Below are 210,232 nucleotides of genomic sequence, written 5' to 3' on the forward strand. Positions count from 1 at the left end.
AGCTGACTAAACGTGAAACAGAAAACTGATTAAACAGAAGTATGAGACAGTCGAGAATTTACACCAGTGTCCTGTTATATTTTAGATAGCAAGGAGCAGACGGCTGAGTTTATTAAACTCCACCGAGACAGCGGTGACGCTAATCAGAAGGCTAGACCGTCCAATTTCACGGCCGTTTACTTCTGGCCTACCCGATCTTCTGAGGACCCGGCCCACGTAGACCGCGAAGGCTGGGTCCTCAGGAGGATGCAGCCCATGAATTTGGACACGACCTCTTTCTCATTTATTTTGGTCATGCTTATACACTAATCTTTTCTGGCAAGAATTTTGTGTTTTTGTTGTTTCCTTTATCTTTTCTGAGTTCTCTCTTTGTTACGAGAAAATATTGTTTGGTTTCTTTAAGTACCCCATGCACAGGGCGAACGAATTTTATTTGATTAACTTATTGATATTATTGGCTAAATTTCATATACATAAGTCAAAATTTTCTAACGCAAAACCATCCTTTCGGTGCTTTTTAAATGAAACCAAACAATATGTTAAAACCATACAACATTCTCAAAAGAATGTGTCTATTTTGCTTTCTTATACGAATCCCCTGACATTGTGTTTGCTATTTTGTATCTGTATATCTGTATTTTGTGCTTTGTCAATAAAAAAAAAGAAAAGCGTGCAGTCTCTTAATTGGGACACAGCCTACGTCTAATGGGAGGGGGCGTGGTCCTCTTCCCGTGACACCACGCTGCAAAGGTCCGCAATAGACGTGTGCTCAAACACGTGACCGCACAGCTACAAACCACAGCAGAGCAGGAAGAAGGGGGCGGAGCAAAGTGTGTGTGCAGGAGAGAAGCAGAGAGAGAAGCAGAGAGAGCTGCTTATACGTGAAACGGGAGTAAAGCGTTGAACTTAGAGGAGAGAAACGAACTAAAGTATCGATCATAAACCACTACCAAAGTCCTGATCGATATCTGCATCGATCTGCCCACCCTTGTCTCCTGGATCGTAGCTGAGATCAGCGTGAACCACGTGGGTCTCTGCTCCCTGATCTGTTTCCTGTGTTTGGAAAGAGTTGCAGCTTCATCGCGGAGTTTCTCTCGGTTTGTGGGCTCATCTAAAGGTAAGCACCGAGCTAACTTTACTGTGAGTTCAGTTCATGTTGAGTTTAGCTCCTGAATGAGGTCTTCTGCTGCTCTCCTCGGTGTCTGTTCACAGTTTATTGTGAACACGTTGAGAGAAGAGTGAGAGAGTGTTTGGAGAAAAACACCAACTAATCATTAGCTCAGCATGCTGGGAGAAGTTGGAGCAGAAAAGTATTTTCATTGTCCCTGCAGCTGTTTTTCTGCCTGCACCAAACCTCTACAGCCTCGTTTCTATTTGTATGGACTCAAATGTCGTCATAAATATTTTGTACTTGTAAATCAAATGCGTATTTGTGTATTGAGTTTTGCAACTTTGCAAATAAGCATTAACACTATATGTATTTAAGATAAGATAAGATAAGATAACCTTTATTAGTCCCACACGTGGGAAATTTGTTTTGTCACAGCAGGAAGTGGACAGTGCAAAAGTTATGACGCAAAAATTAGAATACAATAAGAATAAATACAGTACACAGCTGTACAGAATAGAATAAAATAATATACTATATACAGTAGAATAAAATAGAATAAAAATATACAATAAGATAAAAATAGAATACGAATGCTATATACAACTGAGTAAAAATACAACGATGCCAGAAAAGATTATTGCACTTAGTGTTATTGCACATGTATGGATGTGTGTGCTTGATCAGTTAAAGTCTTTATTATGGAGTCTGACAGCAGTGGGGAGGAAAGACCTGCGAAATCTCTCCGTCCCACACCGTGGGTGCCGCAGTCTCCCACTGAAGGAGCTGCTCAGTGCTGTCACAGTCTGCTGCATGGGGTGGGAGACGTTGTCCAACAGGGATGACAGCTTAGCCGCCGTTCTCCTGTCACTCACCACCTCCACTGGGTCCAGAGGGCATCCTAGGACAGAGCTGGCCCTTCGGATCACCCTGTTCAGTCTCTTCCTGTCCCCAGCAGAGATGCTGCCGCCCCAGCAGACCACACCATAAAAGATAGCAGAAGCCACCACAGAGTCATAGAAGGTCTTCAGGAGTGGGCCCTCCACCCCAAACGACCTGAGTCTCCGCAGCAGGTACAGCCTGCTCTGCCCTTTCCTGTAGAGGGCGTCTGAGTTATGAGTCCAGTCCAGTCTGTTGTTCAGATGAACACCAAGGTACCTGTAGCTGTCCACAGCCTCAATGTCCATACCCTGGATGTTCAGTGGTTGCAGTGGAGAATGCTTGTGCCTGCGGAAGTCTACCACCAGCTCCTTGGTTTTACTGGCGTTGATCTGGAGGTAGTTCAGCTGGCACCAGTCCACAAAGTCTTGAGTCAGTCCTCTGTACTCCTTGTCGTCCCCATCAGTGATGAGGCCGACTATTGCAGAGTCATCAGAGAACTTCTGCAGGAAGCACTGGGTGGAATTGTGGGAGAAGTCTGCAGTGTAGATGGTGAAGAGGAACGGAGCCAGAACCGTTCCCTGTGGGGCCCCCGTACTGCAGACGACCCTGTCCGACACACAGCCCTGAGTCCTCACATACTGTGGTCGGTCGGTGAGGTAGTCCAGGATCCAGGTAGTGAGGTGATGGTCCACTCCAGAGTTCTCCAGCTTGTCCTTCAGAACCGAGGGAAGAATAGTGTTGAAGGCACTGGAGAAATCAAAGAACATGATTCTCACAGTGCTTCCAGCGGTCTCCAGGTGAGCGAGGGAACGATGTAGGAGGTGAATGACGGCATCATCCGCTCCAATGCCAGGCTGGTAGGCAAACTGTTAAACTGTTAAATCCTAACAGTATCTGTAACCAGATATTAACAGAAAAATTTGTAACACTTGTAAATATCTTTTACACACAGACAAATTCTCATCTGTAGATGCACAAAAATAAAATGTTCACATATTTTGGTTTACAAAGTTACAAATACGCATTTGATTAACAAGTACAAAATATTAATGACTGTTGGGTCTGTGTTCCCACAGGCCCCGCTAGTTTAGAGACTTGTTCTTCATGAAGAGCGAAATCAAGACAGAACATCTGTCCCCCCCCTTGGTTACAAACACAAGGGTGTGTGTGTGTGTGTGTGTGTGTGTGTGTGTGTGTGTGTGTGTGTGTGTGTGTCCTCACCAAAAGGATCATAAAAGCAGGAAGCAACATCGGACAGAATCTTCACAAGGGATTTGCTCATGATAAAACACTACAGCCTCTTCCCAGAACCTCGAGAGGCTGGGGAGGGGGACAAAGGAATGTCTTGATCCTATAGTTTGAATCAAGACTTTATAAATTTAAGAACCACAATGACAACATTCAACAATTTGACTTAACAATGACCACAATTTGAGCCTCAATATTTCAAGTGATAACAGGAAAGTGTGTGTTCTTGATTTTACTACCTGGTGGGATCCACTTTAAAGTTGTCCATAAAATTTAAATGATTAATTTTACAAAAATGAAAGCAATATATCACTGACATATGAATATGAACTTCTTCACAAATAAAATTTTTTAGAGAAAAAATTACCAATAATCATCCCACAGATGTAATATTATCTACAGCTACTCTTAGTACCATTGATGTTAAGTTAGACTCTCAAGCTGGCTGTAGTTAAACCTTTACTCAAAAAGCCATCTGTAGACCCAGCAGTCTTAGCTAATTATAGGCCAATCTCCAACCTTCCTTTCATATCAAAAATCCTTGAAAGAGTAGTTGTCAAACAGCTAACAGATCATCTGCAGATGAATGGTTTATTTGAAGAGTTTCAGTCAGGTTTCAGAGCTCATCACAGCACAGAAACAGCTTTAGTGAAGGTTACAAATGATCTTCTTATGGCCTCTGACAGTGGACTCATCTCTGTGCTTGTCCTGCTAGACCTCAGTGCAGCGTTCGATACTGTCGACCATAATATCCTATTAGAGCGATTAGAACATGCTGTAGGTATTACAGGTACTGCGCTGCAGTGGTTTGTATCATATCTATCTAATAGACTCCAGTTTGTGCATGTAAATGGAGAGTCCTCTTCACACACTGAGGTTAATTATGGAGTTCCACAGGGTTCAGTGCTAGGACCAATTCTGTTTACATTATACATGCTTCCCTTAGGCAGTATCATTAGAAGACATAGCATACATTTTCACTGCTATGCTGATGACACCCAGCTCTATCTGTCCATGAAGCCAGATGACACACACCAATTAGTTAAACTGCAGGAATGTCTTAAAGACATAAAGACCTGGATGGCCGCTAACTTTCTGCTTCTTAATTCAGATAAAACTGAGGTTATTGTACTCGGCCCTGAAAATCTTAGAAATATCGTATCTAACCAGATTCTTACTCTGGATGGCATTACCTTGGCCTCCAGTAACACTGTGACTGCTCCTCACATACAAGGTCTTAAATAATCAGGCCCCATCTTATCTTAACCCTTTAGAGCCGATCAGAGCGGACACGCTCTGTTTTGCGTAACTATTTTTAAATCCCAGTAGCACTGCAACCACGTAAGCTAGCGCAAAAATTTTTTTTGCATATGAAACCGGAGGAGTTGTACTTGCATCTCATGCCATCAGCTTGTCCTAGGTCACGGTTTCCTTCCACATAAAGCTTTACAAAAACTGCATAAAAAGCGCTTGCAGGAACAAAAACATGATATTCCAGAAACACGCTTTGCCAATCCGATCAGCTGTTCATAACACTTCCTACGTTGGAATAGACGTCAGCGCGAACTTTTGCATTTCCGCCATTACCTGCCCGAAACCGGAAGTGACGTCATTTTCGCGGAAATGTAGTCTTTTTTTATGATCCGGGCCTCAGGGCATATACTGGTCTTTTTAAAAGTTATCTTTGACTTTATGCCTTTCTGTGTCGTTTCTGGGATGCTGAGGACTCATATTGCACTGTTGGAAATAGTTTATTTTGATGCATATGCTGCTTTTTTGCAAATTTGCAGTATAATATTTATTTTCGTTTTTCCTACAGTATATGAAAATTGGTGTATTTCAAAAATAAAATTATGAAGACACTCAAAATTAATTTCCTGTGGTGGGAAACTACTTTGTGCAACTTTTTTGTATTTACAGTTTTGAGGGATAAGCCTCTTAAATTTCTCTAACTACAAATATATGTTAAAAAAGAAAAAAACGCTTTTCAATTTTTTTGTAGTTTATTGTACTTTTTTGCAATTTATGTAATTACTATGCACTTAATGAATACATATTATTAAAATCTGGGCTATAATGGTTGTATTGATGTATAGCAACTTGAAATGCTCCCAAAAATGGCTCCACAGCATGTAAAAATATAATATAAGCTCTGGCGGACTTGGTTCTATGGTAGGTCTTAAAGGGTTCATGACCTTGTAGTACCATATCACCCTATTAGAGCACGTCGCTCTCGCTCTGCAGGCCTACTTGTTGTTCCTAGAGTATTTAAAAGTAGAATGGGAGGGAGAGCCTTCAGTTTTCAGGCCCCTCTTCTGTGGAACCAGCTTCCAGTTTGGATTCAGGAGACAGACACTATCTCTACTTTCAAGATTAGGCTTAAAACTTTCCTTTTTGCTAAAGCATATAGTTAGGGCTGGACCAGGTGACCCTGAATCCTCCCTTAGTTATGCTGCAATAGATGTAGGCTGCCGGGGGATTCCCATGATGCATTGAGTTTTTCCTTTCCAGTCACCTTTCTCACTCACTATTTATTAACAGACCTCTCTGCATTGAATCATATCTGTTATTAACCTCTGTCTCATTTCCACAGCATGTCTTTATCCTGTCTTCCTTCTCTCACCCCAACCGGTCGCAGCAGATGGCCCCGCCCCTCCCTGAGCCTGGTTCTGCCAGAAGTTTCTTCCTGTTAAAAGGGAGTTTTTCCTTCCCACTGTCGCCAAAGTGCTGCTCATAGGGGGTCATATGATTGTTGGGTTTTTCTCTGTATCTATGAAGCGCCTTGAGGCGACTTTTGTTGTGATTTGGCGCTATATAAATAAAATTGAATTGAATTGACATACAAATGAGGACAAAAGCTCAGCTTCCTGTTGTGCTTCTAAATACTGTAGGAACCGCAAGTAAGCCTGCAGTGTGAGAGCAAAGTGCTCTAATGGGATAGTGTGATGCTATGAGATCTCTAAGCTATGATGGGGCCTGATCAGTCAAGACTCCGTCCTCTGTTCTTGTTTCACTGTGATGTTACAAAGATCTGTTTTGTGTCCCAGCCGATCAGCAGGAGGAGAAGAGTCTGACGGAGCACCAGACGAACATTTTCAACCATTCGGACTCAGCTCAGCCGCTACAGTGGACAAAAATGTCATCAACACAAAAGGTGAAGAACCTATCACTTTTATTGAAACTGTGCACTTCATCAGCGGATGCTTGTTTGTCAAGATTGAAAAGGATTCAAGAAGAAGTTTGTCATTTCGTATGGTATTACCCAGGCTGAAATGAAAGTGTTTCTCACCAGCATCTACAGTGCAATAATCAATACAACTAAAAAGAAAAATGGTTTGACAAACAGTAAAAAGGCAGTAATAAATCACAATAAAAAGGGGTAAATAACATAAAATCTTAATTCATAAACAAACTCCAGTCCAAATAGTCACACTCATACAGGTAGCTTCAGCCCTTTCACAGAAGGGGCTAATTAAATTAAGTAGTGTGTGTATCTGGGGAGTATATTGTATGCTGTGTGTGTGTGTGTGTGTGTGTGTGGATAGGAGGCATCAGAGTATAGCTGTGCTAATAGCTGAATGGATGGTTATTGGGTGCAGTCCTGCTTTTCTGAGTCTCCCGAGGGAGTGCAGACACTTTTGTGCTTTTTTTGATAACTGCTGTTGTATTAATGAAGAAGGACGGTTCATCAGCAAGGTGCACACCCAGGAACTTAACACTGCTGACCCTCTCCACAGCAGCACCCTCTATGGTGAAGTCTGTGTGGTGATCTCTGCCAGACTTCCTGAAATCGATCACCATCTCTTTTGTTTTGTCCACATTGTTGGTGAGATTACGGGATCTACACCACACTTCAAGCTGCTCCACATCTATTCTATAAGTGGTCGTTGTCAGTGATGAGACCAACCACAGTTGTTGTCTGCAAATTTCAACAATATGATTAGCACAGAGTCTGGCTTACAGTAATGTGTGAGCAGACTGAACAGCAACGGGCTCAGGACACCCCCCAGAGGAAAGTCTGTGCTCAACAAGATGGTCTTTGATGTGTGGCTGCCCACCTTGACTGTCTGTTGCAGCTTTTCAAGAAGCTGAAAACCCACTTGCAGGTTGCAAGGTCCACGCCTGATAGCATCAGCTTTTCCAACTGCTGCAGAATGATCGTGTTAAAAGCTGAGCTGAAGTCGATGAAAAGGACTCTGGCAGAGGGGTGTTCTTCCTCTCCAGGTGTGACAGCATAACATGGAGTGTGGCAGAGAGAGGTCACCTTCTGTAGATCGGTTGGTCCTGTATGCAAACTGAAGGGGATCCAGGTCTATTTGGAGACTGTTCATGATGTGCTTCAAGACCAGCCGCTCGAGGCATTTACTCACAATTGGTGTCCCTTGTCATTGGGGGAGGGGGCTTGTAGTACGTAATGTGTTGGAAGCCCTGCCACAGCATCGTTCCTCACACTGTGTTGAGAAGCGCTCCACAGTCTGATATTGTTGTCAAGGGAGCAGACATTGGCCGGCAACTGTGTCCGTACGTCTGGCTTGTATTGGTTAGCAGCTAGCCTCGCATTAGCTCCTCTATGCTTACCCTGCTTCTGTATCCTATCACACCGCTTTCTGTGTTTCCTCCTGGGTGTTGCTCAGAAAGAAAAGAAAGAAAAAGAAAAGAAAAACAAACAAAACACCTGGATCACCTGTATGGAGAAAAAAAAATTGTGCAGCACGCAAGATAGACAGCGCACAATGTGCATTGAGGCAGCAGGAAAGAAAGGTGTAGTCCGTGTCTGTGAACACCGGTGTGTACACCTGTGTGCATAGCTGTGTGGATCAGCATGCTTGTATTCCAAAGGTTTCTCCATGTAACGATCTGCTAGGAAGTGTGGGGAGCCATAGCGCCGTCCCCCAGGGTATGAAGCAGGTATGGAGGAGGTCCAGGCCCCAGATATCCAGAGGCCCCAGAGTACAAGGACCCAAGGAGGCCCACCAAGAGGGGGGGAACCGTGCCACCCTCCTGGGAAGAGCTGAGTAGAGCCCCAAACGAGAGGTCACCCAGCAGCTACGGAGCAGAGGCCAGAGGGGGTTGCAGTGGCGTGCCCGCGGGCTCTGTCGGCAGCCAGCTGTGCCAGAGAGGACCGAGCTTCAGGCCCAGAGGGCAGAGGCCTGAGGGCATCCCATCCCCCGGAAGGGGCCCAGCCGGGCCACAGGCGCCAGGCCCCGCCAATCGGCCAACAGCAGTGAGCCGGTACATACATGAGCGCCCAGCCCCAGACGACAAGGACCACCAACACACCAACGTCTGAGGGCATCAGCCACCGGCAGGGAGTGTGGTGAGGGGAGATAGGCCTCCGTACTTAGGAGGGCCTGAGATGTACCCAGAGAGGTTGAGTCTAAGACCCAACCTGACATATAGACACAGACGAACAGGCGCACGCGGATACAAACGTGCATTCCCACCCCATGTGCACAACCAAATACTCGGCACTCACCCAACGTGTAGACAGACACAAATAGACACTGCACAGACAGTCGCACTCCCCAAACATACTCTATATCCCAGGTCCAGGTACCCCCACCCCCAGAGGGGCAAGCCGCACCTAAACCCAGGAGATGTAACCCTTCTCTCTGGGGTGGAGGCAAGCGTACCACCTCCTTATCTGCAGTAGTAGGGAGGCCCCGCATCCCAGACCCCAATCTGACGGCCAGCACCTCCTCCCAGCGCCCCAGCCCTGACGTCTAACAGAACCGGGGTGAGTGAAGACCCAACACCTCCCTAAGCCCACTCATATGTAGTGTTGCTGTGTGCTGTTCTAAAGTGCATTTAAAACACAGGAGAGCATGGTACTTGCTTCCTCTCAGAGAGCAGCACGGCTCTTCCCGAAAACCCTTAGTGTCTATATGCATTTAAAATTGAGGGTAGGGCAACAGCACCAGAGGTGGGTTGGAATACACAGACCATCCTTTGGATGCTATAAAACGTGCCCACCCCCAAGGCCCTATATGTATGTGTTATGTGAGAGTGTGAGTAATGTGGATGTCTAGGTTGCAGAATAAAATTGAGGCACAGGCAGCCAGAAGGGGACAGAGGGGGAGTGCCTCCCCTGCACCTTGGTGACATACCTGCACTCCAAGCCCTGTGCGTGTGGGTGTGGTAGAGCGGGAATAGGGAGGCAGCTTAGGATGGGGAGGGAAGAAAGGGAGGGGCATGCGGCCCCTCCCTGGGGCCAGCTCCCCCGCTGACCCCAGTAGGCACCCCCACACTCTGGAACCCACCAGGGCAAGGGGGCCCAGGCCCATCCGGACCGGGGCCCGCAGCAGCAGCACCGCCCAGCCCCACAGAGTCCGGGGCAGCCCACCCGACTCCATCCCAGAGAAAACTGCACCCACCCCATCATCCAGTCATCTCCCAAACTACACAAGACAATAGACACCCAGGTTGAGTTCATTCTCCACCTCTCTTATATCGCTCCCCCCACGTGCAGAGTGAGCTCCTGTAGAGAGGAGACCACCTGCAAAGATATAACAGCCTCCCCACCAGTTAGAGAGCCCCCTAGTTGGGCCGATGCACCAGAGGTCCCCTGCACTGGGGCTGAGCCCCCCTGCACCCACCCGCCCACAGCTCTGGCGACACAACAGCCAGGACCCAAGCCCCCAAGGCCCAGCAAGCACCCCAGACCGGGGGACGGAGCACCCCCAAGCCTCCACGCCCGTCCCGGACCCAGGCTACCAGACCAGTAACCAACGTCCGCCAGCACAGACCCTCCCCCATCTCTGCTGTACGCAGCCACAAGGGAAACACCATCTAAGAGCCCCCAGAGCCCCTAACCAGGTCATGGCCACATCCCCCGGGTTAGGCCCTCAAGGGAAAACGTCCCTAGGGACTCCCCAGACGCCCCAGGGCCATCCCTACCCCCGTATCCACCACAATAGCGAAGGCAGGACCAAACCATGACCCCCCCACCCCCACTAGGTGATGAAGCCGATCAAAGGAGCCCAAAGGGATTGATCAAATGTGAGGCTGTTTCAAGACTAATGTGATCTATTAGATGGTTTTTATATTGGTTAGAATTAAGATTATTTTTATTTTTCCAGTTAATGAGGACCATTTTCTTGGCTATGCATAGGGCCGTAAAAACAACGTGGGCTGTGTTTATTTCTGCAGTGACCTCATCCAAGTTGCCCAGCAAGCATACTAAAGGGGAGGCTGGAATGTTACATTTCAGACACTTTGATAAGTCTTCACATATCTCACGCCAAAACTTCTGAACTGGTGGACAGAACCAAAGAGCGTGGATGTAATTGTCCGGTGTATTTGCTGTGCAGTGTGAGCAGTTGTTGGAAGGCGTATAGCCCATCTTGAACATCCTATGACCAGTATAGCACACTCTGTGTAATATTTTGTGTTGTGTTAATTGGAAACTGGGATTTCTGATCCATTGAAAGGTTTTTAAGCATATCTGAGACCAAAGGTTTGGGTCTAAGCTGATCGATAAATCTGCTTCCCATTTTGCAGTAGGAAGGGATATTGATTCATCTACTTTAGAAAGTGTTTGTAAGTAAAGTTTTGTAATATGTCCGGATTGTTCCAGATAGGTGTACGTTTGCATGGGATTAATGAAGACTCTGTCATTTTTAGAAACTCCCACCATGCTGTCAGAGAAGAGCTGATGCTGACGCTTTTAAAGCATTCATGTTGTTTGATGTTTGAGCTGATAAATGGTAGGTCTGAAATTTCTAGGTTATTACATAGGGCCTGTTCTACATCTATCCAAGGTTCATCTAAGAGGGTGTGTTTAAACCATCTAGAGTTGAACTGAAGCCTGTTGGCTAAAAAATAGTGATTAAAGTTAGGCAGATCTAATCCTCCTTTATCCTTGGTCTTTTGCAGTGTTTTTAAGCTGATACGTGGGGGTTTATCTTTCCAAAGGAATTTAGAAATATACGAGTCTAGAGATCTGAACCAATCTTGTGATGGCTTATTTGGGATCATTGAAAATAAATAGTTTATTTTTGGCAAGACCATCATTGTTATAGCGGCGACCCTTCCCATGAGTGATATGGGTAAAGATTTCCATCTAGCCAGATCAACTTCTACTGTCTTTAACCCTTTAAAGCCGGTCGGAGTGGACACGCTCCATTTTGCGTAACTATTTTTAAATCCCGGTAGCTCTGCAACCAAGTAAGCTAACGCAATAATTTTTTTTGCATATGAAACCGGAGGAATTGTACTTACATCTTATGCCATCAGCTTGTCCTAGGTCACAGTTTCCTTCCACATATAGCTTTGCAAAAACTGCATAAAAAGCGCTTGCAGCACCAAAAACAAAATATTTCAGAAACACGCTTTGCCGATCCGATCAGCTGTTCATAACACTTCCTACGTCCATCAGCGTGAACTATCCCATGTCCGCCATGACCTGCCCGAAACCGGAAGTGACGTCATTTTGCGGAAATGTAGTTTTTTGCCATCAGGGCCTCATGAGCCTATACTGGTGTTTTTAAAAGTTATATTTGACTTTATGACTTTCTGTGTCATTTCTGGGATGCTTAGGACTCATATTGCACTGCTGGAAATAGTTTATTTTGATGCATATGCTGTTTTCTTTGCAAATTTGCATTATAATATTTATTTTCGTTTTTCCTACAGTATATGAAAATTGGTGTATTTCAAAAATAAAACTAAGAAGACACTCAAAATTAATTTCCTGTGGTGAGAAACTAGTTTGTGCAACTTTTTTGCATTTACAGTTTTGAGGGATATGCCTCTTAAATTTCTCTAACTAGAAATATATGTTAAAAAAACGATTTTCAATTTTTTTTGTAGTTTATTGTACTTTTTTGCAATTTATGTAATTACTATGCACTTAATGCATACATATTATTAAAATTTGGGCTATAATGGTTGTATTGATGTATAGCAACTTGAAATACTCCCAAAAATGGCACTACAGCATGTAAAACTATAATATAAGCTCTGGCGGACTTGGTTCTATGGTAGGTCTTAAAGGGTTAAAAGTGGGATGTGGTTTAATTTAGTTAATTCTGAAAGTTTAGGAGAGACATTAATACCTAAATATTTTATATTTCCAGATTGCAGTGGGGAAGGAGAAGAATTATGGAAGGAGCAATTAATCGGAAGGACTGTTGATTTTGACCAGTTAATTGAATAATCGGTTCACGGTTCCTTATTTGTCACATGCATAGTTATACAAGTATAACACACAGTGAAATGTAGCCTGACACGCTCCTCGACATGTGCAAAAAAATTGGGGGGGGGGGTGTAGAGGAAAAACATTATATATGTATATGTAGTATATACACTGGGTGAATGTGCAGCAGTAGCTGCAAGCAGGTGAATTCTGTACATTAATATGAATAGACATCTGACTATTTTACAGGATAGACAATATAAACATATTTAAAATTAAAGGAATTGAAATGTACATTGTGCCTTGGTTTAGTGTCTGGAAGAGAGTCCTGTCTCAGTCAATTATAGATGATGTGAGAGGGCGGGTGTGTGTGTTTAGGGCACGGATGGCTTGGGGATAGAAGCTCCTCATCAGTCTCTCTGTCCTTGCCCGGAAGATGCGGAACCTTCTACCAGATTGCAGAAGTTGGAACAGTTTGTTGCCAGGATGGGACGGGTCCTTCAGTATCTGCGCTGCTCTAGTCCGGCATCTCCTGGTGTAGGTGTCCTGAAGCGGGGGGAGAGCAATCCTGCAGCAGCGTTCTGCTGTACGGATCACTCTCTGGAGAGCTTTTTGGTCCTTCACACAGCTGTTCCCAAACCACGATGTCATGTTCTGTGTGAGGATGCTCTCCACAGCGCCTGTATAGAAAATCCTGAGGATCTTTGGAGAGACCCTGAACTTCCTCAGTTGTCGTAGGTGATACAGGCGCTGCCTAGCCTTTTTGGTCTGGACCTGAATGTGGGCAGCCCATGTCAGGTCTGAGGAGATGTGGACACCAAGATACTTGAAGGACTGCACCCTCTCCACTGGAGCTCCATTGATGATAATGGGCTTGTAGTCTCTGTGCTGACCCCTTCTGAAGTCCACCACCAGCTCCTTCGTCTTGCTGACGTTCAGCTGGAGGTGGTTGTCCTGGCACCACGATGCAAGATTCTTCACTTCATCCATGTAGGCCGTCTCATCGTTGTTGGAGATGGCACCCAACACCACTGTGTCGTCAGCAAACTTCACAATGGTGTTGGAGCCATGGGTGGCCACACAGTCTGAAGTGTAGAGGGAGTAGAGCAGTGGCGAGAGGACACATCCCTGAGGTGCTCCTGTGTTGATGGTGATGCGGTTGGAGAAGCACCTGCCCACCCTGAGTTCTGCCAGTGAGGAAGTCCAACACCCATGCACACAGACGGCTGTTAAGTCCCAGATCCCTCAGCTTTGTGAACAGTCTGCAGGGCACTATTGTGTTAAACGCTGAACTGTAATCAACAAACAGCATTCGCACATAGTTACCCTGTTTCTTGTCCACATGGCTGAGAGTGGTGTGTAGGATGTGGGCGATGACGGAGACACTTGAGAAAGAGTTTATCAATGCAATTACCCCAGAGAGATTGGTTTGTGAGTTTTGGAGAAAAAGTAACACATCATCTGCATAAAGGCTGATTTTATGTTCTACATTCTTACATTTTATGCCCTTAATTGTTGTAGCCTTTCTAATTCCTGCTGCTAGTGGCTCAATAAAAATTGCAAACAGTGAAGGGGAGAGTGGGCATCCCTGTCTGGTGCCCCTCAGGAGACAGAAGCTGGAGGATGTTTGTTTGGTCATTTGTTCTGACACAAGCTGTTGGGGAATTATATAATATTTTTAACCAGTTTTATAGCTTGAGGGAAATACAGGGTCTTTGCCTGGTTTTAGTAAGAGACTGATATTTGCAGAGTTCATATTTGGTGGTAGTCTACCATTTTCTTTGATTTCCTGCAACATCCTGTGAAAAACTGGTGCCAGAATCGCCCAGAATTCTTTGTAAAAATCTATTGGAAAGCCGTCTGGACCTGGAGCCTTATTATTGGGCATACTTATCAGAGCTTCCTGGAGTTCACCTGGCATCAGTGACGAATCCAGTGCCATTGCTTGGGTGTCTAATAATTTTGAAAGAGTTATGTTGTCGAGAAATTGATCGATTTCATTTTTAGATTGGTTTATTTGTGGTGTATATAAAGTTTCATAGAAATCCCTAAAAAATATGTTTATTTTTTTAAGATCATATATTGTATTCTCAGATAAATCTTTAACAGCACATATAGTTGTTTTTTCTTTATTGATTTTTAACTGGTTAGCAAGAAATTGTCCGGATTTGTTATCGTGTTCATAATTTTGCAGGCAAAGTCTTTGTACTAAGATTTTCGTCTTTTTATTAATAATTTCTTTTAATTCTAGTTTTGTTTTGCGTATTTTGTTTAATATTTCTTGATCTTGGTGTGACACATAGGCTTTTTCTAAGAATTTGATGTTTTTTGATGTTTTTTTTTCTAGTTCCTGAATATTTTTGTTTTCTTCTTTCTTCTTACAGTGGGGCAAAAAAGTATTTAGTCAGCCACCGATTGTGCAAGTTCCCCCCACTTAAAATGATGACAGAGGTCAGTAATTTGCACCAGAGGTACACTTCAACTGTGATAGACAGAATGTGAAAAAAAAATCCATGAATCCACATGATAGGATTTGTAAAGAATTTATTCGTAAATTAGGGTGGAAAATAAGTATTTGGTCACCTCAAACATGGAAAATCTCTGGCTCTCACAGACCTGTAACGTCTTCTGTAAGAAGCTTTTCTGTCCCCCACTCGTTACCTGTATGAATGACACCTGTTTGAACTCATCATCTGTATAAAAGACACCTGTCCACAGCCTCAAACAGTCAGACTCCAAACTCCGCCATGACCAAGACCAAAGAGCTTTCGAAGGACACCAGGAAAAGTATTGTAGACCTGCACCAGACTGGGAAGAGTGAATCTACAATAGGCAAGCAGCTTGGTGTGAAAAAATCAACTGTGGGAGCAATCATCAGAAAATGGAAGACATACAAGACCACTGATAATCTCCCTCGATCTGGGGCTCCACGCAAGATCTCATCCCGTGGGGTCAAAATGATCATGAGAACGGTGAGCAAAGATCCCAGAACCACACGGGGGGACCTGGTGAATGACCTGCAGAGAGCTGGGACCAAAGTAACAAAGGTCACCATCAGTAACACACTACAACGGCAGGGAATCAAATCCCGCAGTGCCAGACGTGTTCCGCTGCTTAAGCCAGTGCATGTCCAGGCCCGTCTGAAGTTTGCCAGAGAGCACATGGATGATACAGCAGAGGATTGGGAGAATGTCATGTGGTCAGATGAAACCAAAGTAGAACTTTTTGGTATAAACTCAACTCGTCGTGTTTGGAGGAAGAAGAATACTGAGTTGCATCCCAAGAACACCATACCTACTGTGAAGCATGGGGGTGGAAACATCATGCTATGGGGCTGTTTTTCTGCCAAGGGGACAGGACGACTGATCCGTGTTAAGGACAGAATGAATGGGGCCATGTACCGTGAGATTTTGAGCCAAAACCTCCTTCCATCAGTGAGAACTTTGAAGATGAAACGAGGCTGGGTCTTCCAACATGACAATGATCCAAAACACACCGCCCGGGCAACAAAGGAGTGGCTCCGTAAGAAGCATTTGAAAGTCCTGGAGTGGCCTAGCCAGTCTCCAGACCTCAACCCCATAGAAAATCTGTGGCGGGAGTTGAAAGTCCGTGTTGCTCGGCAACAGCCCCAAAACACCACTGCTCTCGAGAAGATCTGCATGGAGGAATGGGCCAAAATACCAGCTACTGTGTGTGCAAACCTGGTAAAGACCTATAGTAAACGTTTGACCTCTGTTATTGCCAACAAAGGTTATGTTACAAAGTATTGGGTTGTATTTTTGTTATTGACCAAATACTTATTTTCCACCCTGATTTACGAATAAATTCTTTACAAATCCTACCATGTGGATTCATGGATTTTTTTTTTCACATTCTGTCTCTCACAGTTGAAGTGTACCTCTGGTGCAAATTACTGACCTCTGTCATCATTTTAGGTGGGGGAACTTGCACAATCGGTGGCTGACTAAATACTTTTTTGCCCCACTGTATGTGATGAGAAAGAAATTATTTTACCTCTCATCATGGCTTTCCCTGCTTCCCAGAAGACAGATGCTGATGTTCCAGGAATGTCATTAAAGCCTAAATATAGAGTCCATTTTTTTTTAAAAGTATTTCATAAACTCTTCGTCTTTGAGCAGTGATATATAAAATTTCCAGTTTTTACTTGGTGTAGTATTATTCTTCTGTATTAGTGTTAAAGATACAGGAGCATGATCGCTGACAGCTATAGGATGAATCTCAGTGTCTGAAATGTTACTCAGCAATGAGCTTGTGAAGAGAAAATTATTTAGAAGATAAAGAAACTCACAACTCAGATATCTATTTTTTACATGCGCATGGGCAGTCAATGATCCGATCTGCTTTGCACTGATGTGCACAACAGATGAGACACAGAAAAAGCGCCCAGGGCATCCTGAACGACCTTTATTTATACTTAAAGCAAGTCTCCACAGCAGTAGGAGTGTCATGTATGGAACTCCTTAAAAGGAGAAAGAGAGGGGGAGTGCCAGTCTGTCCGTTTAAAACCGGATGTCACCACATTCCTTTTACACATATGGCTTCAATTTCTCTCTCCCTGTGTTGGCTCCAATTCACAACCTCTTCTTCCTTTAAATGAAGCTACAACTTAAGCATAATCACAAAATTAAAAATCTTTCATCAGAGCTGCTGAACAGAAAATAATCCAGACGAGGTTTTTTTTTTTTTTTTTTTTTGTACTCGTTTTTATTCATTTTCAAATTAAACCGTAAGTCTTTTTTGTAGATGGAATCTTATTTAATGCAACCACAAACCCAAACTCAAAGTGGTCTGGTGATGCCAACCTGTATGGATTGTTGCTAAAACAGTATTCAGTCAGAAGGAAAACAAACGTCTTCTTTCAGCCAGTCAGAGCTGTGCTCGCTGTCCAAGCCTTTTTGTTTCAATCACAAAAACTGGACCAATCCTGGGACAAAAATCAAACACTGCAAAAGCCAAAAAAGAAAAGGTTAAAAACTGTATTTGGTGACTAATCATGTTTGATTCACCCCCCAGGTTTGGGAGCGGTTCTGTGGGCCGTAATGTGAATATTTAAGAAATTGGACAATGTTTCTGTTCAGGCATGATGCAAGGTAGTGCTCCTCCAGTCTGCTTTGTAGGCCATTTTGGAAGCAGCAGTCAGGTGAACAGCAGATGTAATTCCATTTTTCGATCTCCAGGCCATCTTTGAAGAAAAGCATGAATGGTGTGATGCCGAAAAGCATGAATGATGTGATGCCGACTCCATGGTTAAGTCGGTGGCGCCGCACCGACTTAACCTTTTTAACCTTAAAAAAGATGGCGCCGGTGCATGTGGCTTGCTGTCTATCACTGCCAGTGTTGGTTGTTTGTTTTGATTTTATTGACTATTGTAATAAATGCCAACTCTCTCTTGGTGTATGATCGCCTAACCGTACTGGATCTCCGACCTTCTGCCAAAGGCTGGGCAAAGTGGAACCAAGCTGGACATAAAACTTTGCCCCCGCTAATATCGGAGATCCCGGCTCACCTGTGCCGTGTTCCAGATCCACCACTCCGGCAAAAGTGCTGACGCCGGGGTCGAAGGGCTGGCTTCCTGGTGAAGCTGAAAGCTTCTTTAAGGTATTCTCTTAAGCCCTTATCCAGAAAACAAGGAGCGGTGCCAAACTCTCGGCAATCGTTGGAACCTGTCTGTACCTGGCTGGTAACTGTCATCTGCCTGGATGGGATGTTCCAGTCCCGCCGGCGTGGTGTGAATCTGCGGAACCTGTGGCCTCTGTGTCGGGCTTCTAGGACGGCTAGTGACGGGGATCCGCCGCTTACCGCCAGAATTGGCCTGGTAAATGCTAGGTCCCTAGCGAACAAAACGTTTATCCTGAAGGATTTCTTCACATCCCGAGGACTGGATTTTCTCTGTGTGTGCAAGACGTGGATGAGCGCTGGGGAGTGCAGCCTCTTCTCAGATCTTCTACCTGGCGATTGCTGTTATTCTAATTCCCCACGTATGTTGGGCCGAGGAGGAGAAATAGCTACGATCTTTAAAAGTCATTTTAAATGTAAGAAGCTATCAACCCCGTCGTTCACCAGCTTTGAACTGTCTGTTTGAGTTGGGCTGCTCTCACACAGTGTTGTGTGCGGTGGTTAAAATACAATAAGGACTTTGTGAGTGACTTTGCTGACTTCTTGGCTGAATTCCTGCCAAAATATGATCGTGTTCATATTGTTGGGGATTTTAATATTCACGACTGTTGTCCTGATATGCCCATGGCGAAGGGCTTTTTAAACCTTATCGATTCGTTTAATCTGGTGCAATGTGTGACAGGTCCCACACGTGAACGTGGACACACACTTGATCTTGTTTTATATCATGGCTTTTCTGTTTTTAACATAGATTTGTGATGCTGTGTTTTATGACCACAGTCCTGTGATGTTTGAAGTTCCTCTTGCCTGTGCCTCAGTTAAACCTCACGCTGCTGTTCAGCACTGTCGTGTTTTAACTCCTCCACTGCTGAACACTTTTCATCAAGTCTCTCCTTGTGCTCGTGACCTCTCAGTCTCTGTTTCCTGCTCTGCTGTCTTTGACAGGTTTGAGCATGTGACTCTTTCCGTTTTAAAGGAGACTGTTGGTCGTTTTAAGTCTGTAGGGTCTCCAAATGATGCCGTCCCTCCTCAACTTTTAAAAGAGGTGTTACCTACAGTTGGTCCTTTGGTTCTTGAGCTGGTAAACCATAGTCTGACTGTCGTCAGGTGTCGTCCCTAAAGATTTTAAACATGCAGTAGTCAAACCCCTGATTAAAAAACCTGCTCTGGATCCTACAGTTCTTGCAAATTACAGGCCTATCTCCAAACTACCTTTTCTTTCCAAAATTCTTGAAAAGGTAGTTTACAGCCAAATAATGGCCTTCCTGGAAAAGCAAAATGTGTTAGAGGTTTTCCAATCTGGTTTTAAAGCCTTTCATAGCACTGAATCAGCCCTTTTAAAAGTTTTTAATGACATATTTTTAGCGACTGATGCTGGGGACTGTGTTGTTCTTGTGCTTTTAGATTTGACAGCTGCGTTTGATACCGTGGATTATGCCCTTTTATTCTCTCGTTTGGAGCACTGGGTGGGCATTAGGGGCACAGCACTGGAGTGGTTCAGGTCCTACTTGGCGGGGCGAACTTTTTTTGTGTCAGCCTCGGTGACTATGTGTCGTCCTCCACTCCCCTCTTGTGTGGTGTCCCACAGGGCTCAGTTCTAGGCCCCCTCCTCTTCTCTTTATATCTGCTTCCTCTTGGTTCTGTACTGAGAAAGCACGGCATTCCTTTCCACTTTTATGCTGATGACTGTCAGATCTATGTCCCTCTAAAGAAAAAAGGCAGATACCTCACACAGCCATTACTTCAGTGTCTCGATGACATTAAGGCTTGGATGTCTGTTAACTTTTTAAAATTCAATGATAAAAAGACCGAGGTGATGGTTTTTGGCAGCCCCACTGAGACCCCCAATGTGTATGTAAATTCCCTGGCAGAGTATGTTAAGCCAACTGTCACAAACCTGGGGGTCAAAGTGGACTGTGAACTGAAGCTTGATAGTCAAATTAAGGCAGTGGTAAAATCTAGCTTCTTTCACCTCAGGCAGCTGGCAAAAATAAAGCCAATTCTTTCACGGCAGCACTTTGAGACAGTGATCCACACTTTTGTTAGCACTCGGCTGGATTACTGTAATGCACTTTATATTGGGGTGAGCGCATCATATATTAGTCATCTACAGAGGGTGCAAAATGCCGCAGCTCGTCTTTTAACTGGCACTCGAAAGTTTGAGCACATTTCCCCTGTTTTAGCTTCACGTCACTGGCTGCCCATTTCTTTTAGGATTCATTTTAAAATTCTTTTATTTACTTTTAAAACTCTCCATGGCCTAGCTCCATCTTATCTCTCTGAGCTGCTACAGCCTTATACACCCACCCGCTCTCTCAGGTCAGCTGATCAGCTGCTCCTGAAGATACCCAGGACTGGGCGTAAACTTAGAGGAGATCGTGCTTTTGCTGTAGCAGCTCCAAAACTGTGGAACGAGCTTCCTTTAGAGATTAGACAGGCCACTTCTTTATCTGTTTTTAAGTCACTCTTGAAAACCCACCTCTTTACCCTGGCCTTTGACACCACGTGAGATGTTGGTTTTTATTTTTATTTTAGTTGTTTTTAGGTGATTCGATGCTGTTTTATCTTGTTTTTGTTTTAATATAGGGCTGTTTTAATTTTATGTTTTATTTATTTATTTCGCTGCTTTCTGTTATTCTATTGTTTTAACTTATTTTCTGTACAGCACTTTGTTCCTGTGCTGGGTATTTTAAAGTGCTTTATAAATAAAATTGGATTGGATTGGATGGGGCCAGGTAAGCGACCAGAGACAGCTCCATAAGGAGTGGGTTAGCTAAGCCAGTTTTGTCGGTGCTGTCCAACGTCATGTACTGTTCATAGCTGGGTACAGTGATGCAGGTAGACAGAGGTTTGCCACATGATGCACTTAGCTCTCAGACAACGTTTGGGAACATAGGAAGGCAGTTTTTAGATATTGCGGGGTCCAGTTGGAGGAAAAAGCCTGTGAACCGCGACAGCTTCTGAGCTGGCAGAGGAGAGGGCTAGTCCACCTGCAGCTTCTTAGCTACACAGTGAATCAGGGGCTGACTGCCGAAGCAGTGGCGGCACATTGGGGCTGTGCACACGTCATCACAGATAATCTGCCTTAAAGGCGTGAATAAAGGTTTCCTCAGCCAGGACACATGAGGGCATGATATCCCATACCACGTGTGTTGTACCGAGTGTATTGACTGAAAAGGAACTACTTCAGCCTTTGGTTTAAAACTACTGTTAATAGAGGAAATTTGAAGGTTGAGTTTGTTCCACGACTGCATTTCACTCACTGCCTCTGTTTGTATCTCTGTCACTGCAGGACCAACATGGAGCAAGAAGTCAGTGCTCTCAGGAGGCCGACAAACCTCACAGAAGAAAGGAAGAGAAAACATACAGTTGTGATGAGTGTGGGAAGGATTTTACCCAGTCTGGAAATTTAAAAAAACACCAACTCATCCACAGTGGAGTTAAAGCATACAGCTGTGACTTGTGTGGAAAGTCTTTTACCCATGCTAGAAGCTTTAAAAGACACCAACTCATCCACAGTGGAGTTAAAGCATACAGCTGTGACTTGTGTGGAAAGTCTTTTACCCATGCTGGAAGCTTTAAAAGACACCAAATCATGCGCAGTGAAGTTAAACCATACAACTGTGATTTGTGTGGAAAGTCTTTTAACCGTCCTGGAAACTTAAAAACTCACCAACTCATACACAGTGGAGTTAAAGCGTACAGCTGTGACTTGTGTGGAAAGTCTTTTACCCAGTCTGGAAATTTAAAAAAACACCAACTCATGCACAGTGGAGTTAAAACGCACAGCTGTGAGTTGTGTGGAAAGTCTTTTACCCAGGCTGGAAACTTAAAAAGACACCAACTCGTCCACAGTGGAGTTAAAGCGTACAGCTGTGAGTTGTGTGGAAAGTCTTTTAACCGTCCTGGAAACTTAAAAACTCACCAACTCGTCCACAGTGGAGTTAAAGCGTACAGCTGTGAGTTGTGTGGAAAGTCTTTTAACCAGTCTGGAAGTTTAAAAACGCACCAACTCGTCCACAGTGGAGTTAAAGCGTACAGCTGTGACTTGTGTGGAAAGTCTTTTACCCACCCTGCAAGCTTAAAAACACACCAACTCGTCCACAGTGGAGTTAAAGCGTACAGCTGTGACATTTGTGGAAAAACTTTCCGCTGGCTAGTCAGCCGAGACATTCACCTACGCATTCACACCAAAAATGATGTTTACTGCTGTGATCAGTGTGGTAAAGCTTTTGTGACATACAAAAACTTACAGCAGCACACGTTTACCCACACTGACGAGAGACCTTATAAATGTGACCTGTGTGAGAAGACTTTTAAATCTCCACATTACCTCAAATCACACCAAAAGATTCACAGCAGAAAGAAACTCTAAAAGTGCAGTTACTGTGAGGTATGTATTTTTCTTTTAACAGTTTTACAATTTTATATGAATGAAGTTTAATTTCAAAGCTTAAAAGTTTTAAAAGCTCCTCCCCTTTCTCTCTATCTAACATTCACACTTCAATGGATGCATCGGAGAGCAGGTTGGAGTCAGTATCTTGTGGGATGCAGAGTAGAGCATCCAGGGGTTTAATCACCAGTCTTCCCATTAAGTAGATTACCTACAAATGAAGACTTAATGTTGCCCAGTAAGCTGAGTGTTATAATGTAAACAGTAAGATATAATTGGACACTGGCACAGATACTCCTTATTTCAGGCGGTGTTAAAAATAAAAATGTTGAAAGAATTCCCTGACTTCCACTGTCTTTGTGTCTTTGTTTAGAAGCAGAGTGACACAGACTGATCCAGTTCTCAACCCTGTCGTCACTGTGGTAGTGGGAAAGAGTTTCTCTGTGACTTTTGTGAAAAAACTTTCAATCATCAAGAGAACCTAAACAACATCAACTCAGACACACTGGAGACAAAACGAACTACTGCAAAGAATATGGGAGAGGCTTCCCTAAACCAAGTGAATTAAACCAAAATTAACTCTGTCACATGGGGTCAAAAACCATCTCTCATTCACCACTGCGGATCATCTTAAAGTGCATGGAAGAGTCCACACAGGAGAGAAACCATACAAATGCAGAAACTGGGAGAAAAGTGTCTCGCTGTCAGGAAGTCGTAACAAACATGAACGTACATACATGGTAGGGGAAACTACAGCTGTGACCAGTGTGACAAATCAAAACATTTCACACCCATTGATTTTGAAAACCTTCAATATGAACTAAAGCCATCAACAGGATGTGAAACGACCACTGATGTGACTTTATATCCAAGAAAAAGATAAAAACTCAAGCTGATCTGGGTCTGGGTTGTACTTTGGTGTATTACCACCTTAAACAGTTTGATCTTTTTGTGGTTTCATTGACTCAGTTATGTCAGATTTCCTCTCTGTCCTGGGGCCTGTTCTTCGTACCTCGCTAAGTAGGTTAGCCGGATTAGATTGTTGACGATTTCGCGTGATCCTGGATCAGTCGGTTCCCCGAAGCTCATCCGGGACTTGCTGTCATAGCAACAGAGCCGTAAGCGTAAACCTGCTCGGGAGCAGGTTTACTTTATGTAAACAGGATTAGATCGCGGCCACGCAGGTATGTCCGCTTCATTTATACGAAAGCAACAGCGATATTTTTCCACTGTTTCACCATAAATAAATATTATCAATGTAACTAAAGATAATGCAGCACTTGATCCTTTTATTGATTTCACACAGATACATACAGGTCATTTCCTAAAAAAGGGAAATGTACTATTAACATTCTATTACATGTATGTGATTATTACAGATGTAATTCATATTTCAGAGTAGTAATTGTAAATTACTTCGTGTAATCAAGATGAGAGACCACGGCTATAAAAGCGAAGGTGGATTTGGGAAGCCTGTCGCAGCCATGTCCTGTCCGTATACGCGACCAACCCATTGCGGAAGGTGCAAGATTGATAAGGAGAGTCCTCAGAATTCAGCGTATATTGCGGGACAGACAGGATCCTTTAGCTCAGCGCGACAGTGTGCTCATAGAGAGATATCGATATTCCCGTGAGGGTATTATTTACTTATTAACCAACTTGTTGACGAGGGGGTGCAGGACCACCACCTGTCTTTTTTTCCTCTGCCCTTTTCTTGGTTGCTGTTATGAACAAACTAACAGAGTATTACAGGCCAGTATTACCTTGCCAAGAGACGCAAAGCAATCTAAGAGATAAATATTACCATTCTGTAGAATACTCCTGTATTCCACTTTTACTTGTTCCCATGTTCTTGTGGGTCCTGTTGTGGCTCTAATGTGAAAGGGGATATAATATAACATATTATAATATAATATAATGCCATATGATATTGGACAATATAGTGTCATATGATAGATCTACCCTACCGCCTACTGGTGTTGGCCAGAGGGGCCGATGGCGCGATATGGCAGCCTGGCTACAACCGTAGCTGCCTCCACCAGTGTGTGAATGTGGGAGTGAATGAATAGTGGTATCGTAAAGCGCTTTGGGTGCCTTGGAAAGCGCTATATAAATCCAATCCATTATTATTATTATTATTATTATTAAATTACCTACGAGTTTGATTTGTCAGCAACTTTCTGCCAGCCCTCTCTCCTTGCTTTTGCAGCCTTTGCAGTGTTCTCTTGCGTTTTAATTAAACTCTGAAACTCCTGAAATCCCTCAATCAAGAGTTCTTGCTCTGCTGCCGGAAAATACCGAGCACGCCCCTTGGACATTTTCGCCGACCAATCAGCGGGTTGCCGATCAATGTTTCTACTATCGATGCGTAGCCCCTTTTACGACACCCAGTGATGTCACATTCCTGCGTCCAGCTGTAGTAATCGTCAACAGCAGGTGTGTTCGGGGAACCGGATTAGCGAGCTCACGGTTAGCGCGATGATTTGATCTTGGATGTGTCATTTGATCTTGGATGTAGTAAGCGACGTACGAAGAACGGGCCCCTGGTCTGGATGCTCATCTGTAAAGAAGTAAAACTCGGATGGTTCAGTGGTCTCTAGCAGCTGATTAGTGAGCCAGCACTTCTGTGTATCATGCAGTTGTGCTTCTTTTCCTCTTGTGTCGACTCCCCTTGTCCCGTTATGTCCAATTACTCCCAGCCGTGCCTCCGTCTGTTTCAGGTCTGTTTTTTTGTTTAGCTTTTCCCAGTTTAGGTTACTCCCTGGGGTCCGTTCTTCGTACCTCGCTAAGTAAGTTAGCTGGATTTGATTGTTGACGATTTCGCGTGATCTTGGACCGTTCGGTTCTCCGAAGCTCATCCGGGACTTGCTGTCATAGCAACAGATCCGTAAGCGTAAACCTGCTCGGGAGCAGGTTTACTTTATGTAAACAGGATTAGATCGCGGCCACGCAGGTATGTCCGCTTCATTTATACGAAAGCAACAGCGATATTTTACCACTGTTTCACCATAAATAAATAACATCAATCTAACTAAAGATAATGCAGCACTTGATTCTTTTGATTTCATACAGATACATACAGGTCATTTCCTAAAAAAGGGAAATGTACTATTAATCATTCTATTTCATGTATGTGATTATTTCAGATGTAATTCTTATTTTAGAGTAGTAATAGTAAATTACTTCGTGTAATCAAGATGAGAGACCACGGCTATAAAAGCGAAGGTGGATTTGGGAAGCCTGTCGCAGCCATATCCTGTCCGTTTACGCGAGTGTTATGGTTCAAAAATATTGGAGATGGACACCAGAGGAAAAACCCACAATAACAACACTGGTCCGGTCGGGTTGAGTCAAACGATGATTTAATGATCACACACGTGGGAGATGGACACTGTATGCAGACAGTCTCAGATCTCATCTCAAAAAACACCTTTCCATAGTTTTATGAAATCAGGGTATTAGAACGCCCCCTCATGCGTAGTGACAGGTGTAATACAATCAATGTTGACAATTTTATTTAACACAAAGAATAACATTGTCTCCTTCCCGAGGGCAGACGCTAACTGCCCCCCTTCTCCTGGAACCGTCTGTACCCTGCTGAGACACAACATGGCAACTACAAGGACTCTTTCATTTATTAAGACCATCAGTGTGTATTGCTCTAAATCAAGTATATAATATTAAATGAATATTGCTGGATCAGCTACTTCTACTTAAAACATATTAAAACATGACTAAGCACAAAATCACCAAGAATGACATCTTATAAGTGCTGTGTAAGCGCGTGCGGCCTTCCAAGCTCAAAGCCTTTGCCCTCCATAGATCAGCCAGACTCGCGCTGGCTGTAGCTTTTAACCTTTAATTACCTTGAGCACAACTCTAAAATGAGCAACAAACTGCAATGTGTATGGAATGATCATGGTTACATCTGCAATGGAAAATCATGTTATTATTCTGATACCTGTAAGAAAGATCAAATTAAAGTTATCACCATCACTGTAATGCAAAGAATAATGTAAGATCAAAAACTTCAATTCATGCTTAATGCAAAGCTGATTATATACTTCTAATGAACTAATAATGGCATATTAAAATATTAAATGATAATGAGAAAAACATCCCCTCCTTATTCTACAATTCCCTCTGTTGACCTCTGGAGAATCCAGAGGTCACAAACAGTTGTGTCCCTCCTTGGCCTACACATTCAGCTCCACATGCATCATTGGCATCATGGACATTGGAGTAATGACTCCAGGGTCCACTGCCTTCACAGACATACTTTTGAACATTCGTCTGGCACAAGGGATGAGACAACAACAAATAACCATAATACCCACCACAATAGACAAAGAAAACATGACCGCAGTGATGACCCCCTTCCACTGTCCGAACACTGAGGTCAGCCAGCCTTCTAACGGATTACCAACACCGGAGTGATCATGCATAGTTTCAGAAAGGCTCTTTAGGCCCTCCAGAGCCTTGGTTACCGACCCATCTGGAGCAGTATTGTTTGGAATAAAGGTGCAACACTGGTCAGCAAACATAGCACATACGCCCCCCTTTTCCGCTAACAACATGTCAAGGGCCATTCTATTCTGCACTCCCATTAACGAGGTCGGACCCACCTGCTCCGCTAGCCCCTCCAATCCGTCTCTGGTCAGGTTAGAGAGCCTCAGTACATTGTAATGAACATAATTAATCCTATCTACATTCTTGTTTGGAGTCACTGGAAAGAAAGCAGAAATTATTGGAATATTTTCAAACCCGGCTGCTATTTGGTCAACAAGTTTAAATTCATTTGGAACCCCCCTGGGCACTCCAATGGAGTCGATCCAGGTGGGGGAATTCATTCTAGGGTCATAAACATTTGTGTTTTGTATTCCTCTCTTTCTCAAAATGTGTCTTTTGCGCCTGGCTGCCAAAGTGCGCGTATTGTGTGAGGGAATTGATTTTACCTTATTTCCGATTAGCATAAGTGGCGCTCCTAGTCTCACCATCGCGCACGTCCCCACGCTCCCAAGAGGAACACGTACCAGTAGAGTCCTGTGCCCGCAATAGTAATACAGCCCGCTCCTAGCCCAAGTCCCAATTAGGGTGGCTGCATCACTCACATTGTTGGTGGTCCTCCCAATCTGGGTGACCGAACACCAACTGGGGTCAATTTCCCCCAACCGATATTTAACTTTATCTGTGGTAAACTTAAAGCACGTATAATTATCTTTCCGGGGCATAAACGGCCCTACTTGCGTGAGCTTGCCAATAGGGGGAAATAGACTGGACAACACAGTGCAGTTCCCCGTATTCACAGCTCCTCTAGTTATTTGCAACATACAATTATAGCCCCACTGATCCTCTGGATGCAGAGGTGCAGGCTCTATAAATAAACGCGGCCTTGCTGAAGCGCAGGCTACACAATTAGCCACTTTTTGTTCTCTAGCATTTTGGGCTATCCAGTCCAGCCAGATGTTACTGTCACTGAACCCGGTAGCGCGTTCAATCAAATCCTGAGGTTTCAGGGTGGTGTAGTCCACCGACACTACTCGCCTCTCTCTTGGTTCGTGCTCCTCTGGTGTAGCTTCCGATGACCCGCTCCCCTCCTGCCCTGTAAAAGATGCAACAGAGCTGGTGGGAGTAGAAATCACACGAGTTGTTATGTCTTCTCTACCTGCCGGTACACGATTAGTTTTTTCTAGGAAATTAACTTTAATTAACCCTTTTGGATCAACCCCCGCTATTTCCACCCCCAAAATTAAATACATAGATTGTTTGCGATGCCAATTCCCCAATGATAAAGTTAACGCGTTTCCAGAGGGGCTAAAATCCCTCTGTAGTTTAAGCCCGTTTTCTGATCCTGATTCTAACGGTTCCCAATTTTGCCCAGTGTAACCCCTTACCTGGTCCCAATTACGGCACCAGCTGTCATAAGGACGATTTCCCCTCTCACAGTGCGTACTCACTGAATAATCCCAACAGACCCACACATTGTATCCCCTCCAAGCACTGCCGACGTCCCTGCAATTAACAACATCACACAGATCAAACGTAAAGGAAGTTGTGGAGCCAATCACATAATCTAATTCTAAACCACCATATGTGCTGAGACACTCATCCTTTTTACCAGAGACCTCGCGCTTCACTCTTGCCCGCAACCTTAAATCACTATGGACCACGCGTGATGTACTTGGTGTATCAAACAACGCCGGACTGGCATGGCCTCCGTGCTCAGACTGGTTTCCCGGGTCGGTCTGCAACAAACAAATCAAAAAACAAATAGCCATGATTAGCAACATAGTTAACATCAAACTCATAATAATTTTGAACATTGTGATGGCTTTTGAAACTCTTCTTTCATCACCAGTGTCTACTTGTTGTGATGGCATGGTGGTATGTGAATGTTATGGTGTAGTAAAAAGTTCAAAGCCCTTTGTCAGAGCCTCTCTCTTGTTTTAGGTGTTCAGTGTGGTACCGCTCCTTTTCGTTGGCGTGGCGATCTCCTCCTTGTCTGCTCCTCTTTCTTTGACCTTCCGGGTAGACTACCGGTCGGTCCGTTGCACAGGTGTGAGGGATTATTGTGCCGCTCAATTTCACCTGCGTCGGGTTGAGATTGATCCTTCCTCACCAAGCCCTCGTGCGCAGCTGCGCACTGCGTCCAGTGATACCAGGTGTCGCCTTTCCCCTTCAGTTGGACCGCTGTCGCCGTCCGAGCCGATACCTCATATGGACCAGTCCAGCGGGGCTCCTTCCACTTTCGTTTGATGACTCTCAGCCACACTGTTTTCGCGTCCGGGACCTCTCCTTCTCCTGTGGGCCCCTTACAAGCCGCCTGTTTCGTGAAACTGGACACTAGCGCCTTTAGCTCGTTCCAGTAGTCTGCGTGGGACCGGTTCCCCTTTTTGTCCCGTTCACCCGAGCCCACCGTCCAAGGTGCTGGAAACTGTCTCCCGGTTTGCAGCTCGTATGGTGTAAAACCTGTGGATTGATTAACAGAACATCTTATGGTCATCAACGCAACCGGCAGGGCTGCGACCCAATTTAGCCCTGGTTGCGCGCAGATTTTTGCCAATTTGTTTTTCAAATTTAGGTTCATTCTTTCTACTTTCCCCTGAGACTGAGGATGATAGACCGTTCCAAATTTATGCTGGACGCCCAACATTTTTTCTACTTTTTCCAAATCTTGATTTTTAAAATGGGTTCCATTATCTGATCTAATTCTTTTCGGGAACCCATGACGGGGAATGTAATAATTGATTAAACACTTAATGACAGTCTTAGCATCCTCCTTTTTTGTAGCCCAGGCCTCTGGCCAGCCGGTCAAAGCGTCAACACACACTAACAAATATCTTACACCGCCCGGCCCGGAATCAATCATATCAGTGAAATCAATAACAATCTCCTCTCCCGGCCTCTCAGGGGGCCGAAACTTACCCACTTCCGGTTTTACTGCTGGCTTAGGATTGTGTGCCCCACAGATTAAGCACATCCTGGCCTTCTCCCTTATCATTCCTCGCAGCTCAGGATGCCACCAATGACACAAATTTCTTTCCATCTGGGCTCTCCCCACGTGGGCAAGTCCGTGGGCTTCATCCACCTTCTGTTCTGCCATTTTGGCTGTCAGCACGGGGCGCCCGTCTGGCCCCCTCCACAAATGTCCATCCTGCCAGGCTCCTTTGTTTTTCCACACCCCCTTTTCCTCTGGGGATGCCTCCTCCTGGGCCCGTTTAACTTCCTCAATCAGGTCAACAGGTATCTCTTCTTCTGATGTTACCTGTATCATTTGTCTCTGTCCTTTGTAGCCTGCGGCCTCCTTTGCGGCTTCGTCTGCTCTCTGGTTTCCTTTTTCCACCATACTGGTTCCTTGGGAGTGAGCTTTGCATTTTATAATGCTCACCTCCTCTGGGTCAGCCAAGGCCTTTTCCAGTTCCTCCATTTCATGTATGTGGGAGATAGGTGCATTGGTTGCTGTTCTGAATCCTGCTCTTTTCCACTGAGGCAGCTCCACATGCGCTGCTCCAAACGCATATGCCGAATCGGTGTAGATGTTCACTCTCCTGTTCTTGGCTAGTCTCAAAGCTCGAGCTAAGGCTATCACTTCAGCTCTCTGGGCCGACTGCTTTCCCTCAATCCTTCCTGACTCTCTGACCTGATAATCTCCTTCTACTCTGCAGACCACCGCATACCCTGCTTTCAGTCCTCCTTCGTCTCGGTGGCAACATCCATCGGTGAACCAATCCTCAGCTCCCGGTATGGGTTCGGCCTTCAGGTCCTCTCTAATCTTTTCCTCGATCTGTGCTCTTTTGGCGCAGTCATGTGGTTCCCCTACACCCATTAAATCTGCCATGTTAATTCCTTCATGTGTGAATGTCAAATTTGGGGCCTCTAAGACTTTGCTCAGTCTCTGTTGTGCCCGTGGTGACATACAAAATGCTTGTGAATTTACGTATGCCACTATGCTATGTGTAGTGAGTATTTTTAGTGGGTGTTCTCTCACTACATGTGCTGTTTTTTGGATAATTCTAGCAACCCCTGCTGCATGTTGTGTGCATGTAGGATGCTTTGCTTCTGTTGGATGTAGTTTTACACTAACATACATGAGCACTTCTCTACCCCCCCCTTTTTTCTGAAACAACACTCCATTTACAATTGAGTTTGTTTCAGAAACATCTAAATAGAATGGCTCGTCATAATTGGGTGTGGCTAAATCTGAGGCCCTTGACAAATCCTGTTTTACCCTAATAAATGCGGCTTCAGTTTCAGGCGTCCAAGGTAACTCAGCCTTAAAGTTTCGAACACCAACTTGCTTCATTAGGCCCCTTAAAGGGGCAGTTTTGCCTGCATAATCCGGAATGAACTGCCTGCTGTAACCTGTTAAACCAAGAAAAGAAAGCATTTCTCTCACAGTTCGCGGTTTTGGGTGTGTCAAAATTTGGTCTCTGTGTGTGTTCATCAAACCCACTGATTTGTGTGCGATTACCCGGCCCAAAAAGGTCACTTCAGGGCGAACCAACTGCAGCTTGTCTTTACTTACTTTAAAGCCACATTCCGCCAACCTATTCAACACAACGAACGATGCCGCTGTACAATCCGCTGCTGACGGGGCTGCAATGAGAAGATCATCAACATATTGTATTAATGTACAATCATTAGGCAAATTACATGACGACAGGGCTTCTCTAAGCACCTGATTGAAAATGCCTGGAGAAAGTGCAAAGCCTTGTGGCAAACGTGTGTATCTGAGTTGTTGGCCTCTGTATGTGAATGAAAAAATGTCTCTGAGTGACTCATGCAGAGGAAGACAAAAGAATGCATTTGCCAGGTCAATGCACGTGAACCACTTTTGGTCACATGTGATAGCTGATAAAGCTGTGTACGGATTTGGTACCAGTGCAGTAGTAGAGAGCAATATTTCATTAATGGCTCTCAAATCATGTGCCATACGGTATTTTCCTGTTCCATGTTTCTCCACTGGTAGAATTGGTGTGTTCCACAGTGAGTGAGAGGGCTCTAACACCCCGGCCCTTAGCAGGCCTTCTATTGTTTCTGTAATTCCTGCCTCTGCTTCAGGTTTATGTTTATACTGTGGTCTATTGATCGGTGTGTGTGACTTGAGCTGGAACAAGACAGGAGGACACTTAGCTAGGCCAACATCCGTGGGCCCTTTTGACCATAGACTGTCAGGCAGATTCGACAGTCCAGCAACTGCGTGAGGATGATCTACACACTCCTCACCATGTGTTTTTGAAATTTCTTTATGTTCCAAGATCACTGTATCCTCACAGGCACAAGTTATGCGATAGGTTTTACAATTTGGAGCATAAGATAAGTTAGGAATTTGGGTTCTTTGCCACCCTGTGTCGTCCAGTGCTCGCCTGACCATTGGACCTAGATCACCTGCACCATGACCTTGGTGGACCGCCAATGTAATGTGAGGGGTTGAAATTTCTTCCACATTGTACCAAGGCAGTTGTTCATCAGTTAATTTCACAGCCGCGGCTACACCTTCTGGTCCGATGTAGATGTCATGTGTTTGCACATTCCACGTCTGACCTTCAAGATCAGATTGAAATAATTCACGATAGGTGTCGTCATTCTCTTTATCATAAAACAGGGTAACGTGGTAAGGGTCGCGCGGAGGGGAGTAAACTGCCAAGCTCATTATCCAGGGTCTCCACAGCTGAAATTGCCTCAGAACATCCTCTTTCACTAATCTCCCCCAGTAGATATTGACTTTTGCTCTTTCACAGTCTTGGAGCAGATATTGAGTCTTTGAACTTGTTCCCAGGCACGGAAAATGCTGGCCCCCTGGCAGAGTCACAGATAATCCATCTGCTGAACATGTGATTGTGGCGCCCAACTTCACGAGCAGGTCCCTGCCCATAAGATTCACTGGCGCTTGCGATGACACCACATAGTTGTGTTTCAAAGTCTGCTTGCCCAGCTTTGTCAAAGCTGGGTCAGTCACTGGCAGAGTTGTCGGGATCCCGGAAAAACCCACCACGTTCACTGTGTGGCAGGACAACGTTGCACTGTCTGGTGCTGCTCTCAAGGTTGAATATATGGTGCTCCAGTGTCTACTAAGAAGGGCAATTCTGTCCCTTCTATAGTCATTAACAGCATGGGATCTGCCACCACCATACTGTTTGGTCCCTCCGGGTCCCTTCAGTACTGGTCCTCCCTCCAGTCAGCCACTGGATACTGCGCGGCTGGTGCTGCACTCGGGTTTGGGGCCTGATATGCTCCCCTAGAGCCATCTCTTGCTCTCGGAGCTCCACGTGCCTGGGATTGGTAGCCTCTTCTTTGATTGTTCTGACGACGTTCTGGGCAATTTCTGCTCCAATGACCCTCTGCTCCACACCTCCAACAGACATTCCAAGGCACACTGCTGAGATTCCCCGTGTCACGAGCTCTTTGTACTCCCCCCGCTGAGCCACCACGCCCTCTGTACGATCCACCGGTTCCCCAATTCCCTGTGGGTTGGTTCTGCCTTGGTGCATTGGCGGGCCATCCGTCATTAGTGCAGGGACCCGGGCCACTATCTGGCCATTCAGGCCCAGGACCAGGCTGGGTCGCAACTATCATAATTTTTTCTGTTTTTTCTTTTTCCTCTTTTTTCTTTTCGCTGACTTTGTTTCTGGCCTCCACCAACTGTAGTTTGAGTAGAGACGCTTGTGCCTCCTCCAACTCTTTTTTCTGCTTGTTCGCCCTGTCCTGCTCCAGCTGCAAACGATGTGAGACGTGTCTTTCCCACTGCACCGAATCTGCTACGGCAAAATCTGGGTTTTTCTGTAGCTCTTCTGTGACCTGGTTTGGCAGCCCTGCCAGCACCGCTGAGCGAAACCACGCCCGATGCTCACCTTCTCTACCCGGATGGGTACCTGTTTCTAACAACCACTGATCTCTGGCTTTTTCTAAAAACTCTCTAGGTGTGTTTTGGGGGTCCCAAATTATTTTAGGTATGGCTCCTGTATTAGGGGTTGGGTACTTTTCACGGACTGCGTCAGACAAAGCACATTGCACTTCATGGTAAGGCAAATCATTTGCATGGCGAGTTGTGCGAGCTATAGCCTCTACATCTGCTAGCCCACCACCGAGCATACACCGCGCAGAAATGGCGCGAAAATCGCCAATCGCAAGCTCCTCTCCTTCTGTTAGTCTGCCTAATTCACGCAACCACCTTGCTCCGCCTCCAGTTATAGGTGGAAGCTGTTTAACCAATGCCTCCAAATCTCTTACTTTGTATGCGCGGTACACTGGTTCATTTTTTGCACCAGCTACTAAAGGCAAATTATAATGAGTACCCGCAGCTTTTTCTGCTTTGGTCACAGTTTTACACTGTCCCAATTTTCCCTTTCCTTTTGAACTCTTAAAAATAGGCCTTCTCTGTCCCTGCTCTTTTTTCACCTGTCTTGACCTAAGATTCCTGGCTATACTTGGTTCTGACGCGACTCCTCCTCTGTCGTTATCTTCATCATCTTCTTCCTCCTCTGTGGTAGATGAGTCATTGTCGCTCTCCTCTTCTGCCATGCTTTTGGTCATTTTGTCCTTTACGGTCTTCAGTGTATTTAATACTTCCAATAGCCCTTGCGGGGCTTCAAGCATTCGTCCGAATACTTCTCCTGCCCATGTGTCTGACTTGGCCATTGCTTTGGAGTGTTTTGACCTGGTTTGGGCCTGCTCTTCTCTTGCTGGTGTTGGCAGTCCGATGAAAGCCGGTTGTGCCATCCTTTCCACCGGTGAAATCATTTCCTCGTTTGTTGGGGTCCAATCCGCTTCTCCAGTCTGGTCTGGCAGGCTTTCTCTTGATGCTTCGGCTTTTGGCCTGTCTCCTCCTTCATGTGAACAAGAAGGCAAAGGCAAGCCTTCCTCTGCGGCTGATGTTATCTCTTTCCCTTCCCCATTCAGGGACTGACATTTAACTGTCATAGGCCCTTCATTATGAAACACCCGTGGTGCTCTGGTGTATTCAACATCAGCTACTCCTCCCACAACCACTGCCGTCTGTCCATCGGGGCCTTGAACTTGTCCTCCTCTGAGGGTCATTACAGGCATGACATATTGTCGTCCTACGGCATTAGATGTTAACGTGGCCCAAGGAAGAATCTCTGCTGTGTGATACTTGTTAGCATCTCCTGGTTTTGGAATCCAGTTCTTCATTTGGTTTTCCAGCTTCTTATTTTGGTCTTTCAGTTGTTTCAAAGCCTCCATTATGCTTTCCATATCTTCTGTTTCAGCTGTGTCATCCTCCTCCATCCAGGAAGATGCTCCATTCCACAAGAACATCCACTTGCAACACTTTGCATGAGTTTGCTGTAGTTTCTTGATTTGTTGTTTAATCTTCCAGTTAATTGAACGTTTCTCTGCCTCGGCTTGTAGTTGTTCCAATTGCTGCTCACATCTCTCTCCTTCTATTTTGAGCACAAGACTTAGGGCTATTTTGTCATCCAGCCCTCTCTGTTGGGAAGCAATAAGCTTGTTTAGCTCAGCTTCCATTGCTTTGCCTTCCTTCTCAGCTAACTTTGTTGATCCAGGGGAAGCTAAGCGAATAGCTTTTTTTAACTGTTGCTGCTGCTCCTTTAGAGGCTTATAGCCTCTGTGCCCAGTAGGTGTCATGTTCGGGCCGTCAGCCATTATCCTAAAACACAAGCTTACCTCCCTTTTTGTGACGTTTTACGGCTCCTCCTTCTGGATCACTCCGCAATGTCTGCCTGTTAGCTTTCAGAAATACTTTCGCTCCTCCCAGGGTCACTGTCTCCTTGTGATCTGCTTGGTAAGACACACAGCCAACGCAGTGTGTCAAGACTTAACCAAGCCTCTTTCATTATTCACTTTTAATAACTACTTTTCACTCTGGAACATAAATGTTATAAACTCATACACACTGCATATTAACTTTGGGGCACAAAACAATAACACAGCTCAAATGCATTCACACAGCCTTAAATTTTTCACAGAAAATTGCTCCAAAGCAATATCATGTTTGCTCACAAACTAACAAATTCACTGTGTTGTTTACCGAGCGAGGGAGCAATGGACCAATTAATTCCAAACTCCTCAATAATTAGCTGTATAGCTCGCTCTACTTCAATGCCAAACCATAGTACTGTGATTAGCTTTATTCAAATCAAATCTATGTTTCAAAGCCTTTCAAACGCACACCCACACCCACAATTTCAACCACGCACTCTCAAGCACACATTTGTCTCCTTTAAATCTACTAATCGCTTGGAGACATCTCCACAGATAATTATATTATTTCCCAAGCAAGCATATCAAAATCAAAACCATCTAGTACCGACTCTATCATAGCCTGAGCAAAGTGGGCGGCCTCTGTGGGCTCCCAATTTGGATCATTTTCATGCTCAGTCATCTCCTTTAAGCCTTGAAATAAAAATAGGCAACGTTGTATATAGGCATTTAGCTCATGCAGCTCAATCACGGACCACACTGTCATCTCATAAGGTGAAACACCTTCCTCAGTCACTATGTGACATTTACAGGTCACCTCCAATTGGCCCTCCTCTGCTATTTGTATGTTACAGGTTGCAAAATAAAGCACAGGCATGTTTGCTTATTCTATTTAAACAACAATTTAACAGTATTAAATGGGACTGTTTAATGCATGGGACACAATATAATCATTTATTGTTGAAGGGACAAATGTCAAAGGGGTTCTAACAGGTCCACTTTATTGCGTGCTCATAAATTATTGTTATCTGGGTCACTCACCCAATGTGCTTTATTGTTTGAGATTATTAATTATGTCACGCTTATCAGTGGCTCATATTTATTTAAGGCCTATGTTTGAACTTGACAACAAAGGCAGAGCATCATTTCATCCTTTCAGGGTGAAACACTCCACTTTCTCTGTGTCATGGCAGCTCAGAAAACTTCATGAACTTTACTTATTTAAAGATATGACTTAAAATCAGTTGTGTTATCAGTATAAAATATTTAAGATTTAATTAAATTGTTTTCAATTGACTTACAGCAGCTTACTCTGATCTAGGAACACTCTCTTATGCTCCTCAAAAACTGAAGTTACTCAGTCTTAAATGACTTTTACATTACATAAATCAACTGTGATTAACAAATAACGTTCTAGTGGTTCCCACTTGGTTTAAAACATTCAAAAGCCTTCTAGGGACCTATTCTGATCATAACCTATGTGTTTGTAAGCTTGTTTGCATTTAACCCTCTGCACTCAAAGCATTTATTACACTTTATCAATCCGGACAGTCACGCCGAACGAAGCTTCTGACCTTCAAAGGCCGAGTGCCAACTCATTATAAGCACATTTGCAAGGTGTGTCTGAAAATTATTTAAACCACTCTTTTTAAATCAGAAACTATTTACATTGTTATAACATCAAAACCAGCAGCTTCTTTACAGGCTTTCAGCAATAAAAGGCCTTCTGCTTCTAAGGCTCACACACACTCTGGGCAGGAAGTGAAAAGCTCTGTTCTCCTCCCAGCCACACACTCATTTGCATGTTCACACACCGTCTAAAAATAGCTCTCAGCGCTGCAGCTGCGCTCTCATCACACGCAGGGTCACACAAAGCTCAGACAAAACTCTATTCACAAAAGACGTCTTATATTTACAACCACTGACAGACATGACAAATTCAGCACCTCACAAATTTCGACAAATTTAAATTAACGGGTCCAACCGAAGAAAGCTTCACTTTTTTGTACTCAATCAAACAGTATCTGTTACTTCTGGGAACAGTTTCTGACCTAACTTCTAAATCCCTAACTCAATTTAACTTTGTCCAAACAAGCACATGACACCGTTTTAAACGATGAGGAGTCTCGGTAACTCCTAGCTTATTTCGGGATGCCCTGTACCCCACAGTTAAACCAAAACTGAACTACCCCTGTTCGCCGACAGGTCAAGACCGCGCGTCCACGGCCAGGAGGGGGCGTAACCCCCGGGCTATGTGCTTCTTAGCAGACTTCTGGGCTGCCGTCCTATAATAATTTTAACCTAACCGATTTTGTAAAATTTTACCATAACGGGTCCTACCGAAGAAAGATAACTTTTTTACGACCAATTAAACAGTCTCTGTTACTTCTGGGAACAGTTTCTGTCCTAATTTGTAAAACTATTAAACAGTATCTGTTACTTCTGGAACAGTTTCTGTCCTAATTTCCCTACCAAACTACCTGAGTCTTCAGCTCAATATCCAGGGACTCAAACCCAACATTCTCTGTTACTTCTGGGAACAGTTTCATATTTCTTCAACTTCATTAAATACTCTTAAACAACTTTAACTGCATAACACACGGTGATTCTCATCAAAATCAAAACAGACACCCACCAGCAACGTCAGTGAGCAGGCTTTTAATTTAATGCAGCCCAATTTGGCACAATTTGGGAATCAACTCAACAGGCAGTGCCTTACCTTTAGAAGCACCCGCGGAGCTCACTCACATCAGATCCCTGGTCCGTGCCTGTCCGCTCGACAACCTCAGACCGTCCACACCTCACACGTCCACCCCAATACCACAGGACGAGCCCCCAAAATGTTATGGTTCAAAAATATTGGAGATGGACACCAGAGGAAAAACCCACAATAACAACACTGGTCCGGTCGGGTTGAGTCAAACGATGATTTAATGATCACACACGTGGGAGATGGACACTGTATGCAGACAGTCTCAGATCTCATCTCAAAAAACACCTTTCCATAGTTTTATGAAATCAGGGTATTAGAACGCCCCCTCATGCGTAGTGACAGGTGTAATACAATCAATGTTGACAATTTTATTTAACACAAAGAATAACATTGTCTCCTTCCCGAGGGCAGACGCTAACTGCCCCCCTTCTCCTGGAACCGTCTGTACCCTGCTGAGACACAACATGGCAACTACAAGGACTCTTTCATTTATTAAGACCATCAGTGTGTATTGCTCTAAATCAAGTATATAATATTAAATGAATATTGCTGGATCAGCTACTTCTACTTAAAACATATTAAAACATGACTAAGCACAAAATCACCAAGAATGACATCTTATAAGTGCTGTGTAAGCGCGTGCGGCCTTCCAAGCTCAAAGCCTTTGCCCTCCATAGATCAGCCAGACTCGCGCTGGCTGTAGCTTTTAACCTTTAATTACCTTGAGCACAACTCTAAAATGAGCAACAAACTGCAATGTGTATGGAATGATCATGGTTACATCTGCAATGGAAAATCATGTTATTATTCTGATACCTGTAAGAAAGATCAAATTAAAGTTATCACCATCACTGTAATGCAAAGAATAATGTAAGATCAAAAACTTCAATTCATGCTTAATGCAAAGCTGATTATATACTTCTAATGAACTAATAATGGCATATTAAAATATTAAATGATAATGAGAAAAACATCCCCTCCTTATTCTACACGAGCCACCCATTGCGGAAGGTGCAAGATTGATAAGGAGAGTCCTCAGAATTCAGCGTATATTGCGGGATAGACAGGATCCTTTAGCTCAGCGCGACAGTGTGCTCATAGATAGATATCCATTTTCCCGTGAGGGTATTATTCACTTATTAACCAACTTGTTGACGAGGGGGTGCAGGACCACCACCTGTCTTTTTTTGCTCTGCCCTTTTCTTGGTTGCTGTTATAAACAAACAAACTGATTATTTCAGGGTCTCTTTCCAAGAGACTAAAAGCAATATAAGTGATAAATATTACCATTCTGTAGAATATTCTTATATTCCACTTTTACTTGTTCCCATTTTCTAGTGGGTCCTGTTGTGGCTCTAATGTGAAAGAGGATATTATGTAATATAATATAATAAATTTACCCTACCGCCTACTGGTGTTGGCCAGAGGGGCCGATGGTGCGATATGGCAGCCTGGCTTCTGTCAGTCTGCCCCAGGGCAGCTGTGGCTACAACCGTAGCTTGCCTCCACCAGTGTGTGAATGTGAGAGTGAATGAATAGTGGCATTGTAAAGCGCTTTGGGTGCCTTGAAAAGCGGTATATAAATCCAATCCATTATTATTATTATTATTATTATTAAATTACTTACGAGTTTAATTTGTCAGCAACTTTCTGCCAGCCCTCTCTCCTTGCTTTTGCAGCCTTTGCAGTGTTCCCTTGCGTTTTAATTAAACTCTGAAACTCCTGGAATCCCTCAATCAAGAGTTCTTGCTCTGCTGCCGAAAAATACCGAGCGCTCTCCTTCGACATTTTCGCCGACCAATCAAAGGGTTGCCGATCAATGTTTCTACTATCGATGCGTAGCCCCTGTTAAGCCACCCAGTGATCTCACATTACTTCATCCAGCTGTACTAATCGTCAACAACAAGTGTGTTCGGAGAACCGGAATAACGAGCTCAAAGTTAGCGCGATGATTTGATCTTGGATGTGTCATTTGATCTTGGATGTAGTAAGCGAGGTACGAAGAACGGACCCCTGTTCTGTTTTTTGCCACCCTCGCCTTTGTTTGTTATCTCACTGTCAATAAAGCTTCCTCACCTCAGTTGTGCTGCATCCTGGGTCCTTTAATAACTTACACCTGGCTCGCGTCGCGAACCCTGACAAAGAAAGCATGTTATCCTCAGGCAGAGCTGCAGACGATCAAGAATCCATAACTACTGGATGGTGGACGTTTCTCTAAGCAGACAGTCAGTTCTTGGGATGCCAGCTGGATGTAGTTTCACAACCTTTAACTTAATGTCTGTGTGTTTTTAACATCTTATGCTCTGGTTTAACTTTTAAACAACCTGATTAATGAAAGCACATCTTTTGACCACCCTGTTTGTCATCAGCGGTGGCTTTAGGATCTTCCTCACCTGCTCATGGTTGCAGTTGTTTATCGGTTGAATTGGCATTTACTTTATAGTGTGATAAGATGTTAATAAGCGTATAAAGCTGTAAAGCCTCTTGAGTGACTTAAATCGCCTTTCTTCCTCAGTGTGATGCTCAATGTGAACTGCAGGTCGTCTTGATGATGTCTATATGCCTTAACGCATTGAGTTTCTTCAATATCATTGGTTAATTAGATATTTAGATTGATAAGCAGCCGAAATTGTGGACCTACTAAAGTGACCAGTGAGTATACAGTCTGGTTATCATCATGTTTAACTTTGTTCACATGCACTGATGAATGAACAGCTGATGGCTGTAGCATAACACCCACTGTAGAAAACGGTATTCGTTATCAGGAAACATTAAATGCTGAGTGTTTCCTCCCCACTACAGTTGTGATATATCTTCAGGTGTCAGAACTTCTCACAGTCCTTCAATCATTCCACCAAAACACTGATGCTGAAATACCTGACACATCCCTGTACAGCACAAACCCCCCATAACCATCTAAATTAAGTTTCGTGTAATAAAGCATATAGTTAGGGCTGGACCAGATGACCCTGAATCCTCCCTTAGTTATGCTGCAATAGACGCAGGCTGCCGGGGGATTCCCATGATGCATTGAGTTTTTCCTTTCCAGTCACCTTTCTCACTCACTATGTATTAACAGACCTCTCTGCATTGAATCATATCTGTTATTAACCTCTGTCTCTCTTCCACAGCATGTCTTTATCCTGTCTTCCTTCTCTCACCCCAACTGGTAGCAGATGGCCCCGCCCCTCCCTGAGCCTGGTTCTGCCGGAGGTTTCTTCCTGTTAAAAGGGAGTTTTTCCTTCCCACTGTCGTCAAAGTGCTTGCTCATAGGGGGTCATATGATTGTTGGATTTTTCTCTGTATCTATGAAGCGCCTTGAGGCGACTTTTGTTGTGATTTGGCGCTATATAAATAAAATTGAATTGAATTGAATTAAAGGGAAGAAACTTTCAACACTAGAACAGGAGGGGTCCTTTTCACATCGGACTAAAACAGCAGCTGTAATTTGTATTTACTCAAATTACTTCAGGTCTGCACAGACCTCCCCTCACCACCTCCTGAGTACCCAGGAGAACACCAAGGCGTTCGTATATAAAAGCCACATTACCAATAACTGGTAATGTGGAGCGGCGAGGATTCTCTGGCTGGCTGGAGCGGCATCTAATAACCAACTCGCAAAATAAAAACAAAACAACAAACACGAAAACACCAGACATTATGATACAGACTTATAATTTGCACCGATGTTTTTCGAAATTCTATACGCGACAAGTGAGCGCGAGAGCGCGAGAGCCCTCGGTGCGCCTGCTCGCTGCTGAAGTCAAAGTAAACTTTATTGTCATCTCTGCTACATACAGTCCAGTATATAGAGACACGAGACGACGAGGCTCCAGTTACAGCAGTGCAAGTAAACAAACAACAAATATAAGAAGAGTAAGAAAATAAATATACACTTTAGGACCAGGGGTAAAGGATCAATAACAATTTAAAATTTATAATTTACGTTTTGATGATTTAATGTCTCACACACAACCCGTCGAAAGGGGAGGGGGACATGCTGCTTCCAAGTAGAGCACATTTCATTTATAATGATGTAAATCTAAGCCCATTATGGATTCATGATTTGAATCCTGGGTTGTGTGAAATCCCAGAAATAAACCTTAGACAAAGTGAATCTGTGAACTAAGGTGTAGGTCTACTAGGTTATGTTGTGGTGATCGTCGAGTTGGTGAATTTGTGTTCATACTGGAGTGCAAAATTAAAACCAATGTAAGATGGACAAGAAAAGTTCAAAGCCATCAGGTCCTCAGTTTAGAAAAAAGAGAAAAGAGGCGGAGAAATGAGCAAAAGATACAGGTAAGCAGATGTGTGATTGGATAATGGCAGGTCATCCTGAAATGATCAGTGATGCCATTGTAAGTTCATAGGAGACGTTAAACTCATAGTGAGACTCCTGCTTATCAGGGATGTAAATCCTTAGGTGACGGCCAAGCAGAAAAGCACTCTCCGCCTGTGAGTGAAAACCCCACCCTTTCCTATTGGTCGAAAAATGTACCATGTCAACCAATCAAAAAAATGATATGGCAACATGGCATTTAGTTGTTTAGGAAAAGGGAAGTTTTAGGAGTGACGGCGTGTTTTGAGATGAGATGGATTTGCGACATTTAGCGCAAATCTTGTGTAGTTAGTGTGTAGTGTAGTCAATTGCCCAACATTGGTCATTATTTACTGTGGTTTGCAGACAGAGAGTTACAGGACTCTCTCCCAGACCACAGACTCATGATACAAGTCAGAGTTATATAAAGAAAAATTAAATTAAAAAGAAAGTTGTGTTTTCAAAATTGGAGTTCAAGTTATTTTTACTTCCAATAGTGTTAACATCCTACACAGGTCATGAACAAGATTGTTTTTAAGTTTCATTGTAAGTGGGCTAAAGCATTTAATTAAAAGTAGTCTAACATAAATGTAAATGATGTAATTTGATTATTTTAATAAACATGTAACTTGGATGGATTCGATGCTGGCGTGACCACAGTGCACACGTCTGCTGTCGCTCACAGTGGTCCAAGTGTCCACTCAGGGAGTTTGTGTGTTCGCTCAGACACATGAAACATTAGAGGGAACATTGTTTGTGATCATTTCCAGTGTTTAGTGATCTCTGTGCCTCCCTTATATTTGGTCTCTGTGTTTCTCAGTTGCTCCGTCTCCCCTGTCAGTTGTATCCCCTAGTCAACACTGTGTCTCAGGGTTACATTTCCTGTTTTACTTTGAAACTCAATACATGAACGTATTGAGGCTGTCTCCCGATTCAGGGTCTGCAGCCTTAAAGTACGCAGCCTCAAGGGCCGCGTACTCAAAGACCGCTAAGGCCGGAAGTGCGAGGCTTGTGTAATGGGACGGTCTAGCCTCCGTTGCGCTGATACTGTTGTTTGTCAATAAAGTTTTTTAAAAAAAGCCTCCGTTGCGCTGCCCAGGTTGCCTAGCAACCATGATACTAACCACTGGAAACGTGTCATACAGCTTTGTTTGACAGAAATGAAGGAGAAAATCTTTTGTTCATTTGTTTGTTTCTTTCTACATGAGCTTTGATCATTCTCTGTAAGATTAAGCTCAGCTATTGAACGGCGTATATTTTAAAGTAAAGGCTTTAAAACCAAGTTAGTACAAACGTCACTAATGTCACATAACTTTGCAGACATGTGGCCAACAGTAATGTTTAATGTTCTTCGTTATTAAACATTTGCACATAAATAAGTGACACAATATTCAGTGCTTACTTTTCACAGTTTACTCTTCGGCCGTTCCGCTTCTGCTGTCTGCGGCAGAATTCTCCACACCGACTGCCGCGCTATGAATTGTGGGATATGTTGGGCCACGAAGTCTACACTGCCACAGCCTTAAAATTCAGGGAAATGAAGGACGCATTTCAGGGCCATATTTCGAGCAGCCTTTGAATTGGGACAGCCTTCGGCGCGCCGCTGTGACGTAATCGGCCTTGAAATGCGTACTTTAAGGCTGCAGACCCTGAATTGGGAGACAGCCTGAGTTTCACTTCCCTTGGGTCTCGTCATGTCTGATTTCTCCCAGCTGTGCTCCCCTTCTGTGTCTCATTCTCCTCGTTATTCTCCAGTGTATTCAAGCCCTGTGTTTCTCGGTGTTGACGTTACGTCCTTTCTCATGTTGTGTGTCTGTTCCTACATCTCCCAGTGTATGTTTTGTTAGATTTTGCCCAGTTTAGGTTTTGTATGGTTTTCTCTGTTCAGCAATAGAGCTGCTTTGTGACTTTCAGTCCCGCCTCAGTTGAGTCTGTGTTTGGGTCCTTTTCCTGCCTGCACACAGCCATAACATGACAAACCGTGTGTTAAGTTTGCCTTATGAAAACAGTTTGACGTGACAAATAAAAGGTTTGAGCTATGATTTCACTTCCTGTATTTCAGAGTGTCGACCCAAACTTTCAGAGTCAGAATATTTGATTAATCTCTGTTGCTGCAAGACAGTAAAAACAATCACTGAATTAACTGGATTTAATAAATTATTATAGTACAAAGTTGCAAACATCACAAACAGCTATAATATAACAATTAACTAAATTATTTTTTATTTTATTTGTTTATTTATTTTTTGCCTGTCCTGTTCAGTTCTTTAGCAATCAGAATTTTTGTCTGAAGGCCAGGAAAGATGCCCAACGGATGTATTTTTTCAAGTGGAGAAAATATGCCAATGCCACATTGTTCCACTTGATTGATCTATATTATCATTGTTTATTTATTTTTTAACTTTCTTTTATTTCATTTTCAAATCCAAATTGTATTTTAAGTTATTACAAGTTGGACAGACAACAATACAGAAAGGGAGAAATAAAACAGAGGGGAAGGAGGGACAGTAAAATAAGATTTCTTTGGCTCTCGGAGGAGGTGGACCCATCTTTCACCCTCTCCCTTCCTTATCTTCCCTGCTGCTGCTTCTATGTCTTTGTCTAGTCTCATCTAACTCTAGCCTTCAAAGAGTCTCTCAGTCATGTTCTCTAAAACCTAAAGAATTATGGATTTGATCGACTGGTCCCGTAACAAAATTGACACCTTTCTGGGTTTGAGAGAGCTCAATTGTCCCGCAGACAATGTTTGCTACCGGATACTCGATGGTCGGTTGCGTTGTGTGTCTGGCTACACTCTCGATGGAGGACATTGAACGACATCTACCAATTTGGAACCACGATAAGAGTGTTCTGGCTGATTGGAGCTGTCTCGGACCTGGCCTATCGAAGAACAAGAAGCGGCTACAGCTGTTCAAAATCCCATAAGGCTGGCCGACATGATAGACGATGGGCAGGGCTGCGAGTAAGACTCTGTTATTGAACAAAATATGGATAAGGTCTTGGAGAAGCTCATGGCTGTGCAATATATCTATATTGCACAGCCATGAGCCATAGATAACATCTTTGAGAAGAAGAATAGGAATTAAGAGAATTGAGAGAATTGAGAGAATTGGTGACCAGTGATAAAATTTAGACCAACTGTAAAAATTGGATGCAGTTGTTCGCACTCAACCCAAACATTCACCATCTTCACTCATGCGGCTATCTAAGGTCGGCTAAGGTCGAAGCTGACTGGAACAACAAAAATTCTCCATGATAACAGGATTGTTGACAGAACTCTTTGTCCCTCCTTCAAGGCCACCTGGGTCCACTGGAGACTGTTGACCTCCGCTCAACCGGGTGTGGTGACACTTTCTGTGAGCTGAACATGGGATACACACAGACACATGCACGAAACATGTACACTGATACTGATACGTACTATCACCCTCCCTCCCCCGAATGCAATGCCACATCCCATGCTTACCTCCCATCTGATGTGGACGCAGAGGCGCGATCGAAGATTGCAGCAGTCCCAGATCCAGCTGTACACACTGGAATGCGTCATCACGTAAAATCAATAACTGCTCTCTCAACTAGTGGGTGAGTAGAAGCCTGTTATTGATCACCTGCCCCCTCCTTTGTGCCAGAGAAGGTGTCACAGTTCTGATGTAATTAGTTCAAAATGGGTAATTCTAAAGCTAAAGTAAAATTAACAGCAGATGAAGAGTGGTTAAAAAAAAAAAAAAAAAAACTGTTCAAATGCAGGAATAATCAGTGCAAAAAGGTGGAGAAATCCACATAAAATATATTGTCCAGCTTGGCAAGGCAAATGCACCCCTGATTCAATAAATGCTTTAAAAGCCGCTTTGCAAAAAGAGCTATATGAGGAAAAAAGTAAAAAGCAGGACAAAGAAGGGACAAAAGAGAGATTAAATGCTGTGATTGTGGAAAAAAACGGGCACTTTGCTCGAGACTGCAGGAGTGTAATTCAGGAACAGGAAAGTGATGAATGACTAGCACGAGAGGAAGGAAGTGAAACAGATGAAGCAGAGGTTTACAATGTAGAACAACTACTGTTAGGTTCAGAAGACAAGCCAACAGTTGTAATATATGTGAAAGGTGTGCCGTTAAAAAATGTTTTGGGACACAGGAGCTTGTAAAACTGTTTTAACTGTAGAAGTCCCAAATGTAACATTCTCAAAAAACACTATAATTGTGAAATCAGCCTCAGGACATGTGACAAAACAGCATCTAACCGATCCCCTTTTATGTCACATAGAGATAGTGGCCGTGGCTGCAAAAATCAGTGCATTTATGACCCATCATGCCCAGATTGTATGAAATAAATAAAAGGAAATCATTCATATGAAGACCTTTTCTATAAAAAAAAGAGAGATGCATAAGGTAGATGAAGGCTGTGTCATTGTTCAGCCAAGGAAAGTGTGTGAAAAGATAAATGTTTCCATCCTGGAGGGTGGGTGAGACTGCACCTCACTCACAGTCCCTGATGGATACAAAATAAAATATAATAATCTTAAGGTTGGATCTGAGATTAGGCAAACAGAAGACCAGTCTAAAACTAGGCACAAACCTGTTCAGAGAAAAAGCAAATTTTGTAGAGATTGGATGAACTATAAATTATCTGTTTGCTGAGTAAGATGATCCTAACTATTAAGTTGGCTCAGTAGTAGTATAGTGATATACACTAATAAAATATTGTAATATACTATTGTTATTATATAGACAGAAAAAGATGATAATAATTAATAAAAATATAATATTAATAATAACAAGAAGTATCCTAGCCAGTATGATGTGAGATGGACAATTGTTATGAAGTAGTCTGCATCAAGCTTAAAGGTTTGCTCAAACTCAGTATAATGAAATATAAGATGAAGAAAATAAAGGAAATATCTAAACCAATTAGGTGCATAGAGGCACTTAACCTGCTTGAAAACCTGTCATTTATCCTAGATAAATATTACTGAGATACAGAGCACATCTATTGTTAGGTATTTTAGTACCATGGTAGCATTTACTGGATATTGTTTTATAGTGACATTATGCAGGAAAACTCTGTCATTCAATAAGGCCCCTTTGTTTTAGTTATTTTTCTCTTTGACCCAAGAATTGATGTGTGAGAATCACAGGCTGGTACAAGGTTGAAATACCACAGAGATCACTCCCTCAGCTACATTAGTTTCTTAATCTTTTAGACGCCTGTTGAAGGCCAAATGGTTTGTTTCAGATTTCACTAATGTAAGAACTCTTCGTTTTGTGCCTTGAAAAATGTCGCTGAGATAATCACAATTGTAGCTGAACTAATAAACTACACAAAGGATGCTTCTTCACCCAAGGGCAGGAAGACGCTGCCTTATCTTGGTCTGTACTGGTTTAAACTGATAATCTGCTGTCTCATGAATTTTACCCTCTATATAAACTGTTGTACTTGTGAATAAAGTTGAGTCACTTTGGGAAGACAATCTAAAGCAGTCTCTGTTTTCTTGTTCTCCCAAGCTGCTCCCGAGCTGCTCGTACTAACACACTGAATGGCATGCTTGAATATTACTTGAGAATATATTTGACTGTGTTACAGACTAAGGGACATTCTCTGCTGATAGGTGAAGGTGCATTCTCTGCTGATAGACGTCCACGCCTCGGAGGAAGCCGATCCACGGAGTAGGCCCTGGAAACAGTTTCCTTCATCTATAATAACAACTAATAAGCCAAACCCTGTAGATAATAACTAAACCTACAGGATTATGAAGCTGAATTAAATGTGTGGACACCGCTAAGTTGATGAGCATGTTACACATTTTCTTTTATTTTTTATTTATTGGTTTTTTTAGAACAGAGGCTGCATGCTATTAAAAGCGAACACATGCAGCTGTCTGTGAGCTCAGTTTCCCCTCACACTTCTGCTTTGTTTCTGGCAACATTTTTCTTTGTCTTTTTGTATCCTGACTCATGTATGTTTTTGTTTTTTTGATTATTTTGTTGGTTTGGAAACAAATTTGTGCCAATACTTGTGGATTACGGTGACACATAGTGATTAGGCATATGATTTACAAATGCATATGATTTACAAATGCCCAGTTTTAGAACTGTGAGCTATGAACAATGCAAAGTTTAGGAAAAAATATATATATACACAAAACAAAAAACTTCAAAGTTTGAAATATGTAAGATGTGTGAATTCTTTGGAAAACTAGAAGGTATCTAAAAATGCCTCAAGTGAAAATGAGATTCTCTAATGACACTCTGATAGTTAGGTCAGCATCAGGGCCAGAAGGCCTGTGAAACCACAATAACCTTTGAGTGCAGAAGCAAAGGAAGGAATTAGGCCAGTAATAGCAGACATGCAGAAAGCAGGTATTCTCGTGAAAACTAATAAAGCCACGTGTAATACACCAATTTTTCCAGTAAAAAAGGCCAATACTGGAAAATATCGCCTAGTTCATGATCTAAGAGCAATAAACGAGGTAACAGAGCAAATACCTCCAGTGGTTGCTAATCCACATACCATCTTGAACCAAGTAACACCAAAGGATTTCAAAATAGCCCAACACTGTATGCAGAAGTTCTAAAGAAATCAATGTCATTTTGCTCTCTTCCTGCTCCAGGAAAATTTCTGCTGTATGTAGATGACATATTGATTACAGGCCATACACAAGATGATTGTAGAGAAAACACAATGACGGTTCTGCAACATTTGGCAGAACAAGGCCACAAAGTATCACAACACAAGTTACAATTGTGGAGTGATAAAGTCATCTACTTAGGACATCAACTAACAGGCCGAGGCCGCACCTTACTAGAGAGCAGAAAGACAGCAGTCCAAAATGCACCAAAACCAAATAACTAAGCAACAAATGATGAGTTATTTAGGTCTGTGCAATTTCTGTAGGTGCTGGATCCCAGAGTATGCACTGCTGGCCCAGCCACTACAGAACCTAATTTATGGAAAAGACCTAGCATTAAAAGACAAAATACAGTGGACCCTAGAAGCAGAAAAAGCCTTCACTGATTTAAAAATAGCATTGCAAACATGTACCGTCTTAGCATTACCAGACTATGAAAAACCTTTTATTCTCCATGTCGATGGAGTAGCAGGGTACATGAAGGCAGTTTTGACTCAAGCTTTCGGAGACAACTCTCTTATGTAGGTATTCTGCTCTCACACTCACACATTACTATAGAGAAGTGTAATCAGCTAAACCCCAGCACCCTGCTTCCTGCAGAAACAACGATGGCAGAATGGATGACAAAACTGTTTGAGAATAAAGAAGTGATACTATCTCCAGTCTCTTGCAGGTTGAACCCCGGTGATTGGATTCTGATTAAAGTCCTCCAGCGAAAAAACTGGAGTGCTCCGAGGTGGGAGGGGCCCTTCCAGGTGTTGCTTACTACACCGACAGCTTGTAAGATAGCCGAACGACCTTCGTGGATCCATCAAAGCCACGTGAAGAAAGTGTTTGCACCACAATAAGACGCCGGTTCCCCTAGCTTCCAGGTGATCTGCCGGTGGAGGAAGGGCTGATTGGGTATATCCCGCCACTCCACTTCGCTGGCAGTCTACTCACCAGAAGTTTAGGTGTACCAGGTCATCCTGAAGAACAGACACATAGTAAAAGAGTGACCTATCCCACCAAAGAGAAGAACCAATAACAACACCAGGGACGCCTGAATAAAAACTCAACAAGATGACTGAGGAAAACAACCTGATGAATCCAGAAGAAGCACCAGCCCCAGCACCAGCCCCAGCCCCAAAGCTGTTGTGCTTAGGTGCTTGTAAGTTACAACTCTGGACCAACGGCCAGAAGGTAATGCACGCTTTGTTTCCCTGGATTGGAGTAGGAAAGCACGCACTACAAATAGAGACTTTAGACTATCGTTTTGGACTGTTTTTGAATGCTTCCACCCGCATTGACAAAGCACAGAATGAAGAAATTGATGCAATCCGCATCACTGTCATGCAACATCGAGTAGCTTTGGACATTATTCTTGCAGAGAAAGGAGGTCTCTGCGTGTTGTTCAACACCACCTGTTGCGCCTACATACCTGACAACATACACTCATTAAACATGACAAATGCTTTGAATGTTCTGAAACAATTGAGAGACGCTCAGCAGCAGGACTACGTAGCCGTTAAGCAAGGCTGGTGGGACTGGTTGCTGAGTGGCTCCTGGAAATCCTTACTGATTAAAGGCCTGTTGGCCCTTTTCAATGAGATGTTACTATTTTGCCTTTTCACTGCTTGTATTATCCCATGTCTGAGAAGCATAATGTCAAACATGTTCAAGCGTATGTTAGGAAACTATGTCTTGGTTCAGAGGAATATGGAGGATCCCTATCGCCAATATGATATGCTGAATATGGAGGAAAGAGTGGAAAATCCCTATTCTAGTCTTTACAGAACTGTTGTTTAAATACTTCACTGAATGACATGCAAGTTGAAAATGTGACTAACAAGTGACTATGCATTTGATTAAAACCTGTGAAATATATTAACAACAGGAGGGAAATGTGAGAGGATTTTTATGAAATCAAGTATAATCAAGTGTGCCTTATAATCGAGTGTTCATATATTTTCACATAACCAAGTTTATTGTTAAAGAGAACATAATGCATTCCTTACTTTAGTGTCTGAGATGTTTGACAAGTATGTATTCTTTAACCCAGTGTGTGTGATGTCAGATAAGTGTGATATACTTCTATGTTTTTATTCTTAGTTTGTGTGCAGAGGTCAGATAAGCTTAGGTAATGTCTGGCCTTTTCCCTTTCGGTTAAAAGAGGAAGTACTATGTAACCCATTTTGCCTTATAAATAAAGCAACCAGCCTGCGCTGAGTGTGTGTGATTTTGCTGAGAGGCACACACCCATGCGCATGTCTTAATACTCTCTGAGTCGGTCTGCAGTGTCTTATTTCTCTTACTTGTGAACAAATGTCTTAACCCCTGACAGTTTTATTGTTTTATGGTCTAATGATGTCTGTGCTCTGAAACTCTGTTTTCTAGTTTCCATGCACCCGTGCTTGCTGCCCTCTCGTCTCCACACTCCTGCAGGAAGAACACAGCCGTAAATACTTCACACTATGGCAAACTCACACTAACTGACATCTAACTGGGAAACTGACAGGAAGTCTCACGCAACGATCCAGCATCGGAGAGAACTCAACCACACTCCTAAGTAGCTCTCCTGATGAAGCTTGACCAGCTGCACACACCTACACCCACAAACAAGAAAAACAAAGAAAAAACAAGGGACAGTGTCGTGGAAAATTTAACAATAACCTGCGACACACCCAGTGAGCTTGATTTGAAGTGGGTTTAATAAACACATTGCAATGTGGAGAGAGCATCCCAGTGAAACACCAGGACCATCTGTGAATTGTGGCCACCGCCCTTACATCTTATATACAGGCACACAGACAAAGAACATTCCACAAACTCTTACATGTTGGCCCCTCTCACAGGGGGGCTATACCTCCTCCCTCACAGAGAGAATTATGACCTTGTTTTCTGCTTGGCCGTCACCTAAAGATTTACATCCCTGATAAGCAGAAGGAGTCCCACTATCTGTTTAACGTCGCCCATTACAATGGCCTCACTGTGTTAACTTTCCACATGCATGTAAACTAGTGACAGGAGTGCTCTTACTATAGTAAAGTGAGAAAGTGATATTACTATAACTAATGTAATATGATTAAATATGTGATTAATATATGAGAAAAGAAATCTGCCACCACAACAGCAACACCAAATATACACATGTCCATAAACTATTCAAGAACCCCGGGTACCCAGACGCAGGTAAAGTGTATTTATTAAGCGCTTTTCATAGACAGGCGGTCACAAAGCGCTGCACAGGATTCTTATCATTCTTATTTTCTGGTTTGTTTGTTTCTTCCCCTTCTCATCCAGTCTGTCTCTGTGTGCTGTGATTAGTGTCCTTATGTTTGTTTACCTCCTACCTCCTCAGTCATGTCTTTGTATCTGTCTTGTGTCCAAATCTTTTTAAAGTGATGCTACATCAATGTGCTCACAGACATTTACCTTACACTATGTTCGAGTTACAGTGCATCATCTGTGAAATATAACAGAGATTACAACCTTCAGCCTTCAGTGAGCTTATGGTGAGCCTACAACGTTATTCGTTAACAACAAAGCAAACGAAGCATGGCTTGACAAGTCTAGAAGATAGTTCAAATTAAATGATTAATTCTAATCTAGGTCTCAAAACCATGCAAACCAATGAGTAGTGGAAGAGGTGTAGCTAATGAAGTGGCCAGTCTGAGGGATCTCCCTCCTCCTCGCTGAGTTTCTTTTGCTGCTCTCCTTCGTGTCTTTATAAACTGGTGGTGTTGCCACAGTATTCCTACACGCATTACTGTTTTTATTTACCGATGTGCAATATCTGCACATGCTGCTCCTCTTTCTCACTGTCTGCAGCCCAAATGTGTTTTCTCAGGGCATCTGAGTCACGTGATCGCACAGTAACGAATCAAAGCAAATCAGGAAGAAGGGGGCGGAGCAAAGAGTGTGTGCAGGAGAGGAGTCGAGCAGAGAGAGCTGCTTTTTCATGAAGCGGGAGTGAAGTAGTGACCTTAGAGGAGAGAAACAAACTAAAGCATCGATCATAAACCACTACCAACGTCCTGATCGATATCTGCATCGATCTGCCCACCCTTGTCTCCTGGATCGTAGCTGAGATCAGCGTGAACCACGTGGGTCTCTGCTCCCTGATCTGTTTCCTGTGTTTGGAAAGAGTTGCAGCTTCATCGCGGAGTTTCTCTCGGTTTGTGGGCTCATCTAAAGGTAAGCACCGAGCTAACTTTACTGTGAGTTCAGTTCATGTTGAGTTTAGCTCCTGAATGAGGTCTTCTGCTGCTCTCCTCGGTGTCTGTTCACAGTTTATTGTGAACACGTTGAGAGAAGAGTGAGAGAGTGTTTGGAGAAGAACACCAACTAATCATTAGCTCAGCATGCTGGGAGAAGTTGGAGCAGAAAAGTCTTTTCATTGTCCCTGCAGCTGTTTTTCTGCCTGCACCAAACCTCTACAGCCTCGTTTCTATTTGTATGGACTCAAATGTCGTCATAAATATTTTGTACTTGTAAATCAAATGCGTATTTGTGCATTGAGTTTTGCAACTTTGCAAATAAGCATTAAGACTATATGTATTTAAATCCTAACAGTATCTGTAACCAGATATTAACAGAAAAATTTGTAACACTTGTAAATATTTTTTACACACATAGACAAATTCTCATCTGTAGATGCACAAAAATAAAATGTTCATTGATTAACAAGTACAAAATATTTATGACTGTTGGGTCTGTGTTCCCACAGGCCCCGCTAGTTTAGAGACTTATTCCTCATGAAGAGCGAAATCAAGACAGAACATCTGTCTCCCATCCCCCCATTGGTTACAAACACAAGGCAGTGTGTGTGTGTGTGTGTGTGTGTGTGTGTGTGTGTGTGTGTGTGTGTGTGTGTGTGTGTGTGTGTGTGTGTGTGACCTCACCAAAAGGATCATAAAAGCAGGAAGCAACATCAGACAGAATCTTCACAAGGGATTTGCTCATGATAAAACACTACAGCCTCTTCCCAGAACCTCGAGAGGCTGGGGAGGGAGACAAAGGAATGTCTTGATCCTATAGTTTGAACCAAGACTTTACAAATTTAAGAAGCACAATGACAACATTCAACAATTTGACTTAACAATGACCACAATTTGAGCCTCGATATTTCAAGTGATAACAGGAAAGTGTGTGTGTGTTCTTGATTTTACTACCTGGTGGGATCCACTTTAAAGTTGTCCATAAAATTTAAATGATTAATTTTACAAAAATGAAAGCAATATATCACTGACATACAAATGAGGACAAAAGCTCAGCTTTCTGTTGTGCTTCTAAATACTGTAGGAACTGCAAGTAAGCCTGCAGTGTGAGAGCAAAGTGCTCTAATGGGATAGTGTGATGCTATGAGATCTCTAAGCTATGATGGGGCCTGATCAGTCAAGACTCCGTCCTCTGTTCTTGTTTCACTGTGATGTTACAAAGATCTGTTTTGTGTCCCAGCCGATCAGCAGGAGGAGAAGAGTCTGACGGAGCACCAGACGAACATTTTCAACCATTCGGACTCAGCTCAGCCGCTACAGTGGACAGAAATGTCATCAAGACAAAAGGTGAAGAACCTATCACTTTTATTGAAACTGTACACTTCATCAGCTGATGCTTGTTTGTCAAGATTGAAAAGGATTCAAGAAGAAGTTTGTCATTTCGTATGGTATTACCCAGGCTGAAATGAAAGTGTTTCTCACCAGCATCTACAGTGCAATAATCAATACAACTAAAAAGAAAAATGGTTTGACAAACAGTAAAAAGGCAGTAATAAATCACAACAATAAAAAGGGGTAAATAACATAAAATCTTAATTCATAAACAAACTCCAGTCCAAATAGTCACACTCATACAGGTAGCTTCAGCCCTTTCACAGAAGGGGCTAATTAAATTAAGTAGTGTGTGTATCTGGGGAGTATATTGTATGCTGTGTGTGTGTGTGTGTGGATAGGAGGCATCAGAGTATAGCTGTGCTAATAGCTGAATGGATGGTTATTGGGTGCAGTCCTGCTTTTCTGAGTCTCCCGAGGGAGTGCAGACACTTTTGTGCTTTTTTTGATAACTGCTGTTGTATTAATGAAGAAGGACGGTTCATCAGCAAGGTGCACACCCAGGAACTTAACACTGCTGACCCTCTCCACAGCAGCACCCTCTATGGTGAAGTCTGTGTGGTGATCTCTGCCAGACTTCCTGAAATCGATCACCATCTCTTTTGTTTTGTCCACATTGTTGGTGAGATTACGGGATCTACACCACACTTCAAGCTGCTCCACATCTATTCTATAAGTGGTCGTTGTCAGTGATGAGACCAACCACAGTTGTTGTCTGCAAATTTCAACAATATGATTAGCACAGAGTCTGGCTTACAGTAATGTGTGAGCAGACTGAACAGCAACGGGCTCAGGACACCCCCCAGAGGAAAGTCTGTGCTCAACAAGATGGTCTTTGATGTGTGGCTGCCCACCTTGACTGTCTGTTGCCGCTTTTCAAGAAGCTGAAAACCCATTTGCAGGTTGCAAGGTCCACGCCTGATAGCATCAGCTTTTCCAACTGCTGCAGAATGATCGTGTTAAAAGCTGAGCTGAAGTCGATGAAAAGGACTCTGGCAGAGGGGTGTTCTTCCTCTCCAGGTGTGACAGCATAACATGGAGTGTGGTAGAGAGAGGTCACCTTCTGTAGATCGGTTGGTCCTGTATGCAAACTGAAGGGGAACCAGGTCTATTTGGAGACTGTTCACGATGTGCTTCAAGACCAGCCGCTCGAGGCATTTACTCACAATTGGTGTCCCTTGTCATTGGGGGAGGGGGCTTGTAGTACGTAATGTGTTGGAAGCCCTGCCACAGCATCGTTCCTCACACTGTGTTGAGAAGCGCTCCACAGTCTGATATTGTTGTCAAGGGAGCAGACATTGGCCGGCAACTGTGTCCGTACGTCTGGCTTGTATTGGTTAGCAGCTAGCCTCGCATTAGCTCCTCTATGCTTAACCTGCTTCTGCATCCTATCACACCGCTTTCTGTGTTTCCTCCTGGGTGTTGCTCAGAAAGAAAAGAAAGAAAAAGAAAAGAAAAACAAACAAAACACCTGGATCACCTGTATGGAGAAAAAAAAATTGTGCAGCACGCAAGATAGACAGCGCACAATGTGCTTTGAGGCAGCAGGAAAGAAAGGTGTAGTCTGTGTCTGTGAACACCGGTGTGTACACCTGTGTGCATAGCTGTGTGGATCAGCATGCTTGTATTCCAAAGGTTTCTCCATGTAACGATCTGCTAGGAAGTGTGGGGAGCCATAGCGCCGTCCCCCAGGGTATGAAGCAGGTATGGAGGAGGTCCAGGCCCCAGATATCCAGAGGCCCCAGAGTACAAGGACCCAAGGAGGACCACCAAAAGGGGGGGAACCGTGCCACCCTCCTGGGAAGAGCTGAGTAGAGCCCCAAACGAGAGGTCACCCAGCAGCTACGGAGCAGAGGCCAGAGGGGGTTGCAGTGGCGTGCCCGCGGGCTCTGTCGGCAGCCAGCTGCGGCAGAGAGGACCGAGCTTCAGGCCCAGAGGGCAGAGGCCTGAGGGCATCCCATCCCCCGGAAGGAGCCCAGCCGGGCCACAGGCACCAGGCCCCGCCAATCGGCCACCAGGAGTGAGCCGGTACATACATGAGCGCCCAGCCCCAGACGACAAGGACCACCAACACACCAACGTCTGAGGGCATCAGCCACCGGCAGGGAGTGTGGTGAGGGGAGATAGCCCTCCATACTTAGGAGGGCCTGAGATGTACCCAGAGAGGTTGAGTCTAAGACCCAACCTGACATATAGACACAGACGAACAGGCGCACGCAGATACAAACGTGCATTCCCACCCCATGTGCACAACCAAATACTCGGCACTCACCCAACGTGTAGACAGACACAAATAGACACTGCACAGACAGTCACACTCCCCAAACATACTCTATATCACAGGTCCAGGTACCCCCGCCCCCAGAGGGGCAAGCCGCACCTAAACCCAGGAGATGTAACCCTTCTCTCTGGGGTGGAGGCAAGCGTACCACCTCCTTATCTGCAGTAGTAGGGAGGCCCCGCATCCCAGACCCCAATCTGACGGCCAGCACCTCCTCCCAGCGCCCCAGCCCTGACGTCTAACAGAACCGGGGTGAGTGAAGACCCAACACCTCCCTAAGCCCACTCATATGTAGTGTTGCTGTGTGCTGTTCTAAATTGCATTTAAAACACAGGAGAGCATGGTACTAGCTTCCTCTCAGAGAGCAGCACGGCTCTTCCCGAAAACCCTTAGTGTCTATATGCATTTAAAATTGAGGGTAGGGCAACAGCACCAGAGGTGGGTTGGAATACACAGACCATCCTTTGGATGCTATAAAACGTGCCCACCCCCAAGGCCCTATATGTATGTGTTATGTGAGAGTGTGAGTAATGTGGATGTCTAGGTTGCAGAATAAAATTGAGGCACAGGCGGCCAGAAGGGGACAGAGGGGGAGTGCCTCCCCTGCACCTTGGTGACATACCTGCACTCCAAGCCCTGTGCGTGTGGGTGTGGTAGAGCGGGAATAGGGAGGCAGCTTAGGATGGGGAGGGAAGAAAGGGAGGGGCAAGCGGCCCCTCCCTGGGGCCAGCTCCCCCGCTGACCCCAGTAGGCACCCCCACACTCTGGAACCCACCAGGGCAAGGGGGCCCAGGCCCATCCGGACCCGGGCCCGCAGCAGCAGCACCGCCCAGCCCCACAGAGTCCGGGGCAGCCCACCCGACTCCATCCCAGAGAAAACTGCACCCACCCCATCATCCAGTCATCTCCCAAACTACACAAGACAATAGACACCCAGGTTGAGTTCATTCTCCACCTCTCTTATATCGCTCCCCCCACGTGCAGAGTGAGCTCCTATAGAGAGGAGACCACCTGCAAAGATATAACAGCCTCCCCACCAGTTAGAGAGCCCCCTAGTTGGGCCGATGCACCAGAGGTCCCCTGCACTGGGGCTGAGCCCCCCTGCACCCACCCGCCCACAGCTCTGGCGACACAACAGCCAGGACCCAAGCCCCCAAGGCCCAGCAAGCACCCCAGACGGGGGACGGAGCACCCCCAAGCCTCCACGCCCGTCCCGGACCCAGGCTACCAGACCAGTAACCAACGTCCGCCAGCACAGACCCTCCCCCATCTCTTCAAGACGACTGTGATCTATTAGATGGTTTTTATATTGGTTAGAATTAAGATTATTTTTATTTTTCCAGTTAATGAGGACCATTTTCTTGGCTATGCATAGGGCCGTAAAAACAACGTGGGCTGTGTTTATTTCTGCAGTGACCTCATCCAAGTTGCCCAGCAAGCATACTAAAGGGGAGGCTGGAATGTTACATTTCAGACACTTTGATAAGTCTTCACATATCTCACGCCAAAACTTCTGAACTGGTGGACAGAACCAAAGAGCGTGGATGTAATTGTCCGGTGTATTTGCTGTGCAGTGTGAGCAGTTGTTGGAAGGCGTATAGCCCATCTTGAACATCCTATGACCAGTATAGCGCACTCTGTGTAATATTTTGTGTTGTATTAATTGGAAACTGGGATTTCTGATCCATTGAAATGTTTTTAAGCATATCTGAGACCAAAGGTTTGGGTCTAAGCTGATCGATAAATCTGCTTCCCATTTTGCAGTAGGAAGGGATATTGATTCATCTACTTTAGAAAGTGTTTGTAAGTAAAGTTTTGTAATATGTCCGGATTGTTCCAGATAGGTGTACGTTTGCATGGGATTAATGAAGACTGTCATTTTTAGAAACTCCCACCATGCTGTCAGAGAAGAGCTGATGTTGATGCTTTTAAAGCATTCATGTCGTTTGATGTTTGAGCTGATAAATGGTAGGTCTGAAATTTCTAGGTTATTACATAGGGCCTGTTCTACATCTATCCAAGGTTCATCTAAGAGGGTGTGTTTAAACCATCTAGAGGTGAACTGAAGCCTGTTGGCTAAAAAATAGTGATTAAAGTTAGGCAGATCTAATCCTCCTTTATCCTTGGTCTTTTGCAGTGTTTTTAAGCTGATACGTGGGGGTTTATCTTTCCAAAGGAATTTAGAAATATACGAGTCTAGAGATCTGAACCAATCTTGTGATGGCTTATTTGGGATCATTGAAAATAAATAGTTTATTTTTGGCAAGACCATCATTGTTATAGCGGCGACCCTTCCCATGAGTGATATGGGTAAAGATTTCCATCTAGCCAGATCAACTTCTACTGTCTTTAACCCTTTAAAGCCGGTCGGAGTGGACACGCTCCATTTTGCGTAACTATTTATAAATCCCGGTAGCTCTGCAACCAAGTAAGCTAGCGCAATAATTTTTTTTGCATATGAAACCGGAGGAATTGTACTTACATCTTATGCCATCAGCTTGTCCTAGGTCACAGTTTCCTTCCACATATAGCTTTGCAAAAACTGCATAAAAAGCGCTTGCAGCACCAAAAACAAAATATTTCAGAAACACGCTTTGCCGATCCGATCAGCTGTTCATAACACTTCCTACATCCATCAGCGTGAACTATCCCATGTCCGCCATGACCTGCCCGAAACCGGAAGTGACGTCATTTTGCGGAAATGTAGTTTTTTGCCATCAGGGCCTCATGAGCCTATACTGGTGTTTTTAAAAGTTATATTTGACTTTATGACTTTCTGTGTCATTTCTGGGATGCTTAGGACTCATATTGCACTGCTGGAAATAGTTTATTTTGATGCATATGCTGTTTTCTTTGCAAATTTGCATTATAATATTTATTTTCGTTTTTCCTACAGTATATGAAAATTGGTGTATTTCAAAAATAAAACTAAGAAGACACTCAAAATTAATTTCCTGTGGTGAGAAACTAGTTTGTGCAACTTTTTTGCATTTACAGTTTTGAGGGATATGCCTCTTAAATTTCTCTAACTAGAAATATATGTTAAAAAAACGATTTTCAATTTTTTTGTAGTTTATTGTACTTTTTTGCAATTTATGTAATTACTATGGACTTAATGCATACATATTATTAAAATTTGGGCTATAATGGTTGTATTGATGTATAGCAACTTGAAATACTCCCAAAAATGGCACTACAGCATGTAAAACTATAATATATGCTCTGGCGGACTTGGTTCTATGGTAGGTCTTAAAGGGTTAAAAGTGGGATGTGGTTTAATTTAGTTAATTCTGAAAGTTTAGGAGAGACATTAATACCTAAATATTTTATATTTCCAGATTGCAGTGGGGAAGGAGAAGAATTATGGAAGGAGCAATTAATCGGAAGGACTGTTGATTTTGACCAGTTAATTGAATAATCGGAGACACTTGAGAAAGAATTTATCAATGCAATTACCCCAGAGAGATTGGTTTGTGAGTTTTGGAGAAAAAGTAACACATCATCTGCATAAAGGCTGATTTTATGTTCTACATTCTTACATTTTATGCCCTTAATTGTTGTAGCCTTTCTAATTGCTGCTGCTAGTGGCTCAATAAAAATTGCAAACAGTGAAGGGGAGAGTGGGCATCCCTGCCTGGTGCCCCTCAGGAGACAGAAGCTGGAGGATGTTTGTTTGGTCATTTGTTCTGACACAAGCTGTTGGGGAATTATATAATATTTTTAACCAGTTTTATTGCTTGAGGGAAATACAGGGTCTTTGCCTGGTTTTAGTAAGAGACTGATATTTGCAGAGTTCATATTTGGTGGTAGTCTACCATTTTCTTTGATTTCCTGCAACATCCTGTGAAAAACTGGTGCCAGAATCGCCCAGAATTCTTTGTAAAAATCTATTGGAAAGCCGTCTGGACCTGGAGCCTTATTATTTGGCATACTTATCAGAGCTTCCTGGAGTTCACCTGGCATCAGTGACGAATCCAGTGCCATTGCTTGGGTGTCTAATAATTTTGGAAGAGTTATGTTGTCAAGAAATTGATCGATTTCATTTTTAGATTGGTTTATTTGTGGTGTATATAAAGTTTCATAGAAATCCCTAAAAAATATGTTTATTTTTTTAAGATCATATATTGTATTCCCAGATAAATCTTTAACAGCACATATAGTTGTTTTTTCTTTATTGATTTTTAACTGGTTAGCAAGAAATTGTCCGGATTTGTTATCGTATTCATAATTTTGCAGGCAAAGTCTTTGTACTAAGATTTTCGTCTTTTTATTAATAATTTCTTTTAATTCTAGTTTTGTTTTGCGTATTTTGTTTAATATTTCTTGATCTTGGTGTGACACATAGGCTTTTTCTAAGAATTTGATGTTTTTTGATGTTTTTTTTTCTAGTTCCTGAATATTTTTGTTTTCTTCTTTCTTCTTATGTGATGAGAAAGAAATTATTTTACCTCTCATCATGGCTTTCCCTGCTTCCCAGAGGACAGATGCTGATGTTCCAGGAATGTCATTAAAGCCTAAATATAGAGTCCATTTTTTTAAAAAGTATTTGATAAACTCTTCGTCTTTGAGCAGTGATATATTAAATCTCCAGTTTTTACTTGGTGTAGTATTATTCTTCTGTATTAGTGTTAAAGATACAGGAGCATGATCGCTGACAGCTATAGGATGAATCTCAGTGTCTGAAATGTTACTCAGCAATGAGCTTGTGAAGAGAAAATTATTTAGAAGATAAAGAAACTCACAACTCAGATATCTATTTTTTACATGCGCATGGGCAGTCAACGGTCCGATCTGCTTTGCACTGATGTGCACAACAGATGAGACACAGAAAAAGCGCCCAGGGCATCCTGAACGACCTTTATTTATACTTAAAGCAAGTCTCCACAGCAGTAGGAGTGTCATGTATGGAACTCCTTAAAAGGAGAAAGAGAGGGGGAGTGCCAGTCTGTCCGTTTAAAACCGGATGTCACCACATTCCTTTTACACATATGGCTTCAATTTCTCTCTCCCTGTGTTGGCTCCAATTCACAACCTCTTCTTCCTTTAAATGAAGCTACAACTTAAGCATAATCACAAAATTAAAAATCTTTCATCAGAGCTGCTGAACAGAAAATAATCCAGACGAGGTTTTTTTTTTTTTTTTTTTTTTTGCACTCGTTTTTATTCATTTTCAAATTAAACCGTAAGTCTTTTTTTGTAGATGGAATCTTATTTAATGCAACCACAAACCCAAACTCAAAGGGGTCTGGTGATGCCAACCTGTATGGATTGTTGTTAAAACAGTATTCAGTCAGAAGGAAAACAAACGTCTTCTTTCAGCCAGTCAGAGCTGTGCTCGCTGTCCAAGCCTTTTTGTTTCAATCACAAAAACTGGACCAATCCTGGGACAAAAATCAAACACTGCAAAAGCCAAAAAAGAAAAGGTTAAAAACTGTATTTGGTGACTAATCATGTTTGATTCACCCACCAGGTTTGGGAGCGGTTCTGTGGGCCGTAATGTGAATATTTAAGAAATTGGACAATGTTTCTGTTCAGGCATGATGCAAGGTAGTGCTCCTCCAGTCTGCTTTGTAGGCCATTTTGGAAGCAGCAGTCAGGTGAACAGCAGATGTAATTCCATTTTTCGATCTCCAGGCCATCTTTGAAGAAAAGCATGAATGGTGTGATGCCGAAAAGCATGAATGATGTGATGCCGACTCCATGGTTAAGTCGGTGGCGCCGCACCGACTTAACCTTTTTAACCTTAAAAAAAGATGGCGCCGGTGCATGTGGCTTGCTGTCTATCACTGCCAGTGTTGTTTGTTTGTTTTGATTTTATTGACTATTGTAATAAATGCCAACTCTCTCTTGGTGTATGATCGCCTAACCGTACTGGATCTCCGACCTTCTGCCAAAGGCTGGGCAAAGTGGAACCAAGCTGGACATAAAACTTTGCCCCCGCTAATATCGGAGATCCCGGCTCACCTGTGCCGTGTTCCAGATCCACCACTCCGGCAAAAGTGCTGACGCCGGGGTCGAAGGGCTGGCTTCCTGGTGAAGCTGAAAGCTTCTTTAAGGTATTCTCTTAAGCCCTTATCCAGAAAACAAGGAGCGGTGCCAAACTTCTGTTTCTCTCGGCGATCATTGGAACCTGTCTGTACCTGGCTGGTACCTGGATGGGATGTTCCAGTCCCGCCGGCGTGGTGTGAATCTGCAGAACCTGCGGCCTCTGTGTCGGGCTTCTAGGACGGTTAGCGACGGGGATCCGCCGCTTACCGCCAGGATTGGCCTGGTAAATGCTAGGTCCCTAGCGAACAAAACGTTTATCCTGAAGGATTTCTTCACATCCCGAGGACTGGATTTTCTTTGTGTGTGCAAGACGTGGCTGAGCGCTGGGGAGTGCAGCCTCTTCTCAGATCTTCTACCTGGCGATTGCTGTTATTCTAATTCCCCACGTATGTTGGGCCGAGGAGGAGGAATAGCTACGATCTTTTACAGTCATTTTAAATGTAAGAAGCTATCAACCCCGTCGTTCACCATCTTTGAACTGTCTGTTTGAGTTGGGCTGCTCTCACACAGTGTTGTGTGCGGTGGTTAAAATACAATAAGGACTTTGTGTTGACTTTGCTGACTTCTTGGCTGAATTCCTGCCAAAATATGATCGTGTTGGTATTGTTGGGGATTTTAATATTCACGACTGTTGTCCTGATATGCCCATGGCGAAGGGCTTTTTAAACCTTATTGATTCGTTTAATCTGGTGCAATGTGTGACAGGTCCCACACGTGAACGTGGACACACACTTGATCTTGTTTTACATCATAGCTTTTCTGTTTTTAACATAGATTTGTGATGCTGTGTTTTATGACCACAGTCCTGTGATGTTTGAAGTTCCTCTTGCCTGTGCCTCAGTTAAACCTCGCGCTGCTGCTCAGCACTGTCGTGTTTTTAACTCCTCCACTGCTGAACACTTTTCATCAAGTCTCTCCTTGTGCTCGTGACCTCTCAGTCTCTGTTTCCTCCTCTGCTGTCTTTGACAGGTTTGAGCATGTGACTCTTTCCGTTTTAAAGGAGACTGTTGGTCGTTTTAAGTCTGTAGGGTCTCCAAATGATGCTGTCCCTCCTCGACTTTTAAAACAGGTGTTACAGTTGGTCCTTTGGTTCTTGAGCTGGTATACCATAGTCTGACTGTCGTCAGGTGTCGTCCCTAAAGATTTTAAACATGCAGTAGTCAAACCCCTGATTAAAAAACCTGCTCTTGATCCTACAGTTCTTGCAAATTACAGGCCTATCTCCAAACTACCTTCTCTTTCCAAAATTCTTGAAAAGGTAGTTTACAGCCAAATAATGGCCTTCCTGGAAAAGCAAAATGTGTTAGAGGTTTTCCAATCTGGTTTTAAAGCCTTTCATAGCACTGAATCAGCCCTTTTAAAAGTTTTTAATGACATATTTTTAGCGACTGATGCTGGGGACTGTGTTGTTCTTGTGCTTTTAGATTTGACAGCTGCGTTTGATACCGTGGATTATGCCATTTTATTCTCTCGTTTGGAGCACTGGGTGGGCATTAGGGGCACAGCACTGGAGTGGTTCAGGTCCTACTTGGCGGGGCGAACTTTTTTGTGTCAGCCTCGGTGACTATGTGTCGTCCTCCGCTCCCCTCTTGTGTGGTGTCCCACAGGGCTCAGTTCTAGGCCCCCTCCTCTTCTCTTTATATCTGCTTCCTCTTGGTTCTGTACTGAGAAAGCACGGCATTCCTTTCCACTTTTATGCTGATGACTGTCAGATCTATGTCCCTCTAAAGAAAAAAGGCAGATACCTTACACAGCCATTACTTCAGTGTCTCGATGACATTAAGGCTTGGATGTCTGTTAACTTTTTAAAATTCAATGATAAAAAGACCGAGGTGATGGTTTTTGGCAGCCCCACTGAGACCCCCAATGTGTATGTAAATTCCCTGGCACAGTATGTTAAGCCAACTGTCATAAACCTGGGGGTCAAAGTGGACTGTGATCTAAAGTTTGATAATCAAATTAAGGCCGTGGTAAAATCTAGCTTCTTTCACCTCAGGCAGCTGGCAAAAATAAAGCCAATTCTTTCACGGCAGCACTTTGAGACAGTGATCCACACCTTTGTTAGCACTCGGCTGGATTACTGTAATGCACTTTATATTGAGGTGAGCGCATCATATATTAGTCATCTACAGAGGGTGCAAAATGCCGCAACTCGTCTTTTAACTGCCACTCGAAAGTTTGAGCACATTTCCCCTGTTGTAGCTTCACGTCACTGGCTGCCCATTTCTTTTAGGATTCATTTTAAAATTCTTTTATTTACTTTTAAAGCTCTCCATGGCCTAGCTCCATCTTATCTCTCTGAGCTGCTACAGCCTTATACACCCACCCGCTCTCTCAGGTCAGCTGATCAGCTGCTCCTGAAGATACCCAGGACTGGGCGTAAACTTAGAGGAGATCGTGCTTTTGTTGTAGCAGCTCCAAAACTGTGGAACGAGCTTCCTTTAGAGATTAGACAGGCCACTTCTTTATCTGTTTTTAAGTCACTCTTGAAAACCCACCTCTTTACCCTGACCTTTGACACCACGTGAGATGTTGGTTTTTATTTTTATTTTAGTTGTTTTTAGGTGATTCGATGCTGTTTTATCTTGGTTTTGTTTTAATATAGGGCTGTTTTAATTTTATGTTTTATTTATTTATTTCGCTGCTTTCTGTTATTCTATTGTTTTAACTTATTTTCTGTACGGCACTTTGTTCCTGTGCTGGGTATTTTAAAGTGCTTTATAAATAAAATTGGATTGGATTGGATGGGGCCAGGTAAGCGACCAGAGACAGCTCCATAAGGAGTGGGTTAGCTAAGCCAGTTTTGTCGGTGCTGTCCAACGTCATGTACTGTTCATAGCTGGGTACAGTGATGCAGGTAGACAGAGGTTTGCCACATGATGCACTTAGCTCTCAGACAAAGTTTGGGAACATAGGAAGGCAGTTTTTAGATATTGCGGGGTCCAGTTGGAGGAAAAAGCCTGTGAACCGCGACAGCTTCTGAGCTGGCAGAGGAGAGGGCTAGTCCACCTGCAGCTTCTTAGCTGCACAGTGAATCAGGGGCTGACTGCCGAAGCAGTGGCGGCACATTGGGGCTGTGCACACGTCATCACAGATCATCTGCCTTAAAGGCGTGAATAAAGGTTTCCTCGGCCAGGACACGTGAGGGCATGATATCCCATAGCACGTGTGTTGTACCGAGTGTATTGACTGAAATCAGAATCAGAATACTTTATTCATCCCGAGGGAAATTAGGGGTTACAGCAGGCAGCACGCTAATGGCGCATGCGCACTCACAAAGGAACCTTCTGACCAACTTTACACAAACATCACATTGGGCAGACATGTCAGAAGGTAGGCTGATAGGAAAAAACAACGAAAATACACTACATGAGGTAAGAGGAGGAGAAAAAAAACTCCACTCAGACTGAGCTCCTAGTGGGAGAACAGTTTGATAAAAGAAAAAACACCTCAGCACAAAAGCACAAGGAACTACTTCAGCCTTTGGTTTAAAACTAGTGTTAATAGAGGAAATTTGAAGGTTGAGTTTATTCCACGACTGCATTTCACTCACTGCCTCTGTTTGTTTCTCTTTCACTGCAGGACCAACATGGAGCGAGAAGGCAGCGCTCTCAGGAGGCCGACAAACCTCACAGAAGAAAGGAAGAGAAAACATACAGCTGTGATGAGTGTGGAAAGTCTTTTAACCAGTCTGGAAATTTAAAAACACACCAACTCATACACAGTGGAGTTAAAGCGCACAGCTGTGAGTTGTGTGGACAGTCTTTTACCCGGGCTGAACACTTAAAGACACACCAACTCATCCACAGTGGAGTTAAAGCATATAGCTGTGACTTGTGTGGAAAGTCTTTTACCCATGCTGGAAGCTTTAAAAGACACCAAATCATGCACAGTGGAGTTAAACCATACAACTGTGATTTGTGTGGAAAATCATTTACCTCGGCTGAAAGCTTAAAACAACACCAACTCATCCACAGTGGAGTTAAAGCATACAGCTGTGAGTTGTGTGGAAAGTCTTTTACCCAGGCTGGACACTTAAAAAGACACGAACTCATCCACAGTGGAGTTAAAGCGTACAGCTGTGGGTTGTGTGGACAGTCTTTTCACCGTTCGGGAAACTTAGAAAGACACCAACTCATCCACAGTGGAGTTAAAGCATACAGCTGTGAGTTGTGTGGAAAGTCTTTTAACCGTCCTGGAAACTTAAAAACTCACCAACTCATACACAGCGGAGTTAAAGCGTACAGCTGTGACTTGTGTGGAAAGTCTTTTAACCAGTCTGGAAACTTAAAAACTCACCAACTCATACACAGTGGAGTTAAAGCGCACAGCTGTGACTTGTGTGGAAAGTCTTTTACCCAGTCTGGAAGTTTAAAAAAACACCAACTCGTCCACAGTGGAGTTAAACCATACAGCTGTGAGTTGTGTGGAAAGTCTTTTAACCATCCTGGAAACTTAAAAACTCACCAACTCGTCCACAGTGGAGTTAAACCATACAGCTGTGAGTTGTGTGGAAAGTCTTTTACCCAGTCTGGAAGTTTAAAAACACACCAACTCGTCCACAGTGGAGTTAAAGCGTACAGCTGTGACTTGTGTGGAAAGTCTTTTAACCAGTCTGGAAGTTTAAAAACACACCAACTCATCCACAGTGGAGTTAAAGCGTACAGCTGTGACTTGTGTGGAAAGTCTTTTACCCACCCTGCAAGCTTAAAAACACACCAACTCGTCCACAGTGGAGTTCAACCATACAGCTGTGACTTGTGTGGAAAGTCTTTTACCCACTCTGCAAGCTTAAAAACACACCAACTCGTCCACAGTGGAGTTAAAGCGTACAGCTGTCACATTTGTGGAAAAACTTTCCGCTGGCTACTCAGCCGAAACATTCACCTACGCATTCACACCAAAAATGATGTTTACTGCTGTGATCAGTGTGGTAAAGCTTTTGTGACATACAAAAACTTACAGCACCACATGTTTACCCACACTGAGGAGAGACCTTATAAATGTGACCTGTGTGAGAAAACTTTTAAATCTCCACATTACCTCAAATCACACCAAAAGATTCACAGCAGAAAGAAACTCTAAAAGTGCAGTTACTGTGAGGTATGTATTTTTCTTTTAACAGTTTTACAATTTTATATGAATGAAGTTTAATTTCAAAGCTTAAAAGTTTTAAAAGCTCCTCCCCTTTCTCTCTATCTAACATTCACACTCCAATGGATGCATCGGAGAGCAGGTTGGAGTCAGTATCTTGTGGGATGCAGAGTAGAGCATCCAGGGGTTTAATCACCAGTCTTCCCATTAAGTAGATTACCTACAAATGAAGACTTAATGTTGCCCAGTAAGCTGAGTGTTATAATGTAAACAGTAAGATATAATTGGACACTGGCACAGATACTCCTTATTTCAGGCGGTGTTAAAAATAAAAATGTTGAAAGAATTCCCTGACTTCCACTGTCTTTGTGTCTTTGTTTAGAAGCAGAGCGACACAGACTGATCCAGTTCTCAACCCTGTCGTCACTGTGGTAGTGGGAAAGAGTTTCTCTGTGACTTTTGTGAAAAAACTTTCAATCATCAAGAGAACCTAAACAACATCAACTCAGACACACTGGAGACAAAACGAACTACTGCAAAGAATATGGGAGAGGCTTCCCTAAACCAAGTGAATTAAACCAAAATTAACTCTGTCACATGGGGTCAAAAACCATCTCTCATTCACCACTGCGGATCATCTTAAAGTGCATGGAAGAGTCCACACAGGAGAGAAACCATACAAATGCAGAAACTGGGAGAAAAGTGTCTCGCTGTCAGGAAGTCGTAACAAACATGAACGTACATACATGGAGGGGAAACTACAGCTGTGACCAGTGTGACAAATCAAAACATTTCACACCCATTGATTTTGAAAACCTTCAATATGAACTAAAGCCATCAACAGGATGTGAAACGACCACTGATGTGACTTTATATCCAAGAAAAAGATAAAAAGTCAAGCTGATCTGGGTCTGGGTTGTACTTTGGTGTATTACCACCTTAAACAGTTTGATCTTTTTGTGGTTTCATTGACTCAGTTATGTCAGATTTCCTCTCTGTCCTGGTCTGGATGCTCATCTGTAAAGAAGTAAAACTCGGATGGTTCAGTGGTCTCTAGCAGCTGATTAGTGATCCAGCACTTCTGTGTATCATGCAGTTGTGCTTCTTTTCCTCTTGTGTCGACTCAGCTCAGTTACTTGGTTAGAGGGTTCCACATATACAAGAATCCTTCCTGGAATCGTTTTTTGGTATGAGGTGTTCTTGGGAAGACGTCACAGCACCACCACTGTGTCAGGCTGTTCCTGTGATCTTCTTTTAATGCCACGTGTAACGGGACTCAAATCTCTCGAAAAACTACAGCTTCCGTCTCATTTACCAACAAACATCATCCAGATGTTTGTTGTTAGATGTGAGATGAGCCTTTCTGTTGTTGAATCTCTCCCCCCATTGAATCTCTTATTGCTGAATCATGACCTCTGACCTTATCTAAGCTAAGTAAGGCCTGCAGGTCTTTAGATGATGATCTGGGTTCTTCAGTGACCTCCTGGATTAGTCATCGATGCACTCTTGCAGTATTTCTAGTCAGCCACTTGCTCCTGGGAGGCTTGAGTACTCTTCCATTTTTCCTGTAGTGTGGATAATGGCTCGTAGTTCGCTTGAGTCCCAAAGCCTTAGAAATGACTCTGTAACCTTTTCATACTGATGTCAGTGACTTTGTTTCTCTGCTGTTTCTTTTGATCGTAGCATGATGTGCTGCTGTGTGAGGTCTTTCAGCCGGCTTCCATACATGGTCAGGTTGTTTTTCATACCTTTTTACCCTTAACAAATGAAACCATTTACAGACTATTTTCCACTGACCCAGGTAACCTTTGTCATATTTCTTTCCTTTTTGATCATCTGAAACATTCAAATGTTGAGTCCTTCAGGTGTAACCTTGACTGTTTTCCCAGTTGCAGCTTAAGCTAGGCTTAATCCTTCCTTTTTAGACTACTGCTTAGCCACAACCAGCTGTGACAATGTTTATGGCTGGTTTGGTTAAAGTGCCAGTTTAGTAAATAGGAGAGGGCTCTCAATCCCACCAGTGCATAAAAACGTGAGTTCTCTGTCATTGCTCACTTTCTGTAAGAATGTCATGGCCCTGGGTCTTTTGACCCAGCGTTTTGTGTTTTCTATTATTGTGATGTATTTTGGTTCTGGTTTTCTCTTTCTTTGGGTTTTGGTTCTGTTCTTCCCCAGTTTAGTATTTAGGCTTTTCTGCCTGTGTATTCCTGTGTCAAGTCCGGATTTCTTAGTCTGTGTCTTTGCATGTGTGAGTTCCTGTTTTATTTTGTAGGTCTGTGTCTCTCGTCAGTGTTTCTAGTTTCACTTCCCTTGTCCCGTTATGTCCAATTACTCCCAGCCGTGCCTCCGTCTGTTTCAGGTCTGTTTTTGTTTAGCTTTTCCCAGTTTAGGTTACTCGCTGTTCTGTTTTTTGCCACCCTCGCCTTTGTTTGTTATCTCACTGTCAATAAAGCTTCCTCACCTCAGTTGTGCTGCATCCTGGGTCCTTTAATATCTTACACCTGGCTCGCGTCGCGAACCCTGACAAAGAAAGCATGTTATCCTCAGGCAGAGCTGCAGACGATCAAGAATCCATAACTACTGGATGGTGGACGTTTCTCTAAGCAGACAGTCAGTTCTTGGGATGCCAGCTGGATGTAGTTTCACAACCTTTAACATAATGTCTGTGTGTTTTTAACATCTTATGCTCTGGTTTAACTTTTAAACAACCTGATTAATGAAAGCACATCTTTTGACCACCCTGTTTGTCATCAGCGGTGGCTTTAGGATCATCCTCACCTGCTCATGGTTGCAGTTGTTTATCGGTTGAATTGGCATTTACTTTATAGTGTGATAAGATGTTAATAAGCGTATAAAGCTGTAAAGCCTCTTGAGTGACTTAAATCGCCTTTCTTCCTCAGTGTGATGCTCAATGTGAACTGCAGGTCGTCTTGATGATGTCTATATGCCTTAACGCATTGAGTTTCTTCAATATCATTGGTTAATTAGATATTTAGATTGATAAGCAGCCGAAATTGTGGACCTACTAAAGTGACCAGTGAGTATACAGTCTGGTTATCATCATGTTTAACTTTGTTCACATGCACTGATGAATGAACAGCTGATGGCTGTAGCATAACACCCACTGTAGAAAACGGTATTCGTTATCAGGAAACATTAAATGCTGAGTGTAAATGCGGCATCAAGGGCATCGACAAAAAAAAAAAATGCTCGTATTGGGAATGGCATGGGCACCGATCGGTTTTCTATCGCCCATTTGCTGGGAGTAAGGGCGCCCTCCGTTTGCGAGGTGCGCCTGCTGCTTGCGGCACAAGGAGGAGAGGGCGGGGCGGCGGGGGAATCTCTGAACGGCTGTAGCAGCATCTAATAACCAACTCGCAAAAGAAAACAAAATAAAAACAAACCAACAAACACGAACACACCAGACATCATGATACAGACTTATAATTTGCACCGATTTTTTTTCGAAATTCTATACTCGAAAAGTGAGCGCGAGAGCCCTCGGTGCGCCTGCTCGCTGCTGAAGTCAAAGTAAACTTTAATGTCATCTCCGCTACATACAGTCCAGAGAGACGAGACGACGAGGCTCCAGTTACAGCAGTGCAAGTAAACAAACAATATATATAAGAAGAGTAAGAAAATAAATATACACTTTAGGACCAGGGGTAAAGGGATCAATAACAATTTAAAATTTATAATTTACGTTTTGATGATTTAATGTCACACACAACCCGTCGAAAGGGGAGGGGGGCCGGCTGCTTCCAAATAGAGCACATTTCATTTATAATGATGTAAATCCAAGCCCATTATGGATTCATGATTTGAATCTTGGGTTGTGTGAAATCCCAGAAATAAACCTTAGACAAAGTGAATCTGTGAACTAAGGTGTAGGTCTACTAGGTTATGTTGTGGTGATCGTCGAGTTGGTGAATTTGTGTTCATACTGGAGTGCAAAATTAAAACCAATGTAAGATGGACAAGAAAAGTTCAAAGCCATCAGGTCCTCAGTTTAGAAAAAAGAGAAAAGAGGAGGAGAAACGAGCAAAAGATGCAGGTAAGCAGATGTGTGATTGGATAATGGCAGGTCATCCTGAAACGGTCAGTGTCAGAATCAGAATACTTTATTAATCCCTAAGGAAATAATGTGGGTTACAGTTGCTCCAAGAAGAAATGGTAAAAATAGCAACAGTAACACACTAAACTGCAAACAGTACATTATGTTACAGATTTTAATATTAATTAGTCATTGTCAATTGTTGACTTGTCCTGTTCTCATTGTATGACGAATTATGATGGCTGTTTGGTAGCCGTTTGCATACAATGCATACTGTTGGGTCTAAAGTCAGACGTTTGTGTATTGTATGTACGGTCGGCAAGGTCTGTCATCTAGAATAGTAAGAAAGTGTCACAGTTTGTGTTGACAGACCATGGGGATGTGGAGAAGGAGGACCCAAAATGCAGGACTCTTCAGATGAAGCAGTGTCTTTATTTACAGTGTTGTAAATATGAACCACAATGAATCCCTGTGCATCCCACACTCCTGTGCTGTGTTCCCTCTCACTGTCTGTGCTCTGAAACTCTGTTTTCTAGTTTCCATGCACCCGTGCTTGCTGCCCTCTCGTCTCCACACTCCTGCAGGAAGAACACAGCCGTAAATACTTCACACTATGGCAAACTCACACTAACTGACATCTAACTGGGAAACTGACAGGAAGTCTCACGCAACGATCCAGCATCGGAGAGAACTCAACCACACTCCTAAGTAGCTCTCCTGATGAAGCTTGACCAGCTGCACACACCTACACCCACAAACAAGAAAAACAAAGAAAAAACAAGGGACAGCAACACCAAATATACACATGTCAGAATCAGAATCAGAATCAGAATACTTTATTGATCCCTGGGGGAAATTATTTTTTGTTACAGTGCTCCATTTTAAACCAACATTAAGACAAGACAGACAATACGCTAACTAAGAATAGTACAATATATACATATATATATACATACATACATACATAAGTCACTTATAAATAAATATTTGGAAAAGAAACATGTGTAGTTGTAGCAGCAAACAGTGTGTTAAGTGGATGCGTTGTACAGGGAGATGGCCACAGGCAGGAATGATTTCCTGTGTCGTTCAGTGGTGCATTATGGGTAATCTCAGTCTCTCACTGAACGAGCTCCTGTGACTGACCAACATGTCATGGAGTGGGTGGGAGGTGTTATCCAACATTGTCTTTATCTTGGACAGCATCCGCCTCTCCGACACCACCTTGAGGGAGTCCAGCTCCATCCCCACAACATTGCTGGCCTTACGGATCAGTTTATTAAGTCTGTTGGCATCTGCGACCCTCAGCCTGCTCCCCCAGCATGCAACAGCATAGAGGATCGCACTGGCCACAACAGACTCATAGAAAATCCTCAGCATTTTCTGGCAGATGTTGAAGGACCTCAGTCGCCTCAAAAAATAGAGACGACTCTGGCCCTTCCTGTAAAGTGCTGTGGTGTTTTTAGCCCAGTCCAGTTTATTGTCAATGTGAACTCCAAGGTATTTATAGTCCTCCACAATGTCAACACTGACCCCCTGGATTGAAACAGGGGTCAAGTGTTTCCTGGTCTTCCTGAAGTCCACGATCAGTTCCTTGGTCTTTGCCACGTTGAGCTGCAGATGATTCTGCTCACACCACGTGACAAAGGAGTCGACCACAGCCCGGTACTCTGTCTCATCATCCCTGCTGATGCATCCAACCACCGCAGAGTCATCAGAAAACTTCTGAAGATGGCAGGTCTCTGTGCAGTGGCTGAAGTCTGTGGTGTAGAGGGTGAAGAGGAAGGGGGAGAGGACAGTCCCCTGTGGTGCCCCTGTGTTGCTGATCACCTTGTCAGACACACACTGTGGGAGACGTACATATTGTGGTCTTCCTGTCAGGTAATCAACAATCCAGGACACCAGAGAAGCATCCACCTGCATCGCTGCTAACTTATCACCCAGGAGGGTCGGCCTGATGGTGTTGAAAGCACTGGAAAAGTCAAAAAACATGACCCTCACAGTGCTCGCCGGCTGGTCCAGATGGGTGTAGACACGATTGAGCAGGTAGATGATGGCGTCCTCTGTTCCGAGACGAGGCTGATAAGCGAACTGAAGGGGATCCAGATGTGGTCTTACTATGTCCATAAACTATTCAAGAACCCCGGGTACCCAGACGCAGGTAAAGTGTATTTATTAAGCGCTTTTCATAGACAAGCGGTCACAAAGCGCTGCACAGGATTCTTATCATTCTTATTTTCTGGTTTGTTTGTTTCTTCCCCTTCTCATCCAGTCTGTCTCTGTGTGCTGTGATTAGTGTCCTTATGTTTGTTTACCTCCTACCTCCTCAGTCATGTCTTTGTATCTGTCTTGTGTCCAAATCTTTTTAAAGTGATGCTACATCAATGTGCTCACAGACATTTACCTTACACTATGTTCGAGTTACAGTGCATCATCTGTGAAATATAACAGAGATTACAACCTTCAGCCTTCAGTGAGCTTATGGTGAGCCTACAACGTTATTCGTTAACAACAAAGCAAACGAAGCATGGCTTGACAAGTCTAGAAGATAGTTCAAATTAAATGATTAATTCTAATCTAGGTCTCAAAACCATGCAAACCAATGAGTAGTGGAAGAGGTGTAGCTAATGAAGTGGCCAGTCTGAGGGATCTCCCTCCTCCTCGCTGAGTTTCTTTTGCTGCTCTCCTTCGTGTCTTTATAAACTGGTGGTGTTGCCACAGTATTCCTACACGCATTACTGTTTTTATTTACCGATGTGCAATATCTGCACATGCTGCTCCTCTTTCTCACTGTCTGCAGCCCAAATGTGTTTTCTCAGGGCATCTGAGTCACGTGATCGCACAGTAACGAATCAAAGCAAATCAGGAAGAAGGGGGCGGAGCAAAGAGTGTGTGCAGGAGAGGAGTCGAGCAGAGAGAGCTGCTTTTTCATGAAGCGGGAGTGAAGTAGTGACCTTAGAGGAAAGAAAAAAACGAAAGTATCGATCATAAACCACTACCAACGTCCTGATCGATATCTGCATCGATCTGCCCACCCTTGTCTCCTGGATCGTAGCTGAGATCAGCGTGAGCCACGTGGGTCTCTGCTCCCTGATCTGTTTCCTGTGTTTGGAAAGAGTTGCAGCTTCATCGCGGAGTTTCTCTCGGTTTGTGGGCTCATCTAAAGGTAAGCACCGAGCTAACTTTACTGTGAGTTCAGTTCATGTTGAGTTTAGCTCCTGAATGAGGTCTTCTGCTGCTCTCCTCGGTGTCTGTTCACAGTTTATTGTGAACACGTTGAGAGAAGAGTGAGAGAGTGTTTGGAGAAAAACACCAACTAATCATTAGCTCAGCATGCTGGGAGAAGTTGGAGCAGAAAAGTCTTTTCATTGTCCCTGCAGCTGTTTTTCTGCCTGCACCAAACCTCTACAGCCTCGTTTCTATTTGTATGGACTCAAATGTCGTCATAAATATTTTGTACTTGTAAATCAAATGCGTATTTGTGCATTGAGTTTTGCAACTTTGCAAATAAGCATTAAGACTATATGTATTTAAATCCTAACAGTATCTGTAACCAGATATTAACAGAAAAATTTGTAACACTTGTAAATATTTTTTACACACATAGACAAATTCTCATCTGTAGATGCACAAAAATAAAATGTTCATTGATTAACAAGTACAAAATATTTATGACTGTTGGGTCTGTGTTCCCACAGGCCCTGCTAGTTTAGAGACTTATTCCTCATGAAGAGCGAAATCAAGACAGAACATCTGTCTCCCATCCCCCCATTGGTTACAAACACAAGGCAGTGTGTGTGTGTGTGTGTGTGTGTGTGTGTGTGTGTGTGTGTGTGTGTGTGTGTGTCCATGCTGCCCAGTCTCTTTTACTGTGTTTAAATTGCAGCTGCTAGAACACGGCTGTTCAACATCTATTCATTCAGTCACGTTTATTTCACATCTACAGACACGCATTTAGAATAGCCTTTATTGTCATTGTACAGAGTACAACGAAATTGGAGTGCCACTCCCTTGGTGCAAGTTTAAATAATAAATATAAATGTAAAATATAAAAGTACAAAAAAACAATCGTAGGTACTCAAACAATAGTATGTACAATATATACAGGATAGCAGCATTAATATAATGACAGTGACGGTATGGAATAGGTTCAATTGTTTTTGTGCTTATTTACTACGGTGATAGCTCTGGGAAAGAAGCTATCCCTGAATCTGTTTGTCCTGGTTTTATGTGACCTGTACCGTCGGCCTGACGGTAATAGTTCAAACAGTTGGTTGCTGGGGTGAGAGTAGTCCTTGATGATATTGCCAGCTCTGCTGAGGTACCGAGAGTTTGCAGTGACCTCCAGGCTGGGCAGAGAGCAGCCAGTGATCTTCTGGGCTGTGTTGATGACCCTCTGCAGTACTTTCCTGTCCGCAGCTGAGCACCCTGCATACCATGATGTTATGCCGTACGTTAGGTTCAAGGTTCAAAGTTCTTTATTTGTCACATGCATAGTTATACAAGTATAACACACAGTGAAATGTAGCCTGACATGCTCCTCGACATGTGCAAAAATTGGGGGGGGGGGGGGGGGGTGTAGAGGAAGAACATTATATATATATATATATATATATATATATATATATATATATATATATATAGTATATACACTGGGTGAATGTGCAGTAGTAGCAGCAAGCAGGTGAATTCTGTACATTAATATGAATAGACATCCGACTATTTTACAGGATAGACAATGTAAACATATTTAAAATTAAAGGAATTGAAATGTACATTGTGCCTTGGTTTAGTGTCTGGAAGAGTCCTGTCTCAGTCAATTATAGATGATGTGAGAGGGCGGGTGTGTGTGTTTAGGGCACGGATGGCTTGGGGATAGAAGCTCCTCTTGAGTCTCTCTGTCCTTGCCCGGAAGATGCGGAACCTTCTACCAGATTGCAGAAGTTGGAACAGTTTGTTGCCTGGATGTGACGGGTCCATCAGTATCTGCGCTGCTCTAGTCCGGCATCTCCTGGTGTAGGTGTCCTGAAGCGGGGGGAGAGCAATCCTGCAGCAGCGTTCTGCTGTACGGATCACTCTCTGGAGAGCTTTTTGGTCCTTCACACAGCTGTTCCCAAACCACGATGTCATGTTCTGTGTGAGGATGCTCTCCACAGCGCCTGTATAGAAAATCCTGAGGATCTTTGGAGAGACCCTGAACTTCCTCAGTTGTCGTAGGTGATACAGGCGCTGCCTAGTCTTTTTGGTCTGGACCTGAATGTGGGCAGCCCATGTCAGGTCTGAGGAGATGTGGACACCAAGATACTTGAAGGACTGCACCCTCTCCACTGGAGCTCCATTGATGATGATGGGCTTGTAGTCTCTGTGCTGACCCCTTCTGAAGTCCACCACCACCTCCTTGGTCTTGCTGACGTTCAGCTGGAGGTGGTTGTCCTGGCACCACGATGCCAGATTCTTCACTTCATCCATGTAGGCCGCCTCATCGTTGTTGGAGATGGCACCCAACACCACTGTGTCGTCAGCAAACTTCACAATGGTGTTGGAGCCATGGGTGGCCACACAGTCTGAAGTGTAGAGGGAGTAGAGCAGTGGCGAGAGGACACATCCCTGAGGTGCTCCTGTGTTGATGGTGATGCTGTTGGAGAAGCACCTGCCCACCCTCACCACCTGAGTTCTGCCAGTGAGGAAGTCCAACACCCATGCACACAGACGGCTGTTAAGTCCCAGATCCCTCAGCTTTGTGAACAGTCTGCAGGGCACTATTGTGTTAAACGCTGAACTGTAATCAACAAACAGCATTCGCACATAGTTACCCTGTTTCTTGTCCACGTGGCTGAGAGTGGTGTGTAGGACGTGGGCGATGGCATCCTCTGTGGATCTGTTGGATCTGTAGGCGAACTGCAGCGGATCTGTGGTGTCTGGGATGGAGGAGGAGATGATGTTCTTCAGCAGCCTCTCAAACACCTTCATTACTACCGAGGTCAGTGCAACTGGCCGGTAATCGTTCAGGGATGAGGGTTTGCTGTTCTTGGGCACAGGGATGATGGTGGATCTTTTGAAGCATGTGGGGACCACAGACTTCGCCAGGGACTCGTTGAAGATGTAAGTGAACACACCTGCTAGCTGGTCAGCACAGCACCGCAGCAGGCGGCCGGTGATGCCGTCTGGCCCCGCCGCTTTTCTTGTGTTCACTCTCCTCAGTGCCGCTCGGACGTCATGCTCCGCGATGCTGGTCACCGGTCTCTCGCTGATGACGTCACTGTCCTCGGTAGTCAGGCGGTAGATAGCATTAGCCGCCTGGCTAACCTCAAAACGGGCGTAGAACTGATTCAGCTCGTTGGTGAATGCAGAGTCAGCGTTGATCAGCGCAGTGTCCCTGGCTTTGTAGTCCGTAATGGTGCGTAGTCCGTGCCACATACTCCGTGTGTCGCCCTGGTGGAAGTGGGACTCCACACGTTCCCGGTACCGCCGTTTAGCATCTCTCACCGCGCGCCGCACGCCGTATGAGGCCGCTTTGTAGGCGCTCATATCGCCAGTGGCGAGACCCGCGTTGTAGGAGGCGGTCCTGGCGTTTACTGCAGTGCGGATCGATCTGTCCATCCACGGTTTCTGGTTTGGGAATGAGGTGACTCTCGCAGTGGGGATAATCTCCTCCGCTAGCATATTGACGAAGCATACTGCTACTTCCGTAAACTCGTTTATGTCGACTGCGCATGCTCTGAACATGTCCCAGTCGACGTCGTTGAGTGCGTCCTGTAGCGTAGCTTCTGATTGGGCAGTCCACCGTTTTACCTCCCTCGTGGTTACTTCTTCCCTCCGTATGCTTTGTTTATACTGGGGGATGAGGAAGATGGCGTTGTGGTCAGACTTCCCAAAAGCCGGGTGTGAGACAGCTTTGTAGCCCTGCTTGTATGGCGTGTAGCAGTGATCCAAAATCCGATCCCCTCTCGTTGGACACGAGACATGCTGGTAAAAGTTTGGCATGACTTGTCTGAGGTTCGCTTTGTTAAAGTCTCCTGCTACAATGAGGGCTGCGCCCGGGTCCTTGTTTTGAAGCGAGCTCAGCACATCATGTAATTCGGACAAAGCCATACCTGTGTCCGCTTGGGGTGGGATGTAGACCGCCGTGGCGATGACCGAGGTGAAGTCACGGGGCAGATAGAAAGGGCGGCACTTAATGCTCAGGATATAGCATGTTCTGACTGAGAGATTTCTGAAAAAATTCAAACGTACAGCTCTGCTATCACTTCCAACATAAATGAAGACAGGAAACTAAACAGCAGTGACGTTTGTAGGGTTACTGAAGTTGGGCTAGCTGGTATATAATGATGTGCTATGTGATCGCTAGCGACACAGCTATGTTAGCATAACATAAACAGTGAAGCTGGAGGACGAACACTAACACTTTTCCACTTATAAAAGTTAACGTTAAGGTTCCTCGTGGTTAGTCATTAATATACTGCAACAACATGGGAATAGAGCAGCTGCCAGAGAATTCAACCTTAATGAATCAATGGTACAGAAGTGGAGGAAGTAAGAAGAATGAGTTTAATAAAGTTTGATTTATCTGACTGCTTTGTTTCGCTTAATGTGCCTTATAATCCCGTGCACCTTATGGTCTGGAAAATACGTACTGCACACTGTAGTTTAATGTTGCAAAGCACCTCTTTTTAACTTCAGTGGATATTATACATGGTTATGCTCAGGATATGTCAGCCCATTTCTACTGGAAATACCTTTTGGTTAAACTGTCAGCAAGGAATTTGCATTTGCACTGTTACATTTTTATAAAGCTTTAATGTACATAAAAACCAGCTTCTTGTTTAAGTGAAAATAAATGGAAGGTTGTCTTTTTGCGCTAGTAATGTTTTTGAGTTGTATTTTGTCTCGCATCAATTATATCGTCAGTTATATCGTTATCGCAAATTTTCAAATATATATCGTGATAAATATTTTTGGCCATATCGCCCTGCTCTAGTCCCAGTCCGGTTGTTCAGTCTGACGTCTCCTGCTACAATGAGGGCTGCGCCCGGGTCCTTGTTTTGAAGCGAGCTCAGCACATCATGTAATTCGGACAAAGCCATACCTGTGTCCGCTTGGGGTGGGATGTAGACCGCCGTGGCGATGACCGAGGTGAAGTCACGGGGCAGATAGAAAGGGCGGCACTTAATGCTCAGGATATAGCATGTTCTGACTGAGAGATTTCTGAAAAAATTCAAACGTACAGCTCTGCTATCACTTCCAACATAAATGAAGACAGAAAACTAAACAGCAGTGACGTTTGTAGGGTTACTGAAGTTTGGCTAGCTGGTATATAATGATGTGCTACGTGACCGCTAGCAACACAGCTATGTTAGCATAATATAAACAAGCTAACTTTTTTTCCACTCGATAAAAGTTAACGTGAGTGTTCTCGGTGGTCAGGAACAAATGTAATCGCATAGCAGGATGCTGTAAAAGGACCAAACTTCAGCCAGGAGAACAACTGAGATAATCCATCCACAATACGAGGTTTGTCATTCCTATACTGCTGCATGGGCTGGGCTGTAGTTACATCCTAAGGTTTTAAAAACTGAGCTTCAATAAATGATTAGCGGCAATAAAAGCCGAGGGAGGTCAACAGTGATCACTGACTTTTTAGGAGCTTTTTGAGATTAAATAGAAGAAAATACAAAACATTAAACATGTTAACAACACAAAAGCCATATTAAACGCAGACTACTTTAGGCCCGGAAGTAGGATTCGTCACGTCATCACTTAACAATCTGATTAAGAGACCGCACGCTTGAAGTACGTGCACTACGCACGGTGCGTACTATCTTTCACTGTGATGTTACAAAGATCTGTTTTGTGTCCCAGCTGATCAGCAAGAGGAGGAGAGTCCGACGGAGCACCAGACGAACATTTTCAACCATTTGGGCTCAGCTCAGCCGCTACAGTGGACAAAAATGTCATCAACACAAAAGGTGAAGAATCTATCACTTTTATTGAAACTATGTGCACTTCATCAGCTGATGCTTGTTTGTCAAGATTGAAGAAGTTTATTGTCATTTTGTATGGTGTTACCCAGGCTGAAACAATATACCGTTTCTCACCAGCATATACAGTGCAATAATCAATACAATTAGAAAAAAAAAGATTAAAAAGCTAGTAATAAATCGCAACAATAAATGAGTAAATAACATAAAATCTAAATTAAAAAACAAACTCAAGTCCAAATGGTCACACTCATACACGTACCAGGAGTCCTTTCACAGAAGGGGATAACTAAATAATGTAGTGTGTGTATCTGGGGAGTATATTGTATGCTGTGTGTGTGTGTCGAACTCCAGGACTCGAGTGCTGGAGTCCTGCGGGTTTTAGACGTGTCCTAGATCCAACATGTCACAAAATGGCTGTGTGTAGGCAGGAGAGGACCCAAATGCAAAACTCACCAAGACTGAGGATAAAAAGCACAGCCTTATTGCTGAAAACAAGGGAAAATGATATAAAACTAAACTGGGAAAACTAATAAATCATACATGAAAACACAGAGTGACTCACACAGCTATGAGGGAGGACGCAACACTGAAAACAGGAAGACTGAGGACTTAAATACACACGAGGTGATCAGGAGAAGTGACATTAAATGGGGAAACAGCTGAAACAAATGAACATAATGATGTCACAGGGGAAGTGTAAAACTAAACACAATGAACACGGGAACACAGTGATGGGTTTGTCTGGCACAGACCCACCGCCGGAACGAGACAATTCTACTACATCAGCAAAAGCAAGACGCAAGTCACCAGAGCTCCTTGTGTGCTCTCGTGCACGAGGGAGAGAACTGTGATGAGCGCCGTTCCTTCTGCTTGAACCCCAGTCGCTCAGTTAGCTCCCCTGTAGCACTGCTCTTTATTGTGGTTACATGAACATGCATAGGTTCATTAACATATGACGTCTTACACAGGTATGCATGTGAACGAAGAGTGGCGTCTGTGTCAAGATGTGACCCCTGTGAACGACTCCCAAAAGCTGGTGCCAGGAGTCCAGCGGTCCACCTAAACAAAGGGCTCTTATACTTAAACAGATACAGAGTAGGTGTCCTTCCATAGTATAAATCAGTAAGAGAAGGTACGACGAATCGATTATATAACTCTAAGCACATATGAGTATATATTTCTAAGCATAAATGACAATCCAACAATATAAACCTAACACACAGGACCTCTTCAAGATAAAACCGGCAACATAATGAAACATGACTACATTAACTTAATGGCAAAAGACATGCAGACATGAAACGCATAAAGGATAAGGGAGACTTAACAGTGGTTAAAAACACAAGGAGAAACTAATAAACAAATGAACTTAGTTAAACTAATAAACTTAAACATACCATAAACATCAAAATAAACTTGAACTTAAAACGCTGGGTCAAAAAACCCAGGATCGTGACACAACACAGCTGATTTAAAGGCTAAATTACCTCCTCAACATGTCTTGAAGTTCTCCAGAGGCCTGGTAATGAACTAATCATTTGATTCAGGTGTGTTGACCCAGGGTGAGATCTAAAACCTGCAGGACTCCGGCCCTCAAGGCCTGGAGCTCGACACCCCTGGCGTTAGCAGCTAGCCTCGCATTAGCTCCTCCACGCTTACCCTGCTTCCACATCCTATCACACCGCTTTCTGTGTTTCCTCTTGGGTGTTACTCCAGGCGTATTTATGGATTTTCTCCAGCTTGCTTGGCATAGGAGCCCAAGCTCACCCAACACAGTGAGGAGATATTTCTTTTAGCACGAGATATGGTTATGAGCTTTCCAAGATAATCGCATTTGTAAAAGACACTGCTGCTCATACACACACTTCTCTTTCACACAGTTTATATTGGCACTACATGGTCTTTGTTAGCGTCAGGCTTATTGTTAAGTATTCATCTTCAATTTCTGTACACTTATTCATACATGCAGAACAAATGACTCATTTGTCCATTAAAAAGTATGTGATATGTCAGTCATCATTTTTATTATGGCTATAAGTACACGTCTCACCTTTTCATAGTGCATTTACACTCTTTTAACTAGAGAACATTGATTTCCAGTGTGATTCAGTTCATACTGGTTTGGAAAGGCTGTACCAGTGGCTGTCCAAGTTGCAAGTTTTTTGCTTCACTTGAGGTATTTCAAAAATGGTATTTTCCTGGGTGTTGGAATTTTTTTTTCTTTTCTTTTTTTTATTCTACTATCGTGATAAGCCTGCTGTAATCAGCACACTCCAGCGTCACTCATTTTCTCCGGATTGTAGCTACTGGCAATTGCCCTTCTGTTGGTCCATGGGATAAGAAACTCGAAGAAGATCTGATTTTATAACAAACACCACAGATTATTGCTCTGTATTGTATTTCCTTGGACTCCAGTTTTGGCACAAACAAACTTCACATTGCAAATATAACACATCTCAGGGACCACCTTCTTTCATCGGGGTATCCATTTCATCAGCGCTTGACTGTTTTAATGTATTCTGGATGTCCAAATAAGGCTTTGAAATAACTTTTTAGGTTAATGTAATAATCATAAATTAGAAATCTGGAGAGCAGAAAATCCATGTGGGATGGCAGTCTCAGCTGTACTAACAAATATTGCCACACTAACATGCTTAAACTACTTTTGGCTGTTCCCTGATTCAGCGGTCACCACACATTTATTTGTGCAGTTTTGTCTACGGCCTTTTTATGGCTTTATTTTGAGAATCGCACAGCTCTCAGCTGTGCAATTTTATATGGTTAACTGCTCATTCCAGTGAGCAAACCAGTGCTCAAAGGCAGTTTTTATTTTTAATGCTGAATGCTCTTCTATCTATATATGTACTGTAAGAGCTGAACTCTTCCACAGCATGCATTTTTTATTTCTCATTGATATTTGGCCGTATTGGGGCCCGATGAATGTAAAAACATAGAATTGCCAGATTTTTTTTTTTTTTTACCTGATTTTTGTTTCTAAGAAAAATTAGGATATTCATTTAAAATGTCGATAGAACAGCAGCAGTATAATGTCCTCGTAAGTGGATATCAGGCCCTTGTAGAGCAAAATTGAGTATTTTGGTCTAAATAACCCAAAATGTGATGCCCACATATGTGGATGCCAGGTCCTAGGAGGCCAAGCGCTCGTTTTTTGCGTGAAGGGGGCACACAAGTTATCTGCCGAGCAGCAGTGAACAATACAGGAAAATGATCGGAGATGCACAACTCAGATATTTCCATTATGCACACATCCAGCCCGTGGGAAAGCACCAAGTCCAGTGTGTGACCTTTTTCATGCGTGGGACCGGTAACTCACTGGGTCAAGTTAAAAGAGTCAATAATATTTAAAAAGTCCTTGACCATAAGTTTGGAGTCACAGCAGACATGGATGTTTAAATCACCAAAGATTAAAAAAACTGTCAAATTTAAGAACAATTCCAGCAATAAAATCTGAAAACTCTTTGATAAAATCCTTATTAAACTTGGGAGGACGGTGTATGAGGCCACACAACAATGGGACAGCAGAGTTCAGGTGCAACTCAAACAGCTGCAGTTCAAAACTAGAAAATGAATCGTGCTGTAATGTTTGATGGCAGTGAAGTCGAGCGTTGAACACGGTGGCTAAAGATTATGCAATGCTTTGATTGTGTGGATCCTGTTTCTCTTTATTCTTTATCTTTTCTTCAAGTTGCTTCCGTACGTTTTTCGGCGCTTAACTACTCCCTCAGTTTTCAGCCGATTTTCTCAGTTCAAATCTTAAAAAATTCTGCTCTTTCTGCTAATTCCAGCTATGACTTTTGGTGCTCATAACTTCTATACTTTTTGAGATATTGATTTTTCTTTTCAATATTTTTTGCCTATTTCTGCACATTATCAGTGGCCTCACTGATTTTCCTTGCCGGGTTGAGCTGTGTTTTAGCTCAGTGAGATGAGCATCCGTTCTCGGACTGGGAGGCCCGGGTTCAAATCCCGCTTATGACACCATTTTTTCAGTTAACACTTATTAACTTTTTTTTTAAACTCTTTTCAACACAAATTTAAGCTTTTTCACCCCTTTTCAGCACATTTTTCAGTTTTTTTCACCACTTTTCAGCAGAAATATCAGCTTTTTCAACTGTTTTCAGCAAAAACCTCTTTTCAGCAGAATTTTGCTCATTGAACTCTTTTCAGAAGAAATTCTGCTGATTGAACTCTTTTCAGCAAAATATTCAGAGTTTTCACCTCTTTTCTGCCCAAATTCTGCTTATTCACCTCTTCTGTAAAGTTTTCAACCTTTCCACCTCTTATCAGCACAATTCTCAGCAGCTTCTATGTCATCTCTTGTGTTGGAGTGCCCTCTTGTGGCGCCTTTTGGGTAGTGCCTTATCAGCACAATACTCGTCCTGAAATGAGCAGAAGAGGCTAATTGTCAGTCTCTCCACCTCTTCTTTGTGAGAAAGAGTGTGGCGCAGTGAGATATGTGAGATATATGCCTTGAGTACCAGAAGGGCCAGGTTCGAATCCTGCTCAGGGCAAAAATTAATTTTTTTTTCAACCTTTTCAGCTTTTTTCACCAGACATCTTCAGCGTTAAGGCATCCACACAGCATTTTCGCAGGAAATGCAAATTTTTCTAGTTCTTTATTATTATTCTTCAAGTTGCTCCGTTTTTTCCGTTTTTTGTCCGCTAACTACTCCTTCAGTTTTTGTGCTATTTTCTCAGTTCAAATCTTAAAAAATTCTGCTCTTTCTGCTCTTTCCTGCTATGACTTTTGGTGCTCATAACTTCAATACTTTTTGAGATATTGATTTTTCTTATCAATATTTTTTGCTCTTTTCTGCATATTATCTGTGGCCTCACTGATTTTCCTTGCCGGCTTGACCTGTGTTTTAGCTCAGTGAGATGAGCGTCCGTTCTCAGACTGGGATGCCGGGGTTCGAATCCCGCTTATGGCAAAATTTCTTTCAGTCAACAGTTAAACTTTTTTTAACTCTTTTCAACACAAATTTAAGCTTTTTCACCCCTTTTCAGCACAATTTTCAGTTTTTTCACCACTTTTCAGCACAAATACCAGCATTTTCAGCTGTTTTCAGCAAAAACCTCTTTCAGCAAAATACTGCTCATTCAACTCTTTTCAGCAGAATTTTCAGTTTTTTCTACTGTTTTCAGAAAAAAACTCTTTTTAGCAAAATTCTGCTTATTGAACTCTTTTCTGGAAACAAATTCTGCTGATTGAACTCTTTTCAGAAAAGTTTTTCACTTTTTTCTGCTATTTTCAGAAAAAAACTCTTTTCAGCAAAATATTCAGTTTTCACCTCTTTTCTGCCCAAATTCTGCTTATTCACCTCTTCTGAAACATTTTAAGCCTTTTCACCTCTTATCAGCACAATTCTCCGCCTCTTCTGCTCATTTCAGCCCAATTGTCAATCTCTCCACCTCTTCTTTGTGAGAATGACATTGGCTCAGTGAGCTAAATAGCTGCCTTTAGACCAGGAGGGCCCGGTTCAAATCCTCATTAAGGCAACATTTTTTTTTCAACTTTTTCAGCTTTTTTCTGCAGACATCCTCAGCCCTTAAGGCATCCACACAGCATTTTCGGGGGAAATGCAAATTTTTCTAGTTCTTTATCTTTTCTTCATCTTCAAGTTGCTTCCGTACGTTTTTTGGCGCTTAACTACTCCCTCAGTTTTCAGCCGATTTTCTCAGTTCAAATCTTAAAAAATTCTGCTCTTTCTGCTAATTCCAGCTATGACTTTTGGTGCTCATAACTTCTATACTTTTTGAGATATTGATTTTTCTTTTCAATATTTTTTGCCTATTTCTGCACATTATCAGTGGCCTCACTGATTTTCCTTGCCGGGTTGAGCTGTGTTTTAGCTCAGTGAGATGAGCATCTGTTCAAGGACTGGGAGGCCCGGGTTCAAATCCCGCTTATGGCAACATTTCTTTCAGTTAACACTTAAACTTTTTTTTAACTCTTTCCAACACAAATTTCAGCTTTTTCACCCCTTTTCAGCACATTTTTCAGTTTTTTTCACCACTTTTCAGCACAATTACCAGCTTTTTCAGCTGTTTTCATCAAAAACCTATTTTCAGCAGAATTCTGCTCATTCAACTCTTTTCAGCAGAATTTCTGCTTATTCACCTCTTCTGTAAAATTTTCAGCCTTTCCACCTCTTATCAGCACAATTCTCAGCAGCTTCTATGTCATCTCTTGTGTTGGAGTGCCCTCTTGTGGCGCCTTTTGGGTAGTGCCTTAGTAAACGTGAACCAAGCAAAAACCTCTTTTCAGCAGAAATTCTGCTGATTCACCTCTTTTCTGCAAAGTCTTCAGCCTTTCCACCTCTTATCAGCACAATACTCAGCCTCTTCTGCTCATTTCAGCACAATTGTCAGTCTCTCCACCTCTTCTTTGTGAGAAAGAGTGTGGCGCAGTGAGATATGTACCTGCCTTGAGTACCAGAAGGGCCAGGTTCGAATCCTGCTCAGGGCAACATTTTTTTGTTTTTGTTTTTCAACCTTTTCAGCTTTTTTCAGCAGACATCTTCAGCGTTAAGGCATCCACACAGCATTTTCGCAGGAAATGCAAATTTTTCTAGTTTCTTTTCTTTTTCTTTCTTTCTTTCTTTTTTTTTTTCTTCCTTTCCCGTTTGGCTCTTTTGCCATCAGAATTATTGTCTAAAGGCAAAGAAAGATGCCCAACGGATTTACTTTACCAAATTGACCATCCCAGCCTTGCCATAATGGTCTATTTTATTCACCTTTTATTGTTTATTTTATTTTATTTTCACTTGTTAAATACGGGACAGGCTTGACTGGGGAAAAGAAAGGAGAGAAAGAAAGGGAAAGAAAAACAGCGGGGAAGAGGGACGGGGATAAAGGGCAAAAAACAAAACCCAACAAAATAAGTAGACAGAAAATACGTATACCAATCACCTGGATCACCTGTTGAGAAAGAAAAAAGAGAAAACAAGCAGAAGAAAAAAAAAAGCAACATAATAAAGAACATCATGATGATCTATGGGAATATAACAGTAAATACTAAATATTAAACATTATTGTGCAGCACGTAAGATCGACAGCGCACAGTGTGCTTTGAGGTAGGAGCCAAAAAGGGTGTCGTTTGTGTGTGTGAGCACCCGTGTGTACACCTGTGAGCATGAACGCGCTTGTTTTTAAAAGGTTCCTTCATGTAATGATCTGCCACTATCCCAGAAAGAGCTGAGGAGAGCCCCAGATGAGGGGTCACCCAGCAGCTGGGGAGCAGAAGCCAGGGGGGGTTGCAGTGACGCGCCCGTGAGCTCTGCCAGCAGCCAGCTGTGCCAGAGTGACCGAGCCCCAGGCCAAGAGGCCGAGGGCACCCTCACCCACGAAGTGGCCTGAGTGAACCCCAGGCTCCAGTCCCCGACAAGCAGCCACCAAGGAGTGAGCCGGTGTGTACCTGGACGCACATCCCCAGACACAAAGAACCACCAACGCATCGATGTCAAGATCCTATATGTATGTGATATGAGAGTGTGAGTAATGTGGATATCTAAGTTGTGGGATGAAATTTAGGCACCGACAGCTAGAAGGGAGCAGAGGGGGGGATGCCTCCCCTGCACCCTGGTGACACACCTTTACCCTAAGGCCCTGCATGTGTGGGTGATTGTGGTGGAGCGGGAAGAGGGAGGCAGTTGGAGATGGGGAGGGAAGGAAGGGAGGGGCACGTGACCCCTCCCTGGGCCCAGCTGACCCCAGTAGGCACCCCCATACTCTGCCCAGGCCCATCCGGACCTGGGCCCAGTTCAGCAGCGCCGCCTGGCCCCACAGAGCCTGGGACAGCCCACCCGACCCCACTACAGAAAACTGCACCCACCCTGTCATCCACTCATTTTCCAGACTACACAAGACAATAGACACCCAGGCTGAGAACTTCCTCCACCTCTCCTATATCTCCCCCTCCTGCAGAGTTAGTTCCTGAAGAGAGGAGACCTCCTGCAAGCTGTAACAACCTCCCCCACCAGTTGAAGAGCCCCCCAGGTGGCTCGATGCACTGGCGACACCCTACGCCAGGGCTGTACCCCCAGACACCCACCCACCCCAGCAACACACAAACCGGGACCCAAGCCCCCAAGGCCCAGCCAGGGCCCCAGCCCAGAGACAGAGCACCCCCAGAACCCCACACCCGTCCCGGACCCACCCAGGGGCAGCCAGGCTACCAGGTCAGTAACCCATGTCCGTCAGCACAGACCCTCCCCCCTATGCTCCTGGGGAATCCCCCGACGCCCCAAGTAGGGCTGTTCGATATAACGATTTATATCGGATGACAATATAAAAACTTCTATCGTTTCATTTTACGCTATTGTTTTTTTTGTGGTGTCGCAAAATAAACTGTTTACGGCAATATTTTTTCATTATTTTGATGGTCACTGTAGTGGCTATGTTAATTTCTTAAAGTTCTCTCTTTCTCTTATATTTAATATAACCACACTACAGACAGACAAGCGCTTGTTTTTATGCCTTGTGGTTAGCAACAGCGATGATAAAACCACTGCGTGTCCGCTTGTTTATTTTCCACATAAACCTTTCACAATAAAGCTCAAGATCCTCTCGAGACTTTTCAAAATAAACAGAATCACGTGAAAGATGCAGAGTATTTATGGATGAGAAGCAAGAAAGAGCCGTCAGGTGCTAAAAAATAAACCTTAGACTCAAACGTTAGAACAGGCTTTCCCCCGCAGCATGTTGTATAATAAATACTCAGAAAAAAAACGGCGGCTGTTACAACCTATGTCTAAAAATGTATCGTTTCATGCATCAGTTAAAACACTCGACTCCAGGTAGGCAACGCCCAGCTGGAAAAACTTCATGCAAGTCGAGCTGCCCGAGATTCACAGAATTTACAGAAAATATCACATTTTTGTGATTTATATCGTTATTGGACGATAGATGTCTTAATATCGGGATATGAGATTTTTGGTCATATCGCACAGCCCTAGCCCCAAGCCCGTCCCTACCCCCAAACCAATCACAACAGCGAAGGTGGGACCAAACTATGACACCCCCCCCCCTCCCCACTAGGTGATGGAGCTGATCAAAGGTTTCTAAGGTTATGTTTCTGGGAGGAACCTAAGTCACCCAGTCGCCGTTTAATATCAGGTATTGCACTAATGCAATAATCAAAGTTTCTGTTTTGGCCGGGTTTACCGTATTTTCGCAACTATAAGGCACACATAAAAGCCTTAGATTTTCTTTAAAAAGTGCGGCGCGCCCTATAGTGCAGTGCGCCCTGTGTGTTGTAAGGAGGACGTAGTAGAGAACACCATGAGAACGCTAAAGGGTGAAGTGTGGGCGTTGATCGTATATACCGGACAATCGCACATACCTGTATAAAAGGACAGGTATGTGCATTATGTGGAACATCGTTGTTTTAACAACCCTGAAAATGGCAAAGAGACACGCCTATGAAGCACAGTTTAAACTGAAGGCCATCAGCTACGCGGAGGAACATGGAAATCGAGCAGCCACGAGAGAATTTAAGATGAATGAATCAATGGTTTGCAAGTGGAGGAAGCTGGAAAACAAGCTCCGGCAGGTCAAGAAAATGCAGCTGAGTTTCCGCGGACATAAGGCGAGGTGGCCCGAGTTGGAGGAAAGACTCGAGCGGTGGATCATCGAGCAAAGAACGAGCGGGAGAAGCGTTTCGACGGTCACCATTCGGCTAAAAGCAGTTTCACTAGCTGAAGAGATGAACATTGAACATTTCCAAGGAGGTCCGTCTTGGTGCTTTCGTTTTATGAAACGGTGCCATTTTTCCATCCGGACCAGGACTACGGTAGCGCAGCAACTTCCAGCGGATTATAATGAAAAGCTGGCCATCTTCCGCTCCTACTGCAGCAAACACATCAGCGACAAAAACATCCAGCCCAGCCACATCACAAACATGGACGAGGTGCCGCTCACTTTTGATATCCCGGTGAGTCACACTGTGGAGAAGAAGGGGACCAGCACGGTAGCGATACGCACAACGGGGCACGAAAAGTCTTCTTTCACTGTTGTGCTTGGCTGCCATGCTAATGGACAGAAACTGCCGCCTATGGTGATTTTTAAGAGAAAGACTTTGCCTAAAGAGAAGTTTCATTACATGAAGGAACCTTTTAAAAAAAACAAGCGCGTCCATGCTCACAGGTGTACACGCGGGTGATCACACCCACAAACTACACCCTTTTTGGCTCCTACCTCAAAGCACACTGTGTTATGTTGATCTTATGTGCTGCACAATAATGTTTAACATTTAGTATTTACTGTCATATTCCCATATATCATTGTGATGTTGTTTATTCTATTACTCTTGTTCTCTTCTGCTTGCTTTCTTTTTTCTTTCTCAGCAGGTGATCCAGGTGATTGATATATGCATTTTTTTTCTCTGCCCGTTCTGTTGGTTTTTGTCTTTTGCCCTTCTCCCCCGTCCCTCTTCTCAGCTGTTTCTCTTTCCCTCTTTCTTTCTCCCCTTCTTTCCCCCAGTCAAGTCTGTCCCGTATTCAGTAAGTGAAAATAAAATAAACAATAAAAGGTGAATCAAATGGACCATTACGGCAAGGCTGGGATGGTCAGTTTGGTAAAGTAAATCCGTTGGGCATCTTTCTTTGCCTTTAGACAACAATTCTGATGGCAAAAGAACCAAACGGGACAGGCCAAAAAAAAAGAGAAAAAAAAAAAGAGAAGTTTCCAACAGGAATCATCATTAAGGCAAATGAAAAGGGCTGGATGGATGAGGAAATGATGAAAGAGTGGCTGAGGGAGGTGTATGTAAGGAGACCAGGTGGTTTTTTTCCACGCATCACCATCGCTGTTGATCTGTGACTCTATGCGTGCCCATCTCACAGCCGATGTGAAAAAACTAGTGAAACAAATGAACTGTGAGCTTGCTGTCATTCCGGGAGGCCTGACAAAGGAACTCCAACCGCTGGACATCGGTGTGAACCGGCCGTTCAAAGTAAGGCTGCGAGCGGCGTGGGAGCAATGGATGACCGATGGGGACCACAGTTTCACTAAGAGTGGAAGGCAGCGCCGGGCGAGTTACGCCACAATTTGCCAATGGATTGTAGATGCTTGGGCTAACATGTCTGCTGGCACTGTTGTTCGAGCTTTCGCAAAAGCCGGCATCATTTCCGAGGAGCCGCACGGCACGGAAAGTGACTCTGACAGTGAAGAAAGTGAACTTGGCATGTTTGATGGAGATTTAGTGCAGCTGTCCAATTCAGACACAGAGGATGAGGACTTCGATGGGTTTGATTGATGACAATTACCGGTAATAAAAATGTGAGTACCAAACTTTGTTTTGCTCCCGCTTTATTTTTAAATACGCACACTTCTATGCTGATGATGATGACGATTACCGGTAATAAAAATGTGAGTACCAAACTCAGTTTTGCTCCCGCTTTATTTTTAAACACGCATAATTGTATGCGCCCTATAATCAGGTGTGCCTTATGTGTGTGTTAAATACAGTAATGGCACACATAACTGAGACTGCGCCTTTTAGTACAGTGCGTCTTATGGTCGTGAAAATACGGTAGCTGTAAGCAGTTATTGTTCAACCATTGTTTAATGTTGGTTAAACATTCAATCAGATTGGAGAGCTTATGAGCTTCAGCAGGCTTAAACGAATAATATAGTTGAATATCGTCAGCAAAAAGATGATAAGATACTTCAGGAAACTGCTGTATTATCTGACTTGAAAAATGTATATTAAAAACAGAATAGGTCCCAGCACAGATCCCTGAGGAACTCCACACAACAACTCTGTAGGTTCCGACATGATCTGGTTTGCAGACACACTAAAACTCCTTTCAGATATATAAGATGAAAACCAGTCTAGAACAGAGCCAGACATCCCAACCAGGTCTCTCAGTCTGTTTATCAGGATGGTATGGTTGACTGTATCAAAGGCTGAGGTAAGGTCTAACAAGACTAGGACTGTGTATTCTCCGGAGTCTGCTGACATAATATCATTAGTAACTTTCAGTAGTGCTGTCTCAGTGGAATGCAATTTACGGAACCCAGATTGATAACGATCATGGATGTTATATTTCTCCAAGCATGCCGTAAGGTGGACAGCTACTGCCTTCTCAAGGAGTTTTGACATAAATGGGAGTTTGGAGATAGGTCTTAAATTTTGAAGCAGTGTTGGGTCCAGGTTGGGTTTTTTGAGCCTTGGTTCCACAATGGCATGTTTAAAAAAAGCTGGGGAACACTCCAGTCTGAAGAGAAACATTAAAAAGGTTCACAACCCAAGGACCAATGGTGTCAAAGGCATTAATAAAAAGCTTAGTGGGGATAATGTCTGAGGGGCTTGAGGATGGCTTCATTTTGTCAACCAGGGCTGCTATTTCATCATATGTTACAGTTGTAAAAGTCAACCAGGAGTACAAAGGGAGTGCCTGACTCGGAGAACAAGAAAGCTTTGGGGAGATTTTAGCATTGATGTCGTTAATCTTATCAACAAAAAATCGGAGGAGTTTATTACTATCTACTTTAGAGTGTACATCTAAAGGTACCACATCTGGGGAGACAATAGCACTAACTTTGTCAAAAAGAAACTTGGGATTTCTCTAGTTTTTTGTTATGAGCCTAGAAAAATATTCAGATCTAACAGTTTTCACTGTGTCATTTAAGGAGAGCATGAGCTCTCGAAGATGGAGCCTGTGTACGTCAAGTTTGGTTTTCTTCCATAGTCGTTCTATTTTGTGGCATATTCTCCTTAAGTTTAAGACAGTCTAATTTATCCAAGGGCATGTCTTCTTTTGTAAAGCCGAGCTTGTTTTAATAGGTGCCACTTGATCCAAAATGGATGTGCATTCCCTATTAAAAGGCTGAATAAGAACATTTACATTGCTTCCGGTAAAAAGTGGAGACCTGTCAAACATAATGGAGAACCTCTCAGCAGTCTGTTATTATGCGTCTATGAGTTTTTAACTTTACAGGCGTCTGTTTAGAGCTAAAATTAAGTTCAACAAAGATACAGTTATGATCACTTAAATGTACATCCTCAGCAAACACATTACCAATGTTGAGGTCCAAGGAAAAAACAAGGTCCAAGGTATGGCCTTTTAAATGGGTTGGACCGGAGACATGTTGGACAAAGTTAAAAGACTCAGAAGTTCAGCTGCAGAGTTAGATGAGGCATCATCAATATTAATGTTAAAATCCCCAAGAATTAAAACTTTCTCCAGCTTGATAATAGAAGATAAGAAGTCCATGAAATCCTTTAAGAACTCAGTAGCAGGGCTATGTTCATAGAGCCCACCTTAATTGTTTGCGACTCAAAGGAAGAATAGTTTTCAGTTTGCATACCTCTGCAGATGAAACTGTCCTTAAAGACACCAGCAAGACCTCCACCACGGGCGACCTAAACGGGGGGGCGCCCAAGTAAGAGCAGTCTGCAGGACGCAATTCGTTTAGGTGAACAAATTCGCCATCCCTCTGCCATGTTTCGGTGAGAAACAGAAAGTCCAGGCTTTTCCTTGTGAAGAGCTCATTCAGAGAGAAGGATTTGTTTGCGATGGAGCGGGCGTTCAAGAGCGTAATCCGATTAAAAGCTGGCAGCGCAGGTTTCCCATGAGGTTGTCGGAGTGGAATTGACAGCAAACACCATGTCCGCACGCAAGGTCTCCAGCAGCGCCACGGAACTGGCAGGGCCAACCACCGGTTGTGCGATGCGGGCTGTGAGGGCGCAGTGGTGGGGGGATAATCGGCAAAATCCAGAGCATCAGATGGGCAGAATCCACGCTGTAGTGGCTGCAAGTACGTGTTTCCAATCAAATCCGGAAGGGTAACTGGCAGCAGAAACCGGGGACGCCTCCAGACGAGTCGGGAGATCTCCGATCTGTAGGCTCGTCTGATGTGTACCTGGATGCCGGCCCTACAGCCTCTTTTCCTCGATTTCTTCTTGGAATTGCTTAGGGCACGTTTCGCCGGTAGCAAGAAGTAATCCGGTGAGGTGGAAGAGTGCACAAATGGTGGGGGGAAAGTTTTTCTATGACTGTCCCAGTCATCATAAAGACGTTTCATAGACTCTTTGATGTGGATCAAAGAAGAACGGTCGTAAATCACAGCAGCATAGCTCCATATATAAAACGTCAGGGCTGATATAAAAGCATAAAATAAAATACAGCGTAGGCACGTAGACGTCAAGCCGAGCAAAGGCGCCATCTTCCTGATATACAGGGAGTGCAGAATTATTAGGCAAGTTGTATTTTTGAGGAATAATTTTATTATTGAACAACAACCATGTTCTCAATGAACCCAAAAAACTCATTAATATCAAAGCTGAATGTTTTTGGAAGTAGTTTTTAGTTTGTTTTTAGCTATTTTAGGGGGATATCTGTGTGTGCAGGTGACTATTACTGTGCATAATTATTAGGCAACTTAACAAAAAACAAATATATACCCATTTCAATTATTTCTTTTTACCAGTGAAACCAATATAACATCTTCACATTCACAAATATATATATATATATATATATATATATATATATAAAGCACTATATAAATACAGGCCATTTACAAATATACATTTCTGACATTCAAAAACAAAACAACAACAAATCAGCAACCAATATAGTCACCTTTCTTTGCAAGGACACTCAAAAGCCTGCCATCCATGGATTCTGTCAGTGTCTTGATCTGTTCACCATCAACATTGCGTGCAGCAGCAACCACAGCCTCCCAGACACTGTTCAGAGAGGTGTACTGTTGTCCCTCCTTGTAAATCTCACATTTGATGATGGACCACAGGTTCTCAATGGGGTTCAGATCAGGTGAACAAGGAGGCCATGTCATTAGTTCTTCTTCTTTTATACCCTTTCTTGCCAGCCATGCTGTGGAGTACTTGGACGCGTGTGATGGAGCATTGTCCTGCATGAAAATCATGTTTTTCTTGAAGGATGCAGACTTCTTCCTGTACCACTGCTTGAAGAAGGTGTCTTCCAGAAACTGGCAGTAGGACTGGGAGTTGAGCTTGACTCCATCCTCAACCCGAAAAGGCCCCACAAGCTCATCTTTGATGATACCAGCCCAAACCAGTACTCCACCTCCACCTTGCTGGCGTCTGAGTGGGACTGGAGCTCTCTGCCCTTTACCAATCCAGCCACGGGCCCATCCATCTGGCCCATCAAGACTCACTCTCATTTCATCAGTCCATAAAACCTTAGAAAAACCAGTCTTGAGATATTTCTTGGCCCAGTCTTGACGTTTCAGCTTGTGTGTCTTGTTCAGTGGTGGTCGTCTTTCAGCCTTTCTTACCTTGGCCATGTCTCTGAGTATTGCACACCTTGTGCTTTTGGGCACTCCAGTGATGTTGCAGCTCTGAAATATGGCCAAACTGGTGGCAAGTGGCATCTTGGCAGCTGCACGCTTGACTTTTCTCAGTTCATGGGCAGTTATTTTGCGCCTTGGTTTTTCCACACGCTTCTTGCGACCCTGTTGACTATTTTGAATGAAACGCTTAATTGTTCGATGATCACGCTTCAGAAGCTTTGCAATTTTGAGACTGCTGCATCCCTCTGCAAGATATCTCACTATTTTTGACTTTTCTGAGCCTGTCAAGTCCTTCTTTTGACTCATTTTGCCAAAGGAAAGGACGTTGCCTAATAATTATGCACACCTGATATAGGGTGTTGATGTCATTAGACCACACCCCTTCTCATTACAGAGATGCACATCACTTAATATGCTTAATTGGTAGTAGGCTTTCGAGCCTATACAGCTTGGAGTAAGACAACATGCATGAAGAGGATGATGTGGACAAAATACTCATTTGCCTAATAATTCTGCACTCCCTGTATATGTTACATTTCAGACACTTTGATAAGTCTTCACATATCTCGCTCCAAAACTTCTGAACTGGTGGACAGAACCAAAGAGCGTGGATATAATTGTCCGGTGAATTGGTTTGGTAGTGTGAGCAGTTGTTGGTAGACGTAAAGCCCATCTTGAACATCTAATGGACCTGTATAGTGTACTCTATGTAGTGTTTTGTATTGAATTAATTGAAGACTGGGATTTCTAATTAAATGAAAGGCTTTTAAGCATATCTGAGACCAGAAGTTTTGGTCTAAGTTAATTGATAAATCCGCTTCCCATTTTGCAATAGGAAGTGATATTGATTCATCTATTTGAGAAAACATTCTGTATATTTTGGAAAGTAATTTTGGGGTTTTAAGAGTAAGAAATTGTACCACACTTGGTGGTGTTTGTAGTTCAACTTGACCCGATTAAAATTGTTTTCATTATGGATTTAATTTATTGATATTCTAAAAATCTTTTCTTGTTGATCCCATATTGTGTAACTAGTCTGTCAAATGGAATAAATTCTCTACCTTTTAATATATGTCCTAAATATTTGATTCCTTTACCACTCCAATCTGGAAAGTTTATCATATTATTGTTTTGTAATATGTCAGGGTTGTTCCAGATAGGTGTACGTTTGCATGGGATTAATGAACACTGTCATTTTTAGAAACTCCCACCATGCTGCCCGAGAAGAGCTGATGCTGATGCTTTTGAAGCATTCATGTCGTTGGATGTTTGAGCTGATAAATGGTAGGTCTGAAATCTCTAGATTATTGCAAAGTGCTTGTTCTACATCTAGCCAAGGTTCATCTAAGAGAGTATATTTTAGCCACCCTGAGATAAATTGAAGCCTGTTGGCTAAGAAGTAGTGCTGAAAGTTAGGCAGTTCTAGTCCTCCTTTATCCTTGGTCTTTTGTAGTGTTTTTAAGCTTATACGTGGGGGTTTATTTTTCCAAAGGAATTTGGACATACATGAATCTAGAGATCTGAACCAATCTTGTGGCGGTTTAGTTGGGATCATTGAGAATAAATAATTTGTTTTTGGTAAGACCATCATTTTTATAGCGGCAACCCTTCCCATGAGTGATATGGGTAGACATTTACATCTAGCCAGATCGCCTTCTACTTTCTTTAAAAGTGGGATATGGTTTCATTTAGTTAGATCTGCAAGCTTGGGAGAAACATTAATACCTAAATATTTTATATTTCCCGATTGCAGTGGAGTAGAAGAGGAATTATGGAAGGAGCAATTAATCGGAAGAACTGTAGATTTTGACCAGTTAATTGAGTAATCTGATATTCTTGCAAAAGAGTTTATCAATTCAATCACCCCAGAGATATTAGTTTGTGAGTTTTGGAGAAAAAGTAACACATCATCTGCGTAAAGGCTGATTTTATGTTCCACGTTCTTGCATTTTATGCCCTTAATTACTGAATTCTATCTAATTGCTGCTGCTAGTGATTCAATAAAAATTGCAAACAGTGAAGGGGAGAGTGGGCATCCCTGCCTGGTGCCCCTCAGGAGACAGAAGCTGGAGGATGTTTGGTCATTTGTTTTGACACAAGCTGTTGGGGAATTGTATAATATTTTTAACCAGTTAACGAAAGAGGTTCCAAAATCAAATTTGTGTAAAGTTGCAAATAGAAATTTCCAGTTAACTGTCAAATGCTTTTTCTGCATCTAAAGAAAATATTATGGTTTCAAGGTTTTTACTGTATGAATAGTCTATCAAATTAAGTAATCTATGTGTATTTGTTGATGAGTGCCTACCTTTTATGAAACCAGTTTGGTCAGGATGAATTAAGAGGGGGGTTGTTTTCTCTAATCTTTTTGAGAGAGCTTTGCAGATTATTTTAAGGTCTATATTTATAAGGGATATTGGACGATAGCTTGAGGGATATACAGGGTCTTTGCCTGGTTTTAGCAGGAGATTAATGTTTGCAGAATTCATATTTGATGGAAGTCTGCCCTTTTCTTTGATTTCCAACAACGTTCTGTAAAAACCTGGTGCTAGAATCATCCAGAATTCTTTGTAGAATTCTGCAGGATAGCCCTCTGGACCTGGAGCTTTATTATTACCGTATTTTCACAACCATAAGGCGCACTTAAAAGTCTTAGATTTTCTTCAAAAAGTACGGCACGCCCTATAGCGCAGTGCGCCCTGTGTGTTGTAAGGAGGACGTAGTAGAGAACACCATGAGAACGCTAAAGGGTGAAGTGTGGGCGTTGATCGTATATACCGGACAATCGCACATACCTGTATAAAAGGACAGGTATGTGCATTATGTGGAACATCGTTGTTTTAACAACCCTGAAAATGGCAAAGAGACACGCTTATGAAGCACAGTTTAAACTGAAGGCCATCAGCTATGCGGAGGAACATGGAAATCGAGCAGCGGCGAGAGAATTTAAGATTAACAAATCGATGGTTCGCAAGTGGAGGAAGCTAGAAAACAAGCTCCGGCAGGTCAAGAAAATGCAGCTGAGTTTCCGCGGACATAAGGCGAGGTGGCCCGAGTTGGAGGAAAGACTCGAGCGGTGGATCATCGAGCAAAGAACGAGCGGGAGAAGCGTTTCGACGGTCACCATTCGGCTAAAAGCAGTTTCACTAGCTGAAGAGATGAACATTGAACATTTCCAAGGAGGTCCGTCTTGGTGCTTTCGTTTTATGAAACGGTGCCATTTTTCCATCCGGACCAGGACTACGGTAGCGCAGCAACTTCCAGCGGATTATAATGAAAAGCTGGCCATCTTCCGCTCCTACTGCAGCAAACACATCAGCGACAAAAACATCCAGCCCAGCCACATCACAAACATGGACGAGGTGCCGCTCACTTTTGATATCCCGGTGAGTCACACTGTGGAGAAGAAGGGGACCAGCACGGTAGCGATACGCACAACGGGGCACGAAAAGTCTTCTTTCACTGTTGTGCTTGGCTGCCATGCTAATGGACAGAAACTGCCGCCTATGGTGATTTTTAAGCGAAAGACTTTGCCTAAAGAGAAGTTTCCAGCAGGAATCATCATTAAGGCAAATGAAAAGGGCTGGATGGATGAGGAAATGATGAAAGAGTGGCTGAGGGAGGTGTATGTAAGGAGACCAGGTGGTTTTTTCCACGCATCACCATCGCTGTTGATCTGTGACTCTATGCGTACCCATCTCACAGCCGATGTGAAAAAACTAGTGAAACAAAGGAACTGTGAGCTTGCTGTCATTCCGGGAGGCCTGACAAAGGAACTCCAACCGCTGTACATCGGTGTGAACCGGCCGTTCAAAGTAAGGCTGCGAGCGGCGTGGGAGCAATGGATGACCGATGGGGACCACAGTTTCACTAAGAGTGGAAGGCAGCGCCGGGCGAGTTACGCCACAATTTGCGAATGGATTGTAGATGCTTGGGCTAACATGTCTGCTGGCACTGTTGTTCGAGCTTTCGCAAAAGCCGGCATCATTTCCAAGGAGCCGCACGGCACGGAAAGTGACTCTGACAGTGAAGAAAGTGAACTTGGCATGTTTGATGGAGATTTAGCGCAGCTGTTCAATTCAGACACAGAGGATGAGGACTTCGATGGGTTTGATTGATGACAATTACTGGTAATAAAAATGTGAGTACCAAACTCAGTTTTGCTCCCGCTTCATTTTTAGATACGCATACTTGTATGTTTGTATGCTGATGATGATGACAATTACCGGTAATAAAAATGTGAGTACCAAACTCAGTTTTGCTCCCGCTTCATTTTTAAATACGCATACTTGTATGTTTGTATGCTGATGATGATGACAATTACCGGTAATAAAAATGTGAGTACCAAACTCAGTTTTGCTCCTGCTTTATTTTTAAATATGCACACTTGTATGCTTGTGTGTTGTTGTTGATGACGATTACCGGTAATAGAAATGTGAGTAAGGTAAATGTGAGTAAGGTCCTCAACCTTTTTTGCGCCACGGACCGGTTTATGCCCGACAATATTTTTCACGGACCGGCCTTTAAGATGTCACGGATAAATACAACAAAATAAAACTAGTACCGGTACCGAAAAAAGAACATTTATTCATAACACACGTGAAAAGACCCAGGAAAACCGAGTTAACGATAAAAACTAACAAAATAACGCTGAAAACCGATAAAAACCCTGAAAACCATACATTTTACACCTGAGCCTCAACTCTCGCGGCCCGCCACCAAACGACTCACGGACCGGTACCAGTCCGAAGTCCGGGGGTTGGGGACCGCTGGTGTAGCAGATTCTTAGCTGGTGTGAAGTTAATACAGCCACGGAGTGATGACGGGGTCGCGGTAAAGCTGTCCATCCACATAGAGCCGGTCCACAGCGATGGCAGCGCGGGAGCCCTTCTGGATGAAGCCACGTCAGATTGTGAAGAGGACCCTGCGTCGTTACAGGATCTCTTTTGGGAACTGCCGATGCTTTGATTTCTAAAAGTAGCTGGTGATTGTACACATGTAGACCAAGGGCGCTTTGGGCTAACATAGAAAAGGATAAAGCTAGTAAAAGCCAAAGCAAAGCTAGCAGAGTTTACTGACGCAATGTCAACAGACGTGTCACCGTGCATACTGCTGCTGCCATCTTGCCCCCAAAATTAGCGCCCCCCCTTTCACCCTTCGCACCAACTGAGCAGTGGAGAATAACACCAACAGGGGCAGTAAACTGAGATAACTAGGAGCAGCTAGCTAGCCCAACTCAGCAGAGGTTTTCCCAGAGAGATGAAGAGCGTAAGAACTGAGGGATGATTGTGATGACAGGGGTGTATATTTGCATGTCGGGCTGTGCACACGTCATCACAGATCGTCTGCCTTAAAGGCGTGAATAAAGGTTTCCTCAGCCAGGCGTGATATCCCATACCCCGTGTGTTGTACCGAGTGTATTGACTGAAAAGAAACTACTTCAACCTTTGGTTTAAAACTAGTGTTAATGGAAGAAGTTTGAAGGTTGAGTTTGTTCCACGACTGCATTTCACTCACTGCCTCTGTTTGTATCTCTGTCACTCCAGGACCAAAATGGAGCGAGACGTCAGCGCTCTCAGGAGGCCGACAAACCTCACAGAAGAAAGGAACAGAAAAAATACAGCTGTGATGAGTGTGGGAAGGATTTTACTAAGGCTGGAAGCTTAAAAATACACCAACTGATCCACAGTGAAGTTAAACCATACAGCTGTGATGAGTGTGGAAAGGATTTTACTTATGCTGGAAGCTTGAAAAGACACCAACTCATCCACAGTGGAGTTAAAGCATACAGCTGTGATGAGTGTGGAAAGTCATTTACCCTGGCTGAACACCTAAAATCACACAAACCTGTTCACAGTGGAGTTAAAGCGTATAGCTGTGACTTGTGTGGAAGGTCTTTTACCCATGCTGGAAGCTTAAAAAGACACCAACTTCTCCACAATGGAGTTAAAGCGCACAGCTGTGAGTTGTGTGGACAGTCTTTTACCCTGGCCGAACACTTAAAAACACACCAACTCATACACAGTGGAGTTAAACCGTACAGCTGTGGTTTGTGTGGACAGTCTTTTACCCATCCTGGAAGCTTAAAAGCACACCAACTCATACACAGTGGAGTTAAACCGTACAGCTGTGACTTGTGTGGACAGTCTTTTACCCAGGCTGCACACTTAAAAAGACACCAACTCATACACAGTGGAGTTAAACCGTACAGCTGTGACTTGTGTGGACAGTCTTTTACCCGGGCTGGAAACTTAAAAAGACACCAAGTCATACACAGTGGAGTTAAACCATACAGCTGTGGTTTTTGTGGACAGTGTTTTACCCATCCTGGAAACTTAAAAGCACACCAACTCATCCACAGTGGAGTTCAAGCGTACAGCTGTGACTTGTGTGGACAGTCTTTTACCCGGGCTGGAAACTTAAAAAGACACCAATTCATACACAGTGGAGTTAAACCGTACAGCTGTGACTTGTGTGGACAGTCTTTTACCCGGGCTGGAAACTTAAAAGCACACCAACTTGTCCACAGTGGAGTTAAAGCATACAGCTCTGATCAGTCTGATAAAGCTTTTACTCATAGTAGCAGCCTACAGAATCATCAGGTTACCCACTCTGGATTCAAGGCGTACAGCTGTCACATTTGTGGAAAAACCTTCCGCTGGCCAGGCAACCGAAATATTCACCTACGCATTCACACCAAAATTGATGTTTGCTGCTGTGATCAGTGTGGCAAAATTTGTGTGACATACAAAAACTTAGAGCAGCACATGTTTTCCCACACTGAGGAGAGACCTTATAAATGTGACCTGTGTGAGAAGACTTTTAAATCTCCACATTACCTCAAATCACATCAAAAGATTCACAGCAGAAAGAAACTCTAAAAGTGCAGTTACTGTGAGGTATGTATTTTTCTTTTTACAGTTATTTCGAGGTATTATTTGAATGAAATTTAATTTCAAAGCTTATATGAGACATGAAAACTTCACATACAGAATATTGAGTAACATCTGACACAAATTTCCTGAAACTTTCCTGATATTGCAAAAACGTAACATTTTAAAAGCTTCTCTCATTTCTAACATTCACACTCCAATGGATGCAATGGATATGCAGAGTAGAGCATCCAGGGGTTTAAACCACCAATCTTCCCATTAAGTAGATTACCTACAAATTAAGAGTTATTGCAGCCCAGTAAGCTGAGTGTTATAATGTAAAAATTAAAATGTGGAAGTTGGCAGAGCTGCTCTTTATTTCAGGCGACGTTCAGGATAGAAATGTTGAAGGAATTCCCTGACTTACACGGTCATTGTGTCTTTGTTTAGAAGCAGAGCAACACAGATGGATCCCTGTCGTCACTGTGGTGGTGGGAAAGTGTTTCGCTGTGATCTTTGTGGAAAAACTTAGTCATTTAAGGAGCCTAAAAATACGTCAACGCAGACACACTGGAGACGAAATGAATTACTGCAAAGAATGTGGGAGAGGCTTCCCCACATCAAGTGAATTAAAACAACATGAACTCTGTCACAGTGGGGTAAAAAAGCACGTTTGTGACCAGTGTGGGTCATCCTTCATCAGTGCAGGTAATCTTAAAGAGCATAAGAGTGCACACAGGAGAGAAACCATACAAGTGCAGACACTGTGACCAAAGGTTCTCACAGTCAGATATTCATAACCTTCATGAACTTACACACATTGAAGGGAGCTACAGCTGTGACCAGTGTGACAAGAGCTTCAAGAATCTCAGTTCATACCCCGAACACAAACGATCCCACGCTGTAAATAAACTGTTTCACTGTTACCAATGTGCAAAAACATTCACTTCGTTATCTGCTCTGTGCAAACATCAGTGTGATTATGCAGAACTGAAATCACTGTATCACAATCAATCTGAAGATCCTCTTCTGGTTTCGGGATCAGACTTAAAAACCTTGAGATCAGGCTCCACAGAGTTCAGCTGGAGTCTCCTGTAAAGAGTGCAGCTGATGTCACACTTGGATCTGATGAGCTAGCTCTGCTTTCTGGACCTGCAGTGAATAATCCTAAATGTTACAGTTAGGGAACTACAAGTGTGTATATATATGTACATCAAGTTTATCTTTTATTTTTTTTCCTTTGGATAATTTTACAATGGTAAACAGTAGTGGTAGAGCTGTGCGATATGACCAAAATCTCATATCCCATTATAAGACATCTTTTGTGCGGACAACGATATAAATCACAAAAATTTAACATTTTCGGTAAATTCTGTGAATCTCGGGCAGCTCGACTTGCGTGACGTGTTTCCAGCTGGGTGTCATGTACCTGGAGTCGAGTGTTTTAACAGATGCATGAAATTATACATTTTTAGACAGAAGTTGTAATGGCTGCCATTTTCTTTGTATTTATTACACGGCGTGCTGCAGGAAAAAGGCTGTTCTAACGTTTCAGTGTAAGGTTTATTTTTTTAGCACCTGACGGCTCCTTTCTGCTTCTCGTCCATGAACACTCTTCATACTCTTTCGCAAGATTCAGTTTATTTTGAAAAGTCTCAACAGGATCTTGAGCTTTATTGTGAAAAGTTTTTGTGCAAAACAAACAAGCGGACTAAGGACAGCGCTAGTAAGTACTAGAGATGGACCGATCCGATATTACGTATCAGTCCAGTACTGACCTAAATTACTGGATCGGATATCGGAGAGAAATAAAAAATGTAATCCGATCCATTAAATATCTAAAAAGCACCTCACAAAACTTGCGACATGGCACAACTCGGCTCATAACCATAGCACATCGGAGCTGTATGCGTCACGTGATGGAGCAGCTGTGGCATGGGAGACCTGTCGGCGGTCTGGTTGAGCATTTGGAGCCTCGCTACCAAACCGTCATTTCAGTTATCCCAGAGAGAAGTAAAGCACGTGTGCAAGTTCATCTCTGAATGTTTGTAAAGCATTCCCACGTTAAGCTTAACAACCGATATATGGAGCGACTGCCTCTTCTCTCTCCCTCCCTCTCCTGCTGCTACTTCAATCGTGAAACTGATTAATGATCAGCTGATCGGCTTTTCTGTCGCGAGTCCGTCTCTCTTGTTTGTGTATCGCCCACTTTGCACCAGAAAGAGGAAACCAGCAGCTGAACAACAGCAGCACGTTTAAGCTTGATAATCTGTTGGTAGAATTTATTTAATATTACTTTCTACTCCAGGATCCTTTTCCAGCTGACGGCTGTAACTGTGCAGGGGCGGAGCAAAGTTTAGCCAGGGGGGCCGATAGGGCATGAACAGCGAAAAGGGGGCACAAAGACGTACTTTCTTTCTTATTCTCATTTAAAATATCTAGCGTTTAATAAATAATTATCTGAATCTTACACCCAAAGTTTTAATCTGATGTAAAATGTATAGAAGTCCATTACTGTATATAGTAACTATTAAGTCTAATATACCCTAGTAAGCTGTAGTACTTTTTCCTTTGGGAAGGTACCATCTGTGCAGTCTGAAGTTCTGTTGAAGAAAGATGTTGAATCTATTTAACTATCGTTAAAAAATAATTGATTTCTGTGTATTTTTTTTCACACTGCATCAAATTAAAGTTGATTACGTCGATTAAGCATCATGAGGTGGGGGGTGGTTCCCTATTTTTATTTTTTATTTTTTGCTGGCAGTTTGCCATCCTATTAGTTAGGCTGCTTACTCTTTAAAATACATGAATAGGGAGGATGGTGCAGGTTTAAGGTTATTAGATTGATCAGTTTTGCTGAACTATGAAATATTTTGGGTGCAGTGTATTTATTGCATACAGGTATAACAGAATAGCTTTAGTAGGTTTTTTTAAAACTAGAGTTTGAACTTATACAAAATGCAGCAAGATATTAAAAAACAGTTTATTGATTAAAAACACACTATCGGATTCATATTGGTATCCGCTGATATCCAAATTTATGATATCGGCATCGGACATAAAAAAAAAAAAAGTGGTATCGTGCCATCTCTAGTAAGTACTCTCTGCTTATGACCCAAAAAACCCCACAAAAAAAACAGAAGTTTTAGGAGTGACGGTGAGAGAGAGAGACAGCAGAAAAAGAGAGAGAGCGAGTTCTGAACAACTCAGAACGAGGCCTCAGAACAAATAAAATCAATATTCGAACCCAAAGTAAAAACAAGATCCAGTGTGTGCCCTTTGTTATGTGTGGGGCCTGACACATGCGGCGTAAAATGAAAATAAACCATAATGTTGATAAAATTTCTGGCAAAGACGTTGGAGTCATCATCAACATGTAGGTTAAAATCCCCAACTAAAAGCAGTCAGGACAACCTCATAGTAGAGGACAGGACGTAGGTGATCCAGGAAAAGAAAAAAAGGACACAAAGACAAAGGTGTTCTACTAAGTTGAGAGCAGGACACTGTGCAGACCAGTCAAGTTCTCCCACACCAAACTCTTTTTATGGACCTTGCTTTGTGCACTGGTGCACAGTCACGTTGGAAGAGGAAGGGGCCATCCCCGAACTGTTCCCACAAAGTTGAGAGCATGAAAATGTCTGCTGAGCTGGAAGCAGCCGGAAAGCTGTAGAAGCCCAGAAGTGGAATGTGGAAGTTAATAAACACACTTGTCCTGTAAAAGAAAAAAAGAAAAAGAAAAAAAGGACAGGAAGTAGCTGAACTCCAACAAAAATAAGCTGTTTGAGCCAGCTGGACGATTCACTACAGCACAATAAAAAGGATCCTTATTTCCGACAGAAAATATCCAATTTTCACTCAGTCAGGTCTCAGTCAGAAATAAGAAGTCCAGTTTTTTAGAAGATATAAAATCGTTAAGCATGAACGACTTATTAGTCAATGATCGGGCATTAAAAAGCACCATGTTCAGCGGGGTGGAAGGATCGTTTTTAGCAGAGGCTCGAATTATTGGACGTAAATACTCACCAGTGGCGGTCCTAGCCAAACAGGCGGTCCTAGCCTATTTGGCTAGGACCGCCACTGGTGAGAATACACCTCCCTATCTCCTTACCTTTTGTTTTCATGCTGATATCAGCTTTAACCAACACAATAAAGTCTCTTTTTATTGTTGTGTAGTGTGAGATTATTATATTATCTTATGCCACATTATACCCCTAATTAAAGATTGTGAAATTATTATGTAGTTTTAGTTTCCATTATTCTCCTGACTTAGAAGAAGGTGATAACTATTACATTTATTAAACTGATTTGTATTTCATTAGACTGCTGACTTATTATGAATGGATGATATTGTTTTATGATGCATGTTACTGCTGCGTTATAAGAAATATTGTTTTCAGAGAGTCATGGCCTTATTTGTCTGATTAGAAAAGAACAGAACATACTGCACAGGAAGCCAAGGTCATAACTTCGGCTCACTGAGAGAGAGAAAGAATGTGGATGTTTAGGTTTTATGACTTTGGAGGGGGGCTGAAGGTATAAGAATGTGAGAAACGCTCAGACACTTCAAGATCAGGCGGACACCCTCCCGCGCTCATCTCCCCTCCGGGTGGTTTATGCTCAAAAGTGTTGTATGGAATAATGAGAATTGTATGGAATAAAATGATTGTTGATTGTGCATTTATGTGTTGTCCTTCCTTCAGCCCAAAGATGAAAGAATTGGGAGAATTTAACAGTAGAACACGATTTTATCACAGGCAAGGCCATGGAAGCTCTCCTATCTGAAACTGTTCTGTGAGCAATATACCTTCAACTCTCCCTAATAAGGGCATGCTGTCGGTTTCATAGCATTTATCAATTTTTACCCACCAAGTTGACAACATCACTCTCTCACTCTCTGTGGGCAGAGCAAGAAGAAGGCTTCCATATCCTGGATTTTTCCAAACATGATCCGAAGCCTCGGCGCAGTGCGGCCCATCCCTCATCTAAAGGTAAGCGCCGAGCTAATGAGGTCTTCTGCTGCTCTCCTCGTTGTCTGTTCACAGTTTATTGTGAACACGTTGAGAGAAGAGTGAGAGAGTGTTTGGAGAAAAACACCAGCTAATCATTAGCTCAGCATGCTGGGAGAAGTTGAGCATTTGCTCGCAGAAATTTGGAGCAGAAAAGTCTTTTCATTGTTCCTGCAGCTGTTTTTCTGCATCCACCAAACCTCTACGGCCTCAATTCTATTTGAAGTGATAACAGGAAATCTGATCTACAGCTGCACCCTATCATCTAAACAAACTTGAGCACATTTTATTTTAGTCATTGTTTTCTTCTACGTGCAGTACAGAAAATCTCAACAAAAGTAATCAGTTGGCATCTGTGATTAGTTAGTGTGGTCTGAACAACTTCTTCTTTGATTGGGTGACAGCAGTTGAAAGTAATTGGATGTGACAATTATGGGGAGGGCCCTGAATAATGTTAAGAAAATGGCATTTTAAAAGCTGTCACAGTTGGCACTGAGCTCTGGAAAAATTGACGTTTTTACTGGTCTTTGAACGCCGCTTTTTCTGCCAGGCAGAAAGCAAGGGTTTAAAGCCGCCCACTGGTGTAAAATCGGCGCTCTCACTTTTTACACGTCGATTTTACGTCATTGATTGATTGAGACCACGAGGCTGACCTCAGCGAAGATCAGAACGCAGTTATTGCTCTGTTAGTTTCAGCATCAAAGATCTGCAGTGACAACCAGAGGTGTGGCCTCGAGTCACATGACTTGGACTTGAGTCACATGACTTGATGTCATTTAGTCATTTAGTTTATGACTTTAGACTTGACTTGGACTTTTAAACCAATGACTTGGGCTTGAACCTGTTTACTTCAAAGACTTGAGATTTTACCCCAAATCTAAAATGTAACACACATATTACATAAAAAGTGCGCACTGTTAATTCATTTCATTCATTCTTACCACACTGCGTACTTATGGGTGCGTGAGCTGTATCACAGCCAATCAAGTGAACCAGATTTTGTTTTTAAATAACAAAAAACAAACGGTCAGGCCAAAAATGCCCCTGTGATTCATTTTTTTCAGGTAGATAAACTATGAAGTAGTGTGTGTGTAGCCGGAAACACGTGATCTCCACAGTAGGCGGAAATACGTTCCTGCATGGATCATCAACTGCGGAAACCTTGCAAGTTGATCGTAAAGGTTAGCACAGAGTCTTTCATACATAAATTCGCCGTTAATAATTATATAATTCTAGGAATCATCTACTTTGTTTACACTGATTACGTTGGCACTTTGTTAGCGTTACAACAACGGTCAGACCCCCGAGGTATCTAAACTTTAGTAAGGAATGTGCACTTTTGACACCTCTGGTTAGCATTTAGTGGTCAGTTTCAAATGTATTTAATTTTTGCTTGTTATGAACAAATTCACTTCACTGCTTTTCACGATCTGTAACATCAATGCACATTGTTCCATTTACTGCATATTGCACTTTATTCATGTCTCTCATTCCACCTGCATCAACATTGTAAAGTTTGTCATGAAGAGGTTTATATATTTATAAATATTCTCTATTCCATTCTGTTCTGCTTTTTTATTGCCCAGATTAGTTAGTCTTTGTTAAATTGTCTGTTATATGTCAATAGATACGTATGTCACAAATAAAAGTGTCTTGAAAATTATGTTTTTATAAAGAATTTTCTCCCAAATCTCTTACATGCTAACTGTAACGTGTTATTTCTGCTAAAACCTGAACTTAAATGTGTATATGGTGTTTATCTGTTTTTCTCTCTGTTTTAGATGCACATATCAATGTGGATTTCTGCCTCCAAGCCAGAATTGCAGGAATGCACAACATGTTGCAGAAGACTCTTTCACTGCCCTCTGTGCCCCACTTTCAGCCCTACTGTCAGGGCAAAGATCGAGGAGCATATAAATGGACACATTAAAAATGCTTTGTGATGGGTCTGTCTAGCACAGACACACTGGAACGAGAGAATTTTAATACAACACCAAAAAGCATTAGACACCAAGCAGACAAAGTTCTTTGTGTTACTCGTATACGAGGGAGAGAACCACGACAAGCGCTGTTCCTTCGTTTGACCTCAGTCGCTCTCGTCGGCTCCCTCATAACACTGCTCTTTTATTGAGGTTACATGAATATACATAGGTTTATTAACATATATGACGTCTACATACAAACGAAGAGTACCTTGTCTGTGTGTTCTGTGTGTGTGTGTGTAAACAACTTCCTTAAACCTGCTGGTCTGGAAGTCCACCAGTTCATCTAAACAAAAAGCACTTAGACTAGAACAGATATAGATACGTTTATCCTACCACAAAACAATAAGAGAAGGTACGACCTCTCCCACGCTCCCAGGATGTGGGTGTGAATGACAGAACACTCTGGAATGCACGCAAAGTCTTTGCAGGCTCCTAAGGATCAACCCTCTACCAACATGACATTGATTATAAAACTCTAAGCATATATGAGTAGATATTTCTAAGCATAAATGACAATCCAATAATGTAAACCTGACAGTTCCGCCCTTTAGAAAAGTTCCCAGTTATGATCACCGCATGTCTGACAGTGTCAATGCAAACACACAGCATATGTCAATCACCCTAAATTACTGTAAAAGTACAAATGTATTAGCAGTCCTCTTATTCCTCATTGATCTCATCCAATGGTAAACTGCATCCCACAAGTGAACAAACGAATTGTTAATAGTTAAAGGAGAAATTAACATCCCAGCTTGGTGGTGTTCCTCATCTAGGCATGTAAATCACACGTCTCTCTGCAGAGTGTTTTAAGTTCTGCAGGGCGTCATAAATGTCTCTTCCAGTTGTCTCCATCACTGTCCACAGGACCAGAGTCCAACATGTATGTAGAATAGACATTCAAACATACCAGGTGGTTTTGTTGCTTGTCAACATGGCTGTCAGCTATCTCCAAAGCTGCAGGCCTCGTCCTGCGAGGGGGATTTCATGACTCCTCTACTGTCCATCCCTCTCTGCAGAAAAACCCCTGTGTGGAAAGCGTGCTGGATCCAGTTATCTTACTGCTGTTATGATCCCAGCAGTCTTCAGAGTGTCATTGTATGCATAGTACAGTGGCACAGCATTAGGTGATGTTCATAGGAGATTGCTGCCGTCACCACCATAGCTTCTGGTTCCTGTGCTTTTCACAGAATCATGATCCCATCCTCGAACTCCCTCTGCGCTGTGGATGGAGCTTGGCACGCTCCCCTCATCCTTCAGGTGCCCGTCTGTTGTCCACAATCTCCTCTGTTGGCCTCTGGAAATCCCCCTCGGCACAGCTCTCATTCCAACGCAGCTTCATGGTCCTTGCTGTGGCTCTGGAATCTGATCTGACGATGGGCCCCAAGCAGCACGACCTTTGACCTCAACCACTGACTGGGCTGTCAGCTATGCCTGGAATGGTTCTTGCTTCTCACTGGGCCTCTGAAGATTTTTAGGAGATCCCTTTCAGCAATATTCTGACTGCTGCACCTGTATTTCCTTGCTAAGAGGAAAAACTTCTATTTGGAGAGCATGTCAACAATCATCAAACCACATTTCTCTTTAGTTCAGTGAACTTCACTTATAGGCCGTGAAAGCCTCATCTGAACCTGGATGCACCACTTGCATAGTTTTAATACCTGTAAATGAACTGTTAATTCCACAAATCCATGCAAAAATCATATAAGACATAGAAAACATAATGTAAACCTGACACTTTGCCTTTCAAAGGTATGTTGGCATTAAATATACCTCATAGTTAAAGTTATAAATATGCACTTCTTTTCAGCACTTCTGCAGTCTCTTTGTTGACTTAAAAGTTGCTTTTCACATTGTACAGTTCAATTCATTCATCAGCAAGACAAAAAGTGTGTTTTCATAAAAAATGTTTTCCTGTTCACCACATTTTTTGACAGCTCTTATGATTTATACCAATTTGCTTTCATTATTGAGGATGGCTTGGATATTTTTGTTAATATGTACAATATGTTGTTTGTTTTTATTAATATGTACAATCAGATTGTTAGATAAACTGATTGCATTCTGTACAACTACATTTACATGTTGTTGACTTTTCTTTTTTTTCTCTCTCTCTTCCAGACAAAATGATATGCCGGTGCACTTTCGCTGCCCTGTCTGTAACATGACAGTCATACAGCGTGGTGATATGGCAAGGCATTAATTGTCATGTCAGCATTCAGGACTGCTCCCCACTGAACTCTCCGATGAGCCCTGCCCCTCTCCCGCTGACCAGATCACAAGCTTGTTGATAAATGGGACTGAATGCAAAGATTTCAGAGAGATTGAAAAGGAAGTCTTCACTTTTTATTCCAAATTGTACTCCTGAGAATATTCAGCAGCTGATTCTGATAGTTTCTTTAATAAGATTCATAATCTCATCCCATGTATTGACAAGCCGTTCAAAGATCTGTGTGATTCAGAGCTTAAAATTGAGGAACTGGATTTAGTGATCATGAAAATGGCATTAGACAAGTCCCCAGGGACAGATGGACTCACTACTAATTTTTATCAATTCTTCTGGAAGGACCTAAGAACCTTATTATTTGATGCATTAAAGGAATCTATAGAGAAGAAAGAACTGATGCCAAGCATGAAACAAGAGTTGATAACCCTGATCCCTAAATCGGGTAACGATAAAAATTTAAAACCCATCACCTTAAACACGGACTATAAGATCCTGTCTGGCAAAGGGCTGAGAGGCTAAAGAAAGGCATCTCAAACATTATCAGTGAAACACAATCAGGTTTTTTGAAAGGAAGACTAATTGTTAACAATATTAGGCTGATTTTGGGACCTCCTTGAGTACAGTGAAATAATCCAAGAGAGAGGGTACATCCTGTACAAAGCATTTGACTCAGTTGAACATACGTTCATATTAAAAACTCTGCAGTCTTTTGGTTTTGGAGAGGAATTTATAAATGTTATAGAGATGCTATATAATGACATCAACAGCTCTGTTTTGCTAGAACATGGTACATGTTCAAGGTTTGAGGTTAATAGAGGGATAAGGCAGGGATGTAGCAGCTCACCACTTCTGTTCATCATGGTTGCTGAGCTGTTGTCTATTTTGATTAAAAACAGTCACATTGAGGGGTTAACTGTGATGGGTGAACAGATAATAATCAGTCAGCTGGCAGATGATACCACCCTGTTTTTAAAAAAATGAGGACCAGATTCCTTCAGCCTTACAGGTGATCAACCACTTCTCCAAAGCTTCTGGCCTACAGCTGAATATTAATAAATGTGAAATACTAGCTCTGCATGAGTGTCCCCTGTAGGCAATAAATAATATACAGATCAAAAAAAAAGAGATGAAGTATCTGGGCATTGTAATTTGCAAGGATAAGACATCAACAGAAAATAAGAATATCTGTACCAATATAGAAAAGTGTAAGTTTTAAACAGGTGGCTGCAGAGGGACATAACTCTGTTTGGGAGAATCTTGCTAACCAACATGGACCAAAGAGTAATCTTATTTTTTTTTTTTTTGCCTGTCCCGTTTGGCTCTTTTGCATCAGAATTGTTGTCTAAAGGCAAAGAAAGATGCCCAACGGATTTACTTTACCAAATTGACCATCCCAGCCTTGCCGTAATGGTCCATTTGATTCACCTTTTATTGTTTATTTTATTTTCACTTACTGAACACGGGACAGACTTGACTGGGGGAAAGAAGGGGAGAAAGAGAGAGGGAAAGAGAAACAGCTGAGAAGAGGGACGGGGGAGAAGGGCAAAAGACAAAAACCAACAGAATGAGCAGAAAAAAAAAGAAAAGAAAAAGAAAATGCATATATCAATCACCTGGATCACCTGTTGAGAAAGAAAAAAGAAAACAAGCAGAAGAGAACAAGAGTAATAGAATAAACAACATCACAATGATATATGTGAATATGACAGTAAATACTAAATATTAAACATTATTGTGCAGCACATAAGATCAACAGAACACAGTGTGCTTTGAGGTAGGAGCCAAAAAGGGTGTAGTTTGTGGGTGTGATCACCCGTGTGTACACCTGTGAGCATGGACGCGCTTGTTTTTAAAAGGTTCATGTAATGATCTGCAAGAGGGTGTGGGGGGGGCCACAGCCCCGTCCTCCAGGGCATGAAGCAGGTATGGAGGAGATCAAAACTCCAGACATCCAGAGGCCCCCAGACCACAAGAGACCAAGGAAGACCAACAGAGGGGCAGCTGCGCCACTGTCCCAGAAAGAGCTGAGGAGAGTCCCAGATGAGGGCTCACTCAGCAGCCGCGGAGCAGAAGCCAGGGGGGGTTGCAGTGACGAGCCCGTGAGCTCCGCTGGCAGCCAGCTGTGCCTGAGTGACCGAGCCCCAGGCCGAGAAACCGAGGGCACCCCACCCCAGAAGTGGCCCGAGCGAGCCAAAGAGTAAACTTTCAAAAGTAAGTACTGAACATAACAATATTAGTAATTTCACAATATCGGGGTCAACCTTCAGGATCAATAAAGTTTTATTGAATTGTTAGTTGACCTTAATCTTACAGAGAATGTGATGATTTCATGGATATTTAAAGTCAGCACTGAGACAAATTTAGTAATGCCAACATTACAAAAGAACAATATTTGTCTCTTATATATAACACAGTCAAAGGAACCTGTCTTTAAGTGAAGATTTAAGGTGACGGGAAATATAAATAAGTGCAGCTTGAATCTTTAATGAAGCTCAGTATTTGAAACAGAGTTCATGTTCACTGCTGTAATAACTAATAATGATTGAAATAACAACCTTAATATTGGCCATATTATATTTACATTACCAAAGTAAGATGACTTTAGTCTCATGAACAACATGAGCTAATTGTTATTTACTAGCTGATCTTAAATGACTGTTCAGTACAGAAATGAAGCCCAACAATCATGTTTTACAGTCCTGTGGTCTCAGCCTCAGATATTTATCAAATCAAAGCTCATGTAGAAACAAATAAACAAATAAAAGATTTTCTCCTTCATTTCTGTCAAACAAAGCTGTATGAAACATTTCCAGCTGTTAGTATCATGGTTGCTAGGCAACCTGGGCAGTGCAACAGAAGCTAGACCGTCCCATTTCACAAGCCTCATGTTACGCCCCTAGTCTAGGCGTGTAGAGACGCACATAAGGTTGGAGGAGAGAGAGACAAATCCCCGCCCTGGTTCCCAAGCCAAACATCCAAAACCAGTTGTGAGTAAAAAAAAAAGGTGATTTTATTGAAGGTAATGAAGCACAGCTCCAGGGTGAACCCAGGCCAAAATAATAAACAAAACCTACTAAGTCCCACCAGAAAACTAACTAAACCCTAAGAAAGAAACAGAACAAACAAATGACAATACTAACCCTCGCTCCCTAACCCGGAAAATAGGAGAAAACTGTTCCAAAGAAAAGGTGGCTCACCCCTTCCGCTTCAGCCTAAGGGTGCCTAAGCACTAAGTTAATGCACCAGCCGTAACACCTCGCACTTCCGGCCGTAGCGGTCTTTGAGTACGCGGCCCGTGTGGACCGTTAAGGCTGCGTACTTTAAGGCTGCAGACCCTGAATTGGGATACAGCCAGGTGAGTGCAATTAAGGGCCAATCAGGAGCGAGAAAGCAAAAGAAGAAACAAGGTAAATCTGGTCATGTGAGGGAGAGTGAGACAAAGGGTAAATAAAACAAGAATCTTTAAAACAATAATTAAGCAATAAACAATTAAAGGACAGAAAAGTTTATTTTCACTTTCAACTATAGACACTTGTTCCTTAAAAACAAAAACTGTACAGTCAACACTTTTCTGCAATTTTACATTTATTTCTCACAATTTAAGTCCAAACAATCATGCTGACAGTTTTTCCCCCATTTGTTGTGTATAAAAGCAGTTAAATATGTAATTTCTTTACACTGACAGAAAGGGGAGTTTCACTGAACCGGTCCACTAAAGATCACAGTGGCTGTGATGTAAGATGAGTTTGAGAGGGAGAAAAAAAAAAACATTAAAGTGATTTATTCAGGCTGCTTGGAGAAAAGGCCAAATACTTTTGATCCAGTGATCACTGTCCTGCATGATCACGCTGATGTTTGCACAGAGCAGATAATGAAGTGAATGTTTTTGCACATTGGTAACAGTGAAACAGTTTATTTACAGCGTGGGATCGTTTGTGTTCGGAGTATGAACTGAGATTCTTGAAGCTTTTGTCACACTGGTCACAGCTGAAGTTCCCTTCAATGTGTGTATTTTCATGAATATTACGATGACCTGACCGTGAGAAGCTTTTGTCACAGTGTCTGCACTTGTATGGTTTCTCTCCTGTGTGGACTCGTTTATGTATTTTAAGATCACGTGCAATGGTGAAGGATGACTCACACTGGTCACAGACATGCTTTTTAACCCCACTGTGACAGAGTTCATGTTCTTTTAATTTACTTGGTATGGGGAAGCCTTTCCCACATTCTTTGCAGTAGTTCATTTTGTCTCCAGTGTGTCTGCGTTGATGTAGCGTTAGACTCTTTTGATTACTGAAAGTTTTTTCACAAAGGTCACAGCGAAACTCTTTCCCACCACCACAGTGACGACAGGGTTGAGAACTGGATCCATCTGTGTCGCTCTGCTTCTAAACAAAGACACAAAGACAGTGTAAGTCAGGGAATTGCTTCAACATTTTTATCCCGTTTTTAATCACCATTTTAATGATATACAAGTACAGAAGCTCAGAGACATACATAGAATAGAATAGAATGCCTTTATTGTCACTACACAGTTGTATAGTGAGATACAGAGCATCTCCACTGTATACATACAGATGTAAAGGAGATGTTGCAACAGTTTGAAAACTTGAGACTTTGTGGGGAAAAAATTGCTTCTGCTTTTGAATTCTTCTCTTTCTATACCTCCATGTGGCAATGTTGGCTGAGTGGTGATAACTATTGTTCAGGAGATTACTCTAGCAGCTTCCTGCACCTTAAAGGTGGGCAGGAATAGTGTGGAGTGTATACGGGCAGCCTCCACCATCTGTTTTCTTTAGCATAGCAGTTAGTGGACTGTAGTTAGATTGCAAAGAGTAATCACTGCAGGTTGAACGGGTCATGGATAGAACATTGAGGTTAGAGCAGGGCGATATGACCAAAAATATTTATCACGATATACATTTAAAAATTTGCGAGAACGATATAACTGACGATATAATTGACACTATACTAATATATTTTCACTTAAACAAGCAGCTGTTTTTTATGTGCATTAAAGTTATATAAAAATGTAACAGTGCAAATTCTTTGCTGACAGTTTAACCAAAAGGCGTTTCCAGTGGAACCTGGCCGACATATCCTCAGCATAACCATGTATAATATCCACAAAACTTAAAACGAGGTCATACACACAATACGGTAACATTATGTTGAAGCACAGTACGTATCGCTCCGCCTACGATAGCCGTAATGCTCCGATAATCCATCAAGCGGTGCGGCTTTGTAGCTTAGCAAAGTCGTACTGAAACATCTGACAGATTTTCGAGCGCCATGCACATAAAATCGTTTCGAGGTCAGTAAACACAACCAGAGTTCATACATAAGGCACACGGGGTTATAAGGGGCTCTGTCGACTTTCAGAAAAATCAAAGGATGATTTTAAGTGTGCCGTATTTTCCAAACAACACGGTAATAACAACGGCCCACTAACATGCTCTACCAAAAATATTTCTTTTTATGTATCTGACAGGCGAAAGCTAAACCAGTTCCACACCACTGAAGTTGCAGCATTTTGACAAACCAGTTCTGGTTCATCCGTTTCACTTAACGATCCACTTTCACTCTTCTCATTCTGCATCGCCGCCATGTGCGTATGTAAACAAAGGCACTGCGCATGTGCGCTTTACCCATATTCTATCGCGATATGTCATTTTCCTATCGTTGCCCAAAATTACACCGGTATTACCGTGAACGGTATGATATGGCCCAGCCCTAGTCGAGGTTGACAAAACATCACAGACACATGGAGAACTGGGCGAGTTGCTGACTGTGCAGCGCAATGGGAGAACCAACTGAACTGAGCAGAGAGTCCAGAGTGTGGAGAGCTAAGCTGAGCAATGAAACCAGCTAATTGCTAACATGCTAACACAACTGAATAAGCAGAGTTGTTCCAAACAGCCAGGCTAAAATAACAAGATAAAAATATAAATACATACCTCACAGTAACTGCACTTGTACAGTTTCTTATTGGTGTGGATCTGTTGGTGGACTCTCAGGTAATGTGGAGCTTTAAACGTCTTCTCACACTTGTCACATTTATAAGGTCTCTCCTCATTGTGAGTAAACATGTGATGTTGTAACTGTGTGTCTGTTACAAATAGTTTCCCACACTGATCACAGCAGTAAACTTCATGTCTGGTGTGGATGCGTAGGTGAATATTTCGATACCCTTGATGTCTGAAAGTTTTTCCACAAATGTCGCAGCTGTACGCCTTAATTCCAGAGTGGGTAACTTGATGACTCTTTAAGTAGCTACTGCGAGCAAAAGCTTTGCCACACTGATCACAGCTGTATGGTTTAAGTCCACTGTGGATGAGTTGGTGTGTTTTCAAGCTTCCGGCGTCGGTAAAAGACTTTCCACACAAGTCACAGGTGAATGGTCTCTCCCCAGTGTGGATGAGCCGATGACATTTCAAGCTGGAGTTCTGAGTAAACTCCTTCCCACACTCGTCACAGCTGTATTTTTTCTCTCTCTTTCTTCTGTGAGGTTTGTCGGCCTCCTGAGAGCGCTGACGTCTCGCTTCATGTCGGTCCTGCAGTGACAGAGATACAGAGGCAGTGAGTGAAACGCAGTCACGGAACAAACTTTTTTACTAATGCACGATCTACTGTAGAATATAAAGCACCTTGAGGCGACTGCTGTTGTGATTTGGCGCTATATAAATAAAATTGAATTGAAACTCCCTCTGTAATGAAAATGACAATAAAGAAAATATTTTGCTCATTGGAAAAAAAATATATTGTATGAAAAATTACTTTATTTTACTTCAGTATCCTTATAAAATGTTATCTTTGTATTTTCTTGTAACTTGACCACAGGTTCAACATTTCTTCCTCACCATCTGTGTTGAGCTCATTGTTTCCTCTGTAGTGGCTGAGCTGAGTCCAAATGGCTGAAAATGTTCCTCCGTCAGATTCTCCTCCTGCTGATCAGCTGCTGGGACACAAAATAATATTTTTATGTATTTGATCTCTGACAAAAAGAAGCAGAGCAAACACAAACCAGAGAAAGCAACATTTAGAAGATTCATTTGTTCCAGCAGCTGCAGGATGGTTTCTACAGGCTGAGGAACAACAGTCACTGCAGGAATCAACATCTGCACATTGATTTTCTGTTAGAGGAACAAAGTGAATGCAGACACACAGACAGGCTCTCTCCAAACCCTCAGAACAAAAGCTGTCCAGCTTTGTGTGTCTGTCAAAATGCTTTTTACAAACCCTGCTGGAATCAGTGTTGTTACAGCTGCAGTCAAAGCAAGATGGAAACAATGAAGAAGGAAAGTTCAAATCTACTCAGACTAAATGTCTTCAGTCAGTGTGTCAGCCTCCAGTTAACAACAGTGGTGAGAAACTGCACTACTGAACCTCCACTGACTGAGTAACTGTAGTTTGGTGCTTCATCAGAACTTCATGGCAGTTTGTACACAAACTGGAGAAAACATCTAAGAAACTGAAGGTGAGCTGATAGTAAGAGGATCATCATCTCACACTGCACCAGGATTCTCAGACCATGGGTCCGTTCTTCGTACCTCGCTTACTACATCCAAGATCAAATGACACATCCAAGATCAAATCATCGCGCTAACTTTGAGCTCGCTGTCCCGGTTCTCCGAACACACCTGTTGTTGACGATTAGTACAGCTGGATGAAGTAATGTGAGATCACTGGGTGGCTTAACAGGGGCTACGCATCGATAGTAGAAACATTGATCGGCAACCCTTTGATTGGTCGGCGAAAATGTCGAAGGAGAGCGCTCGGTATTTTTCGGCAGCAGAGCAAGAACTCTTGATTGAGGGATTTCAGGAGTTTCAGAGTTTAATTAAAACGCAAGGGAACACTGCAAAGGCTGCAAAAGCAAGGAGAGAGGGCTGGCAGAAAGTTGCTGACAAATCAAACTCATAAGTAATTTAATAATATTAATAATAATGGATTGGATTTATATAGCACTTTTCAAGGCACCCAAAGCGCTTTACAATACCACTATTCATTCACTCTCACATTCACACACTGGTGGAGGCAGCTACAGTTGTAGCCACAGCTGCCCTGGGGCAGACTGACAGAAGCGAGGCTGCCATATCGCGCCATCGGCCCCTCTGGCCAACACCAGTAGGTGGTAGGGTAAATTTATTATATTATATTACATTATATCCTCTTTCACATTAGAGCCACAACAGGACCCACTAGAACATGGGAACAAGTAAAAGTGAAATATAAGAATATTCTACAGAATGGTAATATTTATCACTTATATTGCTTTTCGTCTCTTGGAAAGAGACCCTGAAATAATCTGTTTGTTTGTTTATAACAGCAACCAAGAAAAGGGGCAGAGCAAAAAAAGACAGGTGGTGGTCCTGCACCCCCTCGTCAACAAGTTGGTTAAGTAAATAATACCCTCACGGGAAAATCGATATCTCTCTATGAGCACACTGTCGCGCTGAGCTAAAGGATCCTGTCTATCCCGCAATATACGCTGAATTCTGAGGACTCTCCTTATCAATCTTGCACCTTCCACAATGGGTGGCTCGCGTAAACGGACAGGATATGGCTGCGACAGGCTTCCCAAATCCACCTTCGCTTTTATAGCCGTGGTCTCTCATCTTGATTACACGAAGTAATTTACTATTACTACTCTAAAATAAGAATTACATCTGAAATAATCACATACATGTAATAGAATGATTAATAGTACATTTCCCTTTTTTTACGAAATGACCTGTATGTATCTGTATGAAATCAATAAAAGGATCAAGTGCTGCATTATCTTTAGTTACATTGATGTTATTTATTTATGGAAAAACAGTGGTAAAATATCGCTGTTGCTTTCGTATAAATGAAGCGGACATACCTGAGTGGCCGCGATCTAATCCTGTTTACATAAAGTAAACCTGCTCCCGAGCAGGTTTACGCTTACGGCTCTGTTACTATGACAGCAAGTCCCGGATGAGCTTCGGAGAACCGAACGATCCAGGATCACGCGAAATCGTCAACAATCAAATCCAGCTAACTTACTTAGCGAGGTACGAAGAACGGACCCCATGTCATGGTTCACTTGATCCCTGCAAACAGGCACAAACAAAAACTGTCTAAAGCTTTTGTAAAGACACTGAAGCAGTGGACTGATGAGGCTGTGGAGAATCTGCAGGTGTGTCTGGACTGCACCGACTGGCAGGTTTTCAGGATTGTTACCAACAGTTTGGATTATTATAGAGATGCTGTGACGTCCTGTAACATCAGCTTCTGTGACGACAGCTGCACAGCATCACAGTCTAAACTCCAAAACCTGTTTTCAGCTAATGACTCTGCTTCTGTCTGGAAAACAATCAGACGGTGAACCAACCACAGACCTAAAGACCCCACTGCACCAATAATTCACAGCTAGCAAACAGCCCTGAACAGCTCCTGCTGCGGATTCTACCAACAATGACCTGTTACTCCCCCACCCAAGACTTTCAACACCTTAGCACCCCCCATCATTATAAAACATGGGCCTGGACCTTCTGTAGAACTTCAACTACAGAAATAAAACTGAACAAAACACCCGAGTTCACTCCATGATCAACATTTCATAGAATGAACACTTATAGTCAGGTCTACCTGTGAAAATGAGCATTAAACTTCAAATATTCACGTGAGCAAAAGAAATCAATCTGATCAATGAAAAGTAGAAAAAACTTCTGTCTTCTGTACACAAAACTAAATAAAATCCAACATTCAATCCACAACATGATTAAAAACATTATTCTTCTCCCAAATCACCAAGAGCTGCACATTAACCACCACAATATATTTTTATTCTCTGTGCTTTCAAATATGAACACTGTTTACTTTCATCTGTTTCATTCGTTTTTGTTAACATCTTCCTGTGCATCACTTTACAGCAGCCACACTCATTGAAATGAGACTTTGTAGTTCATTTCCTCTCATGTGTTCATCCACAGCAGCAGGGCAGTCTATTGTGACCCTGATACTGCAGCAGATCTATGGGCTCAAAATGTGGTCATAAATATTTTGTACTTGTAAAAAAGATTTGTGTGTGCGTAAAAAAGATTTGTGTGTGGACTTTGCCAAAAAACCCTGCAAGTTACAAGTACGGATTTTGACCCTATTTTTCTTCCCGTCATCTGATTGGTCAATGTCATGTCAATCACAAATGTAACAATCCAATCAGAGAACAGATGGGTTTGGCTGTCGGAGGGGCGCTTTTTTGAACTGCAGGTCCTTGAAGGGTGATACAGTTTGAAGCTGGAGGATCGCTATATAAATATCCGATAGCAGCTAGGTCCCCTAACTTTCAGTAGCTGTTGAAAGGAAAAAGTTGTGGTATATCAGTGGTTAGAAATACCATTATTACTTTAGGATTAGTTTAACACAAAGTCAGGGCTGACCCAGGGAGTCACAGTGCGCAGCATAAAAGTCCTTTCACATCGGACGCAGGATGTGCTGCTAATGCTAACTGCTAACTAAAAGCAAAGGATCCAGAATTTGTTACGTTGGCTGCTGGGCTCTGTGGGTTTTTGCAGCAGCTCTACCTGTACTAGATGCACCTGCTCCTTGTCTTTTCTATCTCTGACTTTATGTCCTCTACAAGAGTTTGTTTTTTTTGCTGGTTCTTCAAATGTTCAATAAAAACATGTATGCTAATTCATAACGAAGAAAGCTTTGTAATGAAGACTGTCATTTCCAAAACACTGCCCGTCCCGCGGTCCGCAGCGCTGTTGAAAAGGCTGTGGAAGTCCCTGTATTAAACACGTAGACCTGTGACACAAAAAAATCACCAAACTCGGACGACCACAGACTGTTTTCCTTCGTGGTGATGAAGGAAAACGCTGGGTGGGCATTTATACTCAGAGTGAAAAACGATACTCAGGGTTGAGTAACCCCGAACTGTCCAACTCGGAATATTCGGTTTCAGAAAGGCTGATAACAATTAGTTCAATCAACGCGGAGTTGCTTTAATCCCAAGTGAAGCGCGCGCACGAGGATACATAAAGCCCTGATTAGTGGAGCACAGATTAAGCGAGTCACCATGGAGACGGAGGGAAAGAAGGCGCGGTCAATGTATTTTACAGCGCTTGAGGCCGAAATTCTGATGGCAGCATATGCCGATAACATGCAAATTCCGCGGAAAAAAAGTAACACAGCCTCAGCTGCAAAAGAAAGAGAGCATGCATGGCAAAACATAGCCGACAGAGTCAATGCGTGAGTGTTAATTTAAACACTGATCTAGGGATTTCCACCCATTTAACACGTTATTTTATTTTATTTTATTTTGTATTTCATACATTTTATTTTGTGATGTGAGCGCAGGTGCAACCCAACAGGCCCCAAACGTTCCTGGCAGCAAGTAAAGATGAAATATAAAAATATAGTCCAAACAGGTGAGGTGTAATTGTATTATGAGCCATAGTGCTTGGTCTGTTTGTCCCATGTAAATCAATTGCAGTTAGAGGCTACATTAATTTTCTTTCTGTAAGCACTTATTGAAATTATCTGAGCACATTACAAGTACATATTTGCTTACTCTGTATGCTCAAACGTGACCCGTTATAGCCAACAGAAAAAAAGCGGAGGCCCGAAAAACAGGTGGGGGTCCTCCACCACCACCACTCACAGAGGCTGAGCAGTTGGCTTCCACATTTGTGATAATGTTGGCAGCATCATGATCTTCACAGTGCAGAGAACACAATTAGCATCCATTACTATAATGAAATAATTTGTTAGTTTGAAATGCTACAGGGAACTATGTACCTGTACATTAATGCTGTGGAAAGACTTCCTGTTCACATAGTCTCCTTCATTTACTGAAGGAGCAATGATTGGAATGTGAGTGCCATCTATACAGCCAATCACGCCTGGGAACCGTGAGAATAAATGTAAAATTTAAGTAGTAGTTCAAGTATCACCACATCATACATTAAGTTTTGTTCATCCTGCTACCTGCAATTTTGTGGCATCCCTCTTTGATAAATCTTGTGGGTCTATGACCGGGGAACACCACAGACGAGTACAGGAGACGTTTCAGTGCAACTGTAACATTCCTGACTGCCCGACAGACGGTAGCCTTGGAAACGTGCTCAGCGTCACCAATATTATACAGAAAGCTCCCGTTTGCAAAAAACCGAAGTGCAATACAAATAATATGCACAGAACTGAGAGCATGTCCGCGATGTGTCACATGAGCAATATTAGGCCTGAGGATGTTATTCAAATGAATTATAGATTGTGCTGAAAAACGGTAACGTTCACACAGGAAATCATCAGGAAATGATAAAATGTCCAAACACGCTCTAATCACTCTCTCCCGGCGGAGAGCTCTGCGGAGAATTTGGGCTTCAACATCTACTGGCTCTTCAAGGACGGGGCACGCCATGTCTGACACTTCCTACAGTCAGGTTTCTGACAAAGAGGCGGAGAACGTCAGGGTTAGTTGAAGTAAACCTGCTAGGGGGCAGGTTAGCTTCACGGAGTGTCGTCATAGTAACTCACTCAGAATTAATCTAAACTCGCTTTGTGAAACTGAAAACCCAGAGTTTTCGTTATCTCAGGGTATACTTACTCAGAGTTTGCACTAAACCGGCTTCCTGAAATAGGGCCCTGCAGTTCAAAAAAAGCGCCCCTCGACAGCCAAACCCATCTGTTCTCTGATTGGATTGTTACATTTGTGATTGACATGACATTGACCAATCAGATGAAAGGAAGAAAAATAGGGTCAAAATCCGTACTTGTAACTTGCAGGGGGTTTTTTCTAAGTCCACATACAAATCTTTTTTACGCACACACAAATCTTTTTTACACATACAAATCTTTTTTACAAGTACAAAATATTTATGACTACATTTTGAGCCCATAGTGCTCGGGCAACTCAGGCAGAATGCGTGAGTGTCTCCAGTACTCTGTACCGCGGGGCGATGGGTGGGTGGGGGGAGAGTAACGAACTTCTTTTTTCAAATCTATTCTTGGCACCCCCTCACGGCAGTTTCCTTCTTTCTCTTCTTTCATAGCTTACTTCCTGCTACAATCACGAGTGAGGCCTTCATTTCCCACAAAACGCTCAACTTCTCCCAGCATGCTGAGCTAATGATTAGTTGGTGTTTTTCTCCAAACACTCTCTCACTCTTCTCTCAACGTGTTCACAATAAACTGTGAACAGACACCGAGGAGAGCAGCAGAAGACCTCATTCAGGAGCTAAACTCAACATGAACTGAACTCACAGTAAAGTTAGCTCGGTGCTTACCTTTAGATGATGGGATGGGCTGAGGCTTCGGATCATTTTTAGAGAGATCCAGGATATGGAAACCAATATCGGAACGATTAGCCCCTCACACTTCCCTTCTGGTGAAGAAATGACGTAAAAATCGCCGTTTAATAAGTCAGGATCCCGTATTTTACGCCAGCGAGTAGCTTTGAACGTCTGTGTTGCTACCCGATCCGTACCGGAAATCCGATTGCTACCACGCATGCGCAAATATTACGTCACTTCCTCTCTTTGCCAACATTGCGACATTGATACGGGTTTTTTGTTGTGTTTTTTAAAGAACTTAATAAACAATGAGTATACAACATACGAACAGATGAAGTATACAAAAGAACAGGGCCCTATTTCAGGAAGCCTGTTTAGAAAACTCAGAGTGAAAAACGATACTCAGGGTTGAGTTGGTGTCTCTCTCCCCTCCCTCCAGGACATTTACAGCACCCGTCTCACTAAAAAAGCCCTTTGCTAGTTTTTTTTTTTTTTTTTTTTTTCTTTTATTAGTAATATAAACATACAAACAAAATGCACCATATATTACAGATTCAGAGAATAAACATTTCTGACATATTAGCAACTTTCATATATAGTGAAAATAAAATATAAAGATGGGGTCACATAAATTAACAGATTATTAACTTACTAAATCAAAATCTTCTACAAAGGAAACAAAAAAAGCAGCCTTTTTCTTTTTAACTAAAGTCAAAGATTTAACCAACAGGTTTAGGTCGTTTTTCCAGTGAGCCAGTGTTGGTTTAATCTTTAAAAAGCGACATTTATGTATAAAATACTTACACAAGATTAATAACACATTAACACCATAATTAGCTTTCTTTTCTTTCAAAAACACTCCAAACATTATCATATTTAAGGTAAATGGGGTAATTTGAATCCCACTGGAATAAAGCCAGGTATGAAAATCCAACCAAAATATTTGTATAAAATTGCACAAAAAGAATAGATGGTCCAAATCCTCCTCTTCTGTTTCACAAAATACACAATTACCCGTTTCTATTTTGAATCTATCACTAAGGAGTCTATTTGTCGGGTAAATTTTATTCAAGATTTTAAATTGGACTTCTTTCCCTTTAGGAGGGATAGGGAAGGTGATATAATCAGTTCTTATTTTTTCAATTTCTTCCCTTTGGAAATCTTTTAATATGTAATTACGTCTAAGTAAATTTGGAGAATAAAGACTCCTTAATGAAGATCTAAGAAACTTATTGTTGCATTTAACATCACAAAATCGAATACCATCTATATATAATTGCCTTAACTTGGGGGAGATGTCAGAATATATTATATCATTTACAACTATGTTTTTAAGTGACAATGGAATGGATTTTATAACCCGATGAAATTTACTCTTAGAACATTGGATATTAAACTTTTGGCAAAAATCTTGATGTCCTAGAACATGTCCTTCCTCATCTACAAAATGGGCAATTGCCCAAACACCTTTTGATAACCAATCTTGAATAAAAATAGATTTTCTGTTCATCAGTATATATCTATTGTTCCAAATTGGGCTATTATGTGGAGTGAAATTATGTTTAAATAACATTTTCCAATAAAGAAGGACCTGTTTATGGAATTCAGAGAGTTTAGCAGGTAGCTTAGTAATTTCAAAGTCACACTTTAGGAGAAAGTCGATACCCCCCAGTGTGTTAAAGACCTTATAAGCCCTTTGCTAGTGATGTGACGTTCTGTATCGAGGCTTCGGAGCGTGTGTCGAGTAATGGAGGGGGCGTTTCCGCGAAGCGCGTATCGAGGCTTGCTTCATTTATGGGAGGAGCTGAAAATGATGACGTCCGAAGCCTCGCTGCCCGGCTGTACCACGTGACTGGTTCATGAAGTGGTTCGAACTTTGCCGCGAGATATGACAGCGATATAAACCCTCAGACTTCAATCAAAATGTAGGTGTTTGATGGAGAGTTGCGGTTAGAGAGAGTTTGGAGACAGTTTGGAGGTTTATGAGAGTGAGGAGAGAAAGTCAGGAGAGAATGGAGCCAGCTAAGAAGAGGAGGATGTCCTCCCCTGTGTGGGAACATTTTGATCTTATTCCTCCCAACAAGGTATGTAAATTTCTACAGAAGATGTATTTTCATAATACTGATGGTGCAATACAATTTATGTTAAGCTGTCTGTACTTTTGTACAAGGTGAAGTGTTTGCTATGTGCCAGGGAGCTGGGATATAACAACACCTCATCCATGCTTAGGCACTACAGAGCTTTGCATGAGAATAAGGGGGACACCGATTGTGGAGCAAGACCAGGTGAGCCATCAAATGCAATGATAATATAGCATGCAGTAATGTTACTAAATGATATAACAATATTATACAACTGTTATAAGTTACGTGTGTGATATTTATATTTGTGCTTTATCTTTATTGTCTTTCCTCAGGAGAACAATCTCAAATAGATGAAGACCTGGTCAGCATGGTGATTGAGGACTCACAGCTATTTAGCATTGTGGAGGACAAAGGATTCAAAAGATTTGTTAAATCATTAAATCCCAGCTATGTTCTCCCCACTAAAAAGGTCGTAAAAGCAGTGAAAATTTAGTTTTTACAGAATAAAATATGAACAGGCAGGACTGAGGCTCAAAGCCTCAGTGTGTAGCTGTCCATACCTCAACGTTACAAAAGCACAACTACTGTCCACACCCCAACCACACCTCACCTCACAGTAAATGATCATTTCCATTTCAAGCATTTCCAAATAATCATTTCCCATACTGCCACTATAAATATACACAGTATACTGCCATCACTACAATATAGATGTTTTACACACTCCTTTTGTTGTTGACATTTACAGGCTGTGTGCAAAATGCCACACTCTTCAAATTCATGCCACCTATTATTTTTTACGTCCAGTAGGTGTCCTGCTAGAGCAAATGAAGCTTCATGAAGCTTCGCATTGGGGTGAACCAATTAGATGAAAAGCTTCAGTGCTTCATGGGGCTTCATCTGCCCATCACTACCCTTTGCATAGCGGCTGATCCCACGCACCCAATGCAAAGCTTCTTCAAGCTGCTGCCGTCGGGGAGGAGACTGCGGAGTCTCCAGGCCAGGACCAGCAGGCTGAAGGACAGCTTCATCCATCAGGCTGTCAGGAAGCTTAACTCCCTCCCGATTCTGCCCCCTCTCCCCTCTCTCCTCCACGGTCTCACTGAACTCTGTCACACACACTCACACACACACACTCTCTGACTCACTCACTGGCCTGCACCAGTTACCAGTCACTTTGTGGAGCATTGGACTGCCATTACCTCATAAGACTTTGTGTTACACTATCTCATACCGTACATTACTAAATCTCCATTTGCACTATTTGCCTATTTGCACTACTCTGCCTGGTTTGCACTCAATGTCATTTACCCTTATATTGTATATTGTATAGCTTTCTTGTTATATGTAAAATTGTATTATATTATTTTATTTTTTTTACTTTAAAATATTTTACTTGCATTTTTAATCACTCTTATATTTAAATGTTCATTTTCTATTTTATCTAGGGATTGAGAGTAACGAAGTTTCTATTCTCTGTATGTCCTGTACATGTGGCAGAATTGACAATAAAGTTGACTTTGACTTTGACTTGACTTTGAGTAACCCCGAACTGTCCAACTCGGAATATTCGGTTTCAGAAAGGCTGATAACAATTAGTTCAATCAACGCGGAGTTGCTTTAACCCCAAGTGAAGCGCGCGCACGAGGATACATAAAGCCCTGATTAGTGGAGCACAGATTAAGCGAGTCACCATGGAGACGGAGGGAAAGAAGGCGCGGTCAATGTATTTTACAGCGCTTGAGGCCGAAATTCTGATGGCAGCATATGCCGATAACATGCAAATTCCGCAGAAAAAAAGTAACACAGCCACAGCTGCAAAAGAAAGAGAGCATGCATGGCAAAACATAGCCGACAGAGTCAATGCGTGAGTGTTAATTTAAACACTGATCTAGGGATTTCCACCCATTTAACACGTTATTTTATTATATTTTATTTTGTATTTCATACATTTTATTTTGTGATGTAATGTAAGTGCAGGTGCAACCCAACAGGCCCCAAACGTTCCTGGCAGCAAGTAAAAATGAAATATAAAAATATAGTCCAAACAGGTAAGGTGTAATTGTATTATGAGCCATAGTGCTTGGTCTGTTTGTCCCATGTAAATCAATTGCAGTTAGAGGCTACATTAACTTCCCCTCTGTAAGCACTTATTGAAATTATCTGAGCACATTACAAGTACATATTTGCTTACTCTGTATGCTCAAATGTGACCCGTTATAGCCAACAGAAAAAAAGCGGAGGCCCGAAAAACAGGTGGGGGTCCTCCACCACCACCACTCACAGAGGCTGAGCAGTTGGCTTCCACATTTGTGATAATGTTGGCAGCATCACATATGATCTTCACAGTGCAGAGAACACAAATTAGCATCCATTACTATAATGAAATAATTTGTTAGTTTGAAATGCTACAGGGAACTATGTACCTGCACATTAATGCTGTGGAAAGACTTCCTGTTCACATAGTCTCCTTCATTTACTGAAGGAGCAATGATTGGAATGTGAGTGCCATCTGTACAGCCAATCACGCCTGGGAACCGTGAGAATAAATGTAAAATTTAAGTAGTAGTTCAAGTATCACCACATCATGAATTAAGTTTCGTTCATCCTGCTACCTGCAATTTTGTGGCATCCCTCTTTGATAAATCTTGTGGGTCTATGACCGGGGAACACCACAGACGAGTACAGGAGACGTTTCAGTGCAACTGTAACATTCCTGACTGCCCGACAGACGGTAGCCTTGGAAACGTGCTCAGCGTCACCAATATTATACAGAAAGCTCCCGTTTGCAAAAAACCGAAGTGCGATACAAATAATATGTACAGAACTGAGAGCATGTCCGCGATGTGTCACATGAGCAATATTAGGCCTGAGGATGTTATTCAAATGAATTATAGATTGTGCTGGAAAACGGTAACGTTCGCACAGGAAATCATCAGGAAATGATAAAATGTCCAAACACGCTCTGATCACTCTCTCCCGGCGGAGAGCTCTGCGGAGGATTTGGGCTTCAACATCTACTGGCTCTTCAAGGAAGGAGCACGCCATGTCTGACACTTCCTACAGTCAGGTTTCCGACAAAGAGGCGGAGAACGTCAGGGTTAGTTGAAGTAAACCTGCTAGGGGGCAGGTTAGCTTCACGGAGTGTGTCGTCATAGTAACTCACTCAGAATTAATCTAAACTCGCTTTGTGAAACCGAAAACCCAGAGTTTTCGTTATCTCAGGGTATACTTACTCAGAGTTTGCACTAAACCGGCTTCCTGAAATAGGGCCCAGAACATGAACACACAAAACCAGGTGTAAAGAGAAAAAAGTAATAATTATATGAATACACTCAAAAGAAGCACTCATATATATTCAAATAATTTAAAAATTTAAAAAGTTCATTTACCTAGGTAAATGAACTTTTTTTTTTAATTATTTGACTATATATGAATGTGTGTGTATAAATACACAAATAATACACACATGCTTTCATGCTTTCAATTGTGTAATTTAAGTGATCTAGGTAGCTCTGTCTTGGAAGTTCAGTTCATGCTAGAAATGTGTTTTGGAGTTTATACGTGTTTTGTCTCTAAGACCACTTTTTTTTACATTAGTAATTCCTTTTGTGCATAATTTTATATTATTGTTAATAATAAATTAATTAAAGCAACAAAGCAACCCGAAGACTCGGTTTGGAATCGAAAGAGCCGGTTCTTTTTAGTGAGTCGAACCGAAAGAACCGGTTCTCTAAAAAGAGTCGGAAATCCCATCACTAATATTTTAGATAGCAAGGAGCAGATGGCCGAGGTTTTTTTTTTTTTTTTTTTGGGGGGGGGGGGGGTTTGAATACGTTTTATTGACAAAGCACAAAATACAGATATACAGATACAAAATAGCAAACACAATGTCAGGGGGTTCGTATAAAAAAGCAAAATAGACACAGTCTATTATAGAATCACATGATATTGAACAGGGAACATTTATGGCAGACGGCCGAGTTTATTAAACTCCACCGACACCGCGGTAACACAAATCTGCCGTCGAGTCACGTGATCGCACAGTAACAAACCACAGCAGATCAGGAAGAAGGGGCGGAGTCATTTGTCTGTGCAAAAGAGGAGTCGAGCAGAGAGAGATGATTTTGCATGAAACGCAAGTAAAGTAGTGGACTAAGAGGAGAGAAACAAACTAAAGTATCGATCATAAACCACTACCAACGTCCTGATCGATATCTGCATCGATCTGCCCACCCTTGTCTCCTGGATCGTAGTTGAGATCAGCGTGAACCACGTGGGTCTCTGCTCCCTGATCTGTTTCCTGTGTTTGGAAAGAGTTGCAGCTTCATCGCGGAGTTTCTCTCGGTTTGTGGGCTCATCTAAAGGTAAGCACCGAGCTAACTTTACTGTGAGTTCAGTTCATGTTGAGTTTAGCTCCTGAATGAGGTCTTCTGCTGCTCTCCTCGGTGTCTGTTCACAGTTTATTGTGAACACGTTGAGAGAAGAGTGAGAGAGTGTTTGGAGAAGAACACCAACTAATCATTAGCTCAGCATGCTGGGAGAAGTTGGAGCAGAAAAGTCTTTTCATTGTCCCTGCAGCTGTTTTTCTGCCTGCACCAAACCTCTACAGCCTCATTTCTATTTGAAGTGATAACAGGAAGTCAGAGCGATCTGCTGCAGTATTTTCATACATCTATGGAGAGAGAACCCATGGAGGGTGGAGAGACTGTGATCACGTCATTATTGGTAGAATCCGCAGCAGGAGCTGTTCAGCTGTGAATGGTTGGTGCAGTGGGGTCTTTAGGTCTGTGGTTGGTTCACCGTCTGATTGTTTTCCAGACAGAAGCAGAGTCATTAGCTGAAAACAGGTTTTGGAGTTTAGCCTCACTAAAGCTGAACTTTGCAACTGTCTCTGTCCCCACTCTGAAACACTTCCTGCCATGAAGTTCTGATGAAGCACCAAACTACAGTTACTCAGTCAGTGGAGGTTCAGTAGTGCAGTTTCTCACCACTGTTGTTAACTGGAGGCTGACACACTGACTGAAGACATTTAGTCTGAGTAGATTTGAACTTTCCTTCTTCATTGTTTCCATCTTGCTTTGACTGCAGCTGTAACAACACTGATTCCAGCAGGATTTGTAAAAAGCATTTTGACAGACACACAAAGCTGGACAGCTTTTGTTCTGAGTCCAAGATCTTAGAAAGAAAGTGACTGGACGTCTGTAAGCTTTTTTAAATGTTTCACCTCTCATCCAAAAGTGGCTTTTTCAGTTCTAAAATCAAATGGTGGAGAGTCCCAGGCATTTAAACCCTTGTGGGGGTTGTCAACTGAAAGGGTCGTCAACCCACTGTTGACCATTGATCTTATCACAAGAGCCAATGTGTGGAAAAATGTGTGTGTCAGCAGGTCCTGAGTGAAACCTTTGTGAGACCCTGTTTCACTCTATCATGTAACTCGGTGCTGTCCCTGTTAAAGAGCCAAGAGCCTTTCTTTCCACTTCCTCCATGTAAAGTTTGGCTACAATGGGACACACTGGGGAGCTCACAGCACATCCATGTTTGTGTCTGTAGAAACCCTTGTTGTATTTAAAATATGTGACTTTATGCTGCTACCAATGAGCCTGAGTGGGACTCCTTCTTTGTGTGTCTATGGAAGTTCATATATACAGGGTGCAGCATCCACCGGGTAAAGGTGGTGGTATGCAGGGAGCTCAGTGGCTTTTTCAAGTTCTTGTTGCAGCTGATGACTTTCTTTTTGTAGCTGCTTCTGGGGTTTCACCTTGAAGCTTCATAGGTATTGTTGTCACTGAGTGTAGTAATGTTTATTTGCTCTGCTTCTTCTTGTCAGGGATAAAATACATATCTATACTTTTGTGTCCCAGCTGAGTAACAGGAGGAGAAGAGTCTGGTGGAGCAGCAGAGGAACAGTTTCAGCCATTTGGATTCAGCTCAGCCACTACAGAGGAAACAATGACTTCAACACAGGAGGTGAGAAAATATCTCAGTTACATCTATGGCTGTGCAACATGATGAAATGCATATTAGATGAACGATATAAAAACATCTATCGTTTCATATTATACACTATTGTTTGTTTCGTGGTGTCGCAAAATGCGCTGTTTATAGCAGTATTTGTTTTTTCTTCTCCCACCTATGGAAGAATCACATGAAAGGGTACAGAGAAAGTTTAGAGGCAAAAAAGAGCCATCGAAATGAACCTTAAACTTTAAGTCGACTTGTGTGAAATTCAAAGAATTTACAGAAAATGCACATTTGTGATATATATCGTTATTGTTATGAGACATGTGTCATATCGGGATATGAGATTTTGGTTATATTGCACAGCCCTAGTTGCACTGTTATTGTTATATTAAAAAATTAACAGAGCGTAAGATGGACACACACAATACGTGTGTGCTCACAATTCAGCCTTCAGTTACCCGGCTTTCATTCAAAATCTGTTTGTCGTGAGCACCTACACATTAAACAACTTACAGATTATAAATGGCTTCAAGCTCACACTGAGGCCTGTGGGGCACTATCACCCACTGAGACACATTTATATGTTTTTATATATGAATATTTCATACTTTAATGATGCCTATTTATTTAAGGGAGATGAGCAATACATTATAATTGTACATAATAATATCACAGATGACAGATTAATAGATTTTATGTAGATGCTTGTGCGTTCTTAAAGTCTTATATGTTGAATTGAATGTGTCATCTGTTCAAAGCCTCCCAGTCAGTGCTGTTCTCCATGCCTGTCTGACTGTACATGATGTTATTAGCACAAACACTTTAGAGGTGATCAATTAGGACTTCAACAATAATACAGACAGCAACGTGGTTAAACATTTTACAGTAGGTGTTATTGGGAATTACCTTTTTCAGTATTTTTGTGTGTTGCATTTTTCTATGTTTTAACCAAAGGGAAATAAAGGGGTTTAAATCAACCTGATTGTTACACCCCGGCCTAGGCAACCGGCGTGCAACGTATGAAAATAAAAATAAGAAAAACACACGAGAAAAAAACTAAAGCGCTCCACCAAAATCCCAAAACGAAGGTGTCTCAAACGAAAATATTAACAAACCCATTCACAGCTATTTACAACAGACTATTTATTTATTTACAACAAAACACCAAACTATTTACAACACGGGGGAGATCGCGACCATGACCAACTGACACACAGGGCTTAAATACCTAGAAGGAGCAATCAGGGAATGGACCACAGGAGGGAAACACAGCTGGGGCAAATTAGACCTGACGAGACAAGGAAGCGTAAACTGAACACACTAAGATAACAACAGACCTTCAAAGTAAAACAGGAAACACATGACAGTCACGCAAAAACAAAACACTGACAACACCGAAACGTAACATTTCCCCCCCACCCAAAAATCAAACATGTAACCCCAAGTGAAATGTGTGAAAAATCTGCCGACCAAACTCTACATGTGTTTGGTTGGCAGATTTTTCACACGACCGAAACCTCTGGCGATATGCCTCTGGAACTAGCTCATAAGCCCTTAAAATAGTGGATTTCACAATTTCATAATCCAGGCTGTCATCAATAGACAAGCTCGCACACACTTCCTGTGCTTTCCCCACCAATTTACACTGCAGCAACAAACTCCACACATCCTTGGGCCATTTCAAAGTGTTTGCGATGCGTTCAAAGGCATTAAAGTAAGAGTCAACTTCACTTTCTCTGAAAGGTGGCACTAAAGCAATTTGCCTGCTAGCATCAAATTGGTCAGAGGAGAACGAATCAGAAGATTTATTCACAATTTTACTCACTGGGGTAGAGGTAACATTGCGCTGTCGGGAAGGATCCAGCTCCATAGCCCTTATGCGGAGATGCATAAGCTCAACTTCTTTGGACTTAGTCGCAAGCTCCACCTCTTTCAGGCGAAGGGCGAGCCCAAGATCCTCCGTAACCAATCCTGTTGATTGTTCGGCTGGGCTAACGTTTGGGATCTGAATGGCAGCAGGAGCCTCCGCCCCTGGCGACACCCGTCCACTGGCAGCTTGTGGGATGGTTGCAGCAGCTTCTGCTCCCGCATCCACCACCAAACCTCCAGTCACCTCAACCGGCCGAGGTTGTTTTCTCCTGTTTATTTCAGTTAGGGAGTTAGGTGTAGTGCTTGTCTTTTGTTTGATGTTTGATTTCACATAGGGTTTGAACCCGGGAACCCCTAAGCGCCAAACATCTTTAGGGGAGATGTTTGGTCTTGGGAAGGGGGGTGTTATGGCCCTGTCCATAATCTGTTTTGGTGGCTGTTGTTGTCTGTGCCTTTAAGTCTTTGCAGGCCCCGGAGTGGATGAGCTGACGGCTGCTGATTGGTCCCCGGGGCCCTATTTCAGGAAGCCGGTTTAGAAAACTCAGAGTGAAAAACGATACTCAGGGTTGAGTAACCCCGAACTGTCCAACTCGGAATATTCGGTTTCAGAAAGGCTGATAACAATTAGTTCAATCAACGCGGAGTTGCTTTAACCCCAAGTGAAGCGCGCGGACGAGGATACATAAAGCCCCGATAAGCGGAGCACAGATTAAGCGAGTCACCATGGAGACGGAGGGAAAGAAGGCGCGGTCAATGTATTTCACAGCGCTTGAGGCCGAAATTCTGATGGCAGCATATGCCGATAACATGCAAATTTTGCAGAAAAAAGTAACACAGCCACAGCTGCAAAAGAAAGAGAGCATGCATGGCAAAACATAGCCGACAGAGTCAATGCGTGAGTGTTAATATAAACATTGATCGAGGGATTTCCACCCATTTAACACGTTATTTTATCATATGTTATTTTATTTGTTATTTTATACATTTTATTTTGTGATGTGATGTGAGCGCAGGTGCAACCCAACAGGCCCCAAACGTGCCTGGCAGCAAGTAAAAATGAAATATAAAAATATAGTCCAAACAGGTGAGGTGTAATTGTATTATGAGCCATAGTGCTTGGTCTGTTTGTCCCATGTAAATCAATTGCAGTTAGAGGCTACATTAATTTTCTTTCTGTAAGCACTTATTGAAATTATCTGAGCACATTACAAGTACACATTTGCTTACTCTGTATGCTCAAATGTGGCCCGTTATAGCCAACAGAAAAAGAAGCGGAGGCCCGAAAAACAGGTGGGGGTCCTCCACCACCACCACTCACAGAGGCTGAGCAGTTGGCTTCCACATTTGTGATAATGTTGGCAGCATCATATATGATCTTCACAGTGCAGAGAACACAAATTAGCATCCATTACTATAATGAAATAATTTGTTAGTTTGAAATGCTACAGGGAACTATGTACCTGTACATTAATGCTGTGGAAAGACTTCCTGTTCACATAGTCTCCTTCATTTACTGAAGGAGCAATGATTGGAATGTGAGTGCCATCTGTACAGCCAATCACGCCTGGGAACCCTGGAAATAAATGTAAAATGTAAGTAGTAGTCCAAGTATCACCACATCATAAATTAAGTTTTGTTCATCCTGATACCTGCAATTTTGTGGCATCCCTCTTTGATAAATCTTGTGGGTCTATGACCGGGGAACACCACAAACGAGTACAGGAGACGTTTCAGTGCAACTGTAACATTCCTGACTGCCCGACAGACGGTAGCCTTGGAAACGTGCTCAGCGTCACCAATATTATACAGAAAGCTCCCGTTTGCAAAAAACCGAAGTGCAATACAAATAATATGTACAGAACTGAGAGCATGTCCGCGATGTGTCACATGCGTAATATATGGCCTGAGGATGTTATGCAAATAACTTATAGATTGTGCTGAGAAACGGTAACGTTCGCACAGAAAATCATCAGGAAATGATAAAATGTCCAAACGCGCTCTGATCACTCTCTCCCGGCGGAGAGCTCTGCGGAGAATTTGGGCTTCACGATCTACTGGCTCTTCAAGGAAGGGGCACGCCATGTCCGACACTTCCTACTGTCAGGTTTCCGACAAAGGGGCGGAGACAGTCAGGGTTAGTTGTAGTAAACCTGCTAGGGGGCAGGTTAGCTTCATAGTGACTCACTGAGGCTTCATCTGAACTCGCTTTGTGAAACCGAAAACCCAGAGTTTTCGTTAACTCAGGGTATACTTACTCAGTTTTTCCACTAAACCGGCTTCCTGAAATAGGGCCCTGGCCATGTGATCTTCTTCAAATCCCTCACCAGCAGTTGTCCCGGGGCAGCCACTGACAGCAGCAGCAGACCTGACCCTGGCCTCCAAAACTTGTTATGGACAGGGCCATAACACTGATGGTTTATTTTAATTTTCACATGGTCTTACTCAGATGATACAAAGTGAAACATGCATTCTTTTTTTACTTGCTGGAAAAGCTTGAAAATGGACCTTGAAAGTGCATAAAAAGTGCTTGAATTTGACCCTGAAAATGGCGTATCAACTCTGAATTGTATCAGCACCCATCGAAACAGCAATATCATCAGTTAAACTCACATTTTTTCGTAAAGTAAGAGATTTTCCCCGGTGATCAGTATTTCTTCAATACAGTGGTCCCTCGCTATAATGCGGTTCACCTTCGCAGATTTTTTTTTTTTTATTTGTGCAATTTTCCTTCTTTTTTTCTTTTTTTGCAGCCCATTATGTCCCTGATTGGCTGAGGACCATTGTCAATCAATCTTGTGCCGTGTCTCCTGTACAGTACAGAATGCATTCAGCTTGTTAAATTTACATAAATCTTCGATCGCTAGTAGTGTGACTATTAAGTGCTGTATGTTGTGTTTTCTCCCCAACAAACACAACAGTGTCGACGAAACATTTTGCACCACCAAAGGCAGCCGTGGGTGCCTTTGGTGCCTGTGCTGCTCCCCCTGCACACCGTGGCATAGAAAAGTACTCCAGCAACCAGCGACTAGTAAAACATCCTCAGAGCTAGAGCAGGGCGATATGACCAAAAATATTTATCACGATATACATTTGAAAATGAGCGATTACGATATAATTGACACTAGACAAAATAATTTACAACTCCACAACTTTATTAGTGCAAAAAAACCAAACAAACCCATCAATGTATTTTCACTTAAACAAGCAGCTGGTTTTTTATGTGCATTAAAGTTATATAAAAATTTAACAGTGCAAATACAAATTCTTTGCTGACAGTTTAACCAAAAGGCATTTCCAGTGGAAACTGGCCGACATATCCTCAGCATAACCATGTAATATATCCACAAAACTTAAAAAGAGGTCATACACACACAATACGGTAACATTATGTTGAAGCACAGTACATATCACTCCACGAGGCTCCGCCTACGATAGCCGTAATGCTCCGACAATCCATCAAGCGGTGCGGCTTCGTAGCTTAGCAAAGTCGTACTGAAACATTTGACAGATTTTCGAGCGCCGTGTACATAAAATCGTTTCGATGTCAGTAAACACAACCAGAGTTCATACATAAGGCACACGGGATTATAAGGGGCTCTGTCGACTTTCAGAAAAATCAAAGGATTGATTTTAAGTGTGCCGTGTTTTCCAAACAACATGGTAATAACGACGGCCCGCTAGCATGCTCTACCAAAAATAGTGCTTTGTTGTGTATCTGACGGACGAAAGCTAAACCAGTTCCAGTGAAGCTGCAGCATTTTGACAAACCAGTTCTGGTTCATCAGTTTTTATTCAACGATCCACTTTCACTCTTCTCATTCTGCATCGCTGCCATGTGCGTATGTACACATGTGCGTATGTAAACAAAGGTACTGCGCATGTGCGTTTTACCCATATTCTATCGTGATATTTCATTTTCCTATCGTTGCCCAAAATTACACCGGTATTACCGTGAACGGTATGATATGGCCCAGCCCTACTCAGAGCTTCCTGCAGATGTTAAAGGGAACCCCAGCTATTAAGACATGTTTGCGCTAAAATATGTATTGTGCCTTCAATAAAATATGTCTTATTAAAATATGCCAAATGTTTTCCTTTTAAGCACATTTTATATAAAACAGATTTACCAGTAGGCCGCCATTGTTATTTACTTCTCAATGCACTCTGGGTAGGGACGTCATACAGTTGTACCGCATCCAGTTCAAGTTTGCAGCGCACTGGAAATGGCTTCTGTTCAACCTTTCCAGTTCACACCAGAGCGAACCGAGTGAGATAATGAAAATAGTCAACCAGCACTTAGTTTAGATGAAGATGAACACAATCTGTCACACGAGGACGAGAGAGTGAGGGAAAACTACTGGTGTCTATGCGCCTACTGCTTGCCAATGGCAACGGTGACTGAGAAGGTTTGTTGTAAAGCACCAAAACTTTGAAGCCGTATGTGTTAATCCAGATGTTCTCTGGGAAGCCCTTGTTAGCCTCATGATCAGTATCCAGTCTTTAAGTGATAATGTGATTGTGGTGGGGCGTGGTTTGCGGTGCCGCGCGGATGCACCTGCACGGCATCCGCAATCACGCCCGCCGTGTTAAAACACGGGGACTCAGGGGTTGGTGTGGTGTGACGTGAATTAAATAAAGTTGGCTTTGAACGTTGCTCCGTGGTCCCGCCGTGCCTTATTCACGCCACATTGGTGCTGAAACCCAGGAGGCGGCACGGCGGGTCTGTATCGGAGCCAGGGAATGGAGGAGCTGGCCCGGAGGGTGGCCGAAATGGCGGCCGCCCAGCGGGAGCAGGCGGCGGAGGTGCGTCGCCAGCAGGAAGAGCTGCAGGACCGGTCCGAGCGCCACCTGGAAAGGATTGGGGAGCTGGTGGCGCTGCTCTGGGCCTGGGCGCCACCCCCACAAGTGTGTCCCGAGGACAGTGAAGCGGTGGAGGAGCCGTGTGGGGAACCTCGGCAGCCGGAGGTGGTGGACGAGTCACGTGGGGGTCCGAGCCTGCCGGAGGAGGAGGAGCAGCCGGGTGAAGGGCTGCTCCTGCCGGGAGCGGTGGAGGAGCCGCTCCAATCAGAGGCGGAGGACGAGGCGGGCGAGGGTCTACACCTGCCGGAGGAAGAGGAGTCGCTCCACCCAGAGGTGGACGAGGGGCTGTGCCTGCTGGAGGCGGAGGCGCAGTGTGGGGAGCCGCTCCAAACGGGAGTGGCGGTGGCGGAGCAGCTGTGCGAGGAGACGGAGGTCCCTGCTCCAGGGCAGCCTGCGCAGCCGGAGTTGGAGGCAGAGGAGCGGGACAGCCCCGCTAAGCCGGGGGTCGGCGGACTGGCTAGTCCAGCCTCGCTGCCACCAGTCGATTCTGTGCGCCTGACGTCTGCCCAGCCGCCTGTGTACAGGAGCTCACGGCCATGCCTGTGGGGCCGTGTCCGCTTGCTACGCGGCCGACCTCCGGACCAGCTTCGCTGTTGCCGCTGGATGCGCGGGCGGCCACCAGAATGGACGCTTCCCCGTCGCTTGGCCAGGGGCTGGGGCGCCGATGTTTTGGGCCGAGTCTCGCCCCAGTTCGCGGGGGGGGGGGGGGGGGGGGGAGTAGGTTCGGCCAGATTGCTCCCCGGCCTCAATCGGGCGATGGGGGTATGTGGTGGGGCGTGGTTTGCGGTGCCGTGCGGACGCACCTGCACAGCATCCGCAATCACGCCCGCCGTGTTAAAACGCGGGGACTCAGGGGTTGGTGTGGGTGTGGTGTGACATGAATTAAATAAAGTTGGCTCTGAACGTTGCTCCGTGGTCCCGCCGTACCTTATTCGCGCCACAGTGATGAATCCTGCTTCCTGCCCAAAGTATTCTGCATTTAATAAGGCTGCTGTGTTTTTTAACATGTTTAAATGCTTTGCATCTTGTTCTATTTAATCTCAACAAGGCCCTAAAAACAGTCAGTGATCACTGTCGCCTTCTCACGGTTTTTATTACCACTGTTCATTTAAAGCTCAGTTTTTAAACATTTACGATGTAGCTACAGCCCAGCGCACGCAGCAGTATATTAATGCCTAACCTTGTGTAGTGGATGGATTATCTCAGTTGTTCTCCTTCCTGACGTTTGGTCCGTTTACAGCATCCTGCCATGCGATTGCATTTACTCCTAACTAGAGCAGGGCGATATGGCCAAAAATATTTATCACGATATATATTTGAAAATTTGCGATAACGATATAACCGACGATATAATTGATGCGAGACAAAATACAACTCCACAACATTACTAGCGCAAAAAGACAACCTTCCATTTATTTTCACTAAAACAAGAAGCTGGTTTTTATGTACATTAAAGCTTTATAAAAATGTAACAGTGCAAATGCAAATTCCTTGCTGACAGTTTAACCAAAAGGCATTTCCAGTAGAAATGGGCTGACATATCCTGAGCATAACCATGTATAATATCCACTGAAGTTAAAAAGAGGTGCTTTGCAACATTAAACTGCAGTGTGCATTACGCATTTTTCGGACCATAAGGTGCACGGGATTATAAGGCACATTAAGCGAAACAAAGCAGTCAGATAAATCAAACTTTATTAAACTCATTCTTCTTGCTTCCTCCACTTCTGTACCATTGATTCATTAATGTTGAATTCTCTGGCAGCTGCTCTATTCCCATGTTGCTGCAGTATATTAATGACTAACCTCGTATTGTGGATGGATTATCTCAGTTGTTCTCCTGACTGAAGTTTGGTCCGTTTACAGCATCCTGCCATGCGATTGCATTTGTCTCTAACCATGAAGAACCTTCACGTTAACTTTTATAAGTGGAAAAGTGTTAGTGTTCGTCCTCCAGCTTCACTGTTTATGTTATGCTAACATAGCTGTGTCGCTAGCGATCACGTAGCACATCATTATATACCAGCTAGCCCAACTTCAGTAACCCTGCAAACGTCGCTGCTGTTTAGTTTCCTGTCTTCATTTATGTTGGAAGTGATAGCAGAGCTGTACGTTTGATTTTTTTCAGAAATCTCTCAGTCAGAACATGCAATATCATGCTTAGGTAACTAGCGAAACTAGCGAGCTAACTTCCGCTAGCTTCCTGCTAACTTCTAACTCCGTTAAATGTAATAACTTTTGTTTTCATGGATGCCTGGAAGTTAAACTTTATAGTTACACCTGGTAAAGCAGCAATGGTGATCGTTTTATTAAAGATGAAAGAATTTAGACAGTTTTTAACTCTAAGTGATGCTGCAGTGTTGTTTGACCTGAAGCATACGGAGTTTAGGACCCAGATTACTCCCAGATTTAAGAGCATCTTAGTCCGACAAATATGACAATAACAACGGCTGCTTGCATGTTCTGCAAAAAAATGTGCTTTGTTGTGTATCTGATGGACAAACACCAAACCAGTTCCACATCACGGAAGTTGCACCATTTTTACAAACCAATTCTGGTTCATCTGTTTCACTCAACAATCGGCCATGTGCGTATGAAAACAAAGGCACTGCGCATGCGCGTTTTACTCCCATTCTATCGCGATATTTCATTTTCCTATCGTTGCCTAACATTATACCGGTATTACCGTGAACGGTATAATATGGCCCAGCCCTACTCCTAACCATTGGGAACCCTCACATTAACTTCTGTCGAGTGGAAAAAAGTCCACCACTCATTAGTGTTCGTCGTCAAGCTTTACTGCTTATGTTATGCTAACATAGCTTGTTGCACTAGTGATCACACATAGCAAATCATTATACACCAGCTAGCCCAACTTCAGTAACCCAACAAACGTCACTGCTGTTTACTGTCCTGTCTTCATTTATGTTTCAAGTGATAGCAGAGCTGTACGTTTTAATTTGTTTAATAAATCTCTGTCAGAACATGGTATGTTATATTTAGATAGAAGCTAGCGAGCTAGCTCCTTGCTAACTTCTAGCTCGGTTAAATGTCTCAGCTGACTGCAGGTTTACAACATTGGGAAAACCACAGGACAGAATCAACTTTTGGAGATTTATTTTCATGGATGATTGAGCATGCATCAAGACATTAGACAGTTTTTTAACTCTCAGTAATACTGCAGTGATCATTTGTTCCACGACTGCATTTTACTCACTGCCTCTGTTTGTATCTCTGTCACTGCAGGACCAACATGGAGCGAGAAGTCAGCGCTCTCAGGAGGCCGACAAACCTCACAGAAGAAAGGGACGGAAAAGATACAGCTGTGATGTGTGTGGGAAGGAGTTTACTCACAGTAGCAACTTAGGACATCATCAAGTTACCCACTCTGGAGTTAAGGCGTACAGCTGTGATGAGTGTGGAAAGTCTTTTACCCAGGCTGGAAGCTTAAAAACACACAAACTCATCCACAGTGGAGTTAAACCGTACAGCTGCGATCAGTGTGGTAAAGCTTTTGCTCGCAGTAGTACCTTACAACGTCATCAAGTTACCCACTCTGGAGTTAAGGCGTACAGCTGTGATGAGTGTGGAAAGTCTTTCACCCTGGCTGCAAGCTTAAAAACACACAAACTCATCCACAGTGGAGTTAAACCGTACAGCTGTGATCAGTGTGGTAAAGCTTTTGCTCACAGCAGCGGCTTAAGAGGTCATAAAGTTACCCACTCTGGAATTAAGGCATACAGCTGTGATCAGTGCGGTAAAGCTTTTGCTCACAGCAGCGGCTTAAGAGGTCATAAAGTTACCCACTCTGGAATTAAGGCGTACAGCTGTGATCAGTGCGGTAAAGCTTTTGCTCACAGCAGCAGCTTAAGGAGTCATCTAGTTACCCACTCTGGAATTAAGGCGTACAGCTGCGACTTTTGTGGAAAAACCTTTCGTCGGCTACTCAGCCGTAATATTCACCAACGCATTCACACCAAAAATGATTTTTGCTTCTGTGATCAGTGTGGCAAAACCTTTGTGGCATACGACCATTTACAGCGGCACATGTTTACCCACACTGAGGAGAGACCTTATAAATGTGACCAGTGTGAGAAGACTTTTAAAGCTCCACGTTACCTGAGAGTCCACAAACAGATTCACACCAGAAAGAAACTCTACAAGTGCACTTACTGTGAGGTATGTATTTTTCTTTTTGCACTTGCACTTTTGTTGAAGTATTTTGTAAATTAAGTTTCATTTCAAACTTAAACGAGACAGGAAAAGTCAATCTAAGAATATTTGGAAAATCTGAAATAGATCTCCCAAAACTTTCCTGATGTTGGGAAAAAAGTAAAGTTTTAAAAGACATTCACACTCCGATGGATGCATTGGAGAGCAGCTTGGGGGTTAGTATCGTGTGACCAACATTGGTCACACAAAATGTATTCCGCTACAGATTACAAAATACATGCACGAATAACGTAACATGACTTAAATGAGCTGTGGGCCACTGCTGGCACTGTCATCTCATTGAAGGGCCACTTTAGTGGTCAAGTAGTACAAGAAATGCAAGAAAACAACCACAAATATTATCAAAAATGTAGTGTTTTCTTTTCTTGTTTAGTTTTTTTATTCAAATATTGTATACCAAGACAAAACTGCAAGCATGAACCCAATTTCTTCCCCTCACTGTAATATTTTATTTTTTTTAATTTATATATATACATAAATACATACATATTAGGGGTGCAACGATACACAAAGTTCACGGTTCGGTTCGATACTTTGGTGTCACGGTTCGATATTTTTTCGATACAAAAAAAATGTTCATGCTTTTTTAATTTGTCATTTATTAAAATTATAAATATATATTTTAACTCAAAAATACAGTTTTTAAATTTAATGTTGCTGAAACAACAAAGGGATAAAAAAATAAATATATCTGATTGAGAAATCACTCATCTTTGGAAAAGAGAGTTTATTACAGAGAAATGTCTCTTTCCAAAATAAAAGCTCTACTATAGCTTCTTCTGGGCTATATTCTCAGCAGCATATTAAACATATCAGGTCCCCATAAGGAGAATCCTGTGCTAACGGCTGTCTAAATGACTCGAGTAAAGTTTGTAGCATGCGTGCTTGTTGTTTTTGTCTGCTTCCACTTGTCTTTGCACTAGGATGATGTCAGCGTAGATGTGCAGTCATATTCGTTGTGTTCCTACTAGTGCTGTCAGCGTTAATCTCGTTGAAATGACGTTAAAGCCACAACACGGCAAATCTCCGTTAACGAGCTACCGCGGATCGCCCCGTGCATGGGGCTGGACGGCGTCAACACGTTAACGAGCTAACTGCGCTAACGCACTAGCTCCCACCCATGCAATTGAGCATTGCGTGGCACATCCAACATACTGTTTTACTTTAGTCCATGACGCGCTTACCTTCAGGGTCATACGTCACATGAAAACCAAAATAGTTCCGAAGCCCAGATCTGAATGAGGGTGGGGGAGGTTCAATTTGCCATGTTGCAAGGAGAGCTTAGCTTCTGTCTCGCTAGCTTGCCCTGCGCTCAGTGAATCTGCGTTCAACTACTCCGCCTAGGCTGCACTGTCGAGCGCAGATCCACTGAGCTCTCAACACAGACAGCATCGTCAGAAGGAAAGTTGATAAAATAAAATTTTGTATTGTTCGATACATATGCGTACCGAACCGAAAGCACTGTATCGAACGGTTCAATATCGATACGAGTATCGTTGCACCCCTAATACATACACACACACACACACACACACACACACACACACACACACACACACACACACACACACACACACACACACACACACACACAAAAAGCCCCTTTTTCAGGCGACATTCAGGATGTTGAAGGAATTCCCTGACTTCCACTGTGTTTGTTTCTTTGTTTAGAAGCAGAGTGACACAGATGGATCCAGTTCTCAACCCTGTCACCGCTGTGGTGGTGGGAAAGAGTTTCGCTGTGACCTTTGTGGAAAAACGTTCATTCATCAGCGAAGCCTAGAACTACATCAACGCAGACACACTGGAGAAAAAATGAACTACTGCAGAGAATGTGGGAGAGGATTCCCCACATCAAGTGAATTAAAAAAACACAAACTCTGCCACAGTGGGGTTAAAAACCACGTCTGTGACCAGTGTGGGTCATCTTTCTTCACTGCAGGTCATCTTACATTACACAAACAAGACCACACAGGAGAGAAACCATATAAGTGCAGACACTGTGACAAATGCTTCTCACATTCAAGTCGTTGTAATGATCATGAAGATACACACATTGAAGGGAACTTCAGCTGTTACCAGTGTGACAAGAGCTTCAAGAATCTCAGTTCATACTCCGCACACAAACGATCCCACGCTGTAAATAAACTGTTTCACTGTTACCTATGTGCAAAGACATTCACTTCATTATCTGCTCTGAGCAAACATCAGCGTGATCATGCATGACTGAAATCGCTGGATCACAATGAATCTGACGAGACAGAAAGATCCTCTTCTGGTTTCAGGGTCAGACTTAAACACCTTGAGATCAGGCTCCACAGAGTTCAGGTGGAGTCTCCTGTAGAGAGTGTCAGCTGATGTCACACTTTGATCTGATGAGGTAGCTCTGATTTCTGGACCTGCAGTGAATAATCCTGGATGTTAAACTAGGGAAGTTGCAAGTATAGATGTGCACATCAAGTGTTTTCTTTTTTCTTTGAGAGATTTTCATTCTGTAAAAGAAACTTTAATGTTGAAAATGTTTGTCCTATAGAAAATAAGAGAGGAGAGTTGTTGATTCTTGTTTAACTCTTATCTGAATAGCACTTACCTGAGTGCCTTGCCACCTGTTAGCCTACTTCCTAGGCCTTATTCCTTGAAGAAAAGACTTCTCTGAAGAAGCACTTATACCTGAGTTAAGTCATTGTTTAATCACTCACCTTCACACGTTCTTTATTGTCAGATGTCTGCATATTGCTGATTAAACCTACTAAACATTTTGAACTGTGCCCTGTTAATGAGTCCTCCAGGTGTAACCTTGCAACTGCTAAGACGTCTCTGATGGTACAGGGCCATTGAGGGAAAGATTATCTGCCTTTTAAGTGATGCTGCGAAATATATGACAGCCACTGCCAGACATGTATCCATAAGGCATGTTGTGTGCATTGCACATGCACTAACACCTGGCCTAGAGGAACTGCACAGAAAGTGGTGGCCTATTTTAAGATCAAGCATGACTGCTGACCTAAAACAGGCACTAGAACAGCATCTTCTTGATGCTACAGCAATCATATGATGAGAGGCAGACAGTTGGAGAACAAGCTCGATGACCTAAGAGCAAGGGTCACCTTCCAACGTGACATGAGGGACTGCAACATTCTGTGCTTCACGGAGACATGGCTGTCCCCCACCGTGCCGGACCAGGCCGTAACTCCGTCGGATTCATTCTTTGTGCTCCGCGCGGACAGAACGGCAGAGTCGAACAAAACCAAAGGTGGAGGAGTGTGTTTCATGGTAAACAGAAAGTGGTGTGATGCCAGGAGCATTTCTACTCTCTCCAGCGGCTGCTCGCCACATCTGGAGTTCCTGGGCATTAAGTGCCGCCCTTTCTATCTGCCCCGTGAGTTCACCTCAGTCATCGCCACGGCGGTCTACATCCCACCCCAAGCGGACACAGGTATGGCTTTGTCCGAATTACATGATGTGCTGAGCTCGCTTCAAAACAAGGACCCTGGCGCAGCCCTCATTGTAGCAGGAGACTTTAACAAAGCGAACCTCAGACAAGTCATGCCAAACTTTTACCAGCATGTCTCGTGTCCAACGAGAGGGGATCAGATTTTGGATCACTGCTACACGCCATACAAGCAGGGCTACAAAGCTGTCTCACACCCGGCTTTTGGGAAGTCTGACCACAACGCCATATTCCTCATTCCCCAGTATAAACAAAGCATACGGAGGGAAGACGTGACCACGAAGGAAGTAAAACGGTGGACTGCCCAATCAGAAGCTACGCTACAGGACGCACTCAACGACGTAGACTGGGACATGTTCAGAGCATGCGCAGTCGACATCAACGAGTTTACGGAAGTAGCAGTATGCTTCATCAATATGCTAGCGGAGGAGATTATCCCCACTGCGAGAGTCACCACATTCCCAAACCAGAAACCGTGGATGGACAGATCGATCCGCACTGCAGTAAACGCCAGGACCGCCTCCTACAACGCGGGTCTCGCCACTGGCGATATGAGCGCCTACAAAGCGGCCTCATACGGCGTGTGGCGCGCGGTGAGAGATGCCAAATGCAGGTACCGGGAACGTGTGGAGTCCCGCTTCCACCAGGGCGACACACGGAGTATGTGGCACGGACTACGCACCATTACGGCTCTACAAAGCCAGGGACACTGCGCCGATCAACGCCGACTCTGCATTCACCAACGAGCTGAATCGGTTCTACGCCCGTTTCGAGGTTAGCCAGGCGGCTAATGCTATCTACCGCCTGACTACCGAGGACAGTGACGTCATCAGCGAGAGACCGGTGACCAGCATCGCGGAGCATGACGTCCGAGCGGCACTGAGGAGAGTGAACACAAGGAAAGCGGCGGGGCCAGACGGCATCACCGGCCGCCTGCTGCGCTGCTGTGCTGACCAGCTAGCAGGTGTGTTCACTTACATCTTCAACGAGTCCCTGGCGAAGTCTGTGGTCCCCACATGCTTCAAAAGATCCACCATCATCCCTGTGCCCAAGAACAGCAAACCCTCATCCCTGAATGATTACCGGCCAGTTGCACTGACCTCGGTAGTAATGAAGGTGTTTGAGAGGCTGCTGAAGAACATCATCTCCTCCTCCATCCCAGACACCACAGATCCGCTGCAGTTCGCCTACAGATCCAACAGATCCACAGAGGATGCCATCGCCCACGTCCTACACACCACTCTCAGCCACGTGGACAAGAAACAGGGTAACTATGTGCGAATGCTGTTTGTTGATTACAGTTCAGCGTTTAACACAATAGTGCCCTGCAGACTGTTCACAAAGCTGAGGGATCTGGGCCTTAACAGCCGTCTGTGTGCATGGGTGTTAGACTTCCTCACTGGCAGAACTCAGGTGGTGAGGGTGGGCAGGTGCTTCTCCAACAGCATCACCATCAACACAGGAGCACCTCAGGGATGTGTCCTCTCGCCACTGCTCTACTCCCTCTACACTTCAGACTGTGTGGCCACCCATGGCTCCAACACCATTGTGAAGTTTGCTGACGACACAGTGGTGTTGGGTGCCATCTCCAACAACGATGAGGCGGCCTACATGGATGAAGTGAAGAATCTGGCATCGTGGTGCCAGGACAACCACCTCCAGCTGAACGTCAGCAAGACCAAGGAGGTGGTGGTGGACTTCAGAAGGGGTCAGCACAGAGACTACAAGCCCATTATCATCAATGGAGCTCCAGTGGAGAGGGTGCAGTCCTTCAAGTATCTTGGTGTCCACATCTCCTCAGACCTGACATGGGCTGCCCACATTCAGGTCAAGACCAAAAAGGCTAGGCAGTGCCTGTATCACCTACGACAACTGAGGAAGTTCAGGGTCTCTCCAAAGATCCTCAGGATTTTCTATACAGGCGCTGTGGAGAGCATCCTCACACAGAACATGACATCGTGGTTTGGGAACAGCTGTGTGAAGGACCAAAAAGCTCTCCAGAGAGTGATCCGTACAGCAGAACGCTGCTGCAGGATTGCTCTCCCCCCGCTTCAGGACACCTACACCAGGAGATGCCGGACTAGAGCAGCGCAGATACTGAAGGACCCGTCCCATCCAGGCAACAAACTGTTCCAACTTCTGCAATCTGGTAGAAGGTTCCGCATCTTCCGGGCAAGGACAGAGAGACTCAAGAGGAGCTTCTATCCCCAAGCCATCCGGGCCCTAAACACACACACCCGCCCTCTCACATCATCTATAATTGACTGAGACAGGACTCTTCCAGACACTAAACCAAGGCACAATGTACATTTCAATTCCTTTAATTTTAAATATGTTTATATTGTCTATCCTATAAAATAGTCAGATGTCTATTCATATTAATGTACAGAATTCACCTGCTTGCTGCTACTACTGCACATTCACCCAGTGTATATACTATGTGTGTGTATATATATATATATATATATATATATATATATATATATATATAAATAAATAAAATGTTCTTCCTCTACCCCCCCCCCCCCCCCCCCCCCCGCCCCCAATTTTTGCACATGTCGAGGAGCGTGTCAGGCTACATTTCACTGTGTGTTACACTTGTATAACTATGCATGTGACAAATAATAAAGAACCTTGAACCTTGAGAAGTTCTGGCATCACTCTGAACAGAAGTCAATCCACTTCTAAGGACCGTGAAAAAAAACAGCACTGGCTTCACAGTGATCAACTTATTTTAAATGGCAACAGTGGAAATGTCCCAGCAGAAGAAAGTCATGGGGTCAATGTTCATTCCATTCATAACAATATTGCTTCATACGACTCAGGAAATACTGGGAAATACCACCAATGTGACAGCAAACCAACTGGGAAAGAACATGTCTGCAACCCTTTGACAAGACCCTACACCCTAGAGAGCTCAGCTGTCACTGTCCACACTGCTTAATCCAAGATTTAAAACCATTAGTTTCCTCAGTGAGCGCAAAGCACAAAATGCAGAGTGACGACTGACTGCTGAATGTGCAGCTCATGAGGCACACACTGGAGAGATCTACTGATCACCCATCGACATCACCTGCACCTCAACGAGTAGCACCGAATGAACAAAATCCATCCACAGGTAATGTCACGAATAGTTTATTATTAATATGAAGGAGAAAATTAGTTCAATTTCAGTTTAATTGTATTTATATAACCTCAACTCACAACAACAGTTACCTCGAGGTCATTTATATGGTAAGGTAAAGACAAAAAACACCAACAGTAGAAACATAAAAATCAAAACCTTTCAGTACACATCCATGTGATGTTACTCAGTCTTTCAGCTTTTAACCATTGGAAAAATCTTGGTGAACAAGATACTAAGATGTCAGTGGCCAAGAAGACAGGGAGTCCCTTCAAAACCCTTAGACTAGCCAGGGGATGTAACAGGGGTAATTCTCAAAATGTGGATTTTATTGTACCCCAAAAAAGACAAGGTTACTTCAAAAATACACAATCACGAAAATAAGTTGTTTTAAGAATTAAGTGGGACCGTACACAGGATTCTACAATGTATAAAATATAACTCAACAAAGTGACCTGCACAAATGAGAGACAGCTCAACCTATATAGCAACTTTAAACATCAAAGGTGGAAACCACAGAGACAATAGCTAAACATAATACAAGAATAATCCCCCGTCTAATTTGGTAAATTAACTGAATGCGAAAAATTAGAAGCGTAAACATGAATCAATATTACCAAATTATTTCAGTTGTGTGGTTGTGGAAAATCACTTATGAGAAGAGTACACAGGAAATCAGATTCTTTTCAGCCATGGCTCTAATCGGTCTGGAGGAGTTGCAATTTGTTTCAATAAATTCCCAGGGGAAATTATAAAACCGATGAAGAGGATCGTTGGTTAACTCGGTGGTTCTCAAACATTTTTCACTTGGCCTCCCTTTGTTTTCCAAAAGCCCGCCCACCCCCCCTGCACAATCATGCAAATAAAAGTAAAATGCAATAATGTGGTCCTGTTGCTGAGGTTGGGGTGATCCTGTAATCTCTTATGGACTACCTCCAATGCTTGATAGCAGCACAAACAAAATATTTTGCAGCACAAACGTAGCACAAATGGTTGATATCAATTTTGTTTGATTTGGGATTTGGGTTTGGGGGCTGGTTAACCTTTTGGCCTTTACATTTTCATTAATATCTTTAAGCAGAACCAGCACAAACGACAATTTTAGCAGCACAAACCAGCACAAACGTAGCACACTTGATTAACACCAGTTTTGTTTGATTTAATTAATGCGGGGTGGCTGGTTGACCTCCGATGACCTCTAGAAATTTCCTTTAATATCTTTTTTTTTTTCATCATTGTTTTTATTGCAGATTTTCCTTTAACAAGACAGTGTCTCGACATTAGACACTGAACAACAAAACAGTACAAACACAAAACGTACACAACAGCTCTTAAATAAGGCATAATACAAGATACAAAACACAAAATATAACATACAAGAGGTGGTGAGTCAGTCTTATAGCGCCCGGGTGATGATCACGTGCGTAGTAGTCCTTTGAATAAGATAGCGGAAAGGTCAGGTCCAATATAGTCCAAAAAGGGGTGCCACATCCCGTAGAACTGACCCACACTGTGGTGTATAACGTGTGTGAGGTATTCCAGAGGAATCAGTTCAAAAATTATTTTGCGCCAGCCACAGACAGTGGGAGTCCTATCGTTGATCCATTGTAAGAGGATATTTTTCCTGGCTGCAAATGTTAGAGTGTTATACAATCTTTTGTTGGCCGCCGCTTTTAGGCGGTCACTTGGAAGACCTAGAATCAGGGATAAAGGGTCCATCTCTATATCAACGTGGAAGATTTTCCCCAGTTCACCTGTAATGTCAGCCCAGTATTCTTGAAGCTTGTAACAGGACCAAAAACAGTGAGTTAAAGTTCCAACATCAGTTTTGCACTTAAGACACACAGGGGAAAGAGAGCGGCTGAAGAGGTGTCTGCGGTGAGGGGATACGTGTAATCTGTGTAAAATCTTAAGTTGGATTGCTCTTGTCCGAGTACAAATTGAAATCCTTTTAGCGAGAGACCAAACGGTATCCCACTTATCTTCATCTATGGTTACCGACAGTTCCCTCTCCCACACACCTCTAATCCCCTGTGCATCAGTGGTAGTCAAAGCATTAAGCACATGATAAAATGAACTCAGAGACACCTTTAGCTGTTGCCTAAACAAAATCTTCTCAACATCAGATACTTCAGGGTGCTCAGCAAGGGTTGTACTGTGAGTGATATAGTGTCGTATTTGCAAAAAACGAAAGAAATCCTGTCTAGGCAAGCCGTAACTGTTGGCAAGTTGTTCAAACGACATGAGTTTCTCACCTGAGAAAAGGTCACCAAGAGACTTCATATTCTTATCAGACCATCGTTGAAAGCCGGGGTCGGAGGAACCCGGAGGGAAAGCAGGGTTATTCATTATAGGGGTAAAGGTTGATGTTATTCTCGATCTTCCCTCAAGACGACGGACAATTCGCCACGCTTTTAGAGTGTTGATTGTTACAGGATTTGTACAAAGGGCCTTAATTCCGTTAAAATCATTACAGAATAATAGATCGCTCAGTTTGCATTGTGACAGAGCTATCTCAATATCCGACCAGATTGAGGTTTTACCCCTGACCCAGTCGCTCACAAATCTTAAATGGGCAGAAAGCTGATACAATCTAATATTAGGTAGATCCAAGCCGCCCCTGGAGCTTGGCAGATGCAACACTGCCATCTTGAGTCTGGGTCTGCGCTTGTTCCAGATGAAAGAGGTAAGCCAACCATTTATGTCCTTCAGTACTCTCTTAGAGAACAAGACGGGGATCATTTGGATAGGATACAATAGCCTGGGCAGCACATTCATTTTGATCAGGGCAATGCGTCCTAGCCAGGAGACAGGAAGTGACGCCCACCGCTCTAGGTCCTGTTTGAGTTTGCCAAATAAGGGTGTGAAGTTGGCTTTGTACAATTGGTCGAGAGACGGGGTAATAAAGATCCCCAAATACACAAATCCATTAGGAGACCATTTAAAAGGAAAAGAAGGAACAGTAGCCGGCATTGTGAAAAGAGTACCGAGAGGCATAGCCTCTGACTTAGCCAAATTGATTCTATAGCCAGAGAAACAGCTAAACCTGTCAATCACCTCAATGAGACTGGGTACGGATGTTACAGGGTTAGTCAAAAGAATCAAGATGTCGTCCGCATATAAGGTTATTTTATGACACAGCTGTCCAATCTCTAAACTACATATTGTGGGTGTCGCCCTTATGGCCTCAGCAAGAGGCTCTATGCCCAGAGCGAATAGAAGGGGCGATAAGGGGCAGCCCTGCATAACTCCCCTATGAGTGTTGAAGTAATCAGACCTAAGTCCATTAGTCAGGACTGCTGCCTGTGGATTATTGTAGATAACTTTGACCCATTTTATAAAATTCTCCCCCACGCCGAATTTGCCTAGAGTATACAACAAATAAGACCACTCAATTCTGTCAAATGCTTTCTCCGCATCGAGAGAAAGCACCAGGCCGTCAATAGATTTTTGCTTGAAAGCTACAATAGCGTTCAGTAAGCGTCTAACATTGGTGGCTGAGTTTCGACCCTTTATAAAACCTGTCTGGTCCTCCATTATCAGCACAGGTAAAAAAATTTCTAAGCAGGAGGCCAGAATTTTAGAAAGCAGTTTCCTATCCACATTCAAGAGGGCTATAGGTCTATAGGATCCGCACAAATCAGGACACTTCCCTTTCTTTAGAATTAGGGAAATGTTGGCTTCCTTCAGTGTCTGCGGGAATTCACCCATAATGAAGGAGTGGTTGAACATATCAAGAAGCGGTTCCACAATAATATCCCGAAACTGTTTATAAAATTCACAACAGAAGCCATCAGGCCCTGGTGACTTTCCACTTCGCAGTGATTTAATAGCCTTAATCACTTCGGTCTTAGTTATAGGGCTGTTAAGGGCAGTCTTCTGTTCCTCTGACAAATTTGGTAAGTCGAATTGGGTAAAGAAATTATGCATCAGCTGCTCCCCCTCCGGGACTTGTTGAGAAGAGTACAAGGCTTTGTAGAACTTCTTAACACAGTCGTTTATCAGTTTGTTTTCATATATCTTGTGGCCACCTTCATCAGATATCGCTGCAATGGTATTAGATTCTGCGCGCTTCTTAACATAGTACGCCAGACATTTACCGGCTTTATCTCCATGCTCGTAGAACCGCTGTCTGGTGTATTTAAGTTTCTTCTCTGCATCTCTGGTAAGAAGGCAATTCAGCGCTGACCTGAGTGCGGTTATTTCTTGCCATAATGGTGGTGATGGGGAGGCAATATATCCATCAATATCCATCAATTCGCTCTCTAAAGATTTTTGTTCCTCCATCCGTTGTCGCTTCTTTGTCGCAGAATACGAAATAATTAGGCCCCTCGCATAAGCTTTGCATGTTTCCCACAAAACAGAGGCAGTACTAGCTGAGGGGGTGTTGATATCCAAAAACGCTTTAAATTCGGCAGAGAAGTGAGAGGTAAATTCCTCATCCTTAACAATAATGGTATTAAGCCTCCAGTGACGGGACCTATGGTAAATGGTAAATGGCCTGTATTTTATATAGCGCTTTACTAGTCCCTAAGGACCCCAAAGCGCTTTACATATCCAGTCATCCACCCATTCACGCACACATTCACACACTGGTGATGGCAGCTACATTGTAGCCACAGCCACCCTGGGGCGCACTGACAGAGGCGAGGCTGCCGGACACTGGCGCCACCGGGCCCTCTGACCACCACCAGTAGGCAACGGGTGAAGTGTCTTGCCCAAGGACACAACGACCGAGACTGTCCAAGCCGGGGCTCGAACCTGCAACCTTCCGATTACAAGGCGAACTCCCAACTCTTGAGCCACGATCGCCCCCATGAAGCGCAGCTTTAAGATCGAGATCCATGATTACTCTAGCGTGATCTGAGATGATTATACTTGTTATGTCGCACGATACTACTGAACCCAAGTCAGTTTTCGGGAGAAAAAAGTAGTCAATTCTAGTTTGGGACCTATGCGGAGCCGAAAAAAATGTGTATTGCTTATCGGAGGGGTGGGTATATCTCCAAGCATCAACAAGTCCAAACTCGTCGCATAGAGCATGAAGCGCTTTGGCCTGAGGAGAGGGAGTTGCAATGCTATGTGGAAATCTGTCCATAAGCGGATTTAACATTAAGTTGAAATCACCACCAATAATAACGGTAGAGTTAGGAAGAAATGGGGCTAATTCCAGAAACATTTTGGTAAGAAAGGTAGTCGGGTGGGCAGGTGGAAAATAAACATTCAGTAACAAAATAGTTTGGCCTTGCAAAATCCCTTTAACTATCACGTAGCGGCCCTTCAGATCCTTAACGCAATCAGTTACTACAAAAGGTACATTTTTCCTAATCAACACTGCCACTCCTCTACTTCTTGTAGTGAAGGATGAAAAAAACACTTGTCCATATAATCCTTGTTGCAACTTCAAGTGCTCATTATTATCAAGATGTGTCTCTTGTAACATAGCAACATCTACACCGTCCTTTCTTAGACAAGTAAATATCTTCCTCCTCTTAATAGGGCTGTGAACCCCTCGTACATTCCAGGTGCATATTCGCAGCCTACTCATTATTAGACTTATTCATGTATCATACAAAGCATATTGAGCCAAAGGGTTCACCACACCCTGGTTGAAAATAAAACAGCAAAAAAGAAAAAAGAAAGGCAAGAAAGAGCTGTGTGACGGAACATTCAAAGAACAGTGATTTGGCAACAGCCCTACTAAACATGTAGGGAAAAACCAATTTCCTCCTGCCCGTCGGGAAAGCTGAAGGGCATTGCATGCGCGTAACTCACGCCTACCCATAGACGAAAACACAGTCCGTCCGGTGCCCGATGGGGTGGAAGATTTCACCTGGTCGCTTATAAGCAGCGAGGACGAAAAAAGAGAGTCACATACGCCTAGATTCGGCAAGTACTCACACCGGTTCATAAGGCATAGTGTGAAGAAAAGGAGTACTCCGGTGGTTACGGGGATTCAGGGCAGCGAGTCCGCGTAGGACGCAGCTGCCTCCGGTGTGTTAAATCTCTTCTCCTTGCCGTTGGCAAACAGCCTCAGTGTGGCGGGGTAGAGAAGCGCACAATCCACATTCTTCTTCCTCAGGCAGCTTTTTACCTCGTCGAAAGCCTTGCGTTTCTTGGCTACCGCCGCTGAATAATCATTAAAGAAGGAGACTTTGATCCGACCTGTTGGTTGGTTCGGCTGCGTAGCCAGGCGCCGAGCTGCAGCCATCACACGTTGTTTATCAGCAAAGTTGTGAAACTTCATAATGATGGGTCTGGCGCGCTGGCTGGGGCCTGGCCTCGGTGCTAGAGAGCGGTGAGCGCGGTCTAGTTTGATCTTCCCATTTTTAGTTGTGAGCTCGAGATAGGAGGGGAGCCATGACTCCACGAAGGCGACAACATCATTTCCCTCCGTGCCCTCGGGAAGCCCGACCAGGCGAAGGTTACATCTGCGGCTGCGGTTCTCTAAATCATCCATGTGGTCTGCCATGTCAGTTACTTGTTTTTCGAGTCGAGCCACTTTCGCCTGCAATACACCTGCCGTGTCTTCCACGCCTGAAATCCGTATCTCGGCGTCTCCCACCCGTGTCGCCAGAGCCTGGATCCGAGACGTCTGTTCACAGATTGCGGCCAGCACAGTATCAACTTTAACATCCAACAGAGCTGTAATGCTGTCAGTTATCTTACTCAGAGCCGCAAGGATGTTCGGGTCGATATCACTCCCAGTTTCCTCAGCGTCAGCGGAGATTTCTGTGTCGCTGGCGTTAGCTTCTTCAGGCTCAGCCGCCATAGGACCCACAATGTCGCTAGCTTGCACAACCGGAGCTGTCTTTTTCTTAGACCTGACGTTAGGCATTTTAGAAAAATAGTCGTCCAGACTCATTATAGAGTTACTCCCACGCACATTTGTAACGTTTCACCAGGTGAACACGTATTTTAGACGGATAATCGAGGGACCTCACCGGAGCACAGCGAGATGGGTGTTCAACCCTTGCCAACCCTCCTTTAATATCTTTAAAATGATGGCAGCACAAACTAATTTTTTTTTGCAGCACAAACCAGCACAAGTGTAGCACAAACGTTTTATACCACTTTTATTGGATTTGAAGAAGGTGGGGGGGGGGGGGGGGGGGCAACTTCCCTCACATCGCTGAAACACATAAATGAAAAGAAGGCCCCTAAACTTATATTTCTATTCAATAAGTTCTATTTATGTTAAAAGGAGGCCTCCTCTCTACCTGAGATGTGGATCATGATTTCCCTTTCTGTTCACACTGTTTGTGTCTATGTTCTCACATTCTGCATCTTTTTCTTTCTTTTCTTTTGTTATTTCTCTTGTTGTAATGCTCAACCGTATATATTTAGATGCATGGATAAATAATAGTGCCTTATATGTTTATATTGTTGTTGACAAATAAAGGTTATTTAAAAAAAACATCGGCCATCTTTTTCTTTCTTTTCTTTTGTTATTTCTCTTTGTCACTACCCGATCCGTACCGGAAACCCGATCGGTACCCCGCATGCGCAAATCTTACGTCACTTCCTCTCTTTGCCAACATTGCGACATTCAATGTATTTGAATGATACGGTTAGCGCCCAGTTAGCTCCAAGCATTTCTCAACAGCTCTGCCTCCTTTTCGACTGCCCGGGACATTTAAACAATGGATAATCTGTATACAAAGAAATGCATGCTTTTCTCCTCAACAGAGAGCGTCCCCCGATTGAGCAACAGCGCCGTAAAATAAGAAGAATGGCGCCTAATTACAGAGTTAATAATGCAGACTTTGTAATATCTCACGTGTAGATTCATCAGCCAGATGAAGTGTTTACTGACAATTGACAGTGATAGCGCACATCATCATCACTATTCCAACAATCCTCTCCTCACAGACGAGCATAAACACACTCGACTATCGCTAAATCAGATTTAACACACGTTTGTAATGACGCTAATTCAGTTTATGTTGGATTGTGTGTCCACAGGTGTTTGTACTTTGCGTCGTAATAAAATGACGGTAAAAGGCTCCGCCCACTTCCTATCCATGTCTTACCATGCAACGACTCTGTGAATGGACTGGAGAAGTGTAGTGGTAGAGTCCTCCGTCAGGAATGAGATATGTGTGTCGACTTTTTATTCTCCCTTAAAATTATTATGCCATAACGCTGCACAGAGCAGCTCTGCTAACAGGTTATGGGCCCAGAGCAGCAGTAAAGAGATCCTGTAACTGCCAAAGGAAGGGCAGCGTTTCCTGAAACCGCAAGTTACCGGCAGGTGTTAAAAGTTTGGCACGGTTGAGTGAGTAAGCGTTTTTGTGCATCATGAGCAGACGCACGGCAGAGTTGGGCAGTCGATATTCCCGTTTGCAGTTTGATGGAGATGAAAGGAAATATGAGATATGGGAAACGAAGTTCCTTGGTCATCTCAGACTACAAGGTTTGAAAGATGTCATCTTAAAGGCTGAGGGTGATGAAGAAGCCGATGGTGAAGATGATGACAAAAATGCAGAAGCATATGCAGAGTTGATACAATTTCTGGATGACAAAAGTTTATCGTTAGTTATGAGAGATGCAGTTGATGACGGACGGAAAGCCCTAAAAATTTTGAGAGGTCATTATGCAGGAGTGGGCAAGCCAAGGATCATAAGTCTGTACACCGAACTTACTTCTCTCACAAATGAAAAGAATGAAAGTGTGACGGACTATATTATCCGAGCAGAAGCAATTATCACAGCGTTAAAAAATGCGGGTGAGTCATTAACTGATGGACTTCTGATCGCAATGATAATGAAAGGTCTACCAGAGACGTTTAAACCCCTGATTGTGCACGTTACACAGAGCGAAGCAAAAATCACATTTTCAGAGTTTAAAGTAAAACTCAGAAGTTATGAAGAAACCGAGAGAATGCGTGCGGCTGTAACTGATGACAACGTAATGAAGACAAAAGTGCATTTAGACCAGGATTCTACTTCATGGCGAGCAGATGACCGAAGATCAAAGAATAATGAGATTGTGTGTTTTAAATGTGGACTAAAGGGACACACTGCAAGAACGTGCCGATCCAGAGTATGGTGCAGTTTTTGCCGGAGTAGTACACACAAAGATGCGACCTGTAGAAGGAAGCTAAGACGGGATGAAGCGAGAGGGGTTGTGGAGAAGGACTACGCGTTCAGGACGGGCTCCGAACCCCAGAGGGTCCCTGATGGCGGCCAAGAGATGCTGAATAACCAGCTACTGGTGGATACGGGAGCGACGTCACATATCTTTACGAAGATCGAGAGTTTTAAGACTTTTGATGACACATTTCGACCCGAGGCTCATTGTGTAGAGTTGGCTGACGGAAGGCGGAGCAGAGGAGCTGCAAAGCGACGAGGAGATGCTGAGATAAGTATGATTGACAGTAAAGGACGCAGTCACAAGGTCACATTGAAACAAGCACTCTACATTCCATCGTTTCCACAGGACATTTTGTCAGTAAAAGCAGCTACTAGTAACAGAGCCACTGTGGTTTTCAAACACGGGGACAGTTTTCTTAAACATGTTGATGGAACAAAATTCCCTATATATGAACACGAGAGACTGTTCTTTATAAACACTGTGCAAGAGTTTGAAGAGAAATGTAATGGATGTTTTGATATGCAAACGTGGCATGAAATTCTAGGACACTGTAATTATGAGGATGTTCAAAATCTGCAAAATGTCGTTGATGGAATGGAAATTAAGGGTAAAATCAACAAAAATATGCAATGTGAAGCCTGTATACAAGGGAAGTTTACTCAAACTAGGAACCGAGAACCAGATGAAAAGGCCAGGGCAGCATTAGAGTTGGTACATACGGATTTAGCTGGTCCGATTACGCCGAACTCTAAAGAAGGGTTTAAGTATGTTTTGTCGTTTGTTGATGATTATTCAGGTGCAACATTTGTATATAATCTGAAACACAAAAGTGATACAACTCAAGCAACTGAAAGATTTATTGCAGAGGTGGCGTCATATGGGAAAATCAAGTGCATTCGTTCTGATAATGGAACTGAATTTACAAGCAGACAGTTCAGAGATTTATTAAGTAGACACGGCATTAGGCAGGAAACTTCGGCGCCATATTCGCCTCATCAAAACGGAACAGCAGAGAGGAACTGGCGTACACTTTTTGACATGGCGAGATGCATGTTAGTTGAGAGCGAATTGCCAAAGTCTTTATGGCCATATGCAGTACAAACCGCGGGAGTGATTCGGAACCGATGTTTTAACAAACGCACAGGTCAGACAGCGTATAAGATGTTAACTGGAAAAAGACCTGATCTTTCTAGAATGAAAAAATTCGGATCATTGTGCTATGCTTATAAACAAAATAGGGGAAAGCTGGATCCAAGATGCGACAAAGGTGTTTTCTTGGGATATGACAAAAATAGTCCAGCATATTTGATCTATTTCCCAAAAACCGGGAAAGTTGAAAAGCACAGATTGATAAAAATACTAAATCCCGCGACAATGGATCAACAAACACAGAGTGATCAGATGTATGAAGATGAGGTTTATGAATCCAGAAAAGATGGTGAACCCAAACAGACGAAGGATGAGGATATTCCAGATGGTAGTGAAAGCAGTCAAACTGAGTCCGAGGTTAAAACTGATGATAAAGTAGATGCTGGAGCTACACGTTATCCATCCAGAATCAGAAAGAGACCTGATTATTTGAGTGATTATATCACGGATGTGAAAGAGTGTGAAAATGAACAGATGCAAACCAGTGTTGATTATTGCTACAGATTGTTGTGTGAAATACCCACATCATTTAGCGAAGCTATTGTGTCAAGTGAGTCAAAAGAATGGGAAAAAGCGATGAATGAAGAAATCCAATCCCTTAAGGAGAATGACACATTTACTTTAACCACTTTACCAGAGGGTAAGAAAGCAGTGGGGGGTAAATGGGTTTATGCCGTTAAAAAGAACTCAGACGGATCAGACAGATATAAAGCTCGATTTGTGGCTAAAGGTTTTAGTCAAACAAAAGGAGTTGATTATGAGGAGACTTTTTCACCGACTGCTAACTTATCGAGTGTGAGAGTTTTGATGCAGAAAGTGGTTCAGGATGATATGTTGGTTCACCAGATGGATGTAAAAACCGGCTATCTACACGCACCAATAAATGAAGAAATATATATACAACAACCAGAAGGTTTTGAGACAGAATCAAGTGAGACTAATAAACTGGTGTACAGACTAAAGAAATCACTTTATGGGCTGAAGCAATCGGGTCGTAACTGGAACCAAACCTTACATGACTATTTAAGCAGTTGTGGATTTAGACAAAATATTGCTGATCATTGTGTGTATTCAAAAGAAACTGAAAGTGAAAAAGTAATCATCATAGTGTGCGTGGATGATTTACTCATTGCAGCTAACAATGAAAATGTGCTTTCAGGCGTGAAAGAAATGCTCTCTTCTAAATTCCAAATGAAAGATCTGGGGAAACTTAACCATTTTCTAGGAATAGATTTTCTTCAAGAAAAAGAATGTGTCAAAATGTCACAGAAAATATATATTGAGAACATTTTAAAGAGATTTAACATGCAAAACTGTAAGCCAAGGTTAACACCCTGTGAACAGAAATGGACTCATTCTGATAAATTCGAGACATTACCAGATGTGAGGAGATATCGTGAAGCGGTAGGATGTCTTATTTATCTGAGCTATTGTACGCGACCTGATTTAAGCTATGTTGTCAGCAAACTGTCACAACATTTCAATGCGCCAACTGTTGATGATTGGACAGCAGTGAAACATGTTCTGAGGTATCTAAAAGGTAGTCGAGATAAAGAACTGTGCTTTAGGAAATGTTCAAGTGGAAAACTAGGTCTACAAGCATACAGTGATGCAGATTGGGCATCCGATGTTTCTGATAGACGCAGTATGACAGGTTATTGTGTAAGCCTAAATGAAAATGGTCCTTTGATATCATGGAAAACCAAAAAGCAGACAACTACAGCACTATCAACTTGTGAAGCCGAATACATGGCATTAGCAGGAACAATTCAGGAATGTATGTATTTGACTTATTTGATTCAAGATCTTGACGAGTTTGAGTATGAAATACCTATGATATTGGAGGACAATCAGGGAACAATCGCTTTGTCAAAAAATCCAGTGAACAGACAAAGATGTAAACACATTGATGTGAAATATCATTTTATAAGGTCAGCTGTACATGAAGGGAAAGTGCTCATTGATTACTGTCCAACTGAGTCAATGGTAGCAGATATGATGACGAAACCAGTTTCAAAGTCTAAGTTAGACAAATTCTCTGTATTTGTGTTTGGAATGTAAGATGTTTTTTCGGAGGATTGTTTTCCCCAACCTGTGTACAAGTGGGGGTGTTGGATTGTGTGTCCACAGGTGTTTGTACTTTGCGTCGTAATAAAATGACGGTAAAAGGCTCCGCCCACTTCCTATCCATGTCATACCATGCAACGACTCTGTGAATGGACTGGAGAAGTGTAGTGGTAGAGTCCTCCGTCAGGAATGAGATATGTGTGTCGACTTTTTATTCTCCCTTAAAATTATTATGCCATAACGCTGCACAGAGCAGCTCTGCTAACAGTTTATAATAGGGTTTATTCGCTCGGTCAGCAGGTGGCGGTATCCTCGTACACTGGGGAGTAAACTGCCATTAAACGAACAGAAGAAGAAGAAAACATCTGCACATGCGCGGTACGGATCGGGTAGACCCGATTTGTACGGTCAGACTTTACACATGCGCAGTAAGGATCGGAGAGTCCTGATCCGTAACTATCTTTTTATTTTTCGTTTTTGTCCACATTGTACTGAAATGCTTCATTATTGCAAACATTTTAAGATATACTTGTTATTCTTAACATCTTAACAGATACTCTGACCCATAACTATCGTAAAACGCTACGACCGGAAGTAGAAACCTTTCGCGCATGCGGGGTACCGATCGGGTTTCCGGTACGGATCGGGTAGTGACACTCTTGTTGTAATTCGTTTAAAAAAAAAGGCTCGGCCTCTTTTTCGAGTCACGTGTCCAAACAGATTCGAATCAAAGCAGATAAGGAAGAAGGGGGCGGAGCAAAGTGTGTGCGCAGGACAGGAGCCGAGCAGAGAGAGGTGTTTTTACGTGAAACGGGAGTAAAGTAGTGAACTTAGAGGAGAGAAACGAACTAAAGTATCGATCATAAACCACTACCAACGTCCTGATCGATATCTGCATCGATCTGCCCACCCTTGTCTCCTGGATCGTAGCTGAGATCAGCGTGAACCACGTGGGTCTCTGCTCCCTGATCTGTTTCCTGTGTTTGGAAAGAGTTGCAGCTTCATCGCGGAGTTTCTCTCGGTTTGTGGGCTCATCTAAAGGTAAGCACCGAGCTAACTTTACTGTGAGTTCAGTTCATGTTGAGTTTAGCTCCTGAATGAGGTCTTCTGCTGCTCTCCTCGGTGTCTGTTCACAGTTTATTGTGAACACGTTGAGAGAAGAGTGAGAGAGTGTTTGGAGAAAAACACCTGCTAACCATTAGCTCAGCATGCTGGGAGAAGTTGGAGCAGAAAAGTCTTTTCATTGTCCCTGCAGCTGTTTTTCTGCCTGCACCAAACCTCTACAGCCTCATTTCTATTTAAGTGATAACAGGAAATCATAGCGATCTGCTGCAGTATCAGGGTCACTATAACTTTATTGTCCAGCTGCTGTGGATGAACACATGAGAGGAAGTGAACTCCTACAAAGTCTCATTTTAATGAGTGTGGCTGCTGTAAAGTGATGCACAGGAAGATGTTAACAAAAACTAATGAAACAGACGAAAGTAAACAGTGTTCATATTTGAAAGCACAGAGAATAAAAATATATTGTGGTGGTTAATGTGCAGCTCTTTTTGATTTGGGAGAAGAAGAATGTTTTTAATCATGTTGTGGATTGAATGTTGGACATTATTTATTTATTTTTGTCCACCTGTGGTTTATGATGGAGACTCTGATTCTCGTCCACCTGCTTTACCAAACCATGATTTGTTTATGTAGCACTTTGAAAACAACATGTTGCTTTGTGGGAGTAAGAGTCACGATTGTCATGTACCTGTCATGTATGGAGAGAACCCATGGAGGGTGGAGAGACTGTGATCACGTCATTATTGGTAGAATCCGCAGCAGGAGCTGTTCAGCTGTGAATGGTTGGTGCAGTGGGGTCTTTAGGTCTGTGGTTGGTTCACCGTCTGATTGTTTTCCAGACAGAAGCAGAGTCATTAGCTGAAAACAGGTTTTGGAGTTTAGCCTCACTAAAGCTGAACTTTGCAGCTGTCTCTGTCCCCACTCTGAAACACTTCCTGCCATGAAGTTCTGATGAAGCACCAAACTGCAGTTACTCAGTCAGTGGAGGTTCAGTAGTGCAGTTTCTCACCACTGTTGTTAACTGGAGGCTGACTATGGCGTTATTTTTGTGCCACTATTCTGAGCGCACGTAAAAAAAAAAAAGTTTGCTGGTGCAAGTTTTGCATTTTGAGGAGAAATTTATTTTGAGTGAAGAAAAGCTGAATTTGAGTGAACAAAATTCATTCCTGCGTGCATTTTATTTTGCCATTATTTTTTCTAGGCATTGAAGCCATTAAACTAAACCAAAATGGTGGTAATATTAATTTTATCCGGGAAACAAAGAGAAGCATTTTGGATATTCCGCTTTAAGAGTCTGCACCCCACAGGTCTGAGTTTTTCTGAACTGAGCCTTTTTTATTTTTTGTTTTTATTCTAATTTTATTAGTTACATTATTCTCGCATGGGTAATGCGAGATGGCATGTTTATGGGTAATGTTTATTTAATTAATTTTATTCATTTTTTCAGCCAAAGAAGGAGTAGGATTCTCGACAGCTCATCTTAAGTCTACATTTTAGAGATTTTACATTTTAGAGACATAAATTAGGACCTTTTAACAAATCTGTTCCCGTGTGACGATGTCCTCTTGTTTTTTAATTCAACTGCTGGACCAACCTCCTTTTATTATTAAATACTGCCCTTTTGTCCCTTTTTTGTATATATTCATAGTATTCTTCTTATGTATTTCACACGTGTTATTTTGAGACAGGTGGGGATAATGTCTCCTCCCCCCTGTCATCATCATTAATGATCTAGTCCAGTATTTACTTAAGCGTGACTTAACCCAGAGCTTTCCAAAGTGTGGGGCCCGCCCCCAATTAACCAATACCTACCTGTTATATGTCAGTTGATCTATCTATGAAGTTTCGATTGGTTTGATTGATTTAAGCAATTTTCTACAATGTTTTACTATGACCTTGATGAAGGCCACAAGCCGAAACGCGTTGGTCAATTATTAAAGTTGTTCATCTTCCCTTAAGTGTTGCTGGAGTTCTTGCATTGTGGACTCCCAGGTATTTAAACCCTCGTGGGGGTTGTACCCTGAAAGGGTCATCGACCCACTGTTGACCATTGATTTATCAAAAGAGCAAATGTGTGTGTCATTATCAGCAGGTCCTGAGTGAAACTATTGTGAGACCCTGTTTCACTCTATCATGTGGCTCGGTGCTTCCTCCATGTAAAGTTTGGCTACAATGGGACACACTGGGGAGCTCACAGCACATCCATGTTTGTGTCTGTAGAAACCTTCGTTGTATTTAAAATATGTGGTGGTAAGGCAGACGTCTAACAGTGTGCAGACCTGATCAGGGTGAAGCTGGTTCTGGTTTTAAGGAGCTGTCTTGATGTAGTTGTTTCCTGACAGTCTCCACTGCCTCGGTTGGAGGTGTACAAGTGAAAAGTGAGACCACATCAAAGGACACTCTGGTTTCATCTGGATCAAGTGTAAGTTTGTGGACCTTGTTGGTGAAGTCAGCAGAGTTTTTGATGTGATGGGCTGTGTTCCCCACAAGGGGAGCTAGGATGGTGATGAGGTGCTTGGAAATGTTGTAGGTGGCTGAGTTTATGCTGCTACCAATGAGCCTCAGTGGGACTCCTTCTTTGTATGTCTATGGAAGTTCATATATACAGGGTGCAGCATCCCCTGGGTAAAGGTGGTGGTATGCAGGGAGCTCAGTGGCTTTTTCAAGTTCTTGTTGCAGCTGATGACTTTCTTTTTGCTTCTGGGGTTTCACCTTGAAGCTTCATAGGTATTGTTGTAGTAATGTTTATTTGCTCTGCTTCTTCTTGTCAGGGATAAAATACATATCTATACTTTTGTGTCCCAGCTGAGTAACAGGAGGAGAAGAGTCTGGTGGAGCAGCAGAGGAACAGTTTCAGCCATTTGGACTCAGCTCAGCCACTACAGAGGAAACAATGACTTCAACGCAGGAGGTGAGAAAAATATCTCAGTTACATCTATGGCTATGCAACATGATGAAATGTATATCGAATGACGATATCTGTCTTTTATATTATGGGCTATCATTTGTTTCGTGGTGTTGCAATATACACCGTTTACAGCAATATTTATTTTTTTGTCTTTTATCACCTATGCAAGAATCACATGAAAGAGTACGGAGAGAGTTTACGGATGAGAAGCAAAAAAGAGCCGTCAAAATAAACCTTAGACTCAAACATGCTTTCCCCCGCAAGCGGCCATCTAATAAATACTCACAAAGAAGATGGCGGCCATTACAACTTGTGTCTAAAAATGTATAGCTTCATGCATCATCAAAACACTCGACTCCAGCTGCAGTGTCTTCAGCTGGGCGACATGTGTGAAATTCAGAGAATTTACAGAAAATGGATCATTTTGTGATCTACAGGGTGGGTCATTTATATGGATACACCATAATGACATGGGAATGGTTGGTGATATTAAAGTCTTTTGACATTGCCAGCCAAAAGATGAAACCTCTAGCTCTGCATTTAGTTGCTTCAATGCCTAGATGACCTTTGTGGACAATATTGGTGTATTCTTTGTGCAGGGATTGGGGAATATTAAATTCCATTATTTTCTGAATTTTATAATATAAAAATTTAATATAAAGACTTTGGACTTTACTTTCCCCAATTTTTGCTTTAAGTTATTTTGTTATTTACATAATAATGTAAATAACCTAATAATTATCCTTATTGCTGTTTTAGAGGAGCGGTGCTTCAAAGGATAGCTGCAGATTTCTGTCAGAATCTGCAGATTATACAGTACAAGTAAAATGTTCACGTTGTCTTCCCAACAGTTTCACTGACATCTACACTGGATGGCCAGGAAGCCTTCGCGATGTCTTCTCAGGTGCTTCTTCGGCGCTGATAATTGGCGTCTGTCTTGTGCCATCATGGTTATATATATATATATGTATTTCCGCTGCACGTCACACACCCTATGTTTCGATCAAAACACTCTGCTTCATTTCACTTTCTGTCTGCAGAATTACCACAGCAACTCAAACTGCAGAAAATGTTAAAGTGAAAAAAAAATCAATCTGGGTCATTTTGTCCCCAGTTATGTTTTCTTTTTCCACAATCAAAAGAAAAATGGCAGAGTTTTTTCTTCAGCACTTGTATTTTGTCAGACCGTTATTTGTCTTCCAGTCCCATGAGCACCTTCTGGAAGAACTCAAATGTGTAGCGAAGTGGCTTTGGGTAACTCGGATTGAGCCAGTAAATTAGCCCAGGCAAAAGTGCACACCTGCTCGCCAACATCTTCAAGGGAGTCATCAGGCTGTGCTCCTTTGTGGATTATTTTATAAACACCAAAAATCCATCCTCTCGAGCTCTTCAGCTTCCATCATGTTGAAATCCTAAAAAGGACAGAAATATTTTAAATCCGTTGTATTTTGGTCATCGCATCATCTGTCTATTCACTCCATTTTAGATAAATGGTCCAAACTACCCTGATTACACAGATCCCTGAATGAGACTGAGGAGAACAGACCAAAGAAAAGTGTGGATTTAAGACTATCACCAAATAAAGACCAAGAAAAAGAGAAATGAAACATGGAGAGAGGGCAGAAGGAGCATGCAGCGGTGCACACCGTTAAGGCCGGTTCACACAGTCGAGAGAGTTCCAGACCGCACACGTATCGAATGACAAAAACAAAACTAAGAAATGGACACTTGTGGGTGCCCCTACCATCTGTGGTGTATGGCCACACAACGCTAACGAAACACCCTATGAGCACATTTTTCTTGCGAACATTCCCCGGGCAAACAGGAAGTCTCAACCCCTCTTGAGATAAAATGTGACTTTGGAGTAAATAACCAAGTTGGCCATGATGTGGGAGGTCAGTGCCACGGGCCTGTAATCCTGGGGGCCACTGGGACGAGGCGTCTTTGGTACAGGGACGAGGCATGATGTCTTCCACATCACCGGGACCCTCTGCAGACTCAGACTCAGCATAAACAGTTTATGAAAGACTCCACACAGCTGGGGGGCAAAGGCCTTGAGGACAAGGGGACTCACTCCGTCTGGTCCAGCAGACTTGCCTGAGTGAAGTCTCCTCATTTGCATCTCAACCTGGTATTGAGTGAAGGTGATGGGTGGGGGAGGGGTGTCAGGAATCTCACAGGAGGCAACATGTGAAGAGAGAGGCTGGCACAGTGGTGTGGCTCTGGATTCCAGGCTGACTGCAGGTGAGGTTGTGGGGGTGGGAGCAGACACTGTGGTGTCGAATCTATTGAAAAACAGATTCAACTCGTCGGCTCTATTCTCACCTCCCTCAGCTCCCCTGCTGTTGGTTGGCCTGAATCCAGTGATGGTCTTCATGCCCCTCCACACCTCTCTCATGCTGTTCTGCTGGAGTTTCCACTCCAGCTTCCTCCTGTAATTGTCCTTAGCCTCTCTGATCTTGTCCTTTAGTAACACCTGGACCTTCCTCACCTCCTCTTTGTTGCCCCCTCTGAAAGCCCTCTTCTTGTTGTTGAGGAGGGCTTTGATGTCCTTAGTCACCCACGGCTTGTTATTTGGGTAACAATGAACAGTCTGAGCTGGAACAATGGAGTCGGTGCAGAAAGTTATGTAGCCTGTGATACACTCAGTAAGCCCATTGATGTCCTCGGCGTGAGGCTCACAGAGTGTTTCCCAGTCGGTCACCTCGAAACAGCCCTGTAGTTCCGCTATTGCCTCCTCTGACCACCTCCTAACAGTCCTGGTGGTCACAGGTTCCCTCCTCACAATTGGCACATAGCGGGGGGTGAGGTGAATCAGGTTATGATCTGACCTACCAAGTGGGGGGAGGGAGGAGGAGCTGTATGCATCCTTGACGTTAGCATACAGTAAGTCTAAAGTTTTCTCTCCCCTGGTGGGACAGTCCACATATTGTTTGAATGTTGTTAGTGTATTGTCCAGTGATACATGGTTGAAGTCACCCGAGATCACAATAAAGGCACTCGGGTGCTGAGTCTGTAGCCGAGCTATGGCAGAGTGGATAGTGTCACATGCAGCTGTGGGGTTAGCAGAGGGAGGAACATAAACAGCCACCAAGATGACGTGAGAGAATTCCCTGGGTAAATAATACGGCCTGAGTCCAACAGCACACAGTTCAGTGTCCGGGCAACAAATCCTTTCTTTGATTGTTATGTTGGCAGGGTTACACCACCGGTTGTTAACTAGAACAGCAAGCCCACCTCCTTTACGCTTACCGCTAGCGATGCTGTCCCTGTCCGCCCGAACAGTGTGGAAGCCTTCCACGGAAGCATTCTCATCGGGAATGACCTGGTGCAGCCATGATTCGGTGAAACACATCAGGCTACACTCTCGGTATTCCCTCTGACTCCGTACCAGTGCTGAGAGCTCGTCGATTTTACTTGCCAACGATCGCACATTTCCCATCACGATAGACGGCAGACACGGTTTAAACCTCCTCCTCGCTTCGAGCCTCCGCTGTCTCACCGTCACCTTTTTTCTTCTCTTCTGTCCTTGACCTCTGCATCCCCGATGTGTTTTCCTCCAAATTTCAGCTGGTACTTCTGCGGGCCTGGCCAGCGAGCCGGCCGGCATCAGGGCGATCAGCTGATCTCTGGAGTAAACAGTCCGTGAGTGTAGGAGATGTGCCGCGGTCCCGTTCCTTGATAAACGTAACAGTTCCACGGCCACCAGAAGAACAAAAACTCTCTCAATCCACATGATTGAGTAAGAGATAGAAAATGGAGGAAAATACAAGTCAGAAAAAAAAAGAATACGTAAGAAAAAAGAGCTAAACTAAGAGAAAAGCAGGAGCGACTGTAACAGGCTGCACGCTGGTTGGCGCATGCGCACTAGCTGTCACAGTAATGTAACATAGCCTGCTAGTTGAAAATCTAGATGTATGGTTTTTAACTGGATGCACAGCAGACACCTACTTTCACAAATGTCTGCTTTTCCAAAATATACTAAAGGGAAAAGCAGCTTTTATTCCAATATTTTAAGTGACAGTGTGCAGTTTTCTGCCATTGGGAGTCCAGTTACACTGATTCCGATACATTGGGTCGTGGAATACGCTGCTTTAGCGTGGTGTACCACCCGAAAGTAGGAAGAAAAGTGTAGTTGCATAGGAGTGTTGTTCAGAAGGAATCAAAAATATTTCAATAGATATTAATGACAAAAACTACACACTGTCATATTTATATGAGGTATGCGGGCTACCACCACATTTGCAGTATTTATACCAAGTTTGAGTGAAAAAAATAATCGACTGTGTCACTGAGTTGTGGCAAAATGTGCTATTTGGAGTTCTAATGAAATTTTAAACACAGATTGGGGAATATTCAGATGTGCAGTAACGTTGAATATGCAAACAAATGTTTCCAATGCTAGCAAAATGCTAAAACCTACAGAACACATACGGCCCATATATTTACCGGAAAATATAAAGCCTATATTTTTATCAGAAAAATATACCCCATATATTATCACAAAGTACTAGTTAAATTATATTCTATTAAAAATACGAAGAAATTACCATAACTCCAACGGATGAATCGCGATTAATCCCTCTTTCCAGACACGTGGCCAAAGCACACTGTGGCATAGATGAAGAAGGTCAATGCGTATGCGCGAAGATTTTTTTTCATTCTCTGCGCATGCTCATAAAGGATGTGGAAAGGGCTCTTTGGATTTAATTAAATGTGTTCAATGAATTGGAAATATCACTATTATTTAACATTAAAACGGTTTACAATTGATTAAATCAAATGTAAAAATATTAATTACACCCACAAGATTAACAATTTTAAGTATATTGAACATAAAACCATACATACAGAATCTACATTCACACAGAAAAGCCACAGAAATTACAAGAAAATACAGCAAACATTTAAATAACAATAAAAGCAGTTGAAGAGTTTCTGCAGTGATCAATATTTCTTCAACAGTAGAATTTTCAGAGTTTGTAGGGGTGCTTGAAAGCCTTGAAAATCCTTGGATTTTAATAGTCCTTTCAAGGTGTAAAAAGTGCTTGAACTTTAGATGTGGTGCTTAAAATGGGTTGAAATTGGAACTGCATTTCATTCACCACAAATAACTATCTGATTGAATATTTTTCTTAACAGAGAAATAAAATGAGTCGCAAAGTCTAGAAACAAAATTTCTGCTCCTGATCTGCCTTGCACCTCTCCATGTCTGGAACAAAGATTTGCACCTTTTCACAATGGGGAAGTTTACGTGAGTCCTAGAAAATAATTTTCGACTATGTGTATGTAACACATGCAAGTTTTTTGCATTGCATGCTCCCATGGACATATGCTGATATGGAGAAGGAGCTTTTAGCCATGGTATTCGCCTGCACAAAATTTAAAGATTCTGTCTATGGAAAGGCGACAATTGTCAAAGCAATTGACCACCAACCCCTGGTGACCGTAATGAAAAAAGCCCATCCATGTCACCCCTGCCTGGCTCCAGGGGATGTTACTCCGACTACAGAGTTATGACATCCGCCTAGTCTACAAAAAAGGAAAGCACATGTATCTTGCTGACACCCTTTTCTAGAGCTCCACTCGCTCCGTTGTCACAAAGCCGAGTTGAACACACTGATTATGAAGTGATGACAGTGAGTGATGTGCTACAAGCCCTCAGCACAGTCATCCAGCGAGGATAGCCCATCAGAGACAGCCAAGTCAAGCCCGCTCTAGCCCCTTTTTTCCATACAGGGATGAGCTCAGCGTGGAGGATTTCCCAATCCCTGCACAAAGAATACACCAATATTGTCCACAAAGTACATCTAGGCATTGAAGCAACTAAATGCAGAGCTAAAGGTTTCATCTTTTGGCTGGCAATGTCAAAAGACATCACGGAAGAGCTGCACTCTTGCACAGTGTGCAGCAGCACTAATGCGCATCAGAAGACAGAACCTCTACAGACCTCCCGAAATTTTCACCTGGCATGGAAAACAATACCAGGTCCATGTAGATTCCTGTTCAAGATGGATTGAGATCAACCTTCTCGGTCACTCAACCACAGCAGCGGTGCACCACACATGCTCATTACTGACAATGGCAGACAGTACACAAGTCAGCAGTTCAACGAGTTTGCGAAGCAACTGGACTTCACTCATTCGACCAGAGTTTCCACAGTCAAATGGTCTTGCTGAGAGAGCAGTACATAGTGAGAAACAACTCATGGAGAAATCACAGAGAAATTGGACTGACTTTTTCTTGACTTCTTAAACCTTAGAAACATTCCCTGCAACACTAGTCTCCCCTGACAAACGTCTCATGTCTCATCAGACACGCGCAGGGATTACTGTGTGCAGCAAGCTTTTAGAGCTCATCACAAAGGATCTCAGGGCAGATCAGTGACCGACTTTGTGTCAAAAGTCTCACACTAAAATGTCATGGGACAGGTCCAGCTGCACACTACAGCCATTGCAAGAAGGACAAGTGGTCTGAATGCAGACAGAAAAAGGCTCTGACAAGCTAGGAACTGTAGGAAGGAAGAGCAACGAGCCACGATCCTACATCATCCAGATCGACAGAAGAACCTACAGGAGGAATCGCTGCCACATCCTCCCAATGGCAGATCCGCCGCCGCCATAGCTCCATGACTATGACCCTGAGTGCCAGGACACCAACCATTCTGGATAGTTCTACACTCGCACTGCAAGCACCACACACGCTCAAATGAAGACTCACAGAGCGCATCATCTCCCAAGCCTGTGCAAATACCCGACCAAGAGATTGTAAACCAGGCGTCATACATTACATGTGCAGGTCACATCTGCAGACCTAACCCAAGATAAACACAATGGCATCACATGTATGTATAATCAGTCTAAAGTCAATATGTTGAGAAATGAAGTTGACTGGGTGTTTGCATTTCTAATGATTGGTGCTGTACTGAGGTATGGGGTTTGTCCAACCATAAACACTGTTAGGTTAAAATTCACTTTAAAAAAATAACGTCTAGAAAGACTGAAAGCTAAATGGAAAGGATGTAGATCATTTGGTTAAATTATCATTTTACATCATTTGTCTGTTATGAGCCACCGTACCTGTGTGGGCTAATCCAATTGGAACAGTATGTGGGGGTTACATGCATGCAATACACATACATGTGGTTATTGACTTATACCACCTCACAAGACAACCACAGTGCCGTTTTCTTGTTTTGTGGGGTTGGGGTGTTTTTGTTTTTTTCAATGTGACATGAATATCTCAACATGTTGATTTGTTCACATTTGCACATCTTCATTTTTAACTGAGTTCATACACTATATACATACAAGACGACCTTTTCCCTTTGCAGTGTTTTTGTGTGGTGCGTTTTTGTAAGTTTTAACAAAAAGGGAACAAAAGCGTTTAAGTCAACCAAGGATGATTTCTTTTAATTTTCACATGGTCTTACCAGGGTTGATGTGACGTGAAACATACATTGTTATTTTTATGTTTAGTGTTGTGCTGAAAGGGCTTCAAAATGGACCTTAAAAGTGCTTAAAGAGGTGATGGCAGCCTCGCTTCTGTCAGTCTGCCCCAGGGCAGCCGTGGCTACAAGTGTAGCTGCCTCCACCAGTGTGTGAATGTGAGAGTGAATGAATAGTGGCATTTGTAAAATTATGATATTATTTTATGCCATGTTATACCCCTAATTAAAGATTGTGAATTATTATGTAGTTTTAGTTTGCATTATTCTCCTGAATTAGAAGAAGCTGATAACTATTGCATTAGTTAAACTGATTTGCATTACATTAAATTGCTGACTTGTTGTGAATGAATGATATTGTTTTATGATGCATTATATTGCTGAGTTATAAGAAATACTGTTCGCAGAAGGTTATTGTCTAATTTGTCTGAGTAGAAGAGAACAGAGTGTGCTGGAGTTTTCTGCCCCATTTCAGCAGGAGCAGATAAACAGGGAGCCAAGGTCGTAGCTTAGGCGCTGTGTGAGAGAGAGCATGTGAATGTTTAGGCTTTTTAGGATAAGGTGGAGGCACCAGAGGTTATAAAAGTTTGAGCAATGCTCCACCATTTTGAGATTTTGAGGCTGTCTGCATCAGTGTCCATCTCCCACGTGTGTGATCATTAAATCATCGTTTGACTCAACCCGGCCGGACCAGTGTTGTTATTGTGGTTTTTTCTCTTGTCTCCATCCCCAATATTTTGAACCTTAACACATTGTAAAGCACTTTGAGAGCCCCGAAAAGTGCTATATAAATGCAATCCATTATTATTATTATTATTATTATTATTATTAGTATTAGTGTATAAATTTTACTCTAAAAAAGGCGTATGAACCCTGCATTTTAAGTACAACTCTCATTGTAGCATCTGATTATAATGTGATACTATCACCAACACACCTACAATGTTTTTGTTAACATCTTTGATTCAACTAATGGAGGGAGTTGGAAAGTTCAGTTTGTTCCACGACTGCATTTTACTCACTGCCTGTTTGTATCTCTGTCACCTCAGGACCAACATGGAGCAAGAAGTCAGGACTCTCAGGAGGCTGATGAACTTCAAAGACAGAAAAGAGAAAAGAAATACACCTGTGAGGAGTGTGGGAAGGATTTTAGCCGTTCTGGCAACTTAAAAACACACCAATTCGTCCACAGTGGACTTAAACCGTACATCTGTGATCGTTGTGGTAAAGCTTTTAATCACAGAAGCCACTTACGACGTCATCAAGTTATTCACTCTGGAATGAAAGCGTACAGCTGTGAGTTGTGTGGTAAAGCTTTTGCTGACAATGGAAGTTTACAGAGTCATCTATTTACCCACTCTGGAGTTAAACCATACAGCTGTGATCAGTGTGGTAAAGCTTTTGCTCATAGTAGAAGCTTAAAGAGTCATCTAGTTACCCACTCTGGAATTAAGGCATACAGTTGTGATCAGTGTGGTAAAGCTTTTGCTTGCAGTAAGTACTTACAAAGGCATCTAGTTACCCACTCTGGAATTAAGGCGTACAGCTGCGACATTTGTGGAAAAACCTTCCGCTGGCCACTCAGCCGTAATATTCACCGACGCATTCACACCAAAAAAGATTTTTGCTTCTGTGATCAGTGTGGCAAAACCTTTGTGGCATACAAATATTTACAGCAGCACATGTTTAGCCACACTGAGGAGAGACCTCATAAATGTGACCTGTGTGAGAAGACCTTTAAAGAGCCACGTTCCCTGAGACAACATCAACACATTCACACCAGAAAGAAACTCTACAAGTGCACTTACTGTGAGGTATGTATTTTTCTTTGTACAGTCACACTTATTTTGAAGTATTTTGTGAATTGATTTTAATTTCAAAGCTAAATGAGACATGAAAACCTCATGTACAGAATATTCAGTCAAATCTGAGACAAATCTCCTGAAATTATCCTGATGTTGGAAAAAACGTAAAGTTTTAAGTTTCTCACCTTTCTGTCTAACATTCACACTCCAATGGATGCATCGGAGAGCAGCTTGAGAGTTAATATCTTGTGACCAATGTTGTTTTCCACTACACATTACAGAATACATGCCCCAAAAAGTAGTTTGTAACGTATTCCATTACATTACTCATTTAGAGTAATGTAACGTAACTTAAATGTGCTGTGGGCCATCATCTCACTGGAGGGCCACTTCAGTGTTCAAGCAGTACAAAAAAGCAATTAAAAACACCAACAAATATTTCCATAAAATGTGGAGGGCTTTTTTAAAAATTCAAATATTGTATTCATCACCACCCGCATTCTCCTTGACCTTATAGCAGCTTTTGATACTATCTTTCACCGTATCCTTCGTCATAGATTAGCATCTACTGCCACCGTAGTAGATCATATCATATCATCATCATCATATCTTTGTTTTGAGACCAGAACTGGTTTGGCGCAGTGGGCTGCACAGCTGCTCTGGCAAGGGTTCGAGTACTACATGAGACAGATGCTTCACATCTTCCCTGCTTGCATGTAATCTGCTTTCTTGACACTCTTCAGTGTAGTCTTTCAAATAAAGCAGTTTTCAGCAGAGTCCAGCTTCTACACAGTGTTTTCAGATTCCACTACACGGCATTCACACTGCATTTTCGCAGGAAATGCAACTTTTTCTAGTTCAGTTTTGAGTTCCCTTCCCAGATGCCTTAACGTTGACTCACACCCTGGGCCATCTGACCTCAGGAAATCACATGATGGGGTGGGGCTAGGTTTCACAATGAGCTCGCCCGAAATCCTAGCTGATTGTGACCCACACCCGTTTTCACACTGTACTCATGATTAGGTAGAAGATCATCAGGGGGTCCTTTTATCTCTGTTTGGGGGGAAACTCCCACGGGGTTTAAATCTGGGACTCTCCACCATTTGACACTAGAACTGAAGAAGCTTCTCGGATGAGAGGTGAAACGTCTTCAAGCAACCTAAAGAAGTCCGGACGCTTTTCTTTCCAAGCTCCTTAGACAACAGGATTTTGAACTTTATCGTGACAGGTTTATGTGGAAAATAAACAAGCTGACGGCGGAGTCGCACAATGGTTTCACTAACGGTGGTTTTCCTAACGAAAGTATGCATAAAAACATTCATTTGTCCATCCATAGTGTGGTTATTTTAATCTCATACAACCTGGACATCACAATTTCGATTGTTTACACCAAAATTTAAAAAAACATTTGCTCTACAAAAGCCTGATATCAACTTAAAGTACACTATACTGCCACTTTTCTATCACATGTCCTGTTATGTGGATGTCATTTTTCTCAGAAACAAAAGTCAGATAAAAGAAATAATTAGGTAATTCTTTGTTTTTACATTCTTTAGGTCCCAATCAGCACAAATAGCAAAGAGAAATTGAAAATGTATGCCATGAAAGAGTGTCTTAGGAGGTTAAATAAAAGGGCAAGAGAGAACTTCAAGAGATTGATATAGCCTCTAGAGCGACCATCAAATCGATTAAAAAATATTGCCGTGAACAGCTGGTTTTGCATACAATATGAAACGATAGATGTTTTAATATCATCATAACTTACACTGTGTTTGTGTCTTTGTTTAGAAGCAGAGCGACACAGATGGATCCAGTTCTCAACCCTGTCGTCGCTGTGGTGGTGGGAAAGCGTTTCATTGTGACCTTTGTGGAAAAACTTTCAATCATCCAGATAGCCTAAAACTACATCAACGTAGACACACTGGAGACAACATGAATTACTGCAAAGAGTGTGGGAGAGGCTTCCCCACATCAAGTGAATTAAAAAAACATTATCTTTATCACAGTGGCGTTAAAAAGCACGTCTGTGACCAGTGTGGTTCATCTTTCTTCACTGCAAATCAGCTTAAAGACCATAAAAGAGTCCACACAGGAGAGAAACCATATAAGTGCAGACACTGTGACAAAAGCTTCTCAAGTTCAGGCCATCGTAATGTTCATGAAGATGCACACATTGAAGGGAACTTCAGCTGTGACCAGTGTGACAAGAGCTTCAAGAATCTCAGTTCATACTCCGCACACAAACGATCCCACGCTGTAAATAAACTGTTTCACTGTTACAAATGTGCCAAAACGTTCACTTCATTATCTGCTCTGTGCAAACATCAGCGTGATCATGCATGACTGAAATCACTGGATCACAATGAATCTGACGAGACAGAAAGATCCTCTTCTGGTTTCAGGGTCAGACTTAAAAACCTTGAGATCAGGCTCCACAGAGTTCAGCTGGAGTCTCCTGTAAAAAAGTGTGTCAGCTGATGTCACACTTGGATCTGATGAGGTAGCTCTGATTTCTGGACCTGCAGTGAATAATCCTGGATGTTAAACTAGGGAAGTTGCAAGTATAGATGTGCACATCAAGTGTTTTCTTTTTTCTTTGAGAGATTTTCATTCTGTAAAAGAAACTTTAATGTTGAAAATGTTTGTCCTATAGAAAATAAGAGAGGAGAGTTGTTGATTCTTGTTTAACTCTTATCTGAATAGCACTTACCTGAGTGCCTTGCCACCTGTTAGCCTACTTCCTAGGCCTTATTCCTTGAAGAAAAGACTTCTCTGAAGAAGCACTTATACCTGAGTTAAGTCATTGTTTAATCACTCACCTTCACACGTTCTTTATTGTCAGATGTCTGCATATTGCTGATTAAACCTACTAAACATTTTAAACATCTTAAATTTAGAAGTTGGAATTATGGATATATAGATCAACTTAATTTTTCTTTGATAAATGTTGATGCTCTTTTTTTAAAACCCACCTTGTTTTATTGTAATTTTATGTGTTATCTTTTTAAACTTTAATCTTAAATCCCTTTCTCCCAAAACCGCAAATAATTTCACACTAGTTGCTCTTACAGCACCCAATACAAACTTAATTGTCAACCAGCTTTGAAACAAAAGCTGCTTTGACTTAATGTCCACAAAAAAGAATCTCAAGCTAAACTGGCAATGGGCTGTACTTCCATGTAGTACCAGTTTGTACCAGGAGATTGAGCAGTGAGTGTAATCTTTATTTAATCAGGCAAAGAACACATTCTTATTCACAGTGGCAGCAAAGAATTGTTAAGGTTAGCTGATGTGCAGCACATATCAGGACCATTGAAACGATCACAAAGACTACTTTTACTTAATTCAAATTCTATCAAACCTCTGCTTTTGGGTCCTCCTTTCACTTTAGTGTATTTACTGTATTCTTTAAATCCACGTGTAGTTTAGTGAATGCATTTTGAGCTGCGTGTTTTGCAGCTGTTTTCTTGTTGGGTTTGTATTGTGAAACAGTGATACTGTTAAAGCATTAGTTATATTTGATTAACTCCGTGTAAAGTTTCTTTTATAAAACAGTTTGATGTGAAAAATAAAGATATTGGTCTGACAACAAGTAGTTTGGGCCATGATTTCATGTTCAGATCAACTGTTGGTACAGGTGGAGGTTTATCAGAGGAGGAGAAGGAGGCTAGAGGGCAAGATCAAAGTAGCACGGAGGGAGGTTAGCCAACTAACGGAGTTGCAGAAAGGTGCGGCAAAGAAGGTGCATAAGAAATACAGCAAGCTGTCCATACCTGAGGCCTTGGAAACTGCCAAGCAAAGACTCACAGCCTTGGCCAGCCGCTTGAGGAGGTACACCAGAGAGATAGAAGGCAGGAGAATAAACCAGCTGTTCTCCACAGAACCAGCAAAGGTGTACTCTCAGTGGCAAGGGAACAATAAGAGAACAGCACCACCAAGGCTGGAGACGGAGCAATACTGGAAGAGCATATGGGTGAAGGATGCAACCCATAACGGCAATGCTCAGTGGCTAGTGGATCTGAGGGCAGACCACAGCGACCTCCCTGAACAGGGTCCAGTAACCATCACAGTGGCAGATATCCAAGAAAGGGTCTCCAGTATGAAGAGTTGGACAGCACCAGGGCCCGACATGGTTCACGCCTACTGGCTGAAGAAGCTAACTGCACTCCACGAGCGTCTGGCAGCACAAATGAACCAGCTGCTAGTTAACGAGAGACACCCGGAATGGCTAACCGAAGGCCGGACGGTCCTGATCCCCAAGGACCCCAAGAAGGGACATCCAACTACCGACCAATAACCTGCCTCAGTACCACATGGAAGCTCCTGTCAGGCATCATATCGGCTAAGATGAACAGGCACATGGGTCAATACATGAGTGGGACACAGAAAGGAATTGGCAAGAATACCAGAGGTGCAAAACACCAGCTACTGGTAGACAGAACAGTCAGCCGAGACTGCAAGACCAGACTGACCAACCTGTGCACTGCCTGGATTGATTACAAGAAGGCCTATGACTCAATGCCCCACAGCTGGATACTGGAATGCCTAGAATTAATAATAATAAATTCCTGTCCAAAACCAAAAGACTGCAGAGTTTTAAATATGAACGTATGTCCAACTGAGTCAAATGCTTTGTAAAAATCCAAGAACAGGATGTACCCTCTCTCTTGGATTAATTCACTGTATTCAAGGAGATCCAAAACCAGCCTAATATTGTTATGAATTAGTCTTCCTTTCAAAAAACCTGATTGTGTTTCACTGATAATGTTTGAGATGCCTTTCTTTAGTCTCTCAGCCCTTTGCCAGACAGAAGCCAAACACCAGCTAACTCAAACAAAGAAAATGTATGAATATAACAGAACTTTGACCTTGCAGTGTTAATATGGGTTAATATTTATATGCACGCCACATAAACATTTGAAGGTGTGATGGAAAAATAAATTCATTTAATAAAGAAACAATATTGAACAATAATATATTAATGACTGCAATGTAAACTAAAGTGAATCAACTGGTGGTGAGGTGTGGAGCTTACCATGTGTGCCTTGCCATCACACATGTAAATTGTCAATAAAAAAAATCAATAACACTGCTTTTGAATATCGACTCGGTATCATAAAACAAAATATTGTGATTTTCGAGCGATATTTTTCTTACATCCCTAGTTATGAGGAATGATTCTGTAACTGGTTAAATCTCTGTCATGAAGAATTAAGACGCTTCTGAAAATGGCAATTTTATTTATATCACACATTTTATTACATGTTAACTAAATATTCTTAACACAGAAGATAGACATAAAAACCTGTTTAGGTTTACAACAGCTTAAGGCAGTGAAAACAGCAAACAGAACTAAACTAAACCTAACAACACCACCAATGGAAAAAGGTCTGGAGTCTGTTTTTAATGTATGCAAAGATGTAACTGATCTCAAGTCAGCAGGTGACAGGACCACAGTAACAGAAGGTATCTTTGGATTGTACCACAATTAAAATAGAGGACTGAAGGCTCTGCCTCCCATTCTACTTTTAAATACTCTGTGAGCAACAAGTAGGCCTGCAGAGCGAGAGCGAAGTGCTCTAATAGGGTGATATGGTACTACAAGGTCATTAAGATAAGATGGGGCCTGATTATTTAAGACCTTGTGTGTGAGGAGCAGGATTTTGAATTCCCTTTCCCCCGGGGTGGAGGCAAGCAGACCGCCCCAGGCTCCACAGCAGCAGGGAGGCCCCGCATCCCAGATCCCAATCAGACGGCCAACACCTCCTCCCAGCCCCCCGCCCCGATGGCCAGCAGAGAACAGGGGTGTGTGAAGACCCCAAACGTCCCTCCTCTCGCTCATGTGTAGTGTTGCTGCGTGTTGTTCTAAGGTGCATTTAAAAAAACGGGAGAGCATGGTGCTGCTGCCAGAGAGCAGCAGGTGTTAGCACGGCCTCTCCCGAGAACCCTCAATGTCTACATGGATTTAAAATTGAGAGGTGGGCACCGGCGCCAGAGGTGGGGTTGAACACACAGACCGTCCACTGGACGCCGTTAACGTGCCCACCCTCAAGGCCCTATATGTATGTGTTATGAGAGTGTGAGTAATGTGGATGTCTAAGCTGTGAGATAAAATTGAGGCACAGGTGGCCAGAAGGGGACAGGGGGTGGGGGGGATGCCTCCCCTGTCCCCTGGTGACACACCCGCACCCCAAAGCCCTACTTGTGTGGGTGTGTTGGGAGCGGGAAGAGGGAGGCAGCCGGGGATGGGGAGGAAAAGAAGGGAGGAGCAAGATGCCCCTCCCTGGGGCCAGCTCCCCCACCCTAACATTCAATCATCTCCAAGACTGCACAAGACAGTAGACACCCAGGTTAAGTTTATTCTCACCTCTCCCCCACCTGCAGAGTGGACTCCTGCAAGGATGGCACAAGCTCCCCGTCAGTTGAAGGGTTCATTATGATCCAATGATAGGAATGATTTCAGCCATTGTCATGATGATGTTTGCACAGAGCAGATAATGAACATAATTGCACATTGGTAACAGTGAAACAGTAGATTTGGGGGGGAAAAGCAAAAAAAAACGCAGTTAAAATGAAATGTAAAAAATAATGTTTCTATGCACATCTGCAGTTTAGAAACATGTCAGTTTGGTAATATAAAATAAAATGTATTCCTATAACTTTTATATCCTAAGAGAACAAAGATTAAAATGTAACAGGGATAACATTTTAGAATATTAAAATCCCTCAAAGGAAAAAAAACTTGATGTACACATCTATACTTGCAGCTTCCTATATGTAACATCCAGGATTATTCACTGCAGGTCCAGAAAGCAGAGCTAGCTCATCAGATCCAAGTGTGACATCAGCTGACACTCTCTACAGGAGACTCCAGCTGAACTCTGTGGAGCCTGATCTCAAGGTTTTTAAGTCTGACCCTGAAACCAGAAGAGGATCTTTCTGCCTCTGCAGATTCATTGTGATCCAGTGATCACTGTCCTGCATGATCACGTCGATGGTTGCGTAGAGCAGATAATGAAGTGAATGTTTTTGCACATTGGTAACAGTGAAAAAGTTTGTTAACAGCGTGGGATCGTTTGTGTCTGGAGTATGAACTGAGATTCTTGAAGCTTTTGTCACACTGGTCACAGCTGTAGCTCCCTTCAATGTGTGTAAGTTCATGATTGTTACGACTCCCTGAGTACGAGAAACTTTTGTCACAGTGTCTGCACTTGTATGGTTTCTCTCCTGTGTGGACTCGTTTATGCACTTTAAGATGATCTGCAGTGGTGAAGGATGACCCACACTGGTCACAGACGTGCTTTTTAACCCCACTGTGATAGATTTCATGTTCTTTTAATGCACTTGGTGTGGGGAAGCCTCTCCCACATTCTTTGCAGTAGTTCATTTTGTCTCCAGTGTGTCTACGTTGATGTAGCTTTAGGTTCTTTTCATTATTGAAAGTTTTTCCACAAAGGTCACAACGCAACGCTTTCCCACCACCACAGTGGCGACAGGGTCGAGAACTGGATCCATCTGTGTCGCTCTGCTTCTAAACAAAGACACGACGACAGTGTAAGTCAGGGAATTGCTTCAACATTTTTATCCAAAGCATCATCCAAAGGAGATGTTGCAACACAAACCTGAGACTCTGTGGAGAAAAAAAAAAGAAAGAAATCTGCTTCTACTTTTGACTACTTCTCTTTCTATACCTCCATGTGGTGTTGTCTGAGTGGTGATACCTATTGCTCAGGACAAAACTGTAGCAGCTTCCTGCACCCTAATGGTGTCATAAATAAAACTGACTGTGATGATGCTGAAGCGGGCAAAGCGACCAGTGAGGAGGGTATACTGGTGGCATCTGCCATCTGTTGTCTTTACCATAGCAGGTAGCAGACTGAAGTTAGATGTTAATGAGTAATTACTGCAGGTTGAACAGGTCATGGATGGAACATTAAGGTTCACAAGACATCACACATGGAGGACTGGGCGAGTTGCTGACTTTACAGAGCAGCAGGAAAACCAGCTGAACCGAGCAGAGAGTCCAGAGTGTGGAGAACTAAGCTGAGCAATGAAATAAGAGCTGAAACTCACGCAGCGCTGCCTTCACATGCAGGAGAATTGCCAACATACTAACAACTGAATGAGCAGAGTTGTTCCGAACAGTCAGCTGAAAATGACAAGATAGAAATATAAATACAAACCTCACAGTAACTGCACTTGTAGAGTTTCTTTCTGCTGTGGATCTGTTCGTGTCTTCTCAGGGAATTTGGCTCTTTAAAAGCCTTCTCACACAGGTCACATTTATAAGGTCTCTCCTCAGTGTGGGTAAGCATGTGCTGCTGTAATTCATAGTATGTCACAAACGGTTTCAAACACTGATCGCAGCAGTAAACATCTTGCCTGGTGTGGATGCGTAGGTGAGTATTTCGGTATGTTAGATGAGTGAAAGTTTTCCCACAAATGTCGCAGCTGTACGCCTTAGTTTCAGAGTGGGTAACTTGATGACGCCGTAAGTTGCCTCTGACAGTAAAAGCTTTGCCACACTGATCACAGCTGTACGCTTTAACTCCAGTGTGGGTGACTTGGTGTTTTTTTAAGTTTGCAGGCTGTCTAAAAGACTTTCCACACAAGTCACAGATGAATGGTTTCTCCCCAGTGTGGATGAACAGATGATGTTTTAGCTCAGACTTCAGAGTAAAATTCTTCCCACACTCATCACAGCTGTATTTCTTCTCTCCCTTTCTTCTGTGAGGTTTGTCGGCCTCCTGAGAGCGCTGACGTCTCGCTCCATGTTGGTCCTGCAGTGACAGAGATACAAACAGAGGCAGTGAGTGAAATGCAGTCGTGGAACAAACTGAAACTGCGTCTGTAATCAAAATGACAATGAGGAAATTGTTTTGCTCATTGGGAAAAAAATATACCATCTGAAAAAATTATAAGTGCAGCTGATTATATTTTATTTCAGTGTCCTGATAAAATATGATCTTTGTGCTTTCTTGTAACTCCTGTGGTTTTTATTTGTGAATGTAGCTTCTGTATGTGTGGAGGAGCCCAGGATGGAAAAGATAAAGCTGCTGTTAACAACCAGCTGTGCACAGTTTCAATAACAGTGTAACAGATGTTTTTCTCACCATCTGTGTTGAGCTCATTGTTTCCTCTGTAGTGGCTGAGCTGAGTCCAAATGGCTGAAAATGTTCCTCCGTCAGATTCTCCTCCTGCTGATCAGCTGGGACACAAAATAATATTTTTATGTATTTGATCTCTGACAAAAAGAAGCAGAGCAAACACAAACCAGAGAAAGCAACATTTAGAAGATTCATTTGTTCCAGCAGCTGCAGGATGGTTTCTACAGGCTGAGGAACAACAGTCACTGCAGGAATCAACATCTGCACATTGATTTTCTGTTAGAGGAACAAAGTGAATGCAGACACACAGACAGGCTCTCTCCAAACCCTCAGAACAAAAGCTGTCCAGCTTTGTGTGTCTGTCAAAATGCTTTTTACAAATCCTGCTGGAATCAGTGTTGTTACAGCTGCAGTCAAAGCAAGATGGAAACAATGAAGAAGGAAAGTTCAAATCTACTCAGACTAAATGTCAGACTTGATCCCTGCAAGCAGGCACAAACTAAAACTCTCTTTTGTGAAAACCAGTGTTGGTCAAATTACTTGAAAAAAGTAATCAGTAACTAATTAATGATTACTTCCCACCAAAAGTAATCCCGTTACTTTACTGATTACTTATTTTTTGTCAGTAATTAGTTATTTAGTTACTTTTTAAAAACATGATTTACACCCTGAATAGGTGATAAAGCGACAGCGAGTCCATCATATATAATGTCATCAAGTGGAAAAGTCTCTTTTTAAAAAATTTTTTATTAATTTTAATCTTTTAACTTTATGCATCGAGCAAAATTTAATTATATGCAACATTCACTGACTGGAAGAAATTTGTTTAACATTTAAAATAACTTGAAAAAAGTTATCGGATTACAGTAACACATTACTTGTAACTGCCCATCTCTGGTGACTGATGCAACTGTCTGTAAAGGCTGCTGATATTCGCCCTACTTACTCCCTCATTCCTGCATGCTGCCTTCCACAATGTCTGTATAAACAACTCTCACCCATGTCAATTTATAACTTTTCTTATTTTATCGCTCACTGCCTCTCATGTGTTCATCCACAGCAGCTGGACAATAAAGTTTATAGTGACCCTGATACTGCAGCAGATCGCTCTGACTTCCTGTTATCACTTCAAATAGAAACGAGGCTGTAGAGGTTTGGTGCAGGCAGAAAAACAGCTGCAGGGACAATGAAAAGACTTTTCTGCTCCAACTTCTCCCAGCATGCTGAGCTAATGATTAGCTGGTGTTTTTCTCCAAACACTCTCTCACTCTTCTCTCAACGTGTTCACAATAAACTGTGAACAGACACCGAGGAGAGCAGCAGAAGACCTCATTCAGGAGCTAAACTCAACATGAACTGAACTCACAGTAAAGTTAGCTCGGTGCTTACCTTTAGATGAGCCCACAAACCGAGAGAAACTCCGCGATGAAGCTGCAACTCTTTCCAAACACAGGAAACAGATCAGGGAGCAGAGACCCACGTGGTTCACGCTGATCTCAGCTACGATCCAGGAGACAAGGGTGGGCAGATCGATGCAGATATCGATCAGGACGTTGGTAGTGGTTTATGATCGATGCTTTAGTTCGTTTCTCTCCTCTAAGTTCACTACTTTACTCCCGTTTCATGACAAAGCAGCTCTCTCTGCTCGACTCCTCTCCTGCGCACACACTTTGCTCCGCCCCCTTCTTCCTGATCTGCTTTGATTCGTCCGGTGCGATCACGTGACTCGGCTGCCCTGAAGAAAATACATTTTGGCTGCAGAGAGTGAGAAAGAGGAGCAGCATGTGGAGATATTTCACAGCTGTGTGTGTGAAGAAAAGTTTCTGCTGTGGCAACACCACCAGTTTATAAAGACACAAAGAAGAGCAGCAAAAGAAAGTCAGTGAGGAGGGAAATCCTTCAGACACACCCCCGCACAGAGGTCAGAGGTCACTGACAGAGTCCTTTCTGAAAGGCACAGAACATCCAGGTCGCTCATTTAGTGCTGAGAGTAAAGTTTCATTTCAAAGTGTTGGTCGTCATCATTGTTGTTACTTGAGCAGATTGATTATTTATAAACTAAATGCAGACATTAAAAATAACACATTCGTCCCACTGAAGTGTTACATTAATTATTTTATTGGAGGCATGAATTCTCAGCAGGGCTGGGATCATACCATCATGTGACTGAAGGAAGCGGGGCAGATGTTCTGTAATGTTACAGGCCAGAACACAGAGAGACGGGGAAAAGTGAAGAAACAAGCGAAAACATAAAATGTGCATCTGACTGCATCTCAGTGATATTGGAGACGTCAAAGCTGAGTGAAAAATTTATCAAAGTAGGAGTTGGAACTTTCAGCCATTTTCCACTGTGGAGGACAAAAGGTTTCAAACTTGTCCAGGTCTTAAAGCTCATGTGTGTTGCAGTAGATGTATAAAAATATGGCTTTTTTGAAAATAAAAGAATAAAATTGCTTCCTTGAAAAAGACTAAATTTACAGTTCAGTGTTGAATATTACATCAAACAAACTGTGTTTTGAATAGCAGAGAGTCATGTGAATGTGCGCTTGAAGGCTGTGACGGAGGTGTGGTCCCTGACTCAGCTGCAGGGGAGGAGTGGTGCAGTGACGGGTGGGGGCGGTGCCGGGAAGGCAGGTGAGGACAGAGCTGGTGGCATTTGAACTAATGACAACCTCTTTCCCCTTTAGTGAAGCGAGAGACCAGAGAGAAGAGAAGAGCAAAAGCTGAGACGTACAGGACAAGTGAACACGCTTTATGTGTATGCACATATTGTATCTTACAGGCTTTCGTAATGGAGCTGCAGAGTCTGAAGGAGGGCCCCGTGAAGAAGTGACAGACGAAGAGCTGCGTTAAGATCCCTGCATTTAAAAAAGGCTTCTGTCAACTTGATGCCAGGGACGTTGAAGAAACGAGAGCTATTGCCCACCTGAGAATTCAAGTCAAGCAAGTAATCAGTAGTTTATCATTTACCGATTACTTCCTCAAAATACTACATACCACAATGCCAATCAGATTACTTCTTCCACGTGAGGGTGAACGTGTAACGATGCTGGATAAGTTAAGGTTTGCTGCATTTTGGTAAATATGTGCCCAAGTGTGGCTGTGAAACCAGGGCGAAATGAAACTTGCTCTTGTTAAATATTCTTAAAACTGCTGTGTTGTATGCAGTGGCCGTCCTAGCCTGTTTGGTGCCCTGGGCGAACACTCCCTTTGTCTAAGGTTTATTTCTGGGATTTCGCACAACCCAGGATTCAAATCATGAATCCATAATGGGCTTGGATTTACAACATTATAAATGAAATGTGCTCTACTTGGAAGCAGCCGGGCCCCCTCCCCTTTCGATGTGTTGTGTGTGAGACTTTAAGAATCAAACTGTAAATTACAAATTGTTTTTGATCCCTTTACCCCTGGTAATAAAGTGTATATTTGCTTTCTTACTCTTCTTATATTTATTGTTTGTTTTCCGGCACTGCTGTAACTGAAACCTCGTCGTCCCGTATATACTGGACTGTATGTAGCAGAGATGACCGAGGGCTCTCGCGCTCACTTTATAGAACTTTGAAAACCCATCGGTGCAAATTATAAGTTTGTATCATGATGTCTGGTGTTTTTGTGTCTGTTGGTTTGTTTTTATTTTGTTTTATTTTGCAAGTTGGTTATTAGATGCCGCTCCAGCCAGCCAGAGAATCGTCGTCGCCCTGCCCTCTCCCCCCTGTGCCGCAAGCAGCAGGCGCACCTCGCAAAGGGAGGGCGCCCTTCCTCTCAGCAAACCGATCGTGCCTTTTTTTTGTTTGCCGATGCCCGTGATGCCGCCCCGGGCAACCGCCCATGTCGCCCGTATCAAAAACCGCTACTGGTTGTATGTACAGTTCATTGTAACCGATGTAACTTTCTATAAAGTGGTTTCAATAAAACAGAAAGGACAAATAAAAAGACAAAATAAACTACTGCATAACTAAATGAGCAAATACAATAATGTAATTTAAAGGAATTTAATAATGTAGATTTCTGTGGCCTAAAGGCATTAATTTTTCCATTATTTTTGCAGAAAAAAGAAAATTTCCCTTGCCAAAAAATTTAACAGGGTTATAATCGGGTGTGTAAGAAAGTGGGGAGGGTTTTCATGGCTTACTATCTATAAATAATAATAATAATAAAATAAAGATCTGGTTTCTACTATGCAGATTTTCACCAATCACAGGGGTCCCAGAATGTAACCTCTGAGATAATCTAAGGAATACCGTGTGAAAATTGCTTCCATACGTAGTGCTTTGACACATATTAATGTCAGCAGGCTAACGTCTTGATGCATTCCCAATCATCCAGGAAAGTAAATCTCCAAAGGTTGATTCTGTTCATCTGGATGTGTTCAGTGGGAGAAACGTTTCGTCATTCATCCAGGTGACTTCTTCAGTCTCAGCTGACTGCAGGTTTTCCCAATCTTATAATGACTATGCATAATGATTGGTTTCAGTCATTATGCAAATGTACTGTTTATAAGATTTGGGGAAACCTGCAGTCAGCAGACACCTCTGCATCCCCGATGTGTTTTCCTCCAAATTTCAGCTGGTACTTCTGCGGGCCTGGCCAGCGAGCCGGCCGGCATCAGGGCGATCAGCTGATCTCTGGAGTAAACAGTCCGTGAGTGTAGGAGATGTGCCGCGGTCCCGTTCCTTGATAAACGTAACAGTTCCACGGCCACCAGAAGAACAAAAACTCTCTCAATCCACATGATTGAGTAAGAGATAGAAAATGGAGGAAAATACAAGTCAGAAAAAAAAAGAATACGTAAGAAAAAAGAGCTAAACTAAGAGAAAAGCAGGAGCGACTGTAACAGGCTGCACGCTGGTTGGCGCATGCGCACTAGCTGTCACAGTAATGTAACATAGCCTGCTAGTTGAAAATCTAGATGTATGGTTTTTAACTGGATGCACAGCAGACACCTACTTTCACAAATGTCTGCTTTTCCAAAATATACTAAAGGGAAAAGCAGCTTTTATTCCAATATTTTAAGTGACAGTGTGCAGTTTTCTGCCATTGGGAGTCCAGTTACACTGATTCCGATACATTGGGTCGTGGAATACGCTGCTTTAGCGTGGTGTACCACCCGAAAGTAGGAAGAAAAGTGTAGTTGCATAGGAGTGTTGTTCAGAAGGAATCAAAAATATTTCAATAGATATTAATGACAAAAACTACACACTGTCATATTTATATGAGGTATGCGGGCTACCACCACATTTGCAGTATTTATACCAAGTTTGAGTGAAAAAAATAATCGACTGTGTCACTGAGTTGTGGCAAAATGTGCTATTTGGAGTTCTAATGAAATTTTAAACACAGATTGGGGAATATTCAGATGTGCAGTAACGTTGAATATGCAAACAAATGTTTCCAATGCTAGCAAAATGCTAAAACCTACAGAACACATACGGCCCATATATTTACCGGAAAATATAAAGCCTATATTTTTATCAGAAAAATATACCCCATATATTATCACAAAGTACTAGTTAAATTATATTCTATTAAAAATACGAAGAAATTACCATAACTCCAACGGATGAATCGCGATTAATCCCTCTTTCCAGACACGTGGCCAAAGCACACTGTGGCATAGATGAAGAAGGTCAATGCGTATGCGCGAAGATTTTTTTTCATTCTCTGCGCATGCTCATAAAGGATGTGGAAAGGGCTCTTTGGATTTAATTAAATGTGTTCAATGAATTGGAAATATCACTATTATTTAACATTAAAACGGTTTACAATTGATTAAATCAAATGTAAAAATATTAATTACACCCACAAGATTAACAATTTTAAGTATATTGAACATAAAACCATACATACAGAATCTACATTCACACAGAAAAGCCACAGAAATTACAAGAAAATACAGCAAACATTTAAATAACAATAAAAGCAGTTGAAGAGTTTCTGCAGTGATCAATATTTCTTCAACAGTAGAATTTTCAGAGTTTGTAGGGGTGCTTGAAAGCCTTGAAAATCCTTGGATTTTAATAGTCCTTTCAAGGTGTAAAAAGTGCTTGAACTTTAGATGTGGTGCTTAAAATGGGTTGAAATTGGAACTGCATTTCATTCACCACAAATAACTATCTGATTGAATATTTTTCTTAACAGAGAAATAAAATGAGTCGCAAAGTCTAGAAACAAAATTTCTGCTCCTGATCTGCCTTGCACCTCTCCATGTCTGGAACAAAGATTTGCACCTTTTCACAATGGGGAAGTTTACGTGAGTCCTAGAAAATAATTTTCGACTATGTGTATGTAACACATGCAAGTTTTTTGCATTGCATGCTCCCATGGACATATGCTGATATGGAGAAGGAGCTTTTAGCCATGGTATTCGCCTGCACAAAATTTAAAGATTCTGTCTATGGAAAGGCGACAATTGTCAAAGCAATTGACCACCAACCCCTGGTGACCGTAATGAAAAAAGCCCATCCATGTCACCCCTGCCTGGCTCCAGGGGATGTTACTCCGACTACAGAGTTATGACATCCGCCTAGTCTACAAAAAAGGAAAGCACATGTATCTTGCTGACACCCTTTTCTAGAGCTCCACTCGCTCCGTTGTCACAAAGCCGAGTTGAACACACTGATTATGAAGTGATGACAGTGAGTGATGTGCTACAAGCCCTCAGCACAGTCATCCAGCGAGGATAGCCCATCAGAGACAGCCAAGTCAAGCCCGCTCTAGCCCCTTTTTTCCATACAGGGATGAGCTCAGCGTGGAGGATTTCCCAATCCCTGCACAAAGAATACACCAATATTGTCCACAAAGTACATCTAGGCATTGAAGCAACTAAATGCAGAGCTAAAGGTTTCATCTTTTGGCTGGCAATGTCAAAAGACATCACGGAAGAGCTGCACTCTTGCACAGTGTGCAGCAGCACTAATGCGCATCAGAAGACAGAACCTCTACAGACCTCCCGAAATTTTCACCTGGCATGGAAAACAATACCAGGTCCATGTAGATTCCTGTTCAAGATGGATTGAGATCAACCTTCTCGGTCACTCAACCACAGCAGCGGTGCACCACACATGCTCATTACTGACAATGGCAGACAGTACACAAGTCAGCAGTTCAACGAGTTTGCGAAGCAACTGGACTTCACTCATTCGACCAGAGTTTCCACAGTCAAATGGTCTTGCTGAGAGAGCAGTACATAGTGAGAAACAACTCATGGAGAAATCACAGAGAAATTGGACTGACTTTTTCTTGACTTCTTAAACCTTAGAAACATTCCCTGCAACACTAGTCTCCCCTGACAAACGTCTCATGTCTCATCAGACACGCGCAGGGATTACTGTGTGCAGCAAGCTTTTAGAGCTCATCACAAAGGATCTCAGGGCAGATCAGTGACCGACTTTGTGTCAAAAGTCTCACACTAAAATGTCATGGGACAGGTCCAGCTGCACACTACAGCCATTGCAAGAAGGACAAGTGGTCTGAATGCAGACAGAAAAAGGCTCTGACAAGCTAGGAACTGTAGGAAGGAAGAGCAACGAGCCACGATCCTACATCATCCAGATCGACAGAAGAACCTACAGGAGGAATCGCTGCCACATCCTCCCAATGGCAGATCCGCCGCCGCCATAGCTCCATGACTATGACCCTGAGTGCCAGGACACCAACCATTCTGGATAGTTCTACACTCGCACTGCAAGCACCACACACGCTCAAATGAAGACTCACAGAGCGCATCATCTCCCAAGCCTGTGCAAATACCCGACCAAGAGATTGTAAACCAGGCGTCATACATTACATGTGCAGGTCACATCTGCAGACCTAACCCAAGATAAACACAATGGCATCACATGTATGTATAATCAGTCTAAAGTCAATATGTTGAGAAATGAAGTTGACTGGGTGTTTGCATTTCTAATGATTGGTGCTGTACTGAGGTATGGGGTTTGTCCAACCATAAACACTGTTAGGTTAAAATTCACTTTAAAAAAATAACGTCTAGAAAGACTGAAAGCTAAATGGAAAGGATGTAGATCATTTGGTTAAATTATCATTTTACATCATTTGTCTGTTATGAGCCACCGTACCTGTGTGGGCTAATCCAATTGGAACAGTATGTGGGGGTTACATGCATGCAATACACATACATGTGGTTATTGACTTATACCACCTCACAAGACAACCACAGTGCCGTTTTCTTGTTTTGTGGGGTTGGGGTGTTTTTGTTTTTTTCAATGTGACATGAATATCTCAACATGTTGATTTGTTCACATTTGCACATCTTCATTTTTAACTGAGTTCATACACTATATACATACAAGACGACCTTTTCCCTTTGCAGTGTTTTTGTGTGGTGCGTTTTTGTAAGTTTTAACAAAAAGGGAACAAAAGCGTTTAAGTCAACCAAGGATGATTTCTTTTAATTTTCACATGGTCTTACCAGGGTTGATGTGACGTGAAACATACATTGTTATTTTTATGTTTAGTGTTGTGCTGAAAGGGCTTCAAAATGGACCTTAAAAGTGCTTAAAGAGGTGATGGCAGCCTCGCTTCTGTCAGTCTGCCCCAGGGCAGCCGTGGCTACAAGTGTAGCTGCCTCCACCAGTGTGTGAATGTGAGAGTGAATGAATAGTGGCATTTGTAAAATTATGATATTATTTTATGCCATGTTATACCCCTAATTAAAGATTGTGAATTATTATGTAGTTTTAGTTTGCATTATTCTCCTGAATTAGAAGAAGCTGATAACTATTGCATTAGTTAAACTGATTTGCATTACATTAAATTGCTGACTTGTTGTGAATGAATGATATTGTTTTATGATGCATTATATTGCTGAGTTATAAGAAATACTGTTCGCAGAAGGTTATTGTCTAATTTGTCTGAGTAGAAGAGAACAGAGTGTGCTGGAGTTTTCTGCCCCATTTCAGCAGGAGCAGATAAACAGGGAGCCAAGGTCGTAGCTTAGGCGCTGTGTGAGAGAGAGCATGTGAATGTTTAGGCTTTTTAGGATAAGGTGGAGGCACCAGAGGTTATAAAAGTTTGAGCAATGCTCCACCATTTTGAGATTTTGAGGCTGTCTGCATCAGTGTCCATCTCCCACGTGTGTGATCATTAAATCATCGTTTGACTCAACCCGGCCGGACCAGTGTTGTTATTGTGGTTTTTTCTCTTGTCTCCATCCCCAATATTTTGAACCTTAACACATTGTAAAGCACTTTGAGAGCCCCGAAAAGTGCTATATAAATGCAATCCATTATTATTATTATTATTATTATTATTATTAGTATTAGTGTATAAATTTTACTCTAAAAAAGGCGTATGAACCCTGCATTTTAAGTACAACTCTCATTGTAGCATCTGATTATAATGTGATACTATCACCAACACACCTACAATGTTTTTGTTAACATCTTTGATTCAACTAATGGAGGGAGTTGGAAAGTTCAGTTTGTTCCACGACTGCATTTTACTCACTGCCTGTTTGTATCTCTGTCACCTCAGGACCAACATGGAGCAAGAAGTCAGGACTCTCAGGAGGCTGATGAACTTCAAAGACAGAAAAGAGAAAAGAAATACACCTGTGAGGAGTGTGGGAAGGATTTTAGCCGTTCTGGCAACTTAAAAACACACCAATTCGTCCACAGTGGACTTAAACCGTACATCTGTGATCGTTGTGGTAAAGCTTTTAATCACAGAAGCCACTTACGACGTCATCAAGTTATTCACTCTGGAATGAAAGCGTACAGCTGTGAGTTGTGTGGTAAAGCTTTTGCTGACAATGGAAGTTTACAGAGTCATCTATTTACCCACTCTGGAGTTAAACCATACAGCTGTGATCAGTGTGGTAAAGCTTTTGCTCATAGTAGAAGCTTAAAGAGTCATCTAGTTACCCACTCTGGAATTAAGGCATACAGTTGTGATCAGTGTGGTAAAGCTTTTGCTTGCAGTAAGTACTTACAAAGGCATCTAGTTACCCACTCTGGAATTAAGGCGTACAGCTGCGACATTTGTGGAAAAACCTTCCGCTGGCCACTCAGCCGTAATATTCACCGACGCATTCACACCAAAAAAGATTTTTGCTTCTGTGATCAGTGTGGCAAAACCTTTGTGGCATACAAATATTTACAGCAGCACATGTTTAGCCACACTGAGGAGAGACCTCATAAATGTGACCTGTGTGAGAAGACCTTTAAAGAGCCACGTTCCCTGAGACAACATCAACACATTCACACCAGAAAGAAACTCTACAAGTGCACTTACTGTGAGGTATGTATTTTTCTTTGTACAGTCACACTTATTTTGAAGTATTTTGTGAATTGATTTTAATTTCAAAGCTAAATGAGACATGAAAACCTCATGTACAGAATATTCAGTCAAATCTGAGACAAATCTCCTGAAATTATCCTGATGTTGGAAAAAACGTAAAGTTTTAAGTTTCTCACCTTTCTGTCTAACATTCACACTCCAATGGATGCATCGGAGAGCAGCTTGAGAGTTAATATCTTGTGACCAATGTTGTTTTCCACTACACATTACAGAATACATGCCCCAAAAAGTAGTTTGTAACGTATTCCATTACATTACTCATTTAGAGTAATGTAACGTAACTTAAATGTGCTGTGGGCCATCATCTCACTGGAGGGCCACTTCAGTGTTCAAGCAGTACAAAAAAGCAATTAAAAACACCAACAAATATTTCCATAAAATGTGGAGGGCTTTTTTAAAAATTCAAATATTGTATTCATCACCACCCGCATTCTCCTTGACCTTATAGCAGCTTTTGATACTATCTTTCACCGTATCCTTCGTCATAGATTAGCATCTACTGCCACCGTAGTAGATCATATCATATCATCATCATCATATCTTTGTTTTGAGACCAGAACTGGTTTGGCGCAGTGGGCTGCACAGCTGCTCTGGCAAGGGTTCGAGTACTACATGAGACAGATGCTTCACATCTTCCCTGCTTGCATGTAATCTGCTTTCTTGACACTCTTCAGTGTAGTCTTTCAAATAAAGCAGTTTTCAGCAGAGTCCAGCTTCTACACAGTGTTTTCAGATTCCACTACACGGCATTCACACTGCATTTTCGCAGGAAATGCAACTTTTTCTAGTTCAGTTTTGAGTTCCCTTCCCAGATGCCTTAACGTTGACTCACACCCTGGGCCATCTGACCTCAGGAAATCACATGATGGGGTGGGGCTAGGTTTCACAATGAGCTCGCCCGAAATCCTAGCTGATTGTGACCCACACCCGTTTTCACACTGTACTCATGATTAGGTAGAAGATCATCAGGGGGTCCTTTTATCTCTGTTTGGGGGGAAACTCCCACGGGGTTTAAATCTGGGACTCTCCACCATTTGACACTAGAACTGAAGAAGCTTCTCGGATGAGAGGTGAAACGTCTTCAAGCAACCTAAAGAAGTCCGGACGCTTTTCTTTCCAAGCTCCTTAGACAACAGGATTTTGAACTTTATCGTGACAGGTTTATGTGGAAAATAAACAAGCTGACGGCGGAGTCGCACAATGGTTTCACTAACGGTGGTTTTCCTAACGAAAGTATGCATAAAAACATTCATTTGTCCATCCATAGTGTGGTTATTTTAATCTCATACAACCTGGACATCACAATTTCGATTGTTTACACCAAAATTTAAAAAAACATTTGCTCTACAAAAGCCTGATATCAACTTAAAGTACACTATACTGCCACTTTTCTATCACATGTCCTGTTATGTGGATGTCATTTTTCTCAGAAACAAAAGTCAGATAAAAGAAATAATTAGGTAATTCTTTGTTTTTACATTCTTTAGGTCCCAATCAGCACAAATAGCAAAGAGAAATTGAAAATGTATGCCATGAAAGAGTGTCTTAGGAGGTTAAATAAAAGGGCAAGAGAGAACTTCAAGAGATTGATATAGCCTCTAGAGCGACCATCAAATCGATTAAAAAATATTGCCGTGAACAGCTGGTTTTGCATACAATATGAAACGATAGATGTTTTAATATCATCATAACTTACACTGTGTTTGTGTCTTTGTTTAGAAGCAGAGCGACACAGATGGATCCAGTTCTCAACCCTGTCGTCGCTGTGGTGGTGGGAAAGCGTTTCATTGTGACCTTTGTGGAAAAACTTTCAATCATCCAGATAGCCTAAAACTACATCAACGTAGACACACTGGAGACAACATGAATTACTGCAAAGAGTGTGGGAGAGGCTTCCCCACATCAAGTGAATTAAAAAAACATTATCTTTATCACAGTGGCGTTAAAAAGCACGTCTGTGACCAGTGTGGTTCATCTTTCTTCACTGCAAATCAGCTTAAAGACCATAAAAGAGTCCACACAGGAGAGAAACCATATAAGTGCAGACACTGTGACAAAAGCTTCTCAAGTTCAGGCCATCGTAATGTTCATGAAGATGCACACATTGAAGGGAACTTCAGCTGTGACCAGTGTGACAAGAGCTTCAAGAATCTCAGTTCATACTCCGCACACAAACGATCCCACGCTGTAAATAAACTGTTTCACTGTTACAAATGTGCCAAAACGTTCACTTCATTATCTGCTCTGTGCAAACATCAGCGTGATCATGCATGACTGAAATCACTGGATCACAATGAATCTGACGAGACAGAAAGATCCTCTTCTGGTTTCAGGGTCAGACTTAAAAACCTTGAGATCAGGCTCCACAGAGTTCAGCTGGAGTCTCCTGTAAAAAAGTGTGTCAGCTGATGTCACACTTGGATCTGATGAGGTAGCTCTGATTTCTGGACCTGCAGTGAATAATCCTGGATGTTAAACTAGGGAAGTTGCAAGTATAGATGTGCACATCAAGTGTTTTCTTTTTTCTTTGAGAGATTTTCATTCTGTAAAAGAAACTTTAATGTTGAAAATGTTTGTCCTATAGAAAATAAGAGAGGAGAGTTGTTGATTCTTGTTTAACTCTTATCTGAATAGCACTTACCTGAGTGCCTTGCCACCTGTTAGCCTACTTCCTAGGCCTTATTCCTTGAAGAAAAGACTTCTCTGAAGAAGCACTTATACCTGAGTTAAGTCATTGTTTAATCACTCACCTTCACACGTTCTTTATTGTCAGATGTCTGCATATTGCTGATTAAACCTACTAAACATTTTAAACATCTTAAATTTAGAAGTTGGAATTATGGATATATAGATCAACTTAATTTTTCTTTGATAAATGTTGATGCTCTTTTTTTAAAACCCACCTTGTTTTATTGTAATTTTATGTGTTATCTTTTTAAACTTTAATCTTAAATCCCTTTCTCCCAAAACCGCAAATAATTTCACACTAGTTGCTCTTACAGCACCCAATACAAACTTAATTGTCAACCAGCTTTGAAACAAAAGCTGCTTTGACTTAATGTCCACAAAAAAGAATCTCAAGCTAAACTGGCAATGGGCTGTACTTCCATGTAGTACCAGTTTGTACCAGGAGATTGAGCAGTGAGTGTAATCTTTATTTAATCAGGCAAAGAACACATTCTTATTCACAGTGGCAGCAAAGAATTGTTAAGGTTAGCTGATGTGCAGCACATATCAGGACCATTGAAACGATCACAAAGACTACTTTTACTTAATTCAAATTCTATCAAACCTCTGCTTTTGGGTCCTCCTTTCACTTTAGTGTATTTACTGTATTCTTTAAATCCACGTGTAGTTTAGTGAATGCATTTTGAGCTGCGTGTTTTGCAGCTGTTTTCTTGTTGGGTTTGTATTGTGAAACAGTGATACTGTTAAAGCATTAGTTATATTTGATTAACTCCGTGTAAAGTTTCTTTTATAAAACAGTTTGATGTGAAAAATAAAGATATTGGTCTGACAACAAGTAGTTTGGGCCATGATTTCATGTTCAGATCAACTGTTGGTACAGGTGGAGGTTTATCAGAGGAGGAGAAGGAGGCTAGAGGGCAAGATCAAAGTAGCACGGAGGGAGGTTAGCCAACTAACGGAGTTGCAGAAAGGTGCGGCAAAGAAGGTGCATAAGAAATACAGCAAGCTGTCCATACCTGAGGCCTTGGAAACTGCCAAGCAAAGACTCACAGCCTTGGCCAGCCGCTTGAGGAGGTACACCAGAGAGATAGAAGGCAGGAGAATAAACCAGCTGTTCTCCACAGAACCAGCAAAGGTGTACTCTCAGTGGCAAGGGAACAATAAGAGAACAGCACCACCAAGGCTGGAGACGGAGCAATACTGGAAGAGTGTAACGCGGTTAAGGGACCAGGGCGCCTGACTGCAGCCTCATAGACAATGAGCAATCAGAATAAGATTCGACTATGGAGCCTGAGGGTGTGAATAAAACACAGGAAACAAAAGTAGAGCTCAAATATATATATATTATGTTTGTTATGAGAAGTGTATAGACGGATGTACAAAAGAAATAAAAACATATGCATATATATCACAAACAAAAATAATGTTGACAATACAAAACAGCTTATTAGGTTCCAAAAGGAGGTGGGATGAGGTGTAGTCCAGTATGTGATTTAGTTTAGTTCCATGGACCTGTGATAGGTCATGTATCAACAATTTGTGATTCAGTCCATAGGTTCACAATTCCTACCGCCACGTAGCGGTGGTCGGGTGGCTCGCCATCTCGCGCTGATCAGGGCAGATCGCGGGAGAACAAAAAAAAAACCTGACCTAAACAAGGTCAAAAAACAGAAATTATCATTCACAGAAGAAAATGAAACAGCATTCTACTGCTGTGACAAAATAAATACATAAATAACAAAGTCAAGTAATCAATGCCACGTTTCATACAACAATCAATAAACCATCATCTCTTATAATGAATGTCATTCTAAATACTATTCTAGAAAGACATTCTCATGGGTCCCATCAAAGTATATCAGCGTTAAAGCTAATAAATATTATCCAAAGTTAATCAAATATATTTACAAAACTCATTTAATCACAGGTGTTGCGCAACAGATTCAATAATGTAAATGGAATTTAACTCAATGCAAAATCTCATAGGCCGTTTCGGCATTTCATCAGAAAAGTAACAAAAAACATCCAAAACGGACAAAACTACAAAAATCAAATCACTCATTCAACTCTAGATACGTTAAATCAACATTCGGCCATAATGGAATAAACAAAAACAACAATATTCAATAGATGACACTAGTAATTGCACTTACTGTCGCTAGCCTAGCATTAGCTTACCGGCATTGTAGGATGTGCGATCGCGGCTCCGCATGTACATTAATTGTGACAAAACAAAACAAACAAATAACTCACCGTTGAGTCGAGTGTGAGGTAGTGTAAAGATGAATGAATCGGCCGGGTTATTGCACGCTGTCAACTGGCCTGTAGTGCAAAATTTGTCGTGATCTGACAAGTACACCAACCACAGGGACAACAGCAGCCAGAGGAGCAGGGACATGCAGCTGATTGACCCGGAACTTATACAGGATTCATTCCCGCCACAATAAAGGGACTGGCGGAAGTGGGGTCAGAAGTTACCATGGTTACACTCTCCCCCCCTAATCTCATGGACGTCCTCGTACATGGACTAGGCTGGCAGCGAATGACTGGTTGGCTGAGGTGTGAAGGCATCGTCTCCTCTTCTTCATCGTCTTGAAGAGCGAAGGAGAAGACAGAACTTAACCCATGCAGGAAGGTCTGAACGCTCTTTAACAGAGGCTTACCAGGCTTGATGTATTGCAGCCGATCAGGAGGATTCCTGGTGCGGGTTGAATGCCTCAAGGGTGGTTCTGCCTCAGGACTGAGAGGCTCTGATTCAGTAGGTGAGTGTTGTGACAAGTTACTTCTGGATCCTTCCGAATCAGAAGACAGACTTTCTTCATCGTGAGAAGTTTCGACAAGATCAACTGGCTCAAAGCCAGCTTCCACGGTTCCGCTAGCAATAACTTGTTCCTCTTCAGCAGGTACAGGTTCCTCTGAGAGGATAGCATTCTCTTCCTCTGTAGCCAATACTACAGGGACATCGGGCTGGTTGATAAGTGGGACAGGTTGCGGAGTATTGGGTAAGTCGATGGTTGTTGTGAAGGTGACAGGTTCAGCAGAGAAGGGAACAGGTAGGTATGAGATTAGCTCCTCTTCGTCATTGTTATCAGCATCATCAGCACGTACAGGAGACACGGGTAAGACAGGCATTTTCCTCTTCTGCTTAGTAAGCATTTCCTTTTCAGGTGGTAAATACCCACAGGGCAGTAGGAGGTCTCGATGTAAAGTTCTCAGGGGCTTGTCTTGGCCTTCGGGTCGAACTGTATACACAGGAAGAGTGCCGGCTTTCTTCACTACAATGTACACAGATGACTCCCATTTATCTGCAAGCTTGTGTTTGCCTCTTAGCCGCACGTTCCTCACAAGAACTCTGTCTCCAACATTCAGCTGTGATGCAGTGACATTTTTATCAAATCTGTTTTTGTTACGTGTCATCACCTTTTGTGAGTTTTCGATGGCCAGCTTGTAACTTTCTTCTAGGTGGGACTTTAGTTTGTCCACATATTGTGTGTGGGATGTTGATCCTTCTTTGGCAAGGGGTAGTCCAAAGGCCAAGTCCACCGGTAAGCGAGGTTGGCGGCCAAACATAAGCTCATATGGTGAAAAACCTGTAACATCATTTCTTGTGCAATTGTATGCATGCACCAGGGGTTTTACAAAATCTTTCCAATGGGATTTCTGTTGAGCTGTGAGTGTTCCTAGCATATCCAGTAATGTTCGGTTAAACCGTTCAACAGGATTGCCTCTTGGATGGTATGGAGTGGTTCTTATTTTGTGGATCCCAGCCATTTCACAAAGCTCTCGGATGATTCTGGATTCAAAGTCAGGGCCTTGGTCACTGTGCAAACGTTCTGGGATACCATAATGCACAAGAAAGTTGTCCCATAAACATTTGGCAACAGTCCTGGCTTTCTGGTTTGGTGTTGGCACAGCAATGGCATATTTTGTGAAATGGTCAGTTATGACAAGTATGTCTTTGACTCCACGATCTGGTTCCACAGAGAGAAAATCCATGCACACCAGTTCCATGGGATGAGAGGTTTTGATATTGACCAGAGGTGCGGCTCGTTCAGATGGGGATTTGCGTCTCACGCATCTTTCGCACTGTCTTATTTTATTGACCACATCACGTGTCATCTTAGGCCAATAAAACCGGGAACGGACCAAGTCCAGCGTTCTGTCAATTCCCATGTGACCCATTTGATCATGTAGGTGGTTAAGTACAACTGGTCGATATTCCTCAGGTAGCACTAGCTGGTATGCGAAGTCACTTCCCACTTGTCTCTTCCTGACGAGAAGGGTGTTATGGAGCTCCAGTTTATTTACTTCTCGCAGTAATAGAGGTAGATCGGGAAGTTCTTCCCTCAGGAATGGCGGTGGTGACTCGCCTCGTTCAACCTGAGCTATGACATGCCGGATGACAGGGTCAAGGCGTTGTTTGGCTGCAAGGTCAGCTGTTGAGATTTGGGGGAGTACCATGGAGGTGAACTGGATGTCGTCCGTGAAACTGTCAGGCAGACTGTCGACATTGACAGACATGGATAACACCAGAGCAAGATCAGGATCCGTGCTTGAACTGTACATCAGATGACGGTCACAAACTGCTTTGATGGTATGCTGGTCAATAGAGACATAATCTGGTTCATTGAGATGGTGCCATGCAAATCTCCAGATTCGCTCACGTTCTTTCTGTGACAGAGGATCATCAGACAGTTCACCATGAGGTCGGCGAGACAAACCATCAGCATCCGAGTTCTGCTTTCCTGCTCTGTAGATTAATTTGAAGGTGAAAGTGGACAAAGCTGAAAGCCATCTGTAACCGGTAGCGTCAAGTTTTGCTGATGATAAGAGGTATGTTAATGGGTTGCTGTCTGTCACAACTGTAAACTGAGCACCATAAAGGTAGTCGTGGAATTTTTCAGTCACCGCCCACTTCAAAGCAAGAAACTCCAATTTGTGGGCGGGATACTTTGACTCGCTCCGGGAAAGGCCTCTGCTGGCATATGCTACAGCTCTGTTTTTTCCATCCTGCTCTTGATACAGCACCGCACCAAGACCTGTGGCACTGGCATCAGTGTGGAGTGTGTATGGTTTCTGGGGATCAGCAAATGCCAGAACTGGGGCAGAAGTGAGTTTGTCAATAATGGACTCAAAAGCTTGTTGACACATTTGCGTCCATCGTCCTCCAAATGGCTCTTTGGGGTTGAGGTAATTCTCTGGCTTTACAGTTCGTCTCAGTTTCCTCTGAGAAGGTGGATAACCAGCAGTGAGTTCATGTAACGGCTTGACAATGGCCGAATATCCCTGGACAAAACGTCTGTAGTACCCAGCAAAACCAAGGAAAGATCTTAATTCCTTCAAGTTTTTTGGCACTGGCCAAGAAGTGAGTGTGGAAATCTTGTCCAGATCAGTTTCAACACCAGCCTGGGACACTACATGGCCCAGATACTTCACCGATGTCTGGAAGAACATGCATTTCTCAAGTGAGAGCTTCAAGCCAAAATCTTTGAGTCTGGTGAGAACTTTCATCAGGCGAGCTTCATGTTCCTCAAGAGTTGGTGCAAAGACAATGAGATCGTCAATGAAAACCAAGACTTCTTTTAGATTTAATTCTCCCATGCATTTTTCCATCAGCCGTTGGAAAGTGCTTGGTGCGTTGGTAATCCCTTGTGGCATCCGATTAAATTCCCAAAATCCTACTGGGCAGACAAAGGCAGTCTTTGCCTTATCCTTCTCCTCCATTTCGATTTGGTAGTAACCCGACTTGAGGTCTAGCACCGTGAACCACTTTGATCCTGCAAGTGCGGAGAAGGTGTCTTCCAGTTTAGGCAGAGCATAAGCATCTTTGATTGTTTGCAGATTGAGTTTGCGGTAGTCAATACAAAGACGTATACTGCCGTTCTTTTTGCGTGCAACCACAATTGGAGAGGCAAATGGTGAGTCAGATTCTCTGATAACGCCAGAGTCAAGAAGTTCTTGCAGGTGCTTCCTGACAGCATCAAGATCTTGAGGGTGAATTGGTCGTGGTCTTTGCTTGAAAGGAGTTGGATCGGACAATTTGATTTGGTGTTTAACTTTGTTGGTCCTGCCGAAATCCAGATCGTGTTTGGCAAATACTTCAGGAATAGTGTTGAGTTTTTGAACAATGCGTTCTTTCCAGTCTGGAGTTAAGGGGGAATCTCCAAAGTTGTATGGTGGTTGAGATGGAGGTAACAACTCTATAGACTGGTCTGAATACTGGGTGGGTTGCTCTTTGGAAATGACCTCTTGGAAGGCGCTGATTTCTGCAATAATAGCTCGAGCTGGAATGTGGATTTCATGGTCGGACTCATTACTCACTACAACAGGCAGAGAATATGGCCGACGTTTAGGTAAGTCCACAAGGCAGGTTTTTACTAGGAGTCCACCAGGCAGAGAACTGGAGGTGGGTTGTTCCAGAATAACTGCTTTCTCACCTTGGAATAGCCTCGTGACCAGGCATCCCTCAAGGACAGTGGTTTGGCCGGCAGTAATCGTATGCGGTTGGTCTGACTTTAAGATTACAGGAGCATACTGGTCATTTGAATTCTGGATGTGGCGACACTGGAGGATTTTATAAACTGCAATGTAACCGGAACCAGATGGCAGGAATGACTGCTCAGAGAGGGTATCACAGTGTTTGCTGTACGCAACGTCAAGAGTGTTGGTACCAACAAGTATCATTGGGGGTGATTGCTGGACGTCAGGCACGACAAGCGCAAGTGTATCAACATTAATGGATGAACCAAGAAAATTAGCTGGGAACGTCATGTTAATCTCAATGTATCCCAGGTAAGGTACGGCTTGTCCATTTGCTCCTTCTACTTCCAACAGATCATCCAGTGGTTTGATTGGATGGTCTGAAAGGTAAGTATTATAGAAGGAAAAAGGAATCGTAGTAACCTGAGAGCCAGAATCAAGAAGACAGTTGAAATGGTTGCCTTTGATTTGAATTTGGCCTGTGCTTTTGGTCCCCACAAGCCCTTTTGGCAACAATGGAAATTTGTTGTGGTTTCTGGGACTGTTCGTGCACGCAGCTCCTGTGTGTCCCACCACAGAAACTCCTTCTAGTTTAAAGATGAAGTATTTCTAGTGTCCCATTCTTGCTGTTTTTTTTCTTAATTGGCTCTTTTTCTGTTCAACAAGACTGGAGTTTGCTCTGTTGTTGCAGGTGGAAGAAACATGGCCATCTTCTCCACAGTTAAAACAGTACCATGGCTTGGGTCTGGTATTTGACTGAGGTGAAGAATGACTGGATTTGGTTTGTCGTGGCTTAAACTTTGACTCGGTTGGACGTTTTTGGGACAAAAGTTGGGACATTTGCTGTTGGAGAGTTTGGAGTTGTTTTTTCATTTCTTTTAGCTCTTCATTGGCTGTAGAGTGCCCACAAGAACAAGTACTTTGGGATTGGATGTTAGCTTTTTGTTTTGATGAACCGATGTATTTCTTCATAAGTGACTCCTTAGCAATTTGTCTGTCTTCTTCTGTCCGTAACGACAACAACAAGTCAGAGAAAGGTGGTGGGTTGTCCTTTTGCTGTTCTAATTGTAGTTTGGTTAGTATAGTGTTATCCCAACACCCACGACAAAACTGCTTCAGCAGATGCTTATTCATGTCAGCAGCTGCAAGTCCTCCTTGCTTTACAACAGTGCTGAGGGTTAGCTGCAATCTTTGGAGGTAAGCGGATGGTCGTTCACCTGGATTTTGAAGAATGTTTAAGTATTGAGCATACAATTCTTCACCATCTTGAACTGTTCCAAAAGCGGAGTCAAGTACACTTAGTATGACTGAAGGCAATGTGTTGGGACTTAGACCTTTAACCAAATCAGCAGCAGGTGACAACAGGCTCTCTATAATACGCCTGGCGACGTATAGAGCTGACAAACTGGGGTCGGCAAGCAGTAGATCAATTTGGGAACGCCATGATTCAAAATCTGCTTCACTACTTGGCTTAGGAATCCTTCCTGAAAAAGCACGGAGACGTAGTGAAGTTGTGGTGCTTATGTCTGGGTTTCGGACCACATGCTCAACAACAACCCTTTGTATTTGTGGTGGGTTGAGATCAGGGGCTGTGAGTGATACTCTTGGAGTTGGTCCAGTCTGGCTTTGACGAGGTCGTGCCCCCTGCTGGTCAGTGGGAACCTGTCTGGCAGGAGGTGAAGACAATTGCTGCTGCTCCAGTTCCCTTTCTTCTTCCTCTACACCAATGTCCTCATCTACTCCATTTTCCTCATCATATTCAATTTTTCCATCATCACCTGCTCCTGCCTCATGCAAATGTTGACCAATCTGCCTCATTACTGTCTTCAAGACATCTTCAAACCGGTGCCCGCTGCGATCAGCAATATGCTTGAGCTCTTTGAGGTAATTGGGAGGGGGACTGCTGCTGTCCTCCGTGGCGGCGTACTCACAGGCCAAAGCTGTGACGCGGAAAACAAGGTCGGCAACACTTTTAGAACAGTGGGTGTATGGCAGAAACGGCTCTAGAGTTGTAAAAGCAGTGGTATCTACAAACTCAGCGATCAGGTTTTTGAAGAAAGTACTTGCGGGATCATTTACGTAAAAATGACGGCTAAGATTCCCGTAAGTACGCAAGTAGTCAAGAATTTCATTATCGGATTTTGTGTTAGACACACCGGAGATCATCACAGACTGTGATATATTTATGCCAGAAAGTGCAACTGAATCCATTTTTGATTTTATGTTCAGCAACAGCGAAGTAAATAAGTAAAGAAAATTGTACGTAAGACCCCAAAATATTCACACACACAAAGGCTCCTGGCTGGCTCGCCACTTGTAACGCGGTTAAGGGACCAGGGCGCCTGACTGCAGCCTCATAGACAATGAGCAATCAGAATAAGATTCGACTATGGAGCCTGAGGGTGTGAATAAAACACAGGAAACAAAAGTAGAGCTCAAATATATATATATTATGTTTGTTATGAGAAGTGTATAGACGGATGTACAAAAGAAATAAAAACATATGCATATATATCACAAACAAAAATAATGTTGACAATACAAAACAGCTTATTAGGTTCCAAAAGGAGGTGGGATGAGGTGTAGTCCAGTATGTGATTTAGTTTAGTTCCATGGACCTGTGATAGGTCATGTATCAACAATTTGTGATTCAGTCCATAGGTTCACAATTCCTACCGCCACGTAGCGGTGGTCGGGTGGCTCGCCATCTCGCGCTGATCAGGGCAGATCGCGGGAGAACAAAAAAAAAACCTGACCTAAACAAGGTCAAAAAACAGAAATTATCATTCACAGAAGAAAATGAAACAGCATTCTACTGCTGTGACAAAATAAATACATAAATAACAAAGTCAAGTAATCAATGCCACGTTTCATACAACAATCAATAAACCATCATCTCTTATAATGAATGTCATTCTAAATACTATTCTAGAAAGACATTCTCATGGGTCCCATCAAAGTATATCAGCGTTAAAGCTAATAAATATTATCCAAAGTTAATCAAATATATTTACAAAACTCATTTAATCACAGGTGTTGCGCAACAGATTCAATAATGTAAATGGAATTTAACTCAATGCAAAATCTCATAGGCCGTTTCGGCATTTCATCAGAAAAGTAACAAAAAACATCCAAAACGGACAAAACTACAAAAATCAAATCACTCATTCAACTCTAGATACGTTAAATCAACATTCGGCCATAATGGAATAAACAAAAACAACAATATTCAATAGATGACACTAGTAATTGCACTTACTGTCGCTAGCCTAGCATTAGCTTACCGGCATTGTAGGATGTGCGATCGCGGCTCCGCATGTACATTAATTGTGACAAAACAAAACAAACAAATAACTCACCGTTGAGTCGAGTGTGAGGTAGTGTAAAGATGAATGAATCGGCCGGGTTATTGCACGCTGTCAACTGGCCTGTAGTGCAAAATTTGTCGTGATCTGACAAGTACACCAACCACAGGGACAACAGCAGCCAGAGGAGCAGGGACATGCAGCTGATGGACCCGGAACTTATACAGGATTCATTCCCGCCACAATAAAGGGACTGGCGGAAGTGGGGTCAGAAGTTACCATGGTTACAAGAGCATATGGGTGAAGGATGCAACCCATAACGGCAATGCTCAGTGGCTAGTGGATCTGAGGGCAGACCACAGCGACCTCCCTGAACAGGGTCCAGTAACCATCACAGTGGCAGATATCCAAGAAAGGGTCTCCAGTATGAAGAGTTGGACAGCACCAGGGCCCGACATGGTTCACGCCTACTGGCTGAAGAAGCTAACTGCACTCCACGAGCGTCTGGCAGCACAAATGAACCAGCTGCTAGTTAACGAGAGACACCCGGAATGGCTAACCGAAGGCCGGACGGTCCTGATCCCCAAGGACCCCAAGAAGGGACATCCAACTACCGACCAATAACCTGCCTCAGTACCACATGGAAGCTCCTGTCAGGCATCATATCGGCTAAGATGAACAGGCACATGGGTCAATACATGAGTGGGACACAGAAAGGAATTGGCAAGAATACCAGAGGTGCAAAACACCAGCTACTGGTAGACAGAACAGTCAGCCGAGACTGCAAGACCAGACTGACCAACCTGTGCACTGCCTGGATTGATTACAAGAAGGCCTATGACTCAATGCCCCACAGCTGGATACTGGAATGCCTAGAATTAATAATAATAAATTCCTGTCCAAAACCAAAAGACTGCAGAGTTTTAAATATGAACGTATGTCCAACTGAGTCAAATGCTTTGTAAAAATCCAAGAACAGGATGTACCCTCTCTCTTGGATTAATTCACTGTATTCAAGGAGATCCAAAACCAGCCTAATATTGTTATGAATTAGTCTTCCTTTCAAAAAACCTGATTGTGTTTCACTGATAATGTTTGAGATGCCTTTCTTTAGTCTCTCAGCCCTTTGCCAGACAGAAGCCAAACACCAGCTAACTCAAACAAAGAAAATGTATGAATATAACAGAACTTTGACCTTGCAGTGTTAATATGGGTTAATATTTATATGCACGCCACATAAACATTTGAAGGTGTGATGGAAAAATAAATTCATTTAAT

At 42.8% G+C, this 210,232-nt stretch overlaps 7 protein-coding genes and 2 long non-coding RNA genes across 19 annotated transcripts; 7 read left to right on the forward strand and 2 right to left on the reverse strand.

Moving 5' to 3' along the window:
* Positions 1-799: 799 nt before the first annotated feature.
* On the forward strand, positions 800-23,671 carry LOC113029622 (uncharacterized). 2 transcript variants are annotated; one of them, XM_080306820.1, is made up of 4 exons: positions 800-1,117; positions 6,286-6,392; positions 21,304-22,404; positions 22,781-23,671. In XM_080306820.1, exons 2-3 carry the CDS (start codon positions 6,375-6,377, stop codon positions 22,384-22,386), a joined length of 1,101 nt encoding a protein of 366 aa, XP_080162946.1. In that variant the 5' UTR covers positions 800-1,117; positions 6,286-6,374; the 3' UTR covers positions 22,387-22,404; positions 22,781-23,671. The 2 variants fall into 2 exon arrangements, with proteins under 2 accessions (XP_080162946.1, XP_080162945.1); XM_080306819.1 differs by having other exon boundaries at positions 801-1,117; positions 22,778-23,671.
* A 29,438-nt stretch (positions 23,672-53,109) lies between these two features.
* Positions 53,110-70,719, forward strand: LOC113029619 (uncharacterized). Of its 2 annotated transcripts, none has more exons than XM_080306799.1 (4): positions 53,110-53,416; positions 54,680-54,786; positions 66,743-68,263; positions 68,640-70,719. In XM_080306799.1, exons 2-3 carry the CDS (start codon positions 54,769-54,771, stop codon positions 68,243-68,245), a joined length of 1,521 nt encoding a protein of 506 aa, XP_080162925.1. In that variant the 5' UTR covers positions 53,110-53,416; positions 54,680-54,768; the 3' UTR covers positions 68,246-68,263; positions 68,640-70,719. The 2 variants fall into 2 exon arrangements, with proteins under 2 accessions (XP_080162925.1, XP_080162924.1); XM_080306798.1 differs by having other exon boundaries at positions 53,111-53,416; positions 68,637-70,719.
* Positions 70,720-75,164: 4,445 nt separating this feature from the next.
* Positions 75,165-116,748, forward strand: LOC113029614 (uncharacterized). Of its 2 annotated transcripts, XR_013911569.1 has the most exons (7): positions 75,165-75,471; positions 81,165-81,271; positions 102,133-103,485; positions 103,909-104,166; positions 108,363-108,446; positions 109,529-109,645; positions 110,246-116,748. XR_013911569.1 is itself a non-coding variant. In XM_080306800.1 (3 exons), exons 1-2 carry the CDS (start codon positions 89,314-89,316, stop codon positions 103,465-103,467), a joined length of 1,509 nt encoding a protein of 502 aa, XP_080162926.1. In that variant the 5' UTR covers positions 86,863-89,313; the 3' UTR covers positions 103,468-103,485; positions 103,909-108,133. The 2 variants fall into 2 exon arrangements, 1 of the variants encoding a protein (XP_080162926.1); XM_080306800.1 differs by lacking the exons at positions 75,165-75,471; positions 81,165-81,271; positions 108,363-108,446; positions 109,529-109,645; positions 110,246-116,748 and adding an exon at positions 86,863-89,487 and having other exon boundaries at positions 103,909-108,133.
* LOC113028847 (uncharacterized) lies at positions 116,163-126,160 on the reverse strand. 7 transcript variants are annotated; one of them, XM_080306813.1, is made up of 6 exons: positions 125,930-126,145; positions 121,540-121,750; positions 119,534-119,628; positions 119,321-119,380; positions 118,631-119,227; positions 116,163-117,061 (listed from the first exon to the last, which is right to left on the reverse strand). In XM_080306813.1, exons 3-6 carry the CDS (start codon positions 119,549-119,551, stop codon positions 116,501-116,503), a joined length of 1,236 nt encoding a protein of 411 aa, XP_080162939.1. In that variant the 5' UTR covers positions 119,552-119,628; positions 121,540-121,750; positions 125,930-126,145; the 3' UTR covers positions 116,163-116,500. The 7 variants fall into 7 exon arrangements, with proteins under 7 accessions (XP_080162939.1, XP_080162940.1, XP_080162937.1 ...); XM_080306814.1 differs by lacking the exon at positions 121,540-121,750 and having other exon boundaries at positions 116,163-117,058; XM_080306811.1 differs by lacking the exon at positions 121,540-121,750.
* A 378-nt stretch (positions 126,161-126,538) lies between these two features.
* Positions 126,539-129,549, forward strand: LOC145431196 (uncharacterized). Its single transcript, XR_013911571.1, has 2 exons — positions 126,539-128,220; positions 128,352-129,549. It is a non-coding gene; the product is annotated as an uncharacterized LOC145431196 (long non-coding RNA).
* Positions 129,550-131,522: 1,973 nt separating this feature from the next.
* On the forward strand, positions 131,523-147,708 carry LOC113028846 (uncharacterized). Of its 2 annotated transcripts, XM_080306802.1 has the most exons (4): positions 131,523-132,386; positions 133,884-133,989; positions 143,959-144,891; positions 146,617-147,708. In XM_080306802.1, the coding sequence occupies exons 2-4, from the start codon at positions 133,972-133,974 to the stop codon at positions 147,169-147,171; spliced, it is 1,506 nt and encodes a 501-aa protein (XP_080162928.1). In that variant the 5' UTR covers positions 131,523-132,386; positions 133,884-133,971; the 3' UTR covers positions 147,172-147,708. The 2 variants fall into 2 exon arrangements, with proteins under 2 accessions (XP_080162928.1, XP_080162929.1); XM_080306803.1 differs by lacking the exon at positions 131,523-132,386 and having other exon boundaries at positions 133,657-133,989.
* A 16,407-nt stretch (positions 147,709-164,115) lies between these two features.
* LOC113029615 (uncharacterized) lies at positions 164,116-180,646 on the forward strand. The gene is made up of 4 exons (XM_026180590.2): positions 164,116-164,873; positions 167,703-167,808; positions 176,302-177,066; positions 178,846-180,646. The coding sequence occupies exons 2-4, from the start codon at positions 167,791-167,793 to the stop codon at positions 179,398-179,400; spliced, it is 1,338 nt and encodes a 445-aa protein (XP_026036375.1). The 5' UTR covers positions 164,116-164,873; positions 167,703-167,790; the 3' UTR covers positions 179,401-180,646.
* A 2,750-nt stretch (positions 180,647-183,396) lies between these two features.
* Positions 183,397-187,860, reverse strand: LOC113029621 (uncharacterized). Its single transcript, XM_026180594.2, has 4 exons — positions 187,554-187,860; positions 186,171-186,265; positions 185,241-185,837; positions 183,397-184,588 (listed from the first exon to the last, which is right to left on the reverse strand). The coding sequence occupies exons 2-4, from the start codon at positions 186,186-186,188 to the stop codon at positions 184,028-184,030; spliced, it is 1,176 nt and encodes a 391-aa protein (XP_026036379.2). The 5' UTR covers positions 186,189-186,265; positions 187,554-187,860; the 3' UTR covers positions 183,397-184,027.
* An 8,024-nt stretch (positions 187,861-195,884) lies between these two features.
* On the forward strand, positions 195,885-198,765 carry LOC145431001 (uncharacterized). Its single transcript, XR_013911371.1, has 2 exons — positions 195,885-196,421; positions 198,201-198,765. It is a non-coding gene; the product is annotated as an uncharacterized LOC145431001 (long non-coding RNA).
* The last annotated feature ends 11,467 nt before the right edge of the window (positions 198,766-210,232 follow it).

The sequence above is a fragment of the Astatotilapia calliptera genome, chromosome 9 (genome assembly GCF_964374335.1).
Source record: "Astatotilapia calliptera chromosome 9, fAstCal68.1, whole genome shotgun sequence".
Lineage (NCBI taxonomy): Eukaryota > Metazoa > Chordata > Actinopteri > Cichliformes > Cichlidae > Astatotilapia > Astatotilapia calliptera.

Excerpts from the sequence above, each read along its gene's own strand:
- LOC113029615 (XM_026180590.2), top strand. Across the intron at positions 177,067-178,845 it reads ACAAGTGCACTTACTGTGAG|AAGCAGAGCGACACAGATGG; the intron begins GTATGTATTTTT and ends GTCTTTGTTTAG.
- LOC113028846 (XM_080306802.1), top strand. Across the intron at positions 144,892-146,616 it reads ACAAGTGCACTTACTGTGAG|AAGCAGAGTGACACAGATGG; the intron begins GTATGTATTTTT and ends TTCTTTGTTTAG.
- LOC113028847 (XM_080306811.1), bottom strand. Across the intron at positions 119,228-119,320 it reads ACAACAGCAGTCGCCTCAAG|GACCGACATGAAGCGAGACG; the intron begins GTGCTTTATATT and ends CTGTCACTGCAG. Across the intron at positions 117,062-118,630 it reads ACAAGTGCAGTTACTGTGAG|AAGCAGAGCGACACAGATGG; the intron begins GTATGTATTTAT and ends GTCTTTGTTTAG.
- LOC113029621 (XM_026180594.2), bottom strand. Across the intron at positions 184,589-185,240 it reads ACAAGTGCAGTTACTGTGAG|AAGCAGAGCGACACAGATGG; the intron begins GTTTGTATTTAT and ends GTCTTTGTTTAG.
- LOC113029614 (XM_080306800.1), top strand. The coding sequence starts at position 89,314 with ATGCACTGGCGACACCCTACGCCAGGGCTGTACCCCCAGACACCCACC. Across the intron at positions 89,488-102,132 it reads AGGGGCAGCCAGGCTACCAG|GACCAAAATGGAGCGAGACG; the intron begins GTCAGTAACCCA and ends CTGTCACTCCAG.